Source organism: Solenopsis invicta, chromosome 13 (genome assembly GCF_016802725.1).
Source record: "Solenopsis invicta isolate M01_SB chromosome 13, UNIL_Sinv_3.0, whole genome shotgun sequence".
Taxonomy (NCBI): Eukaryota; Metazoa; Arthropoda; class Insecta; order Hymenoptera; family Formicidae; genus Solenopsis; species Solenopsis invicta.
The window spans coordinates 3,912,112-4,184,203 of NC_052676.1; the positions used below are offsets into that span (position 1 = coordinate 3,912,112).

Genomic DNA, 272,092 nt, shown 5'->3' on the forward strand with positions numbered 1-272,092 from the left:
ACGGAAATATTAGCCGGTTTTATTTTATTACCTAATATACACGGGACTTTGTCGACATTCGTCGGACGTCAAGGTGACGATGAATATTCCGACGTAGAAGAATCGCTTATTATGTAATGTGCGCCTCTTAAGAATCTTTGAGAATCTATTTATCGTTCGCATTATACCGCCAGAGCGAAACTGTTATAGTAACGTATAAAAATTACAAGAAGAACGTAGAGAGGAAGAGGCAAAATGCCACCCATTTTTATTTTATTCGATAACTTTGTTTATATTTTCTATTGATTATTAACAAGTTATTGACTTGAATTGTATTCATCTAGACTGAAAGTAATGAAATGTTTATCACTTAGGACGTGATTTGTAAAACAATCGATGGAAGACGAAAACGTGATGGTAACGTGGCTAACCCAAAATAAATTAGTTTAAAAAAATACACAATTTATTTTGTTACGACATTATATGTTTTTAACTTTCGATTGTTTAGAATTTTCCTGCGCTGAGAAACATTAGAGGTGACAATTTGATATTAAACAACAAGGATAGAATGATATCTCTAATGTTTCTGAACACAGTCTTCTAGAGTTAATATAATTGATTCAGCGAAGAAATATTTTGGTACGAAAATTTTACTTAAAAAGCCGTTAAGAAAATGCTGTTATTTTCTTTTTTTCACAGTTGAATTACAATTTTTTGTAAAATTGCATTCATGAATTTCTTCTTGTTTTTTTTTCCTCCTAAATTGTCGCACTAAATTGTCGCACGCCGCACTTTGTGAGTTGAAACGGATGCTCTCTGCGGCAACCGTTTGGCACTCGTTAATCGCGACAACCCAACAACACGTTTGGGGATCAGTTTGCCTCTTTCATCGGAGAGCAGCGTGTTTACCGCTGCTCTCGATATCCGCTTCTTTGTGCCCGTCGTGACTCACGAAGCCCGCCCGCTCGCGTATGGTCTACATACCCGACCTAGTCCCGTTTTTTTTTCCTCTTCCTTCCAGCGGTTTTGCAACGGCCAATTCATTCCGTTTTCTGGCTCAATTCATCTGCGCGAATTGCATTTCCAGTTGCAGCAGTTCGTCTCGAATCTGGCAATCGCGCGGGGATTTGTTTCTTCTTTTTACGCAGAAGAAAAGTATACATTATTCTCATCCGCATGCGATTTCAATTTCAAGTGAAGCTTTTAATATGCACATTCAAATGTAAGATGCTGGAGAAATTAATCGATAATGCAATAAAAAAGAGATCAAAGATTATTTCAAGATTGCTTACATGTTTTTCTATTTCTTGCTAAAAAAATTCCTTACTTTAGTTTTTATTTTATGAGCAAATTGAGTAATATAGATAAATAAATAAATAAATTATTCGTTCTTTAATTCGCTTTTCCTCTTTCTCTTTAAAAATCAAATGGAGCTCAAAGAAATACGAAGATCACTTACATTTTTACTTTCCTACAATTTCTATTATATTTCAGTTTTAACTTTATGATCAACATCGAGAAACAAGCTAATAAATCAATTATTCGTCAAAGACTTTAATTCGCTCTTTTTTCTTTCTTTTGTTTGAAAAATAAAATTTTTGTCTTTACCGTTCTCTTCTTTTGAAAATAGAATGAAGATCAATGATTGCTTGAAGCTCGGAGCTCACTTACATCTTTGCGTTCCTCGTTAATCCTTATTACACTTCAGTTTTTATTTTTATATAAATAACATCGACAGGCAAATCAATAAGTCAATTATTCCAAGACTTCAATTAACCTTCGCCTCTTTTTAATTAATGCTCAATCAATTTTTTCGCTCTATTTTCCTCAACTTCCACCGCGTATTACAGGCGTTTAAACTTTCGGAAAGTTTCACGACAGGGGAGGCTGCGGCTCACACGTGCCTATGCGCGCATGCGAGTCGCGAGTACGCGTGAGGAGAGAAAAAGGAGGCGGAGGAGAAAGAGAGAGAGAGAGAGAGAGAGAGAGAGAGAGAGAGAGAGAGAGAAAAATAAAAAGCTCGCGTCGTTACGTAACGGCGGCTCTCGAAGGTGAGCTACGTTACTACGAGGTGTGTGTATGTGGTGTATAGTAGTCACGTGCTGCTCGTAGGATAGCTTTACAGCCGGTGCTAATGAGAGGGATGCTGCGCCTCGCTAACGAGGCTGTCTCCTCGATTACCCCTCTCGGTTAACGCAGCTCGTTGGCTCCTTGATATCGCGAGATGTAACCGAGACCTTTGAAATAATGCTGCTAGAGAATGTTTGATGGTGCTACCTAGCACTTAAAATTAGACGAATTGAACATTTTAAAATATTGAGCGAATTAGAAATTTTCAATCGTCACACGTAATCCTGGTATGCAATTAAAAAGTTTGTGTTAATCGTACATGTTCGAAAGCAACACAAATGTTATATAAGAATTGACACATAAAATTAACATTTTGTGACACAATTAAAATATTTATTTTTAAATTTACATTTCCAAATTACATCATTTTTATGTTAATTGTTTCTTCGCCCGTAAAAGAAACGTTGAATATTAATTTAACATAAAAATTCCACACTAAAATTTTCACAAGGATAGGCTTTTTTTAACGTAAATACAAAATATATTTTCTGCTGTATACGTTGCAAGATTCAGATTTTAAGATAATTACGCGGAAGTAACGATTTTGTTAACGTAGTTTAAAAATTTAACTAAAAACACGTGAATTTAAAAATAATTTTTTATGTGGACATAAAGATAATTATGTAAAACGTTCGAGCAACCAGTTTAAGTGTGCTATATAATTATTTTGAAGGTTCAATAACAAATTTATAATATTTTTAGATGTAGCTGAACTTTTCAGATATTTTAGCTAAATCGTTTTTTTTTGTGTGTTACGTCAATTTAAATATTTAATTATTCTCTGTGTTTTTTTTATTTGTTTTAATTTTGTAGTTTATGTGTCGCGTTTAATTGTTAGTTGCAAAAAAGAATTATCATCACCGAATAGCAATGATCTCGATATTAATTGCTATTGGAAAGGTCATCCAGGACTGGTTACTTATATCGGCTATACTTGACATTATTTGCTGCATCACGATGCAAATATATGGCGCGATAACGAGATTAAAGTCGCGTTTGCGGCAACGTGAGCTCTGTATTGACTGTATTTTTAGTCAAATTACAACCTGGCTGCGCCACTGGAATTCTGCGAAAACGATCAGGGGCAATTCAGCACTTTCATTCATTTCTACATGACGTTACCTAATAACAATAAGGATAATATATAAAATCGCGGTCACACGCTCGCATATTAATCATTACGAGAAACCGCACGTTGCTTCATGTTCGATCGGTGCAGCAGTGTTAGAATATTTCACAAGCCTCTACATTGAAAAAAAATGCTCACGTTCGAGTAAATATATTTAACATCATTCCCCCTTGATTAAAAAAATATTTCCCAAATTTAAAAATAAATTATTTTACACTAGCTAATTTTTATTTAAATCAAGGAATTAATTTGAACATAAGAAACTTTTTTTTCAGTACCGTTCGATCCATAAATGAAGTTTCAACTGTCCGATTTCTATTTGAGAGTTTATTATCTGTTAATTAAAACATATTACGTCGCGCAATGAGTGTACATCTATAATAAGAATCCGCGTTAACTGTTTCTAATCGTTATTGCCAGCTTATGCGAAAAGAACGATTTTACTGAAAATGCAAGTAGACACAGATATCTTAAAATAATTTTCTTTTGGCTCATCGAAATAATTATGTAGGGCACAAGCAATGCAGCAAAAAATTTTGGCAACCGCAGAGAAAAGGAATATTCTTTTTTGAGAATAACGTTTTCTTAATGTTAAATATTGAAATAAAATTATATAGTGAGATTTATTAAAAAAATTAAATTATATACAAACAAGATTATTATTTTACTTGCAAGCAGAAATAAAATTTCTTGTATTTATACAGTTCGAGACATTAACTCGAGACTTTCAAATATCTCGAAAAATATTCATTCTACTGAAAATTGTCCTAAATCAAATTTGTTCACTTCGAAGATGGCGCTATCGGTTACGTCGTAGACGGTGCTACTTTATTTTTTAAATGGAAATCTCCATTTTTGTAGCTGAAGTCGAGACGTTTCCAAACGAGTAAAGTATTTTCTCTTTAAATACTTTTCGAGTTATAAAACTTGAAAGTTAAGTACTATTGGTATTAGCACTACGCAAGTTCAATGAACAAAAAAAAAATTATGACATCAAAATGACATCATAACAGTTTGAAAAAGATTAAATATTTTTCGAGATATTTGAATGTCTCAAGTTAAATGTCTTGACCTTGTATATAAAACAATAATTGTTAATTGGAATATATTAGATTTAATTTGATATTAACATTCCTTACTGCTTTTTTCAATATTAATTGAAAACATAATTGAAAATAATAGTTTAAAATAAATCATATAATTTATTAAAATTAGACTAAATGATGAAAATTACGTAGGACGCTCAGGCTGCACGGATAAATTCTATCATTTATCCTAATTATTACGACATAATTTTTTTAACAAAATTATTTTTAGATTTGCATCCAGCTAGATTTCTAGACGCTTTAACAAAATCAGTCTACTCGCCGGAAAAAACGTTGCGACGCGATTTTAATTAAAATCCACTTGGCGGAAACGTTAGAACGTGTTAGCTTACGAACATTTCTATTGGCGTGACAATCTATACGATGTTACCCACGGACTCGATTACACGGCCAGTCGCGATAGCGTCCGGGATGAAATCACGGCGTTATGAAATCGCCGGTGGTGCTCATCGAAGTCCATCGATCGATTCTCTCTTTTTTTTTCTTTTTTTTTCCCCTTTTCCCTCCGTGCTATGCGGACGACGCGACGCGACGCGACGGACGCGGCGACGGCGATCGGATTCCACCTCCGTGAGTCATTCACACACGGTTTTCAGACACGTGACAACGCGACCGTCATTGATGTCTTGTCACATGCAAAAACGTATTACGGCTTACATGCCGCGTTGCATAAGCGAATCGCGAGCCTACGGGCTCGTCACGTTCCTGAAGATGAAAGAGAGAACGCGCGCGCGCTAATTGAAATCTGTGCCTCCCGTGTACACGTGATCAGCGGAGGAGCTGACGTCTACCGCGATTTCGCGAGGCGCGAGTCGAAGACGCGGTTTCCACTACAATCTGCGCAGTTTTTCACGACGAGATGCGCCTCTGGCCTGGCGCGGTCAAGCGCGTCCACCAGGTTACCGCATCGACATATGTGGGTGTGTGTGTGTGTGCGTGTGTGCGTGCACACGTGCATCGCACTTTCGAAGAGACGTGTCAGTTTCTCTCAGCCGACGTTCAGTCGAGAATATTCGCTAATTGCGATTGAACTGGAGCGGTTCTGAATAATTTATGAACGTGCTAAACATCTCCGACTCTAAAGATAATGTACGTAAATTTGATAGAAGAAATCAGGTCGCTGGATTTTTAATTACGAGATTAAAATCGGAGTCGGAGGGGCGGGGGGGGGAGAAGCTGAGACGATAAACTTTTTTTCTTAATAAAACTCGAGTGTATTATCGACGTTATGCCATCGTTATATAACGCGAGTGGCTATTTCATTAGCCGCGACACCACGAAAACACAAAGTTCTTATTCATCATCGGATCGCGCCGCGCCGCGGAATATCCTATCTTTAGCTCTTCGTTATCGCGATGGAATTCGATCTGAACGAATCAAGAGAGATCATCAGAAGTCGTTCCCGGCGATTGCGCCAGCGGTTTCCACATTCCGAAATTGCATAATCGCTAGTTATCGTCGACCGCAATTCGTAGTACAAAGAGAACGTAACGCGTAAAAAAAAAAATAGAAAAAAACTCGTGTTCGATGTCGCCCTGATTTTTAACTTAACGTCGTTGGAAACGAGCGTCGATAAGTGATGCGACCTTTAATATTAATTATTATTATTATCTGCCCAGTAACTTGTATGGTTTACCATGTACGTCAAGGTAGAAGTTTCGTTATCATAAATACATAATGATAAAATATTGTGTAATACGATTAGATAAGGTTATATGGGTAGTATGATGAATTTTGCATTTGTTTTTTGCGCGCTGCTATCTGACTCTATTTGCGTCATTCTAAATTTTATATTGAAATATGTTAAATAATTCAAATTACATTCAGATTTATTTTTCACGAGTATATTTTTATAAAAGTTTCGAATGGTGATCGGGACGTTACACGTAGAAAAGAAACATATTGTAAATTATTTGAATTAACTAAACATTGCTTGTGTTTGAAGTGTTTCACAAATTTGCCAATTGAGTTTGTCATTAACATCAAATTTATTAAAAATTTATTCTGAATCCTGGTAAGTCGTTAAATTTATTTGAGGATGTATTGCACATATTTTTAAAATAATGCAAAAAATTACAGATTGTTTTATATTGCATTTGAAAGTAATGCAAAAAATTTTCTATCTGGGTCAAAAATTATTTCAGTTAGAAGTAGAAATGTGCTCTAATGGAAATTTTATTAAGAAATATTGGCAAAAAATCTAAACTATTTAATATAATTGCTAAAATTATTTGTTTATTTATTTATGAGTAACTAAGCTCAGATTCGCATAAGCTGCATAAATCATCTTGAAGTATTTATACATTGAAAAAAAAGTTTTTTAATTTGATTGAAATTTTCAACTTGATTAAATTCTTTCATTTCAAATATTATTCCATCATTTTATATCAGTCCCTGCATTTTACGTTGAATATTTGGATGCTTAAATTAAATACATAAATGCTTAAATTAGAATTCAAGTATTTTACGTTTGAATTAAATTTATAAAACTTGAATTAAAGAAATCTAATCCAGTGAAAAATTTAATCAATTTAATAACTTTTTTCGCAGTTTACAGAAAATTGAGATTTTTTTATTTTGTTTAATAATTTAAATTTTAATCATTTTAATCATTTTCACAATTTAATTTTAAATAAAGTAATAAACTGTAAAAATAAATGTGTTGTTGAATAAAAATATGATATTATCGATACAACTTGCATGTATATATTAAGTTTCATACATGTTACTAATGATGTAATGTATTACAGTTCTTGCAAAGTAAATTAAAATTTAGAAATTAGTCTTCAATCAAAAGAATATTCATTAAGTTAAAACAAAATTTGTTTTTTCTCGCTTATTCGGACTTTTCTATGCAATTTTATATATTATGCTTTTCAAAAGAATATAAATTCTTTTTCCAAGTACATGATAATGAGTTTTCTAAGCTTCGTGATAAGTATTAAAGATAACTAAAAGAAAAAAAAACAAATTGAGTAATCGGTTTCCTTCGGTAGAATTGATATTGTTTTGTGTGCACTGAGCAGTCAGGCACCGATCACGGATGATCACCGTGACCAGTCGACCTGCTAATACGTAGTTTTTTTTTTCGTTGCTCATCGCTCGTCGCATCAACGACAGTCGGGCGTCTCTTCGCTCTAATATCTTCCAGATTCCCTTTTCATCGTTGAACATTGTTGACAAAGTACGGGATCGAGAGCGGCTCGCGCGCTCGTAAGTGTGTTTTCGAAACTGGCATTGATAAACCATCGCCCGGCTACCCGACGCTAACGCTTTTTGACGTAAGAGGGTCATTGAACGTGGCAGCTCGTTGCGCGCGGAGATGAACTTTAGACTCCGGCGTTCGCGTGCTCGAGCGAGAACCCATTGTGCGTTGCATAACACATCGTCCGTCGGTCGCCGCGGAGTCATCGCGCGCGCGACGGAAATTGAAGACAATGATGAAACGCGTTATCACCCGCTCCCATTCCCTCTTCCCCTCCCATTCGCCAACCTCCGCAAATAACGACGAATCGATAGCGCTCCCGTAACAATCTCGCTATTACGCGCCAAGATGCTCCCTTCTAAAAAGAGCTTGACCGATGCATCGACGCAAGACGCAATTGGATCCCTCGATTTCACGAGGGATCGAACATTTATATTAAAATGGATATTTAACGTCACGACTTTGAGAATAGATTCCGATTCTGCGCCCAGAGAAAAATTTCTTCGAGTCGAAAAAAGTTTGGATTAAAGTAATTTGTGCACTATAAATCTTTTAATTTGAAGATATTTTTTCATCGTTTTTTTTTTTTTTACTAGAATTGACTGACTGTGAAGAACTGGCTAGAATTTTATTAGAATTGTTTGGCTTTGTGTGTGTAACGCAAATCTTTTTTTAAATGAAATATATTAAAATAGCTAGAACAATTAAATTATTTCTTACATTTTTATCAGTACTTTCTTTGAATTAAAAAAATTATTTAAACAAGAAATAATCACATAAACAAAGGTTAATGAGTAAGCGAACGTTTTGGTTGATATTACGTACGCATTGATATGTTTATTCCGGAACTTTAATTAAGGTACAATAATCGTGGACGTTTCGACACAATAATCGATAGCAATTACAAAAGTGTCACAAATTAAAACATTTCATATAAATCCACATCATGCAATCTTTTACATAAATAATTAAGATATTGTTACAATAAACACACATGTATATATTCATAAAAAAAATTATATATTTAAATTAACAAATTTTTCTTTATTAAAAATATTATTTGTTTAAATTAAACAAATTATTTGAACAAGTAGGATAATTTATTTACTTTAAAGAAAGCTAAAAACGTCGTTTCTCGAAATCAAATAAATTTTGATTTTTACTTCGACTTTAAAAAACCAAGTTAAAGAAACAATTTCATTAATTTAAACATAACTTTTCTCTGAATGTGAACTCGCGACTCTAAGTTACGTACTCGAACGGATCTCGGAATGGATTGTTTCGTTACTTTGAATTAAAATGGATCTCGAGTGGACAGAGCTCCTCGGTTCTTCTCGCGAGTCCACGTCGACGAATTCGAGATGCATTCGCGCTATCTCGAAAGACATGTATTGACCTAAAGGGGAGAGAAAGAGATGCCTCGCGTGGAGATATGCCTCGCGTCTAAATATAAGCGTACGTGTGGGCTTTTACCACGGCGGTGGATTTTATTTCCGTTGTAAAATCAATCTACGAGAAGGGCGAGCGGGCGATATAATTAGCAACGATGGAAAAAAATGGCCGTCAAATGGGGCGGTTAATGCGCCCTTCGGTCAAAATAAATGCTGCGTTCGTCTTGCGGTGGAGGATCGATCGCGCTTTATTTCCAGGGCGAATCCCCCCCCCCCTCCTCTTTGCGTATGCAACCAATATGCGAATTGAAAAGACGTCCAGGATTAAGATTTTCAAGAGTCGCGAATACCAATCTTGCACCGAGAGGAGTGCGTTTGGTACTTGCAACTAACGGTAAAATAATTATAGGCTGATAATTTATGCATAAATTAAAAGATTTTGTAAATTTTTTCCTTGCGTTTATATAATTTTTTTTCCTCTCTTTTTAAAACGCAATTATTCAAAAGACAATGAAAAATAAGAAGCTTTGTAATAGAAGCGAGCAAAAAATTGTATGAAAGAAATGATAATATGAATTAAAATTGAAAGATTTCTTTTTTTAAGAGTCTGGCAATTTATGCGAATCGAATGATCTCACACGTTTTCTTCCACGTATATCTCTATAACGTGTCTTAAACTATAATTATACATTCTTTGTTTTAGAATGCAGCTGCGTCAAATGCGCGCTCAGTTCGCGTGCCAAAAGCGCATTGCCTTTGTGCGCGGACTCTGACAAACGCGCGACGACGGCGGCTGGATGAGAATGTTTTTCGCCTTTTCCTTGCAAATGTTGATTCATTTGTGTTCCGAGATACCTTCGAGATTACATCAGTCGCGCGTGAATATCCCCCGTCTTTTCGGCATTGCCTTATTGCCACTTGCCACGTGTGTGCGCGTTTCCAGTCTAATCGAGGCAGCCTGGCAGCAGTTCAGCTCTCGAGTCGAAAGTCCTTTGTGAAAATTATTCGTAGAACGAGAATCATACGTAGAATAAGATACATATAAGAGGACGGGCGCGGGCGCACAGCTGTTAAACACGAGTCGCGCTCTCCGATTCTTTCTTCTGCCATCGACTCGTGACAAGTGTATTCATTCGTTGCGCAATGTCGTGCAGTCACGGGCGAATTATTACGTTGCGAGAAGATTTAAAGCAAACCTTATTTTAACTCAAGAATGGCCACTTTTTTTTAAATTCCAGTTGGGAAAATAAGCTTACGTCGCAGCAAATTTTTATACCGATTTATATCTACGCTTCGAAGATTGCGAAACCCAAATTATACAACGGAAACAAATTATGAGTCATATATTTACAGAATCGATCTCTTGAAATTGTCTAGAACGTAAGAAACTCGCCTGACGACCGTTTTATACGTTATAAAATCAACGTTTATATTACGAATTCGAAATGAATTTTTTTTTAACGAGGTTTGAGTTAAAAAATATAATTTATTAATAGTTTTATATCTATACAGGATAAAAAATTATGTTTATTTTTATTTTTGTTGAAAAAAAAACAATTTTAGATAATTTTTATATTTATATAATTTAATAAATAAAATGTAATGTAAATCAAATGTTTCGAAAAATTCTGGACAAGAGCAAACACAATGCAAATATTAATATGAACGATATCCCAATATGACCGGGAAGTGTATCGTCACATTTAAATAAAGGTTAGTCTTCTCGTTATTTAAAGGTGACAATATAAATAAATTTATATAGAATCACTTATTATTAGCCTTATTTTAAATTGCTATAAAACGGATATTATATAATATATTTTGTTTTCTTCTTAATAAATTATTCGTTATAAACTTTTAAATACGCAGTTCCAGCAAAAATCCGCAGCACGAAAGCGTTTTATTATTGATATCTTCATTTTTTAAGAAATACTGTGATAATGAGTTGCTTAATATGTTTTTTTCCATTTGTTTACTATGTTCTTGGTTTCTTTTTTCAATAGTATTGATTATATATACTTAAATCATAATAAATTATAACATATAGTAATCAATAATATGTTTAATATAACCAATAACAATGACTTTTAACTAGTAAAAATCGCTCCAGGTGATTGCAACGATTGTTTATTACTCCCGGGTTAAAAATAGCTCGAGAACGTCAAGATAAGTGCAACGTGTAGAATTTGCATTCTCGAGAAAGTGGATCGGACTTCTCTCTCTCTCTCTTTCCGTTGCACTGCGTAAACCCTCCAGACGGGATACATATTTTTTCGTAGAATCTGCATTGTTTTGCTCCCTCCGATCTGGGAATATTCCTTCACGCTTTCACCGCCCGGCGCTTCTCGTGGCCCAGGCGCAATCCAGCTGCAATCGCGGATCGCGATAGCATTTTCCGAGTAACGACTCGCAATTAATTGCCGGGACGAGCGTCATTGCCGAGATATCGCCGACCTTGCGCTCGTCGCCCCGCGAAATATCGCGAGTCGGCGAGCGTTGAACTTTCGGTCGGCTCAAAACGACGAATCGCGTGTGTCTTTCAGCCACGAAGAAGACAACGACGACGATGACGGCAATACGGAGAGGGCGCCTCCCTCCCTCCCTCCACCTCTCTCTCTTTCTCTCTTTTCCCTGATCGATCTGCTGCCGCTCGGTGCATCTCTCGCGATAACAGTTGCGTCACGTTGCGCAATCATTGTTTACGCCCGCCGTTAGCAATAATATCGGCCGCCTCTTGCTTGAGCTTGAGAGAGGCGAGAGGCTCGTTTTATAAATATAGTGATTTCCATGCGCGGCCGCGTTTCTAGACCATCCGAGGCGCGTCATTCTCCTCAAGGCGTCTCGTAATAACGGAAAGTTAATACTCGGTGTTACGGATTTGGACGCGAAACGTGTATCTCTCGCTCCAGTTTCTCGTATGCGGAGAAGAGTCAGTCGATCAAAGAGAGCGGAGCCACGCGAGCTGGATCGACGAAACAGAAAAAATAATCGATATTTTTCTTTCCTCTTGTCTCGCATTTACCTTTTTTTTTTGTCGACTACCTGAAAAATATTTTCCTTCTCGCTCTCTGTGTGCTCTGCGGAAGCACACGGTGGTGGTCGTGTCGAAACGGTGTGCAGGTGCATTCGGACACTCGTGACACGGCGCATATTATGCACTTCTAAGTTTGCATTCCTCACGATTCATTGTCTCGACCACTATTGTTTGACACTTTGTGGCGCGATGCTGGACGCGGTTCGACGACCTGCGATCGCGCATCTTCTTATCAAAACACGGTCGAGTATTTTTGCAGCGTGGTGCAGTCTAGACTTTTATTAAATAAACACGGGTCGTCGCTGTGAGCCGGCTGCCGTTACGAGACAAATTGCGCAGAAATCGTTGAATATCGATGCGAATTAGACGACGTGTTTCGCCAGCTATTATTATTTACATTATCAATGTTAATTTTCTAGTTCTATAGATACGAGTTTAGTGCTCTATGTGGCGCTGTATTTCATAAAAAAAAAAAAACTGTTTATTGTATTACTTTTTCCAGAGAAAAATTGAAAGCAAAAAGAAATAAGATTATACTGAATTAATACAATGTTAATTAAAATCATCAAATGAAGTAAATTTAACAAACATTATAAATCTTGGAGTATATAAAAGAATACTATTTGTAAATTAAGATGTTTTCCAATTAAAGTTTTCTTGGTATTACACAGTTAAGTATCGGACACGCAGTCCCTGCAGAGTAATTAAAATTTGAAAATGTATTTAAAATTAACTTGGAATAAATTATGTACATATGATACATGTACATATGTATAATTTATTTGAAGTGTTAATATTGAATGGATAATCTAGAAAATTGTGTGAGTAAAACTACATTTTTTTCTATAATATATCTATAATTTATTTATTCTATTTGGTATTAAAAATTGAATTATTTTTTATAACGTTAAGAAAAATTTCTATTTTTTGTATAAGTACTTTAAGTATTCAAGATAATTTATACAAAGTTTTATTGTAATTATCTGTTTAGTTGTTTTATAAATAAATAAATAAATAAATTTTGTTTATTTTACAAAATTGATCTTTGCATAACAACAAAACTTTACATACATCATCTTGAATATTTGAAGTATTTAAATTAAAAAATTGGATTTTTTTCATTACTTCATTATTAATTATATTTTCATTAGAGTACATGTTTAATTCCTATTGAAATAATTTTTTATTCAGATAGAAAATCGTCGTCAAATTTTTTCTACTACCTTCAAACGCAATAAAAAACAATCTCTTCATAATTTTGTTTATGTTTTGAGAAACGTTTTATACATCTTTAAATTCGTAATGTCAAATTGTATCCAATTTGAGTTATTTTTAACCATTTGTATAGGTCACTATTGTTCCTGCTCAATATAATATGAACAATTTAATTGAAACAAAAAAAGAGGGGAGATTTAAACAAATTAATTCAGGAAATGTGTAAAATTGAACAAATGTAGTATCTTATTTATTAGATACATACATTGTTAATAGCATGTCGTTCTTAATTAATATAATTATTCCTTCTAATTCGTCGAGTAGTATATAATCTCGGAAATGTATTCGCATGCAATTTTAAATTAATTCTGGCGCTCGACAATAACGCTGTTAACGCGATCGTTAATCGCGTCGAAGAGGAAAACCCCATTTGCAATGATGCACTTATCGCTCGTTTACTCAACCGGTCGTGGATTCCTAATTAGAATCGCTCGCTCGAGAAATAGTATCTCGCCAATTAACGAGTTAGTAATAAATCACCGCTTTTACCTACCGCTTACCGCTGAATTACGTAAGGCGCGCGATTAACATACTAACTGCACTTTTGTGCGCGCGAATGCATATGTTTGCCTAGTTGGCATTGCATCTCGTGGTCTCCTCTTCGATCTCAGGCCTGTTTTAATCGTCGCAATTAACGCCGCGGTTTCTTCGAAAAGTCGTATCAGTTATTAAACAGACGTGATTTTATGAACTTATTTTTACATTCCTCTTCGCACGCAGAAAAGTATCAATCCCATCACTGTCAAGAAAAGCGATTATTCAATTTACTTGTTTTCTTCTGTTAGTAACGCTTATCTTTGACAAAGATTATTTTTTTTGTCTCAAAATATACTCGTCACTTTTAAAGAAAAGCTTAGAATGTAATGTCTAAAAGACAATTGTACATTTTCGAAGAATATTATAAGATTGTTTCGAGAAGAAATGTCAGAATAACAAGCAAATTAAATTTTTGTTTTAACTTAATATTCTTGATTGAAGCGTTGAATTATACTAAGATTCAGAATATCTTTTGTGATGAACGTATGATAGGTTACGGGTATATGAAATCGTGAAATATTTGAAATAAGTAATTTACTTAATCCAAGTATGTATGTTTGTGTGTACGTTGAAATTTAAGTAAATCTTACTTATTTCAAGTAAATATGATGAGCTTTTTAAGACTGTACAGGAAAAAAGTGTGTCGAACATTACTATCAAATTAAAACTGATATATTCTTTCCAACAATTATCATTTCGTAGTATTTAAGCAAGAAATAATGATAATCTTGCTTATATATAATATAATTTAATAAAAAAAATATTTGATAAATTTAAATTTCAGTAAAATATTGTATTTTTATTTTAATATTATAATAGTTCTCTAAAGAGTGCAATATGATTGTTTTTATAATAATATATATTAGAAAATTTTTATTTTTGATTTGGAGATTTTCTATCGGATATTTTTGCCCTTTTGCATGAAAATTATTATTAAATAATGAAAGTATATTTTTCTTGATGAGACTGTACAAAATTTCTTCATGTATGTAAATTATGTCTGTTAAATGCTACGTAATCTCTTTTCAATATTAACATTTCGAAAAGAATGTTCTTTAACCAACAATGTTCTTTTTCTTCTGTATTATCAAGAAAATATTCTTTGCAAAGATAATCGTTATTTAAAAGAAGAAAATTAAAAAATGTGTAATCGCTTTGCTGAGCACGAGAATGACATTTTTCTGTTGGTATAAAATAAATTCTTCGAAATTCATTTTTCTTGAATGGATAAGCAATTTTCCTTTTAAACTGCTTATCCGTTGTTCCTCGAATTTTCAATGAATATAAATTCTTCTTCGTAAGAATTGACTCAAACGTCAGATTTTATTCGCATCTTAATTGCATAAAATGTTACTTTATCCGCGCGAAAATATATGCAGCTAGTGAGACCACACCTATATAGAGCTCGCTCGTTCTCGCCTTCGCATTCGGTGGTAAATATAGCTCGAATCAACGGCGGCGTTATCAAAGCCGCGCGATAAGACGAGCCGCAAATGCAACAACGCGCGGATGCAACGCAGTATTAATTCGGTGCGTCGCGTCGTCGAGGTGAACGACGATTCGACCGATGAGCCTCCAGCTCGAAGAGATTCCCCCCCGAGATACGAAGGCCCTCCTGCCGCATCCTCGCGAGCGTATTTTTTTTCCTTCCTCCCTCCCGATCGCGTTGCGCGTTCCACGAGATGAAATGTCGGGACATTCCCGGCGGCGGTATATTGGCTATATTTAAATCCCACGGTATTATGCATACGGTTACATCACGCAGCTCTCCTCTTCCTCCCCCTCCCCTCGCTCATTCTCCCTCCCTCCCGATTAAAATAGCAAATTCGCGCGAGAAATCGCAGCGCCGATGATAATGGGCGATCTCTTGCTGCACGGGCTGGGCCGCGCGCAGCTGCATCGTAACCGCGATAAAAGGGGGGCTCGTTATCAATTCCTGACGACGACAACGACTGCAAATATGTTTGCGCGATGCTCGAACGCCGCGGACTGCATCATCGTCCCGGACATCTCTCTCCCTCCCCCTGATCTTGTTATTCGGGCACGTGCACCACCTCGAGGCTTCCACCTCGCTGACTTTGGACTTTGCGTTACATTGTCGCGATAAGGTGGCAACCGGTGCATTTCGTCAGCGCTCGTGGAATCCCGATTTTCATATCGTGAAATAAAAAGATTTAACTTGATCGAAGGTTTAATTACACTTAACTTGCACTTGATTAAAGTTTAAACAAATCGCTTAATTTAAATGTAAATTGAAGTTGAATTTATTTCATTTAACTGAAATGTAGTTAATTTTAGCGAGTTTTACTTCAATTATTTAGTTCAGAACAATTGGCTTTTTTATTCATTAAAGATGTATCGGGTACACAGCTCGCAAAATAAATAAAATTTGGAAATGTATTTAACATCTCAAATAAACCATATACACATAAACATCGCGTGAATAAGATTATATTTTTATCTAATAATATATTTTTATGGTTGCTTTACTCTATTTGTTATTAAAAATTGAAGTATTTTCTACGACATTAAGAAAAATCTCAATCTTTTAATGTATTTTAAATATTCAAAATACTTTGTACAAAGTTTTATTGTGATTTTCTGTGTATCATTTTGTAAATAAGTAAATAAATTTTGTTTATTTTACAGAATTGATCTCTGCATCGCACACAATGAAATTTTACATAAATCTTAAAATACATAGATAAAAAGATTCAGATTTTTTTTCATTATTTTATTATTAATTTTATTTTTATTAGAGCACAGTCTACTTCTTATTAAAATAATTTTTTATTTAGAGTCGCCGTCAAATCTTTTCTACTACTTTCGAATGCAATGTGTAATTTTTTTCATAATTTTCTTAATATTTGAGAAATGCTCTGAGGACTTGCTATTCGCAAGGATAAAGAAGGAATGCGCGTAGGTAAACGTGAATCCCCCCATATCTAAAACCATCTATCTAAAATTTTTCACGTCGATTGGACTTCGAGTCGTTCGTGCGACTCTAGTTTGGATTTAGGTCACGTGAAGAGACCGAGTTGTGCTATTGTAATATGCGAGAAGTCACTTATCGCGTGTTTATAAAGTTATTGCGGCGTTTGCGGTGAACCGTGGAGTCCTCCCGTAGATAAAAAGACGAAGAGAATATAATTGAAAAATCGCTGCCTTCGCGACTGTTGCGATTGTCCGTTGCACTGGCAAGTCGCACCGCGAGTTACGATTATGTAACAATCGAGTGATAAATATCAAGCGAGCACAGTAAACAGCGGTGTTTTTTTTTATCTCGTATTGCCTTGAAAGTTTAATTATGTTTTGCTCGTATAAAATTAAAATAAATTCCTCATACAGTTAATCATTCAATTAATCGCAAAAAATTTATATACGCACTAACAATAAGTTCGGAAATCTCTCGGCGTTATCCGCACAGAGAAAATGAACATTCTTGTTTCAAGAATACAATATTAGATGTGGCTTGCTTACACGAAGAAATTTTGTGTACAATTTCACCAAGAGAAATATATTTTCATTATTCTGCAATAATTTTTATGGTTTGAAAGGGGAAAGATAGAAAAACTATTATGATCAAAGCAATCGCATCATGCCTTTTAGATGACGACTGTACACTGTAAAAAAATTTTGTATAAAATTACATTTATTATAAAGTAAGTGATTTTGAGACCCATTATAATAAATGCAAAATTCCACGTGTTTGAAAATTTTCTAAATTCTTTTATAATATAATAAATAAATAAAAATATAATTATTTTTTTCTGAAATTTAAGCTTATCAAATTCTTTGAAATCGATGTTGTTTCATACATGATGAAATTTTTTATAGTTTCATAAAAAAAAATATATTTATTCAATCATAATTTTCATGCATTAAGGGGCAAAAATATCAGATAGAAAATCTTCAGACCAAGAATGAGAATTTTATAATATGTATTATTATAAAAACAATCGTATTGCACTCTTTAGAGAACTATTATAATATTAAAATAAAAATATAATATTTTATTGAAATTTGAGATTATCACTTTTTTTTTTAAGATTAAATTATATTACAATATATGTAAGCAAGATTATTTCTTGCTCAAATGCGAAACAATGATCGTTGGAAAGAATATATCAGTTTTAATTTGATACTAATGTTGCTTGCATATGAGATGAATTGTCGAATAGGATATATTAGTTATAATTTGATACGGTTTTTTTTATGCGATAACAATCACACTGACTATTAAAAGCTTGACGGCGAATCGATCATACGAGGCACGTAAATGCAGCGCTGAATCTGCGTAGTTTTCAATGGTCTAGTTTCCACCAATCCGCTCAATTCGATTCCACTTCGGTGCAGGTCAAGTTTAGTGTTCTGTTTCTACTGGAAGTGGAGTAGAAGTGAAGACAATTGATATTCCAGTAGAACCAACTTAACTTTATAGAATATATATATTAAAATAAAATTATTTTATATAATTTTATCTGAACCTATAGGTTTTTATTAAATTTCCATGATAAATTATATGCGATTTTTAACTTGCTCTTTGAACTTTTTTACAGCACCCATCACCCGCAAACATGGAATGAGATAAATACAGGTTGGCACTATTCAGTTTTAATTAGTTGCAACCGTTTCCACCGAGTTCAATTCGCTGCCACTCCACTAGAACTTGTGGATCGAAGTGAGAGTGAACTGAGCTCCATCCGACATGTTTCCATCGACTTCAATTTGGTTCTACACCGGACTGGATGCGGATTAACGCCTCGGTGGAAACTAGACCAATCAAAGTATCAAAATCAGAGAGAAACGTCAGCAAGGTCTCGAAATCTCGCGTGGCGATCAATCTTCGAGCGATTGTAGCTCAGTCTCCTTCAATCTCTGTGCGTGCTGACGATTAACTCAAAATATTCTTCCGCTCATTCTTTGCATTAATAACACCCACGATGTACTTGATTGAATACATAGAGATAACTTTTTATTCCCATACGGATTTCTCCAAAGAGCATCAGGAGCACGGCAGCGCGGCACGAACGCACAAGCCGTCAGCTATAGTCTAAGGTTAGGTAATTGACGTAATCATCTCACAATAGGTCATTCCGCAAATAGAAGCTCTATTCATAGCCGCAAAGTCGCGTTTTTCCATTGTAGTAAAATTTATTTATCGTCACATTGGAACCTGAAATAGAACCTCGGTGCCTGGATTTATTAATATCCCCGATTTTTGCAGGTCGATCAGAGATCGCTCCTTTCGATCGGAAACACGCTCTAGTTTGCGCTCTCCCTCGAGAGATCGCGGGCGGTTACTTTCGGTTACAAGAGATTCGCACGAGATTGGAGGAACAGAGGGGAACCCGATGGAACCTGAAACACGCCGAGAGGTTTCCTCGGGCCGCAGGCGCGCTTTTTTTTTCCTCTCCCTCGCGCGGTTGACATAACAGTCGGCGGCACGCGAGATTGCGGGGGACCCGGCGGTGCCTCCGGTGCCCGTTCGAAAAAGTAGGTTTCTGGAGCAGACGAGGGGGCCCGGGCTCTGTGTGCACGCTCCGCGAGGTTCGCGCGCAGAAACGCGCGCGGCGGAACGGAGCCGCGGCGAGATAAGTGTTACGCTGCATGCAACGCGAGTTAGCGCCCGTCCGTCGACTCGTTTTCCATCGCGTTTGCCACCGCTTTATTTTTCTCGCGGCGTCTTTATCTCTGCTCCGTCCAACAATAGCGTTCGCCCGCCGTTGTCTCGATGATGATTACGGGGACGTCGCGCAGTGTGCCACTTGCCTGATCTAGCTAGTAAAAGTATTTCTATTTTATTGCTTTTGTTCTGCAATTATTCTTTAGTTTTCTGATATATTTGTGTTATAGATTCTATATTTAAATTGGCACATGATATAATCTGAAGCTTATAATTTTTTGCGTTTTTGATTGCTTGTGAATTTGTTAATTTAATAATTGTTTAATTAATACAAATATAATTGCATTATTGATTAATTATTAATATTTATTAAATTTATAATAGAATCGCTATGAAAAAAAGAAGGCACGTGCTGTTACATTCTAATGTTATATATATAACAAATCCTTTTATTATTTTCCAGGCTGCTGATGTAAACATAAACATTTTTCCCCAAAATTCATAATTAAAATTTAATGTTAGTATATACAATGATATAAACTATCAAACTAAATAACAATGCAAAATATATGCGTGCAACCATGCGGAATACTTTGTCCTACTAATTTTATTTTCGAATACTAATGAAACAAGATTTTGACCATAAAAATAAAAATTAATATGAAATAATGTTTCTTTTTAACTTTAGAGAACCGAAACTTATATATAAATATTATAAAATATAAATATCTTAAATCTTTATAATTTGTTTAAGAATTTGGGAAGCATAAAAAAATCAAAATAAAATTGCATTATTTAATTAAATGTTGTACGCTGAAAAAAGTCAAAATATATTAGCAAGGAAATGTTATTTGTGACATTTTCTTTGATATTTATTAGTTGTAAAAAAATTTGATTGTGAAGAAATATACATTTCTATAAAACATATCTCATTTTTTTATTAATTAGTTTAATTGGCTAAAAATAAAATTTTATTTTGCCATATTTAAATAACATTTTTTAAAATGTGGACACAATCAAATTTTAAAGTATCTTTTTACAAAATCCTTTAAACGTTTAAAAATAGTACATATAACATAAATAGTCGTAAAACTAAAGAATGCATAAAATTAATTGTAAGCAGAAATACTTTTGTCCAGCTAGATCTCAATCTACTGTACACTGTGCATCGCCTGACGTGAGTTATCACGAAGCTGATGATGAGCGCGCGCGATTCTGAGACAAATAGTCAACGAAATTTATATTAATTCTTTTAAACTGAATAATTAAAAGTAATTATCTATAATTTTTAAATTAAAATTATATGCCCTTCTTCTATTCGCGATTTATTATTAGCCGGTTGACCAATCTCGAGACCGAGACCCGCTATACGTGTACGTATTTTTCCAGGATTGCACGAGGGAATCGACGAGAGTGAGATTAAAAACGCGCTCGATCGGACCTTTGCACGTTCAACTTCTTTTATTTTTGCGTATCTTGACTGTGTCAAAGGGGCGGGATAAAAATAATCATCTCGGTGCGCGAAGATACATAATACACAAAACTCGTGGGCGTCTTTACGCAGAGGTGTTTCGTAGAGTGAGAGAGAGAGAGAAAGAAAAAAAAGAGTGCTGAGGGCGTCCATAATTATCGCAGCTACCGGGCTTGTTGAAGAGCTGAACCCGTTCCGTCATTTTGCGGAACTCTACAATCTCTGCTCTTAATTTTAATGAGATTTCTCGAGGAACGTATTTTCAGACCGCGTATTTATCCGTTGAAAATGTCAGACGGATATTTCCTGTATACGTTTTAACAATGATACTACCTACTCTGAAAATATATCATAAATAATAGACTGGCGTGCATCTTTAAGTCAAACTTTTTTTTTAGACATAGCTTTTCCGGGATGCATTTTGATATTGAAAATGTCGGCGTCGAACAGAATGGCGATTGCTTATTTTTGTCTTGCACAGTTTTATGTAAAAAAATAGATCCTCCGAAGCGTAATCAAGATTCTGTTGCATAAATCAGACGATTGCTATCGGAAAATGTTTATTATTGCATTCTGATAGTTATTCATATACAGAAAGAAGGAACATTCTTGTTTTGAGAATGTATTTTTATTTTCGAGACGTAAAAATTGAAATGAGATTGTATAGCGTTAAACATGTAACTTAACTAATAATGAGTTGAAATTAGATCGAAATGTGAAAACAGAAGAAGAAGACGTGCTATTTTTCAATCAAAGCGGATCCTGCTGCTTAGTAATATTTCTATATTAATTTTTAAATTGGATTTTGTTCTATAAATGTCGATACAGGTTATTGAATTTGAAACGCAGTTACAAACTGAAGCTAGAAATAATCTTAAATGAGCCGAGAATAGTCACCTAAGACACTTTTCATATCCCAGCGTCAAAGAAATGGAGCTCACGTCACGGCACATTTTTTTGCCGATTCAAAGTCCATACTTCTCATTTCATGATTTCGAAATCCAATTTGTATATACAATAAAAACAAGTTATAATTCACGTGTTCGTAGTATTGATCTGTTGAAAATAACTGGGTGCAGAAAATAACTCAGCTGATTATTTACGTTACGTTACAAAATAAATCAAGTACAGTTTGCATTAAAAGGGTTAAAGAGTTTGTAAAGTAATAATATGAAAATTTCAAATTGAAAATTTTAACTGGGATGTAAAAATTACCTTCTCTCCGTTTACATAAAAAAAAATAAAGTGACTATTCCTAGGTTAAATTGATTGTCTACTTAATAATGATGTTACGAGCATTGAAAACACTTCAAAGAATTTATTGCGAAAAATATTATGCTAATCAGGGTTTGAATTTGGAACTTTTGTGACAATGTTTATTGCCATAATCAAACATAACTTGTTTGAAAAAATTGTATATAGTTTTATCAAGAAAAACATGTTCTCTTGAATCTGTAATAATTTTCATGAATTGAGAAGAAAGATGACAAACTCTTTGAACCAAAAGTTGGAATATTTAATATTATTATTATAAAAAATAATCATATTATGCTCTTTATGTGACTATTACAAAATAAAAATATAACATTTTGTTGAAATGCAAGATTATTAAATTCTTTAAAGTAAATTTATGTTGTCGCTCACATATCAGACAATAATTATTAAACAGTATATATTACTTTTAATTAATTTCTATCAAGTTCCTTCGTATATTTTTACATTTTGGCTTATTATTAATTTTATATTGTCTGTCTTGACTTTATATTGTCTGTTAATTTTATTTTATATTATTTTATATTTGTCTGACGAATGAAAAATTTGATGGAAATATCTTTTAAGGCGAAAATTGAGATCTTCTTTCTCAGAAGTGAACAATTAAGATTAATACGCGTGTGCGGTGGGCTACGATCGCACGAAGCGCGATTTTCATCGCCTCACGCGGCGAGGATGCTACATGATGATACTGGCGCGGAGATACACGTCCGGACATACCCACCCACATTCGTAACTCGCGTTCCTCTTATGTAAGAATCTCGCGCTTACCACGTGCGCCGACGATCACGTTATACCGGGCGGCTCGATGAAAGCCCTGCCACGACAGGAAAGGCAAGGCGTCGCGACGCGCGAACACGTGTGGGTCCCGCGTGGTCGCAGCCGTGACTCCTCACCCAGACGCGCGCCGTGTTGTGCACGAGGGAGACGCGTGACTCGACGTTGCGGAACAATTCATGTAAACAGACGTACGTCGGACAAGCGTGCGATCGCGCACGTGAAACGCGCTCGGACGCATAATAATCGCGCGCGTATCGGAATTCCCGCCTTCGCGCGAATGCTCGAGGAGAAATTCGGTCTAATCGCGTGTCCGTGTACGGATGAATGAATATCTCTCCCGAATAGCGGTACTCTGCAATTCAGGACGCGTAGAGGGCAAGAATGTCCCGACCCGTGCCGTACAGCACTGATTCTCGCGGAAAGTTTTCAAGAAGATTTCGAAATCATTTCATGTATTTTTCGTATTTTATGCGCAATTCCGAAAAGATTCCGCAATGCGCGATGTGAAACGTTGTAAAGGAAATGTTTCTAAAATCTGTCACATTCACGTGAATTTGTAATTATATTTGGAATGCCGCGAGAAGCTTTTGCGTGACACGATTTTGAAAACCCGCGAGCAATACGCGATACCGCCGCTTTTATTTCTCGTAAGCGAAAACAAGTCCGTATTTTAATGAAAGATTTTTTTGAATGTGAGCCTCAAAAATTGGACTCCAAGGTGAAAGTAAATAAAATATTCAGGATAGGAAGAGATTGCAGAATTTTTGGGATATCAGTTATATTAAATTGTTCGTCACAATTTAAATCGATGATATTACGTTTCTGATTCTGTTTAAGAGCTGCGTTTGAAGCTGAATGTGATGATACACATTTCAAAAAAGTTAGAGATTGTATGTAAAATTGCAAGAAACATTATTTCTGCACTAAGATTTACACTGAGAAAAAAACATTTTAAAACAAAAAAATTTTACTCAACACAAAAGAATTATTTACTCGATGGGTTCTAATAGCTTATTTATTTGCAGCTAAGTTACTATTTTTATATTCAAGATAATTAGATGTTTTAATCTAAGAAACCAACTTAATCAAGTTTATCAATGTTATAAGCAAAAAAATGTAAAATGTAAAAAATGTAAAAGTATAAAATTATATAATTAAAATAATATGTCTATTTATTTAAAAGTAAATATTTTTGCTCAAATAGAATAAACAAATAATTGCATGAAAATATTTGGTTTTAAGAAAATGTATTCTTTTCATTAAAAAAATTTTTTCTCAGTGTAGCTGAGGCTTGTCAATTATTTATTACATAGCGGTCGATGTATATACTCTTATTAATTCAAGTGTATTTTGACAGTATAATTTCACCTAGTTCTGTTTAAAAATGAATTCGAAGACCTGGTGTATTTCTGAAAGAATTATAATTTTTCGTAATAATTTAACTATCTCAGTAGTCTTTTGGCAATATTTCAGAAAGGTTGCGGATTCTGTCAGTAACCTTTCAGCAACTTTTCTGTGAGATGTCAAGAATAGTGAACATTTGTTATTCCAGAGCTATCTCAGAAATGCTGCAGACATTTCGCAACTTTTCAGTTGAAACATTTCATATCTCTCATGTATACTTATCTCTCTGCATCATGGATAGAGTTTACATTGCTGCAATTCATATACATATATTTTATACATTGTGTATATTTTTTATTTTTTCGATTTGAATGTGGCGTTTGCTCGAACTGTGGCAGAGTTTAATTCTCACTTGAGATATTCTCTGAAAAATTAAGATGCTGTAAGGGACGGACGTTTTGCGCGAGCTTGCCAAAGTGCAATCGATCTCGGAAAACATTGATGCTTTAATGATCGTCCTCTTTAGCGATTTGATTGCGCGACTTATCGTCATCGACGCACTTCGCGTCGCCCGTAAATATAACGACGCGCTCAAAAATAGTTTATTTCGCGCGGAGGAGGCGATGCGCGCTTCGCGGACACGCGTAAATCCGCCTGATGCATGTCGAAACAAATTTCGCGGAATCCTGGAAGTACCCAGCCGCCTGTGAATTTGTCGGATTTTCCGGTGCTTCACGATCAACGCAATTCGTGCCGACGAATTCGACGCAGGCGAGCTGTTACCATTCGATTTTTGCGTTAAAAGTGCTCCTCGGTATTTTCAGAAATTACCTCGAAGGATGCAAATTTATTTTAAAGACGTCTTTGAGGTATATTTACTTCCCAGAATTTTACGCATCTTGATTCTGTCCGATTGGTTAGCAAAGTTTGACTCCGTTTGAGTTTTTCTCAAATTTGCTTGAAATTCTCTCTTTTTTTATTTAACTTTGTTGTTTCGTTGAGTTAAATAGATCCTAGATGTATTCGCTTTTCTTACTAATATTTCATATAAAAATGTTTTATCTTTCCATATTTTGATATTTTTGTCCGTTAGATTTTTTTCATTTCTTATGAAAAAAAATTTTTTTTTTTTTTTTAGAATCTTTTTTATCATTTCTTTTGAGCCACAATCTGATCATGTAAATTCAAAGTTGGGGAATATTAAAAAATTTGAAAGTTAAGTAATAAACTTAACAAGTTAATAGCTTGTAGCTTAGTTAATTTCAAATAAATTAATGTTTGAACTAGTTATTTTATTATTTTCAATTATTTATTTTTAAAAGCGTATACATTTTTTTATTAAATTTGAAAATTATCTATCTAAGTCAAGACTGTTTTTGCGTGAGTTATTAAGCATATATTACACTAATTACTGCGTACATACAGAGTGAAATGTGCAAATTATTGCAAAATACGCAAAATGATTTACGCATTTCAATCTATGTAGTATGTAGTAATTAGTATAATATACATTCAATAACTCACGCAAAAACGACGTTGGCTCATATAGGTAATTTTCCAATTCAATTATTATTCTTAGAATTTAGCTTGCACCTATTGACATAAATTTTAACTTATTAATTTTTTTCCTGAAAATTTATCTCTATGTAAAGAAAAAATGCTGTTACTACATAAAAAAACAATATTTTTTTTGTTACTTCGTATAAATATTTACAAATAAAATGTTGAATTTATTTGATGATTCAAACTGTAACTTTTTGTTATATAGAATAATATAATTTTAAACAATTACGACATTCTCTCATTTAATAGAAATATAAAAAATTAATTTTTAATTTAACTTAATTTAATCTCAACTTGTACCTTAATCAATTTTTGTTCAATATAACTTCTAACGTAATTAAATTAATTTTATGAATCATTAATTTTAATTTAATTTATAAAAGATATTAACTTATTTAATTTCGAGCAAATTTGAACAGCAGAGTTAAATAGTTCTTTCATGTTCTTATATTTATTTCTCTGCCGGACACCATGAAGTTTACATCGCTACGATTCATGTATATTTATTGTATATATTGTGTGTATTTCTTCATTCTTCCTGTTCGAACGTGGCGTTCACTCGAAGGTGTTGCAGTTTAATTCTCGATGTATCGATTTTGATTCAGGCTCGATGAAGAAATGAAGTATGATAGCGCAACTAAGGCAGTAATTATACGCTATAAACATTGCCATTATTCCGGCATAAGTGCTCCCACCTGGTCTCCGAACAATGTGACTGGACACGGAGACCTTTGCGGGATTTGTCTTGCCCAACTCGCGCGAGCGGCCGACCTAGCGAGGAGGTGTCGTAACGCAGCCGCAAACGAGCGAAATTATCGTTAACGGTAAAACTAGCGACAGAAATATTTGCCGCGGCGAAGCCTGGATCTAAAATTAATTCTCATTATCCTACACGGCCGTAGCCGTGTAATCGCCGAGAAAATTCACCGCCCCATAAAACGCGGAACATTTATATTCCCCGCGAAGCCTTCGAAGCGACGCGTTTGCGTCATCGAGCATGAGAGAAAAAAAAAAGAACGAAAGACCGTAATGCTAATATAAACAGTTAACTTTCCACGTCCCAGATTCGGCAAGTGCACGCGCCAGCGCGATTCTAACGATTCCCCGCTATTTTGTCTAATGTAATTGATTACCCCTCGGTTTCCTTTTTTGAATTTTCCTTCGAAGATCGCACGGTGATTAGCGCACAGATTGCAAGATTCCGAAAAATTTGGCTCAGATGCAGAAAACAGTTTGAGTTAACCCGAGGAAAAAGAGAAAAGTCAGAGCTCTGTTTTGTATTAATATAATATCTTTATATAACACAATATTTCTATTTTTATTTTTTATTTAATAGAGGTGAAAGTGGTATTACGACTGCTCCGTTTACAGTTTGTACAATGACTTTGTTAATAATTAATTTTACATTGAAATGATTACATTTATCAATGTGCTGTTTAATCGATTCTAGAAAAATTATGAAAAATTTATTACTTAAGATGTTATTCATAAAAAATCTGGTGACACTGTTTAATGAGTCGAAGGAAAACAGGGTAACGTAGCATTTTCCTACTAAATTTAAGAGTTTTATTTAAAAAAACTAGCGTTTCATTATAAAAATGTAATTATTTAAAGTAAAAAAAATATTGCAAAATATATATGCAAATGTACGTAAATATAATTCTTTCACATATAGACAGTATTAAAAATCTATAATATGTATAGATTACTATAGATTATAACGATAGAACTACAACCAATTTATTGAATTACTACTCTGATAAATTAATTTTAAGAAAGAAGCCTGTAAAGGCGTCTTAAGAGGCAGTATTAGTAAAAGCCTATTGTTTAATTTTGTATAACTCGAAATGTGTATATTATAACCGAATAAAATAATTAAAAAAATTTATTCAAGCGTGCATATGTATTCGTGTGGTAATACGTCTAGGTTTAAATTAGAATGAAAAAGTATGTTTGTTTAAATATCGAAGTACAATACATCTTCAAAAGTTTCAAAATGCTGAAAAATAAAAATACTTTGTAATAACAAATAATTTGCATTTTTACAATATTTATCATAATATTTATAATAAATATTTATGATCTGTTCAATCTAAGATTGCTTTGCCAAAATATTTTATAAATTTTTTTACGATCTTGGATTAAACAGTTCATAAAAATTTATAACAAATATTATGATAAATAATGTAAAAAATATAATGTTTAGTCTGTATTTTAATAACATTTTATGTAATATTTATCATAATGATAAATATTTATGATCCGTTCAATTTACGATCATACAAATATTTATAAAATATTTTAATAAACGTTTAATAAATATTTATTATAAATATCGTGTGCTGTTTTGGAGTCATAATACAAGAGTCATCACCACCGTCTTCTCCTCTATAATATTTCCGAATTTTTCATTCTTTTACTGATCAACGCGTAACATACAAGATTATAAAAGTATAATACTTTTACTCATATACCTCCCTGCGTCCGCAGTGCCTGCTCTCTACTTTACATCAATAAATATTAAGCTATGAATTTATTCATACCGATGGATATCAGAATTTGCAGAGGGAAACGCGCCGGCACGCCGAGGTTTCGCAGTAAGTGCAAACGCAGTGTAGGCGATTGGCGAGCCTATTATGTCACAACTTCTATAATAGTTGCGGTGGCAAGGTATAGAACCGGGCCGTGAACCTAACAGCCGGCGGCGCACGTTGCTCTGGCGCACGTGACCGGTTCTCTCTCCTCGCCGATTTTCCCTGGCCGTCACTCCTTCGCCTTCTTCGAGCCGAGATTTTTCCGACGGGATAAACGCGTTCTCTCTTTCTCTCGCGCGATAACTCCCGTGGGGTACACGCCCGTTTCCCCGACGCCTTTTTACGCCTTCCCCGCATTATATTTCCGCTGCGCCACCTTGCAGGCGTTTGCAAATAGCCTCTCGGTCCCCGTGTTTATCTCGCGGACGTAAAATGGCAATCCGCGTTGCACCGTTATGCACATTATTCATCTGGAGTAGGTAATATGATCGGAGCAACGTGGAAAGATGATATTATTACTTTTAATGTCCCGAGATTATTTATTCTCAGTTATTATATAATCGTTCAGGGAGAAGAGAATAAAAGAGCGATTCATTCTCGTGATGCTTATTAGCATCGGTAGTTAATGGAGTATTATCGCTTCGAGGAGTGAGAAAAAGATAATTTTTATGTGAATTTTTTTTGAAAAGTATGCGGACGATTTATTTTAAACGTTGTGCACGTAATACTCATTGGAATTAGGATTATTTAAAAAAATATATATTATGTAATATATAAATATTATATAATATTATATAATATATAATATATAATATATAAATATTATATTTTGTACATTATTTATCATAATATTTGTAATAAATTTTTATGATCTGTTTAATTTAAGATCGTAAAAATATTTATAAAATATTTTGGCAAAACAATTTTAAATATTTATTATAAATATCACGATAAATATTGTAAAAATGCGAATCATTTGTTATAGAGCATTTTTATTTTTCAGCATTTTGAAACTTTTTCCAAGATGTACTGTAGTATTTAATCAGACATACCTTTTTTCATTCTAATTTAAACCTAGGTGATTTATCACACGAATCGTTTTTGCAATAACTTTAAAGTGTGTAAAATTGCATTATGTGTGTTAAATTAGCAAATCGTCATAAAAATCGAACGGTTTTTTGCGTCAAAAACGAAATGAAAAGATTAATGTATTTTATTCCGTTAGTTCCAATAATGACCTAACACCTAGATTAATAATTGTATTTACTTTTTTTGTTTCAGATCACTGAGTGTTGCGATTTTACGGGAGTCGTAAGCAATGGTGAGTAATACTTTCAAAATGTATCTCGATACATATATGTATGAAAAAATGTTATACGGATGCAAATGTACAAGTAGATCTTTTTAAATTATATTTCTTACGTGAATTTATACAGAGAAGAAGTAGTAATGTGGCACACAATTTTATTTTATCTTATCTCTCTATAAGTAACTTTGTCTAAATTTTACTTCTTGTAATAAAATTGTGCACAAAATATATTGAATAAATCTTTTATTGATGTTTCTCTTCTACATTACGACTTTTACTTCATTCATCATTAATCGCTATTAGCCTTACATCAAATAAGAAAGAATTCGGCGCGAAGTTTGAAGAACTAGAAAATTTTTAGACTGTTCACGTTACCACACTGCTTTCCCTTCCATCCTTTACGCAGTGTTATCACGTTTTTATAAATCACGGTTGAAGTAATAAATATTTCGCAACTTTGAGTTGAAACTCCGTTAAATAACGTTTTTACGAATATAATCGTTCAAGTTTCAGTACGAAACACTAAGGCAAAGCTCTGACCGTTTAGCGCACCCTGTTTAATCATTATTCACGTATTATTAAGTCTAATTATTCACATAATCCGTGCGCTAAAATAGTCGAGCGCGAGTGTGCCGCCCATGTCTCATTATTCGCGCTGTAATAGCGCTCCCATGTACATAGACACGCTCGGCGAAGAAAACGGTGCGCGTGTATGTACGAGCAGCACCGTTACACGGCGTAGACAATCTTATCTAAATATTTGCATGTCATTGCGGGATTTCAGCCGTCCCCGTCTTATCCGCGCGGGACGGTAATCTCTTATTTCGATTTTATCTGCGCGTTACATAATCGCATTCCAGCTGCGCGCCGCTCTATGCGAACGCATAACATCTGGGAATCGCGCCGGAGAGCGCGGAAAGGGTTAATTTAATTTACCCCCGTCCACGACGGATCTCATTGTATCTAATTAACTCGCGTTGCGTCCGTTTTGATCGGGCCGAGTCTCAAATGCGAAGGACGAAATATTTTGTGAACTCGTTTTCTCGTAATATTTGTCAAAATACGCGCTAACAGATTAATATCGAGTTTCATTTTATGTACATGCAATAAATTGTTGAATGGAAATACTTTCCAGAATCAAATGTTGATATTAATCTGGCGTACCGTTATCCATTTTAAAGAGCAATGGATCTCTATCAATATATTCAATAGAGATTCATTAAATTAAAAGTAATTTGTCACTTACCGACACACGATGCGCAGCAGCGGAGTTTTCAACGTTGACCTGTAAAATAAATATAATTCACATTACAGTAGCAGTAATTAATATTGGAAAACTGATTGCGCCACGTTGAGTTTTTATTCCTCTTTTTCAAGGCTAAATTATTAATGAAATAATTAGAATTTTACCAAAATATCTATCTCCTAAATAGACTTTTAAAAAATTTAATAAACAAGTCCTCTTTAATTTGTACACAGGAAAAAAAATTTAGTGTTAAATCAAAAATTTATTGTTTCATATATAAGCAAGAATACAAATCTTCTTGGAAAAATTTATAATTAAACACACATAATTTGCTTACGCGAAAAGAAAAATGTTCTTCATCTAAGCAAATTATGTCTGAGATTATTATTTCTTCCAAGAAGGTTTATATTCTTGCTTATTTATGAAACAATGAATTGTTGATTTGATATTAATTTTTTTTTCCTGTGTACATAAATAAACCGAGAATAAACTAGTTTCACGAATCAAGACAAGTTTTATTTTATTTTATTAATAATTCATTTAATTTATTTAATTTAAACTACACACTTTATTTAATAATAATAAAATTAATAACGGAGTAATTTCATTTACAAGTTATGTACTCGTTTACCTCGTGGTTGCTCCGCCGTTGCCTGATGCCCCCCAGGTCCCCCTCCTCCTCTCTTGCTCCTGCTCGTAGCTTTTTTCAGGCACCGGCATTCGCTCATAAAAACACTGCGACGGAAAGCGCACGCGAAAAGACAAGCGTTTATCCGCATCACCCGTCACCCGCGTCGAAGGCCGCCGCCGAGGAGGTTAACGCGGCAGACGAATCTCGAGCATACGTAAGGGTACGCGCAGTCACGCGAAACGCCCGTCGTAATATAACCTCTACCCCGGCTGGGGTCGCAGCCGTTGTTAAAACATAACACGCGCTCGTCTCCGGGCGATTACTACGCTCCCGTTTCTCGCGTACGCCGACAAACAATACGAATTGAGAATGAAAACAAACATCCGCGGGTCGAAAAATGCGATCAGCCGACACACGATTCAGTGACGCCGCCGTCGTGCGTCGTCGAACGGGGGAGCCTCGCGAAGTTCGCGATCCAACAAGTTGCCGATAGTATACCCGTGTGTACGGCAGCAATCAACTTGATCGCATAAAGATCACGCGGCACCGTGCCCTCGTACGACGCCCTTCCGATGCCCGCGATGCGCAGTTTATTGTATCGCGGCAAGGGGAAACGACCAGCGCTGCGTCACTCGGCGCCCGCAATGGCGCGACGTTGGCCGCGAGTGCCGCGCGAAGTCGACCGCGCAACCCTACGTCACAGCGCTCGAGATTCGGCCAACGTCGTTGCGATGCCGAGTGACGCGGCCGCCAGCTTCGCACGACGCCTCGTCGTTCCGCGTTAATTTCCCGTTGTCGCAATGCAATGAACTGCGCATCGCGCACATCGCAAGGGCCGCGCGATCTACGTGCCGAGGTAATTGACGCCTTACTCGCAAGCATATGAGCAACTTGTTGGATCGCGAATCTCGTGAGGGTCCATTCGGCCGAAGCTTGTTGCGCGCGCGATGGCGCGGCGTCAAGTGAGTCGTGTCGGTCGGTCGTACTTTTCGATCCGCGGATGTTTGTTTTCGTTCTCAATTCGTATTGTTTATCGGCGTGTGCGAGAGCGCGGACGCAATGAGCGTCCGGAGACGCGCGCGTGTTACGCTTTAGCCACGGCTGTGCGCTACGTCTAACCGGAATAACAGTCAGGTACATATCACGTAATGGCCGCGCGTACCTTTGTGCTCGAGATTCGTCGGTCTTTTGCCGCGTTAACTTCCTCGGCGACGACGCGACGTCGCGACGCGGTGAGACGGGTGATGCGGATAAACGTTTGTCGTTTCGCGTGCACTTTTCGTTGTAGTGGTTTCGTGAGTGATTGCCGGTGCCATAAAGAAGCAACAAGTATGAACAAGAGAGGAGGAGGAGGAGGAGGAGGGGGAGCGGGGAGGCATCAGGCAACGGCGGAGCAACCGCGAGGTAAACGAGCACATCATTTATAAATTAAATTATTTTGTTATTAATTTCATTGTTAAATGAATTGTGTAGTTTAAATTAAATCAAGTTTTTATTTTAGTAAATAAATAATTATTAATAAAATAAAAGAAAGCTCGTCTTAATTCGTGAAATCAGCTTATTCTCGGTTTATTTGTATACAAATTTAAGAGGCCTCGTTCGTTGAATTTTTTAAAAGCCTATATTTAAGAGAGTCTATATTTTAAAAGAATTTTAAAAATGTAATTATCCCGTTAATAATTTGTCTTTGAGAAAGATGAATAAAAACTCAATGTGACGTAATCAGTTTTGTAATATTAATTACTGCGGACGCTACTATAATGTGAATTACATTTATTCGTGTTTTACAGGTCGATACGACGTTGAAAACTCCGCTGCTGCGCATCGTGTGTCGGTGAGTGACAAATTACTCTAGCTTGAATTTGTTTTGAATGTATTGATAGAGATCTGTTGTCTTAATTAAATTAGTATCTTTCGATTGCGGTGGGGATTTATATTTATTCAGAGTACTCTGAGTCATGTACTGTTGTGTCACACAATGTAGAATGATCCAGAGTGTTTTGATTAATACAGTTGATATACGAATGTTATTTTGTTATCTATATTTCGTGTTTAGAAAACAAGGCTCAGACTTTTTTATCTTGATACGTACCGTTAATATTTTAATTTCGGTGTAGAAGTAATTTTTTAATTATTTAGAAAAAATTTAATTTAATTTTTACAGTAAAAGACGTACGTATCACAAATGAGGTGTAAGTGTTTACGCATTTTTTTTCCTGTTACTAGACTTACGTCGGTATTTATAGTTGTAAATAATTTTTATCTTTGATTGAAAGAAAAAAAATGAATGAATGAATGAATGAATGAATCTGTAATTAATTAAACTTGTAAAAAGAAATCTCATGCATGTAGGTATCTATATGTGAATTAATGATATTTCTATTTATGATATTATTTTAATAATTGTTAAAATCAAACTTAATAATTATTAATGTAATACTTAATGATTAATTTTGTGATAACAAATTAGAATAATTAAATTCCGTATCTAGCTTCTGAAAGTAAAACGAATATTTCAACATTACATCACACAGGTAATAGAATTAAGTACACGGAATAAAAATTAAAGGAATAAAAAATTACATATTGTTACAAGAGATGTTATATATATTACAATTATTGTTTATACAAATTTGACAAATTCACGGATAAAAAAAATACTTTTAGGAGATATTTTCGTTATTTGTTTCGAGATCTAGGTAACATCATATGATTCATCGACTACTGAAGACAGTTCAGCGTATTCAAATTCGTTGACGCTCTCATTCTTTGGGATCTGTTTTTCATCTTTCTTCTCTTTGTATTCTCGTACTTTTTATAGTCCGTGCAGCTCGAATCGCAGCTGTTAGAATCAGGAAACCAGTTTTTCAAGAAGTTTTCTATTAAAACAAAAAGAAATTAACAAAAAATCCATATAGAATAATAAAATCAAATAGCACAGAAATTAATACTTAAAACAAATTAGTTCCAAACTACTCCGAATATTTAAATTCATGTCTGGTTTTGGACAGATAATAGAAAATTTATCAAATGAATGCTATAATCACAGTTCCAGTGTATTACAATTTAAAGAAGTGTAGATTTAAATTTATAATCACAATTTGTGACGTACTTTCAGAAACTTTTGTCGCCGTGTTCTTCAATGCTTTCTTATTGCCGAGCAATTTCCGAGTTGTTACAGTTGCCGTTTTCAGTTTTCTTGATAATATCTTTTTCTTGACTTTTAGCACTCGGTTCGTAGTTGTATATTCCTTGGAGTCACGTTTTGCGTAGTCCGACTTGCAATCGTAGCTGCTGGAAGATTCAGGATAGCAGCTTTCTAGGACTTTTTCTACAAATTTATATAAAAGCAATACGTGTACATAGAAAAAATGATGAGTTAACGGACATTTATGTCAGTTGACTTGGAAAATGCGTTGCTTAAAAAAATGTACACATTTGTGCTTAAAAAAATGTACATATAAAAACTAATAAACTGAAAAACTAAAAAGACTGAATAAACTAAAAAAGATTAGTAAACATTTAATCATACCAATGTTTGTAGATATTTGCTAAATGTGTATTCGCTTTACAAGCAAAGATTTGTAAAAGCGTAAAAAAAAGTTTACAGCAGTTTTTTCTAAAATAATTATCAAAAATAAACAAATGTTTTTGTGCTTTAGACTAGAATATCCCTTTAAGTCTACGGTGTGTAACGTACTATTAGGCAATTCCTCTCTGGTCTTTTTTCTCAAAACTTTCACAGTGCTAAATGATTTTGCGGGTTTCCGACTTCTCTCAGACATCTTCAACTGTCTGAAACCATTCGAGGACTTTACATGCGGTTCCTTGACTTTACTTTTCAACTTGGTCTTGTTCTTCGTTGTATACGTATGGAGTCCGTAGTCGCAATCCGTGCAGCCTGAACTGCAACCGCAATTGTCAGAGGAATACGGACAGTAGTTCTTCGAGAGTTCGCCTGATAGGTACAAACTTATGTAAATAGAATGCGAAATGTGAAATAATTTGACAAATCAATTTGAATCTCCGTGACAAGCTATTTTACTTTCTAATAGAAAAAATTTAATCTAATGTGAAACTCTTAAAAAATAATTCTCTAAGAATTATGACTCTTTTATTTTTTAACGAATTAAAATTATTTTGAAGTATAATGGAAATATGGAATTATTTTTATGTCTCGGCATAACTTTAATATAATAATAATAAAAAAAATAGATTAGTATACTCAAAATAAATTAATGAGAAAAAAATGAAATCTTGATATCTCTGAACCGAAGTAACTAAATTTATGATAATATCATGACATAATTTTAATTCGTCAATCAATTTTAATTTTGTCTAATCATCTTTTACATTGGTTAAATTAACATTTGATTCGTCGGAAACGAAACGAATAAGTCGAAAAATTTTTGCCGGTCAGGGACAGATGGTACAATTGTTATCATTGTAAACCGTGTGGGTTAAGATTTTTCTAGGTCTTACAACGCGAATTTGAAACGTACTTTTCAACTTCGCCAAGGTGTCATTCGAGGCTTCATTAGTTTTATATATTTTCGCATCCCCCTCACGCGGTGGAACGGTCGAAAAGGACTTTATTTGCTTCCGAAGTTTCGTTTCTATCCCGCGAGCTTTCTTGATTCTCCATGTTTTGAACATATTATCTATACGATTGTAATCGCATTCCGTGCAGTTCTCTTCGCAGTTGCAAGAGTAAAGACACGAGTCGTCTGTCGATGAGCATGAACGAAGCCGGGGTAACGTGAGACTTTTGAATAAGCTCTCGCTTCCATCTTCATACTGCTGCGAGCTTGTTTCGGTGTTTCGCGGTTCCATTTTTCCGAAGGAGCACTCCCGGCGTGCTGCAACAAAGTGCGCCGAATGATTTTCGAATAATTTTCAATCCTCTGTACCTACTACACTGTGCGACAAGCACAGTGCCTTGAAACACTTCTGCGGTAAAAAGAGATTACATGTTTATGTAAGGCGATATATAAAATGACATTGATCCCAAAATACTTGAAATTGTTCTTGCTTTGTTGATAAGTGATATAATTTTGAGGGACTGCTATCGAGAGAAGCCGAAGTCATCGAACTACAGATAAACTTTTATCTTTCTTGGTGTACGTATACACAAAGGAATAGTTGGAGTATTTTTGGCACTGATAATATGTACATTACGCGTTTCGGTAAAAAGAAACATGCGTTTACTTTTAAAGAACGCAGCTGGTGATAAAGAATCAGCTGATAAAAGCAGATTTGCTTTAAATTAAACAAGACGTAACGTTCTCTGGAAGCCGTTTTTTTTATCATTTTTAGAAAAAAAGAGAAGATTGCTTTGTGAAAAATACTCTCGGCAATATTAAAGTATCTAAAAATAATTTGACAATAATCATAAATAAATACTTATGTCGCACAGGAAAAGAACATTCTTGTTTTAAAAATATCTTTATTTTTGAAATGTTAAACATTGAAATGAGGTTGTATAGCGTTAAAAGGACGTAACTTGCTTACTCAAAGAAATTTTGTATAATTTTATTTCAACAAGAAAAATATATTCTCATTATTCAATAATAATTTCTATTTTCTAGTTAGGGGGAAAGAATATCACTTGGAAACAATAACAATATTCTAAAACGAATAATTAGAAGTGTTATTATTAAATCAATTATTGTGCTCTTTAGATAAGTACTATATGTTGAATTAAAAATTTTTCTGAAATTTAAGAACATGAAATTCTTTAAAGAAGATTGAATTGTATATAAGCACGAATATTATTTCTTGTTTTATAAATGAAATTACGAACACACACACACACACACACACACACACACACACACACACACACAACGAATGATTGTCAAGTAGAGTATATTAGTTTTAATTTGATATTAATGTTCGATACTGTCTTTGCTGTGTATTAAAATATACAAGAGTGATTTTAATATGGCGTAAGGTGAGATAAAGAAAGAAATGTAATTACACGCGCACATAAAGTACTCGTACCTTGCGAAGTCTCCGATTTATCGATCCAACGTGCGATCCAACACAATTTATCCGTAATATATCAGACCTTTCGTTTCACAAATAGCGAAGCTCTGTGACATGCAAATAAATGTTATCGTAACCGAATCGAGCGAAGCGGAATGATTTAGAGTTTAGACAGACGCTGGCGAGGACGAGACGCTGGCACGGTAACACTCGATCGCACTGTGATTCGAACGTTCGATCACCCCGTGTCTCTTACATGTGTTTGGCGTCCTCACCTTTCGGCACGATATATTTACAGAGGATATGTATCGTGTGTCGTGACAGAAAGTAATGGCATCTCAGTTTCCTCTATGCTAAATTTTGAGTTTGTATCCTGAACTTTAGACAGCGTTTACACGATTCGTGTCGGAATTCAGGATATTATTTTGCTTTACATGCCATGTGATTCGTGAAATCGAAAAATTGAAGAGTCGGCTATGTCCACCTGAAAATGCATGGCGTGAAAAGTTTCTGTTCTGATTAAAAAGTGTTCTAAAATTTATAAGTAAATGTACAGTTGGTACCGAAATGAACATGAATTATAATTAAATTATGGTAATTGCAACCATTTCTTTCTCTCATTAAACAGTGATAAAAAAAATTAATAAGATTATTACTCTACAGATACTCCGTTATTGTTGAAACCAAAATTATTTAAAAACGAGCTATTTTTCCAATAATTGTAAGGCGTGTAAAAATTTCATTTAGATGTAAAAATTAAAAAAATCATTTTAATCCCGCAAGTTTTGATAACAATTATTTTATCTTTTTTTTACTTTTTGGCTTCAGATTATTAGGTGTTTAGATGTTAGGGAAGTTAGGCGTTTGGGCACTATAAAAATACACAACAACTACTATAAGTTTTATTATTTTTACTTGCAAAAATTTCTAATATAAATGAAATATTATTTAGTATTATTAATAGTATTATTAAATGTACAGTTTTTCTTCTAGTCCTCGACACGATAACGCCTTTTTAACTTTAATCTCGATTTAAAATTCACTCGTTATCTTTTTGTAATTACAAGAATTAGAAAGATAAAGAATAATCTTGACGAAATTTTTTCTCATAATTTTTATACGAATTGGAACATTTTTCAGAAATACTCAAACAATCTGCATTCTTCTCCTAGAACTTTTCACACATCATACGAATTCTGAAATATTCTGAGATTTCTCCCATAATTTCTAAAAAATACTTTTAACATTTTTAGAGTTTATAACATCTTTATAGAACAAAAAATCTTTATAGAACAAGAAGTCGTAATTAACATACATGAAAAGTTCTGAGAAAAGACGTAAACTGATTATTTCTGTAAAGTGTTCTAATTCGCATAAAAAAAATTCCGAGAAAAATTTTTATCAGGAAAGCTATAAACTAAATTAAAGTTAATCTATATTTTCGGAAATGGACATAGAGGCGTGAGAGGGGAGGAGGCTTAAATTATTGTTCGTGTCCAGAAGAAAATACCGCGTGCAATGTGGATGTTTACGTTCCAACGAAACGCCCGTGTAACGATTCCAGCTTGATAAATCGCTGGATCGTTGGCCAAGAGCCACATATTACGTCGATAATATCGCGATACCCCCATCGATAGCGCCGCGAAATAGAAATATCGTGATCGCGAACGCGACGGGCGAGCGTGTGCGCGCGCGCGCGATACGCGGAGTTATGCCATATTACGGACCATTATGCAACGCGCGCGTATTGACGCAATTCAGATCCGATCGCAAGCACGAACCGATCCATGGGAAATCTTGAATTACACGTTTTATATATCGGCCACCGCCGCCGCCGCCGTTCGTTGCTATTGAGGGAATTGAAAGGGCCGTCGTGACTGCGATTACGTTAATTTCTTCGCTTATGATAATGGCACAAGGTGGCCTTGTGCTCGTAAATTTTCGTTTCATAACCGGAGGAATTACATATTGACACGGTTGGTGAGTCCGACCGCGCTACGAAACGGCTAGATTTACATTTTGTTATGGCGCCGCGTCTAACGTACAGGGTGTCGGATAATCGAACGCGGAGAACTGTGCAGAGCGATTTTTTGAAAATCAAAAATTAAGGATTTTTAAGAAGACTAATGAGAATTTCAGTTTGTTTTACGTTCGATAAAGCAATTATTGCAATTATTTTTCAAATAACTTGTAGCTGTGCATCAAGAACCGCATTTGACTCTCATTAATAGATACCGTTATTTTTAATTCTTGAGAGTCCCTTTGTAATTTTATTGTTAATTTTCTGATTAATCTTGATTTCGAAATCGATCTGGCGCTCCGTAACGGTCGCTTGACCTGTGACTTTTCGAAAGAGAAGCTATATAAATCAGTCTTAATTTTTTAAATCTAATTTCCCTACGAGAGATTAATCGATTTTAATCTTTGATAATTAATGTGTCATCGAATATTGAGCTCCATTTCTGAGAACTTTACCGTCTGTTTTCGATCGTGTAACAATGCTCTCCGACGACATTTCGGACACTTGGTGTTTCGAAAGCACGCCCCGAATGCTCGAGAAACACAATTTTACCCTGGTAGCTATGAACGCGAGGGTGGCGAATGTTTACGATGCTCCGTGGGGTGCGATGGAACGGCGTGACTCAGCGGCTATGGGGATGACGTAAGAAAATGGGTTTTGTCGCCTTGAGCAAGGGCGGCGAGAAACCCGAACGTTTATCTTCAGACCTTTTTTCGGTTCTCCGTTATGTTTCCCATTTTTAATTCTCTATTTACACGTTCGCGTTAGAGCTATAAAGAACAAGAACACATTTTTAGAATTGAGCAAACGACATGCGATATCGCTTTGAATAGTTTGAATCCGAATGTCTATCTTGCAAATACTATAAGTTCTTCATTTTTTTTCAAAGATCTCATCATGGATTTAAGGATGTTTTGGTTATATAATACGAGCTAAATTGCTACTGAAATTAGCTACGAAGAAGAAAACAGTGAAAAATTCGATTTATACTTAATAGTAGTAATTTGCAGCAAAAATTATTATATTTTGCTGTAATTTTAAATTAATAACTTTTGAACGAGTAAATGGATCTAAATGAATTTTTGTACCAATATTTATTAGTTTTATTGGTAAATGTAAAAATTTTGATTTAATTGGTAATGTTACTTCTCCAACAAATTTGTATATAAATACAGCAAAACTCGATTTTACATAAGAATCAAGAATAAACGAAACATTAAATAACTTTTAAATTAATAAGTGAATTGTCAAATTTTACATAAGATACTCAAACGTAATACTAGAACATTTTATGAAATTTTTATATTTTTGGTAGTTTTGAAATATGACCTATAATCCTTAAAATGCAGAATAAAATAATAAAAAGATAAATAATAATATCTTTGAATTTAAGAGACATAAGATAAACATGAAGACAAATGAAGGAAATACAAAATAGAAAAACACTAAAATAAAAGAAAAGCAATTTTATGGGTACAGATGTAATTGATTTTTCTATAAATAGTTTTCAAAAACATTTACTTATTATTAATTACTTAGAACCTCGTTACTTAAAAATTAAATGTTTTTGTTATTTTAGTCGTATTATTGTTGATTGTTTTAGTTTTACTATTTATATTTTGTACTTTTAATAAAATAATAAATAATTGAGGAAGCTTATTTATTCACGATACATATTGAACTACAAAATAAATATCTCATTTTAAATAAATATAAATATAAATATTAACTTATTTGCTTTTTTACATACATTACACAAAGTATTTTTTTTATAGATACATCCTTTAAATAAATATTTTTATCACTGTTTTCTGCTTCAAATGTTTTCTCTAGCACTGGCAATAAAGTTGCTTATAAACATTTAATATAATTAATAACGTAATAAATAATAATCAACAAGATTCGAAACGCGTTACGGATTTTTCCGTGAGTTTCATGGGAATCAAATAATCCTCGAAGAGACGTTCGAATAAATTTGATAAAAAAATTGTGGATAAAGCGACGATGAAATATCGACGTGAGATTACGTTGAAGAGTAACGTAACATCAAACGGATTGCCGTGCGAGATTGTACGCGAATTATGGGCGAGAGAGCCGCGCGAGGTGTGTCAGCCACGAATTCTCGTTCTCGCCATTCCCGACGTGAAATCACGAGGGGACGAGGTGATTGTATATATGGCACTTTTCCACCTAGACGACAAACGACAAAAGTGCGCACCCGTTATGGCTCGTGACAGGACGCCTGTCGTGACTGTCGTGCTTACGCAACTGGGTTCCAAGCCCGATTTAAGCGCTGGAATGTCCATCGCGATACCCCGGACGTCAACCTCCATTCATGCGTCTCTCCGCTTCGTCATCTACAGAGCCACCACCCTGCATTGTTCGCCACGTCGGTCCTCGAAATCGTCAGCGACGAGACGCGTGTCTCCTGTCAGAAATCGTAAATTGCCTATCTAATCATTTTTATCGCGATAACATTTAAAAAACTACGTATGTAGTGAGGTCAAAAGTTCAAAAGATCAAAAGTCCAAGGAAATAAGAAGAAGTGAAAAAATGATTTTTTCATTTTTTAAGATTACAAACGTCTTTTATTTTAATAAATTTTTTGGGACAATAAATTAATTTTTTTAACACCAATACTCTGAATTTTTATCTTTAAAATGATTTAACTTTGCTAAGATTACTTCTTCGTTATTGATAATTTTTTTTTCTACATAAATTGGGTTTTAATTTTAAAAATTATTTTCTATCATTTTATTTTTTGTCAAAAATTCAGAATATTTTTTGGTGGAATAGAATTAATTTATTGTTCTAAAAAATTAGTTAAAATAACGATTGATTATATTAAAAATAAAATTGATTTTTATTTTATCGTCTTTTTTATATCATTAAATCGAAAATTTTTGGTCTCTACTAGGTATCACGATAATTAATAATTAAAAAGTTTCTGAACTTTAAAAAATATATTGCAAGCTGTCATTCTTTTATTCGTCAATTTTTTGTAGAATATTACATCATTAAAAATGCAAAAGGGTGAGAAACATTTTTATTACAATTGATAGCAAGAAGAGGGATTTTTATAAATTAATCCTCTCGTAAATGTGATGAACTACTTGTTCAACGTGATCCGTTGGTAAAGTCGCGAATTAATGTCAACATACATACAACTCACTCCATCTGTTGACTGTAGATAGAAGTTTCAAATGTTATACTTTGATAATATAAAGTGCAGTGTTATTTATAATCTACGCTCCGATAATAGCAATTGCTATTGCGTCACGTTAATTATCGCGCTCCATTAATACTCGAATCATATTGGCGATGACTCGGAAAAAGCACTTTCTTCCCGCGCAATCTCTATTTTCAATTTATGATAAACAAAACGATGAATCTATCCTTGTTTGCTTATTAAACATCTGTAAAAAAATTAAATTTATAACGCAAAATTATTGTTTAAAGCTATTTATCAGTTAATCAGATTTTTTTAACCTTTTGATTTCTATTCTAATTTCCTAGATATAAATTCCCAAATGGGGCAAACGATTGATTCTAAGAAATGTTCTGTATAAAAACATGTTTATATAATAGCAAAAATTATAATAAAATAGTAACTAAACGTGTCAGTGCGTAAACATACTGCAATCTCATTTATTTTTATTTATATCTATATAGAATTTTTAAAACTATAATTTTAGTAATAAAAAAATTATTATAATTCTCTAAATTTTTATGGGGCGAACGATTTTGGGAATCAAAGAATTAAAGAAAAATTACATCTCTAAAAATTAAAAGTTTTATTACTTTTTTTGAAAGATATCTATTATTTCGATACCTATCGAAGCAAGTGCTGCAACCCTGCGTTTCGACTTTTCCGCTTCTCCATTTTGCGTTAAATTTATTTCAAGCCTATTCTTTTTCCGGGATATACGGAAATTACGTCGGCCGCGCGGGCCATTCACTTTCGTTTTCCGGGGTGGTTGTACCCCGGCGCATCAACAAGCACCGGTCGGCCGCAAGGGGTTGAAACCCCCGACAGTGCGCAGCCGCGTTGACCGCTGTCCACTTCTCTCTTCCTCACAGTTCCCCGGATTATTCCCCTACCTGCTTATACACCCGCGCAACCTGCCTGGGTGTACGACGAATATTGCTCTGCCGCCTGTAAGGGTGAGGTGACGCGCGTGTGCCGCAATCAGAGGCCGTAAAGGCTCCTTCCAGCAGTATTTCGCGACCAACCGGCAAAATAAGGGGCTCCAGGGTGGCGAACGGTGAACCGAGTGAGTATATACCGTCCCCGTGAGCGCTCTCTCTCAGCGAGCGAGTGGACCACCCCGGGAGGATCCACCCTCCCGGGAGGTCCCCCGCGCGCGTTCTCTCAGTTCTCCCGTAGATCCGCCTAGTGTGCCGTCACGTATCTCTCAAGCCTCGGTAGAGATCGCTTCTCGCGCGCGGTGGGGAAGCAACGGCGTCGGTAGGAGGAAGAAAACAACTTATCCGGACTACCCTCGACTCCTCGCGAAAATTGTTTTTCTTTTCTCCGTCGTAACGCACATCGAGACGACGTGACTATAATATGATTAAGAACGAGGAGTGAAGCGTGTCGGAATAGAATCGCGGAAATAATTGATGACACACGGGGTAATTCGATCGCGGCCGAGCTCTACTTTGTATCTCTGTTGGACACTCTGTTTTGCGGCGCGTCGTGTGTAATGGAGGCATTTATTATTAATTGGTTGGGGAATCGCGCGGGTTTTTTTCCCGACGTAGTTTTGCATTAGCTAAGACCCGATAGGTCTGAGTGTACATTTCGCGCTACTTGGAAGAAGAATTGGAAGTTGCTTGATTTCTCGGTAGAACTTTTTCGCGATAGTCGATATTCGCGCGTAACGTCAAGTTTACCCTGTCGGACCGGGGAAGGGAGCGATAGATTCGATTTGCGACATTTGTGACGGAAGTAGGGCAAAGTCGCAGCGTCGCGTAATTTCTCGTCTACGTCCAGTCTTTGTCCAGAGACCTCCGCTTCTGCACCCCCGTGAGATTTTTCCGCGTGAATATATATTTGCAAATGGGACACTCGTTTCTTTGAAACCACGCGCGATATCTTTCCTCCCGCGAAAAGAACATGGAGATAACGTGCAACAGTTTGTTTTCCTCCGCAAAGGGTTAAGTGCCGCGTGCCCGCCTCGCCTGGATAAGAGGCACGAAATCGGTTTTATTCATTTTATGAGTTGTTTCTTTTTGTTATATTTAAAAGAGTTACAATTTTTTTCTCAATTTGACAATAAGTATTACCATTGCGTTCCACGCGATTGGCTACACTGAGAAAGAAAAAGTTGTTAACTTGACAAAATTTTTCAACTTGATTTCTTCAGTTCGATGTATTTACGTGTTTGAGTTAAATACTTTGGTTGAATAATGGCTTACGCTGAAGTTCAAGTATTTTACGTATTTGAGTAGGAAAAAATACATAAATACTTGAACTGAAAAGAATTTGATCGAGTTGAAAAAAAAAATGTTTTAAAATCAAGTCGACGACTTTTTTCCCTCAGCGTACGGCCCAAGAGGAATTTGCGTTCGAGAGAAGAGAGACAGGACGTCGGGAATACACCTTGCCGATCGTTCCCGCCGAGGACGACGTCGCGACGACGCCACGTATATAAAAAAAAATTCGCGACCTCGCTCCATAGCTATAGAATCTCCGTTCGCGAGTGCAACAGTTGAAGTCAAGGCGAGGAGAGTTTGAAAGTGTAGTCCCGCGCTGTGCGTCGCGAATCGATAGCAGGCCGATTACGCGGGAACGCGCTCTACATGTAAATACGCGCGCACCCCCGTCAAGAAGTGTGTCCGCCCCCGCATTCGGTCACGAGATCGGCGAGGGCGGGTCGCGCGTCGCGACAGCGATCGCGTCGCTTTTGATCGCTTGAACTCTTTTACCCTCCTCCTCCTCCTCTTTTCTCGATTGGAGGGGAGAGGACGGGGCGATCCGCTCTGCCCGTTGCAATCAGTGTAACGCCACGGATTTATTATTTAATGGGAATAATTCACGTTTTATATAACTGATGGTATATCATACGAGCAACTTGCATTCCACGCCATAATCTGGGTTGTCCTTATTGTGGTGCGTTATTATGTGAAAAAGCGAAAGGCTCGTGCTCTTCAGCGGTACCACAATCTGTTATCCACAACGTGAAAAATCGCGAGATTTATCCTTTTCCCCCGAGCTGAGATAGTAAGAGAAGCAGGTGACGGGTAAACACACACACACACACATGGGAGAAACCATGTTGGCGAGAGTCAGAAACAGCCTTCTCTGTGGCATGCCCAAATGCCCGACTATCCGTATTCCAGGGATGGAGAAGCCGGAGTCCTCCGCGGGGGGCGAGAGCGCCGGGGAGCTCGAGGATCGGGATCCCAACAGCCTGAACCAACATCTTCAGGTAATTGCGCAGCCGCCTATCTCTGCGCGACCGACGGTTTCGCGGGACTTGTCCCCATAATTTTGGCCTAGTTCCGTAAAGCGCATGCACAGGCTGTATCGTTTTATCCTTGTTTAACGTTCGGTAACGACCGACAGGGATGAAATGATACATCGTACGCATCATATGCGCTTTACGGAACTTGGCCTTTGCACATCGAAAAGCTAGCAATCTCACCCATCTTTTATGAAGCATGCACCAACGTATCCACAGCAAATCCACACGAAAGTAACTGCTACATAACATAGAAGATGTTATATAACAGTTACATTTGTATGGAGATGTCACATAGCAGTTACATTCTCATTACATTTACTTATATTACATAGCAAATACATTTGTATTTACGTATATATTATATAGCAGTTACATGAGTGTTTGCTTTTAATCGTATCACCATATATTTTGTTACATAATCGTTAGAAGGCGCGATTAATCGCATTTGAATTCTCTCTCGTTTTAACTTATCGGATTTCCGAGCAGCAGAGACGCGACTTGTAAGCCTAAAGCCCCAGCCTATTAGTCTACGTCATTGACCATCGATCTTCCATTATTTTCGCGGAAATGTGGGTTGCGGCTTTCAGCGCTTTCGTTTCGCGCTCTGTCGCTCACGGGTTTTTACCCCCGACAAAGTAATTACCCCCGAGCTTATCCACCGCGACGAATTATTCACATGCGGCATGCGCCATGCGCCGAAGGATGAATAGGACAGTCAGAAAATTATGAAAAAATTACAGATTGCTTTACATTGCGTTTTAAAGTCGTAGAAAAAATTTAGCGGTTATTTTCTAACTGGATAAAAAATTATTTCAGTAAAAAGTAGACGTGTGCTCCAATGAAAATTAATTATAATTAATGAAATAATAAAATATATCTGAATTTTTAATTTAAATACTTTGAATATTCAAGATGGTAAAGTTTCATTGCGATTCAAAGATCAGTTCTGTAAATTAAATAAAATTGATCTATTTGCTCGCTTACAAAATAAACCGACAATCAGAATAAAACTTTGAATAAATCATCAATGAATACTTAAAATACTTGTACAAAATATTGGATTTTTCTTAATATTGTAAAAGTAATTCAATTTTTAACAATAAACAGAGTAAATAAACTATAAAAATGTTATTAAATTAAAATATAATCTCACATGACTTTACGTACATGGCTTGTTTGAAGTGTTAATGTTAAACACAATTCCAAATTTTATTTACTTTGCAAGAACTGTATATCCGATACATCCTTAACGCCGCGATCGAAGTATGATCGACATCGATTTTATCGATTTTACGATACGCGAGCGTGAAACGCATCATGAAACGCAGGTGATGTGGGACGACGTGATCGGTGAGCCGGAGGGAATCCGGAGTCCCGAATGCGCCTGGCGGCTTAGCGGCCACTGCTTCCGGCTCTCCAGAGGATGCTGCTACATACTCCTCTCCGTCCTGGTGGCGCCTCTGCTCGCCCTGCTGTTCGGTTTCATGTTCGCATGCCTCGCGTTTCAGGTGAGTCGATAACCCGTCGCTCGTCTCGCGTGCGTCCGTTCCCTCCAATTTCTATCAATCGATCTCGCGAATATGTCCCATGTGGGAACGATACATCGCCTTCTGATTATCGCACGTGAAATACGCCACGCGTCGCGTAGTAGCAAGATTGCTTTACGATCGCGGAACAATATCAATGATTAGAACATAATATTCATTTTTTTATTTAAACGGCACAATAAAACAATAAAATTGTACATGTTATTTATAATATCTTATAAATAATCTAACATAATTGTATAATTATATTATATAATTAAATAATATATTTATTTGCAATGTCAATTTGTTAAAAGGTTAGAAAAAGCTATAATCTAAATATTAGTGTAAAAATATAATTATAACGAAGAGTTTTTACATGTACGTTTCGAAGAGTTTTACATGTACTTGCCCCATATTAATATGTGAAAATTACATTAAAAGTAAATCCGGAACGTACATGTAAAACTCTTCGTTATAATTATATTTTTACACTAATATCTAGATTATCGCTCTTTTCTGACCTTTTAACAAATTGACATTGCGTATGCATATATAGAGCTAGAATTATACTTGTTAATATATGTATTTATTATTTACTTATATATAAAAGAATTATACCAATGAAAATTTTATTATTAATATATAAAGAGAATTATGAATACAAAATATTTTTTTTTACATTTAAAAAAAACTTTAAAATTTTTTACCGTACATGAAAAGGGATAAGATATATAATTATTCATAGGCGAGACAATTAAAGTGAATAGAGAATTCAAGACCCAAGTATAAGATTCTTTATACTACCTCTCTTAAGTTATTATGGAAGAAATAACTAAGGCTTTTACACTCTTTACAAAGAGAATAATCATTTTGCGTAGGCCATCGCAACTTACTACATTGACAAATTGATTTAACGATATGGCTTATTTAATATTAATAGTTAAAACCTTTGAAATTTTATTTTTAACTTGTGCAGTGTAAATCCTCGCGCAACGTAAATGCCGAGGTTAACCTAAGGCGGGAAACTTGAATTTTTCAACTCGAGTTTTTCGAAGCGAACGGAACGCTTTTCGTTCCTTTAAATTTCAATGGCTCGTTCTACTTCCGATTCGCACGTCCTTCTACCCTTGTTGTTGATCTTTACAGCATATATGGTGTCTCGCGCCGTGCCTGCGCATATGGAAGATCACGTGCGCGGCGATGCGAAATTTCTTGGCGGCGGTGACGCAGGCGATCATACGACCACTTATGGAGGGACTGGGTTATCTCTGCTACAATATCCGTATATTCAATCAGAGGCTACCCGACGGTCCTCTCCAGAAAGAGGATTTACTGATCGTGTAGCTCGGAGATGCCAGCGGCGAGCAACATCTATCTCCCTCGCCGACTGGTTCACGACATTCCGCTACTCCGCGGTCTCCGCATCCTTCTGAACATGAACACGTTGCCGTGATCGAGCAGACCGTATGTGTCGATAGTGTTATGAGTGTTAGCGTTTAGAGATAAGCGATGAGAGAGAAGGTGTCTAATTACAGAGATACTTCCCACATAGAACATGACGTTTCTCCATTAGAAATCCATTAGATTCCCATAGTTCCATGTGACGTATAATCAACATAGAGTCAGACAGATCTCCAATAGAGATTCATCGTAGCCATGATAGATGTCTTTTACAAATCCAGCATAAACGTCTATTAAACATCTTTATGGATATACGTATAATAGAATTAAGTGACAAATAGTCGTGGCGGCGTTCTATTTCTCGTAATTAAGAAACAAAACAGGTGTCACGTCCCGGCCAAGCTAGGCTGCCGACAAGGCAGTGCGCGCGCTTTTTGGCGAGACTGGCTGTCTCGAAATCTAAATTTCGTGGACCCCATAGCCCAGAGATCTGAGATAGTCCGAGGACTTGTGAGACGGTTAATATTGAAGAATCGGGATTATTCCATGGGAAATCTTTCTTTCTAATTAGATAGTAGATGAAATCTTCAATTTCACGCGGGCAACGATCGCAGTCGCGAGGGTCGCGAAGTGTAGCCAAAGAAACGTGACACAAATCGCACCGCTGAGGATTGAATGACCTTCCGAAGTGGATCTAACGCTGAATTATTTCGCGATAGTGCTTCTTTGCGGCGGGTTTGATTTACCATTTCTGGACATTCGACGAATTGCTCATCGCTGCGACGATAGTAGAGGGTAGTTACGCACTGCGCGCTGTTCAACCACGCGCGAAATGCGTGGTCAGATTTGCGTCGAATGGCAGTTGATGAAGCGGAGTACATAGTATAAAGCTGTATACATGTGTTCTGCTTTGTAACGTCAAGCATAACACAAGTATAAAGTTTTATAATATGTGAAGTAGCAACTTATTTGTTCCTGAAGAGAAGATCGCCTGTGCTGCTGCGCACGTAGTAGGTTGTACAAATTCTAGGCCTTTTCGTTCCTTGGCTGCTCAGTGTCTCCTGGCCTCGTGTCTTTTCTTATTCATAAGCGCGTATATATTCGCATATGTGAGAGCGGATATGCGAGTGAGCACAGAGAGTTAAGCAGAAAATATATACAACTACTAATGTTAGTACACAACACTAATAATAACGTTAAACAATAATTAAGTACTAAGGAGAAGCTAAGCTATGGTTAAAATTACAAGCTAGCGAAATTATTCAAAGATTAATACACTAGATTTAATTATTAATTTGAATTGGAATGAATAAAGATTTAAGGAATTGGTACTGTAACATTGCGCGGATATCGATAGAGACTTGAATTAGTAAAATTCAGTTAACGCGCATTCGCGGGCGGAACTTCTCAGATACTCGGCTACTGCTTGCTGACTACTCGACTACTATCTGACTCTAATTGTCCGGAGTCGCGGGCGGAACTCTTACATGTATACGTTTCTTAGACAATGCCCAAAAAGCGATATTCGGGAGGGTTGGCGATGATGCGATCGTAGGCAAAATTTCTAAAAAGGGAAACTAAACGGGAACAAATTTTATTATTCTAAGGGCCGTGCGTGCAGATTTTTCTGTCGTGATAATTCGACACCAAAAAACGTGTGGAAAAGTGAAACCGACGGTCGACCTGTCGGTATATACAAATAAATGTGAAAAATTTTCCGCTGTGCCACGGACGTGACATGTGGATAGAATTAAAGGCAGTATTATATGGTAGTATTATATTCTAACGAAGTGATGATGAAACGATTTGTTGAACGTAAATCCTTAAAATGTTTCTCGTCAAAACGGTATTTTGACATTTAGCCAAAGCAAATCTATAAAGCATCTATTAACCTACTAGTTTAATGTCTGTTAGTCGTTCATCGAAACTCTGTGAAACATTTAGAATTATAGTCCATAGCGTCTAGTGAATATCTAATGGAGGTCCAATAGAAGTGTGCCACGTGAAATTAGGAATTTATAGTGGCGGTCTATTGGAAGTAATGGAGATTGTATATTTTCTTGATAATTGTCAAAAAAATATGCAATCTCCATCAATTCTGTTAGTTTTCGTTCTATGTGGGTTGCGAGACGTGGCGAAAGTTCGAAAACGGGATATATCACGAGCGAAATTATATATGATTCTTAATATAATCATTGTAATATCTTAATGTAATCATCGAGAACGCCGACGGTCTAAGATAGGCGAGAGGACACCATCGCGACATGCGCAACACACGTAATCGGAACGCAAGCGGTATATTTTTGTAGCTCTTAGTTATAATGTGACGCGTCAAAGAATTTTTTTTTTCCGTTCAACTATCTGCAATGCAGCGTGCGACAAGCCGCTGTTCAGTACGCTAGTTTAAGTAAGTGTAAAGGTCCTCAGCGCTGGCCTTGTAAGAATACAATAATTTTAACTCATGCGCATGTCACGGGGTGGACGCAGATCGGGAGTTAAGAACCTTGAGTAACAGGCTAGTCGATATTTTACGCAGATTGGCCTTTTTGTCATTCACTGTTGAATTCGAAACAAAGAAGACTTGGTGTTTCATCGGGCGGGAGCATACATAATTACCTGAATGAGAAGTGATTTCGGAATGAGCGAGCCGTCGAATGGGATTCATTCGTTATAATATTCGTTATAATATTGATCTAAAATTTTAATCAATTTGGGAATGTAGCTATTAAGGAGAAGATATACGCGCGAGGAGGATAAATATAAATATAAATATAAATGTGATGTTGACATGTTAAAAAAATTTAAGACGGCGGAAAAATTTTTCGCATACTTAATAAAATTGATGCATATTAAATTGTCATTGTGATTTTAAAAATCGCTAATTACAAATTTAATGTTAGAATTACTAAACTTTATTAAATTTGTACTGTAATAAATTTTAAAATTTTGATTAGAAGTTAGAAATTTTCTACCCTTAAAAGCTCTTAAAAGCCATTGTTGGAAAATTTTAATAATATATTGAAAAGTGTTTAATTAATTAATTCATATTTAAGGGATGAATAAGAGATATACATAAATATATATAAGAGAAATATACGTTTATTATATATTGTCTAAAACAAAGAACGTTCTTAGTTCAAAAACAAACACCGAAAGTATCGGAAAGTCCAGACACTTAATTTCTGTACGATCTTAAATAATTAATTTTAGCTCAATTAACGTTTCTCGATAAAGCGATAAGATAACACGAAACCGTTGTACTATCAATACTCTATGTGTAAATTTATCATCGGTAACATCCTACCATTTGTTTTTGTGTTTTTCTCGGCCGTTGTAGACGATTTGCGAAAAAAGCATTCCGCAACATCGAAACTTAGAAGCTGTACATACGAATCTCCTGTAAGAGAACTTTTGCAAATAAAAATGTAGAAGTTGATACGAGAAAAATATTTCCAATTTTGCACCACGGAGACAGGAAGTTAGGAGCAGGGCTGTGCCGTATATTTCAAGATTACGTCTACATAGGTTTTTTTTACACAAAACGATACGTGATGTTCACACGAATCTTTTTTACGTACAATACAAACATGTAAAATATGTAAACTATTGTAAATTGGACAATGTAAAAAAAAGTAATTAAGTAGTTTTAAAATTATTAATATATCTGATTTTGGTATATTAATAAAAATATATATACCATTAAAAATTAAAAGATTAAAGAAAATGATATATCAATTATTATTGTATTACATATCAGGTTCAAGTCTTCGATGATCTATAAGGCATAGTTTACAAAAAACATAGTTTGCATTTTACACCAGTTTACGTATTCTACATAGTTTACGTTGTTTACTTTTATTTATATTTTGCGCGTAAACGCACAATCCCAGCAAACAAAGTTACAGTTATATAAATGTTAGTTGCGATTTTTCACTCAACAATGTAATTGTTAAATAACACTAGTTATATACCAGTTACACTGTTGAGTGGAAAATCGCAACTAACATTGATATAATTGTAACTTTGCGTTTGCTGGTATCTTGGTTGATAGTCTTTACAAAAAAGTCATGCGCGATAAAAAAAAGTTCGTTTCCTTAAAAGTTAGTTCTGAGACACTCAATATTATATTACACAATATCTGAATATTATACAATATTACACAGTATTATTAATCGCTTGGAAGTTATTGAGTTTATTTTGAATTATCTAGAAGAATATTATTGATCGTCTAGAAGCCGCTTAAGCGTCCGACAGCTATTCGAACTTGCCTCCAAATTCTTGTCGAGCCAATGGGTGCGTCCAGTACTATACCGCTCACTGGGCGGTTAAGCAGGAATTAAATGTGATTGGTCGGATCCAAAGGCAAGACCCAATCACACTTGTCACTTAGCCGCTCATAAAATGGTGATAGTATAGAATACACTCATTCACATACACAGTCGCTGTGTAAAGTCTCACGTTCCCGCTAACAGCTGACTACTCGACAAGTTGTCGGCTGCTGCGTAGTAGAAGCAAGTTCGCTGATGGTTCGCTGAATGAATAACTAATGTCGAGACACTTGCTCTCGGTCGCTCGGTGTGGGTGCGTCTTCAGACGCGTCTGATAAGAGGACTTTCTTTTGGAGATAAACAAAGTCGGTGTTTTGTCGCAATCATCAGTTGCTCAACATGGCGTGCCGCATGCAGGGATTGTTGTTGAGGGCCGGCCGCTTGTGCCGCGTTAATTCTACGAGGCGTATCCTTTGGAAATCCGTCAGACAGTTTAATCGATTTTAGGATTCTTAGGTCTTGTCGTTAGATCATGTGATTTTGTCAGAACTCGTCACATTCGTCCTTAAATTCTGATCAGAGATCTCCACCTCCGTGGCACTCCGAAACAGACGTAAGTCACATTTAATTTTAGATTTATATCATTAATCATCAGGTAAATAAAAGGTAGATAGCTTTTTAATCGCAATATGATCTGTATTGATCTATACTGACGATCTACAGCCTTGACGGAAAGTGTAGATGGTAGCACGATGCAGAGGCGTGACTCGGCCGGTAGCTCGTTCTGTCGACATTACGATTTGCTATCTCATCTTTACTGATAACTGATAAAAAATATTTGTACCGGTCTATCGTTATGTCGTTACATACATCATTATGTAACGTATATAATTGCTGACAACTGAATTTCACGTGATACGTATTTTGAAAGAAATGAAATTATGAGAATTTAATTTAACTAAATTTATTGCGTACACGTATGTGATTTACGTAAAATGAGAATAAGAATACGCAAATGATCAAGTGTCAGCATGTTTTTACAATGCCTGTTACAAAAGATAATTAATAATTAAAATATAAAAAATATATACAAATACATTGACCAAAAATGATTTTTTCGTTTATTTGTATTACTCATTTATCGATTGATCTTTCATTTATTATTGATCAAAATAAATTATTGAATTTTGTGGGTCAGCCGCCTTCAGTTGGGAGGATCCGTTCAATCTGGAGTCGCAATTGACGCAGGATGAGATCCTGATGAGGGATCAGTTTCGTTCCTATTGTCAGGAGCAACTTCTGCCGCGGGTGATCGAGGCGAATCGCAAAGAACACTTTGACCGAAATATCATAAGACAGATGGGTCAACTCGGGGTGCTGGGCTGCACCCTGAAGGGTTACGGCGCCGCCGGGGTGTCCTCGGTGGCTTACGGGCTCCTCGCCAGGGAGATCGAGAGCGTCGACAGCGGATACCGATCGGCGTTGTCGGTGCAGTCGTCCCTCTCGACCGGCGCGATCTACATGTTCGGCAGCGATGCCCAGAAGGATCGATTTCTACCTAAAATGGGTGCGTGCAAGCGATTCTTGGGGATTACGCCCTCTAGTTTAATTTTTGAATCATGAGAATTACTAGATTTAAAATTTGACCAGGGAAGTATTGTCCAATTATTTATTTTCGAAAACAAAGGCAAAAATAAGACTTAATTTTTATTTAAGTTAATCAGGTTGGCAACAGATTAATTGATAAAATTAATATAAGTTTGTCATTAAAATTGATTGAATGGTTGGAGCAGTGAGCGATAGCTTTCAAAGTATTTTAGTTTCCGGGGAAAAGATCGGCTGCTTCGGCTTGACGGAACCCAATCACGGTAGCGACGCAGGAGCCATGGAGACCAGAGCTACTTACGATTCTAATAAAAAGGTGTACAAATTGAACGGTAGCAAAACATGGTTGGTCTTTTTTTTAACTATTTTAGCGTTAAATATTTTTGAGCAAGTATTCTCGCGATCAAAGAGCTTAGTCAGAACGTTGGAATCTCGTTTAGGATCACAAACTCACCCATCGCTGATGTCTTGGTTGTATGGGCAAAATGCGATGACGGTAAGATTCGTGGGTTCATCATTGAGAGGGAAGCTGCGGGAGATCGATTATCCACCCCAAAGATCGAGGGGAAGTTCTCTCTAAGATCGTCCATCACCGGTATGATCTTGATGGATAACGTGATTGTGCCGGAGGAAAACTTATTGAACGTTGAGGGACTAAAAGTAAGCCTTCCTGATAATTTAGAAGGACTCATCCTGCTTTACGCATTTATAATCAATTGACTACTTATCACTGTTGTCATTAATTATCTTCATTAGGTGGAATTTTTGAGAATATATTAAAAAGGAATTTAATGCCTATAAAAATGTTTTATATAAAATTTTGCGCAGTGATAATGCGCTACGTGTAGTTTAGGATGTTTAATAAGAGAATTTGATGAAGGGGCCGTTCAGTTGCTTGAACAACGCGCGGTACGGCATCGCCTGGGGTGCGTTGGGCGCGGCGGAGGCTTGCTTGAAGATCGCTCGAACTTACACCCTGGAGAGGAAACAGTTTAAGAGACCGCTGGCGGCGAATCAGCTCGTGCAGAAAAAACTCGCGGACATGACGTCCGACATCGCGATCGGTCTTCAAGCTTGCCTGCGAGTCGGTAGACTGAAGGACGAGAACAGGTAACAAAATAAACTCGACCGAAGAGACGATGATCTGATCCGAAGACAGAGATTAATATTTTATTGCTCCTCTGAGAAAACTATTGTTTCAATCTTCCCAAATCAATCGCCTTTTTATCACAAGGTTATTATATAATGGTATATTTTTAAACGTAGACGATACGTAGGATTGAAAAATAACTCTATCATCGTTATTGACGATGTTGTTGTTATAGACTGATAACGATATTTTTTTGCAGTTGTGTGTGTAGTGGCAAAAATCATTTTATGAATATAGTTTTAAAATATAATAAACTAATATAGTTGCCACACGTACATTAAAACAATTTTGAAATTATTAGATAAACATTTTTTAACACAAGTTTCAGAGTACAAATGAGTTTATAAATTTAATGAAGACCAACATTTTTTATTTGTATTTGGAGCATTTAAAACTTGTTCCTTAAATTTTTGGTTATCTTGCGAATCTAACATACAAAAGTATATTGTTTCATTAATATTTCATGTTATATATGTATTACTGATAATATAATATATTGCCAATATACGCAACTGTGCACGTGCGTATAAGAAAAGCAGGAAATGATTTTACGTGCCGTAGAGCCGCGCCGGAAATGATTTCCATCATAAAGAGAAACTCGGCCGTCAAATCGCTGGAGATCGCGCGAACCGCGCGAGATATGCTGGGCGGAAATGGGATCTCGGACGAATATCACGTGATCAGGCACGTGATGAACCTGGAAACGGTCAACACTTACGAAGGTACGTGGGGGATCGACATGAGATATCGTTTAGCTCGTCGTTTCGGGACCATTTGCGTTTCTTCTTCTCTACTCTCTTTCTCTCTTCCACAGGTACAAACGACATTCACGCTTTGATCCTCGGGAGAGCGATCACCGGTATCGCCGCGTTCTCGGGATAAGCGATTCGAGTGTCCGAATGATAAGACTGCCTTTGTACACGCCACGTGTGCCATCGATTTTTCTATTTACGACCGTTGGACACGCTCGTACTGTATCGCTACTTGTATTGCCAATTTCTTTTTTGTCTCTCATTAATTATTTTTATAAAAAGAGTTATTTTTGTACATTTCGATACTGATGTATTAAATGTATATACCGATGTACTGAATTATAGCAGAAAGTACTTTTATCACTTTTACGATAGGCTGAGGTCTCTTAATAAATTACATTACACATGATCGATATTTTTTAAGAAAAACATGATAGCGAGTATTTTCCCCTTCTCCTCCTTTGAAATCCTCGCAAGTTTTCGCCTTGCATTGGCAGATTGTTGCACGTTTTTGCTACAATGAATCTTTAAAATCACTTAATACATTTTTTGTTCGTTTATTCTCTACTTCACGTTTTAACAATTTCATGGCGTGTGCACTGAAAAACAGATTTTGTATAATAATTAAGTTTTGCTGGAATAATTTCGAATAAATGTTGGATTAATATAACCAAATATTTAGTAATATTAATTATATTTATTGTAAACAAACAACAATAGTAACTAATCAGTTACGAAACGGTCACTAAATGTTACCAGATATTTGGACATGTTAACTGAATATTTAATTGAAACTATTTCATCGAAGCTTGATAATTATCATCCAAGGTTGATCATTACTATCAAATTCTTTTTTCAATGTGCTCTCTTTCACTGTTTATCGTCACTTTCGGTCTCGCTTTCGCCTCTCGTACCGCATCATTTATTCCACTCGTCCATTAGACGTCTGAAATCTCGTTTAGACCATCTACTGAAAATCCATAGTTTTGCGTTGCTTATGTCCATTAGGACCATTAGGCCACCATTAGACGCATTCATAGATGTCTATTAAACCCACTTTACGCGATCTATACACAATTTGTGATAGAATTTGAGACAAAATTCTATTTATAATTTTATACTGGAAACATGTGAACAAACAAAATGTATAAAATATGCGCAGTGTATAAATACCCGTGAATTGTAAATGGCAAACTAGAACTTAACTCACTATCGTATCTAATCATTCTTGTGACAATGTCTTGGTCCTGAGAGCAAGTTATTTGTTTATTAATTGAACACGAGAAACAGCTTTGCCTAAACTGAGAAAACAAAGTTGTTAACTCGATTAAATTTTCCAACTTGATTGAATTTCTTCAGTTCAAGTATTTATGTATTAAAGTTAAATATATAATTGCCTAAATCTCCGTTCAAGTGTTTCATGTATTTTAGTCAAATACAATAAATATTTTAACGGAATAAAAAATTTAATCGAGTTGACCAATTTAGTCAAGTTAAAGACTTTTTGTTCTCAGTGCGGTAAAAAGCTGTCAGTTAAAAAAATTAACTGCTTGCGTATTAAAAAAGATATTTTAGCTTTTTCTGAACTAAAATATCACTTAAGTAAATCTTCAAATTACTTTTTATTTTATGTTAAAAAATTTTGATGTGCCATTGGATTTTCAATTAACAGTTTGTTATATAGCATGTTAAAAGTTAGCTCTCTTCTGATATGTCACAACTTAGATGAAATATTTCTTTTACATTTATGAAGTTTATTTTTACGAGCGGATACTGCTGTAATGGTGGGTATTATTGAATCTGATGTTATTGTTAAAGAATTCTCCATGATATACTTTTATTATATTTACATTTATTTCTTAATAACTACTTAATAACTTTTTAATAACTAATAATCCTGGCCGAGGTAATATTTTTCGCTATAAATTTTTTTACAGTTTTCGTGATAAGAGTGGGGTTGGTGGGGGATGGTGAGGGGTGAGAGTGGGGAGGGGAGGATTGTAGAAATCCGTGTAATCAAAATTATTAAATTGATTAACAATTTAATTTTTATGACATTACATTTCTGAATTCTTTTTAAAAGTTTTACATCCGACAAAAATGTGGCGGACAGTTTCTCTGGAAGGGACTCCTGTAAATGTTTATAAATTCCTGAAAAACTATTGAGCACTAAGAACTGTTTTCGATCGATATAGTCACTGTCATTATTTAAATGTTTTTAATAATTGTGTTGTATTTTTTTTATAACCTTGCTAACAAAAAGTCAAAGAAAGAAACAATCGAATATTCTATATATGTATAAAATTATAAATAGAATTCTCTCTGTCGCAAATTATAGATCGTGTAAAGTGGGCTTTAGACGTTATGGCTCAACTGTAGATTTACTCACAAAACTTCGTTGGATGACTAATAGACGTTAACCGGAAAATTTAATAGAATCCTTACGGGCGCGTTTTTGTCGGAATAATATTTTATTTACTTTAATCTTGGAGCCTGATTTTTTGTAGCTTATCCTCAAAAAGAATTGCTTCGCCGTTACCTCATTAGAATACGTAACTGAAAAGTCTCATAATGCTGCGCCTTTCACTTTATTCTGTATTACTTTTTAATTACGAGAAATAAAAGGCCGCCGCGTCCATACCGCATGTTGCTCGCTCGATCCCATCTGTTACATATCCATAATAGATGTCTAATATACGTCATACGGATTTATAGAGGGCATCATGTGGAGAATGTGGTATGGATTTCTTTTCGAGGTCTACGACCATGAGACAGATAGTCGTGTGGAGCTACGAAGGTCTAATAAATATCAAATAAATCAGGTCATATTCTATGGGCGATTGGTGAGATCGCGAGAATAGTGAAAACTGGACCCCGGGACCACTGCCTCGAAGTGGATCGCTGGAACTAGAGGAGAACGCTGTTGACTGGCGACCTCGGCGAAGGGCGTCCGTCATCAACCTGAAGCATCCGCTGTCCGAAAACGCACGGTCAGATTTCCGTTCAGTGGTCCAAATTATTAAGAAAAAGAAAAACGGACAGGATATATTTACAGATTGATCATATTTTTTTCTCCCTTTTGTGAGCTTATTGTTAGATTAATCAGCTACGTGATGTACAGTGCCGACATTCCTCATTCGCGCTTACTTTCTCTCTCACTCATTCTCTCCCTCAATCAATCTAATTACTAGGTCTTCGTATAAATATAATATGCATCTATATATTTAAGTGTTCAGTGCCTAATCTGATACTAAATGAAAATATAAAAATCTATAGAGCTACGGTTGTTTATTTATTTATATACGATATCGGATGGCCCGGTCTCTTGCGGGAAGAGTTTCCACCCATCCCGCTCCTCGAGATGTCTTCGTTATTTCGTCAGTAACTTCTCTAACGGTACTCTAAAAGCAAGCACAATTGTCGAGCACCTTCGTTGCACCGTTGAAGTTTCTTGAAAACGTTTCAACCTCTTATAATATAAACTAAACTAATTGAGAGACTAGAAGAAACTTTCACTAAAGAAAACAGATGTCCGTGCGTAAATACTGTCGTAATTTAATAAAATTTGTCCGTTAATTAAATCGTTAATTGTTTAAAGGTTTTCGAAGGACCCTGGTGTAATAATGTTAAGCAAAAATAAACTTAACTTACGGCAGTACGGCATTTCAAATCGCCGATTATTTTCCCTGAAATTTTGTTCCTTACACGCAAAGAATTCTACTATGAATTTAGATTCATAATTTCCTGAACATTTCTTAAGGGAATGAAAATCCTGTACGAATCTGAGACAGTGTGAATTGCCCTGAAAATTGCACCAAACGATAAAATTCTACAGCGATTTCTATAGAGCTCTACCACCCTTGGCGGAAAAAAAATTCTACACAAATTTAAGAAATGCTATAAAAATCTGCAAAAAAAATGCTGGAGTTAGAACTTTTGTTAATTTTAATAAGTAAATACATTTTACAAATAATTAAATATTTTAACGAAAAATCAATAGTTCTACGAGAAAATAAATAATTTCTACAAATTTTGATTTTGATAGCAGAGCTTTGTAATTTATTCATAGAAATTTGTCCGCCAAGGCAAGCTATTTAGAAATGTGTAGAATATTTTGTAATTTGTTGTAATTTGATGTAACTGATAAATTTGTAGAAATCGTAGAAACGATGTACTGTAATACAAAAATACAAAAATTTAGAAAAGCGTTTTAATCCTAATATTTTTGCATAGATTTTTATAGCATTTTTTAAAAATTTGTGTAGAATTTTGTGAAATTTGTTCCATGAGGGACGAAGCATTGTATCGTAGTTGCCTTTGATCGTGACGATCGATCGATCGTCTTGGATCGATTATCTCTCTTGACTCGATTGCACACGCTCCGCAGTAACAACAAGGGCATCAATACAAGCGACTCGAGTAATCATAAATAAATTAAGTTTAATTGCTAAGTAATAAAACGTTAATTACATATGTCAATGATAATTAATTTAAGTTTACAACACACGTCTCGTGCAAAAGTGTAAAGAACGTTTGTCTTTTTTTTTCTTTTTTTTCGTGCTACACTCAATACCATTGTTGTCTTTTGTTTTTTTTCTTGTTACGACTTAATGTTGTGTGTGTGTGTGTGTATGCTGTGTGTCCGCGCATGTGTGTGTACGTGTAACGTGTGTATGTATGTGTGTGTACATGTGTGTTTAATGATTCTCGACTACAATAAGCTCTTGGTAAAACGTAGTAACATTGTAGTTTACAGTAGTTTACAATCGCCTCTCCTCTCGCGGCCCCCGATCGCGGATGCGTATATGTGTGTGTACGTGTCTATTACATAATTACACATCTCGGTACACATGCCGGGATCGAATCCTCGCCCCCGTTCCCACTCACGTTTCTCATTTTTATTTTTTTCATTTCAGATCGTTGGAGGACACTCGCCCCGCAGACGACGACGCGGCTCTTCGCGACGGAAAGAGGTAAGCCGAATCCGGATCGCGCCGGGCGGGAGCGGGGCAAGATCTCGCGGGAGATGCCGGGGGAATGCCTTGCGCGTCGCGAAGTTCGATCCCGTCATCTTTACAAAGTATCGATCGTCGGCCCGTCGACCGCGCAAGAAAATTCAATGGCACGAACCGCGAGCCGTCGCAACAACAGCGTCGCTCGGGCTCGTGTAACCACACTTGGTTGCCTCTACTAACGGATATACGTAATCGTATAAATAAATTAATGACTCGCCCTCTTTCTCCCTTTCACCCCCTCTCGCTCTCGCATACACATACACAACACACACACGCACTCTCTCTCTCTCTCTCTCTCTCTCTCTCTCTTTCCTCAATTTCCCTCGACTTATATACGCACACACACGCGATGGACACTCCCGATCGATTTCCGCTCTCCTGCCGGCGTTAACACCCCAAACCCGGACCTCTCGCTCGTAACATTGTCACTGTCGACGAAGATATTAAACACGCCCTCATGTATCTTCTTCGGACATCGCGCGATCGAACTGCCGTCATTTCATGACGCGGCCGACCCATCGGGGCTTGAGGTGTCAATCGCAATTCTTCGGTGGACGAGACTATCCTCGCGACAGGACCCCTTTCTTCCTTCGCTCCTCTTCTCTTCCTGAGGAACGGATTATGACAACGAGGCGCGCGCGCGATCGACGCCTCACTCGTGATTTGTTCTTTTTTTCTTTTTTTTGTTTTTAAACGCGCGTTTATTCCACGTGAATCTTTCCCTCTGTCATCTCTACGCCGTCGTCCTTCGTCCACGCCGACTGCTTTTTTTTCCCCGAATTTCCGACCGGAGCTCCGACACGTCGTCCTCAGCGCCAACTGCGACTGCCGTTCTCCACTCTCCCCTCTACATCCGGAGGGTGGACCAGCAGCAGATCACTTGCGCGTACACGCCGCGAAAACTCGCGCGTTACAATAAATATAATAATAATAATAATGTATTATACCTGCCTTTGCATTTGTATTTTACATTATTTCGTCTCTGATTAACTAATCGATACCTTATTGTCGTACAAACTGCTCTCGTGTTATCTTTCTTTCCTTTTTTCTTTCTTTCTTAGCTCTCCTTTTCGTCCCGTTCGAGAAGAAACGCCATCCCGAGAATTTTTCGAGAAATCCCACTTGCTTCGTCTCGTCCTTTTTCCCTTCCTTCTCTCTCTCTCTCTCTCTTAGCTCGCTCTTCGATCGTAATTTATTTATGAAAAACCGGACGAGCCGAGATAGAGAGCAGTCACAATATAGGTCGTAGCCTCGTACGTTCGTTTTCTCTCTCCGTTTCTCTTTCTCTCCTTCATTCTACGGGGGGGGGGAAAGTTCTTGAGAGTGAAAAATTAGAGTCGTGTTGTCATCCCCTTTAGCCTCGAACGGACGAAAGCGACAGACTTTTCTCCTGCCCGAGAAAAATCGCGTCTGACCTCCTTGCTTCTTTGTTCTTTTTTTTCTGTCTCTCTCTCTCTCCCTCTGCGTGTATCCCTTTTATTCTGTCACACTCTCCGCCGATTCTCTTACCCCCTGTCCGTGGAAAAACGAAGTGAAAATTCTCTGCGAGCGGGGTGGAAACTAGATCGATATAGACACCTAATATTGTACGTTGTCGTCGTCGATAGTTTCTAATCCACTGGATATGTGTCACGTAACGATGTAACTATCGAGACGAGCCCCTTCTCAGCGCAATATATAAATAGATCATCGAATTTTATTCTTTCGCGCTTTCTTTTTTTTCGCAATTTCTCTCGCAATCTTTCTTTCTCTCTTTCTCTCTCTCACTCTCATTTTCACGCTCAAATTTAAGATGCGCAATAGTCGTTATCGATCGATCGATCAATTGACTCGAAGATCGCTCGATAATCGCCTCCGCGACGATCAACACCGTCCGCCGTGATCGGCGGTAATAATATCCGTATTTTTTATATATATATGTATATATATAATATATATATATATAATTTATTTATACTTATGTCCATATTTATATTCATATTTGCATTTATATTATATTTATATCTGTATTTATATTTATATTTGCATTTATGTTTATTTATATCGTATATCAATTTATATATATTTATATATATATATGTATATCCTACGCTCTCTTCTCGTCCCTCTTTCTATGGCTTTTTATTCCCTCTCACTTTTGTCCTCTATGGTGAATATGTTTCCTTTTTCTTCTTCAGTAATACGGCATCCGACGCGTGTCGTCTTATTTCTTCTCTTTTATATAACAAAAACACCTCGCGCGCGCACACACGCCTGTCGTCGCGCAGCAATTAACATAATCATCGTGATGTGACAATCGTAGCGATACTGAATCTTCCTTTCGCGACTAAAGTTGTATTTACACCCTTATATCATACATCGCCTGTCCACCATGTATGTGCATCCCTCTTGTGTGTGTGTGTGTGTGTGTGTGTGTGTGTGTGTGTGTGTGTGTGTGTGCACGTAATAATGCGTTCACGCGTGTCTTCGAGATCAAATGGCTTTCGTCTTCGCATCGCAGATTAATAAGCCGCAGTTTCCCTTGTTTCGGCATTAAATCAATACAATCGCAATTTTCTCCCCGACAATCAATAGGTTTCGCGAGAATTGTACAAATCGTAGTAAGATAAATACAAAAGTTTCTTAGAAAGATTTTGATACCGGTGTTAACTCTTACAGCACAGAAGCTTGCAACAACATTGCTGCACCGTTGCAATGCAATGTTGCAGAGACATTGCAAAGATTTTTTATCTGCAATATTGCAGCGACACTTTAAAAATATTGTGAAAAAGAATGTCTTATCCGCGAGCGCCATCGCCATGGTAGCATTATAATATTTTTTATTCATTTTATTCTAATAAAATGAATGAAAAATATCAAAAATATTGTAAAATATTGCTACAATGTTTCAGCAATATTGCAGTAACGATGAAATGTCCAGTTCAGAAATATTGATAAGTAATATTGTATAAATATTTCTAAAGCATTTTACCATTGCTGCAATGTTTTTGAAATATTGCAGCAATATTTTGCAATGTTTTTTCTATGCTGTGCCGTTAGTTCTTGTACATATATATAAATTAATTTAGGGACATAGACCGTTAAATTCGTAGTATCGGATTCTAATTTAAGTTATTTTTAATCATTTTTATAGATCACCGTTGCTCTTATTTAATATGTCGTCAATTAAAATTAAAGTAATAAAGTTAAACAAGTTAGTTAACTATAAAAATGTTAAATTTGATTCAAATTTAATTGATTATTTACTGGGTGCATTACGTTAATATGGGTACTACTTATTTTGAAATCAAGCAATCTGATCACAGAAATGGGTTGATTAGATTAAAGTTGTTTCTTTAACTACATATTTCGTGTCAACCTAATAAATTTCGACACACATAGAAGTTAAAAATAACAAAATATTGTTTAACTCAAGAAATTAGTTCAAACTCCATTCTTTAATATTTAACAGTGTACGATATTTTCTGAAAGCTATATGTTCCAAAATATATATTAATATGATACTTGAAATATTATTAGAAACATATTGTAACATTGCAGCAACATTTTGTAATATTGTTGCGATGTGGCAATCTTGCGATAAAATGTTTTTCAATGTTGCTACAATCTTTCTGTGCTGTACGGGAAGGTATCAAGAACCGTACTGACGTCCGAATTGCAAGATTAAATTATAGTCGGTTATTTCCATTAGCTGATTCACGAATAAATCGCAAGCTCGCTGAATTGCTGGGACCACGATGAAGGAACACGCGTCTCGTTTCTCTTCGCTGCCGACCGCGAGGTAAATCTGTCGGAATTCTTGCGCCTTGTCGTTGACAACGTGACAACCCAACTCGTTTCCAACGTGAGTGGCAATCTCGTCAGATAGAACCCTCCTTAACCCCGCGTCTCTCTTTCTCTCTTTTTCTCACTCTCGCCACGATTTTTAACACAGAGTCCTATTTGAACATTCTTCCTCGAAAAACAGTGCGATGCACGCACGCGCGCGCTCGCGTTTTTTCTTATATTTATATATATATATTATCTTATATATAATTAAACACTGTTATTACAATAATATATATATGTTTACTTTGTACTATATATGATCTTAAACCGACGACCGAGGAGGCCGCTCGCGTCTCTCTTGGTACCGTGGATTTATCTTTGCGTCTCGGAAGGGATCTCGCATCCTCTCGCCCTCTCGACTCGGGACAACCACCTTCACATCAGACTTCTTCGAAGCGGGAGGCGGACGCGGGAACCTTTCCCTTCTGCGTCTCTCTTTTTCGAGCCGACTAGCCGATTCGCCAATTTGGGTTTATTAAATCCAGCACGGAGCACGCAAGTCTCCAAATCACACTTAGAATCGTGATGCTCGCTTTGAATGACCGTTTATTTGAGACGTCGTATGTGATAAATTAATAATAAATAATCGCAGAGTAGCGTCGAGAAATGCTAATCAATTAACGTGCAACGTCAAGGAGAAATGTGTATTCGGTGTGAAACTCGGATTTCTTTAGAGAGGAGATTGTTGCTGTCTGTTGTTGCACGAAAGCGGTAACATACCTCGAGTCGCCATGCACACTAAGGGGATTCGATATAACTTTACAAAATATTACACAATAAATTACACGCTTTTTCTCTTTCTCTCGATGACGAACTGCTTATGTCGTAGCTTCCGAAAGCCGCTTCAAACGCGCCGCGCGCGCATTCTCTCTCTCTCTCTTTCTACTCTAAAATATAAATAAATTAAGTAACATGCCGTAGGTAACATCGCCGGAACGAATGTCGAACGGGCGTTCGCGTGCGAAAAAGGAGACGTTCCACGTTCGCGGGACGAATGATCGCATACCCCGGTGAAACTCGCACGACGGCAACTTTTCTTGCTCCTCGAGAAAACCGATCCTGAGCGTATCGAGAGCTGCGACACTTCTTCAATTTCGATTAATTTCATCGCGAAGAATTTTGCATTTTTATTCAGTTTATTTGAGAATTTGTGCTATCGAGAAATAATAAAAATATTTCTTCCAATCTTTCTCCTTCCCTCTGGATTACAAGCGTTCGACGAAAAAAAAAAGAAAAATGGCAAAAGAGAATTGTAATTATCATGGGATCGATCAAGAGCGCGTACATGAAATAAATTTATTTTCGTAATCAGTTCGTCCCCTCGATACTCCTCCTGGATCGTTTTATCAATCCCCGATTGAATCTCGGCGTTCATTCGCGATTCATTCTGTACGATTAATCCGACTAGCATAAATGATCCTCTTGCGATCGCACAAAAAAAAAAAAAAAAAAATAGAAGGGCGTGATATAAAATGTTCCAACGAAATCTCGCAGAACCGATCGCTCGCCACATCGCGACGTCGCGTCGACGTGGTACATGTGTGTGTGTGTGTGTGTGTGTGTGTGTGTATGTGTGCGTGCGTGTGTGTGCGTGCGTGTGTGTGTGTGTGTGTGTGTGTGTGTGTAAGTATGTACGTGTATGTGTGTTGTGTGTCGAAGCACAAAAGAATTCTCGCTACGCAGGAGCCACAGACGAAGTGCAAGTCGGCTAGAATGCACTTTTCTGCAATCAAACGTCACACCGATTCGTTTTCGCCCGGCTTAGCGAACGCCGCCCGCCGCTTACGTAATAAAAGTGTGTTACGTGTGTGTAGTTATGTCTATCTGTATACGTACGTGTGTATGTGTGTGTGTGTGTGTGTGTGTTCTCTTTCTTCTTTTTTTTTTAAGTATGTACAATAGCACAGCACAATTGCAGTACGATATCGAGTGCGGTTCGCTAAAGTCTCTCTTTCTCTCTCTCTCTTTCGCTCGTTCTCTCGCGCACGCTCTGTTTCTCTTTCTCGCTTTCTCGCAGGCTCTCGCTCATTCTCTCTGTCCCTGTCTCTCTCGTACACAGCGGTGCAACCACCTATTTTAAAAATTGCTCTCTCTCTCTCTCTTTCTCTCTGTCTCTCCTACCGTTCTTCCCTTTCCCCACTAAACCTCCCTCTCGCCATCGGTTCGCACAAAAGAGTGTCCACTCTCTGATATACATGTTTATACATACATATATATATCACTTGGCACGTGTACCCTCACACGAAGCCACTTTGAAAATTGGTTCACGTTTCGTCTGACCAACGAGGACACGACGAGCCCGGCCGCGCATTTAGCGCGCCGCTGATTGCGCGCGATCATCGTACCTCACCACCGCTAACCGTGTATACTCGTCAAGGAACGCCGATTAATCCCTCGAGAGGGGCTCTCGGTTCGCTTTAACGCGCGCACGTGTGCGGGCTGCGTAAAAAATCGCGCACTCTTCCTCTTGCCTTGGGTCGAGATAGATATGCGACTTTACAATTTCAAACTGAATTATCGACACGTTTCCCAGGTTTCTTCGATTCGAATCACCGAGGAAGATACGAGCACAAGAGGGTAAGGGCGCGATTTTAAGTACACCACCCCTTCAGCGCGGCATCGGAGATCGCCGATCGTTTATGAACGAGGTGAAAAGATGTAAAGTAAAAAAAAAAAAAAGGATTGTACTTAATCTCGAACGAAAGCGTTAACGCACGCGGTCAGGATCCAATCGCTGCTCTAACTCGTGACGTATCTCTCGATCGGGCATCGGAGGAGACCCTTCAAACTTTTCGCAACCGCACTTACGCGGCGTAAGGTGGGAGGGGGAGAGGGGGAGGGCTAAGTCTCGAGGATTAAGAAAAAGTGGAAAACGAGCTCTTCTAAGTATTTACTCGCCCGCGATTGTCAGAGCGCTTAGAATTCCGTGCGGCTATTCGACATTTGCCTTCGCGATATCCGCCGTCCCGCTGTTAGAGCAGCAATTGTTCTCTTAAAAGGGGAAGGGTAAAAATACAAGCTAACGCGGGAACCGAGACGGGCGGAGTTCCGTGTCGCCAGCTCGAAGACCAGCAACAATTATTCCCTCCACCAGAAGCTAGCGCCACTGCTGGAGAGTTGCCCGAGTTGGCGACACAGCCTCGCTAAAAACTCTAAAAACGCGCTTACAAGCTCAAACTTCGGCCGCGCGACCCACGCGAAAAAAACGAAAAAGTCGAGGAAAAAACGCGAGCGAAACCCCCTTCGCTTTCGGCGAAGGTCGAGGGCGAATTCAGAAGTCGCGCTTCTGAATTTTGACTAGAGGAGAGGGACCGCCTCGAGAAGGCGGGTCCCTCTTTTGGAACTCAATACAGTGGACTAGAAACGCTAAGAATCGGACGCCGCGTGGCGCCGAGTTTACGCGGCTAAACTTACGCTAATATGGCAAACTATGGCACGAAAGTTTGCGAGGTGCCCCGGAGGTCGAGATACGAGCGACGGAGTCGTTATCGTTGTACGCAAGTCGCGAATCTTAAAATTACGGCTTGTCGCCCTTCGCTTACTCTGTGAGAGACAAATTGCGTGTGAGAGAATAATAAATATATATGTATATAGATAGCTCTGGTGTGAAAAATCAAGTAGAAAATCATTGCATGTAGTCATGAACGTCCTCAGCTTGCTCACGTGGATATCGACTCCGTCCGTTTCATCGACCTCGAGCATCGGTTTGAAAGCCTCAAAACGTAGAAACGATCTGTCGATCGTGATACAACGGTACGGGGACGCACTAGGCTAAAGAAAGGGAAACGCAAGATCGTACGATGCGGCGGTTCTAATTCGGATCGCTTCGCAGGAGTCGTGATGATCGATCGCATTCAGCGGCTAGGACGCTCCTGCTCGACACAGTTCGATCTTTAAGAAACGACTGCTGACGCCCACGCGAAACGATAATAATTCGACGTCACTTTAAAGTAAATAATCTCTCAGGTGTTTGCGCAGGAATATATCTAAATACTTGAAACGTTTCTCGAGTTAAAATTTTTAACCTTTGCCCTGAATGGATTGTTTATCAACGATCAAGAAGCTTGATGAAGTCTCGTGAATTAAGCATCGAATGAACAAAGTGATTCTAAAGATTTTTGCTCGGTTACTTTTGAATCGCCAAACGTAATCAGCAGGACGCCGAAAGTAAAGATAAATTCGCGAGGTGCGTCGACAGATCGGCCGAAGAAAATTCGGAACGTGTGTCGGCAGGGGTACGTCAACGAGGTGATACTCTGCCCTTACGAGAAGGGCAGGTCCTCGTCGGCCGACTCGTCGTGGTACTCCTCGTGGTCGGACGTGTGTCACAAAACGTCGCTCGGCTGGCGCTGGCCGATGCCTATCGTGGGCGACAATTGTTCCTCCTCGACCGCGACCGCCTTCGGGTCCTCGTCCTTCCATTTGTCCATGGAGCGACGTCGGGCGTTCATGAAGAAGTTCCCGACCGTCGTCGGTTCCAGGCCCAGTTGCCTCGCGATTGTCACCTGCATCTCCTTCGACGGCCTCTTGGTCTCCTGCGGAGGAAAGAAAAGTTCTGTATATTCCACGTTCATCGAGATCGGTGCTTCGCTTGTCTTGTTACGAATTATTTTTCAACTTCAATCCCGTACAGCACAGACTAGCGAATACATTGCGAAATATTGCTACAATGTTGCAGCAATGGTAAAGTGTTTACTTCAGAATTATTAATACGCAATGTTGCAGCAACGTTGCAGTAACATTTATAATATTGTATTAATATTGCTGCAACGTTGCTGAAACGTTGCAGCAATACATTGCAATGTTTTTGCAGACTGTGCCGCTCGGGATTAAACTCCACGTTATTACTCGGTCTGTTTTTGTAAATCCCGCTTGTTTATAAAAGTTGCTTTGACTTTTCGCTCGATTGATAACGACCGCGCAATTTGCGGGGGATTTAATTACTGGGTAATTATCGTTTTTGGCATCTATATTTTATATCGAGAACGCTGGGTTCATTGTTGAATCTTATTACGTCGGACGGGATCAAAGCTTTATACACATTTGGCATTATCCTTTCGCTCGTTTATCAATGAATATAAAATTTTGTAATTTAACTTTAAACAATCGGCGAGGTATATCCAACGAGGAGACAGCGCGGTGACTTTAGAAACGGCATACATGCACGTCCTTCTCCGACTTATTTCCGGAGTTTGCGAATGGAAGCGAAGTTTCTAGAAAATGGTATTAAATATGTGATGCGCGGGAATTAATACAATTATGTTAATGTCGACTAATGCTTTTAAAGTATTATCATATTTTATACGACGTGTGGCTGCATATAGATAAAGGTAGTAAGATATTCTATTGGCTCAATCGCTGTTGAATTAATCTGTTCGTCTCTATGAAAAGATTCTACATTCAGATGCAGATTCGGGATATAATGTACTCCCATGGATGTCCCGGTGTGTGTGCTAATTTTCGACCGCGCGCCACGTGAAAGTATTGGCCAGTAATAATTGTTACTCCGGCAATCGATACACTCTACCTCGAGTCACGTTATTGATCGTGCCACGTTGGGTAAGAAACATCGCGTGGGAAGAAAACGTGGTAGCCCATTTACCACAGGGGACTGTTTATCGTCCACCAGTACCGCCGAACGAGCGGTGGATTATCGTTAAACATGTCGTAAATAAAATTCGGAATATTTTATCCCGTCGCGTTTCGCGGGAAGAAAAAAAAACAGAAATTTGTTACACCACGAACGATGTTAAGGATGTTCTGGTTACACAATATTAGAAATATAAGTTATCGAAATTTAAAAACTGCGGGTTTCTCGTGCCGGTGGCACATGGAAAAACAGTCAGTAAATGAGTCGACCGATCACAGCCGACAACTTAACGTTGCTTGTGATATTATTATTAATATCTCATTTCTGTAAAATATATTTCATTTGTCTTATTAATTGGTTTATTTGACAGAAAATAACATTTTATTTTGCTGTATTTAAATATTTCAATGAAACAGATTTGTGTCCCATAAATAAATTTTTAAATATCTTTTTCTCAATGCAGTAACGGTATCAAATCAAACATATTTTGATTTTCTTACTGCTTACTATATTTCTGTCAAATCTATTTCATTTGTTTTATCAGTTGGTTTATTTGCTGCAAATAAAATTTTATTTCTCTATATATAAATATTTATTTTAGTGAAATAAATTTTTAAGTATTTTTTTCTCAGTGCAGGTAACGCAAGCAACATATGTTGATTTTTTTTTACTGTTTTATTGCTTGCGTTTTTTTGTGTGCCTTTAGGGTTTTTTCTTTTTTTACTTAATGACAAAAAATTTTAATTGCGAATTCTCGAATTTTAGATCTTAATCCGTCTAAATCCGTTACAAAAAATAAAACAACTTACAGTGATTTATACAGCGTATAAATGGCCATATTTTGTCATAGTTTTGGATAAATAACTTTGAAACGATTAAGTTTAAAAAAAACTTTTGCACGAATATGTATTGGATTTTCATTGGTACATATAAGCAACTTCATTTAATTCATAATGTTGTTTCCTGAGGAAATTGGCAAATAAGTGTTACAAAGCACTGTTTTACATAAAAATCTAGAATAAACAAAAAATTCAATAATTTGTCAACCAATAAGAAAATTGCGCTCAAATTTTACAGATACTCAAAAGCAATAATAGAACAATCTATGAAATTTTTATATTTTTATGCATGTTTTGCGATGTGACATATACATCCTTAATTCGCGCCACGTGAACGTGTATATTTAAAGAGACATTAAAATAATATTAAAACAGACGGATTTTTTTTTTCAGAAATAGAATAACAAGTTTGGATTAAAAAAGCATATATAATATTTAAAATTAATAGTTATAAATATTTTATCATTAATATTTTTAACTTTACAGCGTAATAAAAATAGAATTTTATTTAATTTATTATTTAGTATTTAGAGTTTGTGAAGGAGTTTCGGGATTAAAATTATTACTAAACTGCGATTTTGTGGAGGGACGCATATTAAAACATTTTTTAAATAATTTTGTTAACAAATTTTATAGATATTAATAAAAAAAATGAAATAATCCATATTTTATCATAATTTATGTTATTCAATCAGATTTTTAATATTATTTATATAGACGATCAGATTAATCGAATTAATTCGGATAAAGTTGCGTGTTTCGGGGGGAAATTACGCGCGGGGCGCGTGAAAACGCGCGAAATATGCGAGACTGCGCGTAAAATCGCGCAACGTTTCTCACGTTAGGGAAAGAGAAAGAGAGAGAGAGAGAGAGAGAGAGAGAGAGAGAGAGAGAGAGAGAGAGAGAGAGAGAGAAATACACGATTTTCTTGCCGTCACTTCCGAAGGGTCTTTCTCCCTCGGCCAACCAGGCAGGCAGGCAGGCAGGCAGGCAGGTAGGCAGATGACGTGACGTATGTATATGCGTACGTTCACGCGAAGCTTGAAACATACACGGAGGCCGCGCGGCGGCACAGTGGCTGTCAAGGAATAATCACGATGCCTCGTCGCGATAGTGTCCCGCATTTCCAACAATTGATGCGCCCGTTCTATGCGCGACGCGGCGCGACGCGACGCGACGCGACGGGCACCGCCTTCATGTTTTGCGGCCGCGGGCGCGCTCCGCACACACGCAGCCCTGTAAAGTGCGGCCGCGGATGCGCGACGTATCAATAGCGACGTGCTGTGTGCCTTAAACGAAGTCCGGCGTGTTCCGGCGCGAGTTAAGCGAAATTAACGTCCACCGAGTTAATTAAAGTACGCCTGTCGGCGCGCGCGAGCGCGTTCGGTGGCAGCGGCGGCCGCCGCCGCCGCCGCCGTCGTCGTCGTCGTCGTCGTCGACGTCGTTTGAAAATCGAAACCCCCGGCCGTCGATTCGCCGCGCGTCACCGCGAATTAAATTATTAATTAATTTCGGGGATATTTAACGCGGCCCCGAAAGCGCGCGCGGTTCGCTCGGCCAGCGCGACCCTTGACAGCGCGACCCTTGAATTCGGAATTATTTAATCCTCTCGGGACTCGCGGCTATCTGACCGGAATTCGTGCCGGTTAGCTGGGACAGGTAACGCGCGTGTGTCTGTGAAAATTTTATTATTAAATTTCAGTAACTCCTTCCTGTCTATAGCTATGTAATCGATAACAGGTGTAACAAAAATTATCCGGATAGAGCGAGGGAGAAATAGCCGCAATTTCTCATCGATTAGAAATGAAGGGTTAGAAATAGAGTTTTTCACTCGTTCCGTACGTTTGATTCTAAATTTCCTCCCGTCAGCGGCCGAGGCCTCGGTTGTACACAATTTATTCGACGATCATAGATTTATTTGTTAATTAACTGTGTATCAATTAGGAATGCGTTTGCACACGTTCTAATCATGTTATACTGTGCGATTTACACAAATTGTAAGTAAATTTAATACGTAATAAAATTGTGTAAAAATATGACGAGGGATGAAAGACTGAGTGCTGAATTAAAATTTATTCAGCACTTGAATTAATTGGAGTACGGGCGCACCAAGTGTTTGTACGTCCGTTTGATGCTTTCGGATACGTACCATTTTGGTTTTATTTTATTTTTTTTTAATTAAAGGTACACCACCGCTTGAATTTCATTTTGTTTCAGAGTAGAGTTGTACAACTGCTATAAATTTCATGTACTTTCTTTTTGGAAAATATATTGGATTCTATCATTTGGATTTAATAAAATCCAAATTTCTCATCTGCATTTCATTTTGAAAAAATTAGAGACATTATCATTTGGAATTTGGTACAATAATTTTTTTTATTTCAAGAACGCTTGGTGTACTTGGCGTCTTTTTAAACTGTTTTTTTTAAAAAAAGGTATTCTATATACCCGATCTCATAGATTTCTTTTCATTGGTGGCCACAGCCTTAGCGTTTGATTTTTCTGGACCTTTTACGAATGTCTATTAGTCGGACGATTGAAAGAAGCGAAAGAAAAATTTGACTGGGACGGATAATAGCGTTGCTTTACGCTTATCTTAAGGAGAGAGAGAAAGAAGAGAGTGCTGAAAAGAGCAGCGGGGGTATTTTCTTTTTTTCAAATCGGGTTAAAATTTCAATGTGAAAGGCGTCGCGCGTCCTACCGCTCCAGTCCTCTGGGTCCTCCACAGTGCCGCTTCCAATGAAACGGAATATCAATTATCCTTGCAATTACAGCAATTAATACTCATCCGGATGGAGGCCGAGTCGCGCCGTAAAGGCGGCGCAAGAGTTACTTTGAGAGTAATCACGGGGGAGGGAAAGGGGTGAGGAGGTGGGGGATGAGCGGAGGGAGGAGGCGCTTCATACGTCCGGGGCAAATAAAAGTATCATCCGGAATCTCTGCGCGCGGCCCATTATACGCAAATCGTACCCCCGGAGTGTTTTTATTATAAAGGGCGCGTATTAATTATCTCTGCAATTAAAGCAATTAATAGCGATCGCCCGCAGGAGCGGCCGTGCACGCGCGCGTCTCTACGCGGTGCGTAAAGACCCGGGAAACCGCCGCGTTTAAACGCGGGCTCGCTCTTAAAAAGAGGAAAACGGCCGTTCTCTTTTCGAAGGGCAGGGGGAAAAAATTTTATTTCTCCGACATACATTCCCGGGCGCGGCGCGCTGAACTCGTTCCTTTTTTATTTGCTTATTAAAGGAAATTGCCTTCGTGAATGCGCGAACGTCATTATATCTCGAAGCGCAATTCATTTAATGCCAGAGAAATCTATCCTTCGGTATCAGCTCCCCGTTTTGCGAGCGTCGTATTAATATTACGTCTACGCGTGTAGAGCGGCATCATCTCGGTTACATTAACGTTAGCGCAACTTCCGTCTGACTCGTGATATTTCCGGTAAGAGGTAAATGTCCCAGTAACCGAAACGTGTCCTTATATCCGGAAATTTATTATTATTAATCTTAAATGTGTTTTTCATAACATTCAAAATTAATTGTAACATTTTTAAATACTTGAAGATATTTATGAGGTAGATTATTTTAAATATCATAAAAATTAACGTTAAAAAAAACGATGAGTTTTTGTAAAAAAAAAATGCACTTATTAGACAACTATATTTATATTTTGATGGTGTTTATAAAATTTTTGAAGAATTATTTGTTAAGGTAATTTTTTTTTAACTTTACAAACGATACAAATATTTTTTTATTAGGACATTAAAGACAAACATTTGAGATTGTCCGGATATTGATTCATTTAGACGCTATACAAGTTTTTATCACTCTTAGAATAATTTAAGAATTTTTCATGTTTTTGTACGATTGATTGCTGCCAACCTCCGGTTTGCAAAACCGTACGGGAATAAATTAGTATCAAATCGACAATTCATTATTTCCTATATAAGCAAGAATATAAAATCTTGGAAGAATTTATAATCTTAAACAGACATAATTTGCTTAACATGAGGCAAATTTTTCTTTTCACGTACGACGTACGTAAGATACATCGCACTGAACGATTTGAAATTTGAACTTTTTACCGCGCACCGTTTGAAGCGCGCGCCTATAGCGCGCCAACTTCGTCCGCCAACTTCAGATCGTTGGAAAGTGCGCGGAGCGAGTCGCGAGTGCGTTTTCGAGTAACAGCAAGGCGCGATCGATTTTTTGCTAAGTAAACATGCGTTTCGCGGATTACGCGCGATCGAAAATTGTGCTACTATTGCTCTGAATACTGAATACTGAATCCTGTATCACTCTCCCCCGTCTTTCTGTATTTTCGGACGAATCGTCGCGTCGCGTCGTTCAGTTAACCTTGCTTTCCATGCTCAGCGCGCGCAAAAAGGAATCTCAATCTCCGGTCTGTTTACACGGGCGCGTGTAAACAAAACGCGCGTTCTCTTGGAGTAATCCATAAAGACGCGCGTTCGCGCTAAATAGCGCGTGCATGCGAAGCAAGGGTCGACCGGCGTTCCTCGAATCGGCGTTCCTAACCTAACCTAACCTTAGCGCGCCGCGCGCGGTGAACCGGAGGACGGTCCTCGTCGAAATTTTCGACGATGGCCAACGAAACGCCACGGAGACGCGACGAGAGCGAGGCGGTCGTGAATCGCGACACGTTTAATCGACACGGGAAATGTCGTTCCGCGTAATTAGTCTTTTATTCGGTGCGTTTCGGTAATTAGCGCGCGCGCGCGCGCGTGCGTTCGCTCGTGAAATCGCGTTCTCGCTCGTATGTGTGTGAGTGAGTGCCATGGGGAAGCAGCTCAAGCAGCCACGCAGAATTCCGAGAGGAGGAGCCGGCCAGGGTGGTATCGGGCGACCATGGCGGGGAGTGAGTGATCTATCATTTACTTGTTATCAATTATACAATCATTGTTTATTGCTTATTGCCCAATCTTACGAACAGCTGAATGTAAAATTGTCAAGTTGTGTTGGACACTTCGATACTATTTGGTTGCCAAATCAATTCATTGATGTGATAATTTGAATACATTTATGTAAATCGATGTAATATTAACATATATGTAAGAGATTAACTTTAAATGCCTTGGACTTTTGGAACCTCTATTTCCTTGCCGATTTGTTTTATATGCTAATAATAATATTTGATATTTTGTCTTTCAACGTGATGATACACCGAGGAAACAATTGTTAACTCGACCAAATTTTTCAACTTGATTGAATCACATATATTAATTTAATCATACATAAAATACTAAAGTCCAAGTTGAATGCACGAATACTTGAGTTAAAAAAATTTAATCGAGTCGAGAAATTTAGTCGATTCAATAACTTTTCTTTTTCTCAGCGTGCAATTAAGTTACTTCGCATCGCGAATATCCTAATCAAAATTCAACAAACTCGTTGACCCAAACGTCAGGTCTGTCTGATCGAATACCTCCGATCCTCAAAGGCGCTCGCAAATGTCAGCCCGTGCGGTTACACGATCAAGAAATTCCCGCGTGGTAATCCGATAATCGCGCGCGAGGAACAACATTCGGGGAATGATCGCGCGCCGGAATGCGCGAAGTGGGCTAAGGTCAATTCGCCAACTATTTGGCGTTCGTCCAGAAAGAGAGAAAGAGGCCCGGGGAACTCGCGCGGACTTCTCGACTTTTTATTTCCTCGTGCCTTTCGTGTCTCGCGATTGCACGCGAGGCGCGATTGCGATACGGATAAAACTTGCTGGATGTCATTAGGGCGGCTGTCCCCCTTCTCTCCCCCACCCTCCCCGCCGGACAGGATCGAGACGCGTTTCTGCTTCATTATTTCCGGCTCGGAATTTCCGCGGACGGCGACTGTTTGACCAGATTCTATCACTCTCGCGGGTGTTTCACGAGGATCCTTGATCGCCGCTTAAACGCGAGTCTGTCGCGCCGAGCGTGGCTCCCCACAACTGTTTGGCATAGTTCCTAACCGTAAGCTCGCACTCGAGGCCAATACCGTCGGCTGATGTGTTAACAGTTACGCATTCGTTTCTCGTCAATGTCCTCGCCGCCGCTGCCGTTTGATATACCCCCGCATTCTCAAACGCCGCGAATTAGTTGTTTCTGTGCTTTTCTATTTATCACGTTGTCTGCCCAGCGAGCTTTGTACGTTTCACTATAACAGAATTTTTGTAAGTTTATAGGGGAAAGTGATATACCTTTCAAGATTAATTTCAATATTTTTCATTGTGCAAGTTTTATTTTGGTGTCTAAAAATAGACAAAAAAAAACAATTTAAAAATATTCTTTCGTATTGAAATTGATAGATATTTTTGTAAATTTAAACTGTCACTTTTTATATTTTTTTAACATTAAAAAGAAATTGAAATTCTGTTCAAAGATACAATACCTCTGGTCAATATACGTAAAAAGAGAAATTTCATGTTTGTATTAGATATTTTCATGTTCATATTTTTAATATCTTTTTACATTACATATAGTTTTATGTAAAATTTATAAAAATTTACTTGTACAAACTAAAATAATATAAGGACGGTAAAACAATTCCGTATAACAAATTTAATCTTAACAAAAATAAAATTTTCTGATATTTTTTAAAACTAGATTATTACCTTCACTTTAATTTTATTTTATCTTTTAGGTACAATATCTTTGATTAAAAGTACAACATTAACTCATTTTCTATTTACTATTAATTTTATAATTTGTAGGTTAGTTTGTATTAAATTTTAAACAATTTCTAGGTAACTACTTAATAATATAGACAATTCAAATATAAAATAGAATGTACATCCAACATTTTATGAAATTGAAAAACTTTTAAAGCTTACTTTGTATATATTCAAACAATAAATGATTTTTCGTAGCAGCATAGTTCTCTTTATTATTAAATTATAAAGCACTTTTGATAGTCAAACTATAAACGATATATTTTTACTTTTACAAATATTCAATAAATGATTTTACTGGATAATGTGATCAAAGGTCAAATTTGTCAAAGAAACACCACTTTCTCCTAACAATAAAATACTGTGAGGTATAATCATTATGTAAACACTATAAATATGACTTTGGTATTAATAATTAAGCCCAGATGACAGTTATTAAGCTTTGGTGAAATAATTTCAATTAAAGGTTTGGTTAATATTACTATAATACTATTGAATATTTAGTAATATTTAATAATTATATTAATGGTAATATTTGGTAATTAAACATTATTAATATTATTAAACATTATTAATATTTAGCTATGTATTAATCAAACATTTAATTAAAACTATTTCACCATAACTTATTGTTTAGTAAATGTCATCTAGATTTGATTATTACTACACACTTGTTTACTTTGGATGAGAATTCAATTACGTAACCAAATAAGAACTTTTTAAACTTTTTATGCATAGGTTGCAAGGTGTTGGAATAACTCAACTAACACTATTTTAATGTTTACAAAATTTTACTTAACCGTGATTTTAAGCTAAATAAATCTTTAAAATTTTAATAACAAAAACTAGCACTTGGGTAAAAAATTTACCTACAATAATATTTGCGGATTAAATAATTTTTTCATGAATAGTGCATTGAATTGCACATTTTTTACTGTACACTTTACTTTTCTTTTATATTGCTATCTATTTAGGTACGCTGTTCAAGTTTTTATATTGAATGGCATTAATTTTTTTTATAAAGAAAAAACGTTCTGAAAAATTTTTAAGAGCGCTTCATTAGCGACGGCCAAAGTACTAGCAAACTGTTAGGCGCCTGAATGGCGGTCAACATGTCAGGAACGATATTTCTGGATCTGTGTTAGTTGGATAAGTAACTTTCAATTAGATATTCCGTTCGTGTACACACGCGTGCACATTCATCGCGCGCGCACATCGCGAATTACTGTATATTTGATTTGGTAAATTTATTAGTTTATTTCAGTCAGAATGTTTTGCCGTTTTAGCGGCGAAATTCTTAATGAAATCGATCGCGGGCATCGCCGCGCGCGCTTCTGATTAAATTAATCCGATTGAACCATTCTTTCGGTTCGGACCGATTGACTTTTAACCGAAAATGTTCACGAAATAGAATGTCGGGCTAATAGGCGACGCGTGATTCCTGCACGATTCTGCAATCGCATTCCGGATTATTCCGTTCTATGAAATATCGTTTCAATAATCCGGCCGATCGAGCGACTCGTCGAGATTTATCAAATTTCATGCGAACGACAAACACACGTGCGTGCGCCGCGGCCTCGCACGCGTGCCGCGGCCGAAAAAAATTGATCATTAAGAGTAATATTCGCGTACCTCTCTCCTCCGCCCCGCCGCCAATCGCGGAAAAAAATTCTATTCGATCTAAAAGCAATCGCTTTTGCGACAAAGCAGAAAAGTTGATTTCGCAGAAAAGGCAATTTCGCGTACGCGTTTCCCGCCCCCTCTCCTCTCCCTCCCCCGCCTCCCCCGCGCGCGCCGCTATTTATGCGATAATTTATCGCCATCGGAAACGTGTTATCACGTTTCATTGTTCCGCGATGCATCTGCCTGTAATTGTAATCGTAGTTCGCAATAGCCGCGGATGCAGCGGGTTAGTGCGTTCGCGATTTCGCGAATTTGATTCGTGCCGGTGCGCGTACCGCGGATTGACTGTATTAAAGTCATTTTTTTTTTGCCGATCTCCGATAACTTGTCTCTTGGGTCACGATCATTGAGTCACCCAAGTTCGCTGTTATCAGAGTTCTCCAGCGTGAGTTTGGACACCGTTTGCTGTTTTCAGGCGCAATGTACTTTTCAGAAATGGCCACATCAACATTTAGAATGACACACTGGCATACTCAGTGCCTTTTAACGATATTGTTTATTATTTGCTGATTAACGCTGTTCCTTACGTCAAAGAAACAGTATCCTAATGTGTTCAATCTACAAAGTAGATTAGCCAGCCTTTAAAGTTAAAATTTTTTATTGATTGATTTATCGTTTTTGAAAGGTAAGATTACATGGCACATTTTCTTGCCTGTAAATTCAAAGTTTCTAATTTTCGAAACGTTACAAAAAGTCTCTTATCTTGATTTTTCCAAAAAATGCAAATTTTGATAAAAATGGTTTTTAAAAATATCTTTCTCCTTTCTTTAAATTTACATTTACTTTATAAAGATATAAATTTACTTGTTACTTATATTCTTTAATGTCTGGCGTTTTGATTGAAATAAATTTATTAGAAGATCTATATTTATTTTTATGAAAGCTATAAGCAATTTTAGTTGGGTTGGGTAATGTCATATTTACAAAGCAAATTTGGTTCAATTTTTTAGGTATGTATAGAGGAGGAGATGATATTATGGTTGATGTAGGTATAATGTGACCACTCGTAATATCTCCATTATTGGATGACGAATTCTCGTATGATTAGTTATGGAATCATTTGTTTAGTAAGCCGTCGTTATGCAGTGGCGCTAGTGTTCAATTACACATACTTTCTCATTCTTTTTAAACTTGAGCATATTATTATACGAATATATATATGCACTGGAATATTTTTTTTGTTTTTTACCATTTTATTTCAATAATATTTTCAATAAAATGTTTTTCTACATTTTATTCGGCTGTGCGCATTTCGAGTTATGCAAAGTTAAACAACGGCATGGAATTTTGCTGAGGCAGCTCCTTAAGCGTGCTGACGCTTCAACAGGCTTAATGCAGCCTCTTTTTCAAAGTTTTCACATCGAAGTAGTTATTTGACAAGTTGATTGTAGCTCTACTATTAATCTATAGCTACATTATAGCGTGTATTATAGATTTTTAGTTTTGCGACATTTATGCGGAAGGGTTATGTGTATGTACATACATTTGCATATATTCTGCAATATTTTCTCTTTATTTTGAATAAATATATAATTTTATAATAAAACACTGTGTTTTTTCAAATAAAACAAATTTTTTAAATTTGTTTTTGCGACAGGCACCCTTCATGCGATGTCGTCATACTTTTTATAAATAACATCCTCAGGGATAAATGTAATTTTGAGTCTAGAGCTTGACGAATGTAATCGTCGAGTTACTTTAAAATATTGATTATCAACAAAATTATTACACAATACGTAAATGGAGAACCATAATGCCACCTTCTCCTCTGTAAATATTATAATTACTATTATAGATAAGAATGTAAAACAAAGAAATAGCAATACACGAACAGTTTTGATAAAGTGTCTAAAAATTTAGCCGAATGCAGATCTGAAAATAATTTTGTTAAACTATCAGAATAATTACGTGCGCTCAAGTTGGTTGTAAGAATGTCAAAACTTTTTGCAGCATCGCTCGTCACGCTTGAACATCTTTCACAATTATATTTTAATGGTCTGATGAAATTATTTCTAGATCTGTATCTAGTTATAAAATTTTTAAATACTTCAGCAAAGCTTTTACGTGTATATTTTCGTGTAAATTTCTCCGTGTCAGCCTGAAACGAATCAATCAAAAATTGTCCGAGCGGTGTTCAAACTTGAGGAATTCCAGCTGTCACCGGCACACGAACGCCGACGGCAACCGGAACGCGCGTTTTTTTTTTTGACAGCGCTATTTTTTTTGCCGCCACGGCGGCGCTAATGAGGAAACGGATAATATCAATGGCCATTCTTGAAACGTGTAACGGGCAACCGCCGGCAGCGGCGCGGCGTTGCAATCAGCGGGGCTGAAATACGGAGCGCATAAGTAAAGAACCGGCCGCGAAATTATTCAAGACCGATCGATAAACGGAGAGAGAATGAGAAAGAGAGAGAGAGCACGCGCGCGCGCGCGCGCACACGCGGTCGGTTGACGCGCGCAACTGAATTTCAGGTATCCGCGCGTCGGACGATGTTTTTCCGCTGCGGAAAGTCCCGATTACGCTGACGCTCGCCCGTTCTTCCCCGTCCAAAATAGGAATAATAGGCCGCGCGTTCGCGTAAGACGCTCGAAAATTTATTTCTCTGTTTACCCTCGGGATCAACAACATCTCGCGAGGGGGATGAAAAGCTGGTAAACGCGCCGACGACGTTCTCTCTCTCTTTTCGCGATTACCACGAGTAAATAGGCGTTATTCGCTTAGGCGTTATTCGCTTAAAGGGCTGGTCTCCCCACGAAACTGCTACCGGTATCCGGTATTTAGAAGCCTCGTCGGCGCTCTTACGTAACTCCGCGATTGCGTGTACCATCTGTTTCCTACGTGAGGGTTTACTTGGCGCGATATGTGGAGGGGATGGGTGCCCCCGTGTATAGAGTCTAACGTTTTAAGAAAACGTCTATCGACCGCGGAGGGGGGCACAGGTGTCCTCGTGCAGTCGAGTGCGATGAGAGCAAGTTCGAACTCGCGTGTATGTATACGCTTTCGACCGCGAAAGTTAGTCGCCGCTTGTTAGCGGTGGATCAGTCGACGGCTCTCTCTGTCTCTCTCCCTCCGTCTCAATATTCAATTGCCTGATATTCAATTGCCTGTGCATATCGCTGAAGGGGGAAACGGAGGGCGGAGAAGAAGAGGGCAATTACTATCGATCACAAGGGGGTAAGAAGTTACGTGTCGTGTGCACGTGTGCGTACGTGTGCGCTCTTGCGAGCGCGCGCGCGCACGATACTCACTTTAAAAATAGCCTGTAGAGTACGGCGCTGAAGGTCTGTGAAAACCAGCCGCGGTTTCTTGGGGGCGGGCTGTTGGTGTTCTGCCTGGTTCGCCATCTCGTCTTTCCTCTTGCATGCTGAAATTACAGGAATTCGTGAGCGAGAGATAGAGAAACGGGGCGATAGAGAAAAAGAGAAAAAGAGAAAAAGAGAAAAAGAAAACGGTGCGGTTTACGCGTCCCATTTACGTAACACGACATGTGATAGGGAATCGAAACGAACATATTTGGAAACTCCCGGCTGGGTCTGTAGAGAAGATGCGGGACGAAACTTCGATAATAGCGTTTAATTTCGGTCTCTTTCAGTGGTTTCGAGAGAGATAGGCAAAATAATTTTTCATAATTAGCCTCTTTGTTACCAGGCGAGAATCGACAGGTCTCAAATCCAATTGTCATAGAATCACGATATCCCAGTAACATTTCAAGAAATGGAAGTTTCACAAAGAAATAGATTAGTATAGATTCCAAGATCGAATATTCTATATCTTCGAATGTAAGAAACTCGAAATTCTAAGAGGATGATAATATCTGATCATTTAATAATTATATAATTATTTTTAATCCTTCGTAAACCAGCCTGAGTCATATCAACTCAAATGATATTTCCCATTTTGCCGACTCTGTCTCAAATTCGGAAGTACAAAAGAAAAGTAGGAAACGTTTCGGTTATATTATTGTACAATCGTGTTCCCAAATGTTAAAGGAATATACCAATTGTTTTAGCTGTTCCAAAGCTCAAAAACTTTTACAAAGCACGACCGGTTTATCAGTCTGATCTGTCCTTCGCTACTTAGCCAGACCCAATTGGTCTAAGTAGCGACGGACAGGTTTTACCGAGGGTTAATTGTATAACAAGTTTCTCGAGAGAGGGGATGTCAATCGTACTATATGAGATCTCCGAGGATTTAAAAGATTAACCGAAACCAAGTGCTATTATCGAGATACGGAATCTACACAGTCCGAAACGAGACTCAGGAGGGAGGGACTCGCGTCGCGACCGCTTAATCAAGTCCTTCGATTCGCACTTTCGTTTCCATTCACGAAACAGAAAGGCCCGGCACTAGCGTACCGTGGCATTTTCCGCATAGCTTCGCATCCCTCGCTTCTAAGCCCCCTAAACGGTCTAATCTACGATAATCGCAATTACGGGGCGAAAAGAAGTGCGAGGGACGGATCGGTTGGACAGGAAGAGGCGAGAGGGACGGAGAGAGGGACGAAGGTAAGGTCGGAGGATGGGGGAGAGCAGTTGCGGTTTTTCAAACGTAATTTAATCGTACTTACTTCCGCGTTGTGGAATCTGTGCAGCTGAAAGCAGAAAAAAAAGACCGATGTTAGTCAGTAGGAACGTGGCTGAATGTCTCACGACCTTTCACTCTTTCCTTTTTTTCTTTTTTTTTTTGACAGGTCGTTATCTTTTCTCTTCGTTTTTCGCGTTCAAGACAAATATACATAAATAGGGTAAGAGGTACGTAACGTAGCATGTACACAAGTCATTATAGGAAGGAACTGAGTTGCATACACGAATTTCAAACTTAGAGCTACTGGCTGGCTGGTAATAAATCATACATATCACTAAAGGGGGTACGAAAAGGGCAAGGGGGGCGGATGCAAGTGTTTTATAAAGATGCGCATTCTCTCTTTCATATAGGGAGAAGGGGAAGAGGAGCAGGATACGATGTTACGCTTCGCTGGCGCGAGAATCTGTGGACCCCTCTTAATCCGCGGCTCTGATAGCGTTTTCGAGTGCAGTGGGTTCGAACCCAACCCGAGTCAGATTAATGACATCATATGCTGGAATCGTCCAATTAGAACTTAAAATAGAGCATGTGACGTCATTAAGGACCCGCCTTGGCTCGGGGTTCAAACCCATTGCGCTCGGAAACGCTATGAGAGAGAGCTTCAAAGCTCGTGCCACACCATGATTCTTTCGCCATTGCGAACGTGGATTAAATGTGCAAACTGCGAATCGTTAACTAGCTAATCAGGGTAAGAAAAAATGTTTCGATTCGCAATTTGAATTGAATTCAAATCCAATCCGCGTCCGCGACGCGTAGCGCGACACGAGCTTTACGGGAATCACCGACTATGTTGCCAACTCGAGCCCGCAACAACCATTTCCACCACAGCAAACTCTCCCATCCGCTAATGGCTAACGTCACTACTAGTTGCTCCAGAGGGAGGGAGTTTTGCTATGGAGAGGATAATTCTTTCAGGCTCGATTTGACAACATAGACCTCGGATTCATCTATGGCGCTCTCGGGATCCGTTCAATTCGGGAACTCGAAAACATGCGTTTGAAATTCGATTCCGAGAGTCCACGAGAGCATCCGAGAATCCAAAGAGCGGTTACGGGAGAGGGAGATCGGTAACAGCGTAGGGCGAGGGGGGAAGAAGAGTCCGGGAAACGAGAGTTTCGTGTTTGTCTTTCTGTATGAGAACGGAATAGTAAATGTTGTTCCATTGTTGCTGGGCGAGAGAGAGGTATATATATATACACATACATATACATGTATCATCGTGGTGTTTTAATGTGATCTGAATGACGTGTCGATGTGTGCCGAGTAAGCGACTTGATTAGTCGGTCGAGAATCAAATTTTCATCTGTCAACGACCGAGCACGAGCGCGCGCGCGCACGCACGCGCGGTGTGAGCGGTAACATTTAAATGTATAATACATACATACGTATGTAATGAATTCAACGCGCGCCCGCGCTCGAGAGATACGCGAAAAAAACTCCCGACGGTCCGCGTCATCGCGTACAACAGATCACAGTCGGAATTAAGCAGATCTGGGTTATTCAACCGGTTGGTCCTTAACGATGCATACAAATATAGTCCGATATTGGCGATAACCAATTTTATTCACGCCTTTCGCGCGCATTCTCGATTCTCCCCGCCGCGTCGCGCCGCGCCGCGCCGCTCAAGCGGCATGCGTTATAATTGAATTAAGAGCTGACGGCTCGTCTATTAATTTGTAAGTACCGATACCGGGTGGGGAGAATCGTTGACTTCGCATTAAAGGCGGGTAGGGGGGAAAAAAGTGCCGTCGGTCCTAAATTACCTGCACACGCGCACTCGCACAGGCGCACCACGCGCGCGCGCACGTACGTACACACACACACACATACATACGCACACAAATGAATACATAATAATTGATCACCAGGCCGCACCAAATTGTTAATAGCCATTCGAACGTAATAGTCCTCCATTCATCTATGAAATAACTATATTTTGTCGTTTCGAGTTTAATGGCCCTTGCCGATCGATAGGTGGTGTTCTCGGTTATAATAATAACAACGACTGCGTCGTTTTCAATTTGACCGTAAAATTAGTTCGAAATTGGAAATGATCGTCTCGCGACTTTTCGCGTTGCGCGTCGCATCCCCCCCTCCCTGCCCCTCTCCTCCTTTTCAATTATGTAAATTTAAAAAAAAAGAAGGAGTGAGAGAGGAGGAGAGAGAACGTGAGAGACAGAGCGAGAGACGGGGTTTCGCCCGCTCCATCTCCGCGTCCATTTTCCCCCCCGATGGGATATCGATAGGATATGTCGAATTGGAGGGATGTTATATTTAAGATCCATTTGCTCGCCCGAGCCTTTTATTGAATTTTTAAAACCCTTCGAGATGATTCGGAGAGATTTAACCCCTTCGCGGGTGGCGGGCAGCTTCGTTCGAGGCGACACACACATACACACAGACACACGCGCGCGTTTTACGTTTCTCCTCTTTTTCTCTCTCTCTCTCTCTCTCTCTCTCTCTCTTTCTCTTTCTCCCGATTCAACTAAATAAATCATCCCGATATTTATTTACAAAAGGAAAATGGTATTCTGTCGGGGGACGAGAGGATCGCGCCAAGTTAAAGTGCTCCCGAATACGGAAACTATATGGAAGGTAATGGAAAATAGAGAGGTCGTGGAGGGAAATAAGAGAGAGAAAGGAGCAAAAAGTTTTCTCCCTTTGCTGCCGCTTGTGAAAGGCTAATTTCGCGACGTTGCGTCGGCCACGAACGAACGTCCGCGAATGGGAGGGCTGGAGGGGGGCAGGCGAAAGAGGGTAGGCAGCCGAATGTCGATCCGCGTCGCGAGAAATGAAACGTCAGGATGGGCTCGCGCGTGTCGCCGACACGATCGCGGAGGGCAAAGGTCGCGGATATGGGCGCAATCCGCGCCAGTCGGACGCGGGAGCGCCGTTCGCCGGATAAACGCGAAAGGCAATCGCGTGCCATTAGCAAGCGGCCGATAACGGGTGAAAGGAGCGAGCTGGCTGGAAGAAAAAAATTGCGCTGTAGAGAAAATAGGGACAGCCTCGGCGAGCCGGAGGAGAGGGGGAGGGAGAGCGAGAGGCAGTAAGGGCGAGCGGATGGGACGAGATGGAAAATTGACGCTTTCATTATTGCCCGGAGCTTTGGGAGCGGAAAACAAAGAGAAAGAGATAGAGAGAAAAGGAAAAAAAGAGAGAGAGAGAAAGAGAAATAGAGAAGATCGCGAGTCACATCGGTGATCGACTTGTAGGAGCCATGAGGCACTTTGTGCGCCTCTTCCGACAATCGAGACGATTTATTTAGCCGTCGATGGCAAATCTATGAATTTATTGCGAAAATTTGGAAACTGAATATCTGAGAGCGTAGAGATTTTTAAACGGAGCGCGCACAACGTCTCTTCCACGTATTTTAAATTTATTTCTAAATTCTTGATTTATAATGGAATTACTTTTAATATCGAACGATCGAAAAAAAGCGCTTTTCTCTCAATCTTTTCAAAAATGCCTTTTTAATTTGTTTTTCTTCAATACACTTAGCAATTATGATATTATAATTATTTTTCTTTGTTACGTTATTTTAATGAATATTGAAATTAGAAAATTGATTTAAAGGAAAAGTTTTCCCGTGTGTATGTGTGTGTGTAAATAAAATTCTTTAGCTTGATCGGTATCTTCTCAACATACAGATTTGCGGCTAAGAGTGTTATGGCCAAATTGCTGATAAATTATTGACGCGTCTAATGAAATGCGATCAAATTATCTCATTCTATCAGTCAATGTTCATATCTCCCGTTGTATCGTGCGCGTGTAATTTCACTTTAGCACTTTAATCGAAGATCATATATTTGGAGGACACTAGTTGTGAATACAATCGGAAATTGCCGAAACAAATTAGAATAAAACATGCAGAAAGAGAGGAAGAGAGAGGGAGAGAGAGAGAGAGAGAGATAGAGATGGGAAATGATTGCTCGTGCTGTCGATTCTACCAAATTATTACATATTATTGAGAATCGATATTCGCGATGCGGTATGAAAATAAAAATCAGTCTCCGTCGCGATTCTACCTTCGAAAGGAAGATTCCGAAAAATTAAAAGTAAAGATGTGCTAACGGCATTTTAAATTGACGTTTAAGCAACGTTACAATTCACTCCAGGAATTACGTAATCTCGTTTAATTCCACATTTTGCGATCATTATTAAGAGCGATATTACAGTTTTATATGCATTATCGCCGATTTTTGTAACTCGATCCGCGTTCATTAGCCGAAAGCATCCGAAACAGCGAATGGAGAGTATCAATAAGTTTTGCACAGCGCAGGGTACCTTGCCGTTCATAAAAGATTTATTCGCCGTGAAAAAAAATTCCGACGACGACGACTTTCTCGACGACGCGAGCGACGTTTGTCTCGCGAAAATTTGGGGTTGCGTCGAACAAGCTGTCGCGAAAGCATCCCGATTCCGCGCGGCAACGCGCGATGCATCGCGATAAAGCATTAAACGCTTCGCCCGGGGTCGCGGAAACTCTTACGGAAAATAATTCAGACGGCGTGCATTTGCACTTTGCGCTTCGGGAGAGACCGGTGGCACGGCAGAAGAGCGACACTGTCGCGGACACTATCTGCTGAGGGATGTGCGCCGAGGCAGCGTGGAAAATTTCGACCGAGGAGACCGTGGTACAAAATTCAATGAATGAACTAAACGTTATTTTAATTCAATGTTCAAATTTTCCGTCGCTTTATTGAATAAAACGACGATCTGTGCCTCTCTCTCTCTCTTTCTCTCTCGCTCTCTCTTACTCTTTCTCCGTGGAATTTATTTTGATAAAATCGATGTTGAGTCGAGTAAACGAAAAAAAAGGGAGAAAAACGTCGAGTTAAGGACGGGTCGTTGGATTTTAATGCGTTTATTTGGAATCGAACGGCGGGGTGGAAAGACGAGTTTAAAAATACCCGAGCTAGAATTAGGGAAACAATAAAATCGAGGGTGTACCACGTCAACGGGGGTGGGTGGTCGGCATATATCGGGTGAGTTTGTCAACGACGCGGTCGCTTTGACGAACGGCCCCGTGCAACAGCGGCCAATCAGACCGCGTGAAAAATCTGATGGAGTACGCGCGCGCGTCGGTGGGGCTTAATCGAACGTGGTTCAAAGTCGACGACGACGGCGATGCACCGCGCGATCCACCGTCCGTGTGTGCACGCGCGCGTGTGCTGCATGTGCACGTAGCGCACACGTGCACGCTGCATACGGACGTAACAGAAGCGGAAGTGACGGCCGGGGATGCTCCCGATGCTTTGTGCTCCGCCGGAGAGAGAGACGGTGCCTGCCTCCAACAGCAACGCCGCGACAAGCTCCACGTGGGTCAAAAGAGTTGCAAAATGCAACCACTATGCTGCCTCCTCGGCGGAGAAGGACGCGTCCCTCGCCCTCGTCTCGCTATGAATTAATCCCTTAATTTTAAACGCGGATTTTTTTTAACGCTCTGTACACACTTGTTTTCCGGCGCACGTTGAATCGCGACGCTTCCGAGTTAATTTTCATTACTTTTACAAGGCAGAAAAAAATTTTTCTATGACTCCGCGCTGAGAGAAATTATATGTATATCTTACGCTGAAAAAATTAAACAGCTTATTTACTCACAGTCAAGTTAATGATTTCTTAATTGAAATATTTATGTGAATAAAATGGAGAAATAATTTTTATTCAAGTAATTTTGCAGTTCTAAAAAATATTTACCGTTAGACTGTTTTTATGTTCAAGATATCGGATTTTTCAAGGAAAACAATTTAATAATATTATTGATTTATTTGTAAAATCACTATTTAAATGTAAAAAGTGTAAAAAATGCATAATTATGTATCTACTTAAAGTAATACGTCTGTTTACTTAAAAGTAAATATTTTTATTTAAACGGAACGAGTAAATGCTTCCAATAAAATGTATGGTGTCAAGAAAATGTACTTTTTTTTATTTAAAAAAATTTTCTCTCAGTACATATACTTTAACATTTCTAGAAAATATCTACATGATGTTATTTAAAAACTACATATATAACTGTTACAACTGATTACAGTGTTCTTAAGAAAAAATTACAGGACAAAATTATCGAATTGTGTGTACAGAATGTTAATTTATAATCGAGGGGGCTGCTTCGCGCTTCGGGGGAGCTTCGAGAGTCTCTCGCTTTTCGTGACGAGGCAGAGGAACTATTTCGCAAGATTGCTTACACGTATTATAAAGTCACGTCTAATTTCGCGATATTATTCTTGAAAAGATAGTTGCCAGAAAGCAGTCGCGGTTTGCCGAAGTAATTATTGAAGGTAAATTTCGCTATCGAGAGGTTTCGCCGAGTGGCTCGACTTGACTCGAGAAGACGTCAGCCCTTGAGGGCTAATATACCGAGGGGAGGGGTGATGTAGGTAGCCGGGCCACTAGCCAACCCCGCGGATTGCTTCGTTTTCCAATCAAAATCGAGTTTGTCACTCGAGGGGTCGGACGAGGAGGGCGGTGAGCGGCGGACGCGACGGGCACGTTCACCCACATACTCGAGAGCGGAGAACTCGAGCCGCTGTTTGGAATAACTCAAGAATGATTGCGATCTCGTTCCCGAGCGAGGTACCCGTCCGTTGGCGTCACGTGGCCCCAATAGCCCCTTGATATATATATAATAAAATAATACACGCAACGCGAGGGCGCTCTCCACCCTCGTTCCCGGTTATACACGGTGTCTCGGGGCTATCTCGGGAAAGATTGAACCGAAAAGGATGATGATTATGCCGATATCAAGCTAAATTAAGAGGCCGAGATTTGAATTATTCGTAATTCGTGATGAATGTAGGCAAATGGAAAACCATGATATTTTAAGTATGGTACGAGATGTTACAATATTTGCGACAAGTCCTTATGCATCTGTGTTTCATAAATTGCGCTAACGCGACTTTGAGAATCTTCTTTAGACTTTGATGTGTACGAAGAAAAATATCTATTCCACTTGAAGAAAAGTGAGTACTCAATTTATTCTTTTTTTTCTAATAAATAATTTATTATCTTTAACAGAGTAAAAATTTTCTTGATAAATGACTTTAAAATAAAAAAAATATTCAAAAACTCATAATACATATTAAAAAAAGAGTTTGTATTCTTTTCAAAAAATATTATAAAATTGTATCGAAAGAAAAAATAATAAGCAAATCAAATTTCTTTTTAACTTGATATTCTTGATTAAAGTATTAAATTATTAGGATTTGAAATATAATTTGATACTTACAGTGGACTTGGATTTCCGAATATGTGAATTTATGAAATATTTGTAGTAAGTAATATTTACTCATTTAATATTTTTCTGGACGCGCACGGAAATTTATTTTAAATATTATTTATTTCAAGCAAATGATGAGTATATTTTAAGACTATTATCAAGAAAATATTTTTCGTAAAGATAACATTAATTAAAAAAGAAAATTAAAAATTGAGTAATCGCCTTTTTTACGAGAATGATATTTGTCTGCATGTTCCCTTACTTATTTTACCTTTATTACAATTTTGAAACTTTCTCATCATGTCAGACAATTTCGGGGTAACGCTGATAACTCAATATCTCCGACTATGATTAAAGCGTTAATTTCGGCTTGAGTATCCTAGTGTAACGGTGAGATCACTCGTCAGGAACCCAGCGATACCATCTCGCGGTGCTCATCGCCAATCGCTGTCTCGCTGCATTCCGCAGCGGAGTCCGCGGATGCGGCCGGTTTCTTTCGGATTTTCTCGCTTCGTTGAGATTTATGGCGGCGATTCGATTTTATTGCTTATTGCCCGGTGCACCCACTGCCACCGCGTCGCGCCGGCCGGCGATATTCGCGGTGTCCCATTTCGTGTTTCTCCCTTGCGCCCCCTTCCCCGTATCCATCCTCGATATCTCTAATTCTTTTTTCTCGAAAGGCCGGAATCGACGATTTCGGAGATGACGTTTTCTTTCCCGACGGCGTAGATTACCGGTGAAGATTTATTCAAATTTATAATGAAAATATATATGCGCACGATTTTTCATAATTTCTTTTAACGTGTTAAAAACATTATGAGCTATTCCAGTTGAGGAATGGAGTGAACAGTTCTACGATTGTTGCAAAGAAACAACGGAAAGCATCAAATTCTTATTTTAACTTTGAAACTTTGTATACATGTAGATTACGTAATAAATTTAGAATTTAGAAAAAATATCAATTGCGGTCAAAAAACGATTTTTTGGAACGAGTTTGAATTGAGGAAAGAAATTATCGTTTGTAAGTGAGCCTTAGCTTTTTTTGTTATATTTAAACAGTTACTTAAGACACATGGGAAAAAATTCTCTTCCTCTCTCATACTAAAATTACTTTATCCACGTCGATAATATTTTCACGATATAATTATTTTCGAAAAAAGTTTTGAAAATTTTTGAAGATAATTACTTTTTCAAAAGATTATTTACATGAACAAATAGAAGTAATTTTATTAATTATAAATCTTTTTACAAAATATCTTTCTATATCTCGGAAAGTTCTTCAGATACAAGATAATATTTAAAAAAATGTTTAATACTTTATATGCAAAGTTTTATTAAAACAAGGATTTTACGAGGTGCCCTTATAAACAAAATAAAGTAAAATAAAGTCACACATCTTTCATCTTGCACACATACGCACACGCACGCACTCACGTTGCCTGTTTCAGAGGAATCGCGACGAGCTTGAACGGCGACAATCGATTGATTTTACGTTCTTACGTTTTACGATATTTCGATATCGGCAAATTTTTCGGCACTCGCAGATGTTTGGTGTTTGCTGTTGTGGTTCATTCGGTATAGGTATGTAGTTCGTGAGAGAGACTCGACGCGTATATGATACAGCAACGCTCAGGCATCATGAAAAGTTATAAATCTGTCAAATCGTCCGTTAGCCGCACGTGCACGCGAATTTATCCCGGTTTAAAACGATCATAATTTTGTCGAACGCATTTATAATTACGTTAATTACAGATTAACGCGTAAGTCGATCACTAATTCACGCGGTCAAATATCTGAACGCGCGCAACACAGAAGCGTGACCCGTATTCCCCCTCCCCCGCGCGTGTAAATCGCGAAACGGCGGAGAATATGTAACTAACGTCGTTAATACTTACGTATGTTTGCGTGCACAACACGTCTCGCATTGCACCTAAATGTAATTAAACATTATGCATATTTCGTGTGTAACGTTCCGGTTGACCTTAAAAGAGAAGGCAGTACGATTTCGGTGGTGTGGGCTGCAATTTCCGCAGACCGTCCTGAATTCACATCGGGGAAACGAATGGAGATTGCAAGGCTTACAAAGCTCGCCGCGATACGGAGAACCTCCATTTATCGGAGATGTGAATTAAGGGCGGTTCGGAAAGTCGGACTTGTACCTTTACACACACACTTACATTTTACTGCACGTTTGCTGTATGATATACGCGCCGAGTGTATCCAGCGCAGCTCCCACCGACCCAATATAATTCTTCATATTACGTAAAGAAGCGATCCCAAAGTGTCGTCGAAAAGTACTACCTAATCAACGGATGGCGGTTTAGCAATTTTCTCGCGTTCAGCGGTTCACACCGCAGAGTATAGCAGTGTGTTGCTTCGATTATTCGATAGATTTGATAGCACGCTAATTTAATATAAGGAGCTTACTAGCGCCACCTGTCAACTGCAGTAAACTGCGACAACTTGGGTACGCACTTCTTTTTATCGAGTCGGAGGGGACTGATTCAGCTGATGGGATTGTACTTGTATCTGTGCTCGACTTCCTCTCGACAGTCATGCTTTGTTGAAGGGGTGATTGTGGCGGGGGTGGGGGGGGGATCGACAATAAATTACGAGGGGCTGGTTTTTAGGGCTGAACAAGGGGGGCAAGTACTACCTGGCGGGTGGAGGGCTATTTGTCAATCCATTTAACAGCTAAGTATAAGGTTGATAACTCTCAGTAACAAGAGCTCTAGTCTGGGGATTGTTCTGGCGGGGCGGGGGGGGGATGTTCTGCACGCAGCAAGATGCTCGCGTCTATCGAGACATCGCATTCCCAGGCCACGCGTCGACAAACGCCCTTTCGCTCGCCTGTCGACCACCAATTCCGGGCTAATCCCCGGCCTGTCGTCCCAAAGTCTAAGGACGAAATTTTCCCGGCAGGAAACCGGGAGATCTGGAGTCCGGTCCCGTGTCACTCTCATAAACAGACGTCGCGAATTACGGAGATTGAATTAGACGGAGACGTTAAATGTCACGCGTGCACACCGGTTTCGGAGAATAATTCCAGCGCGTCTCTCGATATTCTGTCGCGTTCCGTTCCGTATTCTCCTCCAACATTAAGGTCGTCAGGCGCGCGCAGGGCGCAGTGAAACTCGTCGACGCTTGGCGCGGCGGCAGTTCGTCTAAAGATCACTTTTCCCCGTGTGTACGTCTTCGTGTCGTGTTTCTAAGGACAAAGACGCGAGAGACAGAGAAGGGCGCCGGAAACGAGGGTGCCGCCGAGGCCTCCACGTGTGTTGGGCGCCCGTCAACGGCGCGCTCGTCGCCCCGTCCTCGTTTCCATGCCGTAGCAACGTAACAAACAAACTTTCGAATCGCCGTCGTCGGATTCGCCACGAAAGGCTCGTGCTCGCGCGGCGGCCCACCGAGTGTCCCCGCGGTCCCTTTGCCATCTTCCGAAGAGCGCGACGAGGCATCGCGCGCTCGAAAAGGCCTCTGACGCGAGGTGCAATTTTTGTGGAGAAACGGATTAAAAAGTAGAGTGAGACGAAAAGTCGCTCTCACCAACTCCGATAAACTTGATTCATGAGTCGCAAAACTTAAAACTCAGCGTTCTATAATAAAGTTTTTTTATTATTTTAATTAAACGTATTACTTAATTACTTATTAATAAAAAGTATTATATTTTACATAAATAAATTGTGTAATTTGCAGAAAAAGCACAAAGAAAGTAACGTAATACGATCAGTTAAAAGAGCCCCTTCTCCATGAAGATAGATTATAAAAAATGGCTGAAAAATTATAATCAACAGATGGCGCTGGTAATCTTCTCGCGTTTTATTTGCAATTATTTTATGTCTTATTAATTTAACACGAGAAAATTGCTAATATAAGTTTTGCAATTGTAAACTTGTAAATTTAATTGGTTGATTTGTCAAGTCAATCGAAATTGGTGATACCGACTCTGAGCCTTTAGCTCGTTGTTATTGGACGCGATAACGCGAGCTCGCAGCGAGTCAAAAATTCCTCTCGGTCTTCGTTTCTCTTATTTTTACAAAGTTAGATTTTGCTCAAGCCGAACGAATAAAACTCGAGCAAACGTCGGGACGCTTACCGACAATCGCATTAATGCACACGCGGAAAGAGAAACGCGCGTCGCGTTTCGGTAAAGGAGAGAGAGAAGGGAAAAAATAGAAGAAACGAAGACGCTTGACAGCTGGAGATATCGCGGGATTGTCATATTTCGCATTCGAGCAATATTTCCCCGGACTCGGAAATAAATAAATTGCCTCACGTCAGAACACCTTCGGTCGCTCTTGCCAGTCTTACCGCACGCGCGCGCGCGCGTGGTGCAACATAAGCGTGTATACGTGTGTATGCCTTCTATATCTGTGCGTATCTATATCTGTATAAATATACATGTGTGTATGTGTGTGTGTGTGTGGAGTTGCACTCTCGCGGCAGCGGCGGCGGTGGTGGCTACGACGACGATGACGGCACACAATGCCCTTGTGTCGCGCGCTTGTGGTGGAGTTATTTTCGTTCAGGGACACCCTCGTGCGCGCGCGCGCGCCCGCACGGTGACCTCCCCCCTTTCAAGTTGTTTTGAATTATCCCGACTACCCTGCTTCCTTCGTAAAACGTGCGCTCTTTTCGGGTGAATCGAGCGGCGGCGCGGCGCGGCGCGGCGACCTGCCGCCGCCGCGATGCGCCCTCCTCTCTCTTTCTCTTTCTCTCGCCTTTCGTCGCGCATCACGGCGGAGGAGGCAGACCCGAAGACGCAGAACGGAGGGGAAAACCTTCGTTAGAGTCACTCTCGTGAATTACGTAATATAATATGTATATGTTAGGCCATGCAGTATATATGTACTACTAATATATAATATATAATATATATTTTTAGATATATAGATAGAGATATTGACTGAGGTATACAGCCCGGTGGCGTTTTATTGAGAAATTCATCTCTCCTCCTCTCCGAAAAACCGACTGACCGGCCGTATCGTCGTCCCCCCTCCCCCCCTCTTTTTGCTTTCAATCTCTCTTTAGTCCTCCTTTTAACCTCCGTATAAAAAAGGCGCTCTCCCTCTCTCTTCCTCGGGCGATGCAACTCTCAATTGCGTCAAACGCGCACACCCCTCGTGATTCTCGCAGCTTTCGCCGTTCGCTCTCGTAAACGTCAAGTGTGACGACACGTCGCGATGTCAATCGCGTCTCTCTCGAATCGTCAACAGCCTCCAGAATCGAAGCCGATCGCGAGGGGGGTGTTTCGGGGATCTCCCTCTTTTTGCCGATGTATTTCAACCGCGGCGGCCCAAGTGCGTTTCTCTTTGGCCGAGCGCGGCACGTTCCGTTTACGAGCGCGAGGAAAATTTGGTTCGCAAATAATTTCAGCCGAATTTCAAGTTTAACTTCCTATCGACTGTACGTCGAACAAACGTCAGATCGATGTGAAGTTGACTTTTGAAAACTTACAAATTTTGCGTGCGTGCGTGCGTGCGTATGCGTGTCAATTTTGTATGCGTGTTCTGATATGTTATTTGAATGTGTGTGTGTGTGTGTGTGTGTGTGTGTGTGTGTGTGTGTGTGTGTGTGTGTATGTGTGTGTGTGTGTGTGTGTGTGTGTGTGTGTCCCAGCGTGGCTTCGTACGCTTACTCCTGATCGAATGAGCGCATGGATGACGGGGATCGATCGTAACCTTCGCAGAGCGTGATCGTGACTATCGGGGCTAAAGAAACGTCGATTCTCGAGCACGATTCTGAACTCGCGATAAGCGAGAGAGCTCATTCATCGTCATTCGTGACCCGGGAGGGGGATTATTCCGCATTTTCGTTCGGCGAAAGTCAATTTTCTGCGTGAATGGAAAAAAAGGAATCTCCTGAAACGGTTGTTCGCGGTCTGCGAATAACTCCTGGACAATACCCCCGCGGTTTTATATAAAATTAACGATGTAAACTCGCAATATTTTCGACGGCAAACGGTTTTTCCATTATTCTCCGCTTTTCTAACATTCGCGACGCATTGCGATCGTTTCATTAATATTTCCATTTTGTGAATCGCGGTCTCGCGCGTTAACAACCCCTCTCGTCGCGCGCAGAAAGAAAGAGGCGGCGGGGTAAATAAAAATAAAGAAAAAGGAGAGAAAATAAAAAGAGATACGACCGTCATTTTGTTTCATCAGCGTGTTGTGTTTATTAGAGTCACGTTTCATCGGACGGTGCTAATTCGGCGCGCTCGCGGGGAATGCTGGACGGGCCGAAATAAACGGATCCCGATTAATCTCATTGTTAATGAAACCGGAAACCACCGGAAACCAGCACGCTACTTATCGGCAAACCGATGCAATCGTCATGTCGCGTTTTCCCGCAATCTCCGAGAGCGGTTTTGCTTGAAATACATCGACAATCGTACATCATCATCGCCGGCGGACTGACGCGCGGTCTTCCATGCTGCAGAAAACGTTAATCACGAGCTTCGCGTTATAGGAAAATTCATTTGGAAAGTCGCCGGTGACGAGGGAAAAGGTCATGCCGAGAGGTACGACGAAAAAAAAAATATGACGTGCTTTTCATTCTTCCGTCAATATTAACAAGAATATCCTGTCATTGCTGTTGCGAAACTCGCCGTATATCTGCAATTTCATTTGCGCAAGAAATCAAATTAATGACACGTGAAAGGAGCTGTTTTTTTATATATACGTACACACATATGTATATGTATATAAATCTTTGATCTTCCGATAAATTGGAGAGAATGACAAATACCGAGGTACGTTCCGTGTACCTCGGAATTTCCGGGCAGTAGAAATGATGAACTCGGTAAACAGCAATTATGGTTATGAGGCGTTAAAAATTAATGAAAACGCGGAAACCAATTAACAGCGAGCGCGGCGAGTGCGTTAGGATCAATTCGGTTTTCTCATAGGTCACGGTAATTATTCAATACGCCATTTGCTGCATGTTACATCATTCAGCGGGCCGTCATTAACTTAATTATTTGCCGTTGCCGCGATAAACATGCGCTCGGCGTAATTTTCGCGTGGACCGACCGACCGACCGACCGACCGACCGTTCGCTCCCTCTCAAGTAAGGGAATGTATCGCTTTTTGCAGAATGGAAGAGAGCGCTTTCGTCCCTCTACGGAAAGATGTACGAAAGAACATTTTTACTCTTCTCTTTCTCTCTCTTTCTCTCTCTCTTTCTCTCTCGCGTGAACTCTCTTGCTCGTGGGTGGCATTGTCTTCGAGCTGTTTGAACGTCGTTCTCTAAATTGCGATTAATTTGATTCTCATTCCATTATGATTTTGTCTTATTGACATTAGTTCGTGAGAAATAATTTCGCAATTTTAAATGGAAAACTTGTGTCTTATTTCAAAGCGCTTAATGCATCGCGAAACACTTTAGATCTCTTCAATGGATAATTACGCTTAAATTATTTTAAGAAACTTGTTCGAAGGATCCAGCACCCTCACGAACTCGCTCTAAGCTAAGTAGAACCGTATAATTATTAATAATTCGGTCGGGCGAGTAAATATAGATCATCCGAGAAGAGGATGATGCATATTTAATCTCGGCGAGGTATCATCGATAGCCAATACCACCCACTTCCGGTGTCATTCGCAGGGTCGTTCCGATAAGCGCGCGTGGGTGCGCGGCTTTACACTCTCGTCCAGTAAAAAAAAAAAAAAAAAATACAAAAAAAACAGATCTAACCGACACACTCCCCGCGGACTTAATTTTTTTCGGGCGGAGAAATTCCGTCGAGAGCGTTAATCGAGGGTTAGCGAGAGCCGAGTGCAAAGTGACCAAGAAACAACCCTGCCGATGACAGGCAGACATTTCACGCCCCTCGTCGCGAGCGATCGTGTCCACGTCAAGTCGGATCAATCCGATCGCCCGGTGATTTGCTGCGTGTAATTTCCCCTCTCTCCCCTCTCCCGCTCGCTCGTTCGCTCGCTCGCTCGCACGCACGCTCCACATACGCTCTCTTTCATTCTCTCTCTTCCGCTCTTTTTCACCGTGGTCTCTCTCTCTCTCTCTCTCTTTCCGATTCGCATATTTGGTTTCGAATTTAGAGTGTGGCTGCTCTCGGTAGCGACGAGGTTACCCGCAAGAATCGCGAAAGCTGGATCTCGCGGGCGCGAATTAACCCTTTAACTGGATCCCTTCTCGTCACTCTTGGCGACTCGATCAATTTTAACCTGGATTAGAGGGACGCCGGAAGAAGCCACCGTCGTCCCCTTATCCGCCTCTTCACGACGGAGAGCTGTGAACGACTACGAGATTGATCAGCAATTTGTCCTACATCTTTTCTTTTTCCCTTACACACTTTGTTTTCGTATCACGCTCGGCTGTAATCACAATTTTATTTCAATTACTCTGACGAGAACCCAAGTTTAAGACTGGGCGAATTTATCGATAAAACGGCTACGGCCCGACTTTTCGATATCTAGTTAACTTGTGGTTGGACTTAACCCGATGTTTTATCCAGTGGGATTCACTCACGGCGGTGCCAAGGTGATGTGATTTAACCAGATAATGAAAAATTGGGTCTTGATGTGAAATCGCCATGAGTGAAATCCATTGGATAAAAAAACATCAGGTTGGATCCAACGGTAAGTTAAGCAGACAATGAAAAAGCATGTGAAGTTAGAGTCGGGAGTAGAAGTAAAAACTAGTTCGAGACGATTTTTGTAGTTGAGAAACCACTGCCCTTCGCATTTTACCACAAACACGATGGGATCGTGTATCGTCGAGTTACGCCAAAATCCATTTTTACAAATGTCATAGGAATTAGAAGAACAGTAGGAGGCAAAGGGACTCAACGAAGAGATCTTGACGACGCTCAGGGCGGCGCGATCTTACCGTGTTTGTGGTACGAGCCTCAAAGCCCTGAGGCAACGGGAAACAATTCGGCGTCTGAATCGCGAGAATCGAAAGTTACGACCGATCTCCAAGCTCTTCGAGCCGGACGCGCGATACTCGACCGACGTAAGGGACGTCTCTCGGGCCAGTTAAAGGGCTAAACAACTACTTGATCGTTGCCGATTCAATTTGGAATACGGTTCCCCGTTTCCCTGTTAATCCCTCGAAACAGAGCGTTCGCTATTTCCTCCCTCTTCTCCTTCCGCCCGTGTCGGCCTTTCCTTTCTCCCCCTTCTTTTACTTTCCTTTTTTTTTTCTCAACCCTCTCTATCAGTCCAACAGCAGCGACTCGAGCGTCTTCTCAATAAAATGCCTCCGTACGTGTGTCACTTGTCTGGTATATTGGTACTTTCCTTGTTTTGCGGAATTGCTTGTAATGGTTAGTCACATATACATACGACTTAGAATCGTTGTTGTGTTGTGGCGTGGCTGTTTTGTTGTGTGACGTGTCTGTTTCTCTTTAATCTAAAGCTTACGTTTAAAGAAGCAGCAGCAAGATACGGTATATAGATATATATATAATATGTAGGCGGATGGGTATATAGAGGCCATAATCACGTATGTATATATATATAGATATATATGTATATACGGTTCATACAGGTACAGCGAGCGTGCATGGATATTCATTGTATATATGTATATATTTCCCCACCCATGTGAGAGATTCGCTTGCCTTTTCGAGAGCTGTCGATGCTCTGGTCGCACAGCTAAATCAACAAACAGAACTCAGTCATAATATATAAATGCAGCCCGCCATCGCTCGCCCGCCCTCCTCGCGCCCCGCTTTGTGCCGCTTGTACGTTATTCCCGAGTAATCTTTAATCCCCCTTTCTCCCCTTAACCCCCTCGCGCGCGAAGATGCATCCGTCCGTTTTGACACACGCGCGCTTCCGATATCATCCTCCCCCGTCGAAATAAATTTGACAAAGGTCACCCCCGGCGGATATTCTCGGCGCGACGAAACGAACGATTTCCGCGAAACTCGACGCGATAGCGATTAGTCTCGACGTTCGCGACGGCGAACGCGATCCACCGATCCGAATTCACCTCGGCGAAGACGCGCTACGTCGCGCCGAGGGAAAAGGATCGTCGGGAGGATCGTCGACGTTCTCGTCCGGGGAAGAAAGGGAAGACGGCGGGGTCCCGAGCGCGAGGCCGGGGAGACTCGCGCGCGTCTCGCGGAAGGCGTGCCGAAGGAGGATGTCCCGCGACCGAGGCCTGCGGTCGCGGGACATCCGTCGACTTCCGGGCACGAGATTCCATCGAGAGCGCGACTCCCCTCCTCGGCCTGTTCCGACGATCCGATCACGCGTCTTTTTATCGGAAACCCTCGCGCGATCGCGTGGAAAAATTGGCGCGTACCGACGACGACGACGACGACGACGACGACGTCGGCGACCACGACGCAGCGTACGCCTGCGTCGCGTCGCGCTCGTCGCGTCGCGTCGCTCGCGACGCCGCCATTTTTCCCGTCCCGTCGTGCTCCTTTTTGGATACTCCTCCCTCGGGAACCGCGCGCGAAAGCGTTTTTCGGTTTCGATTTCCCACCTCGCCGATTTCCTCGCGTCTCGCTCGAGCGACGGCTGCATGGAAGTCGAAGACGAACAAAAATGCGAGAGAAAGAGAAAACAAACGATGGATGGAAGGGCAGAAAGAAGAAGAAGAAGAAGCTGCGCCTATAAAACGTAGACATATAATATCTGTACATATGCATTGGGAAAGTCGATCGATCGATTCATCCATCGGTCAGTCAATCGAAAGCAATTGACAAAAGGAATCAGCCGGGCGATCGGGGATGAGAATCAATAGGGGGGGGAGTAAGAACGAACTGACTGAACGAAAAAAACGCAAAGGCAAGTCGTGTTTTAAATGTCAATCGGCAAAGTGTGTCCTCGCGTGCGCAGAGAGAAGTCCGCATCTTTCTTTTCGAAAACTACGAGGGAGAAAGGAAAACGCGAATATTTCTCGCTGGGGCGGTATTCGATTATGTAGAATCGCGTTTTACCGGGAGCCAATTCTGTTCAAAGGAAATAGCGGCAACGTTTACCAAACGGATCCCACTTTCCCCGCGCGCGACACCTTTGCCGTCGCCGCTTCAACAGACTCGACTCGCAATAAAACGCGGCAGTTTCCCCCGAAACTGAATTTTGATACAACTCCCCAGCTTTAAGGAGAGATTTTTCCTAGGGAAAGGATTAAAACGAGTAAAAGAAAAATTCGGGAGAGATGTCGAGAGAGATATTCAAAAAGGATTGTGAAAAACGGTCTCGAAAGGGACTTCTTTCCACCCACGCGCGTGTCCATGTGTGTCTGTATAAATATATATATGTGTGTGTGTGTGTGTGTGTGTGTGTGTGTGTGTGTGTGTGTGTGTGTGTGTGTATGCGTATTCGTATAATATATAAAGACAAAGGTCAAAGGTCAATGTAATCTCGAACCATTACAACAATGTCATAGTAATCTGGTTTCAGAAACATGTGTGGTTATCATAGGTGGAATTATTTACGAAACACCGAAACTGAGAGACTCACAAGCAGGAAGAGGAGGGTGTTTTCCTTCGTTTAGAGTTGACCGATCTCACGTTAACATTGCGCATCTGGTAGTCTGCAATGCAAAACACACTTTGGTAGGGTCAGGGACGGACGACGGCCTTCGACGAGACGACGAGAAACGGAGAAGGCGACTTTATTTTATTTTATTTTTTTTTCTTAACTCGCGACTCTTTCTCTCTCTCCCTTTTTCTCTCTCTCTCTTTCTCGTTCTCTCTCGTTCTCTCTGGTCGCCTTTGTAGAGTTCATTCGACTGGATTCACGGCTTGAAACACCGTCGGATAATTATATGCGGCACGTAAGTCGACCTTAGTAAAAGAACCTTCGTTCGCGATGTCATTATTGGATCTGAGCTTAGCAGTCGAATCACAACGCTTCCTCGGGATGCGTTTGGAAAGTCGCGCGGTGGCGCGTACGCGCTATAAAAATTGTATTCAACTATGTGCGATCGACCGTGTGTCGAGACATCACGAGGAAGGATTTTTCTACCCGGACCGAGTTCTGCGGGCGCGGTTAGCTTAATTATCCGACGGCGGTTCTCTCTTTCTCTCCCTCTCTTGCGCTCTCTCTCTCTCTCTCTCTCTCTCTCTCCCTCTTTCCGGTCGCCGTTTCTCTCGTTGCCGCTTTCTCTTCTCCGTCCTGCATTCTCCTTCCCTCTTTCCACATTACTCCCGACACTCCGTCTCTATCTCTCACTCCGTCTCTGTCTCTTAGGTCGGGACGACGCGCACAAACCCTCTCGTCGTCGATTTTCTCCTTCGCGTTCTCTTCCGCCGCCTGGCAGAGAAAGCGACGGCGACGCGGTATTTTAGGCCCGACGATATCGCGATCGAGATCGATAACGGCGCGTGAACGCGTGAAACGTCGCGTCGCGATACGCGCTCTTCGCTCGTCCAAGAGAAACGGAGAATGAAAAAAGAAAAAAAAAAGAAATAGGTGTTGAATTCCATCTAGCTAATCGGTCGATTGAAATTCACGATTTACTTATTAAATTACAAGTACCGATGAGTAAAGCTCGAAATTAAGCGAATAAACCGTATCTCCGATCTTGCCTGATCGAGTGCGACCGTAACTCCTGATTCTATGTCTGACCATACGGCGGCCGTAACTCCTTGCTTCCCGACTGACCATAGGCGGCCGTAACTCCTTAAGTAAACCGCGCGCTGCCCCGTCGTCGCTTTCTCTTTGTCTTTTCTTTTCTATTTTACTTTACTCTTTTTTCGCTTCCCCCTTCCTCTCTTCCACCGGGGAGGATCGCACCGGGAGGCGACGAAAGAGAAATCGCAGGGACCCGTGGGGGAGCGTTAAATCTGCCCGCCATTGAAATAAAGAGGGACGCTGCGTCGATCAGAGAACAAGAAACGCAAATCAAGTGGCCCTCGGCGCGGACGGCCCCTGTCGCTCTCCTTGCCTCGGGGTACCAAACTACGGGTAGAAGTCCACTCTAAATTCGAAACGAAATCAACGAGCCGAACCGAGCGGCCGCTACGCGAAAGCGGAGAGAATTCGAGGGTCCTCTATGTCTGATCTCTACGTCTCGGCTCGATCGGTCAAGCTCTCTTGATCCAGCGGCCACTTTTCCTTGGCGCCGACGTGGGATCCGTGGGATCCGCACGGGTCCAAGGTGTTTCCGAGGCTCTCTCTCGAGGACCTGGTATCCGACGATCCGAGAAATCCGCGGACCTTCAGATTCGACTCGACAGTCCAGAAAGAAAAAGAAAAAGTAAAGAAAGAAACACGTGGAACATTTAAAGATCCGAGAGAGTTCGAGGATCCCGCGAGATTCGCGGGATTCTCAAACTCCGAGTGGATCCGAAGCGCCCGTGGACTGCAGGATCCAAGGATTCCCAGGTCTAAGCGCTCGCTCTCGGTCGGACGTCCTCGAGGGGAATCCGCGGGGTCTCGTTAGAGAAAGGGGAAAAAAATGGCGTTTCATCGCCAAACATCATTATCTCGATCGCGATTAAAATGAAGTTTACTTTCCGCCCCGCGGAGGCTCGAGGACGCCCTAGTCCTGAAAAGAAAATCATTATATGCTCTTCGGCGGTAGGATGCGGGGAACGTGTGTAAATGCGTATATGTGTGTGTGTGTGTGTGTGTGTATGAGGGGGTGGGATGACTGTATATGTGTGTGTGTGTGGATGTACACACACGTATGCCGGGCGTTGTTAACGCACGCCGTATTTAGTCCACGCGAAAAGCGATCGGGGGACGTAAACGGACGTAAGCGGGAATAAAAAGAGCTGAATATCTGTCGGGTCCGGCGATTTGCCTCGTCCTCATCGTCGTCCTTGTCCTGCGCGCGCGTATGTATGTGTGTTGCTGCGCGGGATGCTCATCGCGCTCGTGCACTCGCAGCCGATATATTTTCCGTTCGCCTGCGTTCGCCGTCGTCTCTTTTTTCGGGAGACGGACGATTAAAGAGAAAGGTAAAAAAAAAAATGAGAGGAGGAGGGCGGGGTGGGTTCGTGCGATCGGGAAGCTTTTTGGAACTCGCTCCGCGCCGATTAGTCGCCCGGAGCATTATCGAATCGCCGAGCCGAATCGATATGACGTGTCTTGACGCTTCTTATTTTAAAAAAATTACAGCGTTATATGTATTTGATTCGCAGATTTAATGTCCACGAAATTATTATCTCGATGTTAATTTTATAATATCTCGCACGAAGAGAGAACAAGTTGAATTCAAGCGACGTATTAGGCCACTAAAAGTCGACGATAATACTCGATATACATGTGTACTAATCGCACAGTCGCGATCGTTTCCACATTATTTTCATCGTAAGTTTAATTAGCCTTTTTTATGTAAGTTTGACACTTTCATGGAAAGATTTTGCTGAGGTATCTGAACATTTAGCTGGATACAGATCTGAAAATAATTTTATTGCGAATCGAAATAATTACCGAGAACTTTCGAGCGTGACGAGCAATGCTGCAGAAAGTTTTGACACTCTAGGAACCAGTTTAAGCGCGCCACATAATTATTTTATTGCTCTAACAAAATTATTTTTGGATTTATATTTGCGTTTGAATTTTTTACCTTTAACAGAAGCGTTCTTTCCACGTAGACGTTCACCACTGGGAGATACTTCTCTAAATATTCGTGGCGAATATTATAACTTTAGAACATCCTGAGCGCAGTAGGAAGGAATACTTCATCACGCTTTCTTTGTACACCGAAAAATATCAATTCAACCAGGGAAAAGCAATTTTGCTGAGTTATCGAAAAATTTAGCCAGATACAGATGTAAAAATAATTTTTTGTTGGACCATCAAAATATAATTACGAAGGATATTCAAGCGTAATGAGCAACGCTGCGCAACATTTTGACAACCAGGTGGAGAGCATCCTAATACAATTATTTTAGTAGTCTGATGAAAATTATTTTTAGATCTGTATTCGGCTAAATTTTCTTTCTCCTGCAAGCGCTAAGAAAAGCGATTACTCACAAGTTTACTTGTTTTCCTCTAGTAAGCAACGGTTATCTTTAACAAAGAATACTTTCTTGGTTCTCTTAAAATATACTCAAAAATTTTAGAAAAACTCATCACATATCCAAAGAACACGAGGCTGTAAAAGTTGGAATAATAAACTAAATTTTTGTTTTAACATTCTCGATTGAAGTATTAAACTACTAGGATTCGAAATGTATTTTGATAAATAAATTTATGCTCATGATAAACTTATGACGGATTTGCGGATACCTGAACATGTGAAATACTTGAGATAAGTAATATTTATTTAATGTCTGTGTGCACACAAAAGTTCATTTTAAGTAAATATCACTTGTTTCAAGTGACTCTGCGAGTGTTTTAAAACTGTTATCAAGAAAATATTCTTTGTAAAGGCAGCCGTTGCCCGAAAGAAGAAAGCTAAAAATTGAGCAATCGTTACTCTCTTTGGAGGAGAATGATATTTTTCCGTGCGCGGTTTCAAAGCGTACGTGGGAGGTACGGGCGCGGACCAAGCACCGCGAAAAGCGCAAGATGATAGCGGAGCCTTTGCAAGTTTCGCTCGCGCTTTCGATGGCGTTTTAATTAACTGCAAAATTAACGTCGATCGAATTGTTAATTAAAGTCCGCGGCCTTTGATTGCGTTTGAATCGCGGCCGGTCTTGTCCGCGTAAATTTAAACGCGCCGTTCGAGTTGAGCCGAGCGGGACGCAAACAAACGTAGCGTCCGTCATTTCTGTCGTCTCACGACGAGTCGAAAATACGATGGGGCTAGAGAAAGATGGTGGGCGGAGGGAGGAGAGAGGAGGAGTAGAATAAGAAGTCGAGACTATTTTTCAGAGTCCTTTCTTCGCTCGCGACGCGCGACCCGATTATCTTCGAGGGAAGGAATAAAAAAATCAAACTCCGCGTCCATCACCCGCGCGCGCGATTCGACCCGGGATGATTACAGCCGTCATTTTGTCGCTTCAGCATTTCGGCAAAAATATCCCGGGGCGAAGAAGTGTCATTTCTCATTTCCAAGACGGCGAAAGAATAGCGATTGCGTTTAATGCATCTGTCTGTGTTTTTAATTTCATCTGCTAAAGCGTATTAGGCGCCTCTTGCCGTGACGCTCCCTCTTCGATATTCCGAACGCGAATAGCACAAAAGATCGCTAACTGCATTTCGATTGTTGAAAAATAGCTGATCCGACAATTTTTCCGCGCATCCTGATCGATCGCGATTAAAGATGGTTTATCAGATGCAAATGGCTAAATTGAAGAAAGTTAGAGGTAATTTAAGTAAAAAAAAAGATCAATTACTTTAATTTCTCTAAGTTTCCCTTTAGAAGAAATTTAAGGTAATTTTTCCGATAGACCCCCCCAAGTTCTTCGATTCTTTTTCAGATGGAATTTAGAATAGCTTTTTTTTTTTTTAATCTGTCTAAAGCAGATACGAGTTCGAGTATTTAATTACCAATTCGAGTAAACCAAAAGCATCAAAAAATTCCGTTGCATAAAGTTCGCGCTCTCAAGGATTTTTCTAGGATTTCGAAGATGGGGATTGAAGCGCCGATAGCGTAAGGCAATGCGAGTCTCTTTTGGGTTTTTGACTTTGTTTCCGACTCCTCTGTTTCAAGTCTCTCTTTGGAACAGACGAGAGGATCGCCAGAACGAAACGTCATTATTACACTCTCTTCCTCTTCTATCTACCCTGCGCCTCGTTGGCACAAATTCCCCTTGCACTATTCTCGAATCCCATCGCAGAAAGAGGGAAAGAGAGAGAGAGAGAGAGAGAGTCGATTACCTTTGACGGAACCACCTGTTCGGCGTTATCCTCTTTTTTTCTTAAGCGACGCCCGAATTCGTTTCATGGCTCGCGTCCGCCGCCACCGCTGTCGCCGCCGCCGCCATGGCGCATCCGCATACGCTATAAAGCGGCAAAGTGGTCGGTCGGTCGCGGACAGAGAAAAGCGAAGGGTGAGAGGAGGCCCCGGTGCATCCAGCAGGGGTATGGGCGGCCGTCGAGAGCGCGGCATGGAGCAGAGGGCGGGGAAGGGGGTGGTAGGGTGGGAATTTAAAAGTAATTTTGACGTCGGAAAGAGTGGCCGGTGCTGAGAGAGGGCACCGACGGATCGTTACGGTCCTTTGATCGCGAATTAAAAGCTCGAAGTCGACAGTTTAGCGATGCCACCTCTATCGTGACGATGGGCGGCGAGCGATGGTGCTCTGTCTCTCTTTCTGTCCTCTTTCTCTCTCTCTCTCTCTGTCTGTGAGTTCTCTGGGCGCTCTCCATTTCTCTCGCTCGCTTGCTCGTTCTCTCTCTCTCTCTCTCTCTCTCTCTCTCTCTGGCGCAAACTCCGGGTATCTATCCACCATCCCGAGTCTCTTCCTCCTCCTCCTCCTCCTCCTCCTCCTCCTCCATCTCCTCCTGCCTCTGTCTTTTTCCGCGCAATGTCCATCCGCCTGTCTTTCTCTTCCACCATCCCCCTCGTAGGCGCGCTCTCGCGCCATATTTTCCTGTCTTCTGCGGCCGGTTCGTTAACCTGTCTGCAGCATTTATTGGCGCTTGCCGATGTAAAAGGAAGAGCTTACCAATAACATATTACTGTGTTTCAATTCTGCAACGGGCGTAGGTAGAGAAAGGGGTAGGGGTAGGGAACGGCGTTTCGCGGATAAATCCTTTGCGAGAGCGACCGTTGCGTCAGTCGACGGGAACGGGCCGCGTTCGGCGGGCTTTTTCCCTCTTCCCCCAGCTCTCTGCCCCTATCCATCTCCTCCTCCTCCTCCTCCTACCCTCTGCCCATCTGACCCCCTATGGCCCTTCGCCTTTGGTCTCTTTGCACGGGGATCGGGAAGGGTGTTATCCTTGGATCGTCCCGTCGATCGCCGCCGATTGATTTGCGATCGGGCCGCTTGTCGCATCGGCCCGGTCCGGCTGGCTCGATTGTGTGCTGATTTCATTACCATCGAAAATTTAATTTAACTTTCATAGCGCGCCGGCACGCCGTGTGCTATTAATAAGAGCAAATAGCGCGCGAGGGCCGACCGCGTTTCTTTCTGACTGCGACGAGTCAATAATGACGGCGGGGCGCGGATAAACAGAGGACGTGCCTTGAAAAAGAGACTGCGGAAAGAGAGGCGGCCGCGCGCGGCGAGAAGAATCAAAGGTTACGGAATAATTTGCAAGCGAATGGCGCGCAGAGTCCTTTGGCGACCGGACCCCGGCGGCGGTGGTCGAAAATAGAATCCTGGTTTTGCGAGCGCGATTCCTTTTTCTCTCTCTCTCTCTTTCTTTCTTTTTTTCTCTCCCCCCCCCCTTCTCCCTCCGCTTGTGAACTTATTTTCACAGGAGATTAAGATTTCACTGTCAAATGAAAATTTACGGCCAACAGCTGGTCTTTTTCGATGCTGAAATTTTCTCCTATGGGGGAAAAATCGACTCGGGAATTTATCGTGAAATCTCTCCGACATCAGGTGGCCGCGGGACGTCTCGCCGCCCGACTTGGCGCCATTATCTAAACATCTGATTTAAAAATGAACTCCCTACCGTACAAATTTATGCGCCATTGAGGTAGAGCGAGGAGAAACCACGATGCGCCTGGCGCGTCCGATTGCGCATTTATCCGTAGCCGCGGAAACTTGGAGCCGGACGCGACTCGTGGCTTATAATAAATATTTCGACCGCGTCGACGGCAGGAGAATCGGAATGGGGGTGGGATGGGAGGAGGCGGGGGAGAGGAGAGGGGTGATTGTGCACGGCGGAGACGAAGCCGTTTAGGCGGGATACGTTCGATTTTGTCCGAATATGACGGCTCGACGTTGCATACGAGAGTCGCCGCGAGTGGAGCGAGGGGGGTGGGCCGCAGAGAGAAAGGGGAAGAGAACGCGGCGACTCGTGGTGGATAGGGGGCTGCAGGAGAGGGGGAGGGAGGGCTGGAGGGTGGATTCGAAGGCCGGGGCTTTTCGGTCGAGAGTTTCGGCCGGAATATCGGAAAACGCCGCCGAGTTAGAGTACAAGGGAGAGTCCGGAGGCTTACCCCGATATATATGCATATAAACACAATACCTTGCCGGTCGCGAGGGTGGTACGCGTTCGCACACAACCGCGCGCGCCCACGTCACGTACGATTCCTCGCGTACCGGTGGTGCACATGCACTCCGGGAAATATCCACCCTCGTGTGTATATTTCATATCCGCTGGGACGACGAGGGGGGCCTCGAAAAACGCGGCCGAGGGGGAGGGGCGGCGGAAGGGTTCTTTCGCGCGGTGGTAACGTTCGCCTTCTCTCCATTCGCGCGCCCGCTAATCCGAAAACCCGTGTGCGTGTGCGTGTGCGTACTCGAAAAATCGTGCACGACGATTATTACCGTCGTCTGTTTCGGCCGTGGGTGGAGAGCGATCGTTGACGACCGATCGAACGGATCGACTTGCGAAGGGTGGATCCGCACGTGGAAGATTACGCGGGGATCTCGAATTTTGGGCTTGGCTCTTTTTTCGAAAAGAACGGATTTAAAAAAATACGTATATACAAGCGATATTCGTCCGCGCTCGATGCGCCCGTCCGAGTTTTCCCTTCGTTCTCATCGTGGAGTTTTCGATTCGGAAACTTCGCAGAGTCATTAGGAATCGCGAAGCGTTTTTGATGGATTTTTACCGGCGCTCTTGCTAATCTGTTCGCTATTGTCAGTACACTGACTCTGAATTGTGACTATTTATCGTTTTTGAAACGAATGACTCGTTTCGTTTAAATATTAATATATCTATGACATTATTTTTGACTGTACCCTTTTGATATATTTAGTTTAGTAATATAATTATAGTGAGAACGATATAATCTTGGAAAATTGAATTTTCTATTAATATAATTTCGATGGAAATGTCACCGCTTGTTAAACAAACGCCCACACTTAAATTGTTTATCTTGAATATAATTTATAACAAATATAATATTACACACTATTGTTCCGATATTTTTATGAAATTGTAATGTTTTTATTTAATTTTTTTTCCAGGTGAGTCGTCCCGATCGTCTCGTTCCCGATCGTCTCTTCGCGTCGACAAAAGTAAGTAAATATTGATTAATTATTCGCGATTGCGATTCTTCCTACACTCAAGTATTTCTTCTTCTTCGACAAATTTCAAGTTAATACAAAAATGTTACATTCGTCGAAAAAATTGTATTCTTAATTTAAAAAATTCTCTTCTTATTTTTATAATAGATTTTCTAAAATAAGCAAAAAAATATCAAGAGAAATTTCTGAACTTTAGAAGAAATTCTTGTAAAGGATAGATTAGTAGAAGATATTCTTATCTTTTATAAGGATAAACAAGATAAGATTTTTTTTTATAATATTTATCGTAAGACTGATTTTCTACAAGTATAAAAGGAAATGTAATTGTAAAATGAATCTCTTACTAAAACGTGCGCGCACTGTTTCCCGCCATAGGTTAAATGAACGGATAGAATGGTTGCTAAAATATCTAAAAATTTAGCTGGGTACAGATCTAAAAATAATTTTGTTAAACCATTAAAATAGTTGGATGGGACTCTCTCAAACTGATTGCTAGAATGTCAACATTTTTTTGCAGCATTGCTCATTATGCTTGAACGTCCGTCATAATCACTTTGACGGTTCAATAAATTTATTTTCCAGATCTGTATCCACCAAAATGCTTAAATATTTCAGCAGAATTGTTCTTTTCGTATATTAAAAAAAAAATAACTCATAAACATTATAAATACAGATTTTTTAAGTATGCATGTTGCCTGCAACAATTAGGTTAGTCAGCTAGTTCTTTGAGTTATTTTTTATTAGTTCATTCATTATTTAAATGTCACTGTATTCAAGATTTTAAATATCAAATGCAGTAGGATAAATTGTAACGATATAAAACGTTGCTAAACGCCAAATGAGACATGCATAGAGCGTCGGTGTCCAAAAGTTTATTACACAGAACATGTATTCATTTTTAAAGTATATTTTTAGAAAAAAAAGAATAGATTTTGATTCATTGAGAATATGTGTTAAGCGAGTTTGCGAAATTCACGATTATTTTGAGAATACTATTTTTTCGACGTTGTCGTTTCACAATTTTTATGAAGCCATCTTAATTTGATTCGTTTTTTTTTTCCTACCTGAATTCGTCCCCGACTGCTCGGAGGGAACGATTTCTCGCGTCGGTAAAGACAAAAGTTGATACAATTATGATTGTTCTCGTGCCATTCGCGTTTTTGATTTTGTAAATTGAGTTTCGCCCGCGTCACACAAGATTCGCGCTCTCTAACGCAGGACGCTAATTATCAGTGCGAAGCCCGCGGGTGCATCGACCGGAAACGTGGCGCGCGCGATCGTCGGGATTCCCGTCGCGCTGGCAGGTTTTTCCGCCGGGTAATGCCGCCAGACCGGGTTTTCAGTTTGCTGCGTAGCAGATTTCGAAATCCCTCAATTTGATGAATGGCCGTGATCGCGCGACGCCGACGACCGGGACGTGGGCGGAGGCGAGGGGATCGGGCGGCCGGGGTGGGTCGCATGATTAATATGCATTGAAAACGACGACGACGACGACGACGATGACGTCAACGACGACGACGACGGCGGCGGTCGCGGTGGTGCGCATCGCGCGGGACGTGACGCCGAAATCGCTCCGCGTTGCGGATCGTCAACGACAACGACGCTTGACTGCCGATCGCAATCGCCGCGGCGATAAATCGTCCTCTCCTTGAGAGAGAGAAAGAGAGAGGCATCGGAGGCATCGCGCGCGTTTTCCCGACCGAGATGCCTCGTACTCGCATCGATCCTCCTTTTAATCGTTCGTTTGGATTGACGCGCCGCGGGCAATCGAAACGTACCGTTTCGACCGCTTGAAGGTACGCGCGAGATGTCGTCGTCGTTTATATTTTTAGAAGGCGAGACTCGTCTTCTAGTGAGAAACGAGAGGCTGTTATAATTAAAGAAATCGCTTCGCAAAGTCAAGTATAGAGATAAAGGCGAGGGTACGTCGTTAACTGAGCAAATCGATAAAATCAGAAATATTACGCAGCGTAGGAACATTATCGCTTCAATATGAAATATATTCAGCGTATAAAAAACATCACGCGTTCTCAATTAACGAGAATGTATTATTATAATTACATTTCATAATATTCAATCAGTTGTTAATTAATTAAGATTACTTTTGTATCATTATCCTAAAAAGAATAAAAATATTCGCTGCGAGGGATTTCAAGGGCCGCAATTAAGTACTTTTAGAATACGTTTTTCGAAGAAAAATTAAAAACAAATATATGTGAATGGAAAGGAACCGTGGATAGTTTTTAACAAGCACGTGAAAAAGTTGTTAAAAAATAATATTCTTAACTTCAGTAACGTAGCAATTATTTTATGATCATTTTCTCAAAATATAAAATAAAACGAGGTTTACGAAAGCCTCTCAAAAATATAATAGTCTGAATTTCATTATAGTTATGAAATTTGTAAATAGAAATTTGAATGCTTACAATTATATCTTTGATTAAATAATTCAAATAATCTTGTAAAAAAAAAACAATCATTAAAAATTATATTTAAATCTAACCATGCAAATTATTTTCTTGAAATGACATGAAATGAAATTTACAAAAGCCTCAGAAATATAACTGATATAATAGGTCACAGGTGCTCCATTGTAAATTTGCGGATTTTGCGAATAGAAATTTAAATGCTTATAATTACGTCTTTAATTGAATAATTCTTTACAGTTTCGTGAAAAAGTTTTTAAAAAAATATGTTCTTGAATTTAACAGTATCATTTCCTTGAAATGACATGGAAACAAAATCAAGTTTACGCGAAAGCTATTCGAAATGTCTCTTCTTATTACAGCAGTTCCATTGTAGTCCTACAAGTATCTTCTAAATAGAAATTTGGATGCTTGTAATCAAGAATGGACGCAAACCCCCTTCCTTTCGCGACGCGTTTCCCCCTCACCTAATTATTCTCCTCTTTTGTCGATCCTCTGGCAGACCGCTCATTCTCTTCCCGTCTCCTCCTTCGCGGGCCCGTATAATATTACCGGTAACTTAATAACGATAGAAAGGCAGCGGTAACTGAAACCGGAAGCGCACGTGAACGGGGAAACCTCTTCGAAGCGCGACCAAGTCGATTCGTCCGGCCCTTTCAGTTTCGTCCTGTCTGTAACGCGAACTCGATATCTCTCCTCCCCCTCCCCCTCTCCATCATCGGCCCCCGTCGTATTTTGTTTTTATACGCGGATCGCGTTGGACATTGTCGACATCGCGAGATGACGTACTATGAATTTTGATTGAAAAAAATTGCGGACGTGTAATGAGAGCGGCCTTAATTAATCTCGAGAGAATTTCGGATTAGCAAATTAGCTAAAAATTTACAGTGTCGTGACGCAACTTGAAATGGAAAACTTTCGGGATCTCTTCTCGTATCAAAGGGCTGGCAATCGCGAGCTTACGTGGAAAGTAAAATACGATTTTTATCTGATTCGATTCGATTCGGATTTGGATCTCTATGATTCGAGTTTGAATTGTCTGAAAATTTTGAATCTAAGAGATTCTAATCATATATAAGCGAAATCATGTAAAATATTCAAAATGATTTATATTATTTTTCTTACATGAAAATCTTTTTTGTCAACCTGTTATATATATTGAAGTTCAATCCAGCGACAACAATGTTGTTAATTAAATGTTGTGTTCCGACAATTCGATTCGATTTCGGGTAAAATTTTGTCGATTCGGCTCGACAATTCGGATTCGAACAAAGAAATGAAATTCGACTCGATTCCATTCGACGTTTAAAAAAAAAACCTTGATATTCATATCTCTATTTGATGGTCCAACAAAATTATTTTCAGATTTGTATCTAGTTAGTTTTAAATACTTCAGCAAAAACCATTTTTCTCGTACAATGGCGCTGGAATTTCTCTGTAAGTTTGCCAAAAAAAAAAAAAAAATAGAAAAAAAAGAACGATCGCGCATTATCAGTATTGTTAACGGGAAAATGTACGCGAATGCGAAAGGATGGCCGAGCTCCGTCATCGATAATCTTTTCTCTCAATCGCGGCACAATGGAATCTGAGTTTAGATTGGATCGCGGGCTTAGTAGACACAGCAAAATAGATTGTTAAATAATACAGCGCGTAGAGAGCGCGGCGGGGTCGGGCGGGGCGGGGAGAAAAAGAAGAGGAGAGATTGGCGGTCGTAATAAAATTCTTCGCCGCGAATGCCGTGTAATGGAAAATTTGCGAGAATCGCGGCCACCTCGTGTAATCGGCAATCGCGCGATCGGCAAAAATCGCCGGGAATTAGCGGATATTACACGCGAGTTCGTCGCAAGGAGAGATAATGGAAGTCCACCGTCACCTCCTTCTACCCTCCCCTTCCACCCCCTCCCCTCGCGCCCCGAAATCCCGATCTTCTTCGCGGCGGTGTGCAACGTCAAAAGGGGTTTGCGTGAGCAAACTCGGAAAAGACGCCACCTTTCGAGGGAGCCCTCCCACGAAATGGGATAGTAGAGCAAGGTCGCGCCTTAGAGGGAAAACCGTCGAGATGTTAGATTACGCGAGAGTATCGCGGAGCGAGTCTAACTTCCATTAACATGAAACGTTCTAAATAAATCGGCCGGAATTGCGTTCTCGTCGATAGAGCGCTTAATAAGAGCGTGCTAGTCCGAGTATATAAATTGCACTGCTAGCCGATAAAATCGAGACTAAATCCCTCCCTCATACAGTGCATGAACTGCACGGAAATCTATACTGTTAAGGATGTTTCGGTTATACCAAATGATTTAAAAGTTATCAAAATTTTAAAATTATAAAATTGAAGGCTTCTTAGGTAGGTTATTTAATCTTTTTCTTCTTAATCAACGACAACAAATTTTGGTCGCGAATGCCCGGATTTTGTCTCTGAAACTAGCTGCGAAGAAGAAAGATTTAATTCATAGTGCAGCAAAAATTATATTTTTTGCTACAGTTTTAAATAAATAATTTTTAAGTGAATAAATGGACCTAAATGAGTTTTTGTACAAATATTTATTAGAGTTTTATTAATATGTGTAAATATTTTGATTTAATTGGTAATGATACTCCCTCATCAAAGCAAATAAGTATTGCAAAACGCAATTTTACATAAGAATCCAGAGTAAACAAAAAGTTAAATAACTTTTAAACTAACGAGTGAATTATGCTTAAATTTTACACAGATACTCAAACGTAACTAGAACATTCTATGAAATTTTAATATTTTTAGTAATGTTTTTTATATATGAACCTTACATCTTTACATCAAAGAATTAAGTTCAAATTAGTTTCTTGAGCTAAACATTTCATTATTTTTAACTTCCATGTGTCAAAATGTACTATTTTACGATTTTGTAATTCCACTTAATTGTCTTATTTTGAGGCAATCCCTGGATATTTGAACGATGATGCAACCATCGATGGATCGATGACTATCATTTTAATATTGCTAAAGATGACCAAAAGTTTGTAGCCGAAACGTTCAAATACATCTACGCAGCGTAATTGCGTTATAATTTACTCAATAATTGCTGCGCAATAATTACCACGCTGATTGTTACACATTAGCTCGTTTACGTCTCATTAGTTGGAATTTTTCGAAGTCCCATTTGTCTTTTCTAATTTATTATTTGAACGAAACATGTAATTAAACGAGGAACCTCGTCTAATCAACACATTCCTGCGGTTGAACTGCTTAGGGTTCCAAAGGGAGCAGCGCCCGTATTAACATATTAATCTATCAAATAATAAACTACGTTTGTGTCAAATTTAACGTTTTTCTAGTTGAATTTAACTTCACTAAAGACTGCTTTCTATTTAGTAATGCATGTCGACATGAGCGTTGTTCTACTCGTATCTTTGAATACCATTGAATACTGAAAAAAGACGGAAAGCATTCTATATCAGTTCAATTAATGACACGTCAATTAATGACACGTTGAGCAGGAGCAATGGCGATCTGCGGGAATGATTAAAAATAACTCAAATTGGGTAAAATTCGACGCTGCATTCAAATTTAACATTGTAATCCACATATATAGCAATTAATTGCTGAACTAATTTCAAATTCCGTCAATCGCATGAGTGTACTCCGAGTTCTATTTACAAGAGAATCTTTATAGGGTTACAATGGCGCTGCCATATAATAATCCGTTGTTTTTCACGCGAGCGTTGCTTTCATAAACTCCGCTTTGTCTCGCAAGATCAGGAAAACGATCTCTATATTACTGGACGCGGAGGAGAATATAATTTTCTAACCATTCACGCGCCCGCTCGCTGTCGATATTTTCACGCCTGGTCCAGGCCTGCTCTCGCGTCTCTCGGTGACGTCGAGTGATTACGTATTCCTACGAACGCAACGGAGACACTTTCAGTCAGACGTTTACATATGTACGCGTCGCGGATCGGCGTGATTTCGACGTACATTTCGACAGTCCAGGCGGCCGGGGATCGTCCGCGTCTTCGCGCTCGCGCGAAGATGTCCTATAGGAATCACGAGGAATTAATATAGTTGGACAGTGTGGCGAGAGTGATTATTATCCCGCCGAGCCTCTCTCCCGCTTTGAGCGCGCGTGATTACGCGCCCGCGTTCGCGCGCACGCACGCACGCACGCACGCACGCACGTAATATGTGCTGATGCGACGTTGGCACGACGGCAGTGCGGCTATATGCCGTGTGCGCGACATATGTACCTGGTATCGCGGGTGTATGTACCGAGACGCGCGTATGCGTCTTATTGGGGCGCGGAAATCCGCGTGGGTGCGTACACACACACACACACACATACACGCACGCACATGCATGCATACATACGCGAGCGCGCGCACGCACACGTGCGTCAACCCCAGTGCATCACTCCCTTCCCTCTCGCGCCGCGCATCTACATATGTAATTAGCGACACGGATTACGGGTATATCATCCGCGCGCGCTTGTGTACATACGCGTGTAATACACGCATATGCGATTAACATCTGGCTGCCGACGACGATGACGACGGCGACGACAAGGACGACTGTACCGCGCCGCACGTCGGTACACACACGCTCTGTTTGCAGCCATATGCATCTATAGGGAAGTGTGTATGTGTGCGTGCGTGTGTGTGTGTGTGCGTGTGTGCATACACGCGTAGACGCGTGTACATCCCCGAGTGTGTATGTGGGGTATGCGTGTTAATATCGGATCCCGAAATTAATCCGGAACGCGCAATTAGTAAGATGCGTCTGACCGTCAAAGATACAATAACCCGTTTTTCCAAAGTGTGAGAGAGAGAGAGAAAGAGAGGAAGAGAAAGGGAGAGGAAAATAGAGAGCTGTCAATTATATTAACGTTAACGTGAAGCTTCGCGTTTCATTGCCATTATCGTGTTTTTGAAATCCATTAAGCTGCCCTTTCAAGACACGTGCCGCATTATTAACGTTATTAATTTATCACATTATCTATTAATCGAATTTCACGTCATCGCTAAATAATTACGCGGCAAACACCGGTACGCGTTGGACGTTCATTTTTACTAATCTGCGCTATTTAATTATCTCTAATTGGACTCTCGATAATTGTCAAAGCGATAGGTCGCAAGTCGCGTTTAATTTTCACCCTCTTATTCGCGTCTTTCGTAATCTTTCGCACGTCCCTATTCTCTCTCTCTCTCTCTCTCTTTCTGTCTCTCTCTCATTCTCTCTCCCTCCAACAGCCTTGTTCCCTCTATCCTTGATAGGCCGAAATTCGCGCGCAATTACTTTGCAACCCGTCATCGGGCCGCGAATGCATCTCGCGACACATGCACCGCTGCCAATATCGAGTAAGATCGCGCGACACGCACACCTGCGCGCGCGAGTATGTGTGTGCGTGCGTGCATGTGTGTATGTGTATGTATGCTTGTGGATGCACCTGTGCACAGGGATTCGCGCATGCATACATCGCGCGCGAGCGCGCGCGCGCTGGCACCCCTATGTAATCCCGTCTCGATAATACATAAGCTTGTACACATACATATGTATATATTATATATAATACATGTATATAAACGCAAATATATGTATATACGTGTACACGTATATATAATATATATATACCTATGAACATTGCGCGCGGCAATGGTGCACCGCGTTCCAGACCAACCGAGCAAGTGAGCGAGCGAGCGAGCGAGCAACCCTCCTTTCACCCCCCTCGCCACCTCGCCGTATTCCCCGGCCGCCGTTCCGCCCGCGAAAATTAATAAAGGTACAATTAATAAAAATTACATATTTTTCATCCATCGGCGCGGAGTGGGAGCGTGCGGCGGTCGAGGGAGGGGGAGAGGAAAGAGGGAATGCGGGAGAGGTCGAGGGGATGTACGCCGCGTGTGCGCGCCTTCGACCTTTTTTTCTTCGTTTTTGCGGGGGGAGGGGGCTCCCGGCCCCCGCTCCTCGCCCCCTCCCTCCTGCCCGCCCGCCCGCGTTTTCGCGGTTGCCGAGTTTTCCCTTCTTTTTTTTACCCCCTTTTGCGATACCGGGCGAGCGAGGCGGGCTTTCTTGCTATTTAAGGGCGGCCGCGGGCGATATTGTAGCTGCGGCCCCGGGAAATATGGGCGAATTTGGTTATTAGGCACTGCCGCGCGGCCGCCCCGGCAATTTTTACGGGCCACTCCGGCGCGCGGTTCTTTTTTGCCGCCCTCTCTTTTCTTTTTTTCCTCTTTCGTGTGTCGCTGCCCCGCTTCGAGAGTAAGTAAAAGGCATCGATTGCACGGTATACCGCACACGCACTCCCACCCCCTGTCTCTCTTTCCTTCCCCGATGATATAGTATTCTCAATTATGTAACTGTGCCATTCTTCTCTCTCATTTTAAATTAATGCACGTCGTCTAGCATGTATTTCTAGTATTATTTCTGCGTCACCTATCATTTTAATCATTTTAATATTGTAGGGGGGAGACCAGTTGATTATAGAGGTAAGTTGACCAATTGGATCTGTATTCAGAAAAAAAAGCACTAGAGTTAATTAGTACCAGTTGCCTGAAATATTTCGGTGCAGATGCATATTGTTCAAGAACTACGAAGCCTAGCTTGTTCAAAAATTGGACGGGCAAGTTAATATTTTTATATTAATTTTTTATCAATTATTAAATATATTTTTTAGTACCATAAATTGCGAGCTTGTATGATTGTCGGTTATTGCAATAAATATCTCGACGTACTTCGGTAGTTGAATCTAGGTATGATATACTTTTCGCAATTAGATAGTTCTCTTTAAAGATACTTATATACTGTGGCATCATTATTAAATTTGACGATCACATTAATTTGAGATATTATCTCTTCAATTTACGATTGCGTTTTAAATTCCATAACTATATCAGCAAGTTGACTAACTTATCCTATAGCTACATGATAATTAATGCATGCTAATTAACCAGTAGCGATGAATCTTCTATAGTATTTTTTTTGTTCTGAAATTGCACTTAATAAGGCAAATGCCCTAGTGATCGGATATCCGGACACTTACACAAAAATTCATTATTATTAATTTTAAATGCTTATTTTATCATAATATTAAAATTTAATTGTATTCTTTAAAAAGATTATAATTAAATTCTAATATCGTAATAAAAAATGCACCTGAGATTACTAATAATAAGTTTTTGTATAAATGTCCGGATATAGATACCTGTTTCGATAGAATATTTTAGATAAAATAGAATATTGTCATATTATTTATCACTGGAAATAAAAGGTAGCTATTTGTAACTTTATCTTAAATTATTTATAAGAACTGCAATACATGATTAGATAGCAGACTAATAATCAAAATTAGATTTACAGTAAATTTGTAACAGATTTTCATAATTAAAAATGTATTTTTGCGTTTTATTAAAGATTTTGTTTTTTATAACGGGTACAAGTTCAATTGTTGTAATAAAAAAATTTTATTTTATTGCAATTGACAAAAAAGAATGTACAAATGTTAATTTTGTTTGTTAAAACTTTTGCAGTTGCCGAAAATTAATGGTAGAGTAAAGCGATTACAAAAAATTTATGTTATAATTAAAAATTATTTACTCATAAGCGAATTTTATTTGTAATTTCAGTTTTTTGTTAAATTATTTTAAAATAATTTAAAATATATTTAAATTAATTAAAACTACATCCCAACGTACGTCATTCTTCAACGAACAATCCTATGATTAACTTACCTCTTGCCAATCTATTCTGACTCTGAGGGTAGTTGATACATAAGGAAAGTATAGTATTAGAAAAATATCAGTAAGTCCCTCAGCATCTACCAAAGAGTTGGTCAACTAGTCTCAGCCTTTTCTATTATTTATACGTACTTATTTATCACTGTACCAAAATATTTTAATATTTACTAACTACGGCACGCAATAAAATATGATATTAGTAACAGCATAGTAATAAAGAATTACTAAATTTTGAAAAAATCAACGAGGTCTTCTTTCAGCAAAAAAAAAAAGAATTCGAAACCTTTTAATCAAATTAATTAAAAAATTTATATTACGAAAGTGGTGGAACTGTGACTCTAAAAAATGATAAAAATTAGTAAACGCAACTGAAATTTAAATTAAAATTGAGACGTTTTAGCGAGTGACAACGTACAGCAATTTGCGCACTGGACCAATCGCAATTTTCTAGAAAGGCTTCAATAATTATTTCTAATAAAAATATCTGTTTGTCTTCATGTATCCGCAAATTTATCGTTGTCCAAATTTCCTCGCGGGAACTCCGCGTAGATTCCGGAGAAGGTGGGAGGAGAAGGTGGATTTCGGGAGGGAAGCAACAACCGGTCGGCTAATTCGCGTAAACAAAAACACGAGCACACGCCTTTTACGAGGGATCGCGTAACTGTGCAGTAGTTAGAGGGGGCAGGGGGAGGGAGGAAAAAGGCAAAATAGAATAAAGAGAGCGAATCAGTGATGTCGGCGCTTATACACACCCCCGAACGAAAAAAGCGCTGCGGGTGCATACTGGGTGCAAACCCCGGCAACTCGGCTCCCTTCCCTCCCCCCCCCCCCCGTACCCCCGCGCGGCCACCCCTCTCGCTCACCGCGAGGGAGGCGAAAATTTAATTACAAAAAAGTTTTGGCATTCCGTCAGTTTGGTTTTAGTCGCGATATATCGTCCAGAATTTCGCCTCGCTCTCTCTATCTCTATCTTCCGTCCCGTTTTCATCCTCCGGTTTCTCATCTCGCCGTACCGTCCTTTCGGCCTCTCCCCTTCGCTCGCTTTCTCTCTCTCTCTCTTTCTCTCGAGGTCGGCAGCCTCGCTACGGTCGCGCGCGTATCTGTGGTTTATTCGAGCCCGCCTCGAACCACACACACACCCCGCCACCCGCGGTCCTTCCCCACCGCCGCGTCCCCGTTGGCCGCCCACGCTTTTTATAAAGCGCCGTTATATAATATTTTATTAATAATGCGATAGAGTCCAACGAGAATACCCACCGCCGCCACCGCCACTGCCGCCGCCGCTGCCGCCGGAGTTTCGAAGGCTGCGGTGGCGAACGGTGCATCCCGAGGCCGAGAGAGTATCAGCGTCAATAACCGGGAATATATTTCGCGAGAGCCCGCCCGGCCAACGCCGCGATTTTTCAACCCTCTCGGAACCCGGTCCCTATTTACCGAGGGAGGAATTCCGACTTATTTGTTGGTTATCCCCGCCGCACGGTTAAATTGTGCGGCGTGCGTTAATCGGAATTTTTTAGAAAAATTATATTTGCGTTCTATTTAATACCGAGTTACGGTGTTTCGTTATAAATCTGATTAAAGAGTGGCTGTTAACTTGCGCCATCGCTGGGCGTTTAAAAACGAAAACAAAAAAAAAAGAAAGAAAAGAGGAGAAGGATCGCTCCCGAAGGGGTTGAGAGACGTGAAACGTAATGCCCCTCGTCGGCCTCGCGTTTAAGGAGATCGAGATGTATTTAAGGCAAAAGGGTAACCCAGTTTCTTTTTGAGAAACTCTGAGAGACGATCTGAATTTTCTTTCCCGAAGTTTTGAGACTTGATTCCTTCAAGCATCTTAGAGAAAGCGGATTATTATACTTTGGACCATCCGGGGATTAGTGTCGTCGCGCGCGAAGGACGGGAGGAGAAGGGGAGGGGGAGGGGGCGCTCGAGATAATTAATCTAAATTTTATTTTCTAAACTTCGGGACAAATTCCCGGAGTCCTTGGAAAAAGTGGCTTAGCCTCTTGATCCCCTCCTGGAGGATCGGGCATTAGGAGGGAGAGAGATCCGGGAGGCGAATTGTTTTAGGTGCTTCTCGCGCACCTAATTAACATTCCGATCGGCAACACGTGCGACGTAGCGGAGGGCCCCGAAAAAGGGGCCGGCCCCCCCGAGAGCTTTTTCCACCGTGCGCCACGAAGCTTCGGCCCGGGGGAGTATCCCCGGGAATTATTTGCGCCGCTGCGTCGTTCGATAGCTCTCGAAGAAGAGCTAACGAACGAATGGACGGACGGACGAGCGAACGGGAGAACGGACGAACGAACGAACGAACGAACGAACGAACGGCACGGACGGTCAGAGCCGAAAAGTCAAATAAGCAAAAAATGAAAGCCGGACTCGATCGATCGATAGCGCGCGGGACTATACATTGATATAGCCGCGGGGTATACGAGACGACTCGAAGGGGCAAGGGGAGAGGGGTACAGATGAGGGGGGTGGGGCACGGTCGGGGGTTGCACGAGACCGAGAGTCCGGCGTCGCTGGATTCTTTTTCCAAGAGTAAGGGGAAGGGGGATGAAATAACCGACCAATTAGCGATTTTATTGAGAATTTGTCAAGTTTCGCCCGGGGACACGGCCGGCCACCGTTCGCGGGGCCCGGGTCGGGAGCGAGAACGGAAGAAATTACTTCTCCTGCTTCCGCGTCTCTCCGCATTCCTCCCCTTCCCCCTCCCCCCCTCTTCTTCCCGCGGGCCTTTTCTTCGACCCAATTATCCGTCGCTTTTTACGAAAATCAGCGCGACGAAGTTTGCACCAGTTGTAAAGACTATCGATTCTTCCTACGTCGTGATTGAATTATTGGGTCACTAAGTAATTAATTCTGATTTAGTAATTAAGCTCGCAATAGCCTGGGGTGGTTTTTGAAATTATCTAACTCGAACGCGAGAGAGAGAGCAGCGGCGGCTGCGATGCGGCGGCTCAAGCATCTTCACGTCGATTGTAGAAAATTCGAGCACCTTGTCGCTTCCTATCATCCTCGAATCTCTTTGTCGTGGATAGTCGAAGAGAAATTTTGCCTGGCAGAAAATCATTAAACAGTTCCTTCAATCCGCGGATTCATGCGATCACGGAAATCGGGGTATGTAATAAAAATCCCACCCCGCGCGTGGAAACGTATTGAAATGAGCGCGCGATTAAAGGTGTATTTACCGGTCGCACGGTAATTCCGATGGCCTCAAGGCTCCGTCGAATTACACACAGCAACAATTGTACGACAATAAGTAGATCGCTGTGGGGGTGGTCCCACCGTCTACCACCCTCCCTCGATGTAAACCCAATTTTCTGTCCGCGCAATTTCCAGTCCGCGAGCGGGCGAGCCCCGGAGAAATAATTGTATTACTCCGTAGCACGACAGAAGTTAGAATTTAAACCGCAAGGTCGCTCACTCGAATTGTGTTTGCGGACGACAGAACTACGTCCCGGGCGCGAGGCGTGTGCGAGCGTGTGCGAGCGAGTAATCGATTTCGGTGGGCCGCAAGAAAGCTCTCAGACAACCGAAACTTCGTTATCCGGACACCCCCCTCCCCTTCCTCTGCCTTTCCTCTTCTCCTTCCCATCCTAGGACAGAAGCGATCCTCTCCTTCTCCTCTCTACCCCCTTCGCCTCTCGCGGCAGCGAAGCACGACCGACGCGCCTATCGTCGTGCAGCTGGTCCTCCACGGTCCCCGAATAGTTTCGTGATTCGCGCAAATTCCCAATTTCGCTTTCTTCCCCTTTCGGTCACGCGCGGTGATGCAACGCAAAAATTTACGCGGCGTGTTTGGCCTCCGTAAGCGGAAACTAGACCGTTACTTAAGATGGAGAGCACCAGGAGCACCTCGGGGTTAAAGAGATAGTCCGATCGACTTAGTGTCACACTTGCGATTACTCGGAATTAAATTTAATTCAACTGTTCATTGTCATGTATAATCTTCCTACGAGATCAATTTTCTGATATTTTGCAAAAATACGCGCTGTGTTGTGTCAAAGGACTGGATGTTAGAACCGGTAAATTACAAAGGCAAAAGTTTTAGGGATAGAGGGAAACGGTGGAAGCCCTACTTTCCTGAGCGTTATTTATGTGTCACACCGATTTACTTAGATGATTAATTTGTTAAATGAGAAAGGGACGTCAGGTAAATCTCGAATTACTGGAATGAAGCGAAAGGGTCAAGGCGAGTCGCTAACGTAGCCTAGATTTAATGCCACAGTTATTCCCCATTTTTTTCAGCCGCATCATCGTCTCGCCCTCCTTTCTCCTCCCGCAGCGTCGTCGGCCATCGACGTATTGCGGGCCGTCAGAATGTATATTTTTTGACGAGTTTTCCGGGAAGGAGGAGGGGGGGGAGGGCGGGAAAGGAATGGAAAGGCCTAGCGCAAGTTTCCCGGAGACTGACAGGGAGATAGAAGGGAAAGAAAAAGAGAGTGTTCGAAATAGCGGCGAAGGGGATTGAAGGAGGGAGAGGGTAAAGAAGAGCGAGAGCACAGTGACGGAGAACGAAGGATAGAGGGAGAGGAAGAGGCACGACGGAAACGAAAGGGGAGTAAAAAGCTGGTAGTGAGGCGAGTGGGACGAAGAAGAGAACGGTGACGTGATGCGGGAAGGGATGAAAGAGGGAAACGAAGAGGCTAGACAGACAGAGGGAGACAACGGACAGGGGGAGGGGGAGGAGGAAGCAGGGGATGGAAGACGAGAAGGGCGAGGGCGAAGCTCGCAGATAGGGAGGGTAGGGCGGCAAGGGGAACGGTGAACGGAAGAAGGAAAGGGGAATGGAGAAAGGAGAGAGGGTGGACGGCTGGCGCTGGCGAGGGAATCGAAGGGCGTACGACGGAGAAAGAGGGCGGAAGGAAGGAAAGGGGATAGATAGAGGAACAGGGAGAGAAAGAGGGAGAGAGAGTGAGAGAGAGAGGCAGAGAGGGAGGCACATCAGGGTATAGACGCGCGGAGAGAAGGCGAAGAGGAAAGAGAGCGAGAGGCGGAGGAGAAGAGGAGGAAGAGGAGGAGGAGGAGGAGGAGGAGGAGGAGGAGAAGGAGGATGAGGAGCTGGAGAAGGAGGTGGGGGACGCAAAGATTGGTGGTCTCCCTCTCGGCGACCACCCTCAACCGACCGTCCGCCCTCCCGCGGCCCTCCGATCCAGCCGCTCGCTTCTACCCACCCCACGGCAACCCGCGAACTGAGGACAAAAATCAATATGAACGTGTAGCCATTTCTCTTTAATCTGCCGCTTACTGGCTAGGAACCGAACCGAACTGCGTCGAACCAGAACCGGACTGGTCGGCGCGGCCTCTTTCCGAGCTGGGCCGGCGCGCGAGCGGAGAGAGGATGAGGGGTGGATTCGCGTCCTCCCCTGTCCCTGTGGCTCACTCCCCCCGCGGCCCTGCCACCCTCTCACTACCACCGCCGTCGACGTTTTCGAGGCTATCGAAATTAGTACCTACCCGTCATCGGCTACGAAATGCGAGGAATTTTCGATACGAGTCCCCGGCCTAACCCCCCTTCCCCCCTGCCCTCCACCCTCCTCCCACTCTCTCACAACCACCTCGCGCCGACCGTCCACCTCTTCCGCGTCCGTGCCCCGCCCCCGCCGATCCCTGCAGTCACCTCGACCAACTTTTTCAACTCCGGACCCTCCGAACGCACACGTGGGAAGCGGAAGGATGATAACACGGACGTGTCCGGGGGTGACTGAACCCACGTATTTTTCAGACAAGTGAGTTTTCGGGGACGTCAGATTTTTCGGAGATGCGCGCGGACGGTGCGACCGGCGAGTTTTTGTTTTTTCTTCTTTTCGGCGGCGCGTTCGCGCGCGATTCCGATGGCTCCGCTAATTTCCGGAATTACCGGAATCTCGAGGCGGGCGCGAGTTATTCGCGAAGACGCGAGATCACGCTCGGAGAAACTTTCGAACGAGGAAGGAAAGACAGCGGCGATTGATCGTATCGTCTCGTCCTACGTAGTTCGAGGCTTGCGCCGCGGCGAGACGTATCGAAACGGTCAATGCAAAATATTCCGCTCCCGAGCTGCGTACGTAGTCGCGCGCGGGGGTGCGCGCTAAATCCGCGGATAAATAAATTTCGTAATTTACGTAACGCGGCGCATTTAGAATGCCCGAATGTGCGTTTTTAAACTCGTTTAATAATCGTCATGCATCCCGCGCCCACGCCGCCCGCCCCGCCGCGTATGTAGCTGTCCTAGCGAAATTTGTTTTCCCGTTTATTATCTCGAAAACACAATAATCATTTTAATAAATGCGCACGAGCGAGCCGGCACGAACGATGACAGCGGCATTTGTATTCGGGCGCAGGCACCGCGGATTAAAATCTCGAGTTCCGCCCCCGACGCGACGCGCTCTCTCTCTCTCTCTCTCTCTCTCTCTCTCTCTCGCTGGCGAGCCGCGCGTCGACATTTTCGCCGAAAGAAAATTCCACCTTGATCGGATAATTTATAATCGGAATATTATTCGCACCGCGACCGACTCGAGTCCTCCGCTTTTTTTTTCTATCATCACACATCGATCTATTGCATATTAATTCTAATAATGTCGTTTAATCCAAAAAATTTGTTTAAATTTTATCGTGTAAAATTCCACCCATTAATTTTCAAATTATTATTAAATATTGTATTTATAAATCGCCTTCATTATTATGTTTACTTGCGAATGTATATAAATCGACCGAGTCTGCAGCACTTAAATTTGTAATGTCGAATTACGCGCAATTCGAGTTATTTTCAATCGTTCCTTATGAGTCGCTGTTGCTCCCACTCAGAACGTCATTAACTGAAACAATGGAGTTAATCAGTTTCACTTAAGAAATGTATTAAATTTTACTCAAATTTAATTTATTATTCGCTAAGTGGCTGCATTAATATGGACGCCGGTACTGCTCTTGCTTTGAAATTAAACAATTTATCCGCAGAAACGAATTGATTAGTCGAGGTCGATTTCAACTATGTGTTTTATATTAATATACTAAATTTCGCCGCGTGTAGAAATTGAATAGAACAAAATGTCATTCGCTCGAGAAATTAATTTAAATTTGATCTTTAAAAATTCAACGTTGCACTTTGAAATAATGCACGAGGATAGATAACCTGTTGGAGGTTCATTTTCCCGTAATGAGAACTTTATGCGCGACAGTTGAATCATTCAAGCGCCATTTCTTTGAGACTTTCGGCGCGCGCTTTGGCGCCAGTCGATAATTCTCGCGGTCCAGGAAAGAATCGGCGGTCGCGGCTCGATACTCAACAGGCTCGCGAGAGACCAGCGCAATTCGCGGAGGAGCGGTTTTGCGATTTGCACGAACGAGCCGGGACAATTCAATTCGTGTCCGCTGTGCTCGATCACCAGCAGTTTTCGGATCTCTCGCAGCGCGCGACGAACGAAGCGGGACTGCCGCATCAATTTTATGTGTCGCATGTGTTAACTCTTTCTAATTCATTCCATCAGCCTTTAGTGCGCCCGGGGTGTGTACTATTGAATTAAGATGTTGAAGCCAATCGAATTTAGAGCTCGGTCTAGCACTTATCTAAAATTGAATCCACGGTCCTAGAGTCAAAGATGCTTTGAGGATTGTGAGTATTAATTCTCTTGCGGATAATTAATAATCCTTTAAAGCGGAAGTCGGCGAATTGCAGCCCGCCGCGCCACGTTATTTGCACATTATTATTGTTATTACTACATAATAATGATTATTATTACATTTTAAATTTCATCATTGAAAAATTTGTGAATATTTGTTTTCTCTCTTATTACGTACTGTTAAATTCGTAATACCAAATTGTACCCAATTTGAGTCACTTTTAATTGTTCGTGTAGATCGTCATTGCTCAACGTGTCGTTAATTTAACTAATAATAAAGCAGACAAACGATTCAACTTGGAAAAATATATTAAATTTAAATTTAGCTTACTATTTCTTTACTCGGGTGTTTACATTAATTATAATTATGAATACTGTTTATTGGTTAGACGTGCTTTTTAACTAATAATAAATTTCGACATACGTGTAGAAGTTAAGAATGAACAAATGTTATTTAGCTTAAGCAATTGATCCTTGAATTTTATTTTTCACTAAAATTTTCGATTTCGTTTCTTGGTTAGCACGCTGTTAAATTTGTAACGTCGAATTGTATCGAATTTGAGCCATATTTAATCACTCCTATGTTGTCACTGCTCAATATGTCGTTAATTTAACTAAAACAGCGGAGCAAACAATTTAACTAGAGAAATGCACTAAATTTGCACTCAAGCTTAGTTTATTATTTACTACGTGCATAGCGTTTATGCTAATTAATTCTGAACGCCATCTATTTTGAAACTAAGCAATTCCATGGCAGAAATAGATTAATTGATTAAGTGTAGTTTTTTTTTAAACACATGTTTTAAAATAACAAATTCGGAGACACAAGTACACACGTGACGACGAAAATTAAAAATAACAAAACGTTATTTAGCTCAAGGAATCCGATTGAATTTGATTTAATATTTAACAGAGTGCGAAATTCAAAATATTTACCGACTGGCCCTTTCATTAGGATCAATTAAAAGTTGTTCAATGGGGGCACTTTTAAAGCGCATTAACCAGGGCGTTAAAAAAGATATGCGAAGGACAATATTTTCTCTCCCCGTAACTCTTTAACTTCGGCTTAAAAATAGGAACGTGTGGGTCTCGCCGACCCAATTCGATCGGGGCTGTGCGCTCCGTGTCTTCGCCTCCTCGCATCACCTCTCGTTCATGCCGCGCGACTCGTTTCGCGACCGCAAATATCTCGCTCTCCCCGATTAATTATTTCGCGCGCGCGGTTGGCGCATCGCGCGATTTTTCTTCGAGTCCGGCTAGCTATCCGGGACGCGCTCCGCGCGGCCCGCGCGAGCGCGCAACTTTTAATTTCTCTCCCACGACTCTAACGCATTTTTCATCGCGGCCGGGCGCAAGTTATCGCGCGACCTTTTTTTTTTAACGATCGTCCGCCGCCCGCGCGAGCGGGAGATTTATTCGCCGGCCGCGGGTTCGTCGCTGCAATATTCAGTGCTCGAGGCAGGCTCGCTCGCCGTCGTGGCCGCGGTAGTTTCGTGATGATCGCCACGATTACCTGGACACACCGCCGCCGCGCTGTCGGGCGGCCCTACGCTGGTACCGCGCGTATAGATTATTGATCAGGTAATGGGGGGGTATTTTTGGAGAGCCAACTCTATTCCGGAGAACGCTTCTCTCTCCTTTGTAAGCTTTGCTTTTCGGAACGCGCCTGGGTGTACACACAGGACGATGGAAAATTCGCGCGACCCACTTTGCCGCGCTCTGTCCGCCGGCGTCTGCCCCGACGAAATATAAAAATCCCGCTCTGTCCCAGAAAAGAGAGATCCGCTCGCAATCCCCTAGGCGACGGGGGAGAGAGAGAGAGAGAGAGACGCCGAACCGATGATTCGCGCCCCGATGGTCGCGCGCGTGTTTCTTTTAATTCCTTCGGCACTGGATACCAGATATCGCCGCGAAAGAGAGACAGAGAGAGAGAGAGAGCCCGTATTTTCAAACCATTTCAATTTCATATTGAAACAAGTTAGATATTATGCATGGGAAAGAATAGTTTTGCTAAGGTATCTAAAAATTGAGCTGAATGCGGATCTGAAAATAATCTTGTTACACGAAATAATTAAGTGGGACGCTCACGCTGGTTGCTAGAATGTCGAAACTTTTCGCTCATCATGCCCGAACGTCTTCATCATTATTTTGATGGTCTAATAAAAATTCTAGTTAAGTTTTTACGCGCGGGGAAAAGATTGGCTTACGAAGCTAAATTACAGAGCTGAAATGCGCCCGAGATTCTTAAAATAGGGACAGCTAACGTTATTGCTGTAACTAGTGCTCGATTTGTTAGTTATTAATTAAGGACGTTTTGGCTGTAAAATACGAGTTAAGAGTTATCGAAATTTGAAAACTAAAGACTTCAAGGTTTATATTCTTTTTTTTTCTTAATCAACAGCAAAAAGTTTTTCCCTGAATTTAGCCCTGAAAATTTAGCTGCGTAGAAGAAAACAATAAAAAATTGGATTTATAATGGTTTTTGCAATGAGAATTACTATACTTTGCTGCAGTTTTAAGTAAATAATTTTTAAACGAGTAAGTGGATTTAAATAAATTTTTGCACGAATATTTATTAGAGCTTTATTAATGTGTGTAAAAATGTTGATTTAACTGGTAATGCCACTTCCCCGTCCAATTTGCAAATAAGTAACTGCAAAAGGCGATTTTGCACAACAATTAAGAGTAAAGAAAAAATTAATTAACTTTTGAACCGATAAGCGAATTGTGTTCAAACTTTATTCGGACACTCGAACGTAATGCTAGAATATTCTATGAAATTTTCACATTTTTGGTAATGTTCCGAGACAGAAAACATTCATCCTTAAGATATAGCAGCTGCAGCAAAAAATATATTCGCCGCTGGCATAAGCAATTGCGAATTGAACGCGCGGTTTTATACGCGTGAGATATCGTCGAATGCTGCCACATTTTTTAGCTAACCGTGTCGAAGCGCGCTTTTAGTCTTAGCTGATAAAGTTGTATCTCAGCAAATGTGTATTTCACCTTTAGCCCACTTTCGGTAATGACAGAAAGATGTGTGTTACACTCCCAAGTCATTTGCCGTTGTTTTAAATGCCTGGCCAGGGGATGATTTTGGAGAAGGTACGACGCGGGGCGTGTTCAAGGAGATATTCCTCCCAACTCGCACACCAACAGTTGTCCGCCATAGTCCTTTTTCGCGCCGGTGGGCGACCGGCTGTGGTGTGGTCCGGCTCTCGAGATTTATACGTTAGCGATACGCAGCTGCGATGCATAGGACTCGGAGCTTATGGCGAGCTTCGTGCCTGCGCGCGGGTTACGCGGACAGCAGCTCGCCCTACGGTGCCGCTGGTACTACATATAGATTATTGATCAGGCAATAACTCAAGGACTAGTTGGGGTGCATATTACCGCGCCGGGGCGGGAGGGGGCGCGGGCGCAACGCTCCGGCTGGCGTAGCCGTACGTTGCACGACGGTTATGCTAATTAAAGGCAACCTTTCGGCCGCACCAGGGAGAGAGATAGATAGAGAGAGAGAGAGAGCTGGCCGGGCGTCATTACGAACACATGCGGCTGTCCGTTTCGCGAGAAATACGTATATCGAGGCGGCGAAGTGGAAGAAGTGTGTCACGTTCTCGCGAAAGTGGAACTCACAAACCCCCTCCCATCCCTCCATCGCTAAATACACTGCACGGATCCTACGAGCTTGTAAATTCTGAGCGATACGTAAACAAATAGTTTATAATGCGCTTCGTCTGAATATTGAACGTGCGAGACGCGGAGGAAATTCCCGAATAATGAACATTCCCGGGGATGGAAAGGGCCCCGCGCGACAGTAAATTGAAAAAAAACACTTCTTTCATTTTCTTCGCTTTCGCAGGCGCGGGTTTATTATTTGACCGGTTAAGATTAAAAAATCAAAATGCTTCGGTCCGCTGAAAAAATTATGTAGCGTATTATTTAAAGTGAAACGAACATTATTTAAAAATTTTAAACCGATTGATCGTTTCCAAGAATAAAAGTTTAAATTGGAGTTTCTTATGACAGATGCATCGTACAATTGAGATATCACGTTTCGTTATTTTTTTAAAAACGCTTCGATATAAATAAAAATTATATGAATAGTTCAGGTAAATCTTTTTAAATGACCTCGCAACAAATTCAACTCCATTCATCATGTAATGAATTTTCGAATACAAGCAAAAAGCTGATGAAAGTATGCTTATAAACTAACGAAATATAAGGGAAAATTGAAAACATTATTAACGTTGTTATAAAATGATTTAAAAAATTGTTACAAAGGTATTAATTAAAAATTTAAGCTGTAAAGCTCCGGATGACAGAAAAATGTCCTTCACCCGCTAAGAAAAGTGATTACTCAATCAGTTTTCAGTTCTCCTCTTTTACGTAACGGTTATTTTAGCACAGAATATTTTTTTAACAATTAATCGTAAAATACATTTATTATTTACTCGAATCAAATAACGTTTAATTAAAATAAACATCTGTAAATACAGAAAAATATATATTTAAATTAAGTAAATTTATTTCAAACATTTTGTATCTTTTTTTTTATATGCGCGCAAATCTATCATGAGTTCGTCATAAGCATTAAATTTATTCAAAATATATTTTGAATCCTAATAATTTATTATTTTAATCAAAAATATTAAGTTAAAACGAAAATTTAATTTGTTTATTCTGAATTTTCTCTATTATGTACAGTATAAATTCTTTTTTTCAGTACATGATAATAAATTTTTCTTAAAACTTGCGACGAGTATATTTAAAAACAGTTATTAAGAAAATATTCTTTGTTGAAGATAATAATTACTTACGAGAAGAAAAAAGTAAACTGAGTAAACATTTATCTTGGGTATACAATTGATATTTTTCTGTGTGTAGGTAAGCGTTGAAACGTTGCAGGTTGTCTAATTGTCTAATTGTACATTTACGTTCAACATTTTTAACGCAAAACTAAGAATATCCATTAACGGTATGTGAAATCTTATTATTAGAAACATTTCATTAACCCGTTCAGGATCGGCGCACTATATATAGTAACTCGAACATCTCAAGAACGGGTTAATATTTTTTATCGAATCAAGTATTGTTTTAATCAGGATTTTAAGTTCTCTATCTTGATGTATGTTATCACCCATTTATATTTAATAGAATTCGACAAATTTCTATATTTGTAGTACTTATGTTCTATACAAAGTGAGAATGTCTTCTAAACCCATCACTTTCTGATTTTAAATTACAAAAATAATTGAAAGTATCATTGAAAAATACGGTTGAAAGCGTAAATATGTAATTGGTAGATCTCAATTATTTAATTTTTTACGTCTGGCAGCTAGTGGAAAAAAGATAAAAATTATCCAACGGGACAAAAAAAGGTGTATTATTTGTGCATCAGCAACGAAAAAGAACTGCGAACATAATATCTAGTAATCGAATGTAAAGAGGGTAACGTTAGGCTCTGTATAAAGTGATCGTTTTATCGCAAAGGTTTATCGCAAAAACAAACTTTTAATGCATTGTTATTTACGAAAAGCATCATTTCGAACAAAAATATAAAAAAAAAGTACTGAAAGGGTTAATTCAATTTCACGCAGTCGAAACCAATAATCGTGTTCTCGCGGAATCCAAATACATGCTAAAATTTCGAAAACCGTTACGTCCTCAATATAAGTCACCTTTCGCTGAGATTGTATCGATCGTACATTCTTAAATCGACCTTTCGTAATCGACAAAACGTGAGATGCCAGAAGTGTATACGGTGTATACACCGTTCCACTCGCTGTCATCCGCGTCGAAACACGTCGCGCAAGACGATCAAATGATAAATGACTTACGGGGGGCCACGAATTAGACTTGTATGATGTTTCTTCAATTTTGAGAACCGTCTGCCAATATCGGCAGAACAGTGATCCTATCGACAGGACGTTTGCGAATAAATCTCTATCGAGAGGGGAATTAATATCTGTCGGAGCGTTTTACTTTATACCCCGAAAACTGGGCCAGCGGATCTTGCGACGAGTCATAAAATAGCGATCCTCCGCCGTGGGTTTAAAGCAGGCTAGATTATATTTTCACACCAGAATCCAGAGAGAAATCTCCGATTTCTCTCGGCATGGGGAGGGGAAGGAGGGGGGGGAGAAAAAAAATGAGAGATCGCGTCGAGGCAGGCGCGGTGCGCGCATCACCGCCGTTGTTTTCCTCGATTTACTCTAAAACGTTTCGGGGAAAACTCTGAGAAATTCATATTTCACGAAGTCGTAATGTTCAGCACGGAAAGATTAATCAAACATTATGTTACTTTGAAGTCGCGTGCGGGGAGTTAAATATTAAAGATCACCGCATTTTGCTTCCCTCTCTCTCTCTTTCTCTCTTTCGTCAACAACGAAAAATAACTCGCCCAACGGCGAACCGCGCGGCGGATTTCCGATATTAATGAGATTACGTAAGTCTCTTATCTAACGTAAAATCATTAAGCGTGTCCCGATGATGTAAGACACCGTAGCCACGCCGGGGGGGGGAGGGTGGAGGAGGGGGAGGATTATCGCGTTTTAATGCTCAAGAGCTTGAGAGAACGGTGTGTAGAACTCGTCGCATTCGCGATCTCTTCGCTATTTTTTTCTTTTTGCTTCCTTCCTCTTCCTTTTTCGAGAAGCGAGGTCTCGCGCGCGCGCGGCGAACGTCTCGCGGATCGGGGCGCCGAACGATTAATAATTGGCTGGTAATCGAAATTCGATTTCCACGTACAAATCGCACGATTTGTCCATTAAATGCCGCGACGCTCGGCGGCACCCGACGACGACGACGACGACGACGACGACGACGACGACGACGTCGCTCGGCGTGAGTGGGAGGAATAAAGGGAGACAGCTCTCCCCGCGTTTTGCCGCCTGCGAAAGCGCCGATACTTATTGTGCAATCCGCGAGAGCTTCCGAAGACTTAAAGTGCACCGACGATTTCCACTTTGCAAAGCAATGCATCCGCGCGACCAATCGATAAGCCGCCACTTCGCGATAAGACGAAGTACGGTCTCTCAGCCCCGGCCGACAGGCGGGTTGCTGCGAGCAGTAGTCACCGGGAAATCACGTACCGGGTGATTCGAAAAGCCAGAGAGCCGCCGCGCGCGGCTTTTTTGCGGCGAGGTATTTAAAAAGGAGAGATTAATTATGCAGATTAATTGAGATGAACGATTCGTTTCGACAATTCCATCGACGGATTCTTGATTCTCTAATTAAGTCGATGTACAATTGGATTACGGCGTTCTATAAACGGGACGCGTATAAGAGGGAAATTTAGGAAATTTTGCGATTGACTTGACGCAGAACGTTGTCTTCAATGATGTGAGATTAAAGAATCCGATTAAAGAATCGCGCGAAAGAGAAATTTGCCAATGCAGGCTTTTCGAAATAGAACTTTCTTGAAATTCAGGGAGTCACAATTCCAGCACCATAAGAATCTAAAAGCCCGCGGTGTTCGTTCGAAAATCTTGTAATATTAATTCGAAATTGGGTTACATTTTAACAAGCAAACATTACAGAGTCCGAATTTCAAGAAATTGGAGCATGTATACATATCTAGAGGAACGGAGATGGTTATTGAAGAGAATTAATAATGTATTACATTATGCTCTGGTGGCGACAGTCACGACTCCTTCCAGTCTGCTTAGACGTCATAATATGGCGACTCAAGATTAGCGTTTGCTGTGTTTCAGAGTCAATAGAAAGTTTTACAGGTGTGTGTATTCTTTACGTAATTTTTAAAAGTGCGTTCGGTATTATTTTCGTAACTTTGTTCTAGTTTGCAGATAGCTTGAACGTAGCTTTTAAATGATGCAATTGAATTAAATTTAGTTACGAAATGCGATTACGTTTTATGTGTAAAGCTATATTGTACTAGAGCGGGGTTGTTGGATATCTCAATTGAAGTGGTTTAGCGCTGAGCGCTCAAACTTTCAAATTAGTTTTAATCGCTGAAAGAATACAGCATAAACACGGAAAGAACGGGTTTGCTAAAGTATCCAAAAATTTAGTTTGATGCAGATCTGAGAATAATTTTAGGCCATCAAAATAATTACGTTGGACTTAGACTGAATTGCTAGAACGTCAAAATTTTTTGCGCCACAATTATTTTGATGGTCCAACAAAATTATTTTCAGATTTGTATCCAGCCAAATATTTAGATACTTCAACAAAAGTCGTTCTTTCCGTGAAGAAATTCTAGTTCTACACAGTTTCTTAATTCTTTTTTCACACCCAAGACGCGAAACCATAATAGAGCCTTAACTTTTGAGACGTGTAAGATATCATTGGATATTTTTACAAGTGTTATTGCAAGTTACAAACTTTTAAGAATCTCGTGCAATGTGCTATACATTTAGTGGTGTTTAGTATCCACTCCCTTCAATAATCTCAATCACTTTCTCGCTTCAGATTTTTGCTATTTCTGTTTACACCGCTTATTTCGGGAACTTCTAGCTACAACGGGTTAATTGTTTGCCAATAAATTTCGAGTACAAATAGTTATGTTGCACAAATATCTTCTTAGTATCAAATAACCCCTTTCTTTCCCCTACACATATATCTCGGGCACCCTATAGTCGCATTTTTTACCGAAGCTCGCGATATACTATATAGGCGCGATTTTATAAACCTAAAACATATTCCGAGGAGCACGAGGACAACGACGATCTCCACTAGAAGACTAAGAGGATTCTCTTCTTCAAAAAAAAGCAGAGTAGCGAATGAACGGGGACGAGGGATAAGCAGACCGAGGAAGCAGTGCGGAGGTGAGGGATGAAAAGAGAAAGGAACAGGAGAGAAAGAAGTTGCGGGAGGATGATGTCCGAATGAACGACAAGAGCCTTTCTCCCTTTATCATGGTATTTTCCATAAGTGGATCGTTACGTCGATCCTCCGAGCCAGAAAGAGAAGAAGATTCAAATAGAAATCGATGCGAGCTACTTGCGAAGGAGGGAAAGAAGGAGAGGCGCCCCTAATAAAAAACCCCTAATAAAAATACGACAAGGGTGTGTTAGATACGTAAGAAAGAGACTGAAACAATACGCTACCATTTTGCGGATCAGGATACATTGCGAAAAGGAGTGTCGCAACGTGTCTGAGAAAACATCCCGGACGACTGATGAGACGGGAGGGCCCGAGCTAAGAAAAGCACGTGAATAATTAAAAGTGTTCTGAAAAAATAGTATTGCTCAAGTGAATGCGATCGCCTAATTGCAGAGCAAATAACTAAGAATGTAATTTAATAAAATTGTTATTAATTTATTAAGAATACAATTTAACGAACAGCGTTAATATAAAAGATTTTTATATTAAAATAATAGCTTCCACGTATTTATTTTATTAAAATATTGCGTAACATTTTATTATATTATTATATTAATTTAGAGTTTTCATTTAATTTAATTGAAAGTTTTCCTATATAATATTTTATCAAAATTAGATTGAACACCCTTAAACTGATTGCGATATCATTTCGGTCCCTTTACTTAAATATATCTCGTGAAATTCTCCCGAAATGAGACGCATCCTCCTGTATTTGCGATATGCTGCGGCCGAGAAGCAATTAATAGTTAGGAATTAACGGCTCGATCCGGTTTCGCGCGTTTACGCAGTAAATTAATCGCGGATCGCCGAACGGCAATCAGCGCGAATACGGTTTCGAGCGGCCCAAAGGCCGCTACACGTATCCTACGTACCAGGATCGGCCAGGATCGCCGATGATCCAGGACACGCGATACGCAGCCCTCTCCCCCCTTGTGACCGACCCCGTTCGCCGATAGCTCGGATTTCGCCGATATGAAACGCGCGCCACCGCCGCCACCGCCGCCGTTCGCTCGGGTTGCACAACCTCCTCCAGCCCCCGTGGGGTCGCGACGAGAGGCCGCGTGGGAGGGTTAGAGGAACACCGCCAGCCGATGATTCATGAGACGGTCATCGCGTGACCGAGTGACACGCTCGTGCGAGACTTAATGCTTCGTAAAGGAACTAAACCCCGAAATCGGTCCTTTTATTTCCCGGATTAGCATAAGTGATTCATCACGCCGCGGAATGAGCGGCGTATAAAGCAGAATTTTAGGGAAACTTTCGTCGACGAAAATATATACCGCAAATGTGTCGCAGGAATCGCGAGAACTTACTCTCTAAATCGGAATCGGTGTGTTATTCACTGAGGGACAGTGAACAGCCTGATTTCAGTGGTGTACTTGTAACTATCAATCTAATGATACGTACACTACCTTCTAGCGATAACACGCTGATTCCAATCAGCGAGAGTACCTCCCTCTTAAGCGGAATCAGTGGAAGACGGCGAAATAATCACCGATGATCGCAATTAGAAGTACAGTAAGGTTTCACTGATTCAGATTGCTTCCAAATTGCGCGAAGATGACTGAGCTCGGAAAACTTTGGAGATCGCGCGTCTCTTTGGTGGCCCGATGGTCCGGATACGATGACGCGGAATTTAAGGATCCACAGAATCTGGAATCTCAGGGTCGAAATTGGGTCGTTTAATGGCCCGAAGGGATCCAAACGTTTTCATCCGGGTTCAAAGATTCGCGGATACGCTAAGAGAAAATCTTCGCAGAGAGGAGCTCCGGCGCTACTTCGCCTACTCAAATATACCCGGCGCCTTCCGCCCGCTCGGAGAATTTTAGAGTGTCTCAGGGACTCGCGGACACGAAAGTCTAAAATTCCAGGGATTCAAGGGAAGCCGAGCGCGCACGCGGGAACATCCTAGGACTTTTCCACCCCCGTGACGTCCGATATTTACATGTAAATTACATGGTATAGATGACGATAATTCGGCACGAGAATTTCCTTCCCCCTCCCACCCCCCGGAAGGGAAGGAACCGTACGTTGAACGCGGAAACGAGTCGTTTAACTCCGGGGTGGAGAAGGGGAGAGGGGGAGAGAGGTCAAAAGAGAAATTCGGCGCCCTGCGAGCACCCGAGCGTACCGGAGGCGCACCGTTCCTTCCCCCGGTTCTCCATCCCTCGCGATATACGATGCAATGTACTGCGTCACGTCAGTCGGCAGCGCATTATAACGTCGGCTTGCAATCTAACGGCGACGACGACGACGACGACGACGATGTAGTCGCAAGGCTCCACTTTCTCTCTCCCTCTATCTCTCTCTCTCTCTCTCTCTCTGTCTTGCTGTTCCTCGGGTACTCGTGTAACAGCCACCGGGGGCCAGCGCCTTTGTAACGGCGGCGCTGGTGGCACCGTGCATGTAACGAGTTTCCAATAATGGCTCAGCTGCGTACCGCCATTGGCCACGGGGTTCGGCTAAGCTATATAGCGAGAGAGAGAGAGAGAGAGAGAGAGAGAGAGAGAGAGAGAGAGAGAGAGAGAGAGAGAGAGAGAGAGTCGTGACAGCGACTGCAAGGACGAGCGGGAGTGGTGAATCTCACCCTGACTAGTTCCATCTCTCGGCCGCAGTTTTCTTTTCCCTCTTTTTCTCGTTCTCTTCCTCTCCATCTTTTGCTCTTTCCCGCTCTCTATCTATCCGCTTAACCCCTGATACCGCGACTTTATTTCGCGAACAAGCCACTTCGAGAGTCCAGTGGTGCTTCCCGTTCCTCGACATGTTTCATTTTTCTTCAGCAGAGAGAGAGAAGGCAATTTTGCCGAAAATTCTCAAGACGCTCGCGGTAATCTTTTTTCTATAGAAGCACGTCGTTTTGTTGGAAGAAAAGGGAGATACGTGTAAAGATAATTGGAAGTGTAACGTGTGCTGAGTGACTTTTAGCATCTTTCAGAAAGAAAGTACACGCGGCAAGGCACTTTTTGCGCGGTTAAGGATGCACAGGATATTTCTCAAAACATTCAGAAAATTATGAAAAAATTACAGATTGTTTTATATTTCATTTAAAAGTGATAAAAAAATTTGATGACGATTTTCCATTTGGATAAAAAATTATTTCACTAATGAAAATATAATTAATAATGAAATAACGAAGAAAATCTGAATTCTTTTATTTAAGTACTTTAAAAATATCCAAGATGATTTATGTAAAGTTTCATTACGATGCGAAGATCAAAGATTTTGTAAAATAAACAAAATATATTTATTTATTTATTTACAAAATAACTATACAAACAACCATAATGAAACTTTGCATAAATCATCTTAAATACTTAAAGTGCTATTAAAAAAAATTGAGACATTTTTCTCGTTGTAAAAAATAATTTAATTTTGATATTAAACATATTTCCGAATTTTTTTTATTTTGCAAGAACTACACGTTCAACGTATCCTTAAACTAGTATTTGTCGACTTTCTGTCAACGAGTTATCTCGATTGCCTGAGCGTAACATTCGATATTAATTAACATGTAATTTCGTTTCATTTAAAGTGCAATTTTGAGGTGACATTAAAAACGTATGCGATTTTTATTGATTATTTCAGATTAATTTTGATTATTAACAAGGCACGTCAAATTAAACTAAAATTGCAACAGTTATGCGCCTGCATGCGCATACGTCATTAAATCGTTTAATTTGTTTAATAAAATGGCGCAGTTTGCAATAACACGCGCGATTTTCGATGCGTACTACTTTTTCGCCTCCCTTCCCTCCCTCCCCTCCGCCCCTCGCGTTTTTTTTTATTTCAGCAATAATTACATTCTGCGCTTGATTGACTTTGTCGGCAATCATTGAAATTCCATTTTCCGCGAGCGCAGCGCTCGTGAAAAATCGTCGATTCTCGACTAATTACCTTCCGCCATGTAAACAAAGCTAATATGAAGGCGATGTGTTCACGAGATTTTCCGAGCGCGCGGAATTCACGTAACGGAGAGGTCAAAAATAATTCATTGTTCTCTCTGTATTCCCTCTCCCCATTTGCCCACCGCCCCTACCTCTATCTCCCGCCCTCCCCCCGTCCTCTTCCATCCCTCGCCGTTCGCGCCGTCCTCTGGTCCTTCCGAATTCGAGGACCGTGTTAACACCGAACGAGAATCGCGATCGATCGCCCTCCCGAGGATTCGCTCTCGAATTCGTTGACGTTCGTCGTCGACGATGACGACGATCGATTCCGGCGCCGCAATTCTCGCGCGTTGAGAATTGCTAATCAGCTTCTCACTTCTTGCGCGAAACAACAATCTGACGGACGCGAATAATGCGAGTGACGCTCCCGTCGTATGTCTCCGTTTATAGCCCACTTTAGCAAAGAAGGAATGACGAACGTCGCGCGTTGATTCGTCTGTATCCGCAGCTCGGCGTCAACTTATATATCGACTCGCCCGAATCGAGCGCGGATAAAAAAAAAGAGGTTCTATCGCGCGCTATCTCGTCGAATACCGCGATTCGCTCGCGCGCGCGGAATCCCGTGCGCGCCGGGCACTTTGATTGACGCTTGATATATCCGCATCTAGGAGGAGGAACGGGCCGGTCATTGGTCCGTTTATTTTAGCATTCGGGTCACTCAGGCGCCGCCGTTTCATTTGCGACGATATGACGATAAGTGACTCCCGCGATTGGAGGAAAAAAGAAAAAAAAAGTCACACCCGCGCCAGCGACGGCACGTCATTCATCGCAACGCGATTTGGAAAATGCGCGCGGCCGCGTTCGCCGCTTGCAACATTTTCTTTAAAAGCTCTTTCCCGCACAGAGCACCGAAGTTTCCGGTAACATTTTAGAAACATTGCAACATTGCGAGTTGCAATGTTATATTGCAGAAACGTTACGGAGACGTACAATATTAATATTTCGCCAAAATGTTCCAGCAGCGTTATAACAGAATATTAAAGATGTACGAGTCATATCTCAAAACGTCAAAAATATATAAAAATTTCATAGAATAGTCTAGTATTGCATTCCGGTATCTGTAAAATTTGAGCGCACTTTACTTTTTGATTTAAAAGTTATTTAATTTTATATTCACTCTCGATTCTCATATAAAAATCGCGTATGTTAGTACTTATACTAATATTGTATTTATTTGATGAAAAAGTGGCATATTATCAATTAAAAAAAAATTTTGCATATAATAATAATGTTTTAATGTGAGATTTACGCAACGTTTCTGCAATTTTTCGATTCTATACGAGTTCTCCCTTTGCTCTCAAGGATTTCATTAATTCCGTCCTTTCGAGTCCTACGAACTGGTCACTAAGTTTATCTACTACTTAAATCCACGAACATTACGAGACGCTCGACAGTCACTTCCCTCTTTTGTTCTCCCTCTTCTCACCCTTCTTCCCTCGCGTCTCTTCTCCGGGAGCTTCCAGCGCATTTATTTAGTGGGGCACGAAAATGAAAAATCGCTCGTATCTCGCCGGCGACGTTTGTTCCTCGCATTAGATACACGCGACGCCGAAGAAAATCGACGAGAATGGATGGGCGTCAGGGATGCATTCCCGGGGACGTCACCGATAAACTAATGCCTCCGATTTCCCGGCTTCCGCGCGGCTCAGCCTAACAGAGACGTCCCGCGATTATGGAGCGTGTCTCGCGATGCTACGGGGTGACTCGATTTTCTTTCAGAAAAAAAAAATTGGCATTTATCAGCTACGATTTTCCGGTTAAGAGAGAGACGAAAATTTTACGATTAAAAATTTCTAAAAGCTAAAAGTTTATGTAAACTTTATATGATATAAACATTTGTGATACGAGAGCTTTTGTGATAAAAGTAATATTATGGATGTTATGTAGCTTGTACATTTGCGTCTGCGTTGCCGATGGCTTTCGAGTGCTTTTCAATTTGAAGTAACTTCTTTTTATTCCAGCTTTATAGTAATAAATAAATGTTTCGTGTGTGCAAAAACGAAGTAGTAAGATTAAAAGGTCAGAGCGAAATAAAGGATTAAAATAAACAAATAACACAATATCAAAATAGTCATCAAATGATAGAATGTTTAATAACAATCTTTTCTGTTAATGTACAAAAATCATTTATTGGCGTGTACACGAGTGTATCTCTAAACTGATAATAAATATTTTAATAACAAATTCTTTGTAATTTTCAAAGTCAAGGCTGTAATAAACGAATGACAAGACTTTTCGCACACTCAAAAAAAAAAAAATGATTAGTGATAAAGATGCCTTCACATATAAAACGCATTTGATGATAACGAAATTATTGTACAAGTGTGCAATAAGAATTTCCTTTAAAAAAAAACTATTCTGTTTATTCATAACGAATTGGTTGTAAAAAGAACAGATTAAAATGTTTTAGGGACAGGGTTCGAGTTTATGGACACCCTGCGTGTAATATGCGAACGTGATACGTATACGTTGAAGAGAAGCCGTGAGTGGACTACAAAGAATTACTGTGAGGAAATTAAACGCGCGTCGCCTTCTTCCGATACACTTATCCGATAACACTGTCTTAACAGTTTCCGATCGTCCCGAAACCCTTAGGAAACAGACGCGGGATCGTTCGAAGCCATTAGTGACTTTTGGGGTCGATTTTAAAGCGGGGACAAGCGCCTCGCACCACCGAGCCAAACCACCACCACCTCCGGTTTCCAACCCCTCATACGTTAGTGAGAACACAAAACACTTCGTTATCGAAAAATTGATCTTATTAGGCAGGACGCGGTTTCGCCTCCGAAACTTTTCGTCGAGCATCCCTCGGCTTTCCCACGAAGGATTGGAAACTCCCTATACAGACCAGGCATCTTTTTCAACTTTTAATTGCGAGATGACGTTCTTAAGCTGTGGCATTTCTACTTTGTTTTATTTTTTGTATTATTAAAATTTTCATGTTGAATTTTTAACATGCGTGAGTGTTAATGTATTTATATTATTTATATAAATGTTAATGTATTTATATTATTTGAATATTTTATGTTAAATTGGTATTCAACATTCAACATTTCTTTTAGTTATAACAACACAATTTATTGGGAAAATAAACAAATGATACGAAAGTAATGTGTTTTAAAACATAAATAAATGAATAAAGTGTGTATATGCGTTAACATTAATATTATTATAAATATTAATTTTACTAAAGAAGTATGCTTCTACAATTTAGAAACAAATTGTGTCAAAGTGCTACTTGTTTTCTTCTGTTAATTATTTATATAATTATTTTCTGACGTATTTTTATCTTGTGTTAAATTCAATATAAATTTTCCAATTGTAAAGCAAAAATGATCGAAAGGATTTTCGATGATAAATCTGAGAAAACATACGAAATTATAAATAGTTTTTTTTTAAATAAAATATGTGTTTTTGGAACTGGTTTATTAAATTTTAAACTTACATATCGTCGGACGAAAATATAAATACATCACAAATAAAAATTAAAAAAAAATGTAAATGCTCTTTAGATTAAATTAAATCAAAATTCACAAAATTGCGTGCTAATTTCTTCTAATTGTGCCTATTTTCCTCAAATCTATTTATCATCGAAAATCCTTTTAATATTTCCCGTAAAATTTTTTTAAAAATTATATCCACTTCTAATTCTCCAGAGAGAAACAATGAAAGGATAACGAATACGCGGCTGGGACCGTGTAACTCTGCCATCTACGAGGCCGCCTCGCGCTGCAAAGCCTCTGCCGTTCGTCGCTGCGGCGAATATAATTCTTCGCGAATTCTTGATTTTGCGTTATTTAGATCGCGCACGTGGGACTTAATGCAGAAGGTGCATTACGCGAACGGGGCGTGCGCCTGACAAGGGCGGGCGAACGGCGGGGAGAGGGTGCCGGGAGGAATTACGGCGAAATCTTTAAACGGGCGCTAGATCAAAGGGCGCGCCGGGTAGGATAGCAATTAGTTTCATTAGTAACGAGGTAATTAGCTCCGCGGCGATGCCGGGCGCGCTCGCAGCGAACGCCTTGCCCGTTTCTATCCCGAAACTGCGCTTTAAAGACTGCTACGCTGAATCTCGCCCCCGGGGGACCACCGAACGAAGAATTTTATCCGATGCCCAAACAAGACCGGTGAGGTCGCGAGCACACGAAGGGAAAAACGGTGCGCTCGCCCCGTAACTCCTTTACCCGTTTCGCGACAGCTAGAAGTTTTCTGTGTTTCACAGTGTGCCATTTGCCCAATCTAGCTGGACAAAAGTATTTCTATGCAGTCGTGTGCAATTATTATACATTACTGTTTAGTTTTACGGTTATTTATGTTATGTATAGTATATTTTTAAATGCAAACTTGAAGAATTTTGTAAAAAAAATATATATATTTATACCTAAAAAAAACTAACAATAATATTATTAAATACATATTGTTTATAAGTATTTATTGTTTATCTGAATAATGCAGCTTTATTTTGATTTTTTATATTTCCAAAAATTTTAAGCAAAAATATGATAATTTGAAATAATATATTTAGATGCGTATTCATATTTTACGATATTTATGAATAAATCCCGAAGTTTTCCAGTTTTGAGAGCCTAATTTTCTTATTCCATTGATTATTTTTATATCTACAAGAGCTTAAAAATTTGAAAATGATTGAAACTTTGTTTTACCTCGTGTTCGCACTTAACGCACATCAGTAATCTATACATGAATTTTAAATTTAAAATTACATATACATTTTTAAATTTTAAAAATGTATATGCTTCAATATAAAAAAAAACTTGATAAATAAAAAATAAAATTTGTTACACGTACATAAATATATATAACGTAAATAATTACAAATCTAAAGTGTAATGCAGAATATTTGCGTACAATTAGATAGAAATATATTTTTATTTTTTATTAGATTGGACAAATGGCACATGTGCGTTGGCGCGAGAGAAACATTAATTTCCACGTCGTATCGCTGATGAATTGCGACCTCGGATCTCCGTTATCACGGAACCGCGGCGTAATTACGTCGCAACCTTGGATTTTTGAGCCTTACTTGTCGGTACAAGGCTGCAACGTAATAACCGGACGCGAACCGGGCTAAGTTTCGGATTCCCGCGATTAACGCGGCCCTCCCTATACGGCGAACTCGCGGCGAACTGGCTCTCGAGATCTCAAAAGGGTCTTAAGTTGTCGCGGGAAGAAAATTCTCCATCGGTGCGCGCGGTTCTCATTTTTCCAACACACGCGCGCGCGCGCGCGAGCGTGCAGCCTCTTTTGATAGATATAATTTTATAAGTGTGTACGAGGCTATTTTAATTACAAAAGAGAACCCGCGTGTTATTGAGAGGAATTCTGCTGATAACAGAAGGCTCGGCTAATAACGGATAAGCTCTCGGTCCGGCTGGCTGACGGAGAAATAAGGGGCGGAAAAATCGAGGGGAAAAGAAAAAGGCCGATTGCCGGCCGGCCGGCGAGAGAGATGCGGCCCTTTCATGCATAAATCGGACAACATGGCAGGAACGTAGCCGAGGCCTCGCCTCGTCGAAGGTAGAGCATCAGCTGAGAAAGGTAATCTCGCCGCTTCCTCGGCGACTCATTGTAATTCTACGCTAAATTTCAATCCGCGGCCGAACAAAAGCCCGCGTAGCCCCCGTCGTCCCGCCCTCTCCCCCTTTCAGCCGTCACCCCCTTGTTTCATCTCGTCGAAGCCCTTCAACGTCGCCGGACAATAAATACTTGAACCGCGAGAACGGGAGCGTCAAGGAAGCGTACGAAAAATCATCTAAAAAGAATCGAGCCTTTTTTGGGAGGTCGGAGCCCCTTCCCGGGTGGAGGGAAGGGAGTAAAGGCGACAAAAAAAAGAGAGCGCCCGATGCGTTAAAAGAAACGACTCATCTTCCGGAAACCGTCTCTCCTGATACCTCATTATCCTTGTGTTCGATGTTACGAGCGTTTAACGTATTATTTTGTACGTGAGAATTGTCATGACGTACAACACGTTACTCATTTTGTTCAGATTAACCTGCTTTTTACTGCTTAGTCAGATCAGATCAACGAGGTTACCGGTGAACGGTTGCGTTTCTCAAAGGGTTTTCCAAAGGTTCTAAAAAAAAAAAAAATACCTGAAAAAATTCTTGATGTCTTTTCATATTCGTCTAATAGAATTATACGACGCGCAACGTGTTTGTTGTCTCTTTCAATACTTTTTTTTGTTTACGTCCGAGTCCGAGGCAAAATAGGAAAATTCACCTGGATCAGTGCGACCCAGGTTATTATCGCTGAAACGAAATATTGAAGGGCTTCGTCGCAAGTGCTTGAATATCTCTGGATTTCTTCGTGATGTATGACGAGTGTGGAATAAAACGCCGTGTCTTTGAGCGACTTTACTAAGGCGTCGCGGAAAGGGGCGTAAGAAGGCTCTATTTCTCTTCTCGGGCGCTGAAAGTCTAACGTGCACCGCCGCTTTCCCCAAGTTTAATTAGGTACGCCCTATGTATCCCTCCCGTCCGTGTGTATACAAACTGATACCACGGCGTTCGGTATTGGCGAGGGAAACGGACGTTAGGGATGCACCGCGGACGGGAGGAAGCGAAGGGGGGCTTAAAAGGACTTCAGGGAGACGAGGAAAGAGAGAGAGAAGCGGCTGCATGTACATATATGGTGTCCCAGAACTATTTCTTTGATGGGAAAGCATTTGATGAACTCGGAAATTCTGAAAGAAACTGTCTGTCAAATATTGATCGGAGGATACTCAAAAACGTTCCATTTAAGCATTCAAAATTGTACTTGATAACGTCGAAGCTCAGAGACGCGGGAAGTCAAAGTGTCGACTCGTCCCAGGTGACGTGGAACTTTAAAATTTCATCCGAGCGTCGCGAGCGACTAACTTTCCATTTTCTAATTTGTCGAAATGACCGAAGCGTCACGCTGCGCAGTTTCAGCAAAGCCGAAAGGATCGCGAGTCGAGGAGCTCCTTAGTACGTACATTTTGGTGAAATTTTAGTATCGTCCCGCATAAATCATTCGCGCCGGATTCCGCCCGCGTTTCTTGGGTTTTCCCCGAATCCTTTCGGGAATCCGTAATTTTATGTCAATCCGTTGTTCAAATATTTACAAGGATACTCGATACATGGATTTAGACATTCTCCCGGCGAGTTTGCTCGAGAAGAGACACCCCGTATACGCGGTACACATCGGTCCAGACGTCGTGTGTGTTCGAGGGGTGGGGGATGGAGACAGGGGGGAGAAAGGGAGACGGGGAAGATGAGGATCGCGGAAATGGACCGTTGCCTGGAGCCCGAGTCCTACCGTCTCCGCGATATAACGGAGTCTCGGTAACGCTGAATCGGGACGGCGGAGCTGGTGACAGGGGAGGGAGGGGAAAAGGGTCCCTGACTTTTGTACACGTCAGATTGAAATTTAGCGTAGGATTTCAATGAGCCGCCGAAGTAGCGAGATTACCTTCGCCGACTGATACTCCCGCGACGTTATTCGCGTTCGCGACTCGGAGGACGACGCATCGATCCTCTCCGCCTTTTTTATTCTTCTCCTCCTTCCCTCTTTTCCGTTTCTCTCTCTCTTTTTTCCTTTTCTTTCATTTTTTCTCCTTTTTCATTTTCGACTTTCCTCGCGGTGTGTTCCCCGTATTCCTGCGCGTCCAATCAGTTCGGAGTCCCGGCTGCTGAACAGCGGATTCGTTGCTCCGGAAAGTTCCGTGATCGCGAGCTTGACTTGTCGCGCTTAATTCGCCCCCTCCCCTCCCTCCCTTTGGCGTGAGCTTAGTCGCTCTCGCGCGGCCCTTTTCCACTGAATAATATGTGCGTTTTCCTCCCCGGCTGCAAACTGATTCGCATTGCCTCTCGCGAGATAAAGCCGCGACGGCTTTCGGCCGCGAGCTTTTCGTGCTTCCGAACTTCGGAATCCTTGAGAAATTCGTAGTCGATTCTGCCCTTCACGGATAACTGAAACGTGAGCGCGCTGAACTCGGCAAGATTTCGCGAGCGCGAGTTTTCGTATACGAGCGATTGTATTTTTTATTGTGACGGACATCTCAATACTTTGAGAAAAGAATTGTTAATTTGACAATTTTCAATTTGAGTAAATTTTCTTCAGTTCAAGCATTTGATTCAGTTCAAACTTTGACCCTTGTAGAGTAGTAAACCACTTGAATAATTGCAGAATAATTTTCACTCTTTTGCAATGAAAAAAAAATTGTTGACTTGATTAAATTCTTTAACTTGATCAAATTTCTTCGGTTGAGCTACTTGCGTATTTAACTTAAATACGTAAACATTTGAACTAAAGAAATTTAATTAAGTTGAAAAATTTAGTCAAGTTAACGACTTCTTTTTTTCAGGGTGAAGTGACGTTTCACTTTAATGAGAAAAAATCATTTTTATAGGAATTATATTTAGCCCTATTATATGAGTGAATTTTGATTCTAATAGAAACGAATCACTAGATTAATTGCACAAATTCAATTTTAATTCTTATTAGAGTGAAACATCATCCTAATAAGAATTAAAAAATCATTACGAGAGTCCTATTTAGTATTACATGAATAAATTTTGACTCTTACAGAGGAGCAAATCACTCGATAATTGCACAAATTTCACTTTATAAGATTTAGAGAATATATTTCACTAAAATATGTGTGTACTACATGAATTTCAGTTTAAATAATTTTAACTTGAGAAGTTCTCAAGTATTTCAAGTATTTTAGTTGAATATATAAATTGAACCGAAGACATTTAATCGAATTGAAAAATTTATTCAGGTTAACAGTTTCCTTTTATTAATGTATGATTGTTTAATTTACGGAAGCTGCAACGCACAATTTTCCCGACGTTTATTATATTCTCGCGACACGGTGCACTTCCAATGCGAACGAAAATTGCTCTCTACGTCTTCCTGATTAGCCTGAATGAATGAAAATATTAGTCGAGACGGGACGTCGCGGACACGAAATGCATATCGAGCCGGCTCCATAGATACGTCTATAAATTCAATCGCGGTAGGATCGGTTTAAAAATCCATCGGAAGTCGCGTCGATTAATCTGGAGTGCTGTGATCGAGCTCGAAGTGCCGTGTAATCGAGATGCGCTTTCTTCTGAAATTTATTCAAAATTCACGTCTGTTCACCGCTCGTGGAATCGAAATAGCACGCATCGATTAGGAGATCGCACATTATTCAACAATCCACCGGAACGGATTAGATCGATGTAAGAGCGAGGGGGAAAAGGGGGGACCGATTAATTAATTCGATAGTGCTGGATAAGGAGCTGTTCCTCATTTAATCATCGGCCCCTATTGAGACATCTGTTTCGGGTACGGATCGAATCCGAACAATCTGTCTGTTCTCTTTCCCGTGTCGGTCGCGTGCGCGATCATCGGATTAAGAAGCGAGTTAAGATCTGCGACTTGTGTCTCGATTTAAGACGGTATTTTGGTCCACAGCGCGAAAATATCGTTTGTTTGGGGTAATTTTTTTGAGAGAAATCTGCTGCGCATATTCTTCTATGCTTTTACTTATACATAGTTAGTAAACAAATTTTCATAAGGTTAAGTCTACTGTTTTTATGTTGTTTAAATTAAAAAAAGAAACGAACACATTTTTCAAGTCAGCGATTTTTCAAAGACTGCTGAAGCTATCGACTTCAACCTTTGCTCGTATGTAAAATTCACATCTGTTTATCACATGAACTGGGATTTATAAAAAAAGTATTGCAAATTGTATTTTTAAAACGCTATGATTTTTACAAAACTGTTTGGCGACTTTTTAAACGAAATCGATCGAACTTAATGTGCATGAAAAAAAATAGTTAATTTACAGATCGTAATGTAATCCTAGTTTGTGTGACGAACGGACATGTATTTTATATATATGCGACTGAAGTCGCAATAATTTCTGAGAAATCGTGTCAATTGACTTAAAAAATGTATTTGTATTTAAATTTACTTAAAAATAAAAACTAGGGAACATTTACAGCTGTAGCAATATTTGTAGATATTTAGCTAATATGTACAAGTAGATGTGTAAAAGCGTAGAAAAATGTGTGCAGCAGTTTTCTTTAAAAAAAAAAGTGCAAAAATAGGCAAACATTTTCGCGCTTTGAACTAGAACGCTCTTTAAACGATGCCAGATGCGGCAACGACTTCCACGCGGAACGCTTGACGAAAGGAAAATGTCCAAGGAGAGAAGAAAAATGACAAATTAACGAGGAATGATGGCTACCGCGGACTCGCGATTTTATTCGACGGTATGTAAATCGGATACGGATAATTAATTCAATTCGCGAAATGTACGCTTCACGCGCGAGGTAAATCAATGCTCTCGACACGATCTTCGCGCGGCAAAGATATTTATAATAAACTTTAAGCAGCTCGCTTCTACGGTGCTCTCCGATATATTATTGCAGGTACGATTCTCGGGTGACGTCGCGAGAAATCGTCACCGAGATATTCTCGCCTTCCCGGTGCGCCCGTACATAATAACGTATTCCCGCAAACACGTTTAACGGTAACGCCATTAAGGCGATGCTCGAAAAACCGCGAATCGACATTCGAATTGATGGAATCTATCAATCTTGACACGCCGAGCGCAAGAGAACTCTTGAAAGTCTTATGCCGAACAGCTGCCGTCATTATTAATTTCGTTCGGTTCAATGACGGAAATTCGTGACCCAATTTGTGTCTAAGAATTATTAAAGGAAACCATAGCAGGCAGTTCTCTGTATTATTCCGTTCTTCGCCATATTCGCGAGCTTGGAAAAAATCGCGAAGAAATTTTGAAAAAAGCGCAGTGTCAAATTAATTCGCCCGACGAATTTTGTCCGACCAACAGAATCGTGAGAATTCCGCAAGACAGTGGGAATAAAAATTTCTTTTATTAAGGCGATATGATCGAAAATTCGAAGTGCTTCAATCCGTTTAAAAATTATACAGAAAATTATTCAAAGCCAAACGAATATTAAATGGAAAATTTTCAGGCCAACTCAGACCGTGTGGTTTCTATAAGGAAGTAAAATTACAATTTTATACGGCATGTCTCATGACACGTTACACGACTGTTATATCACGTTACGTTAGTTTTTAAAATGCTTCGGTACACGTAAAAGTTGATCGGAGTAAATGTTTAACTTTATTCGCCTTGTTTTTCGTGTATAAATAAAATCCTTGCGAACCAAAGATGATTTTCGATGAAGCGAAGGGACATATGACGCTGTCGAAGAAACGATGTCAACAATTCTTACAAAGATATTGATTAAAAACTGAGCTGCTGTAAGGTGCCAGATGTAAGTAAGAAGTATTGAAATGTACGATGATATGCGGTAAACACTGAAACATTTGCCAATTGGCTGTCTAATTGTACATTTACGTCCGGTCTAATTGTACATTCATGTTTTTATCGGCAAAACTAAGAATACGCGTAAACAGTAAAATCTTATTAACGGTCAGAAACACGTCATTAATTTAATTTTTCTTAATTGAAATCAATAGCAGAATCCGAATAAATACACGCTAAAATTTCAATAATTGCGTCCTCGATAATAAACGTCACATTTCGTTAAGCTTGTATCGATCATACTTTCTTAATAATGATATGGAGGAAGGTGGAGGTAGGGAGCAGAAGGAGGGGGGAAGAATAGCGCTCTCCAACGTGGACGGACGTGAGTCACATTTCTCGAGTCCCTTCATCGAAGAAGTTCGCGGTGAAGTCCGGAAGCGAAACTTGTTTGCCGTGTTCATCAGCGATGTGTCTCGGAGCGTGGAAAGGGAGGGGTGGGGGAGAGGTGGACAAGAGTGAAAAGAAACGCCGCGAGGACTTGAGAAGCGCCGCGAGCACGAGAATCCCCGATCGCGACGTATCCGGGTTGGAGGGGTTGGAGGGGAGGGGGGCGTAGGATTAATTACTATTATAATGAATTTCATATTACCATAGGAGTTGTGAAACTGCGGATGGTGCGAGTCGATCCCGGTTCCTGGGTGGTGCATGTCCAGCATGGCGTCCGGCTCGCCTCCGCTCTCAGAGCAGTTGCTCAGGGCTAAAACCAAACCGATAGACACACACCTTGCGTTTACACTTCTCATCAGTCTTATTTGGTATCGTCGAACCATTAGCCCGTTTATAATTTCTTTCTCTGTTTGTCCCTCCTGATTCCGTGCCCGTCCGTTCCTTCCCCCGCCGCTCGCTCGCGCGCGCGTTTCGCAAACCTCGGGATTAAGCCGGGCGATCGTTTACGTATTAAATTGTCAAAGGGACCGGGTCCCTCTGTGGGACGTGTTTAAAAGCGCGCCCCGAGACGCGGGAGGCCAAACGGGAGGGACCCGCGGAAATGTAAATAAAACAAGGCGCAATTCAATTGAAACAAAGCGTCTCAAAGTGAATCGAAAAACCCGGGGCCTTTTGCGCGACTTTGAGAATTTAATGGATCGTGAATTCAAATACTCGCGAAAAGGTACTCCGAGAAACTTAAAACCTGAAGATTCGAAGATAAATCCAAGGATCTGAAAGACCTTGAGAGAATCAACGCCAATGAACTGGACCTCCGAGGGGTCCAGCTTAATGACGAACTACCACAGCTTCCTATTTTTTTCACGCGATTTTCTCTGCTGAACCGTCCAGCTTACAAGTTGTTGTATAGGTATTCGTGAATTTAGAAATCTAGCAGGCTAAAAATTCAAAAATCTAAGAGAATTCTCGAAACCAATAAAAATGACGAGGTGCGCTTTGCGAGCCAGGAAAGGAACGGAGGTTTCTTTTTCAACAGCTCGAACGGAGCACAACGGTAATTTATCAAATTCAGAAAAAGATTCGCGATGGTGACGATATTCATTTCCCGAGCGTTACGAAAATTCCGCGCTGCATTTCGTTAAGATTGAACCCACGTGTGCGTGTGCGCCTTGCCACTCCCACCTCCAGCTTCAACGTAATAACAGAAAACGACATGAGATCACAAAACGGAAAAGCACACTTCAAGAAAGAAATCATACAACATAAAAACGGGGCGTCGCACACTGGCTTAAGGCTCACGTAACTTATGATAAAACTAAAGTAACTAAAATGTGAGTAACGGTAGCGGTATCTTTGCCGAGCCGATCAATCATCCCCCGTTGACATGTCGGAGGAGAAGTTAGGAATATCAGATAGCGCAGAAATTTGAGACACCCGGGGATTTTAATTCTTTCTCTCTTGTCTTAAAAAAAATATATATGCACATGTACATGAAAATCTTCGACTTGCGATAATCTTCGTAACTTCGTTACTATCTCTTTATCGAATTGTTATCCAGGGCTTTCAAAAACAGTTGTCTCATATTTCTATTAAAACGTCCTCTCTCTTTCTCTCTCAAATCCGCGCTGTATCGCTGATGGAACAATAGCGAAAAATTCGATCGTCAAAGATACCGCCACTGGTCGATTTCTACGAATTCCAAGCGTTTGAGTGTCTCAAAAAAAAAATATATATATAGATATATATATTTTGTCGGGAAAAGCGGGACATGGGATACGAGGGACGTGATTCGGGGTCGTAGGTTGTTGTCCCTGATAAAACAGAAAACGAAAAAACATGGGGAAAACCAACTAAATCCAGCGTTCAATCGCAGCGAAATATACACGACGCGAGAGGAGTTCCCGCGCGCGCGCTTGCGACTTTTTGCAAAGCGAGCGTCTATTACAGAGCGGAGGAGCGTGCCAAAAAGATGAGAAAGATTCTCACGACTGTTAATCACGACGGAATTTATCGCGACGGAAAGTAAGTTCCAATGTTCTTCATAAGAAAATATAATTTAAGGATGTATCGGACGTACGGTCCTTGCAAACTAAATAAATTTTGGAAATGTTGAATATTAACACCTCAAATGAACTATATACGAATGAAAGCGAATAACATTATATTTTTATGGTTTATTCTTTTGTCAGCAAAAATTAAATTAATTTTTACAACATTAAGAAAAATCTCAATTCTTTTGTGTAAAAAATTTTATTGCGGTTGTTTAGTTATTTTGTAAATAAATAAATTTTGTTTATGTTGCAGGACTGATTACAATGAAACTTTACATAAATCACCTCGAATATTTAAAGTACTCAAATAAAAAAAGTTAGATTTTTTTGTCATTATTTCATTGTTAATATTTTCATTACAGCACACGTCTACCTTTTATTGAAATAATTTTTCATTCAGGTAGAAAATCGTCGTTAAATTTTTTTATTAAGTACTTTCAAGTGCAACATAAAGCCATTTGTAAATTTCTTAACGTTTTGAGAAATGTCCTGTACATCCTTAAAACACGACGCGATGCAAAGCACAATTATTCCTTCCTTTTTCTCTGATAAATTACAAATTTCATTAAAACTTCTATTTCTTTATTTCTCGGCAATAAATATTTATTTCTCGTTAATTCTCAGTAAGAATTATTAATTTATTCCTTGATAAATTATTGCTTCGCTTGTTCATGAGAAAATTGACACACGTCCTTCTCGCAATGATCGACTCGTTTTGCGACGCAGGCATTGAAAAATGCGGATTGCGCGAACGCGAGCGGGAATGATCCTCGCGCGGCCTGCAGGGCGCGCGGTCTTTCTCTCGCGGGCGAATCCTCGAGTCGGAGACGAGGAAAACGATTGAGGCGAAACTTCGACGGAGTCCTTCGTGGTGCGTTTGTCTATCCGTTTGGTTAGGTCGAGACATTTACATATTCGCGCACGAACGGGGGAGAGCCGTTCGGCTCTCTGTCTCTCTCTTTCTCTTTCTCTCTCTCTCTCTCACGGAGATCGAATCGATGGTTGCGCTCTCGCAGTTCTCTCTTTCCTACTTTCGAGACTCTCAGCTGGCATCTTCCGTGCTGGCGCCCTGCCGACGATCATCTTCGGACGACGACGACGACGACGACGATGGGGAAGGAAGACTGTTTGCAAAATTATACAGGGGGGGGGGGAATTATACAGACGAGGAAAACACAGAAGAGGGTCACACAGACGTGAGACGAAGAACGAAAATGAGGCGAGAGGTGTTGCAATTAGCTGAAATCGTCCTTGCGATTCTTCTCACGTGAAAATTTGGTGGAATGGGGGTTGGGCGGGGGGGAGAAAGAAGCGTAAATGTGTTGCGAATCGTCCTGCGAAGAAACGGTCCTTTCGCGAGGGGAATGCGGAGTGCGAAATACGGAATTATTGAAATTCACCAGAGGAGAAAATGCGGGGAAAATGAATGAAGGGCCACTTCGTTTCTCTCGTTCGTCGAGTTTGTTCACTCGCGATCTTCCCGATACAATCGATGTTCGGGAAAACTGATTCATCGCGCCGATTTTCTATCGTTAGCCGCGCAGGTGCTGCTACCTGTTAACGCACTGAGAGGAAAATGAAGTAGTTTTGGCAACTATAAATTTCACAACTCGCGAAAATCCGAGTACCTGCCACTAATTTGTAAAAAGTACCAAAATGATACTAAATACTAAGAAACGTAGTTACTCCAACGATTTATGTGCATTACCAATTGAAATAGCGACTCAACTACACTACGCGGCTGTTTAAACTTCACAAGCACAAGTTACGACAATTGCATTTTTCTAGTTAAAACAACTACTTTTTTTTTAACAAAGCGTAATACTATAATAATTAATTGTTATAATTTACTACAACGCACTTTGGCATTAATAATATTTTTTTTCGTCGAGACTAATTTGTGTCGGTATATAGGATGATAAGGCCCGATTAAATATTCATATGCAAACAAAATAAGCACAACAGCGGTGATGATGCGGCATCCTAAATGCTGGGAGAGAAGAACGGAGAATTCCGGTGGTTCTCGGTGGATTCAATTTTTTTCCTCGCCTACACTTGTATTGCTATTATACTTTTCTGTAGTTATTCTAACGAATTATATTTATTACATTTATTGTCCTTATTGCGACTTTATAATACGCAGTTAAGGCGCTATTTGTCCTGAAATTTCTGGTCGCTGCAATGATATGAGTTTTTCTCTGAATGTACGTTGCGAGAATCGTTTGTGGGAGTTTTATATATCGCGCTTACGTTGGTTTTATATACGAGACCTTTCTCTCTCGAGAGAGTCCCGTAGTAAAGCTTCATATTTGTCTAATTAAATTAAATATGCCGGGTATGAATTACGCGGGAGTGCTCTTGATGTTACGCGTTAATATTATAGCCGGGGCGGTTATTATCGTCGCTTTTGATCCAGATTCCCATATTTAGCGCTAATCCGTCGTCGTCGATTTTAATGTGCTATAAAGGTATGTGTGTCAAAAACAACGTAGATCGATGTAGCGTCCCAGGAGTGTTGACCCCCGAACAATTTACTTCGCCTTAATCCATTGTTAATATATCTCCTCGCCGATCTTTTCACCCGAGCAACCTGCCGACCCTCCGAGATCGATCTTAATTCTTGAACAATTCTAAAACGGCTTTTTATCTTATCGCGCGCCGCAGTAATTAAGCCCCAAGTTCGATTTCTGCAAAGAGAAAAGAATATCAGTAGGAAATGGAGCGAGAATGGCGGACACTTTCCCAAGATTTCAGCCGCGTGGCACTATCCGCCTCCGAATTTCCTTTTCTCACGGAGTGTCGTCTCTCACCCTCTCCCTCCCTCTCTCTCTCTCTCTCTCTCTCTGTTTCTCTCCCTTTCTTTTTCTCTCTCTCGTTCCGTACCACCCCGTACGTACGCGGGACACGTACGTAACAGTTGCGAACTACGGCGTGTATGCGTCGTACAACAGAAAGCCGGTTCCCACTGAGCACCCCGTTTCTACTACGTTTACGTGATGGAGAACGAGGGTATGGAGGTAGAAGAAAGAGAGGCGGAGAGTCCCGCAGGGGTGAGAATAGGAGAGAAAGAGAAAGACAGAGAGAGAAAGAGAGAGAGAGAGAGAGAGAGAGAGAGAGACTTCGTGTAGCGTGCGTTGTGTGCGGCCTACATACATATACGGGGTGTCTCGAGCGTACTCGCTTGCCTCTCGGTCACGAAGGATCCGCGTCTTTGTCTTAAAACCGTGGCTTGCGCATAAACGGTGAACTCAAGGTACAGCTCATTGAAAGTTAAGGCACTCTGGCGAATGAATTTTTCGAGACGCCACGCCGACAGAACAGCGAGATCTTATCTTTCAGATTTTCATTTTCGAACGAAAATTTCCCGGTTGCCCAAGTAGCCTTTAACGAAAAGCTGAAAAGAGACTGCGCGGCACCGAATGGATATTTTTGAAAGGATTGGCTGTACATATTTGATCGCGCGAATCCACACGGTTAGAAATCTAGCCGCGATAGAGCCCGGGGCACCCCCTCCCGGTACGTTGCATGCGTGACGCGGTGGATGAGTCAGCCGGTGGAAACGGTATCCGAGAAATTCGTCCGGAAACTTTCCGGAAATACGTACGCCAAAACGCAGGATGCGCTACTTTCGGAGCTATGATAATAGTCGAACGATTATCAATATTTAATCGTCGCGCGCGATGCGCGAGTTCTACAGTTTCTTCCGTCTACAGCCTTTCCGTCTCTAGATTGTGGAACAAGGACGTCTAGAGCACTATAGCCGCTTGGATCCCTTCCCGATTTCGATATATTTCTCCAATTTTCTGTTTGTCTCGCTATGACAGTTGCTTTTAAATAACCGGAGACATAGTTTACACATGTGTTTTTGTATACACGGTATCCTGAAATTCCCGGAACTACCGTAGCCAAAAAGTTCTCGAAGAATTAAGTGAAATTAGTTATTGCAAGTTTTTATTTCAAATAATAATTTTTTTTTTTATGTGAGGCTTTAGAACTGGCTAAACTGAGTTTAGATAGTCGCGATAATATTACAGGCAACCGTCTAAACGTTATCTTTGATTGACCAGCTTTAAACTCTTATCTTCCAAAAAATTCTGTTTAAAGTAAAAATTTTGAAATAACCGTTTCGCTAAATTTTTAAAAAATTTTCTTACTATAATACTTTGATTCGTAAATTTCAAAATATGTAAAAAAAGTCGTTAACTTGAGTAAATTGTTCAATTTTATTTAACTTAAATACATAAAGTACTCGAAGTTTAGTTTAAGCAATTATATGTTTAATTTAAATATTATACATAAACACTAGAATTGAACAAATTCAATCAAGTTGAAAAATGTAGTCAAGTTAACAACTTTTTTTTCTCAGTGGGTAATCAAAACTATAAATATATAAATATTTTTTTTCTATTATAACTTTAATTTTTTTAAATAATTGGATGCTGAAGTATCATCTGGTATTTCTATAAAATTTTTGTGCAGCTGTTTTACCCATCATGCGAAAGCAAAAGAGAGAAATGTAAGATTCTAAACTACATAAACTATTTAAATAAATTTTTAAAACCTCTCTCCGAGAGAAAATTAAAAATTTCAAAAATTTACTTTTTAAAACCTCAAATTGCAAGTTCTTTATTTTCCTCATTTTCGTACTCTCTTTAAATCCCGTTTTCCGAAATTACGATTTTCATCAGAATTAAAGCAGTTTTAATCGCGGAAGTTAAATATTAATCGGAAGTTTATTTTCGAGCACACACATCCGTAAATAAAAAAGAACGAGAGTTAATTTAAAACGATTCGCGGAAAATAATTCTCGGCGACTATAGTCGTGGGGGGGAAAAAGTGCGGGGGTTTCCCCTGAGTGAGCTTTCCAATTAACTTGCCGACGACTGGAATCGCGGATGATAAAAATATTCGCGCTCGCGTGCGACGTTGTCGTCGCGATTAAGAGACCGTCGTTCCAGGAGAGCATCGCTTATCACAAAACATACCAGTGTCACCTTTCGTTTATCAATGATCTACTTGAAATCCAACCCGACCTGTCGGTCCCCGCGATTTCCCTTCACCTCTCCCCCTTGGCGAGGGCCTCTATCGGGTTCTCTAGCGACGCAATAGCGAGCGTACGCATCTCTCACGTCGTAGATAGACGGTATACTATAATGAAATGCTGGAGCGCGAAAACGACGATTTCAGTCAGTTCGGCCGACCTGGCTCCGCGGTGTCGCGGTCGGCATGCGGGCGAGCTTGTCCCATTTTACGCGTCGCGCGCATCTGCCGAAATTCCGCGAACGCGGCTTCCTCCACGAGGCGGGCCGAATTATCGCGCAGAATTATTGCGGAACAGAGAAGCTTGCCGCATAAATAACCGAAACTTACGTTAATTCGGATGGTGTCGCGATTACGTTTGCTCTTCCTCGCGCATTGTCTGTTTTATAGAGAAATTTTTAGGAAGAGGGATACGTCTCTGACTTCCTCGCTCTTTCACAATTTACATGTATCTATGTCATTTTTTTTTTTTTATTATTTTCATTATTTTTTATGTATCGAAAAAAAAATCGAGTTTTCTTGATCTTCAAATTGCTATATCACTGTTATTAAAAATGTCATAAAATTTAATTTGTATTTTTGAATTACATATTAAATTTAATATCTATCTATAACTGACAAGCACGCGCGTGAAACTTTGCACTTTTGATGACATTAAATTTACATTAAATCTACATTAAATGTTTGTAATGTACCAGCTTGAAATTTGTTTTCATTGCATTACGTTAAATTCCGCTGCCGATTTCCAACAGTATTATTATATTGCTTCGGGGTTAATGTGATTAAACAAATTTTACAAAATAAAAAAAAATTCTACGCAAAAGCAATCTTACATTAACAGACAAAATCGTTGGACGCTAGAAGCAGTTTTTAAAATTAAATATGCGTTAATTGTGTTAATTTATTAGGACAAATATTATTAATTTATTTAATGCGTTGTTTTAATCCTTCGTGATCCGACCAGGATTTGAAGGCCTAACAGAATTTTCAATTTTGAATTATTACATTTTGCTTCAAATTCAGAGGCGTACAAAAAAAAAGAATGAAAAAACGATTCGGGTTAATCAACTGTGAAATCGTATTCTGAAATGTCGGATAAATATACCAGAATTTTTTCAGATGTTTTAAAGCCCAAAAACTTTCAGAAGCGCTATCAGATATCAGTGACCCAGTTGGACTAGGAAAGTAGCGAAACAAACGTTGGATCACGGACAGTTAAATATTATTTGTACATAGAGTTATAGAATAGTTAGAAATCCGATAGACCTTTTGCCTGTTTGAGTTAACTCTGACAACAATATAAGGATTAATCATTTTTTTTAACTAATAGCAATTATTTATAATTTTATTTGTAATTAGTGATAATGTTAGTATTTTAATTTCATACAAAAAATTTAATAACTTCTATTAAAGTACATAAAAATATATAAAGCGAATTTGATTTATAAAATTTAAATAAACTAATTTAAATAATAATGATAATATCCGATAATATTCGATAAGGGTTACATAACGTTTCAGCGCTCTGAGAGACTTGGGACGTTTAATAAATAGCGATATCTACCAATCTGTCGTTTCCGAAGGTGAAAAATTATCACAGAGATTGTCGCGAGAATAATTATTCGCTTTCGACATTCTCATTCTCGGGGCAACGGAAATATTCAGGTCCTTTTTTTAGACGCTTCGTCACGGAAAAGTTCACCGCGAGGCACGAAAGCCAACGTGGGTTGCGGCGGCTCTTCTATCGGCTCTCGCGTAGCGTAACAGCTGTACGACGAAAGGTGTTCATTGATGTGACATCTGCACCTTGAGCCCGCCCTATCCCCCGCCGTCCGATAGAACGCGCGTTTTAGTGAACGACCTCGTTTCCCCAGTAAAAAAAAGAATCGATCTTGAAAACCCTACTTTCTATCGTTTGGGAGATAAAAGCGTGGCGTTAAAACAATATCAATTTATATCCGCTTTGACGCGGGAGAGGAGACCCTGAATTTTCGATCCCGCGATCACCATTAGATTAGGCTCGGAGGGGGATCCGAAGACTCCGTTTTCGAAGATTCCGTTTGTGGAAGGATCGAAATTCCGGCGGAACGCCTGCAGATTAAGAGTAAAGATCTAAGAGGAATTGCAAAATTGACAAATTTTGTTTCAATGGCCGGGAAACTTAAACGCGAGAGGGGAGAAGAATTAACTCTAACTTCGGGAACTTGGCAAAGTTAGGAAGATCCGAGAGGACAGAAACTAAAACTCCGGCGTCTCGTCAAATTGCGGACGCGCGAATAACAGGCTGAAGCACTTCGTTTTAATCCCCCCTCTCTCCATTCCTCTTTTTCCCTCTTTAGGAGGGGACGTTCCTCGCGAGAACTCGCCCGTCGCCCACCGGACTCCCGGGTGTCGCTTGAAAAATAAATATATCGATAACTCGATTTCGACCGCTTCCCCCGAAGGGGGACAGACAGGGGGAGTTTTATCAGAGGGACCGCGATTTATCAGACATTTCGCGGGGAATAAAAGCGCGGGGCCGGGAGCGCGGGGGCGGGGTTGCGGGGTGACGGCATGGGGCCGGGCGCGTTCCCTGCGAGCCGACGGGACATCCCGTAGGAACGACGACGGGCACGCGGTACACGCGGGGGCGAATTCGTGCTATGCCCGACATGTGAGCACGCATAGGGCCTCTCCACACCCGCCGGGTGTCGCGTTTCGGCGCGTGCTGCGCGACAACACCGTGGAAACCGCACCGCTGCCCTGCTTTCGCGCGCGCGAGGATGCGTCATTCCGCCACCCGCGCGCGGCATCGTGGCACGTCCAGGGAGGAAAAAGAGCGGGACGTCTCGAGCCACCCTTAATTAGCCGTGGCGTGGAGCCGCGCGCGGGGACCCCCCGTCCGGAATAGAATTGCAAAATCGCAAACGAGCTCTCTCTCTCGTATACTATTTCGTCCGTCGTAAATCCGGAGCGGGCAAAATTTATCGTTCATTAAATCGAGGTGGAGAGTGAGCGCGAAAGATGATTAGCTTTCGAGATATTTAAAGATATCGCGTGGTGCGGTAATAAGGACCTCGTGTGAATAATTGTGTAACGAGAGTTGAAACTGGAGGTCAACTCGCTGGGAGTCTAATTTGCCGGTGATTTTTGCCGGACGGAGCCACGACGTTCGTCGTTTCGGGAATTTCGAGAGGGTCTCGGTTTATTTCGCTACGTTGTAAAACAATTTAGCAAATTTACACAAATAATGGATGTAAAAATCGCACGATTAGTTCCGCGAGCACAAAAAGTCGTGTAATTTTACGGAAATCATGCGATTCAAACGTTTCAAACGCTTTACGTAATTATCGAAATTTTTTTAACATTGCGTAACGCAACAGTAACATTCTACCGTTGTGAAGTATAGTGCGATCAACATTCACCGTGCATGCGCGAGAATTTTGTTCCGCCTAGCACGCTATATGCGGGCGCAGTAATCATTCTATCGTTTACAACATGTATGATAGAGAAACAATATTTGAATCTGTAATACGGAAAGTATCGTTGCATTTCTATACATATTGCAAATATATTTTTGTTTAGTTGCAAATTAAAAAATTAATTTATGATAGAGAAGCAATATTTGAATCTATGATGCGGAAAGTATTGTTGCATTTCTATATATATATATTGCAAATATATTTCTGCTTAATTGCAAATTAAAAAATTAATTTTATTCTTGTATACCGCAAATTTACAAATGCGTGGAAATTTATGACTATTATAGCGGGTTTCAAAATTACCCCGTACAATAGATGCGGTTTTACACGAAATTTGTTTACAGCGAATGGTAAATTATTTTGCGTAATTTGCGGGGACTATCGTTATATATATCATTATATATGCAAATTAAGATCTACAAAAAAAAATACAAGAATGAGGCAACGGCTGCGATTTTAAATCCAACTTGCTTATCTTGAGAACGTTAGAAGCAGAATACTGAAACTGTTTTAGATCGCTAATAAAACTCGTCGCATTTATTACGTAACGTCGAAGCGAAGAATAATAGTCTCCGAGTGATTCTTATTAATGAAATTAGTCTTTGGGGGTGCGCGGTATATGTACCTTTGCCGTCTAGAGAAAAACTTTGCAACTCCCCTTTCTGACCAACTACTCCCTTTCTTCCAACTTTATTTAAAACGGAAAATAGAAGTAGCGGACGAAGTTCCCGGCGCTAAATCAGTACTAAGCAGAATTCCACCTTCGATCTTTCGAACTTGGACAACTCAAAAATTCGCGTTTACTGGGACGAGGCGCGGGTATTGATCGCGCTGTTAAAAACATAAGCGTAGCTCGCGGTAGCGCGATGTAACTTTGTGATAAGCTCCGCGAGACAGGGAAACGACACACAGTCGTATCGATTCTCTTTTCCTTTCTTTTTTTTTCTCCCCCCGTTACACGTCCAGTGCGTGTAAGAAGACACGTGTGCGTAGCGGGCCGATGTAAGACCCCGTGACGCGCGGTGTCAAGCGTTGACGTTCAGGAAAAGCAATATTAATTTACGCATTTACTTATCGCATTCGTCAGTTTTCAAATATGTTGAAATCTTCGCGCCTTGCGCGATTCATTGCGAATACGTTTCAACACTTAGTGGAGCAAAGTCGCCGATATGAACATACGTCTTTTAGAGCGAGACACCCTCTCATTTATAGGAAACTAAACATTGCGCTTAATTAATATCGATAAAAGTACGATTTGCTGAGATAATTAAAAATTTATACGTCAGTCTTTTTTTTTTATTAAAAGCTCTTTGAATTTTTCAAAAGCAAGAATAAAATTTACACGATTTTTTTTTGCAAATTGCATAATTTAAACAACAGCGAACAGATGATATTAAACCATTTTACAGATTTGTAGCGTTCTAAAACTGTTTCATTTATATTTTTTCTCTTATTTTCTTTCACGTAATTTTAAACGCAAAACCAGGTTGTAACGATAAACTGGTACACACAGCGATAAGACAGACTGTAAGATGAGAAAAATACGAGTATATAATAGAACAAAAGACACAGCATTAGAGATCTATTTATTAATTCAATAACGTAACTTAATTCTTAATATTGTCTTGCTATATGTTTATATCTCGGAACAGTAGAAATATTTGTATAAATTGACAAAAAACGTTTTACATCAAAGTAAAAGGCTTTTAGGAATTCTCATATACCTTCATTTGTGTTTTATACAGACTACTCATGTCAAAGGCAGAAAGCGAAATTTATATTTATTGCTTGCTACTGCGGTTTCGGATCTCATTTTATCTTTGCTCATCTTATGAAAAAATTTAATTATTGCAAAAATTCTAAACAATATTATAACATGTTATTTCTAAAAGACATTTTTTAATTCCTAGTTTGTATTTATAATTCCAAAGTTTTTATATTTTTAATTTTTATATTTTTCGTTTAACAAATTCAAAGACCAAGTGGTATGTAAGTCGCGGTATTGGCGACCTTCCTCCAAATTTGAACAAATCTCCAAGTTCAAAGGTCCGATTTCCTATTAAGTTTAGATCCTCGAAATTACATAACAAATCGATCAGAAAGGTAACCATAACGTAAGACTTGCGATAAAAAAAAAAAAAGAAAGAGCCCCGTGCAATCCTCAAAAACGATAGTTGCGCGGAAAGCTAATCCGAATGGGAGTCGCGAAATGAAATTCGTTCGTAAATCATCCAGCTGGCTTAGGAATATTGCACATGGGGGATGCATCTGGCGAAAGTAAATAGAAAGACACGAGGAGCCCGCCGCGACTAATGCACCTGACCCCCTCCCGTCGTGTGACGATCGATAGCGACGATAACGGTGGACGCAATTAAACGCAAATGACATCCAGCAATGAGGCACGCGTACCTATAGTCATTACCAGATGAATTCGAGCACGAACAACAATAGCGGCGGCATAATAAAGGCAATTTATAAGAGTGCAACGTTACGCTGCTCGCCCGATTGATTGCCGTTTTAACGGCCGAGCGAATTATTCATCGTCTGTTTAGAGCCGCTTCCTGGAAGACCTGGACAGGCGCGCGTTCTATAGACGTTCCCCTTGAGAAACCTATTTTCCCACGTGATCCCGCAAATCAGGCCGCCGGTAATTTATCGGTTTCTTTCCCGCCGTATCTCTATCTCTCATATAATTCGAATTTCGATCTTAACTCGCAATTTTAATTCGAATCTCTCGCGACGCGAGAAGGAATCTCTCTCTCTCTCTTTCTCTCCCGGTTGAATTAATATTAATTCTTCAATTTGATTTTCGATCCCGATCTGTCGATTTGACTTTAATTTCTAGAAACACTGATGAAATCTCTCTTCGGGCTTTTCTTTTATAGAAATCGTAGAGGCGATTACTTCGCTCGCTCTCGTTTGACTTGTAATGAATTAGATTTAGAGGCTTCGCGCGCGTAGGTTTCGGTAGTCGAACGCGTTCTAACGAGACAGGTTTTCACAAGAGAGAGAGAGAGAGAGAGAGAGAGAGAGAGAGAAAGAGAGAGAGAGGAAAGGCGAGAGAAAAAGATACGTGGGAAACAATAGCGAAAGAGGCTCTAATCTGAAGAGCACTGAATCGACCCTTTTTCTTCGTTTTCTTCTTTGGCATTGTCTCCTCCCGGCGAACCCTTTGCTTTCCTGTACCTTGCCGCGCCTTTTCTTCGCTCCCCACCGGCCTTTTTCACGACCCTAAGAGTTTCGTACCACGAGGGGCTACCGGTAGAAACAGTGACCGTACAGATAGAAGAGAGAGAGTCCCTCTTTCCGACATTATCTGCATGCCTCGGTAGGCGCGCAAAGAAGCGACGGAAAACGGAGAGGTAGAGAGAGATAGAGAGAGAGAGAGAGAGAAAGTGAAAGATGGGAAAAGGATGAGAGGACGAGCTATTTTTCATTTTCCTTAACGACAGCGCCGGTTACGAGGCGGTTCGTATTTTTGTTCGCGAAAAGACACCTTGAGCCACTGAATACGTACAGAATGCTTCGCAGTTCATGAGCTTAACCCTTCGGCCCCTGACATCCATTAACGTTATGAACGTCAGGTACATTGTACTTCATTATTTCTTTTTTTTGACGTTGCTACGAAAATTATGTCATGTACGAGGATATTATTTGGCACGTAAGACTGTTTACTTTGAGGGATGAAATAATTAGTCTCAATAGATTCTACGACAAATTCGAGATATTAACAATTTGGAGTTATAATTGGTTGAAAGAGGCCCTTATCCCTTTTAATACATTGCGTCTCGGGAAAGCGAATTAGATCGCGTAATAAACGTTCCTTGGCTAAATTCAATGGGCTTTGATAGACTTTTAATATGACCGAAAATATGATTACGAGATAATTTTAGAAATTAGAGCTCACGAGCGAGAAATGATGATGATTCTCTTTGACGCTGAAGAAATCTACTGCGAATTCACGAGATTAAAGAAATTGAAGTCGCGCCGTGCATAGCAACCGAGAAATCTATTAGATACATCGGATCCGCGCAAAGTACTCGAACAGTATGCTCGTAATTGAAGTATAATGTTCTATAAAGTAATTTCCGAGAAAAACTTGATCAAATTTTATGACGAAACAGTGAAAACGCAAAGAGGATCATTCTGCTGTTGGAGGTCACACTCGAGTGACGCGAAAATCGCGAATCCCGCGCAGTGGTTCCCGTTGGATGGAAGAAGGTGGTCCACGGGAGGGGGCGAAAAAGAGAAAGAGGGAGAGACAAGGACGATAACGACAACGAGGACGACGACGACGGCGACGGCGTGGCGAACATGGCGGCTCCGGAAAGCGAAGCCGTGCCGAGCGAGGCCGAGGTCGCGCGGCTGCGCCGCGACGCCGTCGTCGCCGTCGCTGCCGTCGTCGTCGTCGTCGTCGTCACCGTCAACGGCGGCGTCGGCGTCGGCGTCGGCGTCGGCGGTGGCGGTGGCGGCGGCGGTGGTGGCGGCGGCCGCGTGACCGCCGCGCGCGATCAATACTTGCACGCGCGGCGTGGCGCGGCGAGCGCCGCGACGCCGAGCGTCGCGCACCGCGCACCGCGCCGGGGACGAAGGATGTTGAATTCGAAAAGTGTTATTCCGCGCGTCTATCTCGAATGATATGGAAGGGAACGCCTCTCCCACGTGGGTGCCACGTGTGCGCTTCCGCTCTCCGCGCGCGCGCTTCGCACGCGCGCGCGGATCCTTTGCGCGAGTATCGTTTTATCCTCCCGTAATCATCTCCGCTAGGATCCTTTGCGTCATTATTCCTGCCGGGCTCCACTTAAATCGACGGGAAGGGCCCCGAGATGTGTGTTCGAGAGAGCGGAGGTGTTTGACACTTTCGATCGACCGATTTGCAACTTCTCTACGTTTCTTTCGGGTCTTTTCATACATCTTTGTAAAACGTTCATATATTCGATTGTTTTTCACATTAGTATCTTAAATCTAATCTCGGAATATTCACATTTCACGGAGGCTCTGTCTCACGCAGATCACGAGTATGGAGTCGCTAAATTTGAATGACCTGTGAATGTTTTATTTATCGGAAACTCTAAATGAGAAGCGCAACAAGGACATATTTCGCGAGTCGCTTGATACATACGCGAACAGTTAAGTCATTTCGAGCGGTCAATTTCCGGATATGTGAAATTGATTTCCGCTGTGTGTTAATAAAAAATGAAAGTCTCTTACACTCGCGGATTTCCTATCGGGGATCAGAGCGCGAATTAATGTTCATTAGTAAAATTAGCAAACCTTTTCGCAATCCGATCGTAGCTCCGATTTTGTTCATTAAATAGATTCTCGACTAATGCGATTTGGAGATTCTTTATTACGTATTAAAGCGCTCGAAAAGAAACGCCTTTTCCGAGCTCGCTCCAGAGGGGAGGATCATCGGATGGGGTGCAGTTTTATTTTCAATCGTAGGATGTCGTCGGGCAGGCTTGTAACGCGGTCTGTCAAGCAGGTGCGATTTACATAAATTATTTTTAAGATGTCATTAAATCACTCGGGCGCTCGTGTGCGCGCGTGAAATGAATAACGTGTCTACAGCTTCGTATATTATTCCGAATGCGTTCGATCGGTTTGCAAGACTCGGTCTTTTCTTCAAACGCGTGCGTCTTCTTTCATATTTAATGCCGCAATTCCTCGATGAAGTCACTGAACGGAAGCTAACGGTTAGAAGTATATATTTCTTTTCTATCGTTAAACTAAGCTAACAGTTGGAATTGGATATATTTCTCTCTGTATTATTCCGTATCCTTTGAGATTTTATTTAAATGTCATCTAGTTGGAAAGTAGTTAAAAGCAAAGCCTCGACATGTTCGCTCCTTTCCATTCTATCAGTTCTTCGAAATGAGTTTAGATTCACTGTCAAAGAGTGAAATGTGGCGAATATTTGGTTTATTGGGAAATCCAAGGGATGACGCAGGTAATTTTAAGTATTTCCGCGCGAAATGCCGATGGACGATCCGGCATGAAGCGTCGATGTCCCCAAGGGGATCTCGCGATTGTTGATATCACAAATCGATATATCACAAATCGATATCAAGGACGTGTGCAGGACGAGAACACAGGCACGAGCAGCGAGACACGTGTGTGAAGCGTGAGAGACACAAACGCGTGTTTCGTTTACAGGTGTTTGTACTCTACGTTGTGTGCGAGAGACTCACACGACGATGACGACGATGACGACGACAATGACGACGATGATGACGATGACGACGATGACGACAACGTCGATCGGAACCCGAGGGTTATGTATTTTTCACGTTGCTCTTGCATAGAGAGCCGGACAAGTACGTACAAAGTATATATATATATATACGATAGACAGGTGGGACCTTCGCGATTGAGTGTTTCGATTTGAGTGGTTTTGTGGGGGGAGACAGTTTTGTATACGTGGTGAATGAAGGGGGGTGGGGGTGAGGGTGGGGGTCTCTCTCTGACGCGTGGACGACTAACCTGCTAGCCGCAAGGCCACATTCTCTGAAACTCAGGCTCCTGCAGCCACTTCCACATCCGCCGGAAGGTTTCGCGGCCGCTCTTGAGCTTGGACCAGGGCTTCGGATTGCGCAGCAGGTCGCTGAGGGTGCCCTGGCTGCGGCACAGCACCCGCTGCGCGAAAATCGCCTGCGGTATGCTGTACCTCTTGAGCTCGGCGCTGATACGCTGCGCGAGCTCCTTCGTGTTGATCTCCTCGACCTCGCCGGCGCCGCCGTTGCCCGCCGCCGACACCGTCTTCATCACCACCGACGTGTGTTGCACGTGCTGCGTGTGCGATATCGTCTGCTGCTGCTGCGACATCGTCTGCTGCTGCTGCTGCTGCTGTTGCTGTTGTTGCTGCTGCTGCTGTTGTTGCTGCTGCTGCTGCTGCTGTTGCTGCTGCTGCTGCTGCTGTTGCAGTTGCGTCTGCATGGTTGGTGGCGGCGATGCCGCGCTCGGCACCGAATGCGTGCCGGGCGGGGAATGATGCGATGGCGCGAAACTCGCCGTGGCCGAAACGGCCGGCGGCGAGGACGGGCTAAGCGCCGCCGGGCTTTGCTGTAATCGCGGCAAAAAAGCCGGGTCGTAATGCGGACTCGCGGACGACTTGTGCGGCGAGTTGAGGCCGCTCTGACTGTACGCGCTCTGCGGCGAGAGCGGGCTCGGTTGCAGTCCCGCGCCCGGCGACGGATAATTGTGCGACGGCGACATGCCCATCGTAGGTAGCTTGTCGTACGCGTACGGCGAGCCGCCCATACCGAGGCCGATGTTACCCAGGCCGTTGTTCTGCATTACGGCGAAACTGCCGGTGACGCCGCCGGCCGCGTGACCGCCGTAAACGAACTTGTCGCTCATCGTTGAGATCGGCGGTAACGGCTGCAGCGGCGTCAGCGTGGCGTACGACGAGCCGGGACTGAAGCCGGGCGGCGACATCCTCTCGGCCACCGAGGTCAGTGTCTGATACGTCGGCTCCGGCTGCATCGCCCTGAAGTCCGTCGCGTCGATCATGCTCGCGACCGACACGCTGATCCCCGACGTAGGCGTTAGCTTGCCCGGACTGAGGAGCTCCGAGTCGTCGGCGTCGCGCGAGTCCACGTCCACGTCCTGAGGCGGCACGATCACCGACAGGGACTCCCGCGCGCTCTGCCTGCCACCGCCGCCACTACTACTACTACCACCACTGCCACTACCGCCGCCGCCGCTGCCGCCGCCACTGCCGCCGCCGTTACCACCGCTGTTGCCGTTGCCGTTGCCGTTGCCGTTGCCGCCACCGACGGCGCGTCCGCCGCCGCTGCTACCGCCGCCGCCTCCGCCACCGTCACCGTTACCTCCGCCGATTCCGCCGCCGCCGCCGCCGCCGCCACTATCACCGCCACCACCACCGCCGACGCTCGGCGGATCCTGGGACGACGACAGATCCTCCGCGGCGGCGAGGTCTCGCTCCTCCTTGACGCCGAGCGCGCCAGCCGCGAGCAGTTCCAGCGGTAGGCTCGCGCACGCGATGTCGGGGCTTTGAGAGGCCGACGAAGACATACCCTCGACGCTACCTCCTCCGTTACCACCACCACCCCCGTTTCCACTACCGCCACCACCACCACCTCCGCCGCTGCCGCCGCCGCCGCCGCTGACGCCGACGCCGCCGCCGCCGCCACCACCACCACCACCGCCACCGCCGCCGCCGCCTCTACCGCTCCTACCACCCCCTGCCATTTCGTGCACGACCTCGTGCTGCTGTTGATGGTGGTGGTGGTGACTGTGATGGTGATGATGATGGTGGTGGTGGTTGTGATGCCTACCCCCACCGACCACGCTACCCCTACCTCCGCTGCCACTTCCTCCTCCTCCTCCTCCTCCTCCTCCTGCGCCACCGCCTTCTCCGCCACAGTTCCCATTCGAGCCGCCCCCACCGCCCCGGCCATGCGTAGACACCGCCGCCGGGGAATCGACCGAGTCCAGTAATTGCTCGCTATGCGATTGATGATCGCCTATGTCCCCTATACCTTCCATTTACGCACATCTAGTTCGGTAGTGGGCGCACTGCCACTCGCTCCTTCGCTGTCGTACGCCGCCGACGACGACACTCCGTCGCACCGCGTGTCGCACAGACAGTAACCGCACTCCGTAACACCACTCCGCGTGTATGCGCGCGCGCGCGCGCGCGCGTGTGTACTCGCACGTTTCAGTAGTTTTATTTTTTTCTCACGCGAGAAGTACTCGCTACTCTCTCTCTCTCTCTATCTCTCTTTCTGTTCTCTCCGTTTACGAGAGGATTTCGAAATTTGATTCTCCCTGATCACTGATCTCGTTGATCTCCGCTGCACTGATTACCGCACGATCACGAACCGATCACCCCAACGTGTACAACCCCCTCGGCAACTACCTCGCGAATACAGCGCGTAAGCGGACGATGACGACGATGACAATGACGACGACGATGACGTCGACGACGATGATGTTGATGCTGTTGATTCTCCACCGTCGCATAGGGAGCACCCGGTGGTAACGCAACGACCACCGTGTGCCCATGACACCGCGCGAGTGCGGAGCGAGTGAGAGCGCACGCTCTCTGCGCTCGCGCGCCCGAGTGCGAGCGCACCCGGCACCGGCTCTTCCCGGTGGAAGAGACGAGGAGAGAAGAAACGGAGTGAGAGTGAGAGTGAGAACAAGAGCCAGAGAGAGAAAAAGAGAGAGCGGGCACAGGCGGGCCCAGAATACGAGACGTAGTGGCGCGAAGGGGGTCGATTTCACCGCACTCTGTCTCGCACCGCTGTCTCCGTTCCGTCGCGTTCCGTCTATCGGGGACTTGTTCCGCTCCGCCCCCTTCCCCTTAACGGTCCCTACCTCGGGTGTTCCGAGTCACACTACCGGCATACCGCTCTGCCACCTGGTCCGTTCTACTACCCTGTTACACCACTACCACCATGTCACACTACGCCGCTATTCCGCTCGCGCGCTTCTTCATGTCGCGTGCCGCGAGTTCCTCGCCTGGTCCAGGTGCGACCACGTCTCCGTCCTCCTCTTCCTCCTCCTCCTCCTTCTCTTCTTCCTCCTCCTCCCCCTGTCCCCGCCACGTGTCAGTTTGTTCGTCCGTTCGCTCGTTCGCGGAGGGGAGCCGCGTTCGCTTACACACTACACCAACACTGTCACTATCACTACACCAGCACACCGTCAACGGAACCGTTACCGTCGTAGTACCTGCGCAGTGGTCCGGTTCGCGCCTTTTCTCTCCCCACGTCCACGTGAAAGGGGCGACCCTGTGCGGTGACGGTGCCGGAAGAATCGGCGGATGAGAGAATCTTGCTTTCTTATTCGCGCGCGCGAGACCAACGTAACTTCCGCGGACGGGTGAGGGACGGTCACTTTTTTAGGGAAGACAGCTCGCGACGATTCAACTCGCGCGATCGTGTCGTGTCTCTTTTTCGCCCGGCTGATCAGAGAGATTGCGAGGGTGCGACGACGACAACTTGGTACGTACGGAACGTTAAGTGACAGGAGCGACCCCTTGCCGGTCGCACTCCTGCCGGCTAAGCCGCCGCCGCCACCACCATCAACGGCGCGCCACTAAGGGTGTGTGGGTGACACGGACACCCACCGCCCACCACCGTCACGACGACGACGACGAATACTACCACTACTACCACTGCAACAACCACCCCGCCGCCACCGCCGCCGCCGCCGCCGCTGCCACCAGCACCACCAGCAGCAACTCCAACTACGACGCTACCGCCGACGTCGCCGCCGCTGGCGTCAGTCAGCTTTCTATCGATTTTCCAATACCTCGTGACCAACGTAGCTCGATGCGCGCGGCTCGATACTTCGAGCATAAACATCGACTCGCGTCACCCGCGCCCGCTGCCGCCGCCGCGTCCCGCACCGCGACCTCGACCCAGCGCGCGGTGCACGATGAGAAAGCTGCACCGGATTTGACGCGACTCCGACTCGCTTCGATTCGCGATCGTCGCGAAGTCTGTCCCAGGAAACTGTCCGCCGACTGTCTTTTCGCTTACACACACGCACACACACCGCGTATCTCGGAGAAATAGTCGAATCTCGAATCTCTTTTTTATAGAAAAAACTCGACGCACCCCGGAAAGGTCCAGAAGAGATTTTTTTACAGAGAAGATGCCCGCGACATTTGACGGTCCTTCTTCCGGTGTATCTCCAACTTGCCAGCCGACTTCCTTTTTCCTCGAACTAGGTCGCCGACGTGGTCGTAGTTGACACTCCGCGTGAAGTTACTTCACCCAAGTGCGCCAAGTTTCCCGAGTGCCACTGCGCGGACTTTTGCCTCGCTCCTCTTCTCCGGGGTTCGCAGTCGTCTCGATTGTGCGGGTTATTTAACGAACGCCGATCCCGGTCGATCGCCGAATCGATACGCGTCGATCTCGTGCGTGCGCGCACGCGCGCACGCGGAAGTCGCGAGAGGACCGAGATCGCGATTTCTCCGATCACGCTCGCTCTCTCGCCTCCTCTTCAGGATCGAAACGTCAATACGCCGATGAGGCCCGCGCGCCGTCCACCATGACGCACGCCGCGCTGTACCGAGAGATCCGCTCTTCGAGATGTCGTGGCCTCCTCCCGTGGCCGCGAGAACGAACGATCCGCGGGAACGATAACTCGATCGGGCGACACCGATGGCGGAATCCGCACACACACACACACACGCGTGTAGGCGAATACACATACACATACACACACGCGCGCGCAAATACACCGGACAGGCAGGGGTGGCAGAGAAGAAGAGGGGTCGTCGACGATTGGTCGCGGCCGGCGTCGATACGGAGATCAATGGCCGCCCGCTCTCTCCCGTGCGGATGATGCGAGAGCGAGAGAGAGAGAATGAGAGAGACCACGACGGCGTCGAATCGACTGTCAGGCACTTCGGCCGCGCGCTTTCGATCGATCGGCTTTGCGGAGTCGAAGTCTCGCGCGGTGCGCCTGATGCTCTTCGCGCGCTCGATGGCGCACCTGACCTCGAAGGGTGGCGAGAGAGAGAGGAGAGGCGGATATATTCCTTCGGGTACTTCTCTCCCGCAGGAGACCGGGGTATTTCGTGACCGATCCTGGACTCGGTTATCCGCGGCTCGCCGACGCCGGCTCGCGCCGCTCGCGTGCGCACGCTTGAAAGCGCATCGCGACGCTCTCCCTTTCCCGCCTCTCGCACCCCCGAGCTCTCTTCCCCGCTGTCGTCAGCGTCGTCGTCTTCTTCTTCGTGCTCCCGAATTCCGTCGCAGTTTGTCCGGCACGCGAATTTTCTCTCGAGAAGACCGACTTCCTTGCGCTCCGAACAATTCCTCTTTATCTTCTTTTTCTTCTTGTGGTTCTTCTTCCTCTTCCTCTTGCTCTTGTCTCCGCGACCTCGGATCTCGGGCGCCTTTCGGGAACCGCGAAGCGAGGCGAGAAGGACAATACGGCAAGGGCGCGCACGAGGTCGAGTCGTGTGATGTTGTTGGAACACACGGAGAGAAAACGAGCGCGTCTCGCGCTCGCACGGAGTTGTGCGGAGTTGCGCAAATCGCGAATGCTACGCTACGCGAGAGCCTCCAACAGGAGGGTGCCTTTCTCTCGCTCGCTCTCTCTCTCTCTCTCTCTCTCTCTCGCTCTTTCTCTTTCTCTCGAGGGGCGAGACGGGAACGACGGAGTTGAGGGGCATACGAGGGGGTTGCAGAAGCACGGCGGGGAGGGAGAGGGGCGGAGATCTCGCCACGGGGATCTGTAACGAACTCGATACGCAGGGGTCGAGGAGAGGGACGGGACGGGAGGCTTCGGGGGATGAAGGGTAAAGAAGGGTAGACCGCGGGACGGGCACGGGGACCGGGGGGAGGACGAACGAGTCAGGGGTGGCCCAGGGACCACTCGACCGCGTCCGGTACCCCGAACGACGCACAATGTTGCTTCTCAATTAGACAATCTTCTCTTGTACGGCTTCGGGCTCCCGCTTGTTTTTTTCTTTTTTTTCTGCCTTCCTTTCCCTTCTCGGCGCGGCGACTTGGATCGATAGCTGGGTTCGATGCTCCCGTTGAAGGCTTGATTTATCGAGCGACGGTGGACAATTATCGATTCGCCTTCACTCGCAGCTATGTGTTTGCTATCAGCGCATTGTCAACGCTGATATCGATCCGTCGAATTGACTGACACGCTGCGGCTGTCACGCCGTGGTATCTTTGTACTGACACCTGCGCGCGTTAGCTTCTCAAAAATTTATTTAATTCTATTGAGCTGCTCGCGAAAGGGCGAGAGAACGACGCGAAATTTTAGAAATGAACAGCAATTGAAAGATGTGTGTGTATATATATATACATACACACACACATATCTATGTATGTATCCATATGTATATATTTATAATAAATAAACATACACACAGTATGTGTCATTGAGTTTTTCAATGCTGTGTACGTGTACAGGATTGACTAATATTAGTAAATATTCAATTTGAAACGAATGAGCGACGTCTTTTCAGTAGCATCGTATGGAGCTTTGTAGCGGCGAGCCGTTGTAACTTTATACGATTAAATATTCTAAAGTACCTTTTGAGCATTTTGTCCTAACAACGATGATCAATAACAATAATAAAACATTCTAACAATAACAGACATTTTAACGAATATTTAAATACTAACATCTTTGTTTATATAAATATAATAAACAATATTGTATAATATGTAATATGTAATATTTTTTGGGTGACACAAACAGACTTTTGTTTGTGCCATCCAATTTAAATGTTTTCTTTTTATTATATTTTATTATTGTTTGTGATCCGTCCGAAACAAAGACAGAGTTTATTATTATAATTACGAACACATAAAATGACAAATATTTCTTTAAAACTAAAAGGACGGTGTTTATATTAATGATTTTGCATGATTTGAACGAGAGACAGATTTGGACGAGAGTACAAAAATTTTAATGGGCTTTTAATAATTGTTACTAATTTTTTCTATTGCACACTATTTTAGTAAACATGTTAATATACTATATAAAAAAACTAAAAAAGTAATCGTCTGTCGTTCAAAACAAAATTTGACTAAATTTGAGGGAATTATATTTTTAAATAAAAGTGAAAGTGCGCAAAGAAAGACTTTATACACGGAAAGAACAGTTTTGCTAAAGTATTTAAAATTTATCTGGATGTTGATCTGAAAGTAATTTTATTAAGTCATCGAAATAATTATAATGTTCAAACTTCTAGGATGTCGAAACTTTTTGCAGCATTGGTCATTATACTTGAATGTCCTTTATAATTATTTTGATGGTCATTGAAAATTTTTTTCAGATCTGTATCTAGTTAAACTTTAGATATTTTAGCAAAATTCTTTCCGTGTAGACGCGCAATAATGATACATAAATTTTGGAGAGGAATAAATATTTGTAATAGCATAAAAAAATATTTGTGATGTATTCGGAGAGAATTTTCCGTGTCAATTTCAACTTTAGAAAGATGTTTAAACGAGTGATTTCAATCTCAAAGACAAATCAAGTTTTGGACGATACTCTAATAACAACATCGTGTGCAATTTAGTGGATACAAATTCACGAATTTCGACTAAAATACTGATAATTTAAATACTCACCCAATGCAAAGATAAATGATTATCTCAGTTAAATAAAAAGAAATGTTATAAATTTAATGATTTTCTTCGAAAAACTCGATTTTCTCGTACAATAAAAGCTTGTATTTATCAGTGCATTAAAAGATATAAAAAGGATTCATAGCACTTTAAGATTGCACGCATGAATAATAATCTAGCACTCGTGAAATTGAATTAAATAGTTTAAAACTTTCATCGCACATTTTACTACAAGGAGCAGAATATAGAATAAATATACAAAAATAGATGTTTACAATTTGTATATTAATAAATAACAATATTTACAAGATAATAACAAGTTTCTAAACAATTATTTTGGTAATTTTTCAAAAGCTTTCATCGGTTACAGTAAATGTACAGTAATAATTAGTAAAGTAAGTTGTATAATATTGTTTTATTTTATTTTACAACTTTTACTTACATACTTTTTTACAACATACATAAATTACATTTCTTAACTAAACATCTCTCTCTCTCTCTCTCTCTCTCTCTCTATATATATATATATATATATATATATATATGATATTTTATATAATTTTCCCTTCATATATAAAGTTCTATTTATATAATTTTCTCCCTCTATATGTGTAAGAAAGAAAAAACAACATTTTTTTAAAAATTACAGGAGAAGTATCGGTAGATTATACTTCCCGCTTCGACATTTAAAAGAGATATAAACAAATATTGAAGATGAAGAATCTATGCACTCTATTTAAATGCGAAATCTGGGACTGTGTGTAAATCACACTACGCGTTCTAGGCGCGACGTTAGAATTACACAGTCGGTACGAGAGACACACACGGGCGGCGTACCGTTGTTGTGTGTGCCTCGGACTGTTTGCTAAGTAGTTGCCAAGGAGTATAGCGCTTCGGAATACAAGGAGACTTATGCCTGTCCGTCTATCCGTCCGTCCGTCTGTTCGATCGCGCGGGAGCGCGTCGGATGCAGCCATGGTGCAGCACACGCCGTGATGCACTACCCGCCGATTCTACGAGGCGGCCATTTACAATTCAATTCATCCACAATTACAATACAAGTGACTCACCAGCTCGCTCTGTCCACCTCTTACCCTTCCGCCCTCTCCTTCCTTCGCCGGTTTCTGATTCTACGTGCGGCATTCCCCGGAAAGGTCGTAAACTTTCTTGGGACTCCGCGGCGCGGAATTTCCAAGATGAATCCGAAGGGGTGTTTCGTTCGGATTCACGAAATTTTGATCGAAAGTCGCGAAAGTAAGTTAACGTGTAAAGTAGCGATTTTTCGGAACCGCATATTCAAATATCTATCAAGTTTCGGATGCAATGTTAATCCTGGAATGCGAGGGTGGATGAAGTTTCATCCAAGTTTAGCGCAATTTTTATTATTAAAATTTGAATAGCTTAAGACAATATTTAATAAATTTTTTACGTTAAAATAGTGTCAGTTTATTTATTCTAATATTTTGCAACCAATCGATATATTTCTAATGATAAAATAAAGAAAATGTGTAAAAAAAATTTTTAATTATGTGGATGAAGTTAATGTAAGAAAAATACAAACAGCACTCCAGCATTAATACTTATAAGTGGAACACTGAAAAATGTAACGTAAAAATATATGAATATATATATATATATATATGAAAAGAAATGATTTTACTGAAATACAGATTTCAAAATAATTATTAGAACTATTAAAAAAATTATATTGGATCTTTTTTGATTGGTAGCTGCACTGAAAAAAAAAATTTATCGAAAAACTAAAATATTTCGTTCAATATATACGTTCAACTAAATATTGAGTTGATTTATTTGTCGATTTAAAAAATGGTTGATACGATTGAACTATAGAGAAGAGGATAATACTATAACTACTATAAGCATTATGACCACCTTTATTCTCTCCGTTGTTAGGTGACGCATTCAACGATTGTTATACAGAATCATTTCTTTAGTAATCCGCGGTTTTGTAATGTTAATATGCCAATACACGATATCGGACAGTTATTATAAGGTATTTTCGCTCTTCAACATTTCGAAACTTTTTCGAGATACATTACAACGTTTAATTACACATACTTCCTCATTGTTTTTAAACTTGAGCGTATTATCACGCGAATGTGCGTGAAATGCTTTTTTTTCCTTTGTTATTTAACTTTTTATTCGGCTATATACATTTCGAGTTATGGAAAAATATTCAATGGCATAGCATTTTATTAATATGGCTACTTAAGCGAGATTTTTATATCGAAATATTTTATATGGAAATAAAGAGCTGCGCTCAGAGAAACATTAGAGGTACCACTTTTATCCTGGATATTTAATGTGAAACAAGGATGAAATGATATCTCTAATGCCTGTGAACGCAGGAAAATTCTAAACGATAATTAAAAATGTATAAGTAATTAAAAAATGATAATTATAGAATACATTATCAGGAAAATTGAAAATAAATAATTTTGTATTTTTTTAAACGAAACTAATTTTTTAAATTTATTTTTTGGGACAGCCATATTACCAGCCTGTTTTCTCTTCCAGCCATTTTGCATTGTCATATTTTTATTACGTTCTAGGTAATAAATGTTTCATAATTTTATCTAGAATTTATTAAACACTACTTTGACGAACATAATCGTTCAAGTTTCATAAAATATTCATTATTACAACAAAGTTATTGAATAAAATGTAAATGAGGGCCATATTACTATCTTTTCCTCTCTAACTCTCTGTGTAATTAAATAATTGTTAAATTAATCCAATGTTTAGTTGCACGCATTGGACTAAATATTTTAGTTTCTCAAGAAATTTTTCACTTCTGAGTATAAAATGTCAAAACTTTCTCCAACAGTATCATCAAGCTTAAACGTTTTGCACAATTATTTTAATGGTCCACTATTCAAAATTATTTTCTGTGATCTGTATCTAAATGTTCTAGATACTGTAGTGAAATTGTTCTTTCCGTTACATACGTATGCTTTTCTAATGCATTGCTTTTCAAGCTACACCGAATCTTGATAGCCGATAGCGTAATATTAGCCGGATTATTAATGATCGACCCGTTGCCAGATTGAGAAAAATGACGAGAGCGCGATCGAGGGAGGAGGAAGGAGAGGTTCGCGCGGACAGCCGCATCCCCGAGACGAGAAGAGAGAGAGAGAGAGAGAAAGAGAGAAAGAGAGAAAGACGACCGATCGATCCCCGCGATCGAGTATTCCTCGTCGTGCGGCCTGATAAAATTTCGATAGGACGCGCGTCGCTGCCGCCCGATGGCGGTCGACCGACCGACGCGACGCACGTATTGCGGGTATCTCGATTTCGAGATTTAGATAAGCCGGTGAGCGATAGGGGGTAACGCGGAAACGTAACGTAACGTAACGTAGGCGCGCGTGCGGCGGCTGCGGCGGCGGTGGCGGAGAGTCCTCGGGAATATCTCCCAGAGAGACGAAATCCGTCCGTTCGTCCGTCCGCGTGTATCCGCGACAAAGTGAAATCGATATCGGCGTTACGGTTATATATCCGGCGGCCGCGGGAGTCGAACGGAAAGAAACGGCGGATTAAAGCGCGAGAGCGGATAAATTCGCCGCGTGATTAAAGCGCGCCGCGGATTATGCCCGGCGCGCGGGAAAATAAATATTCAAAGGGGATGCGCGTAATATTCATCTAACGAGTAATATTCCACGGCGAGTTGTACACTCGCGCGCACGCACGCACGCACGCGTACGTACATACGAGCGCGCTATGTATTTACTTTTAAATTCGTTTGGCATTCTTTTTTTTCTTCCTCATTTAATTCTCCACCTCCCCCGTTGACGCACGTTAGTGCGTAATGAATCCCGGATAAGTTATTCCCGTGCCATTTAAATTTATACAAAGCGTACCGTTGCTTACTTCGAACCGCGCGTTTGCTACGCCTCCTATTTCCAAACGCACGCCGCGATCCTCGTAATTCTCGAAACACGAGAAATCGATCCGCCCCCGCGTGTTTCGAGACTAAACAGTTTCGAACGTTTTTTTTTTTCGTAACTTTTCGAAACGCGAATTTTTCCGTCGCTTCTCCCGACAATTTCGCGCTGGGCACCGGCGAATAATAATAGGGCTCGTTAATGCCAGAATTTTACGGTCCTGGGGGGTAGTTTCTATGACGCCGGGGTGGTGGGGAGACTCTCGCCGCCGAGGACGAGCAGAGGGGCGGAGGGGTGAGAGCTGCGATGTAACGTCGATATCGCGCTCTATACGAGGCGTCGCGACGCCGCGAGCGTGGCGCTCGCGCGGGGCGCGGGGCCGCCGGGGCGAGTTCCACATGGGTAAAATAATCGATAGCGACGACGATATGTATGTGCTCGACCTGTATATAACGCCGTCCGCACACGTGCACGCGCGACCAACCCCCTGCACGTTCAGGCCCGGTTCTCGCGCGCTTGTGCGTGTGAGTGCGCGCGCGCGCCTTCTCTCCCTCGTCCGTATGTGCGTGCGGATGCGCACGCGCGTATCGCGCGAATTCACGCGCGTGAGATCGATGCAAGGCGCACACAACGCGGCGTTGCACCGTGGGGCTTCGACGACGACATCGACTTTCCCCGCGCAAATCGTTCGCCGTTGTTGTCGCTAACCGCGGGATCCCGAATCTCCGTGGGATTTAAATCCGGTCTTTTTTTTTTTTCTTCTTTCGATCCTCGCGCGACGCGCTGGCGGTTTAAACGGATCGATTCGCGAGAAACCTCTCCTCTTCTTTCCTCTCCTCTCCACCCCATCGCGTACAGCTGCTCCCTCCCCCAATCGCTTATTTCTATTTAATGCCGGAAAGGATATCGTCCGCGACGTGTACGCGGGGCGCGCGCGCCCACTTACGAAAATGGAGACATCGGATGGACGAAATGCTCTTGTAAGGGCGTGAATTCGCTCGGGGTCTAAATATAGCCGCCTCCACATCGCGAAATCTCCGTTCATAAATAATAGCGTGCTCCTTTTAATGTTGCGACCCACTTTTCCATTTTACGATATTCTCGCGATTTCCCTGAAATACCTGAAATAAATCGCGCGTTCCGCGAACGGAGGGCTGCATGCACATTCTTTGATCGTGGAGCAACAACAAAAAAGAAAAAAAAAAGAGAGGAGCAAATTATGTGGACGAAAAATTAACGGATTTCGATTGGTGCTCGTAGCTACGCTGAAAATTGAGAGGAAAGTCGCCGGTACCGATATGGGTCTCCTAAAACGACACTCGCTTATCTCTCGGAAACTAAACATTGCACTTTAGTGATACTGATAAAAGCATGATACGCTTAAATAGTTAAAAAAGTAAAAACTCGTAGTCCATAGCTGCATTTGTAGCCTTTTTTTAATGTAAAATCTCCATGAAAACGAATTCTTCAAAAACAAGCGTAAAACTTACATGATTTTCTATTGCAAATTGCATAGTTTAAACAATAATGAGTGTAATATTATATTATATTAGATTATTTTATACGTTTGCAGCGTCCTAACCGTTTCATTAATTTTTCCCTCTTATTTTTTTCGTAATGCTGCTTCGAACATAAAATCGGGGTGCAGCGTAAACTGGCACACCTGTCGCTACGACAGACTACAAGGTAGTAAAAATCATGTGGGATAGAATAAAAGATAGTGCATTAGGAGATCGTTAAATTAGTAACCTAATCTAATCTTTTTGCGCCTTGCCAAACAACATTACGTATTTGTGTAAATTGACACAAAATATTTTACATCGAAGCGAAAAGTTTCTACACTAAAAAAAAATACTGTAGGATGAATTAAAACGTAGTTTGATTCAATTGAACATCGAATCACGAGTTGTGACAACAATAAGTAGTTGATTCAACTAAATTTTATTCATTTATCTATATTTGTTATTGTTTTTTTAATCTTTTAATCCTTTGTTTTATCAATATTGAATTATTGAATTATTTATGTTATTGAATTAACGAGACATTTCCGATTAGACTGATGCCATTGATTTAACATGTTTCTCTCACAATCAGTGTAGGAATTTTGATTAACTTGTATATTTTGTACAGATGACTCATGTTAGAGGTAGTGTTTGCCATTATCTGTATAAAATTATTTAGATAATCATTTAGATGAAGAAATAGTTTTATCTTATCTTTATCTACATTATATAATGTAATATAATATCTTGACTTGTATCTTAGACAAAAAAATCTTTTTCAAGTTATCTAAAATAGTGTGGATAATAATGAGAACGAAGCATTGTCCTTATAACCTCAATTTCCAAGTTATTATTTACTTTAATAAAAGAATTTTTATAAATAGTAACAAAGTTGTGTTCCGAAATTTAATATACGTAATATGAACTATAGATTTTTAGCATTGGCAGACTATATCAGAATGCAACCAAAATTGCGCAGCTCAGCAATAGTAAATATTGCCCTAAAACTATAAATTCGAAAACTTTTACAAAACTGTCATTCAAAGATTGTCAATCATTACATAATATGAGTTGGATATTTTTTTCTATTTTTCTAACCATGATTTTTATTTAAATATTGATTTCAAAGAATATTTTTTTTGGTCAGATTAAATTGTTTGAAAAACTTTTGTTTTTAAGAAATAAAGATTTAGAAATAGAAACATAAATACATTTACATATCCTGAATTATTTTATTCAATAGCAATATTACTTAATCATATATAATTTTATCTTTTGTTTATATAAATTAAAATTAAATTATCCTTATCTTATCTAAGATATATTTACCCGTAATTTATCATATCTTTATTTAGATAACTTAATTATCTAAGTATAACTCTGATTGGAGGAAAATGAAAGTTAATTATTGTAAAAAGATATTATAAAAACTTGTATCACCTGATAGAAGACACTTTCTAGTTTGCATTTATGCTTCTAAAGTTTTATTTTTAATTTTCGTTTAAGAAATACAATTCAAAAGCAAAGTGGGTAGATTTGTACCTCAAATTTTAATAAAAATTTTAAACAAACTTAAAGAAATTATTTAGTGTTTTTTTTCTGGTGTGGTGTAATCATTCTGAATTTGAAAGTGTAATTATTTATTACAAATAATAGAAAACAAGGTTAGTAAGGCTCCAAGTAACAAAGATAAAGATTTTCTTCTAATTTTCAACAATGTTAACTTTAAAATACTCTTTTTTAAATAATCAAATAATAAATAAATAAATGTGCCACTGAAAATATTTGCGTAATTATATGCGGAAGGGTACATTTGTATCTAGTACAGTTAAAGGTTTAAAACGTATGATAGAATTTCGAAGACCATTATTCTAATATTTTGCTAAGATTCTTATCTTATTAATGTATCTTGATCTATTTTAAATTCCTTCAAAATTAAATACTAATTTATTAAAAAATAAATAGTTAACTAAAACGTGGTAATTACGTTTGAAAACTATCCGGTTGTTCAACAGCAAGTATTTTATTCTTCTTATCGAACTCACATGGTCATTTGACCAGAGGCGCGCTATCATGCATCCTTAAATACGAATCTGCGCGGGCTTCGCAAAAGCACGAAAGTTGGGGGGGGGGGAAGTCGCGGCGTTAGAATTTTTCCGAATTTTTCCTCCGGGTCGACTTCGAGAGTCGCAAAAACACCTCTACCGAACGGCGAGCGACCGGCAATCGCGCGGCGGACGGTTGCGTGAAATTCGATCCGCGCAAAAAGATCCGGCGGCGAGGCCGAATGATTTTTGCGAATTAACGAGGTCTCGATGTATCGGCTTTTCCGCTCGCCGTTGCCGCGGAATGCAATTAAATCGAAAGGGAGCCCGCGGCCTTCCCCCGATAATCGCGATAATACACGGACGACTCCCGTGGCCCGGACTCTCTCGTTCCCCTCCGCGACTCGCGCTTTTAACGCGAATTTCGCGCAGCGCCGCGATAAAATGAATGATGTCCTCCCGCGCTCGACGATGTAACTCGTTTTTTTCTTCTTCCTCTCTCTCTCACTTTTTTTTTTACGCCAATGTTAACCCGCCGAACGCGCGCGGAACGCAGCAGATGATGCGTTCTCCTCGCGTTTCCCTCGTCGGCCGCCGAGCCGTACACTTTCTTTATGGAAATCGATATCTATAATTATTTCATCACTCGCGCTCCGTGCATAGTATTACGCTCGCATTATGGGACTCTACAGACTCGGTGCTGGACGGACGAACGATGGCGACGATGATTGCTAACAGCAAAAGTGGCGCAACAAAGGTGCTCGTATAATTGAATGCACCGTTATTTTATTGGAATGAAAAGCTCGCCGTGTGCAACTAAATACAATGAAAAAAATTAGCGAAAGGGATCGATGTTCTGCGTTCCCGATTATAGAAGAGAAATATTGAAATCTACATTTTCTCATATTACATCTCCGCTATACATGTACGTTTAAAGGAAAGCTATTACAGCAATTCGATTACATAATTATGGACAATTTCGAAATATCAATCGGATGAATAAAATACAAGAACGCTGAATAAATTGTAAAACTATTCGAGACCCGGACTGGGATTTGCGTCTCACGTTGCCGAATAAATTTCCACCCCGTGTGCCCCGCGTGTTATTACTTGAGACGCGCGTCTCTCGCGGATCACCCCCTCTCGTCGATATTTCTTGTTAGTGATTGCTACAAACATTTATAGATCATAGACGTCAGATCGGACATGAAAGTGGAGATAGATACGCTATTCCGCGTAATTAACACAAACGACATACAGGCGTACTCATTGGCGTAACTGGAGCAAAGCGTGTATACATGTAATACATGTAATACATGGGCGTCGATACATCAGAGAGACGTCAAAGTCCCTCCTCCCACCCCCTTCTTCCATCCTTCTCTCTCTCTCTCTCTCTCTCTCTCTCTCTCTCTCTGTAATTTTCAGAGCCCTTAATAATTACTTTCGCAATACGCAAGTATAAACAGTTCCGTCGGAATAAAAAAAAAAATAAAATGATAGTTTTCCTCAGGAATTAAAGACAATTTTACCTCACCTATTATCTTTCAATTTATTTCGCTGAAAATATTGATTCTTAATATTTGTTTTATAAAGTAGAATAGATTATAAATAGCGCACCTATATCTTACAAATTGTTTTCTCCTCATCTATCGATATAACCGTAATGATCTTTAAATGTAGTAATTACCTGTTATAATCTCGTGATTAAATTTAAACGAGGGCAGATAGATTACATTAGTTCTAAAGAGGACTTTGATTTGTATAATATGTTTTTATTTTCCCTCGTGGCTGCGTGGTCAATGGATAAGCATAACTTAAATCGCGTAATTAAATGTAATGAATTTTCTTTGTACGAATATGGATTTACGTCTCCTAGGGAGGAGCGTGCGTCGTTTCCTTTATAGTCTGATAAAATTTAAGTGACTTTATTAACGATAATAGTTAACCATTATTATTAATAAAATCGTCTAGCTAAATCCGCATTAATTTTTCATTGCTCGCTCGCGTCCCAGTTTCATTTAATCATCTAGTACTATCTTTAATAATACTTCTTTCCAAAAGTGTCTACGTGGATAGTGTGCCCTTTAGCCAATTTGTTAAATATATTATATTATCATATTTTTTTATGTTTGCATTAGTATATAAATTAATAGAGACAACGTTTATTAATTACACGGATTAATTCCATTTACTAAAAATTAAATATAGCGCGACTCATTTTTTTTTACATTATCGTGTAACTGAAGTTATGACAGAATCAAAAATTCGATCAATATATATTTAATTAACATTTATACTGTAAATAAATATTTATAGTAAATTCAAGTACTTGCGTTTCTTTATCAATATTAACTTTTCTACTGTTTCTAAGTATTTTACCATTCAGTTATCGAAGAAAGACCATAAAAACTTTGTGTGCGTGTGCGTGTGTGAAAGTTTCCAGTACTTTCAGGCAATTGTCCTGCAAGTTCGGTCTGAAGAAACAGTTGATCGGTTTCTTCGTGATATCTCTCTTCCCTCCTTTCCACCTCTCTTTCCGTCTTTCTTCTATCTCCCTCCATCTCTCTCTTTCTCCTTATAATAACGCCAGTCAGTAGCCAACATATGATCGCCTATACGAGACCGAGTCACGTTTAGGGCACCGACAGGGTAGTCGAACGGGGAATCCCCTTCGAATCTCTCCTCCCCCTGCCCCCGCTTTCCTCCAGTAATAGAGGCAGCCCCCACGGTAGGGGCTCACCTGCCGCCAGGTGCGACTCCCGGCTTGCTCAACATCTGCATGAGGGGCCCGTGCCGTGCGCGGGGGCCGTTTCCTCTTTACTTTGCTCGTGCGAGCGCGTGATTAACACATGCACACACGTACACGGAGAATCGTAAAACTTAGCACGCGACCACGTTCGTGGACATACGTCACGGGGGACGAGCTAACCATAGCGGTGGCTAACCATATAACGTACGGTTACCTCAAGCCGAATTCTGTTTCGCCTGGGCTGAATAGAAAGATATAAGTGATAAAAGGTAATAATAAATGGATGAGGCAAAGTCGAACGACTGGAAACCTCTCATTTAACTTTTAAAGCTTAGTTTTAAAAATGGATTAGTTTCTTTTTTTTTTTAATTAAACAAGTGGCATATTTAAAGTATAGTTCTGAAGCTCTGCGAAAATGAAAACGACCTCTCGAAATAATTCAATTTATTCTAAAAGAATTTTAATGTTTTTAAAATCTGATGGAGTGTAAATAAAATTATCAAGCTTCTTTAGCTCTCAAGTGTTTTAATAAAATAATAAAATATTAAACGTGCTTCTTTCTCTACGCTTTCCACAATATATTTCATTATTACACATTTTATACATTTATATACGAAAATCTATTCGTTTCATTTTTTAAATATTCTGCAAATCGAATGATGAATTAAAATACCGAGACGGAATAAATTAATCGCGCATAATATTGCAAAATTAACTTCTTTTAACTAGAAAATATTCTAGGAATGATGATTAAATGTTTTATTCTCATCACCAAATTTTATTATTTTGTACATTCGCACGTAGGAACTTATTCTTGTAATTAATAAATTTCTTTGTCAGTTGTTCCGATTACATAATAAATTAATCTGTCATGTAACTAAATTAACTTTGGAGCGACTTCCTTTAGTCATATTCGGCTCCGATGGTAATGCTCATATCGTCGGAAATGATTTTCGTTTGGTGGTACCATCGATTCGTGTCCAAGACGACTGCAATGGAAAATCACAATATTAAATCAGAATAATGCAAAAAATTGGAAATGCAAAACGTATGTGATAAAAATAACTTGTAAATTTTATTAAAGATCGCAATTAGCTAAAATATTTCTTTATTAAATTGTCTTTATTTATTTTTGAAAAAAAATGAAATAAGTTTTTGTGTAAAACAAATTGATAAGCGAAATAAATCTTCTCGTCAAGCTAAGGATATGCGCGTAGTATCCAAATATTTTGCACTTTAGCGTTAAACGTGACTGTGCAGTTTTCAATTCGGGACAATATTGAATGTAACTGTCGATCCCACATATTTGGCGCTAAATGAGGAAAGCAATTAATTTTGCAATTAATTTGGTCGTTATTTATTGGCATGTATCGAATAGCTCTCACTTATCTCTCCGGTATGCACAATCACTTCCAGCCTCTTGCATGTGTAGTGACACTCCCTCGGCGGATCTAAAATCCACAATTTTTCACCCTTTATCTGCGCCTGCCAGGAGGGATAGTCCACATCGTCCACCTTGAAAAATTTCACATTCTCGAAATAGACGATTAATGACAGCCGTTTTTACACTTAAACATGCGCAAGTGCACATTTTAACATTAAATATATTTAATATATTAATATGTAGTTAATATATAGTTAAGAAACACATTTTAAAATGCAGAAAGTTAAAGAGTTTGAATTAATATGCAAATATCCGGAGTTGGGCGTTTATGTGTAAAATATAAAATGTAAATAATTTACGGGTGTATAATAAACTATGCAAACTGTTTTACATGTCATTTAAAATAATTTAATTGATGATCATTGAAGATTCAGATTTCGTCAGAAAAGGTAAAAATTATATTCGGTTTTTTTAATATTTTTTAACGTTGCATATTTTTATTTTATCAATATTAAAGTCAGATATATTATAACTTAATTATTTTTTTCTGTATTGTGTTATCCAATTTATAATTTACATTGCCTGTATTGTCTGCGTGAAAAAAAAATCTGCATGAAAAAACACAACGTAAACAATACGTAAATAATTCATGTAAACGTAATCACTAAATGTAATCACTAAACTCAGCGAATATCTAATTGAATAAAATATAAATACATATTTAAAAATTATTTTACATATATTTATAAAAAATGTAGCATAAAATTAACAATGAATTTTTATTAAAGTCTATCGTGTGCATGCCAACAAATAATTTTAAAAGACCGTTTTTCATTTAAAAGAAATACAACGATTGCTATATAATAAAATAAACCTACATGCATTGGTGCGCCATAGCCGTTGCTTCCCATGAAAATCCAATCCGTTTTCTTGCTTTCGGCAGTAGCGGGAAGAAAATACGGTCTCTGATAATGCTGCCTCAATATAACACCGATTTTCTCGTCGCAATTGCTCCTGAGAGGAAAAAAAATCAATCAGAAAGCGCTATAGAAGATAATTAAAGAAAAACAAAATATTATTTTTTTTTTTATTCTCTGATGGTTTCGTTAATGATTTTTCGGAAACGGGAAATTCATCCATCAGTCTGATCGAGATTTACTATCGACGGTTTTTCGATTGGTATGACATTGGAAATGTGATTTTCTTTATAAGCCTATTATTGAAATTGTACGCATACATTGATGATTCGAGGGAATGTCGGAAGTTGTGAAAATATTCGCAGGCAAGTAATACTTAATTCATGACGAGATATGGGGAGTCTAAAATCTAGAATTTAAATTTTGCCCTTTTTTTATTTGAAAAAAAAGATAGATATATAATTAATAAAAAATAATTAATAATTTGAAATAATTTTACTGTAATAATTTTCTTCTTCTGTTTTTTTTTAATATTTCACACAAATAACAGATAAAAGACAATTAATTTAATTTTTTAATGGAACTGTTCAGAAAATGTCTAAATGAAAAGTAAGAATATCGAGTGAGTTACAACGACTTTTTCCATGTCGTCAGTTAAGTGCTGTTTTCTAAATGCTATTTATTTTCTAATAATTTCTTTTCCATCTAATATTATATTAATCGATGTGGCGAGCTGTGGATATAAGATAATGGTAACCGAGAAAGAACTGTTATTGGTAAAATACTTTTCATTTCCGTCATTAATAAGAACTGAGAGAAGGAATAATAGAAATTAAAGAGATGTAGTTTTAATTATTTTCTAATAAAATTTCTTTTCCGTTTAATAATATATTAATCGAGCAGCGTACCAAAACACAAAGTAATAATATTGCGCAAATTGTCATTAGCGAAAAGCTATTTGCTTTATTATTTACAACAATTAGGGAGGAAGAAGAAAGAAATGAATAAATTTAATAACATATCAATCGATATATAGAGAGTAAAATGGATATGAGCTAATAGTACAGATAGAATTGCCATTATTTTGTTTAAAAAAAAGTCAATAGAAAATAGTAGAAACAGATTTAAACTTTATTGAAATTTTATTTAATTTTATAGTAGAATTATCGTTTCAATCGGACTCATATGTGAGCTACCATAAAGAAGCAATCTATTGTACTTCTCTCGTTTCTTAATAATATCTTACTTAAGTAATTAAATACTAATCTGTACGTACATGTTTTTTTAGATACATAATTTGTCGAGTTATATAATTTAATATAAAAATGATAATTTGTTTTTTTATACTAAATATATATTATATTAAAAATCAAAATTGGGTTGTAACCATTTAAAAAGTTAGAAGAATAATAATAAAGTTACAAAGTTAATAACTTAGTTTAATTAATTTTAACTGATTTAATTTTTAACTTTAACTAATTACTTTTGAAATATATAAATTTTAATTTATGAAATTTCTCCTAAATTAAAAATTTATCGATATAAAAGAAAAAAAGTAAAAAAATTTTTTTTCTATATAAAAAATAATATTTTTGTTATTTTATATAGATTTAATTTACAAATGAAATATTTAATTTATTTGATGATCCACATTAGAATTGTTTTCAGTAATCTAATTTTAAAAATTTACGAATTTCTAATTTAATATGAATAATGCTTTTCAAAATTAATTTCTTAAATTAATTTAATTTTATCATAATTTTTGAGTTAGTTTTTTGTTCATGTAATTTTCAACATAACTAAATTAATTTTATAATCGATTAACATTAATTTAATTTAAGTTAAATAATTTAAGTTAAATATATTAACCTATTCAATTTTATTAAAAGTGATACATAATATATATGATATAAAAAAACAAAATTATTTTTATGTAAAAAGCACAAATTTTTAAATTGTAATATTACATAACATGTACATCATACCTAAACTAAAAACATGATAGAATAATATATATTTTGACAAAGCACGTCAAAACAGACATTGATCAATGATGATTACTAAACGCTAAACGAAAAAGATAAATCTGACATTTACGAATCGAAAACACGACAGAATTGCATCTATTTTTCTTACATACATAATTTTCGCATTTTTTAAAATGCAGAATGGTGAAGTGTACTCCGCTTTCCGCTCGTCTTTCAGTTACAACAAGGCGGAACAAGAGACCAACAGTCTATTTAGACTATCAAATATCTAAAATCTAAACATTAACAGCGAAGAAAAATTTGCGTGGAATAAATATCGCTCTTTAAAAATATTGTCCTCTCCCCCTCTCCTTCACGCTGTGCTGGTAGCTTGATGCTACCAGTGCTACATATTCCGCAAGTTTACATGTCGATTCCGGGAGGGCAAGCGCGCGCCCATGTTTTGTTTATATTCGCCGCCTCGCGGCTTTGTTACACTTACGCCCCCTCTCCGCGCCTAGCTTCAGGACAGTCGGAGCGCCAGCGCAAACGCGCGCGTGTCCGTCTTTCTCTCTCTCTCTCCTCGCGTTGAACTTGCGTCGAACGCGCGAATCGGGAATTTAGCGACCGGCCAGTTAATTGCGTGTGCGCGTCAATTACCATATATCGTCGCGATCGATGGCTCCGTCGATAGATATGTGCGTACACATCCGCGAACGACGTGCTTTCGCCGTTTAGCTCCGAAGCCCGCCGCCCGTTTCGGAATCGTCCGGATTCCGGCCCTTCCCGGTCGATTGGCTCATTTGCCGATTAAACGCGAATTTCTCCGCGCGATCTTCGAGCCTGCAGTCGAAACGACGATCGTCGAGCGATCGCGTAGGTCCAGAGTGAGAGTTTCTTTCAACGAAGATTTTCGCGAAGAGAGGGGGGGGGGAGTCGCGATAATTCACCGCCGTGAAGTTGCCGTCGTATAAACGGTCGCGACGACTAATTACGCGCGTCAGTCAGTGATGTATTAGTTCGAGCTGTTGCGTGTATATCTGATATCGTCAGGAGTGTGCGTGATATTTTGATCGTCGGTTTCTCGCGCAATTTATCGGACAAAGTGTGACGCGAGTGTCATAAATGTAGCGCGAGTGCAGTGGTTTGGAGGCTCCTGCGAGATTTCCAAGTTTTCCAAGCGTTCGCCTAGCGGGAATAAAAGTAAGTGCAGTTCTCGTAAGATCGAATTACTCGCCTCGTGTTTCGAATTGCGTTCTGAAAGAATAAATATCGCATGAAAACAGGTCTGTTGAATTGGGAATCGCAATTATCGCGCCGGACCGATAAGAATTTTTTTATTTTTATTTGTTTGGATAATTTTTCGCTAATCGGGAGCAGATGTGAAACTCATAACCTGATTTACCGTTTTCGTGTTGCAAGAAACTCGAAATATGATTGATCCGCGACAGAATTTAAAGTATTATAAATATTTTCAAAATAGTAAAAAAAAATAATAAAAGAAGTATAGATTGTTTTTTATTGCATTTAAAAGTAATACTGACCAAATTTAGCGATTTTCTACGTGGAAAATTATTTTAATGAGAAATTAATTAGAAACGTAATTGTTAATTCTGAACGTAATTGAGAAATAATGACAAAACATCTCTTTTTTTATATAAGCGCTTTAAATATTTAAAATGATTTGTGAATAAAGTTTCATTGCAGTGCAGAAATAAATTGTTCCGCAAATAAACAAAATTTATTTGAACAGTTAACATGATATTTGTAGCTTCGAAAAATTAATAAAAATTAATAAAAAATAATTAAAGAGCGGAGAGCCAATTTAGATTTTAACGCTATCGAAAATTTATTTTTACGATGTAACATCAACATCTTCATGATGATTCCATTTAAAGTTACAGTTTAAGTTACATTTTTTTAAAGTGACAATATCATTCGTTTTGACTTGACACTCACTGATTAAACAAAGTTTCGTGTTCTAAAAATCCCATTTTATGATAGTTTATTTTGTATTGTAGTCCATAATCAAATTAAACCAGTCAGATTTATTGGTCGAAATTTATTTACTTATTTATTTATAGAAAATTTATTTGATTATTTATTTACAAAACAACCAAGCTCAGAATTGCAATGAAATTTTGCACAAATTATTTTGAATATTTAAAGTACATACTCAGAAAAATAAAGATCTTTGTCATTTTCTAATATAATTTAATTTTTAATAGCAAATAAGGTAAATAAATTGTAACAATGTATTGTTAAATAAAAATATAACATTATTCACACAACTTTTATATGTGCATTGTTATTTAAAGTACAAATATTTATATATTTCTAATTTTAATTTACTTGCAAGGGCTGTATGTGTAATACATCGTTAAGATAAAATTGTTTTGATAATTTTAATATGAAAGCATTTTAAGAACGTATGCTTAATGCATGTTTCATCTGCAATGAATATATTTTAATATATTTTACACATGTGAAATGTACAATAAAATACAATTACAAAAGCACACGGTATGTGAGATCGTATTTCTAAGTACTTTAATTATAAAAGGATTCTAGCTTGAAATCTGAATTGCAAATCGCGTACAAAGTGTGGGCTTAATAATGTAAGCGATTATCTCGCTGATCGTTTTTTTCGGGTGGTACGTCGCGACAGTACCGTCAAGTGAACTCCGTGCGACCGTAGTTTACTCGTGCGCTGGAATATCCGCGAATCACTTTCGAGTTAGTTAACACTCTCGTGCAATGGAATTTCCATCGATCCCTTTCCGGCGAGTTAGTCAATGCTCTCTCAGTAATCGTAATTAATACTCTCTTCAGTAATCACTCGGCGGTGAGATTGCGATCGCATCTCAACATTCGCCGTGACCGTTAGTCGCAATTGACCTCTCGATCAAAATCACGAAACCACCGGCGTAATTAATGTTACAATCCTCGCATTAAAAAATTACTTGTCGCGTCGCATTTGAATTACGATCGATTTCAGACGATCTATAATTAATTCGCTTTAACATTTTAGAATAAAGTTTTATTTATTCCGAAATGTGTATATTTTTATTGTATTTATTTATTTACGTTTCAATCTTATACGCGCCGCGAAATACGAAAAATATTTGGAGAAAATCAGAAAATACATCGGTTGTGTAAAATATGTATTAAACGTATATTTTAAAATACCCAAGTAAAGTCATAAATAGAATTCCGTCCCGATATCTGACGCGAATTATAGATTATCTAAACTGGGCTTCAGTCGCTAAATAACGCGTAAAACGAGCGCGTAATATCGGCAATGCCGAGAAAAAGTATCGGGGGTGATCCCGTAACATTGTACATAATAGCGGATTGGCGGATTTCGGCATCCCCGCGATATCGAGAGGCCTACGGGCCGCGTCTAATTAAAAATTCACCGCTGCGCGAGGGCGCAGTGAAGAATAATAAGCGGACATTATCGTGTTGCGTTAATTAGCCGTGAATTTATTATATTTCATTATACCTCGCTAATTAAATTCGTCGAAATGTCGGGAAGTACCGGCCCGCTCGAGTTTTACGCGATTGTTTGGAGCGCGTACGTCGCGCGAACGTAAACGTCGCGAGTGTCGCGAGGAGCGAGCGTCGTCGCGTTAATTAAGTGCGTATCGATCCGAAAAAAAAACAAAAAAAGAAATAAATAAATAAATAAATAAAAATTTTGAAATGGCAATCGCGCGATCGGCGAGTAGATTCATTTATTACGAGCTTTCGTACATGAGTTGTTTGTTTAATTTGCCTGCGATGATTCGCCGCGCCGCCACGCCGCGCGATAATAATTGGCACCGCTCGCGCTTTGGCATTCGTCTCGCGTCCGCGTTCGCCTCTCTCTCGGCGTGTCGAACAACGGAAAAATGACAATTACGAATCGCCCGAGTGAAACATTATTTATTCGTCTCGTCCGCGATTTTAAATTGATATTCTGTATTTTCGATAATTATGCTTACAGGACGGTCCGCGGAGGAATGCGGCGGAGGGCGCGCGATTCGCCGGGCGAATTCATATTTTACGTTCGCGCGACTGGATTTATTTCGCTCGCGAATTATTTTAATGTCACTGCGAGCGCTACGGTGTTTTCCGATAACGAAATTAATAATTATTATAAAATCGCGAGCATTCGTTTACATCGGTCGTAAGGAGCTCATAAAAATTGCGTTATTAATTCACTATCAATTTGAAAACTTCATTACCGAAATTCCTCGTAATATTTTTCGCTTTTTATTACCTTTTACGTCCGTCAAGTTTCAAGAAAATCTTATTACGCTCGAAAAAGAAGCGCTTAATTTTAATATATTAACATATTTTTATTTCTGTCTCCGTTTCTTGTTTAATACTTAAGAAGGTTTTGGTTTTAAACGATGTTTAGATTTAAAACGTTTAAAGTTGCAAAATCATTAAACGTTTTGATATTTTAAATCTAAATGCCCGCGTTTAAAACGAAAATATTTTTAAGTATTTAGAAACGGAGAGAGAAATAAAACATTTTAATATTTTTTACTCTTTTTTTTAGTGTAACATACGGATTTTATTACATCATCGGAAAATCATTGTCATTCTATTAAACTTTATCTTCGGAAATGGATCGGAAATGGAAATCTCTTGGTGTTATAATCTTCAAAGATTCAAATGGCAATAAAATGGTTTCAATAATTTTGGATTAAGTATGAAAGATATACGGAGAGAATTTTCTCTTGGAAATTATTCTCTAGAAAGTCATGTAATTTTATCTGATTTTTTTTAATCTCTTTGTTGCAATAAAATATAAAATAATTTGACTAAATTTTATGTAAATGTTACTCTATTAATATTATTTTATGTGATTTTCTTTGATTTTTAAATTTGTGCTACAATAAAATATAAAATAATTTCATTAAATTTTATTAAAATGTCACTTTATTAATATTGTTGTTATTATTTATTTATAATCCTAACAAGGATTATAAATAGGGAAAAACATTTCGGCTTTTGATTTTACAGTCTATTACATTCTAATTCTATTTTTTAATATTTTGTAACGTTTTCTTAGAAAATCTTAAACTTTAATATCTTTGCAAACCATTTAAATTATTAATAGATGATTAATAGATCACATCAAACGGAATTAAGCAAGTTAAAAATTGAACAAACACTATAAAGGCTCCAAAGAATAAATTTAAAAAAATCACACATTAATGCAAATTGAAACCATCGCAGTTAAGAGAACGTAATTATTTTATTACGTAATTAGTGATAAATTTGCACATTTCAATTCTAGATTTAGATTAAGTCAAGATAATCTTCTCTAAGATTGATTATAATCCAACTGAATTCATACCTTCGTGTTCTATGTGTATGATTTTCATAGTAAACTAAATGCCTAAAAATTATCTCGCGTATATCTAACAAAAATAAATTCGAATCAGAAATCGATAAAAATGAAAATAAATATAAAATAAAATAGAAATAGAAATATATATATAAATAAAAATAGATAACAAAAATAAGCGGATATCAATAAACGGACTGAAAATCTCTGAAACTTTATTCAGCCTTTCTAAATTTCGTATGCTTTTTAACTGTTCTTACCTTTTCCTGCTCTATTTTTTTACTACTTCTAAACCTTTTTCTATCTTTGCTCAAAAAATATTAAAATTTTACTAAATATTACAAAAATTATAGTAAAATTTTTCCAAATGCCATGTTGTTCCGTGATTGCAATAATTTTCAGGATAAGCTCTAAGAAGAAATTTTCTCTGTGCAATTGTGAGATTTCTCTAAAAAATTACTAGGGATAAAAAATTTGACGATCGAAAGTCTCTCGGGAATACCGCGAAAAATAGTTTAGAGGACTCAATGGCTCGTTTTATTTCTGTATGCGTCTAAAGGTCTCAAATATGACTATGATGTAACCTACCATCCGACATACCACGGCGTCGTGCCCTTCTCCATCATGGCTCGATCGGCGCTCATGTCGAAGACGTCCTGCAGATTCCGAAATTCCGTCTTGTACGGGAAGAACTGGCAATTCGCTTGTTCGCCGTCATAGAGCGTTTTGAAGAACGAGAAGGAGAACACCTTAGGTGCTGTCCAGTTTGCCATTGCATCGTTTATTACCACCGGCTTCCCTGAATACGCGTAGCTAATTACAAGTAAAGTACAATCGTGGAGTGATACCAAATTAGGCGCTTCCGCGAAGATATTTATTGCTAAATGTGTTGCGTATAAATAAATAAATAAAAATGAACCATTAAGTTGCAAACGGATACGAGAAGTTTTTTTCCTATGATAAATTCATTCTTTGAAGGATTACAGCGTTGTTCTTTTAAATGGTAGATTAATTCTTAAAAAATTTTATTTATTGAACGAATTAGTTAATAATAGATAGGTAAATATTTTTTATGAATTATGATCGAAATTTGAAAGCGATAGAAATAGATAAATTAACGTTATTAATAATTATGTTCGATTTTTATAACACAGTTTAACAAAAACTTTTTTCAAACACTAGTTCGAAATTAGCCATTTCCTATATTTTTTGAATGTTGAGTAGCCTTTTTATAATAGGTTCCGATATTTAACCGTGAATATCTTATTAATCATAATTGACATAAAAAATTCCTTTTGAGGACTTAATTTTAATTGCAATAAAACTTTTCGCGCGCGCATTACAGTTAATCTGCAAAGTATGTAAAAATATTCTGTTTTTGCAACTCTAATTGCAAATTTCTCAAAAAAAGAAAATGACTATTTTCATTCTAGATTTTTTTTTGAACTTGTATAATCGAGAGAAAATTCGAAAAAAATTCAACGACGATGTTTATGTCGTAAGTAAATTAATTAAAAATAAATTAATTTTTTGCACGTTGTTGTACGTTTAAGAGAATTGTTTTGAATAGGAAGAAGAATGCCGGGCGCATAAATTACTGTACAGTATCGCGTTTTAGTACCGTTGCTCAAAGATCGTTGGATCGACGGCGGAGAGTTTGTCAACCTGTTGAACATCCCGGCAGATCGAACAGTCTTGCGGCGGTCGGAAAAGTTTTTGCACAAACGAGGGCGTCGTTATCCAGCACTGGAAAACAATGATTCGCAGTTATCTGATCCACTAGAGCCGCTAACAAAGCGCAATTAATTTCTATACACGGTTTTCTATACGGTATCTCGAAATTTAGCTTCGATACTGCTATCAAAATAATTATGTAGGACACTCAAATTGCTCGTTGGAACGTCGAAAACTTTTTGCGCGCACGTCCTCCACAATTACTTCGATCATCCAACAGAATTATTTTTAGATCCGTATCTGGCTTTTAATTTTTAGATACATCAGCACAACCGTTTCTCTTCCCGTTCAGTGAAAATTGAGTTTTGTCACCTGTCGAAGGAAACTTTATACTTAATCGCGATTTCGAACGTTCAAATTTAAGCTTCGTCGTTTCGTCGTCTCACGTATGATTATTATTAATTTACCTGGTAAAAATAATCCACGCGATCTCTCTGTATCTCGTGACGTCTAATCGAGGGATTAATATAGAGTCGCCGTCGAAGTAGATATGTATCGCATTGCAAATATCGGATAGAAATAACGTTAAATTAAATAGGACGACGTGTAAATTCGTTCCCTCACCTTGCTATATCGATACGCCAGCACGTAAGTCCACGAGACTTGCACCGCGAGCCACGTGACGATCAGCAAGAGGAGCCACAGGTGCCTCGCGCGGATTTTTATCAGTTTCATGGGTCTCAGTCGCGAGCGGGCGCCTAGCAGCCGCCAGGCTTTAACCGGAAGTCTCAGGCCGTTCATTTTTCCCAATATCGCGCTCAGCTCCTTGCGCGCGAGGTCCACGGATTTTTTCGAAGAGTCCGCCGCGGTCGCGCTGTCATTCGTGCTCGCCATGACGTTAACTCGACGACTTCGTTAATATTAAAAGAAATTAATGAATCTGCGAATCTGCTTTCTCTCTTTCTTCACGAAGATTTTCTGAATTTTTATCTTTAAGTGGCTTAACGAATTGATATATATGATTAACTTTCGAGTATAAGGTCTGATTAATTTGCAATTAATTATTTTTAAAGTATAACGATTAATTTTTATTAAATTAACCATTGCAAATTAATTAGATCTTAAGCCAATTTTTTTTGCCCTTGTAACGAGTAAATTATAATTCGTTTTGCTACTCGAGAAAAGGGTTTAAAGTCGAGATAAACGCGCGAGATTTGTTACAAAACGAAATTTCTCTCTTTTTTTTACGCAATCGCAACGATTACTATTATTGTGTATTCCGGTGGCACTAGTAGTCCTGATGGCCAGCGTAAAACTGGGACGCGGTCCTTACCTGCTGCTCCAGCGAGCCATGCTCCCCTCTCGCATTCACTTCTCGTATGGGGGTGGAACGGCAACGGGTTCACGAGAGTGTGAAACGGAAATCACTGCTCACCGATGCGGGCCACCGATTGGTTTCGATCGAATCGGTTTGGAGCAATAGAAAGTGGATTATTTCGCGAGTGTTTAACCCACTTCTCTATCTCTCTCATTCGATTTTCCTCCCACGGAAACTCTCGCAACATTTTTTTTGGAGATTCTTAAACGCGCGGATCTCCTGCAATGCTAAAAAAAAATCTTGGAAAAATTTCGTTATTCTTTTTTTTTTCTTTAATTTTATCCTCACAAAGAAAATAAAAATCTAATTTAGAACAACGTGAATGATTGAAAACGACGGTTTGAAGATTCAATAATTTGAATTATAATCGAAGGGGAGAAACAAGAGGGTAAGAGAGAGAGAGAGAGAGGGGGGGTTGTGTTTATAAAGAAGGGAATCGATTTCACCGATTAATTAATATCGCTATCGTGCCGCATGAGAGCGCGCGAAATTTATACGAAAAGTAAAAAAATAAAGTAAGAAGGAAGATTAAGTCTCCGGGGGAATTATGGGGTAAATTTTCCGCTTTTCCGTTTCATGGGGAACGTGACGTGGGCGACGCCTCTTATCTCGGGTTGCAGCTGGCCCCGCTCATCGAAGTGTATAGACTTCGCCGACTTAAAATACGATTGACCTACTTCACATTATTTCTTATACTTCGCAACATCTCCCCTCCGTCGGGAAGAAATTGCTCGGGAAGAATGTATACCCGCTTTAGGAAAACATTTATTTAGAAAAATACTTGTCCGCTTAAAAAAAAAAAAGAGAGAGAGAGAACTTTATCCAACCGTTACTTTCCGGCTGAACAAGAATTGTTGTAAGTATGGAATAAGTATTACAGAATGAGGGGAAATAAAGCGAGTTAATACAAAAGAAAATTCAATGAAAGGCAAAGGTAAATAAGACTGTAAGAATAAATAAAATAAAATAAGGGAAGAGCGCTAATAAAAAGCTTCCAACGTGGGTATCGATGTCTTTTGTTTAAATATAAACTGGAATAAAAGTTATTACATTTTAATAAATACTTGACTGTATATTTGCAAGAAAATATTTACTGAATGTAAATATATATTTATTTAGTAAAAGAACAACTAGTTAAATTTAACTATCGGGTTTTTTTTTTATTGGGTAAATATTTATGTACTGCAAGTAAATATTTTCTTGCAAATATACAAAAAAAGATTTATTAAAATTTAGTAAATTTAGTAATTTTTTTCAGTGTATATTGAAATTAGATAAGTTAATGTTTTTTAAATTAAATTAAGTTAAAGTTAGTTGGGCTTCTAAAATTAATTTAGGTACGTTAAAAGTTACATGAACGAAGAGCTAACTCTATTAAAAGTTACGTTAAGATTAAATTAAGTTAAATTAAAAATTAATTTTGAAAAGCATTATTCATATTGAACTAAAAATTCCTAATTTTATTAATTTAAATTACTCAAAACAATTATAACATAGATCTTCAAATAAATGTAATATTTTTTTTTGTAAATTAAGCTGTATTAAATAGCAAAGAAATATTGGTTTTTATTTGGCAATGTATTTTTTTCTTTTACATGGTTCAATTTTTAACGTAGGAAAAAAGTTAAAGAATTAATATTTATGTGCTTTAAAAATAAAACTGGTTAAAGAGTTAAACATTAAATTATTCAAAATTAACTAAATTAAATTAAAAGTTTTTACCTTTTCAACTATAGTTACAACTCTAATATCAATAAAATATTACCTAATTTGCGCAAACATTTTGTCACCACAATTAGAATCCTCCTCAATTAAAATACGAAGAAAAATGAATTGTCATTGGCTTTTTTCTTACTGTCTCTAGAAAATTAGTTAGAAAATGATAATAATATTTTTAAAATTCAGAATAACATATCATTTTTAATAAAATAAATCATTACAGTTTTGCCTCTTTGCGTGCGTACAATATATATTTTGATTACGATAACGTTAGCATTTTACAGTGTATTTTTTTTTTGACTCACGTTGTAGGATGTTCACGAAGTTTTCACGAAATATCTCACTGGATTCGACTGTCAGTTCCCGGCCACACTTCGCTGAAACTTTTCTTCGAAATTCGTTTTTCCGCGCGTGGAAACGGTACTTGCGAAACAATTTCGATGCGATTGGAAACGTGCGGGCGGGATTCGCTCGGGCGATACGCGAACGAGATTACGCGCGCGAGGAACGGATTTTACAATTGCAAATTGTCAATCCGCACGGCAATCCGCGTCTTAATTAACAATTAGCCCCGCGCGCCGAACCGGTTTCGTTCCGTGTGAGTTCGCCTTTTATGGAATAAAACCGCATTGCACATCTGCCCTTACGTCCCTTTTTTTCGTCTCCTCTTTTTTCCCCACCTCTTTTCATGCAAAAAGCGCGCGACGAGCGAATCGCACGCGAATCTCGTTATCTCGGCGACGAGGCGTACTCTTCAGACAGACACGCAATAAAAGCGCGCAATCGAAGGGACGAAAGTCAAAAATGCGATTACGCGCTCTACGGACGCTTAATCCCTTAAACTGCGCGCGTCCCTTCGGTTTCTGATTCAACGAAAATATATACTTCCGCAACGAGCCTTAATTATTTAAATACACAAGTCTTTGGCGGATTCCTTTTTATTATATTTTTCGTCACGCTTTATCTCGTCTGAAAGCTGGTAACTTTTTTTTCATTCGTTCGTGCTCGTTGTTGGTTAAAATTAAAACCGGCATCTTTATTAATTGCCGGAACGTGTGTATTTAGAAAATATAAAGAATAAAATATTAAAATGTATTAGGAAAATCCCAAATAGAATTTTATAAATTCTGTAAATATACAGGGTGATGTATTTTAACCTGAATAGTCAAATACTATATATATGGAAGACCGTTGAAAATAAATTTTTCATGACTGTAAAACTTGAATGCAGAATAACTATTAATAAAAATTCTATTATTAAAGAAAATTATATAATTTTATTTTAAAAAAATGATGATAATCTTCGTAGTTGAAAAATCTATTTTTTCTGTTATTTGTCGCCTATGAATTAACTTCATAACTTTTGTTTGAAACATTTTCTTCTAAATCCCGTAATTTCTAGATATTTTACTATTATTGTAATATTAATTAATCTTTGTATTTTTTAATGCTATAATTTTTTTATTTTTACAAAATTTTGAAATCATGCTTAATGACACAATCGTTATAGAGTCTTATAATCATTTTTCTTCTTTTCTATTCTTTTACAGAATTCCAGAGCGCTGGGCCCGTCGAAAGGAGTAGGCTCGAGAGCAACCGAGTAAGTAAAAGACAATTTAAATCAAATCAAAATGATTTCAAAAAATTATTTTTTTATATGTACATTAATAACACTGATCGACGAAAATTCAGTTCTTTTTTGTCTTAAAGTAAATAAAATTGCTTGTGGTAGAAACAATTATTTTGATGCACTGAATGAGGTCCCAAAAATGTCGTATTACAAGTTTTGAGATATTCTAACCGAAAGGTAAAAAGAATGAAGTGTTTGGCTATTTTCAACGATTTACAAAATATTTAAATTTTTTTTCAACGTCCAAGCGGTTGTCACATTAAAGTGTTGTTATTTTTACTCTTTCCAAAGCATATTCAATTTACTCAATGAAAAAATCTCAGTGAAAAAAAGTCGGATTATAGTAATTTAATTATTACCCTTTAGAAAAGAATTTCAAAAAGTCACTAATTTTTCAGCATCGAAAAGGTATGTAGCTCTTTAATGATAAATGATGTGGGGATTGGAGAAGAGGGTTCGAGGGTTGAAAAAAAACGCACGCGCACGTGTCAGCGCAATTTAATTCTTTAATTGTTGTCAGTCGGATTCGAAATACACTAGTCGATCTTTATTATAATTATTATTGTATATACGTGGTACTCTTTCGAGAGATATAAACAATACATAATACAACGACGAAATAATGACAATATGCTGTCTTCTTTGTATAACCGTCTTAAAAATTATACATACATACAATCCGTCAGTGGGAACCGCACTCGCAATTGAATCGCGTGTGAAACACATGTGAGTTAAAAACGAAAGCGACGATTTTTATCCCCAGCGAGTTTTTCCGGGGGATGAAACGAGGGAGAGGTTGTTTCTATTTATTTTTTGTTTTATCGATACCCTTGCAGGGTGAAAGCCCGCACTCCCCTTATCGGAAGCGCAAAGTCGCGTCAGCAGTTCGTTGAAAACTCGATAACGATTGCGACGGATCGATCGTTGACGATCGAGCGTCCTGATCGTGCGCGTCTGGAAACGTATCGACAATCAGGACACGGTATCGTCTGCCTAACGGCCCTAAGAAACGTTCATTATCGTGCAAGTTTTACGAAACACATGACTGTACACTTACGTCAACTAAAGTGCGCAAAATGTAATATAATATTCATTGTCAACGAATATTACGCGTCCAAAAAGAATCATGTTACTTTCTCGCGAAAATATTTTCGATATAGGGATAAACAAGATTTTTTAAATCCCTGAGAATTTTCAGGTCCTCAATTTTTCCCGGAATATATCGTCTGCGATAAAAAATTTTTTCGAATCTAGATATTCCCAATTACTTAAAAATTTTAATTAAGAAATTTTTAAGATACAATCACATTTCCGGACAATTCATCAAAAAATTCTGACTGTAAGACTGTAAATTTTTTTATTCTTAGGTTATAAATTGTTTGAAATATATTTTTTAATCTTAGGATTTACGAATCCTGCGTTTAATTTTCGGACTTCTTGATTCTTTTTCTTTCTCTCTCTCTCTCTCTCTCTCTCTCTCTCTCGGTAACAAATAATTATGACACTAATTCGTTTAATGGAAGATTTTTTTTGGACACCGGTGTATACGTAACGCAAAATCTACGGCTATGGAAGCTCCTAATTGCGCGATTAATCCTCTCCCTTCGTCATCCCCTGCCATCATCGCTCTGTAAGGTTTCATAATTAACACTAAACGCGTGATGGTGGTGGTAGTGGTGGTGATAGTGATGGTGGTGGTGGTGGTGGTGGTGGTGATGGTGATGGTGATGGTGAAGGTCCTCTAAAACATCTAAGATGCACACCCATGCTTATTTAATGCTCCGTTAATTTAAATACGTATGCAGCACAGTAGACTATCATTTTTTTTTCCTATTCGTTAATGCGCGTGTTACATGTGTAATGGTATGCGTGGGTACGATTTTTTTTTACTTTTTCTTTTCTTCCTTTATCTCCCCCTCGCTCCCTGTTCGAGTTTACAAGCGGCCTCGTCGAGTCGCGTGGATCATCGTTCCACTTGTAAGTCATCCCTCACATCCGCGATTTCTTTCCCTCCCTCTTAATTAAAGCCCGGGTCGGCGGGTGTGTCGCCCCGGATAGTAATTCGACGTTTCCAAGTAGGGAAGTAGCCAAATAGTCATCGGTCGCGCGCGCGTTTCGCGGAAGCGCATCGACGAGGCCGGCAATCTTTTTCTTCTTCTCTTTCTTCGACGTGTCGCGCGAGAATTCCCGCGGGGTACGAGATACGTTTCTTTTCGAGGTCCTTCGTCCGTATTCTTTTTTTTTCCAGTCGCTGAAACGGGGGCGTCGCGAAACCGGCGCAATCTCCGCGAGATCAAGCCTCCGGAACGAATGCGGGAAAACAATAACTTTTCTTCCATCGTTCACCGAAATTACGGGCGGTCGCGATCTCCCCCCGACCCCGCGACTGCAGGGAGAAACGACGATGATCGCGCGGGAGTCATTCTTTCTTTCTCTCTTTCTCTCTCTCTCTCTTTTTCTTTTTTTTAACTATCAGTCTTCTCAAACCGCCAGCGATTGACAGCGATCGCGATCGGTAAATGCGTGGAGCGAGTCAATCGGGTAGTGATGATGATGATGCTAATGATAATGATAATGACGATGACGATGATGATGACGATGCGGCTCGATGCGTCGCGAAAGATCGCGCGATCGGATGAGAAATCGATTCGGGAGAGAGAAGGTACCGAAGGTCGAGTCCACCGAGCGGTGTCCCTTCGTTTTTAGGCCGACTCGACGATTGTTTTTTTTCCTTTTTCTTTCTTCGAGGAAGGTAGGAGTACCTGTCGCGAGCCCCGCGCGAGTAATCCATTTCCGGTTTCTAATTACGTTTCGTAGAAAAAGGTGCCGCGTGCCGGAATATTCGGAATTCGTCGAGGCGACGATCGCGCGCCTCCGCTCCGGGAGGGGAGGGGGGGGCTTAATTAGTTAGGGCGTTATTTCGAGACGTCAGAAATCGGGATCAACCAGGTCGGTACTCAACTTCGAGCCCTCCCTCTCCTCGCGCACGGTTGAAGTTCGCAGAAAATAGCGAAGCGTACGAAATAGCGAACGGTTATCGAGTCGGTATACCGTACGGTCGAATGATCGCGGGAAATAGACGCGGGAATAAATACCGGCGCATTCCGAATCGGTCGAATCGATGGTCGCGCGAACTTGAGAGCATATTGGGAACGATGTTTGCATCCCGTGCGGCACAGCAAAGTATTGCTGCAACGTTTCGGCGACGTTGCGGCAATGGTGAAATGTCCGCTTCGGAGATATTGATACGTACACTGGCGAGGAAAAAAAAATTACTAAAGTTTGATAAATATTTGTTTGAGTACTTGCGATGAAATATTTACTTACGGTACGCAAATGTTTATTCAATAAAAAAGATGATGGTTAAATTATATTAGTAATTCTTGTACTAAATAAATATTTATTTGTATTTAGTAAATATTTCATTGTGCAAGTATTCAAATAAGTGTTTATTAAAATTTTCTCTCGGCGTAATGTCGCAGCAACATATGCAATATTGCATTGACGTTGCTGCAATATTGCTGAAACATTGTAGCAATATTTTGCGATGTTTTCGTCACGCTGTGCCGTGTGGAGTAGAATCGCATAAAATTGCATAATCGCCACGTACTCTGTTGTTGGTAAATAACCTTCGACAACGGCATCGATTGACAATTATCACTGCGATATTCGATTTAATTTACCAGCAATTCATAAAATTCAATTGTTATTTAATATACCGTGAGATTGAAAATATATTTGGCGAGTATTCGCGACACAAAAAGAGAAGAGTTCATAATAGTTTTATTATCAAATTAATATCATTAATTTAATATTATTAATTTAACGTCAAAGTTGTGAGAAAGAATGATGCGTGAATAGGCGTATCGACTCCGCTTCCCGGCTAGAAGAAAAAAAAAATCGATATCAAAGTTTAACCACACCGAGAGAGGAGCGTAATAAAAATGTGGAGAGATCGTGTTCTTCCCCATATCGGAATCCCATAGGCCAAGCCGCGATTTCCGCGCGGTCGATGGGATTGTCGAAGATAGAGCGATTACGCGTATACGACGTATACGTGAATACATAAATCGTGCATCCTCGCGATAACAATTGTAGTCCTTCGCGTGCGAAGACAGTGACGAAACAGTCGCGAAAAATTCAAGTTCCGTCGAGGACTCTATACGGGGTGTCCGAGGTGTGTTCGTCGAGGACACAAGTTACGCGACGTTAGAAATTCGAGAAACGTTAGAAAGTTTAAAAATTGCAAAGGAGATAGCTCAAAAATTCTCGAGTGTCCTTTCTTTTTTTTCTCTCTCTCTCTTTCGTTAGAAATTTATATTACAAGTCTCTCGCGAAGGAGCGAATCGTAGCGAAGAGTCGTCTACCCCGTATAAGCCGTGTGAGAGGTGAGCAAAATATGACTCGTACGATTCCTACGTCGCACTTGCATGAGACTCGAACGATTATCGGCACCGTGGATGAGACCGAGAATGAAAAGAGCGGTCGCCCTTGCGCAACGCGATTTGTACAAACGTGACGATTTTTTTTTTTTACGTGCTATATAGGTGAGCACCTGCTGCTGCCGCGCCAGGCCCAACAATCGGATCCTTTCTCGGACGAAACGCAGAGCGGCGAGATAAACGAGCAATTATTAAAAACCCATTCCCCGGGACTCTTCTCACGCCGCACAATGCGCCATTTATTGCCCAATCGAGCTGGACAAAAGTATTTCTCAGTCGTATGAAATTGTTCTGCCTTATTTTTTAGTTTTATGACACATTATTTACGTTATATACGCGCGATAAATTTTATTTAGTATTCTCCGCAATTTTTACGTAAACACATATATTTTTTCCATAAAAGTCCACAGTTTAAATTCCAAATTAATACATGTAATGATATAAAACTAAATAATGCAAAATATTCGCGTGTAGCCAAGCGGAACCCTTTTGTCCCGCTAGATTACTGATGTGCGTTAGATTCGAACGCGAGGCAAAACAAGGTTTCGATCGTTTCCATTTCAAGCTTTTATAAACGCAAAAGAATTAATGTGAAATTTTTTCATTTTGAAGCCGGAAAAAATCCTGAGACTTGTTTATAAATATTATAAAATATAAATACGTACTATCTCGAATCTTCGTATTTCTGTTTAAAAATTTTGGAAATACAAACAATGAAAATAAAATGACATCAATCGAGCGCCAAAGAATAAATGTAAGTGTTGAAATTTTCTTAATAAAATAAAAATACGTGTCTGTCTACAAAATCTTGTAAATTTACACCGAGAAGAAAAGTTGTTAACCTGGCTAAAATTTTCAACTCGATTAGATCTCTACAGTTCAATTATTTATGTGTAATATTTAAGTTCAATACGTAAATAGCTTAGCTGAAGAAATTTAATCAAGTTGAAAGTTCAGCCAAGTTGACAACTTTTTTTCTCGGTGTAAAAATAATGCATTTAAAAATAATATATCATAGAACTAAAAGAATGATGCAGAATACTTGCGTGCAATTAAGCGGGAGTACTTTTATCTAGCTAGATTGGACACAAGCGGCGCACTGCGCGCCGACCGGGTGTTCAATGATACGGCGGAGTTTTTGAACACCACGTGAACGGTCATCGAATCCATTATCGAGTCCGACTCTCATGATTTTCGTGCCGGCCATCGGATAATCGGTCAGTACAGCCGGAAAGTAAACGTGATAACAAATCGATAGATACTCTTCCGGTTGCAGCGTGATTTTTTAAACACCCTGTCGTCTCTTATTAACCCCCTTTACCGCCCACCGATTGCATTCGCAATCGTGAAACCCGAATCCTTTCAGATCGCGCGCCTTTGGAATTGGATTACCTCGCGAGGTAATTTTGGGCAACTAGGGGTTCGTCCAACCGCCAATTTCCCATCGGTAACATAATAATATAATTGTGTCGTATTGTCGCGCAATTAAATCGCGCAGCGCTGCGGCTTAGGCGAATACATCTGGCAGCTTGTTTGGTGTGTTGCGGCTCTCAACAACTCAATATTATATATTAAAATATGTAATATGCTCTCTCGATAACACGTTGGCTCACCTTAAAGATCTCAATATACTATATTTAATATATAATATCAACTCTCTCTCTCTCTCTTGCGTCGTCGCGTAATATCATGTATAATCATTTAATAACTATAGCCGCGTGTTGTCTATTCGAAAACATCCGATTGTTGGGTCTGCGCGAGTAAATGCATATAATACAGTGACGCGAAGGTGCCAAGATGCGCCTTAGTGTTGCCTCCATCCTTCCACGAGGCCCGCCCTTCCGCGTCGAAAGGGTCGGTTTGAATGTTGTAGTTAATCCGACAGTAGTACCGCGTCATGGAAAATTAGACCGCATCCTTGCTCCTTATTTGCAACTTCTCTACCTAATTAAAGATAAGAACTAGGAAAAGTACAGTTCACAAATTATTATTAGGCACGAAGAGCTAAAGGCTTCTTTCGCTTATGTTTAATTAAAAATAATAGATATTAACAATATAGGGGAGAGTTGCCGAATGCGTATCACTTGAGCTGTTTTTTTATACTCTTCAATCGTATTGTCTTTGAAAATATGAATTTATGAATTAAAGTAATTAAAAATATAAGAAATCATTAGCTAGTATTTATTTTATTAATGATTTATCAAAAAAAGCGGTCAAGTATTTAATAATTAATAAATAACAATAATAAAAACGTAAGAACATCGAAATTAAACTGGCTTGAATTTATTTTTGTAACTGACATGTTCTTGGCAAATATTAGTTTTACTGTTATCACTTTTCAATCTTGCATTAGTATTCATTTCTTTATAGCAAAGTTTGTGGTGGTATCTGATTTTTTCAAATGCTAATAATATACACAAAACAGGATGAAACTTATTAAATTTTTGTCTATATTACTTATCTTTTATTTGCTTTTTATTCTTGTTATTAAATGTTGCTTTTATGAAGTAAAAGAGTAAAATATTGAACGGGTATGCATTCAGCAACTTTCCTCTGATTCGTATAATAAAATCGCGACATGTAACAGTTCACGATTTTTCTTGTTGAAAAATTCCAAGATGTGAAATAAAAAAAATCTGTTCAATTAATTTCACATCAATCAATCATTATTTAAATTAATTTTAATTTTTAAAAACTTTCATCCACTTTTTATGTGAACTGTTTAACTATGCTTTATAAAACGTGATTTATAAATATGTCGTGAGAATAGAAAAATCGAACTTGATTGAGAAAATCGAATTACCTCGCAAGGGGATGTTGTGAGAATATTACCCAGTGATACCACTGTCGGACTAAGTGACAAACTATTGTTCATCGCGCACACACATTTGTATAAATTCTACTTTTTTTTTTCTTTTACGTCGCCTCGGCTACGCCTACCCTGGGACGCGGGGAGCGTTTCCGCTCGGCGCGCGCGACGTTTTCTTTCGTTACATCCTTATAAAATCGTCGGGAACAGTCTTTTCTACATACGCCCTCCGAAGCCGCCGTCGCCCCGTCCCTTCGTTCACTTCCTCGTCCTCCGTATCTCTGTGCTTCGTAGAAAATTATAAACGCTGGAGTTATAAACGCGGGACAGTAGTGTACACATACACAAAGAATGAAAAGCGGATATCAAAACCTCGGTCTAGTCGTCGATCGACCGATCGATCGATCGATCGGTATAAGTGCTTGCTGTTCGCTGTTTATCTCGGCGCACCCGCTCGGTGCCCGAGGCGGAAGATCTCGCGGTGCTGTCGAAGCCGAAAATTAAATTTCAGGAAGGCCTCGGGGGAGGCCCGGCACTGGAGACCCAAGAGTCTCGAGTGTCGCAACACGTATATATTAATATGTACATTAAAATACTCGGCAGACATTTACTTGCCGCGACAAATGGCTGTGGCGGGCACCTACAATATTAATCTCCGGTTCGAATTTCGTGATTCGACCCATGAGAAATTAATGCCGCGATTAACCCCGGAGCGCTGCTGCGCGGAAAGTGCAATTTTGATGAAATACAGACCTGAAAATATCTCATGATGAATCAGTTAAAAAATTGTATCGGATTTTATAATTGGTTGCTGGAACTTTTTGCAGCAGTATCATCACGCTTGAATGTCTTACATAATTATTTTGATAGTCCAACGTGAAATTATTTGCTGATCTGTATCTAGCTAAATTTTTAGATACTATAATAAAATTGTTCTTTTCATGTGTAGGTGAATTTTCATCCAAGTGTTGATTCAAGTTTTAGCAGTAAAAAAAAAAAAATGTATTAAAATGTTTTGTTTTTCATCCGTTTCTTTTTTTTTTAATGTTTTGATTTCAAACAAAGCTTAGATTTAAAACGTTTAAAGATCTCAGTTTTAAATGTCTTTATGTCCATTTTCATCAATGTAGAATTAACTTTGATCTCGGTTTAATTATCTTACTCTTTATCTTTTGCTAATTCTCTTGCTGAGTAGTAGAAAAGAGAAACGGTAAAGAGAAACTTAAACCGAGATCAAAGTTGATTTGCATTAGTGGAAATGAACATTAGTGTTTCAAATCTCAACAAATGTTTAAAATTAAAATATTTTTAAAGAAACGGAAACAGAAATAAAATATTTTAATATCTTAAGATTAAATACTGCTTTTCTGAGTGAGTACAGTCTTCGTTATGAAAACTTTGAAAGCTTAAAATGACACTTAACGAGACTTTGTTTACATTAAACTATTGTGTTACCTCACTTATTCTAATACTCTGCGATCTACAAAAAATGATATAAAAATTCTTAAAAATACGTTATATAAAATTCTTAAAACAATTCTAATTAGAGTAGTGTTAGAAAAATATGAGTAGCTCTCCGGAGTTAATGCGTTGCGCCACCGACAGTAAATATCGCGGCGATTTACGTCGAATCGTCCCGTGCATCGATCAATCTCCTCATCGGCGTCGACGGGCGTCGTTCAGACGTCTAGGGTGCGACTAACTCGCGGTTATGATTTCGCACAGCACGGTGTAGTATCAAAATTCAATAGAAACGATGAGGTCACTCGTTGCACGTGCTCTTTTTACCGTGGGTATGCAGCATATAAAATTCTACAAAAAACACGAGGTCCAAAAATTGCGCGCCGCCGCCGAGGAGACAGACGCGCGCGAGACAGAAACCCGCCGGTCGTTTGTGAACCCTTTCCGCAGGATTTTCGGACACTCGAGCGCACGCGAGACTTCTTGCCAGTCGTCGGGATTGTTCGTTGCCTCGATCGTAAAGATTCGTGGGGACACGTAATCGTTTGATCGGTAACTTCGAGTGATAATTCTCGTGTTCGATTTACAATTATTAATTTTTTTTTAATAATTTAACGATGTCGACAATCTTCTAATTAATTTTTTTTCTCTAATTAACGATTTGCATCTCCATGCTCAAATCGATGCGTATAAATTTTAGTAAGAATCACTGATTATTCTCTAAATAGGAGTAAATTGATGCTAAAGGTAAAAATATCTACTCTATTTCTCACGTATAGTTTCAGCCCGAAATACACTGAAAAATGAGTTATTCAAGTAAATATTTATTTTTCAACATCGTTTTCTCGATTTAAACAAATATTAATCAGCACACTGAGCAAAAAATGTTGTTGACTCGAATAAATTTTTTATCTTTATTCCTTTAGTTCAAACATTTACGTATTTAAATTAAACATATATGTGTAGTTAAGTTAAATATATAAATGTTTAAACCGAAGTTCAAGTATTTTATGTATTTAAGTGAAATACATATAAAAAGTTGAACTAAAAAATGTAGTCAAGTCAATAACTCTTTTCTCAGTGTATAAAATAATTTATTTTTAAACTTGGAAAATAGTTTTTTAAATCAAGGAAATGATGTTAAAGTGCTTAAATATATTTACTTGAATATAAAAAATTGTTTTCAGTGTATGCACTCAAAAGAGAAGCGTTCGATTTAAAAATATTAAAATATTTTGTTTTCGCTCCTGTTTTTCAAATATTTAAAAATACTTTAGACAGTTCAGAATTAAAATACTAAAAATGTTTAAAACTGAAATCTTTAACAGCTGTAGACCCGTTCAGGGTCTCAAATCTAAACACTGTTCTAAAATTAAAATTTAATTTTTAAGCATTTAAAAGACGGAGACAAAAATCAAATATTTCAATATCTTGAAATTAAGCACTCCTTTTTTAAAGTGTATATCGAATTTAGGCACGTTTTCGGAGCACCTTTTCGACTTGGAAAATTTAGAGAGAGGTAGGAACTAAAAGAGCGCGTTCTCGCCCATGCGATTATCACGAGGGTGACGCAGATATCCCGAGCAACGAGTCCCGACGAGATCGATCGACTTCGAGATCGCGTCGTGTCGCCTGCCAAATGGTCCAAAGTCTTCTAAGGATCGCGCCGGTGTAGTAACAATACCACGGCGCACACTAAAAATCACGCTGTGTCTATCACGAGCGCAACGGATCTGCTAGCCAGCTCCGAGCGAGCGATAAGCTCGAAGGTTCCTTTCCTCTCTCACCTTGACCGGCGGGAGAGAGAGACACGCCTCAGTCAGTTTCGCACAGTCTTTCTTAATTTCGCGTTAACAATGTGTAACGCGACATCCGCGCCGAGATGGAAATGATCGTATGGAGTCACCGCTGGTCCAAGTCGTTAATTCGGCGAGCGAAAAGAATAAAAAAAAAAGAAAGAGAAGAGAATTAAAATGTAAAGGATCGTGTAAAAGAAAATAAATCGTCTATTCGCGCTGCTCCATCTGGAGATTCGTCTGCATCGTGTATTTCGAAAAATAAGAGCGATATATTTCAGATAATGCCTTACGAGCTAAAAAAATGTACAAGTTCGAACGAGGAAGATGCGCGGTGAACATAAGAATAATAAATTAAACGGCCTTAACTGCGCAATGATTTCATCCGTTTTCTTAAATCCTAAGAAAGAGGCGAGGGATGCTAATTTCTAATAGATAGCGCGTTTCAAAGGAAAGGAAAGCGGTGTAAAAAGTTAAGCGGCTTACGGTTATATCGAGTAACTAAAATAATTATCGAGTTACTTTTCGTAGTAATTCGCGTCGCGTCGTCTTTCTCTAAAAATTTGCATAATGCGGGATAAAAATTTGCATATTACACAGAGGCTGGTTAGATAAGATCTTGGTAGGAAGTGTGCGGCGCGACGATATAAAAAACACTGTACAAAAGAATTAAATAGGCGAAATGAAGGTCACTTCTCCACAGGCTCACACCAGCATTTCCATTTCTAGGCATTTCACGCGGATGATGATCCGGTCCAAGTTTTTCTCTGCGCACAATTTTCCCTCGAGAACGCCGCCACGGAATAAAGTGAGCGGTTACGTGATAGAATAACGCTTCTTATAAAGCCATCTGATCAACGACGATCGTCCACCTTACAACAAAGGCCAATCGAACCCGTCGTGCAATTAGCTACGGACGAGGTTGAAATCGCATGACGTCGCGTGACATCGATCTTTACATTTCAATTTAGATAATAAATTGTTTTTACATCTAATAAGGAGAGATACATATATGTAGCTTAAGAATTTTGGAAAGTTTGATGATGAGATATATAATTTGATGACTCGTAAAAGTAATATGTAATATTCAAGTGCTAAAAGTTGGAGTTTTAAAGTTTGGGAATGGCCGAGGCTTTACAAAAATTTATCTAGTCTAACTACCGAATTCGTAATTTTTATTGGACAGTAAATATTTGAGAAACAATTTAAAGCGTTGTGATCTTTTTAAATTATTATTTTCTTTTTTAAATAAATTAAAAAATATGTTTGTTTTTTTAGAATCATAAAACAAATTAACGATACAAAAAATAAATATTGAGAAAGAAAAAGATATTTTCAGTTAGTCTCGAATAAAAGAAAAAAAATCTTTGACTCCTGAACGTTACATATTATTTGTAATATAAAGTGTATCAAATTCTATATTTTAATATAAAACTTTCTAAAATCCATACACACCTGGATCTCCTCTTGTACATTACGCAATATAAAATGTCTCTTCATTCCTTTCTAAATAATAATAGTACACTGCGTTCGTATAAATAGGCATAATACATTGAGCCGTTTAACGTCAATCAGTTTGAAACCCAGTGACTTATTCGAAACTTTTGTTCTACCTCGTGATTCAATCCTCCGGTTGAAGTTGATGAAATAATCTAGAAGGTTTCGCGGACGGACGATCGTCGCCCGGTCTTCATTCGGAGAGCAGTCATTGTTCCATCGCGTGTTCCTCTCTGATCAACTGTCGTAATATTACTTTAAGAAATAGAGAACAGGGATATATATATATATATTTTTTTTTTATATCTATAATATGTATACCGGCTAATTAATATGCCACCTTGTAACCATCGAATAACGTTAACACGCCAAACACACACGCACGCACGCACACATCCACATGTTTGCTATTGTGCTTTCCGCACGTGTTCATGGACTCGACATACATTGGTCTCGCTGCTCGCTAATTGTATCTACGTAATTATATAGCAATAATAATGGCTCTAAGGCGCCGCTGATCGATCGCGGATTGCGTTCCAAGATGAAACGTCGACTACAGGTGAAGACCCACCGTTATTACGTCACGTGAGCTCGCATCTTATTATATTGCACCGTAAATAGTAGTAGTGAAGCGTCGATGGTGTTAATAGCATTGATTGTTAGTCATTGGTGTTTGCTTCGCGGAGTTTTCCCTCACGCTTTATTTGTTCTTACAATATTTTATTTTCCCGCACTCATCTAGCGCGATCCATATATTTTATTCTATAAATTACTACGCCATGTCAATATCACGCTTCTCTAAAACAAAATATACAAAAGTGTATAAAAGTATGCGCGTGTATAAAAAAAAGTAAAACTTAAAAAATAAAAAAAAACGTACCGTACTAATTAATATATGTATATCTTCTACTTAAAAATAAAGTGTACTTTTCTAAAAATTTCCCCTTTTAGATCGTCGAACGATTTAAATTACACAACCCTCCTGCTTCCTCGTCTCATCCGGATATATAAAAAAAATCCAGCGCAGTCCATTCGACGATGTAATAAATACTATCGTGGTGAGACGTGAGCTCGCGTGTGCACGATGGCGATGCGCCTCCACCTCGACACGCGCTCTCGCTCGCACTTTTGCGCACATGGGCAGGATTCACTCGTACCTCAGAAGAGTTAAAAGTGCATTCCCTAAGGTTCATGCACGTTGCGACAGTGCAGCAGCTCGTATAATAAATCAGCATCCTTGTGCCACACCCACAGCCTCAGAAGTTTACAGTTAATTAATACAGTCATATACTAAATTCTACGCCAGTGTGTCACCAATGTATATATGTATATATATATGTATATATAATATATATTTATATATATAATATATTCATTTATATTTATATGTTCATGTCTCCTCAAATATTTATAATAAGCGCGCGCACGCGCGCGCATCGATTGGTGGGTCCAAGTATTACAAAGAAGCAAGTGCAACTTTCTCTCTTTCTCTTATAGTGGTAACGGGATTAATTATTAATTGGCTCTTATGATATTTCTTCGCTAACAGAAGTATATATACAGGACCTTTTTCTTTTCGTTTAAATTGAATGACATTTCTTCGAGAAACGTGAGAATCTTCTTTGTGTATTGTTTAGCGAATTTAAATTTGCTAAATAATTATAGTAGTTGTGAAGTAGTGTATCATTATCGTAATTACGATAATTATCAAGCAATTCGTTCAATAATTATAACAGCTGCCCAACACAGGAAACGAATATATAAAATTAATTATATTATAAATATATATTTATAATACACGCAAAATAAATATTAATATAATTAATTAATATATAAAATTAATTAATTATATAATTATATTATAAATATATATTTTATTATATTTAATTTTATATATACATATATATATATATATATATATATTTCCATGAATTATCGAGTTGCATAAAAATCACGGGCGACCCTTCCTTTAAGTCGCCTTAGGCGCTTCTTCGCCTTTACTTATTTATAATACTTACATAGACACGCCTAATTTATTCTTAGCACAGTACTTCGCGATGATTGGTATACGCTCGCGCCTTTGCCGCCGCCAATACCATCTTAAAATATACACTTAAGGGGTATGTGTGTGTGTATACGTGTACGTACGTATATGTGTGTCGTGTTTATAATATATTTATACGCAGACATATATATGTATATATTAATTTAGAATTGTGCAATGAAGGTATTAGAGCCATTAGTGCGACTACTGCTGCGGATGTGGTTGGACGTCGCTCTCTCTCTTTCTCTTTCTTTCTTTCTTTCATTCTCTCCCTCTCTTTCTCGCTGATAACTATTATCGTGTATCAAGATTGCAGGTGCGTGCATCTGCAAGTGCGCTCTCGCGTTTGCCGGATCTACTATGATGGACACGACTCGTTCGCTGCCTCTCCTCCGTTACTACCGATCTTTATTATCCCGACGATGGGGTTCTCGGACTCCGATAAAAATGCGTCAAGGCCGGCTTCCTCAAGGTCGGCGGCGGAGCTCCTCTCGCAATTCATGTATACTTAATCGAAGTGTACCAAAGACGTTTCGATTATATATCTTAGGCGCGCGCCCCTTTGATCTCGACCCCTTTCTCCTTTCCCGGCTATTTAAAGTTCGTGCCGTTACAAACGCGCCGCTACAAACAATGCGGCGATAGAGACGCGGTAGGGAAAGGGTGCTCTTGCGTCGTCAAAAGTGTGTGTAAGGCAGAAGGATCGTTGGCGCGTTATCTTGCAGTATCGAGCATTATCGTCGGGGTCGGTCTGTTTTTCTGGCTCCACATCTTCAGCCCCTTCCGCTTGAAATCGATATTTCCAATCCACTCGTCGCTTCAGTAGCGTTTTCCTCCACTTGCGGAGATCTCCCTTCGCAGTGCGACGTTTCTCTCGCTTCTCCACTTGTTGATCCGTCAATCCGCTCGTTCGTTTCATCATCGGTACGTCATGTCCCTGTCAGCTGCCTCACTCTATGTACACCTTCGTTCTATCCTCAAGTAGATCAATATACACTTCGTTCTAGTCCTTCAACTTGAAAGCTGCCTGTTTTTATCACCCTGACTCGCTGCCGTTCCAGCTGCCGTTCGTCCGATTAACTCGACGTAGTTAACTTCCTTCCTCTCTCTCTCTCTCGAGATTCTTGCTTCCTCCAGATTCTTCCTAATCGTAATATGGACGTCTGTTTCCAGTGGTAAAGCGTAATGTCTGATCCGCTCTTCCGCCTCCATCCTTCGGAAGTGGCGCGCATCGCATAATTCTCCAATATCTAATAATACTTTCGCGCGTACTCTCTCGACAATACCTCGAACTTTTACCTATCTTGAATCTCATCAACGACTCCCTAAATCTCTCCCTCATTTTATTTCATATAATTGCTATATTCTCGATATCCCTGTTTTAATGCCTTGCAACAAGCGTTTCTCTTAACTCGCCTACCGTCCAACTAACTCGACCACGACGTCGCCAACTGGCGATCCCTATTTTACGCGAACCCCGAACGAGAGGATGCCCGAATATAAATTAAACGTCGGGTGTCCGTCTTGCGTGTGTCCCTTACGTCGTCATCGAGTCGAAGTCTTCCGCAGATCTCTCTCTCGTTCACCTTCGACCCTCCGGGATTCCGCGAAGGCGTCACTTCGCATCCCGGTGCGAGGAGGAGGGGGGGCGGGGGATGCAAGACACGATCCTCCCGTTCACCTCCGCTACATGGACAGGCTGCTCGGAGACGGAGGCGGCGGCCGTTCGACGCGGCCCTGGGACGCAACGAGGCCGTGGTGGTTTCTGGCGAGGTCCTCCCGGTGGTCCCGCGTAGGACCCGCTCGTAGGACCCGTTATACCCAGGAGTCACCGGCGGCGGCGGCGTTCGAGCTCGGCGGCGGCACCTGGTTGGCCACCGTCGCCGCCACCGACGTGGCGACGGTGCCGTCCGGCACCATCCCGACGCCGTCCGGCACCCACTGGCCGCTGCCGCCGCCGCCACCGCCGCCGCCTGGTCCAGCTATGCCGCCGCCGCCTCCGGGTATCGCGGCGCCACCGCCGGCCTGACCCACCTGGCCACCCTGGCCCACCCCCAGCTCGAACTGCCGCTTCTTTTTCTTCTCCAAGTTAACTTGCGCGTAGAGCGGCTCACCGGGTTTCGGTTGCTGCAACACACACACAAGCCAACGGTTAGCCAACTGGTGGTCTCGCGCGTCTCTCTTGCGAGGGGGGGTGGGCGAGGGTCGGGGGAGAACCGCGCGGCGCCTCCGAACCTTCGGACGCTGAAAGAAGCTTATAGACACTTTGGGGTGATATTTTATGCATTGTACCCTCGATCGTTTTCCGCATTTTCGTAAATTGCTGATGAAATGATGAATGGTACATATAAACGCACATTATCGTGAAAAGGTATTATTCTTACACAGAATAATTTTTAATATCTTTTTAAAACGGTATATAATAGTGAAAAAATTATATAATGAATAAATTATTACTTGTAATTTGTGTTTGTGTCTCCATATACTCTGCAATATATCACTCAAAAAAGAAGTGCTTCCATTTCTATTTCAGTGTTTTAAATACTTAAAAATGTTTTTATTTAGTTTTAAATGATTTAAAACACTAAAATATTTAAAACTGTTAAGATAAAAACATCTTAACAGCTTTAAATATTTTAGTGTTTTAATCTTAGCTTAGCTGTCAACGTTGTTCAAAACTAAAACGTTTCCAAGTACTTAAAAAACGAAGGCAAAAATAAAACATTTAAATATCTCGAAATTAAACATTTCCTTTTTTAGTGATATAATTTGCGCTCTGCGTTTTTACAATATTACTCCCCGTATTTCGCGGGCAATCGAGGGTACGTTGCAAAACGTGCAGGCAAAACCACGAAGAAGATGTGATATGTTTGGCCTTTATTTGCAATCAGGTATATAGGCTATCTAATATACATATTTTCAAGTAATTGTTCCTTTTTTTTTATTACATTGCGTTTTAGTACTCGGCTAAGTACAGAATATAATTATTCCGACGGTGTGACGTGAGAGTTATTCGTAGCTGAGATACACATGATATAAAGACGTACATGAAATCGCGTGTATTGTGTATATACGTGTGTACGTGTGCTACAAAATTATACATAATAACGTTTAACTTATGCAGGCACCTGCCTATGCGCAGGGAACGTGAAATAAAATTCTACGCGAATGCTCTCCATTGTCTCGCGTTATGAAAATTAAATAAATCCTCCATTATAAAAGATTTTAATTTGTATTCCCACATCGTTAGCGAGCTGAACAATTTGAACGTGATTCTTGATTAAACTTTATGTATAAATGTATATTCGACGGTATTGTCTTTAAAGTAAATTTTCAGTGTACCGAAGGGATAATTATTTTATACGGCGTCATATATATGGCGTGCGAATATTAATTATATTCTGCGTATTGTAACTTACGTATACAAGATTAATATAATCATCATTTACCTAAGCTTATATACAAAATCGGGTATACAGTACAGGCTATAGGCTACGTAATAATTTAGTTGTAAATGCTCGCGTCATACCTCGCTAATAAAATATAAACTAAACTAGCAGAGGGCACTGGGAAAATGTTGTAGGAAACCGAAATCGCTTCCTAGATCAATACAAATGCTCTTTCTCGATAATTAATCGTTATGAAACCTATTCTTATCGTACGCTACAAGTTAAAATAATTGTCATCGTTAGTGAGACGGCGTAAGGGGTGTTCGTTTAGGCAGTGATCTCGTCAGCCGTAGCTTTTCATTGTTGGTGTAAATTTGTGCGTTGTTCGCGGAGACAGAGGTGTACAACACGATGCGAATACTTTCGCTTAGACCTAAAGCCGTCAGTAGCAACGCAGGTGCGGTCTCTGAGATTACATTACTCAAAAGAGAAGTGTTCCATTTCAGGATATTAAAATGTTTCATATTTTTGTCTCCGTTTTTTTTTATACTTAAAAATGTTTTAGTTTTAAACGGCGTTAAGATTTAAAACGCTAAAATCTTTAATCTTCTGTTACAAATCGTAATTTTAACCGTTTCAGATCTACAACGTTTTAAATCTAAACGCCGTTTACAACTAAAACATTTTAATATATATCTTGAAAATTGTACACTTCTTTTTTAAGCGATCACTCGCGAGAGACCCTTTTTTCGCGCGATTAATTAAATTAGCAAGTTGGAAAATCGTTATGAAAACCGTGCAAAAAGTTTCAAGGATTTAGAAATCTACGCGGCGTTATTAAAAGGTGAAGAAGTTTGGTCCAGTCTCGTGCGGTAATTCGTGTGAACGTTTGCGTAAACATTTACGTGGATTTTCGTACAATCAGAGATTCGCATTAATGAGCGCGCGTATTATATGTATATGGCTAATTTTTATTTTTAACTTGAATGTATAGTAACATTTATCAGAAATGTTCGCTCGAGTTTAAAAAACGTTCGTTCTAATGCACACATTTTTTTATTTGCATCTACCTAACATGAAAAAAAATAGAAACCTTACAAGATCGTCCAAACTGTGGGAAGACAACGACGTAAATTATTAGATTGTGTACGATGATATTTATATCACGCAAAATTACAATAGCCGTTTATTTTCGGTTACAAGTTACGAATGACGTTTGTTCGTTTTGGTACAATCGATTGCCCCAAAAGCGGCGCCGATTGTCCTAAGTAACTACCTTTGTTGTGTTTGGATCACTCTGCGGGAGCCTAAGTAAAGTTAAACACTAACTACTAAAGTTAAATGCAACTGTTTGTTCCACGTGTACGATCCATCTGTGTTCAAGGAAGCCATGTCGAAAATTAAAGTTCTTAAGTTCTATTCTGCACAACGACGCGAATATTAAAAAATTATAAACGAACAATCGGAATTAATAGGACGAAATTTCGTCGGTCTTGAGAAAGAAGTTAACAAATTAATGAATTTTTAATTTACTTATTTTTCACATTAATTCATTTTTGGCAAAACTGATCGAATTTAAACATTTGTGTAATTTGTATAAATTAATGGATTAATAAGTTTTTAATGAATCGGTTTAGTTTTATTATTACATCGAGTTGTAAAATTATAGCCGACTGAATTTAAACAAATGATAACAAATAAGTGTAGAGTGAAATGTCTAAAATGTGAAGAAATTTGTATAATTTGCGATATAGTATAGACATAAAATATAATTCCACGTGGAAACGTGGGATTTTTTAATAGTCATATTTTTAAACCACTCGTTTCTTACTGTATAAGTAAATATTAGTGAATCTTTTCGTAAGACCGACGACTCAGATTGTATGTAACGTGCACGTGTGATTTCCCTACGCTTCGAGTACACTTTTCTCATCCTATGGTGTGTCTACGCGACGTATATTGATTTAGTGATGCTGTTAGTTATTATTACTTACTGATTGATATATAGTAGGTCGACCGACATTATTCGAATTCATGTTCGCTCGCTGAATAGTTCGATCCTCGTATCTTGTGCTTCCCTGGCTCGCCATCGGTCGATTCAGAGTGCTGCAATCGTAGCTGCATTTTAATGTAGAATCGAGTTGCAACATCGAGAGAAAAGAGACGAGGACTCCGCATAATAAATATCGCGAACTAAATAAATTAACGCGACAAAACGAGTGAGCATACAAACAGAAAGATAAGCGGAGTCCTAGAAATTAAAGTACCAGAACAAAAAAAAAAATATAACTTTATACTCGGAAAAAAGCAAATAAATTTAATTTAATGCCGATAACATAATGATATTTTCGCTATCATGATAATTAAATAAATAAAAGCCCAGAGAAATCAAACTTGTTTAAAATTATAAAAAATATAATGAAAAATTAATTGAAAATATTGTTCTATTATCTATATCAGGAGTGACGAACTTTTTCTCCGCCTTTTTAAGTTTGTTACTGGTCACTATAATTGCCAAAGCGGTCCTAAACGGACAATGTTGAAAGTTTTCAAAATTTGAATTTTAGCGTTTTCTGATATTGATGTCAGATGATTTTAATTACGATAATCGATGATTTTAGTTACGATGTCAGATTATCGAAATTTTATGTATAGAGGAACGCTATCTAAGCTCGCGGATTCAAACAGACATGGAAGGGGACGCCGGATCAGGAGGAGTCGAATAGGCATGAAGGGGGCTCCTACGTGGACCAGCGAGTAGGGCAAAGAGCCACGAGTTCGTCACCTTTGATATATTTATAACAAATCTTAATTGTAAATGTTAATTGAATTTGATATCTATATTGTGACAGCCTATCGCTTGTATATATTTAATATATCCTATATGTCTCTAATTTCATTCACTAGCTCCGTTTATGAACGATAATTACCTGTTAGCGTTGTTGGGTGAATTAGGCCCTGAATTCCTGGCGGCGACGGTTTTCGTGACAAAGTCTTGCTCTTTCCAGCCGTGCTTCTTGTACACGTCTCGCAACTCTTGATGTTGCCACATAGTGAACAGTACTTGTCCTAAAAGTAACAAGAATAAATAGAATATAATCTCCTTTCGCCAAGATATATATAGAATAATGTAATATAATACGGTCACAAATTGGCTACATATTTTCACGATGCGTCTGTAATACTGGATAATTATTTCCGTCTAAATCTGAATCCCGAAATGTTACCTGCAAATTTAAGAACGCGTGGCGTGTATTTCTGGCGTTGCCTGGTGATGTTCATCAGTCTCTCGACACCACCGGCGTCGAGCAACGACCGCGAGAACTCGGCGTTCTTCTTAATGACCTCATTTAGTGTCGCGAGCACCGCGGCGATCGTGTCGTCACTCGTACCCTGATCGTGCTGATTATTTCCAGACGGCAGCTTCTGGATGAGATCCCTCATCGCGTATTTGCCTATTAGCTCTTTATTGCGTTGGTCTATCGCCAAGTTCCTGAGCGCGGTCGCGACCGCGCAGACTACTCGATCCACCTAGTCGCAAAAAATTTAATCATAACTATCATATTAAATTTTGCTTATTTTAAAAAGTAGTTTACATGTTTAAAATATTAGCTTATCTTAAAAGTTTATATATTAAGTAATAAATGTATAAAATTTGAGATGTAATTATCAAAAATTGGAAAAACTAAACGAGCAAAATTAAGGTATACGTTTAAAAATAATTTATTTCAAGAAGAAATATTTTCTATCAATATTCTCTCAATATGTCTAAAGATATATTATAAATATCAAAAATGAAAAAAGATATTCTTTTATTATTTATTATAATAAAATGTAATATAATTTATGTTTTATGCACTAATATATCTTTTCACAAATATAATTGAAATCTAAAAGTACAAGACGTAAAATTAAATACCACAATATTTATAAACATGAAAGAATAAGCATCAATTAAAGCAATACTTCATATAATGTCGTAAACAAAACAATGTGAAATAAAATAGTAAAGAAAAATAGCTCGTATTTGCAAAGCAATGTAGGAATAATTAGGTCAGAAAAAGAAAATTAAATTGTACGTTTAAAAATAAATGTATTTCAATTTAAAATATTGTCTTTTAATATTCTTATTGGAATAAATTTATTTATAATTGTATATCTTAATTATGTCAGCTTTCTGATTAATTGTTCCTATTGAAATAATTAGATTAATGTCTACATAACACTTTCATTGAGACAACTCAAATGTACTCTAATCAAATTAAGGGGACGTGCTAGTTTAGACCGCAAAAAAGTGGCCTGTTTTGTGGAATTATTTTAACGAAAAATTACTGCACGTATGTTTCTATTTTTTACACATCTTATATATATTTATCAAGTATGTAGAAATTTTCGTAAAATTAAATGTTTATTAGATTTATGGTACTAGAATTTTAAAAAACGAACATATTGTTTCATATATTGTATCGTGCTAACACACGATTTCTTAAAATCTACTGAAGCTCAACTTTTATGTATGCAATATATAAAATACGTGTCTGTTTTATTGTATAAATGGAAAATATTAAAAACTATTAGAATGGCATAGTTTAAAAAAAAAACAAGTATCTGTTTTTTAACAAAATCAACTAAATTTAACATACAGCTTGGACAAAATTATCAGGCACCTATATTTTTTCCGTTCATCTGTAACATTTTTATCTGTATTATTTTATTTTGATTACTAAAATTATACATAAATTTAAAAAATTTTTAATTTACATTTTAATTTTTGTTTAAATCCTCCCAGTTAAAAATAAAAAAAATAAGTTGCTTAAAATTTTAGCCAAAGCTATATATGGAAAATAATTAATTTATAGATGTTGTAATAATCCTGCGATAAACAGACATATATTTTACATATATATGCAGAAATTGAAGTCGATAACTTCAATAGTTTCTGAGAAACCATAGGCGACTTGAAAAATGTATTTATTTACGTAACATAAATATTAATAAACATTTAACCATACCAACGTTTATAGGTATTTACTAAATACGTGCAAAAGCGTAGAAAAATATATGCAGCATGTTTTCTTTAAAAAAAGTTCCTAAAGATAGGCAAACTTTTCTAGATTAGCACTAAAGACTACCCTCTTTAATCGTTTTATAAATTTAGTTTAACACGTACATTTTATAGTCCCGTGTTACCTATATTCACGTGTGGAACGGTTAAGAATATTTGACATCTCGTAATTACCTCCATTCTCAAGAGCTCCACTAATATAGGAAGACCCTTCTCTTTGCGTACGGCTGCGCGGATCTCGATGCTCGGCTGCCAGTAACAGGCCGCGAGATTTTGCAGAGCCCCGGCGGCGGCCTCGAGCGTTTCCGGATTCGAACACGTTTGCAGGAGACTAAGATACGACTGGACAACTTCCGGCTGCCAGAGCAACTCCATTCCCCTGACCGGTTCGGTTCGCGGACTCGTCGTGCGCGACGCGGTCGTCTCCTTCTGGACCGGTTGGCCGTCCTTCTTCTTCTTGCTCCCGCCGAAGCAACCCAGATTCTCACCTGAGGACAGAATGACGGATCCATATTAATAAAAACCGTCGGGGATCAGTACCGAGTAGGCCAAGAGGCGGATGTGACATTGATTTTTACTTAAGATCGGGATCAGATTGGTTTGTGTGTACAATTATCAAATCGCTTTGTGTGAGAGTCCTTATTCCGCGATATTTTGCAGCAGTGTCGGAGAAACATCGACTCACGTATATGTGTTCCTAAGGCGTCTGTTACACACTTCTAACATTTTCTAAGTAACCTGCTAAATTAAACGATCAACTATTGGTCTACGCAACAAACGAAATCAGAAACAAAACTGTAAACTATTATGCCATACTTTGCAGCAAGCTCGTTGAAGTTGCTCGTTGTCGGTCAATTTTGCTTTCAAGTTTTAACAATTTTGCAAAGTGGACAGTGTACACAGAGGTATTTATAATATCATCGTCTTGTAAACGCAGCGGTTACAACACATCGAGAAATAATTGCTATCGGGAAAATATAAACTCATGTGTGAACATATGCACGTCAGCTAATGATCTGGCAAGACAGGGCATGCAATAATACTATGTCATCAAACGGAAACTATTTTATCAAATGGAATTGCAAGAGGGGGCTTACCTTGACATAAACTGTATGCTAAAAAGATTGAAACACAGTTTAATCCATGCTGAACTAGGAATTCGTACAAAAATCTGTGTGATTCGTCAACGGAATCTCGGGATCAACCAAAAGATAAAGAGAACTGTTTAAGTGTTCGACTAGGATATACGTGTAATTAACTGTTGTCTAAAAGAGAGAGAGAGAGAGAGAGAGAGAGAGAGAGAGAGAGAGAGAGAGAGAGAGAGAGAGAGAGAGAGAGAGAGAGAGAGAGAGAGAGAGAGAGAGAGAGAACTGAACAGATACAGACAGAGGTACATAAAACAAATGAGATTACGGGATCGTCGTCGTGTATGTACATTTCTGAACACACTGTATACAGAGTATACATGTCCATCCGTCTTGAAACGAGTAAAAGGTAAACTAATCGAAATCAAGAGACAGTCTGAGATGAATTAATTGGTGGAAAGATTGCGGGGCGGTACAATCATCTATCTACGGCAAACCACATCTACTCTTATAACTGCAACGTTTTGCTATCGCCACTTTTCTAAGTGCGTTATTTACGATTTACGGAGCGATACAAATTTCATCCTCGCGCCACCTCGCTTCGGTAAACCGGCGCCCCCGGAACTTTTAATCAAATTTAATACGCTACGTAAACTAACTATCTACATAAACTACCGACTATGCGTCGTAAAATATCAGCGAGCCACCGTGTCCGTGAAACGGCGCGGGCGGTAGAATTAACGGTGCACTTTCATTCAGGCCAATGTTGCTTATTTCGAGCAAATGTAATCGTGAATGTTTTAACGACTCGCGGGTAAATATTTCAGATGGTTTTTATAATGGGAAAATCAGAACTCTCGATATGTTAAAAAAAAAAATACGTCAGGTCCAGCGGGAGCGAATAGTAATTATGAACATGTGCTAAAAATAAGAGAGAAAGAGAGATCTCGTCGGGCTGAATTTATCTGAATTTTTAGCGCGAGATAATTTACTGTTTTTTAAGGCCGCGCGTCGCGATAGTTTCGCACAATGGCTGGAAAAGTATCTGCAACAGGGAGGCTGCGTGTCCCCTCCGATCTAATTTCATGGTTGGTTTAAGGGGTGAATCATTTACCTCCTCTCCTCACTTTGCCCTCCCAATCTTTACACACTCGCAGACACACCCACACACATACACACACGCGCACACACACTGTGACTGCGGCTACATGCATACCGAGGGAGACTCGTTGCATGCTGCGGGAAAACATTCTCGTTCCAAAAGCAACGCTCGAGATGTCCCTCTATCTTCGCAATTTATTTTTTCTCGTTAAAGAACAAACTATTAAGTACCATACACGTCGCACGCTCACGGTTATCTATGCAAATTTACTGTTATTATAAAATAATTTCACGACTGCACGCTTGTTTGTGTACGTACGCGCGATCTAGCGGTCCGATTCTTCAAGAACTCGTGAAAATTATTTCTAATTTAACGTAGCAAAATTTCATTAAGCTTGATTGGCGGATATAAAAATATGTCTCGTGCTCTTTAATTTCCAAGATTTTTGGTATCAAAATTAAACCTTCGCGAAATATTTTTTGCTTATATTTTTATGTGATAATTAGTTTCGAAAAGTAGTGCAAAAAAAGTGAAATTAAATAAAATAAAAGTGAGGTAAATATGGTAAATTAAAACTGAGCGTGCGTACAAATTCCTTTATATTCTTCGATCAGATTATATGTAGTTTAAATTTAAAGTTAGATTAATTTTCTCGAGTTCTTTTTCTCTTCTCTCCCTCGAAAAATGTAGAAAGAGATTTAGACCACTGTCACGCATCGAATCCTTCAACAACGAATTCCCCTCATCGTATTTCCTGGCTCACCTTTCGCGGGCGCGGTGACTCTGTTCTGCACCGTGGACTGGATCGGGTGTTTGTCGTAATTGGGATCCTCCACCTCCTGGCAGCGGTAGCTCAGGTTCCTCAGAATGCACACGCAGTTCTCGACGATCTTGTTGCAGATGTTGGATTTTTCGATCCCCGAGCGCATCACGTAGAGCAGCGCGTCCACGAGACCCTCGCACTCGCGCAGGCTCTTCCGCGCGTACTCGCCCGCGCTCGACACGTTCCTGAGGACGCCGGACGCGTTTCTGAACACGGTGGACCAGCAGGTCTCGCCGCTCGACGAGCTTGGGTTCCAGCCGCTGTGAGGTATTATTATGTTGCTCACCACCATCGTCACGCCGTCGTCGAGAATCGACCTCTTCAGGTCCTGAAATCGTGCGTTAAAATCAGTGAAAGACGTCAAAAGAAAAAAAAATAGAAACGATAGTTCTATAAAATTCTTAGCGCCCTGCGTCTCTCTGAAAGAAGGCTTTCAAAATCGCAACGTTCACGTCAACTTTTTCTTATATAAAATAACTTCAAAAATTAAGTCCTAAAACACTGGGCAGTATTTAATCCTCTGACGTAATATTTTTTCTCACATACAAATCTCTTGAATACAGAGATTATTGAGGTCTCAATACACATCATATATATGTAAAATCTTTTGCTATGATATATTATGCGTAAAACTAAAATTTGTTGGATTTGAAGCCGCCGTATTGAGTCGATCATTAATAAACTTTGAAATTTTGACTTCGGCCTTAGATTCAACGATTTAAAAGGCAAAGTTGCAAAGAAATTGGAGCGAGTGACACAATTGTTTTTTTTTTTTTTTTTAATTTTTAAAAGATACAATATCCTTTTACTAATTTTTCTAATAATTTTGCGCGGTGAAAGGTGACGCGCAGCAAGATCCACTCACTTCACACGAGGACAGGTTCCACAGCACCCCCGTGACCAGCTCCTTGACCACCGCGTCGGATGTCCGTCGCAGTAGATTGATCAGGGCCGGCACGCCGCCCGCGTTCTTGATCGCGCGCTTGTTCTCGTCGTTTTGCCGGCCGTACGACAGATTCCGCAGCGCGCCGCACGCGTTCGAGTGCACGTCCGGATTGTCGTGGTCGAGCAGCTGCACCAGCGGCGGTATGCCGCCGAGGCTGCGCGTCTTCTGCTTGTTCGGGTCGTCCATGTAGCAGAGGTGCTGCAGATACGCGGCCGCGTTCGCCTTGATTATGTTGTTCGGATTGCTCAGGAAGCCGATCACCTCGGACAGGTTCGGGTCGCGCCAGCGCATGGACTTCTGATCGTCGTCGAGCGGGCTCGCCATACCGGGCACCACCGGGTGACGCGACTGCAGCCGTTGCAGGTGCACCTCGTCCTCGAAGATGCCGGGCGGCACCGCCGACGTGAGGGGCACGCCCGGATGGCCCTCCTCGTAGCCGGGCACGTCGCTCGGCACCGGTCCGACTCCCACGGCGGGTCCGTATCCCACGGGCCCGTACGGCGACGGCGACACGTAGCCATAGGCCACTTTGCTCTCATCTGAAACGGGATCCGGGCAGGCCATCGATTACTAATCCTGTTACGATCTAACGTCGTTCTTATCGCTAAGTTATCGTCCAACTGAAATGGAGGAGTCACTCCCGGAGGAGTATAATTCATTTACGTTATCTTCACCGATAACGTAACTGCTTATCTCTTCACACTTCGCAGTTCGAAGATATTAATGCCTTTTAAGAGATTCACGTATATATATGTGCTTTGGAAAGACGCGACATCGTAAATATAATGTGACGTGGGATATCGTTAAACATTTTATATAAATTTTGCAAATCTTCAATCGTCCGTGACAGTTCTCATTGCAAAGAGATATGCCGTTTTCTGTTTCGCGATTAATTTTCCATTTAACCTCGGGGGAAACGAAACGGACCGCACGCCGAAAAAGGGGCGAACGGTTCCGGAATTAAAAACCGTAGCAGGAAAAATGATATCGCGGCTGGTCAGATTTAAAATATATAACTTTGTGCCCGTACTATGCGGCAGATTAAATGGTCTCTTATACGTGCCATGCCTGTCCGACTTTTACGACTCACGATCGTGAAAGGAAGATAACGTCATTTTTCAATCACGTTTAATGGAATATGGATAGCTTTAATAAGTCGCATAAAGTCACTAACGAGAGCTCGGAGGGGCACGGGAGGTATTAATCGACATTTCGATATTAAAGGAGCCATTTAAGGAGGAAGAGAGGTGAGGGAGAGAGGCCAGGGGGAGAGTTAGATAAATGGTGGATGTGACCTCCACCACGAGGAAGATGTTGGGGAGGCTTGCCGGAGGAGCCATCCGTATTCCGGCGTGTTGCCGATTCGATCTCGAGCGTTACGTGAAGTAACATCGGGGGAGATAATCGAAGTGAATTATGTGGTGTGTTGCTCCACCCCCCCGTCGTATTGTGGGAGGGCGAGAGGACACATTTTCGCACGTGACGCGATCTAATCGCGGTCGCGTGAACGTCCGGCGCGCTAAAAATCGAATTCGCCGGCCAGAGGCCGACCCGGCGCTATCTCGTGCACTTGTTGGAGTCTGTTTACCTACCATACTGATCTCCGGGACCACCTGGACTCGGAGTAATGCGATAATGGTCCTGCAAAGCGGGGTTTAAGCTGGGGTCGATGTCGTTATAGCTACCCTCCACGTAGGGTGCACCCTTGCGCATGTACTCTGCGGAAAACAGATCACCGTGTTTATGTTGTTATCGAAGATTCACTTGGTGCGCCGCACCACTCTCCCTCGAGACGCCTCAGAAACAAGGTAACATCTTCGAGATACGTTACGTTTAATAATCTCCCTCGGCGCGGAGGAGAAAACTTTTGCTTAGAAATTATCATTTATCTTTTGCGGCATCACGTGTTAATTTAAACTTTTGTACATTGTTTCATATGTACATGTGTATATAAATTTATAGTGTATTATACATTAATAATAAATGACATATTGAATTCGATTTATAAAAATTAAAGCGTTACTTTCAATTCATCAATGAGAAATTGATAAAATTCAAATATATGTAAAATATTTTGAAAAAGATGTTTATAGAGCGAAATTCCCATGGCATTTTAAAGCTCCAAGTCTCGACTTTGAAACGTTGTTAAGCTTTGCTCGTCGACGGTGATTCTTATCTGGGCGACACCGCTTCAAATCAACCGCAAGAAATTGACAGAAAAATTTACTTGAATTTTGAGATTATGCACGCAGAAAAAGGAATCCTTTTTGTGTAACTTTGCCTCAGACGGTTTTGAAAGCTCGAAGTTCTCTCTTTAAAATGCGTTTTTGGAAATTGAATTGCGATCTTTTTTCACCAAGTTATCCGCGTAACTTTGAGCTTTAAAATGCTTCTCGAAACATCGCTTTGTAATCACTTTTCGAAAAGTTACATACATTTGAATTTCACCAATTTTTCAACTGAAGATACTTTAATTTTTGTGTATTATTCAATAAGTTTATACATGTATTGAGAAAAAAGTGCTCGTGACTGTAATTAAATATCAAAATAAATAATTATGGCAAGCTCTATTTTTACAGATACTTCTGCTATATGTTGATAACAATAACATACAATGTATTACACTGACAAAAAATAATTATAATTATAATTTAAATGGACGGGAAAAACGGTTTTGCTGAAATATTTAAAAATTTAGCTGGATGCAAATTTGAAAATAATTTTGTTATCTAAATAATTAATGTGGAACGCTTAAGCATGACAATAATGCTGCAAAAAAATTTTAATATCCCAGCAACAGTTTAAGCGTCCTTCATAATTATTTGATGATTCAATAAAATTCTTTTCAGATCTCTGCATTCAGCTAAATTTTTAAACACTTCAGCAAAATCATCGCTCCGCAGTTGGAGCAAAAAATTATTTTCGATTTTATTTACAGGCAAATTTTTTTGTTAGTATAACACATTGTATATCATTATTACTAACATCATAGTAATAATAACTATAAAAAAATACTATTTCTATTTATCACAAAAAAAGAGTTTGACAATAGTTATTAAATGTCGAATGAAATAATGCCAATTAAATATTCGGTTAGTGTGATCAAAAATAATTTTACTTTTCTAACTAAAATATTGAAAATTTAACATGTATAACCAAATGTAATAATATAATCAATGGTTTGGCAATGCTTGTTAAATATATAGAAAAGTAGAATTATTTTCAGTCTTATTTTCCAAATATTTAATTGGCGTTATGTCACTCATTTCACTCATTTGGTTCTACCGCCAAACTTTTTTTTTTCACTCAATACCGACAATGCAGCAGCTGAAAATGATTAAATCGATGAATGAAAAGAAAGTACACTGATAGTTATAATACATACCGTGTGGCGGCGAAGCACGACTGTGTTCCGACGGGCTGTGAGGGCTGTGAGGGGAATGCGATCGCGGCATGTAAATGCCATGGGGTCCCGGATACCCCGGCTGCGGCGGGTAGCCCAGGTACGGATCGTAATGATCGAAGCTGACCATGTACGGATCCGCGGCATAGCGGGGATCCGCGTGTTGATAGTCCTGCGACATCAGCGGCACCGACATGTAACTGACCGCGCCCGGGTCCGGCTCCATGTGGGAAACCTCGCGCACGACTTTCGTCACAGTCGTCACCTGTGGGAAGGAAGCGCGCCGATCAACGCAACGATCTCGATCCTCTCTCGCTTTTTCTCTCACGCGCGCGCGTTCACTCAATGGGGATTTTCGCCGCGCGACACGTGCGCTAATACCCCGCGTTCGCGCGTACGTAATGCGATTATATCGACATCGACGGCGGGATTAGATTTTCGAAATGGAGCGCGACGAAAGTCCCGGTGATTTCGGATAAAATTAATCGAGAAAATTCACTTTTGTTTTTACATTTTATACATGCACGTTCAAGAATGGGAAATTAGTGACGGCTGTCAGCGTGATTAAACAGAAAAAAAATCGATTTTAAAACGCTCGCAATATAAATATTATGAAAAAAATATAATAGAAAAACTTCGAATGTCGTTTAACTCGGCGGAGAACTCGGAGGGGTGAGTGAACTTTCAAAGATAAACGTCACGCGCGAAATTTCGGGCGGGTGGTATCGGTCTCACTTGCTGAGAAGTCTGTTGCTTGTGGGACCGGATAAGCAGCGGATCCTCCTGGACGGACAGATGAGACGAGTGCAACGAGTGGGTGTCCGCCTGTCCGTTACTCCCATGGTAGTCCGTGTCGCCCTGTCCGCTACGGCAGGTGAATCAGAGAAATGAGAGATCAACGGAAGTGCGTATGTGGCGTTGCGTGATATCGTAAATTACTGTAGTGTGCTTACGTGTATTGCGGCATGTCGGGGGCTTTCTCCTGTAGGACGCGTCTGAAAACGATATGTTTTTCTTTTAGAACTCGTTACACATTTCAACGTGCGCGAGGAAGTGCTTTGTAAAACGCTAACGTACTGTTTAAGAGAGCAAGAAGAAAGTGAAAGAGAAAGGGGGAAGTACCTTACGATTTTACAGTATACACTACGTAAGCTAAATGCTACAGAATTATTTTCTGAAACGAGGATAGCACTATTAAATTTCGATTGTCAAGCAGTTTAGCGCCCATTGTAAGGCCCAAAGTCTTGAAATGTGCGATTGTGTATGAAATATGAGTCAGGTTACAAAACAAATAAAACAAATCATATAAAAAAAAAATGTAAAAGATATATACATACATATATAAATTATATATTTAATAATGTAATTGAAGCATTTGCTACAAAACCTAAACAAATTCATTTACATGGTACCACATCATTCTCTGTTAATAGCGTCATATTGTGAATAATTTTGTTCCGGCAAGATTTAAATAGAAAACAAGATCATATAAATAGGTAGTACATATAAAATTTCCGCAAGAATCAAACAGCTTCAGAGACTTTCATTTTATTTTTTTTCTTTCTAAAATATTAGTTATGCTCTAAAATTTTGTAAATAAAAATTGTTAAATAATACTTTCCTCTTCACCTTTATCATTATTGTTATAAAAGTAAATTATTATAGAATAAATTGATAGATATAAATTGTCTACAAGTGCCAAACAAGAGATTTTTTTTTAAATATATCTTCAAAATATTAATCAATATCGACCCCATTATTTTGTTCTTAAAGCTGTCATACATGCGGGAAAAAGTTATCATATTTGTCACATTGAACGGTATGAAGATAAAAAGTTTTTTGTTTCGTGAAAAATTAACTTTTTGGAATTGTTTGGTTTTTGTAGGAAACCCTTCAATTTTAAATGGAATAAATAAAACTGTCATTCACAAACTAAAATAATAGATCTCTTTGAGATTGAAACAGATATAAGCACACAAATAAAAATAAATAATTCTGCTTTTAATAAAAATCCAGAACGAGGATTCCCAAACTATTGATCGCGGAAAATTTTTCAGCGATGGTAGCAATCAACACCACAAATTTCGAAGTAAACTACAATTATTGAACTTCTTATGCATGAAAAAATATTACGATCAATATCGTCGAGAGAAGCTAGCTGTCAATACAAAAATTCTTCATATATTTATATCTCATCAGATCAGAGAGATAAATTTATGAAATTATATTTAATAAAAAATTAAAAATAAGTGAGAGAAAAGCAAAATATAAAACTGAAGTAGTATAAATAAATTATCGATTTATACGCTTTTTTTTCCTCGCGTCTTTTAATATCTGCTAAAGCCAGGTTAATCGTGGATATTCGCCGTTTTGAAAAATGGAACACGGGTCCACACTAGTTTGGGAAACCTCGATTAATTAAAAATTATATTATTTTAGTATTGTTTTTTTAATGCTTTTTAAATTCTTATTAAAATCATTCGTAACAGAGTAAATGACAACGTTATAAATGGATGACACGACCATTGCGGGAAATCGCGTGTCATCCAGATATTGACGTCGCAGTCAATGATAATTTTATACAACGATATTCCATTCATTCATTCCGAAATAATAATCTACTTATCGAAATGTGGCACGCAGAACATATACAAGACAACTATATAAAATAGGTTGCCGAATTTTCCGCCATACTCTTCGATCGATTCGGAATTGATCTCTTTTTAGTGAAACTTTTTACCACAAAATTTATTTTAAAAGTTTCTTTCAAAAATTAAATCAAGAATAATATTTTGCTGCTTAGTCTTTTACAAACCACATTTTCAGGAAAAATCGATCAAAGAGTACGCAAATTATACGTGGAAAAAGAAAGGATTTGTTAAAACAACTAAGAACTTTATTGATTCAGCAGATCTATAACCGTGTACCACGAACAGCTAATTTCCCATGTTGAATTACACCACAGTAAAAGTACATCTTGTATTTATGTTATAACGGTTTTTGTTAAAACTTTTGTATTGAATTTTTAACATATCCGAGTGTTAGTTTAACATAATGTGATTGTGTTATTTGAATAATTATTTTAAATTTGTATTAAATTGATATTCAATGTTTCTTTGTGTTTAAATAGTATCGATTTATGGATGATTGGACAAATAACATAAACATAATGCAGGTTTGAAATGTAAATTGTAAGAACGAAATGTACGTGTATTAACATATTATGAATGTTAATTTTATCGTAAAAATATATTTCCAAATTAAGTCGAGGTGTTACGTTTTTCAATATTTTTCAGAATATTTAGGTTACTTTTTAACACATTCCTCTTGTGTTAAATTAACAAGAAAATTTGAGTGAACCGTTTGGGACACGCGGTATATATTAAATTTAACACAAATTTCCCAATTGTGCAGCAAACTTTTACAACTAAAGTTAGCGATTATAACTAATTATATTTGTTATAATACCACAGAATATTTGTTAATGTAGACAACCTTTTGATGAAAATCGATAACAATCAATTGAGTACATTAAATATAAAATTTTAATAAAATTTTTCAACAAAATATACCAACTAAAGTGACACGTACTTTCAATGCTGTAAACTGAGAGAAAAATTTTTTTTAAATGGAAAAAAATACATTCTCTTAAAACGATATATCTTAATGGAAACATTTGTTTGTTGTGTTTAAGTAAATAGACATGTTACCTTAAGTATATAATTTTTACATGCTTTACGTTTAAATAATGATTTTCTAAATTAATAATATTATCAAACGTAATTAAATTATTTTCTTAGATTAAAGAAGTCTGAATTATCTTGAATATATAAAAATAGTCTAACAGTAAATATTTTCTAGAACTGTAAGAAAAATTACTCGAATAAAAATTATTTCTTCATATTTATTTACATAAATATTTCAATTAAGAAATTTTTAACGTGACTACAAATAGTAAACAAGTTATTAGGACCCAAAGAGTAAAATAACTTTTTGTTAGATATTTTTTTCCCCGTGTAATGAAGAGCACTTGTTACATTAGCAATTTCCATTGTATAATAGCAAAGAATTTGTTCAATGAGCATACTAATAATTGGTTTCACTCATAATTTCTTTGTTGCACTGTCAAGTCTCCGTATTGTTGGTCGTAGACATGGGGATTCGCGCGTAGCAGGCTATAGTTTTGCTGAATCATCCAATCTATTTTTTTCCCGTGCACGGAGGTTGTTTGCGTGGCGGCGACGATCAACGTTTCATATGTGATTGACGCGCAAGTGAAAAGCGAACCGCATGTGCAAAACAGAACGAGGGATGCACACTCACACACACACACACACACACACACATACACACACACGCCAACTAGGCGCGACGATGATCTCGAGGAGAGTGCTACTAATTGCGCGAGACGTACTCCTCTCCTCTCGGCTGCTCGTCGCTCCGGTCATGCTAAATGATTGCGCAAACATGCGCGTCGATGCACGGCGGTGTTACTCACGCCGAAAGCGCTAACGCACGTCTTAGCGGGGATTATTAGAAATTACGCGACAAAATGTCGAGTCAATTAGGCCGCTCTAATTAGGCCGCGCCGCAGAATGCGCTCGTAATGCGGTTCATATTATACGGCGCGTGATGAAGCCGTCCTCTCGCGCTCGCGTTGCACAGTAGGCCAAAAATCTGAATACCAAGATCCGGACGTAGAGTAAAATTCAAGATAATAAATATTGATAACAATAATAATAATTTTAATTGCAAATGAATAGATATTTGCGGTTCTGTTTTACATTTTCTTTGTAATTTTTACTGTGAAAATTTCTGAGAAAATAATACCTTTTCAATCAGCAATCGAATGGAAATTATTATTTTTTTTTTAATACGGCTTTTTGTGATTTATCTAAATGTTTTCTTTAATTTATTCGTCCCTTCTTACAAATTTGGTTTCTCGACATTTCGAAATTGTTCAAGGACTTATTTGTACATTACAAGATTAATAATCTTAAAAGCTTCCAGCCTTTATTTTAGAATGAGAAAAACGCGGTTTTACAACGATTAGTTGTCCCATGTCCGCGTTTCAGCAGCTCACTGTGCATCGTGGCGATAGCCGCGACAGGCTGCCTCGCCACCCGCGCAAATTGACATCCTTTGTATGGTTTTATTATTCCAAATTGCGACTTAATGAGATTACGTATGCGCGCGTGTGCAAATCGCCCCGTTTGGAATCGACAACATACACGTACGCGGGTGTAGAATTTTGTTTCGCCGGGATAATTAATCCGGGGATAAAATTGATCGTACGCTCTCGAGTTTCAGCGTGAGTAACCGCACGATTAATGGCATGTTAGTCACCTCTGCGTGATCTCAGTGCGAGTTATGTTGTGCTCCTGTCTCTGCTCAATCCGGCGATTCACCAGCCTAATGGTTGATCATTCGCAGAATTATCAAAATCGTTCGCTCTATCGTCGTTACTCTATAGTGCGTGTTGTAACTGTCTTTTTCGCCGGAGACGCACCATCGTGCGATCTCGGGGCGCTCTCGAAACGTTCAACGAGACTTTAAATTTTAAGGGAACCGATTCGAATTGAGACGACTCGATAAGCAGCGGAATTCGCTGGCGATTCGCACGAGAGAAAACGTGTGGCCTCGTTGTTCATTTTCAGTATCCCGAAGCTTAACGCGCCGAAATCTTTTCAATCCTTCACGTTGGCTAACTTTGTAATTATGCCTGAATTATCGCAAAGGAAAGTTGGTGTCAAAGTCGTCAGAAAGTAAGAGACTGGAGTTTACTGGCCGGGAAAATGCTCCGCGGAATTTACTGCGAAATAGAGACGGGACTACAAATTGTTGAACACCCAGGAAAAAGAAAGGAAGAATAAGTGCCCGAAATGTAAATGTGTAATGCCTGTAAGAGTTCGACGCGACTTGTGACAATGAATAGATAAATGGAATCAAGCGACATTACAACGAGATACACCAAATTTAATGTTTTTTTTTTTCTATCGAATACACGATAATCGGAGAAACGTGCGAGAAATCCACCGCGGTCTACCGACGGTTTAATTTTAACATAGAGAAAGACACTTACAGACAGGAGTCAACCAGCTGATTATTTGACATACCAGCTGATTTGCGTCTCTTGCGCCCGAGCAGTGGATGATGATGTCCCCTGAAAGCAGAAATATCGGAAATGTCTTACTGCAGTTCAGTCATCACAAATTACGGAAAATAATCTTACTTATTAATGCAGACGTATCTTCCGCGAAAGTAAATTTAGAAAAAAGTTGTAGCTGCACTGAGGAAAAAAAGTTGTTAACTGGAATAAATTTTTTCAGCCCATCTATTTCTGTATCTAAGTTGTATATGTTATATTTACAAAAGTTAACAATTTGTTCCCAGTTTATCATTTAAAGTTGAGAATGTATTGATGATCGATACTTTCTCTCTCTCTCTCTCACGCCAGTTCTTTATGATTGAGGATCATGGTCCCCGTTTGATGCATGCTTTCATGCATGCTCCAAGATGACTCTTAGCAAAGATTTGTCATTGCCTTGTGAGAAGTGGTGATCAATTAAAAATCCTGGATGGATTTTTGGCATAGAGAGCAGACATGCAACTTTTATGCCACAATCAAATGATCGATGCAAAAAAAAAAAAACTGACTTTTATTAAAAACAACAATTTTTAACTTGTGTATTTGGATTCTGTGAGATAATTATTGGTTTTAATTCTGTAAAATAATTGAAGTGTTTTTGATAACAGTTAATAAGATTTCAGATACTGTTCATGCATTCTTAATTAAAAATTTCGATCGTGACTGTATAATTAGATGATTGCGATATTTCACTGTTTACTTATGTATGAAAATCTTACAACAGCTTAATTTTTAATTAATATTTTTCTAACAATATTTTAAATTATTTTTTCAACAGAGTTGTCAAATTTTCCGTTACATGTCTAGTTCGTCAAAATTCACCTTACTCACAAACATATTTTTATCAGATTTTTGCCTGAAAAAACTACATTGGAGTGGAATTTTTGCAAAGACGTGTAAAAAGATTCGCTCTAACTGTTCGTATAATTTTTAGGTATCGAAACATTTTAAAAAGTAACGTAGTCGTACGATGTGCATCTGTTATAAGAGACTTTATATAAACTTTAACTTAAAATTTTATATGAACCGTGTGTCTTGACCTGCTCGCCACTTTTTATAAAACCACGAGTTAAATATACCAAATACAAATTAAAGGATGCTAAATAGTAAATAAATTTAATTTATAATTGTCAGTTATACAGTTAACATTATGGCGAATTAAACTTTTACTTTAGAAACTACTCATTCAATCGGTTCGAAATTTTAATACAACATTAATTTGGCTTTAAATATTATGCTATTTAAGTTTTAAACGAATTTTGATCTTTTGATCATACTTCTTTAAACACGCTGAAAGAAAATTTTTTTTAGATGAAGAAAAAATATATTTTTTTAAACCATATATTTTGATGCAAGTATTCGATCGTTCTATTTCAATAAAAATATTTAATTTTAAATAAATATTACCTTAAATGTATTATGCTGTCTTTTTACACTTTTCACGTTTAAATAATTATTTTACAAATGAGCTACAATAATAATATTACTAAACTTAATAAAATTGTTTTTCTAGATTAGAAACTAATTATCTTGAATATAAAATTAGTCTAACGGTAAATAATTTCTGAAACTGCAAGAAAAAATTACTTGACTAAAATGATTTCGTTTTATTTGAAATAAATATTTCAATTAAGAGATTTTTAATTCGACTGCAAGTAAATAAACTAACTTTTAAAGATATTTTTTGTCTTTGTGTACGAATCATAAATTAACACGCGTGAAGTCATAAAATACTTTATACCTTCGCTCCAAACAAAATCCGTATCGAGAGTATCACATATCTTCTCTCCTGACGGACGTAATTTAAAATTGATAAATCACGCTTAGCATTAAATACGAAGTTAAACCGACGGCCGAACGGCGTTATTATCTTCTCTATCCATTTATCGTAATTCTCCGTTTGTATTGTACCCTGCGAATTAGCTCTAACGATTGATTTAGGTGCCGTAATCCGTAATTAGTTGTTGGCCCACCGTATAACGATATCTCGGCGGAGAAATCCTTTTAATTCATCACCTAACACGTCCGGGACCTTCTCCGAGCTGCGATTAATTTCTCGCCCAGGCGCCCCTTTTACCCGCGCTTTTCGATTTACCGCGGATTTCCCGTGGCTGGCAACGAAAACCTCGACGTAAATTAGCGTCCATTGAGAAAGATAGACAGAGAGAGAGAGAGAGAGAAAGAAAGAGAGAGACCGGGAATCGTGTCGCTCGCGGCGCGAAATAACTCGCGATATTCGATCATCGGAATAGAAAAAGGGCTCGACAAAAGTAATCTGGCTCGTCATTCTTTCTCTCTCTTTCGAGAGAGAGAGAGAGAGAGAGAGAGAGAGAAGCTATCGAAGTTCTTTTCACGGACGAATCGGTCGATTTTCGGAATAATCGAGCAGGTCGCCGCGATCGACGCGGAGAGACGGCGAGCGGAGTATTCCGCGGACGGAAAACAGACGGAAAATTTACCGCGCGTGGGCGAGAGGACGGACCGGGCGATAATTAATTTATGCCCCAAATGCTTTATTAATGAGAGCACTTGATTACCGGCGGCGAAATGAACATTGCGCCCGCCGTCGCAATGGAAAAATAACGGACCTCCCCCGTTCCCGGGTTATCGTTTGTACGCCGAGTATACTGTATGAAATTGCGATCGTAATGCGTTTAAATTTACGCGATGCCTCGCAAAGTTAGTTTCGCGAGGAGGACGTGGACGTGATAACGCAAAATTTTCGGGCGATTAGACCGCGAACCGCCCGTCTGCGATTCGCGGTTAGCCGTGACAATTTTCCCATTCTTATTATTATTTACATCGACGTTTGTTTTAATCTTCATTTACAAAAATGCGGATCGTGATATTTTTTACATGACGTATCCCCTTCTGTATTTTACATCTCGTTTGTGTGCGCGCAGTGGAAGATCGCTGAAGTATCTAAAAATTTAGATGGATACTTCAGATATCTAAAAATGATTTTTTTTGTTGTACCATCAAAAATAATTACGTAGGACGCTGAAGCATGATGAGCGATGCTGCAAAAAGTGTCAAAATATTCTCGCAACCAGCTCGAACGTCCTATATAATTATTTTCAGGGCCCAACAAAAAAATTATCGTATCTAGTGCTAAATTTTTAGATAGGGTCATTGCACCAGTCGCTAAACAGTCGCAGTAAATAGCTGTTTAAAAAAAATATTAAATATAAAATTTTCGTAAGTATGAAAACAAGTTTAAATGTTTTTTTTTTAATGGGTTCTAAAAATATTAATTAAAGTTCACAACTTTTCTCTTGTATTTATCATATGTCTGAAGAAAACAAGAAGAAGAGAAGTTTTTTCCTTGAAAGTTTTACTTTTTGGAATTGCTTGGTTTACGTAAAAAAAACCCCTTTAATATTAAGTTGTTTTACTTGTTCATTGACTGGTGCAGTTGGTCATACGTTAGTTCTTTCCGTATACATGGAGAGAATCTTCTCATAAAAATTATTCTAAAAATATCATGAAAGGACATTGCACAATATTTCGAAGAATTCTGCACGATTTTCTTTCCATTAATATTTACTGCACGTTTTATATTCAACACAGTAAAATATAAAATACTATTTATTTTTACTAAACTGTATAGTTACAAATTTTCGTGATTTTAAAACGTGTTGAATAGCTAATGATTTTTTATTGTTTTAAATAGAATAAATAAGTAACGATAAACATACAATGCTTTATGTAAATTTTACAATACAACATGATATTTTCTACCTGGCTTGGTCGCTCAGAATAATTTTACCATGCAGTATGCGTAATTGATTGGTGCAATGTTTATATCATAAATAGCCAATGTGTAACGCATTTATCAATAAAAGAAACGGTGTAATATGTAGACAGGAGGTAGTTGAAGGTCCAGATATTACGATTGTACCAGGAGTTTGAATTCTACTAGGGTAAGCTTATTTATCAAAAGATAATACATGTAATATTAAATAAATTTCGTATAATTAAATAAAAAAATTGTGTCTCGAGTTGATTTGCCAAAGAACATTTTACAATGCAGCACTGTAATTTTTATTAAGCAGTTTATAAAATGTCCTTTGTATATTTTAAAAATTCCTATCGTTATTCATAGTATTGTATTTAATAGGTTGCTAAAAATTATCCTAAATTTATCATCACGTGATAAAATTTGCGAGTAAATTTTGCGGTAAAATAAAGACAAATTTTGTATATGATTATATATCATTGTACAAAAAAAAAAAAAAAAAATTTTTGCTTCGAGTTCTAAAAATTTTGCCTGAAAATATTTTACAACGCCGTACGATAACTTTTATTAAGCAATTTATAAAATGTATTTCACAAATTCCTATCGTTACTCATAATATTAGGCTGCCAACAGTTGTCATGAGCTACCATCGCGCGCAGTAAAATTTTCAGCGAATATTGCGGTAATATATAACGAAAAATTATCTCCGTGTAGAATCCAATATCGTGATTTATTATGTATATTGTATCGTGATTACTTTATTAATACCGGTAATTTCGCAAGCCGCCGCGGAGGTACAGCAATTTCCGCGTGTCGATGCTTCCGCAAGGGCGCAGAGATTCATTTTCAAAGATCCATCCCGCCTCTCGCGCGGGGAGGAAAAGTTATAAAGGCTTATAAAGGCGCTTACGGAGGCTTATAAAAGCGCACGAAGCGCGTTCGCGGTGACGATTCTCGTGAATTAATAAAACGGTATATTAACAATCGTGCGTGGATGGCGCGCACCGCCGCCGCCGCCGCCGCCGCAGCGGAAGCGGAAAGGGAGGAGGATGCGAAGAGGAGACGAGACCGCCGTTTATCCCCCCCTCCCTCCTCGTCCTTCCCGTCTCCCGCGGGAGCAGAAAAATCGTGGATCGTCGCGGCTCGTTGAATGATACGGAACGGGGCCCGCGCAATGCGGAAATACATCCCGAAAAAGATATTAATTACGCGAGCAAATAGCGTTGCGTCGCGTGCGCGTATGCGAAGATAGATGGAGGGGGGGGGGAGGGGTGCGAGCCCCCACGTTTGGCGATATATATCCCGCAATGAGACGGCTCGCGCGTCCCGCATTGAAACAGTTGAACCGTTAATTACGACGGATATCCACCGGCGTTAATTTAAAATTGCCATTAACGCGCGCGCAATGATAGAAAACCAATTACTGTCGCATTTCGACGATAATGGGAAATAACGTATGGCGGGGGAGGGGAGGGGAGGGGGAAGAGTCCCGCGGGGCAACAGACGGATAATCCGTTGTTAATTCATCTGGTAATATTAATTTTTTTTTTAATCGGCTGAAAAGACGATGCACCGCGCGAGAGAGAAATTAATTAGAGTCAGGTCGGACGCGATTATCCTCGATAATTTACCGCGATTATCCGCGAATTTAGAAAGTCTCTCGTAATACCTGCTTAAAACCATAAATGACGCGATATGAAAATGGACGGGGAGGAACACGCGCGACAATCGTTTTGTTGCGAAAACATCGATTGTCGCGCGCCGACCGCGTTTGATCTGCTTCCGGCCGATCCAGTCTCGCGCATGCACACCCGATAATCTGCTTTGGGCTAATAATGTCCGCGCCGTATTTGACGATTCGCCGGCGGTTTTTACGGGATTTAATGATCGATTTTCGTCCCGTTCCGCCCCGCCAAAGAGCGATTCTCGTTTCGCCTGTCTCTCGATCCGCGTGTGATTGATAGCGAATTTTTTATCGCGCGCCTCCCGATAATCCGCTCCAAGGTAATAATGTGCGGGCGGCGGTGTTTGTCCGCGACGCGCCCCCTCCCGGAGCGGGACAAATTTTTAAATCGGATTTAATAATCAATCCACTTTGTGGCCGTCGATGTTCATTTCGTTCGGCGTTCGTACGCTTTCGGGCACTCGATCGAGACGGGCGGGCCCCGGTCTCGTTCCGTTTGACGCGATCCGCGCCGCGGTGCACGCGCGAGACCCGCGAGCGGGTGAGAATGTAGAGCGCGACCAGTGCTGGGAAAATATAGTAATAAAAATATTTATTTAAAAATGTACAAAATATTAGATCTAATAAGTACTTCTATAAACATGAAAAAAAAACAAGTGGTATTTTTTTATAAATATATCCTTTGAATAAATATTTTGAATATGGAATCTATTTCAATTATTTCCCAGTACCGAAGGCGACGCACGGTGTGCCACTTGTCAAATGTAGGTCGACGAGTGAAGTAGTTCTTTTCTAAAATTCATCTAAAAGTTAGTGCATTTTTATTTTTGTTCTATTGTTTGCCAATAGAATAAAATTTTAAAAGAAAACAATTTACTTCGTTTAATAAGATTTATCGATTAGGAAACTTATCAATTGTTTAAAAAAATATATAAACAAAAGCAAGAGCGATATATTCTAATTTCCAAGTGGCTTTTGTTCAGCTAGATTGGGCAAATGGCACAGTGTGCATTTATCCTCGCGATAAATCGGCGAGAACATTAGTCAAAAACTGGCAATCGTGGTTTACGGCGGATTTACGAGCGTTGCGTTCGCCTTTTTGTGAAACGGAATCGCTCCGTTTGAGAACGGACAAAAATCATCCGTCCCGCCGTCGGCGATGATCCGCCCTCCCTCCTCGCTCCCGCGATCCACGAGGATTTCTCCTCCGGAGGAAAATTTCACGACCAGCCGGCAATCCGGGTCGCTGATTTTTAATTAAATTCGCATCGACCGTCTCGGCGAAAATATCAAACTCCGCATTAAATTTCTATTAACTCCCCGCGCCTGAGAACCTCGAGAAATTTTTCATCTAAAATTAACGTACAGTCGCGATCAAAATTCTTAATTCGCGACAGTCGGAGAAAAAGAATTATAAAATTACCGTTAATTATATATAATGAATTACAGATTTTATCTGTATCTTATATTTGTACTGTGCTTCTTTTCAAAATATATCAGAATTCGGAGATTGCATTTTTTACGAGTATGTCTGCAGTTTTTATTTCGTGAGCTATTTCGTTACATCTAAAAATCGCCTCCGCTGGCAGATCGACGACCGACAGAGAGGCGACTCTCGGTAATTCTGGGTCACTCGGCGTTTTCCCCGGCGTTTTTCTCACAGCGCTTTCGCTCCCTCATTATTATATCCGCGGTCTCTCTCTCTTTCTTTCTCATCGCAGGCAGCCGGCAACAATCGAGTCGCACGCGCGTTACCGCGTCGCGATTAGAAATTCGTATTTTTCCGGTCTTTGTCCGCGGACGTACGCGCGTGGATCGCCGATTCGCCGAGCGCGCGGTGTGCGTGCGGTGCGAGTGCTCGAATGCAAAATAAAGATCTCGCCGGGTGATAATGGCCGCGGGACGCGCGTATGTAAATACGATCGCGTAATTACACATTGGGGGAGAGACCGGTAGTCTCGAAAGGCTTGCCGTACGCTGCCGTATAATTTACCTTGCACCCCCTCCCTCCCCGTTAACCCTACTGCCCCCCTACAGATTTCATTTGTAAAATAGTCCGCGATCTGTTCGCCGTACGAGCTCGCGGACTCGCGGCGAGGTATCTAAATGGCCGAGAAAAAGACCGGGTGTCGCGCAATATCCGCCCTCTCCCCCCCGCGTTTTTCCTCGCCGCGACTTTTCCCTCGCTACTTCGTGGAATCGCGTTGCATTCTCGTGACAACGTCACGTATCTCGGGAGCATGCCGGAAGTTTATTTATCCCCGTTTTACGCGGGAGACACGAAAGGTGCGCGGCACACGCGGAGTGAGATAAATGTAGGACTGGCTGTCAAAAGCAAATATTTTTCCCCCGAATAGCGAGCCCCGTGTGATCGTCGTCTCGATAAAATTTTATATCTCTCTTATATCTAAGGTGGTACGATCGAAAAATCGAAATGCTTCAATCTATGTAAAAAAAAAATGCGCAGTGCATTATTTAAAGAGAAGCTATACTGAGGGAAAAATTTTTTTTTAATAAAAAAATGCATTTTCGTAAAGCCACATACTTTGATGCAAGCATTTGTTTATTCTGTTTAAGTAAAATTAATTATTTTTAAGTAAATAGACTATTTTAAATACATAATTTTGTATTTGTACATTTTTTTATATTTAAATAATGATTTTAAATGAACTAATAATATTGTTAAACTTAATTAAATTGTTTTTTTAGATTTAAAAAACTCTAATTTATTTTGAATATAAGAATAATCCAACAGTAAACATTTTCTAGACTGCAAGAAAAAATTGCTTGAATAAAAATTACTGTTTTATTTTATTTACGTAAATATTTAATGGCTGCGAGTACAGAAAAAAATCTAGTATCAAATCAACAATCTTTGTTTCATATATAAGCAAGAATATAAAATCTTGGAAGAATTTATAGTCTTAAACAAACAGAAAAAATTTTCTTCATGTAAGCAAATTATGTCTGCTTACGATTATAAATTCTTTCAAGAAGATTTTATATTCTTGCTTATATATGAATCAAAGATTGTTGATTTGATATTAATTTTTTTTTCTATGAGTAAATAAATATTGAGACCCACCGAGTAAATAATTTTTTTGTGTTAAGCGAAATTATTTTATTGTAAGATCATTTTTCTCTCAGTGTAATATTAAAATTTCAAATCGCTCGATCGTGTAGTTGTTACGAAAATAAAAGTTTAAGTTGAAGTTTTATACGTGACACCTCATGACAGATGCATCGAACGACTGATATAGGTATCACGTTACGTTGCTTTATAAAATGCTTTGATGTGCATAAAAATTATACGAATAGTTCGAGCAAATCTTTTTGTACGTCCAACTCCATTCAGTATGTAGATTTTCACAGAAAGCTGATAAAATGTATGCTTATAAAGTAAAAAAAATATAACGGAAAATTTAATAATGCCGTTAAAAAAGCGATAAAAAAATTCTGGCTAATATTTTTCGCAACAGATTTTTCACTTTCTTCTTGAGAACGATTTTAGAGATGCTAATTAGCATCGGTGTTATTAAGCTTGATTTTCAATTTATTTATATGATAATATTGTTCTAGTTCATTTCAAGAGTTATGTTTGAAATCAAAAGTAACGGTGGAAATTTTTGAATGAATTAGAAACTGTAAAAATCACATATGAAATATTATCTCAGCACAAGATCTTGCTATGATCTTGGATCATCTTCTATTTAATTTCTTGTACACAAATCACGGTCTTGAATCTATATTATGATTAAAAAATTGTTACAAAGATAAGATTGAATGAGATTCCAGATGCACAGGTAAGCATTGAAACGTTTCAGATTTGCTATTCAATTGTTCAGTCACGTTCAACATTTTTAACGGCAAGACTGAGAACATGCATAATCTACTGATGTAAAATCTTGAGTTAAAGAAACACTTCATAAATTTAATTTTATGCAGTTAAAATTAAAAATAGAATCCAAAGACGTGCTCTAAATGTATAAATTATTGTATGAAAGCTTGATATGTTTTTACTCGCGGAATACTTTTATTAAAATTATATTGAATTTCAATAACTAGCTCGTTATTACAAAGCAATATACAGGAAACAATATATACATAGATGTGTTAAACGGATCAAAGACCATCAAATTAATGGATAATAATCTCGCTACACAGATTATTGTTGTTTTAAATGACATATTAAATGTTAATTTAATTTATCATTCATTGATTTGCTCTTGTCTCATTGGCTTTAACATATCTGTATATTAAATATGTTTCTCGATCCGATAATGAGCCAATTTCTTCCTCGAGAAATTTTAATTCAATCACCGGGTCGAAAAATTTCTTTTATTGAATTGAGCTTCTCTTTTAACCCTAGAACGATACATTATTCATTTTGTCACGAGAACGACACACTACGCATGGTATACCCAACCCAATTTTGATTGCCCGTAACTTTTATAAAAATGAATATATTGTAACGAAGTTTCTCTTCCAATCATTGCGCCAAACATTAAAACATACAATGGTAACAAACAAATGTATCTTTATCAATAAAAAATGTTACAATAAAAAAAAGATGAAAATTTTGAAAAATTTTTTTTATTTCAAAATTTGAATTTGCTGGAAAAATAAATGATAAAAAAATTTTTAGTGACTTCTAGAAATAGTGTTATGGAAACTGTAATAGAAATTTTGAATTTAAAGAAAGAAGTATGCCATAACCGTATCTTTTAAAACACACTTGAATATAGCATACGCAGTGCCGACTTCGATCGTTAGTATGTAAAGAGTGTTAGCTGATTAAGGCTGTCTTTTATATCACAGAAAAAAATGTTTAAATCTACCACTAAATTAGCCAACCTTCAAAGTTATAAAAGTGTCAGTCTTCGATAGAAACTAGGTATATCACACGCGGAAAACGTGTCGTTCTAGATTTAAATTAGCTGTAGAGCATGTGACTCACAGTGAACAGTTCGATTTTCCACTTTTATTTATTTCTTTTTCTTTATTAAAATGCTCGGGAATTAAATATTATCGGGCTACGAATGTGTAACGGACTCCGGATGCGTGTTCCGCCGTGATTGTCGGGCAAATCTCGGAAAAACACGGGAAATTTCGGCCCTTCGGCTCGAAAGAGAGAGAGAGAGAGAGAGAGAGAGGGGGAGTCGAATCGGGAAATGTAAAAACGTGCCGACGTGCATTATATCGGTGATCGATGCAGCGCGAGAACCCGCTCGATAAGAGCAATCTGTTCCGCTTCGAGCTATCCGTCACGGAGGGTGAAGGGTGGAGGGTGGCGGCGAGGGTGTAGCTCGAAAATCCCCCTCCTTGCGCCCCGGTAAATCTCGCGCGATCAACCTCGGGTCGACCACGAATTCGCATCGCGATTATTCGCGCTTTCCCATAAATTTCCCACGAAATTATATGATGCGAAAAATCATCCTTGCCAGAAACGTCCGCTGCGAGTGCATTATTATTATCTCTTTTTTTTGTACGCACGATATGGCATCTCGCGATTCTTCATCATTATGCGTAAAACGCGAAAATATTCGTGTGTTGACGAATTCGTGTCCAGGTACAAATAAATATTTTTCCGAGAGCGCGCCGCAGCACAGCGCGGCGTACGCCACGCATATGTTAATACAATTTGATGTTTCTCTTTAGTTCGCGTCATTATGTGTGCTGGAATAATTAAATTATTTAGTGTCGTGCTGACATAACTGAATTTAATTGACTCGCATTTAAAGAATCAATTAACTAATTGGAAAAAGGAGGTCCCATTGAAACTGCAAACCATTGAAGTAGCAAACCATTGAAGTTGCAAACCACTCTTGCAATTGCATAATAATAGATGTAATAATTACAGTTTATACGCGTGGAAAAATAAATTCGTAATATATTTTAAATCGCATATCTTAAATGTTTATATGTAAGTATTATAAAATTATATATTTAAATTATATGTACACATACACACACACATATAAGATAATTAATATTATGTTATTATTTTATTGTTATGTGCATAATTGAAGAGCTTCCCATAAAAACCAAAGTCCATTTTTTCGAAATCTGGATTATGGCACTGAAACATTTCAGTAGTGAACAATTTTGTTCCGGTAAAAATGGAACATAAAACGGGAAATATAAATAGGTAGTAAATATAAAATTTCAGACAAGAACCAAACAAGTCCAAAGAATTTTTAATTTTTTTTTAATTTAACTCATACAGTATTAATCCTAAGTCTATAAATCTTTGTTCGTATATCTATTATATGGAAAAATTACCATATTTATATAAAATATGGTAATGTATACAAAATATGGTAATACAAGGGATTTATACTAAATATGGTAATGTAAGAGAAGAGCAAAAGTTTTTGTTAAAAGAAGTTTGTAAAATTTTAGAAGTAAAAAATGAAAAAATTGTTGCTATTATTCACAGAGAAGTGTTTAATTTTAAGATATTAAAATGTTTTGTTTCTGTCTCTGTTTTTTTATGTACTCAAAACTGTTGCAGTTTTAAACGTTCAAATTTAAAATACTAAAACGTTTAAAATGGAAATTTTCAATAGCTGTAAACATTTTAGTGTCTCAAATCTAAACACCGTTCTAAACTTAAAACATTTTTAAATATTTAAAAAACAGAGACAAAAATCAAAAATTTTATTACATTAAAATTAAACACTTCTTTTTCGAATATTATATTTTAAATAATATGCCCTTTGCCTTTTTTCATTAACAATTTTATTAAAAAAGGTAAATATAAAACATAATGGGATAAATACGTAATAAATATAAAATTTCTCCAAGGGGCAAACAAGTTAATATGTTCATTTATTAATTTATTTTTTAAAGGATCATCCTCAAAATATTAAAGTATACAACTACGTTCCTATTACGTTCGAAGAAAAATTATAATATTTATAGAAGGAAAATTTGAAAACGAGAAGTTTTTGTTTCCTGAAAATTTAACTTTTTAGACTCGTTTTATTTTTGTGAGAAACTTTTTTATTATATTATACATATTATTTTTCGTGAAATACGAATGTTTTGAACTTCGTTACTCGAAAGAATTGGAGAGATTGTCAATAGAGATTTTCAGAATCAACTTTTTATCTACGCCGCGAATGAAAGGTCGCAGTACAGAATTTAGACGTGGGGGAACCGGTAAAGATATACCGGTGGTAAAAGGTATACCTCGCGTGAGAAACTTCATTCACTTTTTCTCCACTCGAATATATGTCTCAATTACGTAACTTGCACTTATTACTCTTGCTTTCAGTTATGCCATTGTACATTTTTATAACTGCGCATTTGTTTCTCCCGCGTGCCATTAACGCCGTCGCGTCGTCGTCGCGCCGCTAATTCAAGCCAGCGTAGCACCTAGCTGTGCGTGCCCTTCCCTCGCGTTCCCTTCTTCATTCTTCGGATGTGGGTCGACACAACGCGCAACATTATCTCAGGTGATTCGTATGACTCTCAACGGATTCCAACACAGATACGCCCGCATCCGCCGATCCCCCGCCGTCCATAATTATCTCACGGAGCTCTCGCGACGTCGATTTTCTCCGCGCGCTCGCGCGCGCATGGGAAGGGGAAACACCCCCGTGTCTGGAGAAAAGGGTTTTTCGCCGATAGAGAGAGAGAGAGAGAGAGAGAGAGAGAGACTGAGAGTTTCTTCTTCTCGACACGATTGAGTTCGTACGGCGCGCACGGCGCGGGGTTGGGGGATACCATCAATCAATCGCACGTTCTAGGAACTATCTCGGCGATCGATGCCGGGGCCACCCCCGAAGTCCGGTTCCCTCTCTCGCTCCGTCGCGTTCCTCGACAGCGCGGCGTCGCGGCGTCGACGTCGGTTGACGCCTACCTATCTACCTATCTACCTACCTACCTAACTACCTACCTACCTACCTACCTATCTACCTATCTCGGGCGTTGCACGGTTTCTCCCGTGTGCACGACGCACCTTTATCGCGTAACGCAGAGAGCCGTCGACGACGGCGGCTTTGCGTCCCAGCGCGGTCGTCGCGAACGTTTGTTACGAATTTTCGCGGCTCTCGAGATGCAAATCCGGGTGGAACGAAGGAGGATCGAGCGCGCCTGTCGTCGTCGACGACGGAGAAGCCCTCTATCCTTTTTTTTCTCTCTCCTTCCGTTCTTTTATTCAAAGTAGCTCGAAGCGTGGGTACCCGGGCGCCTCGGTCCTCCGGAGGATTCTCCGGCGATCTCGCGACGTCCTTTGACGACGTCGCCGTGCTTTGTGCGAGCGTCAGAGATCGCCCCAAGTCCGTCCCTGTTTTCTTTTTCTCTGTCTCCTTCCTTGACAACTTTCTAACGTTTGTCTTCAAATTAAGGACTGTTGACTTTAAGTTGGACTGAAATTACATCAAGAGCGGGATTTCACGGTTCGCAAGCAACCCGAGACTTAATTCGCGGGAGAGTCCTCAGATTTATTGCTTGCCGAAAGACTATTGACGTGCCGCATTTTCATCGGCGTTTCATCTACTTCTAGTCGATTCGCGAGAATGGAGACCACTTTATCGGTCCTTTAATAAAAAAAAAAGGAGAGAGAGAAAAAAGTTTTCCGTTAGGAAAGCACGACGTTCATCTAATAGAAAGCATATTAGACACGGACTCCTTTCCTCGTAATATCTTCGCGCAATAGCGAAGCTTTATTTCACCCCCTCGTGGAAACGAGCGGGCGGCGTTCTCTCCCAAGGGCGAAGAAAGGGGGAGCGAAGGAGAGCCGGGAAAAAGGGACGGAGTGTATCGCAGCGCGCGCACACAGGAAGCGCGAGCGCGAGAGAAGCGTGCAGAGCGCGTCGAGAAGCTCGCGCGAGAGAAAACGGAGTGGAGCGGTGCGAAGCTAAAGGGTGACGAAGAATACTATGGGGAGTAGAAGAAGCCAGGTGGGAGGACGAGAAGATGGTGGAGGAGGAGGCGGCGGAAAGCAGACGACGGTATCGCGAGGGTATGAGAACTCCGCCGCAACCTCGTTCTCCATTCCGCGGTAGTGGCGCGGTTGTTGAAAAGCTGCTCTCGCCGGCTCTCCGAACTTCTTTTTTCTCCCTCACCCTTTTTTTCTCTTCCTGGCTTCTTCCCTCTCGCTGTCGGAAAACGGGACGATCGTGACCGCGACGCGTGCGCCGACACTCGACAAAATTCACGCGACGATCTCGGGATTCACGATCCGCACGGCACGCGGGTGTCCCGTCTGCCTTTTTTCCATTTCTTTTTTGCTCGAGAAAATGAGCACAGAGATGAGAGCGAGAAATAAGCGTGAGAAATTGAATGTAAGGGTGGAAATGAGAAAGTGGGAAAGGTAAAAGGAATATCGCACCCCCTTTTAGGTGTCGTACTGACATTACAGCCGAGCGAGGAAACATTTTGTGCGAACGTGCTATTGGAAAATTAGAACAGAAATTGCTTTAATCCTTCTTAATTCATCACGTGTTAATGTGGGAGATTTCATAACGAGAGATAAAATCATCCGCGTAACACTTTTCGTCTCAAGATAATAAAAAAAGACAGTAAGAGAGAAAGAAAATAAAAATCCACATAGAAAATTTATTGTAAGAGAGAGAAAAAACATCTATTTGAATTTTATTATATAAAATGATTTCGATCGGTGTGCATGAAATGTGACAATTTCGGAAATAGGATATTAGTTTTGCTGTACCGCTTGAAATCTATCCGTGTCGTTCTCGTTATTAAATTACGACTCTGCGGGTCTACCGCTGCTGATGCAGATGTTTAAATTTTATGACACTGTCAATATTGCACTTGCAAATGGGTACAGCGTAAGAAACGTGTCCGGGCATTTGAAAGTGTTTGCGGTTAAAAATCGCGATGTACACGCAGAAAGATATTCCCGTGCTAAGAAAAGCGATTACTCAATTTTTAGTTTTTTTTCCTCTTTAAATAATGATTATCTATCTATCAAGGATATTTTAAAGAGTCTTAAAATACATGCAATATCATTTGAAACAAGTAATATTTACTTAAAATAACACTTGAATATACTCGAAGTAAATATTATTTATTTTGACAAGTCCATCTCAAATTAATTCAAAATATGTTGTGAATTCTAATAATTTAATGTTTCAGTCAAAATTATTTTCTCGATAATAAAGTTTCTTAAAGTACACTCATCGTTTGCTCGAAGCAAGTAATATTTACGTAAAATAAAACACTTGTTTCTTAAACTAAAACTTAAAATATGTACATAGAAAAGTGTATACTCGAAGTAAATATTACTTATTTTAAATATTTCACAAGTTCACCGCAAGCATCAAATTTATTCAAACTATATTCTGAATTCTAGTAATGTAATACTTCAACAATATCAAATAAAAACAAAATCTGTTTATTATATTCTAATTTCTCTTCGATACAATTTTATAATACTTTTCGAAAGATTATAAAGTCTTTTTTCTGAGTACATGACGAGTTTTTTCTTCAACATTTGTGATGAGAGACGTGCTTTAAAACATTTATCAAGAAAATATATCTTGGTAAAGACAACCATTCCTTATTAGAAGGAAAAAATAAATTAATTGAGCGATCGCGCTTTTCTCAGCAATGGAATTGATATTTTTCCGCGCGTACGGACACTCTCTCGTCCGCGAGCACAGCATTCCAGATCCGCGCGATGAACGAATGGGACGAATGAATGGACGGCGATATAGCGTATTAATAATAACCCATCGGATCGCAACAGTTATTATTAATACACGTTGTTTTCCTTTATTAATTCTTCCACGTCGTCAATCGGTTTAATATACGAGAGGCGATAAAGAGAGAAGCGTCGTCGCAGGGAGTGTCGATGCGGATGTTCTACGACGTTCTCTGCCGATGGAGGATTCCGTCATCGTTAAATAATCGACACAGCCGCGCTGCGGTGTCGCTCGTCCGTGTAAATCTGCTCGCGGAAAAGCGACATTCCGCACCCGATCGAGAAAAATGAGGGGGTCGGTGTGGGGATTTCCCCCGCCCCCCATCCCCCTTCCTTTCCCTTGTCCGTTCCCTCTCGTTCCCTGGCCATGCTCCCTGTTCCCTCTGCTAATCTTTCCGTCTCTCGGTTGTCCCCCTTGCCGCTTTCCCCTTCCGACAGCGCGATGTCGTATCCCCTCCCCCCTTCTAGCCCCCTTCTCATGCGTTCTCGCTGAGGCGGTAGAACGAGGTCGATGTGTGTTTGAATGAATGAACGTAGGGACACGGGAATGCACGCATGTGCGTGGTCCCCAGTCAGACGTCGACGTACGTGCGCACGTACGCGCCGTATACCGGGTGTCCCAAGATCGTCGCGGTGCGCGTCTTTTCGAACGCTTCTCCCCCTTTTTTTTCGTGGCGAATTTCCACTCGATGGAAATAGTCGAGACAAAGGTCGCAAAGGGTTCTTCAGTTTTACGTAAAAATTCCATTGTAAGCTGCGAAATAAAATTCCGTTGGAGCAAATTCCGCCTAGGCATTAGCCGAGAATCATGATTTTGTCGTTTGTTCTCTCTCCCATTCTTCTCCCTCTCCTCCTCCCTCTCCTCTCTTCGAGTAATTCCTGCTGGGAAAATTCTCCGTAAGTCCTTCATTTTCCTATTTTCGTTGTGATATATCGTTGTGAGGAGGCATGAAGGGCACTCTCTCGTCAACGGAAAGGGACACCCGTCGGTTTTGGGACACCTTGTGTATGCGTTTCAATGCCGGCGTACGAGGGTCTCCGGGCGCACAGGGTCGAATGGGCAGGAAAGAGGATCGGGTGATCCCGCATTGCCGGCCGTGTCATGTCGGTCGAAACGACGACGTTGAGGCACGGAAGAATTGAGAGAGAAGCGAAGGAGAAGAAGATTAGGATCAAACACACCAAAGGAGAACGGGCAAACGCGATCTCTCAACGCGTACGAATTTCTTTAACGGAGCGCAGGAAAATTTCTGCCTCGCAGTGCCGATCGGAAATAGCATTTCAATTCGAAATAATTATTTTGCCGTGGCAAGAAACGTGAAAATTGCCGCTCGAAAATCGCTTGCTTTAATATTTATTAATTTGTATAAATTTAATGATCAAGCATTTAAAAAGATTATTAATGCCCGTACAAAGAGTAAATATTACAATTATAATTTTAAAGGAAAATTATGTTTTCAATGAACCGAACGTAAATTTTAGACAAATATTTTAAAATATGTTAATGTGTTTTTTAATGTATGTTATTATATATTTAGTGCACTATAATCTTTATAAGAGTATCATAATTTTATGGAATTAGTAAAGAGGTATCCTGATACATTAATAGAGAAATTATTAGAATACTGTTTTTTATTTAAATTTCACCCTAATGAAGATTTTCTTCATAATTTTTATATGAATTGGAACATTTTTCAGAAATACTCAGAAAGTCTACATCTTCTCTTACAATTTTTCACATATGTGAATTCTGAAATATTTTGAGATTTTTCATCCCATAATTTATAAAAAAAAAAACCCTTTAACTTATTAGATTTGATGACATTTCATTAAAAATTATAGAACAAAAAATCTTTAGGAGGAACATATTTCATAATTAATACATGTGAAAACTTTTGGGAAAAGATGTAGATTTACCAAATATTTCTGAAAAGCGTTCCAATTCGTACAAAAAAATCTGAAAAAATTATAAAATTATATAAAAATTCTCAAAATCTCTGAGAAAAATTTGCACCAGGGTAGCAACAATTGACAAAATAATTTCATATACAAATAATTTAAAAAATTAAGGAATGTAAGAAAACTTTCCTGTATTTTCATTTATTTCTATACACACACACACGCACACACACACACCTGTAAAATAAATATTTTAAATTGTGTTAAATTAGACAACTTTTTAGAGTGGAATTAATTTAGTTAAATTAAATTAAAAGTTAAATAATTCTGTAATTATGATTCGACCCATTGAGACCGTCGCTTTAATATCATGATATTTTATATGATACTATAAAGTGATATCCATTATTATTAAAATGCGAGATATCTCTTTCACACATGTGTGAATAAAGCAGTATATATTAACATTGATTCCGAAAGGAAAGCGCGTCTGAAATTGCCTCGACGGCTCACGCGCGTTGTAAATTGATACTCGTTCATGCTAGGTCAATGGAACTACATTTCACGCGATTATTAATATCCGCGCGAATCAAATGATTCCGGAAACGCGTGTGCTAGACGGTTACGAGATTGCTGAATTAATTTTCCCCAAAGTCTCCTCTCCCGTCCCGCATGAATCCCACCCGCGGCATATCCATCCATCAATCTTCATCTTTCATCGTCGGCGTGAAAAATGTCGAACCACTTATCTCGGAGCCGTCCGATTAACGCGCCGCTCGCTCCGCTAGTAATCGCCCGCTCGAACGTCGCGTTAAAGCGCGGATTAACATCGCGGATCGCGCGAATGGGACGCGACGTTTCCACGGTTTCCCGCCGTGCGTATCCGGCCACGAGCGACGAGACAAACGGCGGAACTCGACGCACTCTGCAGCCGCCTCTCGAGTGCGTCGCGACGCATCCCGGGAACAAAAGCGCCGGTGGAGATGAGGGGCCGCGAGCAAGCGAGGGAAACCACAGGACCATGAGAAACGTGCATGCGTACGTGCGTATGTGTTCGCTCGCTCTTTCTTTTTGTCACAGGCAGGAAGCCATAGAAGATGAGAGCCATTTCCTGGCTCCTAGGAAGAATTCCGGTGACATATAGAGTCCTTCGCTTTTTTCTTTCTCTCTCTCTCTCTTTCTCTCTCTCTTTTGCAGGAGCGTCCGAGGACGGCGCCCGAAGATGCCGGATGAGATGACCGTACGGTAAAAACGGATCGTACGTTTTGCCCGTGAGATATTGAACGGCGAAGCGCCACGGGACAAAAGTGCTGAACGGACACGGAAGAGACGAACGGTCGTGCTTAATTAACGATTATCGTACGATTGTCATTCGTGCGTCGCGACCCGTTTAAGACTCGCTCGTTACCCCGAGTTAACTTTAAATTTTTTTAAGTGTGAAATACCTGCGTTATTCTAGTTCTCTCGTTCGTCATCCAGCAGCGATTCGTAGTTCGTATTATTCAAATTATATGATCTCTGATTACATAATTTAATAATCAAATATATATAGCTATGCTATTAAAAAGAATTATATTATTATTATTATTATTATTATTATTATTATTATTATTATTATTATATTATCACGGACTCTACATCTAGTTGTAATCTAAATTGTTACGTAAATTACGTAAATCTAAAAAATAATACTAAAAAGAATTTGCAGATATTATATACATATATGTATATAAAATAGACAATTATATATAATATGTAATATATATGCTTATATGCATATATATACGTAAATTCTCTTTAGTATTTTTTTATATCTATACAACAATTTACGTGTAACACTTAAAATTATAATTGGATGTGAGAATTTCTTGATAATATAATAATTCTTTTCAATAATATTTTTTAATTACATTTGACACTAAAAATGAAAATCGAAACACTTGTCTACAATTTAAAATACTCGTTCATGTAATTTTAGCATTAAGAAAACCTATCTTAGCTCGTACTCCGTTATCGTTTTTATTTGTCTATTTAATAATTTCTCCATGAGAATTGTAATTTATAATTATTTCATAATTATGTTGCGACCGCTCTATATAATCTCCAATTATCTAATAATTGTCCCGCGCCGGTACCTGCGAAATACGGAGGCGAAATTGTTCGCTTATCGTCGAGTGCAGCGCGTTCGCGGTTCGGCGCGATGCGCTTTTCCACGACTGCGGCCGATATTTCGGCGAACGCCATGGCGATGCACAATTGTAGCGGAATGCAGGTATTGCACAATAATACCCGGCGAAGTAGGGCGTTAAGAAGTTGTCTCCGTCCAATGTGTGCTCGCTTCGGTGAAAGCACGGTGTGCATCAGCAGTTCACGTTAATCTCGCGCCTCATGGGTTTTTTTTGCGCAATTATCCTTTCGGATAAATGCCGTTATTTGTCGAATCGCGAGACTTGGCCGTGAGCCTGCGTGACCATTTCCGAAATTGAGGGGACGAGCGCACACGGTAATGCTTTGCCGCTTGTTTATTCATTTTGAAATTGGTATTAATATAATCCCGAAATTATTAGCGATGACGCGAGGATATATCAGTTTATTTGAAAAAAAAAAAAAAAAAATAAATAAATAAATAAATGGGTGAAATGGAAAGTACGTTTTTTTTTTCAATGTTGAAACTAATTTTGTGACATATGTCCTAGCAAGATTTAAATTCCTGTCATTTTTTTATTGTCGCTCTCTCGTTTTGAAAGATTAAAGAGTTTATTCCCTTGTTATTACTCTGTTTTATTTTTATACTTTAAGAGACAAGAATCGATGTTATGACAGTGCAATTACTGTAGTACTAAATTAGTATACTTATGGTGAAATATAGCATGGGTAGCATGGGATCTGAGATACCTCGCATGGTTCGCCCATGTTGATTTTTTCCACCTAGTTCGCGGAAGGTTAAAATCAGTATGTATGAAGCTATTAAATATATAAGAAGCTGTTATGAAAACGGTACGTTAATGAAATTACCAAACTGTAGTAAAATAAATAATATTACGTGAAAATCGACCGAGACGAGCATCACAAATTAATAAGACTCCGTTCCAAAAAGGCCAAAGTGGATCTTCGTGCTTAAAAATATCTTTTGCACGAATTTAACAATTTCCAGTGTAATAAAATATTACAACAAAAAGTACACAAAATACTCTGAGAAAATGTCTTCTGAAAAACGTAACGAGCAGCATTGCTGTCAAGTGCCATAATTAAGATTTAAAATAGTTCCCATCAATAAATGTTTTTTATTTTTAGACATTAATACGTTCCCAAAGCAATTGTAATGTACTAAGTGTTTAATGGCTTCGTATGCTGCTTTTAATACTTTGACAACGAATAAAAATTTTTTTGAAGGTCAGAATCAGATTCAGCGACTCAAAAACTGCAAAAAAAAAAGGAACAAACATTTTTACTTGTCACCTCGAGAGACAAAATCGATCGATTTTACCACCTTCTTTCCAACGATAAATAATTGCAGTAATTAGATCTCCGACTCCAAGATTAACCCAAAAATAGGATTTCATCTTTCCGCTGAGAATTCAGAGTGAAGCGTTTCGTTCCTCGACGGACAACGCTCGGTCTCTGGAAATTTATACCTCGCTCGTTGCGGATCGAAGCCGCGCAAAGCGCGCAAAGATATCGACGAAATGTTACGTCCGAATTCGAAATTCTCCGTAGCGAGACTCAAAATTAGTCAGGACGAACTCGGAACGCAGAGAGAGAGAGAGAGAGGGGGAGAGAGAGAGAGAGAGAGAGAGAGAGAGAGAGAGAGAGGAAGAAAGCGCGACATCCTCGCTCCGTGTCCCCCTGATAAATTCATTCGGGTCAGTCGGGGGTCGACTCGGAACCGCTACTATTCACCATGCGGCTGAATCAGCGCTAATGGGGCCGTCGGAGGAGGGTGAGGGGCGGCAGAAGGGAGAGGGGCGAGGCGGACTGCAATCTTGGGCTGAATTTCAGCGACGCAGCTCAGGTATTTCCGATTACGCGCTACTTGAGAATTCCGCTTGATTGCCCTAATCGGCCGCGTGTCGATTTCCTGTTCGCCGCGCCCGTTTTTCCTGCCCTCCCCTCCCCCACCTCCCTCTGCGTGTCGTGTTTCGCGGCGCACCGGACGCTTAATGGTGTTTTGCTAACAATAAGATATTTAAACGCTCGATCTAAAACGTACTTAGTGTTGGAACAACTGTGCGTTATCGTGGTTAATGCTCGTTTCGGACCGTTGCGTTATCGTCCGCCATTAACTTATACGCACGCGACGTCACATACGCGCAATTCAGCGCAATATCGGGTGGGATTGGTAATCGAAATGCTGCCGCCGCCGCCGCCGCGAAATATACGCAAATATACACCGTATTGCGCAAATACGTCGCGGCGATTTCACTAATAATTTAGATTGCGTAAGCGCGCGCATTTAAATTTCAGATTAATTATTTGTAATTCACACATGTATATAATTGCAGGGCGCGGTGGGAGTAAATCCCGATAAATTTGTACATATACGCGATTTTATCGCACTTATATGGGTGCGCGAGCGCAGTTACGCACTGTAATTACGCGCTCGAAACGCGGACGCGCGCACGCCCGACGTTATTTTACATATAATTTAATTCGAGCGGATTTAATTGTACACGAGCGCATTTCTTCATAAGCTGCGCTCCCATCATTCTCGCTATTTTTCCGCCGCGGACACTTTTCCGACTTCTAAAGTGCATATGTGCGTGCGCGCGCACGCTTCCTTTATTTATTTCAGCGGAATTCCGGTTGAATTATAGATTCGGTCATTGCCACCGGAGAAACGGTAGGCGCGTTGGAGATTGCGTTTAGCGCGCGATCGAGATCTAATCGCGTGAATGATTAAAAAGATACATCTCGGCGGGAAGGGACGCCGGAGCGGCGCGGCATCGGCGCCTCCTCCTTTCCCGCAGGAAAGTGCCCTGACTCTTTACGCCGAAGTAGCTCTCGTTTATTATTAATCCTAACGCACCATCAGACCGCAGGAATGCGGACGGAACGGAAATGAACTCGGGGAATTCGGAGAATCTTGCAGGCGTTTATCACGCCGGATTAACGAAGTCTTTGTCTCACATTTAACTGTGGCATTATTTCGGGCTGTACAATTGGCGCGATCGTTGCACGTAAATTCACAGTCACGTTGCCACTTTGTTTTCCTCGTTGAAATCTTTGATTACGAATTTTTACTGTTCTCGAAAGCGTTGGAATATTTAATAGTAAAAAAAATATAAATGTATATTGAAATATTTTTTTTACATTATTTAATACAATTAATGTAAATAATTCTCACTTATTTTTAAAAGCATTTTTTCATAAAAATTAAAAGAAGATTAAATTAAAACAAAAAAAAGAGTTGATTTAATTTTGTTCGGATCTATTTGACCTAATGTATTGTATTTTATTTTCTAATATTTTATTTAAAAAAACTTTTCTGCCAGCATTAAATTAACTTTTTTTGTTCTATTTAACCTTTTTTAATTAAAAAAAATTTTTTTATAAAACTCTTCTATGAAAATTTTTGTAATTTTTACTTTTTAAAGCTTTATTTCATCACATTGATAAAAACGATGTGATTGAAAATTCGAATGGATCGAGAACCGCAGGATTAAAAAGAGATAAAATATGAGTAGCTATATATGTATAATAATCTGTATATATTGCAAAATATTAATACTGAGAAAAAAAGTTGTTAACCTGACTAAATTTTTCAACTTTATTAAATTTATTCACTTGAAGCATTTATGTATTTAAGTATGCAGTGTCATATTTCAAAGCATTAAAAATATAAACATTTTATAGAATATTCTAGTACTATTAGCAAAGATAGAAAAGTAATGTTATCAATTAAATCAAAATTTTTACGTATACTATAATAAAACTCGAATAAATATTAATGCAAAAATTCATTTAGATCCACTTACTCGTTTAAAGATTATTTATTTAAAACTACAGTAAAATATAGTTAATTTTCTACAAAAACCATTATAAATCAAATTTTTCATCGCTTTCTTCTTTGCAGCTAATTTGAGGGCCAAAATTCGGGTATTTGCGGTCAAATTTTTTTGTTGTTGATTAGGAAAAAAAAATAAACCTAGAAGTCTTCAGTTTTTAAATTTCGATAACTTTTAACTCGTATTTATAGCTAAAACATTCTAAAGCTAAATATATAAATGCTTACATTGAAGTTCAAGTATTTTATGTATTTAAGTTAAATACATAAATATTTAAACTGAAGAAATTTAATCAATTTGAAAAATTAAATAAACAACTTTTTTTCCCAATATATGTACACAGTAAAAAATAAAATATCCCAGTAAATCCAGTCTAAATTTCAAAGTAAAATAACTAAAAAGTTAAGTTAAAATAACTCTTATTTTAAGTTATTAAGTTTGAGTTATTTTAACTTAAAATTTTGAGTGGATTTTCTGGAATATACAAAAGTGTTAAATTAGCATTTTATTTTTTACAGTGTATTACTTATTCCCATACTGTTCTTTTTTTTTTATTTTTAGTTTCTCAAACAGTGCACGTGCTCTTACGTGTTGCAAAGAAAGAAAACTCGTTCGTACCGAGATCAGGTGCGAGGTGAACGAGTTGTTTAAGGACGCTACTAAATCGAACCAACGTATACAATAAGATTAGCGTACACGTCACACGCCTATCTCGTGCTCGTATTAATTGTTAAAGTTAACAATAACAATGAGTAATTTATTACCCAGGGCTAGATAGGAAGGGAGGGAGAGAGATGCAGACAAGGAAGAAGCTGATGGGGACAACAATGAAACCAAAGCGGTATAAGCGGCGGCAGGCGTATCGCACGCCGCTTGTTGTTTAATCTATCAAATTGCGCGTGCAATTTTTGCGATAGGCGCAAGACGGATGAGAGATAACGCTCGCGTAAGGCGTAAACGGCGGCCGTCACGTCGCACAGCCGTACCTTCTGAGAAATTGGTGCGCGATGCACTCTAAACGTTCCACGACAAACCGTTTCCTCTGCGGGATATAAATGATAACCGATACTATCGGCCCCTCCCACGGCGACGGTATTTTTATTGAGACGCTCGCGATAAAATAGTTGGCTAAAAGTGTTGCGCTTTTCCCGTTATATTCTCGCTGCGCATCGCAAAAAAGTCTCTATTAATATTTACAACTTGTAAACATGCGCTCGCGTGTGTTGGTGAAGTATATTTTATCTGTCAAATTAAATTAATTTTTTTTTTATTTCAGTAATCTCCGCCATTTTTATTTCAATAAAAATATACGCTTTTTAAAGTGAGGAGGGCAAGATCTATTGGTTACATTTAATAATAGACGACTATTAATATGTAACAAAAAAAAAATATTCGTTTGTGCGCAACATGAATTATAAATTATTTTTTAACGGAATTTTTTTTCAATGCGAGGATGTAACGGGAATTGATAACAAATCGAATTCTTTTGGGGTTTATTATTAACAAACCCGAATTTTTGGCATGACCAGAATTTTGTTTTGTGACTCGTTCTCTTCTACTGCCAATAGAAAAACTTTATAATAGAAGAGACCAACCCCGGGGGAGGAGGGCGCTGCCTGCTTCCGCCCGTTTAGGCAAAATTAACACGCATTAATTAACGTAACCGCGATTAGTATTCCTCTCATTTCGAGCGTTGACATTTCGGATAAAGCGCCGGTTTGGCGTGTTTTGAATAAAAAATCAACATATTTCAGCGGGGTTAGAGTGTAACCGGGATTTGTATGGGAGTTTACCGTGTACGCCAAGCGGCAGGCAATCGCCGGCGCGGCGTGGCATGTGACACTGACAGCGCTATCGCCGCGGTTAACAATCGTCGCGGTCGTCGGCGTCCCCAGTCATTATGAACGTTAAATATGTCGGTTCAATAAAGTCAGTTACAGCAGAGAAAGAGAGAGAGAGAGAGAGAGAGAGAGAGAGAGAGAGAGGGAGGGGGGAACGCAAAACGTTGAGTGTCAATCCAGCTTTTAGTAGATAGAGACTTCGCGGTTACATCCCGAAGAAGTCGCGTGTTGCGGAAAAGAGGATTATTTTGCGGGCCAATAGAAAACATTTCACCGCAAAGAATATCTGACGTTACCGTGTTTCCTGCACATTTTTATTGAAAAAAGAAATAACATTAGATGCGCTTTTATATATTTTATTATTTTTATGTACAGAGAAAAAGAACAATTATTTATTATACAGAAAAGAATTTGTATCAAATTAACAATCATATTCTCATATATAAGCAAGAATAAAGGAGAAGAGGTGAATATGGTACCCAGTTTCATTTGTAAACGTAAAAAAGTAAAAACTTTTCGTGTAAAAAACAAATTTTTTCAGGCAAGCAAGTTATGTCTGTTTAAGATTATCGCGTTCTTTCAAGATTGTATACTTTTGCAGATTGTTGATTTGATGACAATTTTTTTTCTACATATAGTCAGGGATCATATTTAAAGTAAAATAAAGCAGTTATTTATTATTTTAAATAATTTCGTATGATCTTTCATATTTTAAGTAGAAAAAAGAAATTATTTAATTCTAAATGAGTATGTTAAATGAGATTTATTATTAATTTCGATTAGATTTAGCTTTCTTTATAATTGAAATGAAAAAATAAAAACCAGTAAAGTGGAAATAGCGGTGGATGGTGCGGTGACCTTATTTGCCACCTGCTTGATTCTATTGAAAATTCTGTTGAAAAACTTCATGTATAATACAGTTATAGCTAAATTCGTACAAATACTTAATACTAATTCAGTTAAACAAAATCATAAAAAAACTATTTTGTATTTGAAATTTTTTCTTAAAATACACATTTCTTACTTTATGTTTTTCCTGGAATCTATCTTATATTTTCAATAAGTCGTATCGACTTATTTATCGACCTTTATTTACCTCTATGTATAGTATATTTATTTATATAAATACTACAGGAACATCAAAATTATTTTTAATTAATAACCAATCGATTGAATTATTTAATGAAACTGTTAAGTTAATATTTAGGTAATTTTCGTGCGACACAAATAAACCGTAATTCTTTTAATTCGCGCAACAGTTCATCGTTCTTCTATAAATTTTATTAATGTTGAGACATTATTTGTAATTATGTTTACTTGCGTAACATGAGAGAACCATTGCAAGAAATATGCGACGCGAATTAAGCGAAGAAATTAATTACGCTAATGGAACTCGGCTATCAAAGAATTTATGGTTAAAATGAGGGAAAGTCCTCGCGCGGAATAAGCGTCGCGGCGGGAAATAGAAAAAATTACATTAGTAATAACAAAAAAAAAAATATATATATATACCATCCCTTAGGAGCGGTACAAAAAAATTCGGGTGAACGATCGATTGCTAGGAAGTAAAGAGTAATGCTCGGGAGCGACTCCCGGGCGCGACTAATTACGTTAATTAGCAATTAACGTAAGCGAGAGACATGCGCGCGGATTACTCGCGCTTTTTACGCGAACAATTGGAAACTGCGAGCGGGAACGATCGGGATGCCGCTCGCGTCCGCGACATTTACAAGCTTTAGTCTCCGGGGCGGTGACCCCACGTCGGAGCGCTCCTACGTCCACCTTTTCGTTATGGTATCCTCGACGGGGTCATAAGTCACGACGCGCGCGTCGTCCACTCCAAAATTACGCGAGCGATACCGAGGGTGCTGCACACACAGGGTGCACCCTCGTCGGGACGGAAGGGAGCGACATTGTCTCGCGAATGATGAACAGCAGGCGAAGTCCCACGGAGTGCGCCCGCGAGTCTGGGAAAGTCGGGGCAGTCGAATTGAAAGCGATCCAAGTAGAAGGGAAGCTGCGGCGAGTTTCCACGCCGTTGAGTGGCAGCAACGCGATAGAAGATCGTTTGATCGACGATGTAATTACTTGATGTCTGAATGCCATCGAGTTCTTCGCTCAATCAAACGCGTACGCGCGAGTACGATTGTGAATAATAAAAAGTAACTAACATTTTCAATATTGAAAAGCCCCTTGTTTTGAGAAAAAGGAGCTTTTGTAGGAACAGAGCTAATAAAACGCGAGATGTAATAGATGTAAAAATGAGAAGAATAGAATAATGCGGAAAATATAGCACGATCTAGTTACTAGCGCATTATCTTACTTGCATACTTTTATGTTTCACTTCTCATTTTGGTCCGCGAATATAATACACGCAGAAACGTATAGGGTGTTCCTTAAGTATTATCCATTATGTACACTGGGAAAAAAATATCTTACAATTATTTTAGAAAAAATTTTACTTAACAAAAAAAAATTATTTACTCGGTGAGTCTCGACAGCTTATTTATTTGCTAACTCAAATTTCTTAATTAAAATATTTATATAAATGAAATGAAGAAATAATTTTTAATCAAGTATTTCTTTGTAGTTTTAGAAAATATTTACTGTTAAATTATTATTAAATTCAAAATAATCAGATTTTTTAATCGAAGAAAACAATTTAATTAAGTTCAATAATGTTATTAGTTTATTTATAAAATTATTATTTAAATGTAAAAATACAAAATTATATACATATAAGATAATATATTTCTTTACTTTAAAATTTAATATTTTTATTTAAACAGAACAAGCAAATGCTTGCTCAAATTACATGGTTTTAAGAAAATGTATTTTTTTTCATTAAAAAAAATTTTTCTCTCAGTGCATAAGTTAATTTTTAAGGATGTATGATATAACACCATTCTTATAATATTTTGCCAAGATGCTTATTAATGTATTCTGTTCTTCTATGTAAAGTTGCAAGTCACTTTACCGTGTCGTTTCCGAGAAAATTATTATATAATATTCCTGTTCCTAACACGTGCCCTTATGACGAACAGTGGACATATTGACCGTTTATTTGTCACAATATTTTTTATATCAACAAGAAAAAAAATAAAAACATTAATGTAAACTACTTTTTATGACAAATACATAGATTATAAAATATAAGCAAGTCATCGTACAATTTACGATGAAAAATTATCGCAATGCGCGAAACTTTTTAGTCGCAAATTTTCCTTTTAATCTCTTGGAGAAGAATTATTAGAGTTTTCCAGTACTTGTTTACAGTTTTAAAACTTTTTTCGTGCTTTTTATGCAGTATATAATCTCTAAATATTAACTTCTAAACAGTTCAGGCCAGATTTGATAAATTAGTAGGTTGTCAAACCAGAATAATCAATTTCATTATTTAATGCGATATTGTCAAATTTCATTAATAATATAATTTTATTTTTGCAACAATGTCACTCGTCTTTAAAAAAAAATAACCCAGATATTTATCAACATTATATATAAAATAATATATTTGACACATATGCTTTTAATTTTGTCGATACATAAACGATTCAAAATATAAATTTTGCGTTTTAAAAGCGTTGGTATGGAAATAAAGAGAGCTTCTTTGCTTTATTTTCTAAATTCCTTAAAAATTAAATGGTAATTTACTTAAAAATGTATAGGTAACTAAAAATTATAAATATAATGGTTGCGCTTAGAAAAGTGCTATCATACATCTTTAAAGTCATTTTACGTAGAAATTTCATACGGGCATATGAACTCCAAAGGTCTCTCGTTTTAGATGCTAGAAATTCTATACAATTATCGATTTTTTCTTAATAGCTTCTAAAACGAAAAGAGATTCTTTCAAACTTAGGTCAGCAGACATTATGACATTGTATTACTTTCATTTTTTATGTATAGTCACCGTTGGGTCAATGGCGTGTAGAGGTTTAGGACATTACTGTCCCAAACTTGTACGTCAATGAACGGAATCGAATCCTTGGAGACGTGAAAAATGAAGGTAGTGTCCCGTCGTTTGGACGAGGCCTTTGAGACCGTATGAGCTTCGTAAGAGTTTTTCTTCCTAAAATGACTCTAAAAATCGATTCCTAAAAAATATTTGATGGTACGTAAGACAGATCTCATATACAGGGTGTCTGCGAATCGAAATATTATAGCAAGGAAGCTCTTGAAAAATTAAGTAAGATAGTTATTCGTGAATTTTTACTTCAAGCAGTAGTTTTTGAGATACAACGGCTTAAAGACTGTTCGTTCAGAGATAGATTACATTTAGACAGCCACCTGTCATCACTAATTTCTACGGCACGCACGATACGTGAACATGCGACTGTCCAAACGTTTGTGATGGGTCAGCTTTAAATGCTCGTATCTCAAACACTATTGTTAGAAACAAAATTTACGAACAACTAGTTTACTTAACTTTTCGAGTACTTTCTTGCTATAACAAAATTAAGGAAGGTCAAAGAGGCCAAGAAATCGGTGACTTAACATCCACGCTCTATGACTCATTGCCAGATGTCTCAGTTTTTTAAATTTACAATTTTGTTATATATTGATATTAATTTTGACATAGTTTTGACTGTCATTATTTCGCGGTATTTTGGAATGTTAATCCTCCGCCTGAAATAGTATTAAAAAAAAATTTTTTTTAATTCATGGATCATCTGTCAATATTGTACTTGAGAAGAATTTTATATTACGATAAACACTGGTTATTAAATATTTTATTTTTAATATATTTTGAAGCGGGTAACGAATTTTGTTCGTCGTATGGTATTCCATTTTTTGGCAATAACTAAATAAGAAAGTGTCGATTTGTCAAAATCTTTGAAGGATACATTGTTTTGCAAAGAACATTTTTCATAGATTATTATTAAAATTGATATTTATAAAAGAAGTCACATATGGATCCGATACGTGCAAAACTTTTTACATGCTCGGTATTCAACGATATATTGGTCCTTTGTAATGGCTCTTCCAGCGCGTCCTACCACCTACTTTTCTTA

General features: G+C 39.5%; 6 protein-coding genes and 1 long non-coding RNA gene across 18 annotated transcripts; 3 read left to right on the forward strand and 4 right to left on the reverse strand.

Annotated features, from left to right (window-relative positions):
- Positions 1–34,151: 34,151 nt before the first annotated feature.
- On the reverse strand, positions 34,152–37,861 carry LOC105194357. The gene is made up of 5 exons (XM_011159236.2): positions 37,566–37,861; positions 36,065–36,421; positions 35,263–35,520; positions 34,675–34,893; positions 34,152–34,441 (listed from the first exon to the last, which is right to left on the reverse strand). The coding sequence occupies exons 2-5, from the start codon at positions 36,393–36,395 to the stop codon at positions 34,284–34,286; spliced, it is 966 nt and encodes a 321-aa protein (XP_011157538.2). The 5' UTR covers positions 36,396–36,421; positions 37,566–37,861; the 3' UTR covers positions 34,152–34,283.
- A 5,780-nt stretch (positions 37,862–43,641) lies between these two features.
- LOC105194358 (caveolin-3) lies at positions 43,642–52,417 on the forward strand. Of its 5 annotated transcripts, none has more exons than XM_026137006.2 (4): positions 43,642–43,844; positions 45,117–46,004; positions 47,369–47,548; positions 48,716–52,417. In XM_026137006.2, the coding sequence occupies exons 2-4, from the start codon at positions 45,837–45,839 to the stop codon at positions 48,911–48,913; spliced, it is 546 nt and encodes a 181-aa protein (XP_025992791.1). In that variant the 5' UTR covers positions 43,642–43,844; positions 45,117–45,836; the 3' UTR covers positions 48,914–52,417. The 5 variants fall into 5 exon arrangements, with proteins under 5 accessions (XP_025992791.1, XP_011157542.1, XP_011157539.1 ...); XM_011159240.3 differs by having other exon boundaries at positions 43,644–43,844; positions 45,916–46,004; XM_011159237.3 differs by lacking the exon at positions 43,642–43,844 and adding an exon at positions 43,931–44,599.
- A 269-nt stretch (positions 52,418–52,686) lies between these two features.
- On the forward strand, positions 52,687–57,174 carry LOC105194359 (glutaryl-CoA dehydrogenase, mitochondrial). 2 transcript variants are annotated; one of them, XM_011159242.3, is made up of 8 exons: positions 52,697–53,704; positions 53,819–53,851; positions 54,437–54,805; positions 55,059–55,188; positions 55,284–55,503; positions 55,724–55,953; positions 56,555–56,715; positions 56,808–57,174. In XM_011159242.3, the coding sequence occupies exons 1-8, from the start codon at positions 53,638–53,640 to the stop codon at positions 56,873–56,875; spliced, it is 1,278 nt and encodes a 425-aa protein (XP_011157544.2). In that variant the 5' UTR covers positions 52,697–53,637; the 3' UTR covers positions 56,876–57,174. The 2 variants fall into 2 exon arrangements, with proteins under 2 accessions (XP_039312336.1, XP_011157544.2); XM_039456402.1 differs by lacking the exon at positions 56,808–57,174 and having other exon boundaries at positions 52,687–53,704; positions 56,533–56,667.
- Positions 57,175–61,165: 3,991 nt separating this feature from the next.
- LOC105194364 (one cut domain family member 2) lies at positions 61,166–175,270 on the reverse strand. Its single transcript, XM_039456401.1, is given in 6 exon segments — positions 61,166–70,123; positions 83,613–83,728; positions 84,932–84,955; positions 154,586–154,693; positions 171,419–171,436; positions 171,439–175,270. Coding segments are annotated over 6 exon segments (2,484 nt in total). The 5' UTR covers positions 173,447–175,270; the 3' UTR covers positions 61,166–69,913.
- A 14,546-nt stretch (positions 175,271–189,816) lies between these two features.
- LOC105194361 lies at positions 189,817–202,020 on the reverse strand. Its single transcript, XM_026137001.2, has 7 exons — positions 201,763–202,020; positions 201,122–201,407; positions 200,445–200,569; positions 199,412–199,636; positions 191,474–191,609; positions 190,597–190,726; positions 189,817–190,200 (listed from the first exon to the last, which is right to left on the reverse strand). Exons 2-7 carry the CDS (start codon positions 201,389–201,391, stop codon positions 190,115–190,117), a joined length of 972 nt encoding a protein of 323 aa, XP_025992786.1. The 5' UTR covers positions 201,392–201,407; positions 201,763–202,020; the 3' UTR covers positions 189,817–190,114.
- LOC120359302 lies at positions 194,415–207,613 on the forward strand. Its single transcript, XR_005576104.1, has 2 exons — positions 194,415–194,682; positions 205,145–207,613. It is a non-coding gene; the product is annotated as an uncharacterized LOC120359302 (long non-coding RNA).
- On the reverse strand, positions 206,666–241,253 carry LOC105194360 (catenin delta-2). 7 transcript variants are annotated; one of them, XM_039456341.1, is made up of 14 exons: positions 241,169–241,246; positions 240,433–240,498; positions 236,040–236,081; positions 235,822–235,951; positions 235,069–235,351; positions 233,276–233,401; positions 231,603–232,222; positions 230,678–231,065; positions 228,825–228,842; positions 227,902–228,215; positions 225,890–226,193; positions 225,593–225,731; positions 224,657–224,768; positions 206,666–221,400 (listed from the first exon to the last, which is right to left on the reverse strand). In XM_039456341.1, the coding sequence occupies exons 1-14, from the start codon at positions 241,198–241,200 to the stop codon at positions 221,089–221,091; spliced, it is 2,886 nt and encodes a 961-aa protein (XP_039312275.1). In that variant the 5' UTR covers positions 241,201–241,246; the 3' UTR covers positions 206,666–221,088. The 7 variants fall into 7 exon arrangements, with proteins under 7 accessions (XP_039312275.1, XP_039312274.1, XP_039312281.1 ...); XM_039456340.1 differs by having other exon boundaries at positions 224,657–224,780; XM_039456347.1 differs by lacking the exon at positions 240,433–240,498 and having other exon boundaries at positions 224,657–224,780; positions 241,203–241,253.
- Between the last annotated feature and the right edge of the window lie 30,839 nt (positions 241,254–272,092).

What these genes read in the sequence shown, in the direction of transcription:
- LOC105194357 (XM_011159236.2), bottom strand. Translation starts at nt 36,395, where the DNA reads ATGGAACCGCGAAACACCGAAACAAGCTCGCAGCAGTATGAAGATGGA. An exon ending in CACCTTGGCGAAGTTGAAAA is followed by an intron (nt 35,521 to 36,064) that starts GTACGTTTCAAA and finishes TGTACCTATCAG; the next exon opens with GCGAACTCTCGAAGAACTAC. An exon ending in GGCGACAAAAGTTTCTGAAA is followed by an intron (nt 34,442 to 34,674) that starts GTACGTCACAAA and finishes TTGTTTTAATAG; the next exon opens with AAAACTTCTTGAAAAACTGG.
- LOC105194358 (XM_026137006.2), top strand. Translation starts at nt 45,837, where the DNA reads ATGGGAGAAACCATGTTGGCGAGAGTCAGAAACAGCCTTCTCTGTGGC. An exon ending in GCCTGAACCAACATCTTCAG is followed by an intron (nt 46,005 to 47,368) that starts GTAATTGCGCAG and finishes CATGAAACGCAG; the next exon opens with GTGATGTGGGACGACGTGAT. An exon ending in TCGCATGCCTCGCGTTTCAG is followed by an intron (nt 47,549 to 48,715) that starts GTGAGTCGATAA and finishes TGATCTTTACAG; the next exon opens with CATATATGGTGTCTCGCGCC.
- LOC105194359 (XM_011159242.3), top strand. Translation starts at nt 53,638, where the DNA reads ATGGCGTGCCGCATGCAGGGATTGTTGTTGAGGGCCGGCCGCTTGTGC. An exon ending in TCGATTTCTACCTAAAATGG is followed by an intron (nt 54,806 to 55,058) that starts GTGCGTGCAAGC and finishes AAAGTATTTTAG; the next exon opens with TTTCCGGGGAAAAGATCGGC. An exon ending in AGACTGAAGGACGAGAACAG is followed by an intron (nt 55,954 to 56,554) that starts GTAACAAAATAA and finishes TACGTGCCGTAG; the next exon opens with AGCCGCGCCGGAAATGATTT.
- LOC105194360 (XM_039456340.1), bottom strand. Translation starts at nt 241,200, where the DNA reads ATGTCAAATAATCAGCTGGTTGACTCCTGTCT. An exon ending in GGAACCTGTCCTCGTGTGAA is followed by an intron (nt 231,066 to 231,602) that starts GTGAGTGGATCT and finishes GCACGATTTCAG; the next exon opens with GACCTGAAGAGGTCGATTCT. An exon ending in TGGAGCTCTTGAGAATGGAG is followed by an intron (nt 226,194 to 227,901) that starts GTAATTACGAGA and finishes TTTTGCGACTAG; the next exon opens with GTGGATCGAGTAGTCTGCGC.
- LOC105194361 (XM_026137001.2), bottom strand. Translation starts at nt 201,391, where the DNA reads ATGGCGAGCACGAATGACAGCGCGACCGCGGCGGACTCTTCGAAAAAA. An exon ending in TGGCGTATCGATATAGCAAG is followed by an intron (nt 200,570 to 201,121) that starts GTGAGGGAACGA and finishes ATTGTTTTCCAG; the next exon opens with TGCTGGATAACGACGCCCTC. An exon ending in ACGCCGTGGTATGTCGGATG is followed by an intron (nt 191,610 to 199,411) that starts GTAGGTTACATC and finishes TTTTCCTCTCAG; the next exon opens with GAGCAATTGCGACGAGAAAA.